The 212892-nt window shown below is 46.5% G+C and overlaps 6 protein-coding genes, 1 long non-coding RNA gene and 2 pseudogenes across 8 annotated transcripts; 4 read left to right on the top strand and 5 right to left on the bottom strand.

Annotated features, from left to right (window-relative positions):
• Nucleotides 1–520: 520 nt before the first annotated feature.
• On the bottom strand, nt 521–12939 carry BAG1 (BAG cochaperone 1). Its single transcript, XM_088838063.1, has 8 exons — nt 12843–12939; nt 12140–12458; nt 10124–10252; nt 7604–7686; nt 6022–6135; nt 3421–3528; nt 2045–2107; nt 521–1518 (listed from the first exon to the last, which is right to left on the bottom strand). Exons 2-8 carry the CDS (start codon nt 12174–12176, stop codon nt 1429–1431), a joined length of 624 nt encoding a protein of 207 aa, XP_088694189.1. The 5' UTR covers nt 12177–12458; nt 12843–12939; the 3' UTR covers nt 521–1428.
• On the top strand, nt 12926–26394 carry CHMP5 (charged multivesicular body protein 5). Its single transcript, XM_055427283.2, has 8 exons — nt 12926–13097; nt 13936–14040; nt 15449–15495; nt 17878–17971; nt 18159–18230; nt 22557–22665; nt 24449–24561; nt 25694–26394. The coding sequence occupies exons 1-8, from the start codon at nt 13029–13031 to the stop codon at nt 25742–25744; spliced, it is 660 nt and encodes a 219-aa protein (XP_055283258.1). The 5' UTR covers nt 12926–13028; the 3' UTR covers nt 25745–26394.
• Nucleotides 26395–33117: 6723 nt separating this feature from the next.
• LOC129556935 (sterol carrier protein 2 pseudogene) lies at nt 33118–35805 on the top strand (annotated as a pseudogene).
• Nucleotides 35806–39269: 3464 nt separating this feature from the next.
• NFX1 (nuclear transcription factor, X-box binding 1) lies at nt 39270–108691 on the top strand. Of its 2 annotated transcripts, none has more exons than XM_055427284.2 (24): nt 39270–39423; nt 42907–43905; nt 56371–56529; nt 57852–57929; nt 61832–61937; nt 64778–64849; nt 66356–66495; nt 69944–70043; nt 70127–70344; nt 75333–75430; nt 78937–78967; nt 83971–84053; nt 85063–85171; nt 89983–90102; nt 92329–92408; nt 94669–94899; nt 95758–95831; nt 96630–96731; nt 97462–97503; nt 102912–103010; nt 103604–103670; nt 105066–105211; nt 105890–105991; nt 107025–108691. In XM_055427284.2, exons 1-24 carry the CDS (start codon nt 39399–39401, stop codon nt 107095–107097), a joined length of 3354 nt encoding a protein of 1117 aa, XP_055283259.1. In that variant the 5' UTR covers nt 39270–39398; the 3' UTR covers nt 107098–108691. The 2 variants fall into 2 exon arrangements, with proteins under 2 accessions (XP_055283259.1, XP_055283260.1); XM_055427285.2 differs by having other exon boundaries at nt 83974–84053.
• Nucleotides 86034–86985, bottom strand: LOC129556938 (heterogeneous nuclear ribonucleoprotein A1 pseudogene; annotated as a pseudogene).
• Nucleotides 108692–112400: 3709 nt separating the features above from the next.
• Nucleotides 112401–117114, top strand: LOC129556940 (uncharacterized). Its single transcript, XR_008686131.2, has 3 exons — nt 112401–113214; nt 114086–114132; nt 114970–117114. It is a non-coding gene; the product is annotated as an uncharacterized LOC129556940 (long non-coding RNA).
• A 737-nt stretch (nt 117115–117851) lies between these two features.
• Nucleotides 117852–138024, bottom strand: AQP7 (aquaporin 7). The gene is given in 9 exon segments (XM_055427288.2): nt 117852–120840; nt 120843–121075; nt 121446–121663; nt 121839–121957; nt 122165–122302; nt 122669–122792; nt 131637–131754; nt 136543–136591; nt 137743–138024. Coding segments are annotated over 8 exon segments (1020 nt in total). The 5' UTR covers nt 136569–136591; nt 137743–138024; the 3' UTR covers nt 117852–120796.
• Nucleotides 138025–177238: 39214 nt separating this feature from the next.
• AQP3 (aquaporin 3 (Gill blood group)) lies at nt 177239–183185 on the bottom strand. Its single transcript, XM_055427291.2, has 6 exons — nt 183025–183185; nt 179737–179863; nt 179235–179372; nt 178777–178895; nt 178337–178554; nt 177239–178249 (listed from the first exon to the last, which is right to left on the bottom strand). Exons 1-6 carry the CDS (start codon nt 183130–183132, stop codon nt 178081–178083), a joined length of 879 nt encoding a protein of 292 aa, XP_055283266.1. The 5' UTR covers nt 183133–183185; the 3' UTR covers nt 177239–178080.
• A 7282-nt stretch (nt 183186–190467) lies between these two features.
• Nucleotides 190468–204410, bottom strand: NOL6 (nucleolar protein 6). The gene is made up of 26 exons (XM_055427292.2): nt 204055–204410; nt 202798–203004; nt 202594–202710; nt 200799–200978; nt 200306–200474; nt 199932–200066; nt 199682–199845; nt 199473–199593; nt 199209–199267; nt 198798–198899; nt 198490–198605; nt 198140–198317; nt 197861–197983; nt 197541–197689; nt 197316–197391; nt 196937–197077; nt 196687–196804; nt 196450–196604; nt 196196–196359; nt 195632–195784; nt 195339–195436; nt 194458–194582; nt 194254–194343; nt 193680–193874; nt 193466–193567; nt 190468–193315 (listed from the first exon to the last, which is right to left on the bottom strand). The coding sequence occupies exons 1-26, from the start codon at nt 204106–204108 to the stop codon at nt 193166–193168; spliced, it is 3441 nt and encodes a 1146-aa protein (XP_055283267.2). The 5' UTR covers nt 204109–204410; the 3' UTR covers nt 190468–193165.
• Nucleotides 204411–212892: the final 8482 nt, after the last annotated feature.

Below are 212892 nucleotides of genomic sequence, written 5' to 3' on the forward strand. Positions count from 1 at the left end.
GATAAGACTGGCCTCAGAGTTGGCCTTTAGGAGTTTTTCTCCTGGGCACTGTATGAAAAAATGGGGTAACATCAGCTGACCCATTTAAGAGGCCATTGAAGTACATGGACCACTCCTGACTTCTAGACTAGAATCTCACAAGGCTTCTGTTTCTCATACTTCATCAAGAAAAAAATGTTTAAACACTCTTCTGGGATTTCCCTAGTGGACCAGTGGTTACAACTCCATGCAGGAGCATGGGTTAGATCCCTGGTCAGGAACTAAGATCCCACATGCTGTATCAGTTCAGTTCAGTTCAGTTCAGTTGCTCACTCGTGTCCGACTCTCCGCGACCCCATGAATCACAGCACGCCAGGCCTCCCTGTCCATCACCAACTCCCAGAGTTCAAACTCATGTCCACAGAGTCGGTGATGCCATCCAGCCATCTCATTCTCTGTCGTCCCCGTCTCCTCCCGCCCCCAACCTGTGTGGCAAGTCCAAATAAAATAAAAAGTTTTAACACTCTTCTGCTTGCTGATGTGTATATAAACTGCTTTATTTTTTAAATAACAAATGAAGGGGGAAAGGACCACAAAACAGACAGAAACAACCTCAAAGAAACTTGAAGAAAATGCAGATCTCAGAAGGGGATGGCTTATAACAATGCCTTTGAAGTAACTCCTGAGAGGTTTATGATTGCCCTCACTACCTACCTGCTGTATTCACTCTGGCCCCCCTCACTGCCCCTCGTAAGCCAGGGTTCTGACCTGGTTTCAAGCAGAGACTTAATCAACTCTGGGTTCTAACCTTCTAGAGATTTGCTTGGGAGCAAGGCAGTCCATATATCAACCACAGGCCCCACTCCAGGAATGAACCAGAGATCTCATGACCTATGGCTGATCAGGGTCACTGGAAGCTGAGGACAGGGTCATGAACCCACAACCAGCCAGCTGTTTCAGAATCAGGTCACATGAGAGACACTCGGGCTACCTGTTCTGACCCATTCCTGACTTTCCTCACCAGACACGGGCTCCTGGTGATTCTGGTTTACACAGACAGATTTATGGGGTCATTAAGCACAAAAAGGCCTCATGGATCTGAAGACCAAAATGGCCGATAAACTCAGAACTACCTCAGGATACATAAGAGCTCTCACCAGCCCAAAGAAAGCACCCAAAGGTCCAAATAGCTGGCAAGACTTGGTCAGGGGGGCACTCTCCAGACAAGGTGGGCTGCTGGACAGCACAGATCCACAGAGACGAGAAGCTGACAGGAGGCTAAAGATTGTATGGACGATATTTGTTCATTGAGAGTGGGTTGTAAGAGAAGGAAAAGGCAATGGGCCAATTGCCCCCAGTAGCCCTGGGGAAGGCAGGTAACTTCTGTTCCAGAGATGGCAGAGCTAGTGGGGCTGTTCCTCAGTGCAGCACGGCCTTCTCTGCCTCACCTCAGTCAGCGAGGGCCAAGTTTGTGGACTGCAGTCGCTCTGTCTCCTGGCAGATGTTCTGCTCCACTGTGTCACACTCAGCTAGGAAGGCCTAAAAGATAAATGCAGAGTAGTGAGGGCCACTGGAGGCCAGCCAACCCATGCCAACCTCAGCCACAAGAGGTTCTTTGCCAAACCACTCTGGGGAACCCCTGGGTGACTGACTCAGGCTAAACGGGTGTGTAGGGATGGCGACAGCCCAGGCCCCAGACTCAGGAGAGGGAAGTGACAGTGCCCTCGGTTGACAATCTCCAAAGGGCGCTGAGGAGAGGAAGCCCTGCCACTGAAACGGCATGATTTCAGGGGACCCTGTCCACAGGAATGGGGGCCCTGTCCACAGGAATGGCACCTCCCAGAACTGTGTAACTGTCAGCCCTGTCTGCTCCCCAGCAAACTTCTTTTCGGATCAGTTTAATCCAAATTCAATCACAGGGACCTGAAAGGAGCTTGTGTGTTCTGGGTTCATACCGAGAGGTAACAACCGGAGAGAGCCCCCACCGCACCTGTGCTCTACCCTACTCTGAAGAGACACAGGCACTGGTGCGTGACACATTGTGGTGCCCGACCACACAACTCACCTGGATCCTTTTCACCAAACCCTTCCTTTTCATTCTACTGTCTCTGAAATTTTCTGGCAGAATCTATGGAAGAATAAGTTGACATATAAATAATCCGAGTAAGTGAAAATGACATAGGAACTCGTCAGAAACACCCACAGCACACCAAGCTGGCCACAGGTCACCAATGTGGATGATGGGCCTTTTCAGGAATGACTTCCCTGGATCTCTGTCGTACACATCCCTTTCCGTGGCTCTCACTCCATAAACACGCCTTAGTTCTCAAGGACCATAGACCATAGCAAGGACTTTGTCCTTTCATTGTTTTCTGTGCATGGATACTGTGTCCTGGCTGGGCCACGGGCTCACTGTGGCATGAAAAGCATAGTGCTTTTCTGCTCTTCTTTACCACCCCCTATACCACCTCCCCTCAAGAACCCCAAGCAGAAGAGTTCACCCTAAGAATGAGGTATCAGGCGAGAGATATTCTCTCTAAAAGGGAACATGGCATCAGTGATTCCTAACAGCCTCCCAAAAGCTGGGTCTGACTGTATTCTGTACAGGTAATGGGCCCAGTGGAATGTCAGACACAAAAGTGTCAGGAAAGTGACACCCTGTATTTCTCTGACCGTGAGACCATGGATCACTTTGGTCCCTGCTTTGTGAGGATTAGATGCTACTGTATGTGTGCTCAGTCATGCCCGACTGTGTGTGTGCAACCCCATGGATTGTAGTCTACCAGGTTCCTCAGTCCATGGGATTTTCCAGTTTAGAATACTGGCGTGGCTTGCCATTTCCTATTCCAGGGTATCTTCCCAACCCAGGAATAGAAAACTTGTCTCCTGCATTGGCAGGCAGATTCTTTACCACTGTGCCACCTGGGAAGCCCCGTTAAATGCTGCTGCTGCTGCTAAGTCGCTTCAGTGTGTCCAACTCTGTGCGACCCCATAGATGGCAGCCCACCAGGCTCCCCCGTCCCTGGGATTCTCCAGGCAAGAACACTGGAGTGGGTTGCCATTTCCTTCTCCAATGCATGAAAGTGAAAAGTGCAAGTGAAGTCGCTCAGTCGTATCCGACTCTCAGCGACCCCATGGACTGCAGCCTACCAGGCTCCTCCGTCCATGGGATTCTCCAGGCAAGAGTACTGCAGTGGGATGCCATCCCTTAGATGCTACTAATACACATAAATAAAAATGACGAAAGCCCCACGTCAGTGAGATAGGGGAAATCAGGAATTGTCTTATCTTCGTGCATATTCACCAAAGACCTAGCAGTGTCTCATACACTGCTCAGTAGGTGCCCAGTACCCTCAGGCAATGAGTGTGATCCTGAGAAAGTGAAACTGACTGAAAAGCCATCAAAGGAAACTAGTCCTTCTCAGCTGAGTATTTACTTACTAGTGTGTCAATCTCCTCCAAGATCTTCATAAACTGCTCAATCGTGGCTTTTACTCTCCGATCGAGTTTGCAGAGAGCTTCAGCTTGCAAATCCTTGGCCAGAAAACCCTGTGGAGGAATGATGCATTATTCCAAGTGTTTCTTTGAGGCTGACAGAAAACTCCAAGCCAGGCACTGATGAAGCAGCCACACCCTGAGTCCATGTTCCCCAACAGGCTGGGCCAAATCGCAGGCCCACAACTCCACCTCTTGGAAAAACAGAAAAGCCAGCCCTGGGCCTCCTCAAGCACTGTAATAGGCTGCAGGCCCCTCTATCTCACGTGGCCTACTGGGGCCACAAATGCCTCCAGAGGCCTGGCTCTGCTGAAGCCCCCAGTCACCAGTGAATACCTGCACATAAGAGGCAGATGTTAAAGAGTACAGGGTTTAGGCCTGGCTTCAATTCTGACTGTTGTGTACTGGCTGGTGAGCTTGAGCAAGTTCCTTAACCTATCTGTGCCTTGTTGTCCTCATTTTTTAAATGGAGATCAAGGCATTTCCTTGGCAGTCCAGTAGTTAAGATTCTATGCTTCTGTGCAGGGGGCATGGGTTCCATCCCTCATTGGGGAATAAGATCCCACATGTTGAGCAGGCTGGTCAAATTAAATAAATAAAATAATACAATGGAAGACTTCCCTGGCGGTCCAATGGTTAAGAATCTACCTTGGAGAGGAAAAATAAAAAAATCCACCTTGGGCTTCCCTACTGGCTCAGTGGTAAAGAATCCACCTGCCAATGCAGGAGACACAGGTTTGATCCCTGATCCCAGAAGATCCCACATGCCAGGGAGCAACGAAGCCCACATGCCACAACTATTGAGACTATGCTCTAGAGCTCGGGAGCCACAGCTACTGAAGCCTGCAATTAGAAGCCCAAGTACTGCAACTAGAGAGCCGCCTCCACTTGCCTAACTAGAGAAAAGCCCACACAGCAATGAAGACCCAGCACAGACAAAAATAAATAAATAAATAAAATAAAAAAAAGAATCCGCCTTGCAGTGCAGGGGATGAGGATTCAATTCCTGGTCAGGAACTAAGATCCCACATGCCACTGGGCAACGAGGCCCATATGCTGTAACTACTGAGCCTTTGCACTCCAATTAAAGAGTCCATGTGCCCCAATGATAGATCCCACATGATACAATGAGGATCCTGTGTGAGGTAACTAAGAACCAAATAAACAAGCAGCCAAATAAACAAAGGCAAAAAGAAAAAAACAAAAAAAATAAAATGAAGACCATTACACACATCCCAGAGGGTTACCATGAGGATAAAGGGAAACATAAGACCTTTAATACAAGTCCTGACACAGACATACTGCTAACAAATGGCAGCACTTACTTAATTGTTTTTATTAAATTACGTTTATTCACGTTATTTGGCCTAATGATCAGTTAGCTGGTGACAACAGGTGGACAGCAGGGATCTCTGAGGATGTTTTTATCAAAGTCAAAAGCTACAGATGCAGCCTTCACAACAAGTAATAAAATAAGCTACCGATTCCAACTGAAAGAATTTACCAAAAAAATGAGAAATGGTCAAAAAAGATTTAAGCCCAAGGGCATTCAAAGAAGCATTATGTATAATGTTAAATAACAGTAGGTGATAAATAATAAAGAATTGGTTAGGTAAACCATGATCCACTCACGTGATGCAATATATGCAAGTTTTGAAAAGGATGATCTTTTTTTTTTCCAGTCAAGATATTTTTTCTTTATTGAAGTATAGTTGATTTACAATACTGTGTTAGTTTCAGGTATACTAAGTATGATCATTTTTAATGACATGGGAAAGTGTTCAATTCCTTAAACCAAAGAAAGAACTCTTTACAAAGTATACCTAACATTATACCAATTTTTTTAAGATAAAAAAACAGATTTCAGGTTTTAGTAATGGTTATCTTTGAGTTGGGGGTCTTAAAGGTAATTATTTTTCATATTGGTGCCCACATGTCTTCTTAAAACTTGTGTAGAATCAGTATCAGTACTTTAGTAATTAAAACACAATCATACATCCATTAATGTTATCAAAAATAAATATGTGGTTTGAGGCCATAACTAATTCTAATTTGGTTTCGGTCCTCCACCTCTAGTACTACAAGGAATTGATGACCCCTCGCCAATATCATGCTCAGCTTGGACATTCTATGAATCAGTGTTCTTTGCCTTGCCAAATACATTATAACTGACTAGACTGAGAGAAGCTATTTACTCTATTTAAGACAACACATGATCCTAGCATGGCAGGTGTTCTCATAGGAACATAAATGGATGCTGGCTGGGGTTTGTAAATAACAATGCTGTGCTTACAAAGCACTTAAAATGTGTCAGCCTTAAACTATGTAATTGAATCCTCACAACAGCCCAAGAGGGAGTTACCATCATCACTCCCTTTTTTACAGAAGAACTTGAGACAAAGGCAAACTTGCCCAGTTACAGAATGGGAAGAGTCAGGGTCTGAACCCAGTGGGGGCTGAAAACAAAGTTTGCCCTCATAACCACACATTTGTGTCTCTAGGGAATTCTTAGAGAAGGCAGAAAGTCAAGTCTACCAGGAGAGTTACCTGCTGGATTCCAGCAAGGTCTTTATTCAGTTCTTCTAGTTGGTCAGCTATCTTCTCCACAGATTGCTCCAAATCTTTCAGCTTCTTTAGCTCAGCTTCTTCCTCCGGACTGTTCTAAAATGTTAAGAATAAAATGAAGTCAATAATCACCAAAAATAGTAGCTTCTGTCAGGAAAAAAAAAATCTGACCACAAGTGGTCAAACCACTCCCCTAGGAAAACATCATCTTAAACTTGCCGCTTCTTGGAAAGCAAGCTGGAGGGTTATACACTAAGATTTTCTATCTACAAAGACACTAGACGAGATACAGAGAAGGTACCAGGTATATGTTCTGGTGAGACAGCGCAACGGCTTGGGTTGAGAGAATAAAGCTGATCCATGAGCCAGATCTGACCTTAGCCTGGGGCTGACCACCAACTGACTCCAGACTGAAGCCCGGAGTGTTAACTAATTACAGAGAATGCCGAGTATGTGAGGAGTCCAGAAAGGTGAGACAGGCGGAATTCTATCCTTTCCTTATATGGAATTCCTGAGCTCTCTCATTCAGTATGACCATGATGACGATGCATACTTTCAGTGAGCATCCCCTCTATGCCAGGCATCATCCCAGCACTCTACCTGTATTATTATTTAAGCCTTACCACAATCCAATGATGAAACTGAGGTTAACTGTAAAGTAACCTAAGGTCACATAACCCAGAAGGGGTAAAGCTGAGACCTGAATGGGATTTGGCTTCTCACACCCCAGGACAACTCCAGCTGAGGGTCCTAAAGTTTCTTCAAAATCAACCCTTGGGTTGTGCTCATTTTTCCATCACCGTTTTTCCTGACCCTTGAGCAAGAAAGCTAGACTATTTCCCCTTTTCTCAACTTCATTGGTAGCTAGCAGCTTCCTGCTTTTACACTGTCTCCCATTGTTCTTGGTGGCCAAATCCTGAGTGCCAGTCAGTCCTCCACCTTGCTAACCTCTGCCCTCTTTCCACTCTGAAATCAGCCAAACCCAGCTTGAAGTAAGGGAACTTCATTTGACCAATAACTCCACTCCGTCACAATGCATGGCTGGCCCCAGGGTCTACTGTCCTCAACCCTTTTGGTCACCAACTGACTCTTTTTCTCCCTCACTTCTAGGGTGAACCTTTCTTTCCAGCCAAAGAGGGTTTAACCTCACGGGAGATTTTAGTAAAAAGAATGGGTAAAGGAAGAGAGGCTCCTGAAATTTGCAGAGTACTTATTTTTAAAATTTACAGGTCTGACAGTCTCTTGCAAACTCCCATCCAAGTGAGTAGCGACTGCTTCAGACATCATTTTATCCAGACTGAAATTCCACCACCAGCACAAAACCCACAAAATTGAAGGCAGTACAACCACTTCTAATTCCCAGGGTGAAAACCTGGGAAACTGAAGGATATGAGAACAATAAAACTGGTAACTCCACTAAACAAATAGCAACTATATTTGTGTGGCAAGCACTACTTCACCAGTGCCAAACCTGAGCCCCCAATTTGGCCTTCTAAACAGACACTCATGTAAAAGAACTTAGTCATTTGGTTCTGAGGTATTTCTGGTAGAAAAAGCAATCTACCTTTTTCCCAATTAACATAACCCGGCAACCATTTTGTATTCCAAGTGCTGACAATGGCATCTCCATTTCCTTCAGAGATTTTCCTGAAAAAAGAAGACAGTTATGTCAAATGTAACTTGTACAACAGTGATTTCAGCAAGGGTACAGGAAATAGTGTGTTCTCTATTGAGAAGAGGATGAGTTGGTATAATATTTTTAGAAGGTTTCTTAACCCAATAACTTCACTTCAGATATTGATCCTAACAAATAACTGAACATGTGCCTGAAAATAACTGTTACACAATTATTATTAAACAGTGAGAAACTGGAAAGTCAAAAATTCAGGAATGGGGACTGATTACTATACATCACAACAACAGAAGACTTTGTAGGCACTAAAGCTCATTTTTCAGGAAACTTCAATGTCACAATATGTGCTGATGACCAAGTGTTATAAGAAGATCACTAAAAATGATCCTAGTTTTGCTGACTACAGAAACAAATAAAAGCCACAAATGAGAACCCATACTTCACGATGCCAGGACAAACAAACAAAGGCTGCACAGAAATATACTGAATGAGGGGTTTTATCCAGGAGAACATTTTCTTTTTTGTGTTTTCCTCTATTTCAGTCAGTTCAGTTCAGTTCAGTCGCTCAGTTGTGTCCGACTCTTTGCAACCCCATGAATCGCAGCATGCCAGGCCTCCCTGTCCATCACCAACTCCCGGAGTTCACTCAAACTCATGTGCATCGAGTCGGTGATGCCATCCAGCCATCTCATCCTCTGTCGTCCCCTTCTCCTCCTGCCCCCAATCCCTCCCAGCATCAGGGTTTTTTCCAATGAGTCAACTCTTCGCATGAGGTGGCCAAAATATTGGAGTTTCAGCTTTAGCATCAGTCCTTCCAATGAACACCCAGGACTGATCTCCTTTAGAATGGACTGGTTGGATCTCCTTGCAGTCCAAGGGACTCTCAAGAGTCTTCTCCAACACCACAGTTCAAAAGCATCAATTCTTCAGCGCTCAGCTTTCTTCACGGTCCAACTTTCACGTCCATACATGACCACTGGAAAAACCATTGCCTTGACTAGACAGACCTTTGTTGACAAAGTAATGTCTCTGCTTTTCAATATGCTGTCTAGGTTGGTCATAACTTTCCTTCCAAGGAGTAAGCGTCTTTTAATTTCATGGCTGCAATCAGCATCCGCAGTGATTTTGTTATTGCCTTTATAATTGTAAAATGAAATGTTTTTACAAAGACAAGACAAGGAATTACAATATGAAGTATAAGAGTAAATTCTTCCCACCACTAAATTCTTTATGATTGGCACCAAATGGGATGAATTTAGTTTCATCAGATATAAAATAATGGGTTCCCACAGGAATGAGAAGACCAGAGAATGGGGATGGAGTAGGTGTGTCCTGGCAGAAATCACCACATTCCACTGGGCCTGCTACATCCAGGTCCTTTAAACTAGTCTGTTCAGTACCTTCTCTGTGTCAGCACTAGGCCAAGCACTGAAAACACAGAAGTATCTCTGCCCTCATGGAGTCTGTTTGGTGACTATGGAAACAATTATTTAATAGTAGTTTTAATACAAGCTATGCAGAAGTGGAGGAAGTGCTATAAGAACATACCCTGGGAAGAGGATCTAACTTAGCCAGGAGAGACTGCCGATGTGCCTCATAAAAAATGGTAAGTTTTCTGCCTCCCTCATGTGACTTCAACTCTAATACCTGTGCATGTGTTTGCAAGTGTCCACTACATAGTAGGTACTCAACAAATATTTGTTGAAGGAATGACAGAATTAACAAGCAAATAAGAACTGTCCTAGATTGAAAACCTAACCTTACTGTTCAGTTCAGTCGCTCAGTCATGTCCGACTCTTTGCGACCCCATGAATCGCAGCACGCCAGGCCTCCCTGTCCATTACCAACTCCTGGAGTTCACTCAAACTCATGTGCATCTAGGTGGTGATGCCATCCAGCCATCTCATTCTCTGTCGTCCCCTTCTCCTCCTGCCCCCAACCCCTCCCAGCACCAGAGTCTTTTCCAGTGAGTCAACTCTTTGCATGAGGTGACCAAAGTATTGGAGTTTCAGCTTTAGCATCAGTCCTTGCAATGAACACCCAGGACTGATCTCCTTTAGAATGGACTGGTTGGATCTCCTTGCAGTCCAAGGGACTCTCAAGAGTCTTCTCCAATACCACAGTTCAAAAGCATCAATTCTTCAGCGCTCAGCTTTCTTCACAGTCCAACCCTCACATCCATACATGACCACGGGAAAAACCATAGCCTTGACTAGACGGACCTTTGTTGGCAAAGTAATGTCTCTGCTTTTTAATATACTGTTCAGTTCAGTTGCTTAGTTATGACCGACTCTTTGCAACCCCATGAATCACAGCACACCAGGCCTCCCTGTCCATCACCAACTCCCGGCGTTCACTCAAACTCATGTCCATCGAGTCGGTGATGCCATCCAGCCTTAGGTAAGGTTAAATAGTTTTAAATAGGCTCAGAGCTGGAAGAGAAAGGCTTACCCTTAAATATGAGTTTCTGAAAAGGCAGCGGAACCCCTGTAGCCTCTTCAACAACCTGGGCCAGGTCTTGGACAATTGGTTCACTATTGCCTTCTTGTGGGGTAATCTGAAGATCATGCTTCTCATTGCCTGGGGAGAGAGAAAAGTGTTGAAGAAAACACAAACCAATAAATAGAGGCTGACACTTCATTTTCCCAGCCTTTAAGACCTGCTCAAGGATTTTTGTTTCCTTGGGAATTGTTACAGGAACTAATAATATCAGTGACATCAGCTAACATTTTAAGCATTTAACATGTGTAAGGGGCTGACTAGGCTTATTTTGGAAAAGGAAATGACAACCCACTCCAGTATTCTTTCCTAGAGAATCCTGCGGACGGAGGAGCCTAGTGGCTGCTATCCTTAGGGTCGCACAGAGTCGGACAGGACTGAAGTGACTTGGCGTGCATGCATGCAGTGGAGAAGGGAATGGCAACCCACTCCGGTATTCTTGCCTGGAGAATCTCAGGGACAGAGGAGCCTGGTAGGCTGCTGTCTATGGGGTCGCACAGTCAGACATGACTGAAAGGATTTAGCAGCAGCAGCAGCAGGCTTATTTTATGTATAATCTTAATTAATCCTCGGAAAAACCCCATGAAGTACCCATGAAGACGGTACTACCTATTATTCCCCATTTCACAGATAAGCAAAATGTGAGATCAGTCCAGTTAAGACTTACCTAGTGAGACCCATCTCTACAATCAGAACTTAACCTCAGATCTATATGATTTAAAATTCTGCGCTTTTCTTACAAGCCATCTGCCTCCTCTGGCCTGACTGTTCCCTCCTCTGTGTTGTACTGGGCGAGGAACTGTTTCTATCTCTTTTGCTATAATGGTCAAGGAACTGCTTTTCTTCCAGGTCTCTCCCACTGGGCATACCTGGACACATACGGTTGGTGCCCAGAAAATAAATGAGGGACTTCCCTGGTGGTGCTGTGGATAAGAATCTGCCTGCCAAGGCAGGGGACACAGGTTCAATTCCTGGTCCTGGATGATTCCACATGCCATGGAGCAACCAAGCCTGTGTGTCACAACTACTGAGCCAGTGTGCCGCAACTACTGATGCCCGCATGCCTAGAGCCACCCCAATGAGAAGCCTGCACATCTCAAGGAAGAGTAGACCCTGGACACTACAACTAGAAAAAGCCTGAGCAAAGCAACGAAGACCCAGTGTGGCCAATAAATAAACAAATGAGTGAAAAAACTCAAACAGCAGAAATTTCTTTTTGGAGCAGATGTGCCAATTCTTTTCTGGATATGTGGACAGCAAGGGCGTAGCCTGTGTCCAGTGCATCACGCCAAGCCTTAAGCCTACTTAACAGCCACATGAAGTCAGCGGGACAGGTGTTACCAAATCTATTTCGCATAGAAGAAACCAGCTGCTTATAAAGGAGACATCCCAAGGTCACCCAAACCTGCAGAATCCTGATCTCCAGATTCTTGAGGCCCTGTGGTCTCCCCTAGTTGGTCCTGAGGAAGCCTTACGACTCAGCTCCCTGGAGAACCGTCTTTGTCTAGTTCTGTGTTAACTCCAACAGTAGACAGACCCCAAGGGTGTCCAGAGTGTACGCTTGAACCCACGCCTCACTCAAAGAGCACACATGAGTTTTGACTCCTGCACACAAGTAGGTGTCCAGAAACACAGCAGTCACAGGCAACACAAATACAAGCCAGGCACAAAGGCCCACAACAACTGTGCAGGCACACCCTAAGACATACAACCAGGACCACGACGTGAAGGAGACATCAAGGATCTAACAAACGCCCTGAGACAAAATACACCTGCCACGTGGAAAGGTGTGCTGACAGGAGACCAGAAAAAAAAAAAAAAAGCCGGCCCCACGAACACAAACAATATCCCACGCTTCTAGACTCCAAATACAAGGACCCACACTTCGGCAGGGCACGCGCCCAAACCCAGAGACCCCGCTGGACTTTCGTGGCCCAGCACGGAGCCCACCCGGCAGCCCGCGCTCACTGTGGGTGACGGTCACGCTGAGCCCGGCTGCCGCCATTTCCTCGCTCCGGGCCACCTCTTCGCTCAGGGCCAGCTCTTCACTCGGGACCACCTCTTCGCTCCGGGCCACCTCTTCGCTCCGGGTCACCTTTTCGCTCCGGGCCACCTCTTCGCGCCGGGTCACCTCTTCGCTCCGGGCCACCTCTTCGCTCCGGGTCACCTCTTCGCTCCGGGCCGAGCGAGGCCGTGCTTTCTTTTTCACCCGCGGCCTGCGAGCGCAGGCGGCGGCGCCTCTGGTGGATCCGGCATGCCCTCTGGTCACGCTCCGGACGGCTGATTTCTGGGAGGGAGGCGCACCGCGCTCGGCTGGGGGCACCGACTGGCGCGGCTCCCGGCCCGGCCGAGGCGCGCGCCGCCGGGGCCCCAGCCGCTCCCGGTCGCCTCGCGGTCTTCGCGCGCCCCCGCGCTCCGCCAGACCCGCGCTTGTCGCCCGCCCAGCGATAGTAGCTGAGCCTGGGGTCCTCCACCCCAGTTCGGCTGCTTCCCCGCCCCTCCCGGGCCTACCGGCCCCGCCCCTCGGAGCAGCCCCGCTACCGCCGCGCTCTATTCCTCTGAAGCCGCCCCCCCACCCCACCCACTCAGCCGAGGCCCCGCCTGGTTTCTCTGGGGCCACGCCCACGCCCGCCACCGGGGCCACGCCCCCTGCTGACTCTCGGTCCCTCACCTCCAACTTCCCGGAGCTTCCCTTCCCCGGAAGATTAGGCTGAAAATCCGGAAAAAGGATCGGGAGACGCCAATGGGCACATTGCGCTTGCGCACGGGGGGCCGGAAGTCAAGTCGGAGAGGGAGGTGACTCTGCTTCCGTTTCTGGTTTTGCTCCAGTGTTTAGGTTTTTTAGCGGCCGCCCAAGATGAACCGATTCTTCGGGAAAGCGAAACCCAAGGCTCCGCCGCCCAGCTTGACTGACTGCATTGGCACGGTGGGCACTTAGACTTGCTAACTAGGCTCAGGAACCCTGACACCCCTTAACCCGTCCACCCGCGATTTCGTCTACTCCTGGCTCCCGGGCCCATTACACCTTAGCTCTCTCCACCCCACTTTCGTTCCCGTTCCCCAAGTCATTGCTGACGCCACAAACCAGGGACCCCTAACCCATCATTGTTTAACCCTACTTGCGCCCCACCCCCTCTGGTGCTCAGTGCCTCGTCCACTCGCTGTTAACTTACCTGGTGACCCCGACCAGCCATAGGCCCAGACACCCTTCCCACCTCATCCAGCCCTACTCCTCCCTCCTCTTCCGTCCCTCATTCTTCTCCGACGTCAGGAATCTCGACTTGATATCCTAGCTCAGTATATCTGTAACCCAATCCTGGATCTGTTACACAAAATTCAGAACTCTAGCCCTTGTCATTAGGCCAGCACCTTCTATCCAAGTGAATAGCGTTAGCTCTACAGCCCTAGCCGAGGACCATTGGGCAGTAACTCATTTCACACACCTTCTGATTGAGCCCTCTGCTGGCCTAGTCTCCAGTTCTTGGGAAATTTCGACTCAGTCGAGTGATTCTCAAATTCTTTTTCTGCTGAAACACATGAGGATGCGCCTGGAATATTAGAATCTGGGCGGGTGGAATACAGTTTAAACCCCGCCCCCAGGATTTCTGAGAATCCCGCCTCCCCACAATTAGGAATTGCTGTTTTCAACCTTCACCATATGCTCTTGTTTTTCCTTTCTTCCTCTATATTCATTCCTCTCCTACCACTTTTCATGTCAATGTATTGCAATAACTACCACTGCCTTTGATGTTTTTCCGCTCAAGGTGGACAGCAGAGCAGAATCCATTGACAAGAAGATTTCTCGGCTGGATGCTGAACTAGTGAAGTATAAGGATCAGATCAAGAAGATGAGGGAGGGACCTGCAAAGGTAAGGTAGACAGCTCCTGCAGAAGTTGTGACACCTTGATTTGAGTACCTGTGGAAGTAGGGCCTAGTGGTAAGGGCTGGTGAGAAATATAGAAGAGATGCTCACAGCCTGGTAAGGGGAAAACATATGTGATGGTGTGTCCTTCAGGGAGGAGAGTTTGCAGCCGGATATGAGAGGAAAACTGGGGCTTGACCTGGTGGAGAGATGTTGATCACACATCCAGAAACAAGTATGTGGGAATTAGCATGTTCTACTGAGAAGGTAATCTGGACAGGTTGGGCCTGCTCAGACTAATGAGTTGCTTGGCTGGTCAGGTTAGGTAAATATAATAGACTGGTTAGGGAATAGCATGTTGGGGGAAAGTACTAGTGTTCTATTAATACCATCACTACCTACTAGCTGTGACCTTTATAAAGTCACTTAATTTCTTACTTCCCTGTCTGTTAGGAAGAAACGTAGAGTGGTGTATGTAAGTGCATGGACTGTGAATTTGAGCTGCTTTTTTTCCCCCACCCCATCTCTGTAACTTATTAGGCATTTAAGTGAGAGCAAGTTACTTAGCATCACTGAACCTCAGTTTTCCAGTCTGTAAAATGAGGATAATATCTACTTTATAGCGTGAGATTAAACAAGGTAATCCATGCGACCTATGTCAAGGTAATTCATAGCACTATGTCTAGTACATAGAAACAGTCAGTAAATGTTAGGTATTATTATCATCTGTGATGTAATAATACCTGCTTTTCCGTCTTCATTGGAGGAGACAAAGTGATTTATGAAACAGTTTAGAAAGTGAAGTGACCAGAGGATTTTCCCTGCCATCATAGTTGGATGGCATGGAGTGAAGAGTGATCAGAGGCAGGACAGTCCACCTAGACTTGAGGAGATGAAAGCCTAAACCGTGGTGGTAGTCATGAGAATGACATGAGAGGAATCAATCTGAAAGTGAGTTCTGAAAATCTAACATGATGACAGTGCATGAGGAGACAACAGAGAGAGGAGAGGTAAGGTTGGTATAACAGTTTTCAGCCTAGAGAGGTGAGAGACTGGTGGGGCCGTTGTTAGTCATTTCCAAGGTGATAGCAGGTTGAAGAGTTTGGGCATGGTGAGTCTGAGTGGATAGCAGACTGTCCAAATTTGGAATCTCTCTAAGGCACCTGAATATACAAAATTGGCCCTCTTGGAGTAGAAATAATATACCCTAGGAAAGGAAATGTACTGATATGTGGGATGAAAAGACAGGCGGGCTGGAGCTTAGAACCTGCTTGGGAGGTAAACAGTCCAGGAGCCACCATATCTACTGCTTTGAAGATGAGAGGAAGTAGGTATGTGAGTTTGAGGTGGGAGGTTTCTTTTACCATTTGTACATTTTCTACTTCCTTTCATTAAAATCTATTTTTCTCCCTAGAATATGGTCAAGCAGAAAGCCTTGCGGGTTTTAAAGCAAAAGCGGATGTAAGTTATATAAGTATAATCTCCTTTCCTCTAACAGGTTTAACCAAAAGGGAAATGGTCTTCCATTCATTTAGATTTTCATACCGTTTTATAAGGGCTTCCCAAGTGGCATGGTAGTAAAGAACCCACCTACCAGAGAGGTAGACGTAAGAGATGGGGGTTCGATCCTTGAGTCGGGAAGAACCCCTGGAGGAGGGCACAGCAACTCACTGCAGAATCCTTGTCTGGAGAATCCCAGGTACAGAGGAGCCTAGCAGGCTACAGTCCATAAGGTCGCAAAGAGTTGGACACAGCTGAAGCGACTTAGCACGCATGTACCACTTTATAAGCATTCTTCAGTTAATTGCAAATTTCATTTACACATACAGTTAATTAGAATTTCTCCCCCTGCATGTTCAGCAACATCTGTTGCATGTTCAGCAACATCTGTTGCACCACTGTCCATTTAAATAGAACTTTTTGCTGTGATGGGAGATGTTTTCTGTCTGTTCGTCAGTACAATAGCTGTTAGCCACATGTGCCTATTGAGCACTTGAAACATGGCTAGTATGACTAAGGAACTCAAGGTCCAATTTTATTTAATTTTAACAATTTAAGTAGCCATGTATGTCTAGTGGCTTTTGTATAGACTTCCCAGATCTGTAGAGTTTGATTCTCCCATTTATTTAATTAGAATGTGCCTTTTAAAATTTCATGTTTGCCTGTAAAATTGGGAAACTTGAATATTTGTTCCTTCCCTTCAGAAGATTTAGCAGTCTTTAATTTGTTATAAGTGACTATGTTCCAGTGTTTGAGCAGAAACCCAACATTATCTTTGGTTCTTAACCTTGTGGGCTCTCCAGCAGATGAGACCCTCTGCAGGAGTGCAGAGATCAGGTGGAATCAGCTGATAAAGAGGAGAAAGATTATTAGTATCTCTGTTCTTGTTTACAAAATGACTTCTTATAAAACATCAGATACCATCTTACTCCTTTCAGATTAGACAGAGTTATAAAAAGAAAATTATGATGCCTAGAGCAATGAGAGTGTGTAGTAAAACTTACTTTCTAAATTGGTAGCATTGCATTTTTTTATTTAAAAAATTTTACCAAAAAAAACTATTTATTTTTGGCTGCACCAAAAATAAATAATAAACACCAAAATAATAAAACAAACACCAAAAAGGTCTTTGTTACTTTGTGTGGGTTTTCTCGAGTTGTGGAGTGTGGGGGCTGCTTTTCCGTGCAGTGCGTGGGCTTCTCATTGCAGTGGCTTCTCTTGTCGTGACGCACAGGCTCTAGGCATGAAGACTCAGTAGTTTCAGCTCACAGGTTCTAGAGTAATGGCTCTGTACTTGTAGTGCATGGGCTTAGTTGCTCCACAATGTGTGGGATCTTCCCGGACCAGAGTTTAAACCCATGTCCCCTGCATTGGCAGATGGAATCTTATCCACTGGGCCACCAGGGAAGTCCAGCATTGCAATTTTTAAGTAGTTACTTTTTTTAATAAAAGAATACATGTTCATTGTGGAAACTTGGCAAGCACATAAACATGAGTAGAAGAAGAGAAAATTCACCAAGATTCCTATTGCCAGAAATAACCACCTAATTTCTTACAATTTCTTTCTCTGTGCATACATGGTATATGTGCATATAATCTTTTAGAAGAAAACAAATGGCATATATTATATCAGTTATCCTTTTAATGTTGTATCACAAGTATTTTTTTCCCTCTAAATATTTTTTGGAAACAAATTTTTTTAATGGTGTGATAATATTTCACCACCATTTGCCTGCATCATTAACCACTTTTCTTCTGGTTGAATGGTTAGATGGTTTTCAAATACTGTATAAAGACTATAGTGATGTAAGTCTTTGAGACAGTATTATCAGTTGCTATAAAACTTCATTTAAAAAAAAATAGTTGGAGTGCCAGGCAATATATTAGGTTGGATAGATTACCTCTTTATGGATACAAGATTAATAAAATACAGTACCAGTCCTCGAGCAGTTCAGTCTACTGGAAAACATTTCACTGTATATATGAAGAACCTTAAATATAGTCTTGCTCTTTCCCCCTAAGAATTCCACTTCTGAGAATTTAGCATTGGAAATAATCTAAAACATAAAAATATATATTAAGACTTCTTAGCAATGTAGAAAACAGCCGTAATAATGTTAAGTGGAAAATAGTGTTATAGTTACAGTACATTCCAAGGAAGAAGATGGGAGGAACGTCAAATGATGTTTGTGTAAGATGGATTAAATTGTTTTTCTCATTTTTTTATATTTGTTAAGGTTTGTTGTTGTCTTTAAGAAGATTCTCTTATCTAGCATTAAAGATACTTTCTTCCTGAAGAGTTCTGTCTGCCTCACATTACCGTTTTCATTTGACTCTGAAAAGGTACGAGCAACAGCGGGACAATCTTGCCCAACAGTCATTTAATATGGAGCAAGCCAACTACACCATCCAGTCATTGAAGGACACCAAGACCACGGTACTCCCAAAGCACTTTTTCCCATGGTTTCATTTTATTTTTGTACTCCCACGGTACTCCCAAAGCACTTTTTCCCATGGTTTCATTTTATTTTTGTACTCCTGTGCTTTTTTTCCTATAGTTCCTAAAAGACAGTTTAACCATCAGGGCTTCTTAAGAAATGGTATGTTCTCTTTCCTTTTCTTAGGTTGATGCTATGAAATTGGGAGTAAAGGAAATGAAGAAAGCATACAAGCAAGTGAAAATTGACCAGATTGAGGTGAGATGTGTGCTGGTTTCTGTAAGAATGTACACTGGTTTCTCAAAGCATCCAAATGAACATGTATGTGATGGGAAGAGCCCAGGAGAGGGATGGAATCTTGGGCCTCCCGTTTACTAATGGAGTAACTTTGGGAAAGAGCGTCAAAGGTCCTCACTGTTAACCTAAGGATCCTAATAACCACATGCAGTTATTATGCTGCTGCTGCTGCTGCTAAGTCACTTCAGTCATGTCTAACTCTGCGCGACCCCATAGTTGGCAGCCCACCAGGCTCCTCCGTCCCTGGGATTCTCCAGGCAAGAATACTGGAGTGGGTTGCCATTCCCTTCACCAATGTATGCATGCATGCTAAGTCGCTTCAGTAGTGTCCAACTCTATGCGACCCTATGGACAGCAGCCCACCAGGCTCCTCTGTCCACAGGATTCTCTAGTTATTATGAGGGTGAAATAAATGAGCTGGTGTATCTAAATGCACAATGCCTGGCACATAATAAACACCCAGTGAATAAATGCCCAGTTTCCTTTTACTACTAACTCATTTAATGATTTTTAGTCTTGTTGCCCCAATTATAAAGTAGTGATGTTGCTGCTCATCTCCCAGGATTGTCCCCAAGTAACACTTGGGACAATATATATATTGACAATATATATAAAGGGCTTAGCGTGGTTCCTGGTATAGAATTGGTTCCCTTTTCTAGTAATTCTCTCTAGATTCCCTGCACACCTCCACACCCAGTTTTATTGAGATACACTTGATATATAATATAGTGTAAGTTGAAGGTGTACAGTGGGGTGATTTGAAATACATAGTGAAATGGTTACCACTGTAAGATCACCTCACATAATTACTATTACTGAGAATATTTAAGGTTTACTTTCTTAGCAACTTATAAGTATTGTTAAATATAGCCACCATAATGTACTTTAGATCCCCAGAACTTAGTCATCTTCTTTTTTTAAGGTTATATTTCATTTATAGTTATTATAAAATATTGACTGTGTTCCCTGTGTTGTGCAATATATCCTTATAGCTTATTTATTTTATACATAGTAGTTTGTGCCTCTTGATCACCTCCCCCATCTCTTTAGGTTTTTAATAATAATGTCCCTAAAATTAGCATTTCTTTTTTGAGATCATGTTTTAGTTGGGGTGGTGAGCCCTAGGAGCTCGACATCTCTTAACTCTGTCAGTTGAGCAGCCCAGATGGCAGACAGGATTAGCAGAGGGAGTGGTGATGGTCAGAGGAGAAGGCTTCTCTGCACATATGATAGTGGTCTTTCCCCCTAAACACTAAGTAGAATGTCTCTTTCTAAGAGGACAGGGACTCAGTTTTGTTCACTATTCCCAAGTGCCCCAAACAGTGCCTGGCCTTTGGTTTATTTAATGGTTAACAAATGAAGGAGAGGCTATTCAGTGCCATAAAGCGGTTCTGCCCCATTTAATCAGGGTTTGTTAGTTGAGTTCTTAGTGTGTCTCCAGCATCTTACTGCTTCTGCACGGTGTTCCCTGATAGTTCCAGTCTTCAATAAGTGAAGGTGTTCTTCCCATCTTGCTGTTTTCCAGCACCCCTCCTTATACTGCTGGGACCCTCTCTAATCCTCCACCAGTTTCTGCTTCCAAGAATTTAGGCTTAGTGATAGAGACTCACTGAGAAAAATGTTCTGAGTATGCTTGCCTTATTTGTATCATATTATTTGATAATCGAACACAATGAACTGAATTTTATTTTCTACTTCCAGGGTTCCTTGTGTTTTAATTAGTGCTGTTTAATGAACAAAATAGAAATTTTGGTATTTCTGGTTTTGTGTCTGTTTCTTCGTTTTTCACTTGTGGTTGTCTGACTGTCTCCCCACCTGATTTTCCTTCTCCTGTTCCCTAATACAGTGGTCCCCAACCTTTTTGGCACCAGGGACCGGTTTTGTGGAAGACAGTTTTTCCACGGACTGGGGGGTGGGCAGTGGTTTCAGGATGGTACAAGCACATTACATTTATTGTGTACTTTATTTCTATTATTATTACATTGTGATCTATGATGAAATAATTATACAGCTCACCATAATGCAGAATCCATAGGAGCCCTGAGCTTGTTTCCCTGCAACTAGACGGTCCCATCTGGGAGTTTTGATATGTGTCTGCAAGTAATTGATTTATTATGGTCTCTGTGCAGTCAAACTTCTCTGCTAATGATACTCTGTATTTGAAGCCACTCGCCAGCCCTAGCATCACCACCTTAGCTCTACCTCAGATCATCAAGCATTCGATTCTCATAAGGAGCGTGCAACCTAGATCCCTTGCATGCACGGTTCACAGTAGGGTTCATGCTCCTATGAGAATCTAATGCTGCTGCCACTGATCTGACAGGAGGTGGAGCTCAGGCAATAAAGTGAGTGATGGGGAACAACTAAAAATACAGATGAAACGTCGCTTACTCACAGCTCACCTACTGTGAGGCCCAGTTCCTAACAGGCCATGGACCAGTACTAGTCTATGGCCTGGGGGTTGGGGACCCCTGCCCTAATAGACTTGCCTGCATAATAGGTGGAGAGCCCCTTTCTTTCTTAACTTTTTTGATGTGTATGGCTGTGTGTCTTTGACTGGGCTGGATAGTTTGAATACCATTTGTTTTCCTAAAATATTTTACTTGAAAAGCATTTTTATTGTTTTCTAGTGCTCATTTTAAAATTTTGCCACTACATGTGTGTTCTCCTATTTCTTTTTTATTTCCCAATTTCTGTGGTTCAGTCTAGTTCTTGTATTTGTTTTGTATTGCTTTTGTTTGTTTTTGCAGAATTGAACCTGCTGATTCTTTGTGATGATTTTTTTCTTGTGCCTATCCTGGAGTCTATTGCTAGGAATCCTACTCTTTCTAATAGGATTATAACATCCTATTAGATATAAAAAAATTTCAGATCACTCTGAAATTTTGGGTGACTTATCTTGATATGTAAAAGTCTAAAATAAGTTGAACTTGATTAGTAATGTTATTTTCACCCTCTTAATTATTGTTTCAGCCAGTGGTTCTCTGTGTAGCAGACTGTTAAAGTATATGCAATGTGGTAGTTTGGTACTTGGAAACAGAAAGCATTTTCTTTTTAAAAAAGTATTTTTCTCCATTTTATTTTCTGTCCCTTATGTGGAAAAACAAACCTCTAATTTGGGGGTGGGAGATGGGGACAACAGAGAATGAGATGGCTGGATGGCATCACCGACTCGATGGACATGAGTTTGAGTGAACTCCGGGAGTTGGTGATGGACAGGGAGGCCTGGCGTGCTCTGATTCATGGGGTCGCAAAGAGTCAGACACGACTGAGCGACTGAACTGAACTGAAGGAGTTTTTAAATGTTTTTCTTTGCTCTAGAAATTCTGAAGAATAAGCAGTGTTGATTTAGAACCTCTACATTATCAGCAGAAGTCCATTCCCCTCTGTGTGGAATTTTCAGCATATGAAAAACAGATTGTTCTGCACGTCCTTAACATAAGAGACAATATTAGTATTAAGTGTTTAGTGTTCGACACATATTACGATGTTATTACAATAAATCATTACCTATGAAGAATGATTATTAATAACCTCATTTTATATATGAGCAAATTAAGCCTAAGAGACATTACTTTTCATTGAATACGAAATAAAGCTTTTGAATATTGAATAAAACTTTAGCTTGGTTATGTTTAACCACAGTCTGCTCTTCTTACCATTATACTAACTGCCCTTTATTATGCTATACCACTTCTCAAATGGGTTTTACATTCTTTGTGGCCCTTTAGTAGTTTCCTAGTTAAGTACAGATAGATTATTCCCAGATGATTTATGCCCTCAGTCAATTTTTTTCACCAGCCTTGTCTCAGATATCAAGCCTATCCTGAATCCACTTCTGTTTCGCCATGTAGAGTGGGCCCAGTACAACTTTTTGTACCATCCAGTTGTTTCTGCTGCTGCTTCCTTACCCTCCACAGTGTAGTCAGTTTTTGGCTGACTCGAGAAGTGTAATTTGCTTGTCTCAGTTACCTTCTTTTCTCTTAACTTGAATATTTTTAATAGTGTAAATGTTGCTTGATTTCCTGTTTCAAGCAAACTTTCTGTAAAGAGAGAGATGGGCATCTCTTCTTACAATAGCAGTTTGATTTTCCACGAAGCATCTTAAATGCAAGATTAGTAATTCTGTTCTTTATTTTTCAAGTTTACATTTTACCACTCAAAATAGGGGAAGATTATGTGGTCCATGGCTTGTTTTTAAGATTCAGGGGAGAGAAAAGAAACAGGAGGTGGTTAGAGAAAAATGGTAAGAATTGAATAAAAATCCTGTCATATATATTTTTGTAGGATCTGCAAGACCAGCTAGAGGATATGATGGAAGATGCAAATGAAATCCAAGAAGCGCTGAGTCGTAGTTACGGCACCCCAGAATTAGATGAAGATGACCTCGAAGCAGGTAAGTTATAGGAAAAGCAGTGTATATGTAGCCTCGTGTTTGAAAGGAACCACTGTCAGGGATCTTTTCTTTCAAGCATTAGAGAAAATTTCTATGAGGGTTCCCTGAAAGTTCATCTATGGTACAGGCTCTGGGCACAGAGCTCGGGCAGCAGCCACATCAGACTGGCATACCTCGCCAACTCTGAGGTGGACAAGCTCTGAAGGAACATCTGGGCAAAGACCTCTGCTGACCTGGTGCTTGGCAACCAAACACCGTCATTCCCTGCCATTTTTCTTTTGATTTTTTTTCTCTTCATTTTCCTGCTTGAGTCCTCTTCCTCAGAACAGTAAACGCGAACAAGAAACAGTGGTTGGCAGACACTGATACTTAGTGTGCATCAGTTACCATATGCCAGGCCCTGTGTTAGATGCTGGGGATTCAGCATTGAAGAAAACAAACACCATCCCTGCGCTCCTGAACCTTCTCCTCTAGCAAGGGTAAGAAACCACATGAGTTATAAGAGCGCAGACTGATGGGAAGAAGTCGTATGGGGTACCACAGGAACACAGAGGACTCCAGCCTAGTTGGGAGTCAGGGATAGGCATAGGACCCGAAGAATCAGCAGAGGTTAGCAAGATGAAATGGGTTCAGAAGCGGCCTCACAGAGAGTTGTTTAGAAACTGTTGCTGTAGTCCATTTAAGACATAATGGTGCCTAAAGACAAAGGCAGTGGCAGCAAAGACAGAAGTGGACATACTGAAGAAATTCTAGAAGGTTGAATGGACAGGACCTAATGATTGATTGGATGTGGAGAGAGAGGGAGAGGTCAAAGATGTTTGTCAGTTTCTAGCATGAGTAACTGGGTTTTCCGTTGGATGATTGTCCTGTCGCATTACTACTACTTTATCTCCATGTTCTTGTTTTGACTATAACCTCCCCTGCCCCTTCTCTCCCCGCTACCCTGTTTATTTGTGTTTTCTTATTTCTCATCTTGAGTTTCCTCTGATGAGTTTCTATGTGCTATTGCTATTCCCCCTGGTCACTTCCAACTTCGCCATAGACTTTAACTTTTAAAGCCTAATCTCACCTCATGGTCACTCCCTATACAACAATCTCATGCCTTCTCTCACTGGCTGTTTTCAAGTTCATCAGTAAATGGAAAAGAATTTTTTACATTTGTTATTGTCAGGATTTTCTAATTTGAATTGGCCTACTAATAATTATACAGTCTTCTCATGAATACTAGGACCTTATAAACCTGTGGGAAATAGTTGTTTTGTTTGTTTTAATTTTTGTTTTTCATGGACTTTTACTACCCCAGTTCCCTTGCAAATGCCTTATAATAGCCATCTTTTATTTTGAAAATAGAATTTAATAATCCCTTCTCTGTTTTTAAATTTTCATCTTATTGCAAATAATTTGGCTGACTTTCTTAACATTAACTGCCAATTTTCTTTTTTTCTTTTTCTTAATTTATTTTTTTTAATTAAAGAAATTTTTTTTGGCTTCACTGGGTTTTCATTGCAGCACACAGGCTCTTCATTGCTGAGTGCGGGCGAACAGGAGCTACTCTAGTTGTGGCACATGGGCTTCTCATTGCCAGCCATGTGGGCTAAGTAGTTGTAGAGCATTGCCTTAGTTGCCCTAAGGTGGGTGGAATCTTAGTTCTGAGACCAGGGATCAAACCTGTGTCCTCTGCATTGGCAGACAAATTCTTAACCACTGGGCCACCAGGGAAGTCATCCCTAGCTTCCAATTATTTTGCTTACATTTTTTTGAAATGTTGACTGTTTCAACTTAGAGTTGGATGCACTGGGCGATGAGCTTCTGGCTGATGAAGACAGTTCTTATTTGGATGAAGCAGCAGCTGCGCCCGCAATTCCAGAAGGTGTTCCCACTGACACGAAGAACAAGGTGAAAGCTTTTTCTGTTCATATTTTCTATGCAAAATGGTAAAGACTTTATGCTTGATCATCAGCCTGGGAATCTAAAAGGTATTAAGTAAGAACAAGGAAAGACTCTGTCATTATTTTGGGAACCCTTTAAAGCCCAGTTTTCCTACGTTGGACTGTTGGACTGTGGACTTCCCCTACTTTATCCCCCATTCCTCCTTGAGCCTGGTGTTGTCTTAATCTTTTTCTACTGCCCATGCCATCCACACCACTCTGAGCCAGGTACATAGGTTGTTTTTTCTCAGCATTCCTGAAATAGTTTTTATTAACACTACCATAGCTCATCTTTTTAAATCCCTGGTAACAGGTTCCTGAAGCATGTATGTTATTTGCATGTTTAGAAAATCACAGATTCCTGATTTAAATGTGCTATTGAGCTATGGTTTCTGAATTGATAGTCACTGCCTGTGGGTGCATGCTTAGTCGCTCAGTTATGTTTGACTCTTTGCGACCCCATGGACTATGGCCCACCAGGCTCCTCTGTCCATGGGATTCTCCGGGCAAGAATACTGGAGTGGGTTGCCATTCCCTTCTCCAGAGGATCTTCCTGACCCAGGGGTCAAACCTGGGTCCTCCTGCATTGCAGGCCGATTCTGTCTGAGCTACCAGGGACGCCCAGTCACTGCCTAGAAGTCTGTAGTAAAGTATGATATGGCAGTGACTCCTGTCCTAGGGCACTACTCCTTCGAGGATTGGTGAGGCTACAAAAGGTATTGGTTCACTTTAGGGACCAGAGTGAAAGTGGGAATCTGGAGGCAAGTGCTCACTCCGCAGCCTTTACTCTGGACACTCCTTAACTCCTGGATACTCGCAGCCCCCTCTCCCCTTTCAAGGTTTACTCTTAAGTTTCTCCCTCTCACTTTTCCCTTACTCTGCAGAGTCATCCCTTTTGATCCCTTCCATTTCTTTTCTTGGTTTATCACTTGCCACTGTACCTCTCTTTAAAAAAAGCTTGTTCTCGTCTTCTCAGTGAGATTTTTGTTTTCATTGATTAACCACTTGGAAATGAATTTTGACCACTAAATGTTTGAAATCATTTTTTTTTTTAAGTCAGTTGGAAAATGGTGACACTGAACAATTCTTTCTTTTCACAGGATGGAGTCCTGGTGGATGAATTTGGATTGCCACAGATCCCTGCTTCATAGACTTGCATCATTCAAGTACATCGTATAAAATAAAGGCGTATTCTGGGACTGGGGAATATTTATCTTTCCAAGTTTGCCATAACAGATTTAGGTTTCTTTCCTTTCCTTGGAGGAAAAGTTAATTATTTTGCTTTTATTTTTTTTTCCAATAAGAGACTCATTGCTTGGAGAAGGCTTTCTTTATACTAAATTTTTATTCCTTTTCTCTTATGAAAGACTAACTTACTTAAAATTATCATTGGATATGTCCGTCTTAATTCCTTAATAATAATTTTGAAATAAAACCAAGGAAATGGAAATCTTTTAAGTTCTGTGACAGCATATCTCCATAATCTCAAACTGACCTGATAAATTGATGGCAAAGATGAGATTGGTGGGACTGTCCATATTATGATTCAAAACCATTTTCTCTTGTGGTGTTATAGGTTGGTTAAAGTGATGGCCTTTTTGGGTGAGTTTTGTTGTGTCTTGTGAGTAAATCATTACTGTGTCCAGTATTGGAATGGAATTATCACTACTGTATCATGGGTGGATATTTTGATTCTGTGGTTCCTTCAGTATTACAGCTGACTTGTAATCAGTAATGAATATTTCTTGATATTTAATGTATAGGGCATTTATTTATACTCAATAAATATTTTTCAAAAGGATATTATTTTAATAATACTACCTCAGCTTGAAACCTCCACTACAGAAACCAAATTTAATATAATTTTAATGTCAGTGGCTATGGTTTTTCCAGTGGTCATGTATGAATATGAGAGTTGGACTGGGAAGAAGGCTGAGTGCTGAAGAATTGATGCTTTTGAACTGTGGTGTTGGAGAAGACTCTTGAGAGCCCCTTGGACTGCGAGGAAATCCAACCAGTCCGTTCTAAAGGAGATCAATCCTGGGTGTTTATTGGAAGGACTGGTGCTAAATCTGAAACTGCAATACTTTGGCCACCTCATGCGACGAGTTGACTCACGGAAAAGACTCTGATGCTGGGAGGGATTGGGGGCAGGAGGAGAAGGGGATAACAGAGAATGAGATGGCTGGATGGCATCACTGACTCGATGGACATGAGTTTGAGTGAACTCCGGGAGTTGGGTGATGGACAGGGAGGCCTGGCGTGCTGCAATTCATAGGGTCACAAAGAGTCGGACACGACTGAGTGACTGAACTGAACTGAACTGAACTGAATGTCAATTCAGGTTAAAAACTACAGAAATCAAATTTAACTGGCAGCATTGTGGTGCTGTGGTTGATCCCCAGCCTTTTTGACACCAGGGATTGGTTTGGTTTCCCATGGGGGCTGGGGTGGGGTTGTTTCAGGATGATTCAAGCGCATTACGTTTATTGTGCATGTGTGCTCAGTCGTGTCTGACTCTTTGTGACCCCATGAACTGCAGCCCAACAGGCTCCTCTGTCTATGGAATTTTCCAGGCAAAGAATGCTGGAATGGGTTGCCATTTCCTACTCCAGGGGATCTTCCACACCCAGGATTTGAACCCGTCTCTAGCATCTTCTGCATTGGCAGGTGGATTCTTTACCACTGCATCACCATTTATTGTGCCCTTTCTTTTTATTATTAGTACAGAAACTCCACTTCAGATCATCAAGCATTGGATTCCCAAAGGTTGAGGACCTCTGGTGTAGAGGAAAGAGCAAGGAGCAATCCAGGCTTGGGCCCTGGGTCTGCATCTAATAACTACTAAGTAGCCTACTCACACCTCTCAACTTCTATTTCCTTCCTAGTAAAATCATGCTTACTTCATGAGGCTTTTGTGAGGAATAATTGAGGTAATTGTCTTGAGTACTTTGTTAACTGCCAAAGGTATTATTAACAGTTAGTGTGAGGAATTATTAATAATAAGTTAATAATTATTAACATTAAAAAACAGGGGTTGGGAGTTCCCTGGTAGTCCAGTGTTTAGCACTCGGAGCTTTCACTACCATAGCCCTTGATATAATCCCTGGTCAGGGAACTAAAATCCTGTGCAGCCAAAAAAAAAAAAACCCAGGGGCTTTATTCCTTTTTTGGGAGGTGCCTGGAGTGCTGCAGCAAGTCCAAATTCCCACCAGATTTCAGGGTCTTAAATGACCCATCCTCCCTTCTGCCAGCCTCACTGGGGGCCTCACAATGTCACTTGCACCACCCTTTCATGTGTCAGCAAATCAATAAACATTTCTTGAACACCAGCTCCACAGAGTATACCAACCCAAGGGTTGCCAAGAACAGCCACAGCTCCTTTCTCAGGACTTCACTGTCTAGTTATAGGTGAGAATGGAACATGGATGTAACCCTTTCCCACCCCCACCAACCTCACACTAGCAGAAGCCTTCCAGTGGCACAAACATTACAGTATTCATCATTACCTTCTTGAAACCTTCCTTGGCTTCCTGACAAGTTCTCACTCAGCCCTCTAAATATTTCTTCCATTGTCGTTCCTGTCTTGGACTTCTTAGTCTTCATAGTTTCCTTGAGATACCTCATGCCCATGATTTCAACTATTACCTATCAACTAATGACTCAAAATAACTCACTAACTTAGACCCTTTTCCTTATTCTTATTTTCAATTCTGGGTATTCCTAATTAAATGTCCTACCACTACCTAGAACCTAATATCCAAGTTAAGCTCATTACCTTGAGCTTCATGCTCAGTCAGCATTCCTGCTATATTTCATATCTTGCCACTGTTAAATCTCTGACCCATATATTGCCAGTTTTAATGAGTGATATTTAGTCCTTCAGCTAGACTTCTTTAGTACACTGGATACCAGTGAACAGTCATTCTGTCAAAATCACTCTTCCCTTGGCTTTTGTGATGGTACTCTCTGGTTCTCCTGTTCTGACTATTCCACTATTCCTTCCAAGACTGCTGTCTGAAATCCTCATCTCTCCAGTCCTGTAACGTTAGTGTTCCTCAGGAGTCTAGCCTTTATCCACCATACTTCTTTGCTCACTTATATTTAATAATCTCAACTATTCTCATGGCTTTAACTGTGGACTTGGAAGGCTATACAAATCTATACTTGTATCCCTGGTCTTGCCCTAGAGTTTCAGAATCCTATTTATATCCAGCTATCGCCTGACAGTTATTTGGGCAATGGCAAGCCACTCCAGTACTCTTGCCTGGAAAATCCCATGGACGGAGGAGCCTGGTAGGCTGCAGTCCATGTGGTCACTAAGAGTCAGGCACGACTGAGTGACTTCACTTTTCACTTTCACACATTGGGGAAGGAAATGGCAACCCACTCCAGTGTTCTTGCCTGGAGAATCCCATGGATGGGTGAGCCTAGTGGGCTGCCATCTATGGGGTCGCACAGAGTCGGACATGACTGAAGCGACTTAGCAGCAGCAGCAGCAGCAGCAGAAGCCCACAGACACTTTACATTCAAATGGCCAAGACACCCGTTGTCTCTCCCCCCCAACCTGACTCTCCTGTTTTGTGTGCCTCAGCTAATGGAACCATTATTCTCCATCATTCAAAACAGAAAGCTCTTGAGTTGTCCTTGATGCCTACATTTTGCCTCTACATATTCAATTATAATTATTAAACCCGGCTTTTAAGCCCTTAATGTTTCTCAAATCCAACCCCTCCTTTCCTCTCGCAGCTGTCTTTGGCTTGGACACCCCTCACATAGTCTTTCCAAATAAATGACCTGCTTTCTCCTCTTGCATAATTTCACTTCCTTGAGTCCATTCATCACATACAGCTGTACTGATCTTTCTAAAATACAAATCTGACCATATCATTCTCTTACGTAAAGTCATGGTTCCTGACACCTCCAACAAGATGTAAAAAGCTGCCTGTGAGTTGGCCCCCGTCTGTAATGGTTTATTGCATAGTCTCTTCAGAACAGGGTTCTCTTTCATATAGAGCAGCAGTCCCCAACCTTTTTGGCACCAGAAACCAGTTTCATGGAAGACAATTTTTTTTTCCCATGGACGGCATGGGGTGGGGGGGATGATTCAAGTCCATTACATTTATTTTTCACTTTATTCCTATTATTATTACATCAGCTCCACCTCAGATCATCAGATGTTATAGCCCAAAGGTTGGGGACCCCTGATTTAGAGAACTGCCTCCCCGATTACAAATGAGTGATTATTGTGAAAATACCCATTAGAGTAGCCCTACTTTTATTTCTCTCCCATGGGAGTGGGCTTGTAACCAGGCCGTGCCTATTGAAGTTCATCTCCCAAATTTTATAAATGGAAACTAGGGGAAATGCTTCCCTTTAAATATATCTATATCTGTCTACCTACCTACCTATCTATCTATCTATCTGATAAGTTTGAGATGTTGAGTCTAGGGAGTAACCAAGAGGCAGAATGAAAGAATCCTCATGCCACTGAGCCCTGACTTCTGATCCTTGAGATTCTCAGATGGCTCCAAGTCTCTGCAGCTCTTCCTTTAGTTCTGTGAGCTGAGAATTCTGCCAACAAACCCCCTTTTTTTTAAACTGATTGGACATGGGTTCCTGTCACTTGCTAGTAAGAGTCCTGAAAATTTTCTCTGTAGCATCTGCTTATTATGCTCTTAATCACTGTTTCTAGTTCCCCTGCATCTGCCATGTAGTCATGGTTCCCTGCCTCTGCTCATATAGTTTCCCCTCCCTGGAGCTGTACGTGAGCAATGGGCTCATGTGCCCTTGGCACAGAAAGCCAAACTGACAGCAGGTATTGGCAGCAAAATCAGGATTTATTGCAGGGCCAAGCAAGGGAGTGGGAGACAAGCCTCAGATCCACTCCAGCTTGATCTTGAGTTCCTTTTTAAAGGAGAAGAACAAAGAAGCTGGGGTTAGTCATCATTTTGTGACATTTTTTTGGCTGTGCTGCACAGCATGTGGGATCTAGGAAGCATGATCTTAAGCACTGGACCACCAGGGAAGTCCCTTGTGACAGGTCTTAACTGTATCTGGTGGTCCATGACCTGGGCGGGTGGGGGTGGTGGGGTCTATTAGCTCATTTTGCCCTGGAAAAACCACCTGAATTTGTATGTTAATGATGTTATTGACAACATCAATTTTAGTCATCTGACTCTGGTTGAATAGTGTTATCACGGGATTGAGGTCAAAGGGAACAATGCAGAAACAAGGTTTTGGATAGAGAGGTTAATCATAAACTCAGTAGGGGAACTGGACTCGGTTTCAGAGGTTCCTTAACACCTTTGTCATTCTGCTAATTCTTGCAGTTCTGGAAAAGACCAAAAGCGAGGCCCTGGTCTTTGTCAATCCCAGTGAATTTATCTAAGTGGCGAGGATAAATGCTGTGGTAGAGCGCCCTCTGGTGGTCACTGCTATAGTTCCCACCAATTAGCATCGCTGTCAGTATCTTACCTGTTAACGATTACAAGCAGAATTGAGGGCTAATGGTCTCCTTACATTGTAATCTAGCAGCTCTGGGAGTTTAACAATGGTGGAGGAGATTGGAAGATCCAATAGAGAGAAGTTTGGCACTTCTACCTTAATTATCCATATCCCTTCGTTTTCTTTTTATACATTCTCGTATCACCTAAGGCAGGCTTCCATGGTGGCTCAGTGGTAAAGGATCCGCATGGCAAGCAGGAGACTCGGGTTCAGTCCCTGGGTTGGGAAGATCCCCTGGAGAAGGAAATAGCAACCCGCTCCAGTATTCTTGCCTGGAGAATTCCATGGACACAGGAGCCTGGCAGGCTATAGTCTGTAGGGTTGCAAAGAATCAGACATGACTTAGCGAGTAAACAGCAGCAGCAGCATATCACCTTTGGCAGCGGTCCCTAAACTTTCTGGCACCAGGGACTGGTTTTATGGGAGACAGTTTTTCCGGGGAGGGGGGTGGGGGGAGGTGGAATAGTTTTGGTTTTAACCTGCTGCTTACTGCCTGTTGTGTGGCCTGGTTCCTGGCAGGCCATGGACCAGTGGCGACTGGGGACCCTGACCTAGGGAACTTGTCTGTATGTTTGTTTTATTGCCGCCGGAGTCCTATCTCCATAGATTCTCATGTAATACATCTAGATACAGTGTGGGCACCTGGAGTTTTAAAATCTCCCCAGGTGTTCTTGTGTGTAGTTCGTGAACCACTGCCCAAGGGTGCCTGATTAGGCCGAACCTGTTTTCAGCAGTCTGATGCCATAAATTTCTGCAGCAAAGAGATAGGCAGTAAATGATTGCCCTAAGGCAGAGTTTTCATCCAGAGGATGAGTTGGGAAGTATTACGTTCTCCTCTGTTCTTTGGAAGAGTTTTTGAAGGACTGGTGTCAATTTTTTGAACATTTGGTAGAATTTACCTGTGAAGCCATCCAGGATAGCTTTTGTGGGACATTTTAAAAATTAACTCAGGTCTCTACTTGTTATAGGTCTCTTTAGATTTATTTGAGTCTGTTTTGATAATTTGTGTATTTCTAGGAATTTTTTCTGTTTCATCTAGGTGATCTGATTAGCTGGCATGTGTGTGTGTGTCACTCAATCATGTTTCTGTCAGTGGGGTTTCCCAGGCAAGAATACTGGAGTAGGTAGCCATTCCCTTCTCCCGGGGTTCTTCCCCACCCAGGGATCAAACCTGGGTCTCCTGCATTGCAGGTGGATTCTTGACCATCTGAGCCACAAAGGAAGCCTATTAGCTAGCATACACTTGTTCATAGTATTACCTATGCTTCTTTTTACTTTCATAACTGGGTAATAATGTACCTTCTTTCATTCCTAATTTTAGTAATTTGAATTTTCTCTTCGTTTTTCTTGGTCAGTCTAGCTAAAAGTTGATCAATTTTTAAGTTTTTGGTTAATGAGTCAACTTTGTTGATTTTTGCTATTTTTTCTATTTACTTCATTAATTCCTGCTCTTTTATTATTTCTTTCCTTGTACTTGTTTTGGTTTAGTTTGCTCTTCTTTTTCTAGATCCTTAAGGTAGAAGATTAGGCTTCTGATTTGAGATCTAATTTATTAACAAATTTTTTCAGAGCAGTGTAAGTTCCCAACAGAATTGAGCAGGGAGTATGGACAGTTCCAATATGTGCCCTGTCCCCACACATGCACAACGTCCCCACTATAGACATCCTGCACCAGAGTGGTACATTTGTTACCACTCATGAACCTACATTGACTCCTCTTCACCTTCAGTCCATGGTTTACATTAGAGTTTACTTTTGGTGTTGTATCCTCTATTGGTTTTGACAATGTATCCACTATTATAGTATCATGCAGAATTATTTCTCTTCCCTAAACAGATGTTCAAGCAGGTTTTAGAAAAGGCAGAGGCACCAGAGATCAAATTGCCAACATCCTCTGGATCATCAAAAAAGCAAGAGAGTTCCAGAAAAACTTCTATTTCTGCTTCATTGACTATGCCAAAGCCTTTGACTGTGTGGATCACAATAAACTGTGGAACATTCTGAAAGAGATGGGAATACCAGACCACCTGACCTGCCTCTTGAGAAACCTGTATGCAGGTCAGGAAGCTACAGTTAGAACTGGACATGGAACAACAGACTGGTTCCAAATAGGAAAAGGAGTATGTCAAGGTTGTATATTGTCACCCTGCTTATTTAACTTATATGCAGAGTACATCATGAGGAACTCTGGGCTGGAAGAAGCACAAGCTGGAATCAAGATTGCTGGGAGAAATATCAATAACCTCAGATATGCAGATGACACCACCCTTATGGGAGAAATTGAAGAGGAACTCAAAAGCCTCTTGATGAAAGTGAAAGAGGAGAGTGAAAAGGTTGGCTTGAAGCTCAACATTCAGAAAACAAAGATCATGGCATCTGGTCCCATCACTTCATGGGAAATAGATAGGGAAACAGTGGAAACAGTGTCAGACTTTATTTTTTTGGGCTCCAGAATCACTGCGGATGCTGATTGCAGCCATGAAATTTAAAGACGCTTGCTCCTTGGAAGGAAAGTTATGACCAACCTAGATAGTATATTAAAGAGCAGAGACATTACTTTGCCAACAAGGGTCCATCTAGTCAAGGCTATGGTTTTTCCTGTGGTCATGTATGGATGTGAGAGTTGGACTGTGAAGAAAGCTGATCACCGAAGAATTGATGCGTTTGAACTGTGGTGCTGGAGAAGACTCTTGAGAGTCCCTTGGACTGCAAGGAGATCCAACAAGTCCATTCTGAAGGAGATCGATCCTGGGTGTTCATTGGAAGGACTGATGCTAAAGCTGAAACTCCAATACTTTGGCCACCTCATGCGAAGAGTTGACTCACTGGAAAAGACTCTGATGCTGGGAAGGATTGGGGGCGGGAAGAGAAGGGGACGACAGAGAATGAGATGGCTGGATGGCATCACCAACTCGATGGACATGAGTTTGAGTGAACTCCGCAAGTTGGTGATGGACAGGGAGGCCTGGCGTGCTGTGATTCATGGGGTCTCAGAGAGTCGGACACAACTGAGACTGAACTGAACTGACTGAAACATTTTCTGTACTCTGTCTCTTCATCCTTTCCTGCCCTCTAATCCCTGGAAACCACTGCTTTTTTTTTTTTCCACTGTCTCCATAGTTTTGGGAGAAGGCAATGGCAAGCCACTCCAGTACTCTTGCCTAGAAAATCCCATGGATGGAGGAGCCTGGTAGGCTGCAGTCCGTGGGGTCGCTATGGGTCGGACACGACTGAGCGACTTCACTTTAACTTTTCACTTTCACACATTGGAGAAGGAAATTACAACCCACTCCAGTGTTCTTGCCTGGAGAATCCCAGGGATGGGGGAGCCTGGTGGGCTGCTGTCTATGGGGTCACACAGAGTCGGACACGACTGAAGTGACTTAGCTTAGCAGCCATAGTTTTGGCTTTTCCAGAATGTCATATATAATAGTGTAAAACATACAGTATGTGCTTTTTCACGTTGCCTTCTTTCACTTATTATTTGCATTTAAATTTCCTCTATGGACACTGTACAAGATGGGCTTTCCTGAGGCTGCCAGAACTCATCAAATTGAGGCTGCTCCAACCAGCTCTGCAGTTGATGGATTTAAGGCAAACCTTGTCTTTAAGGAGATTGAGAAGAGGCTTGAAGACGAAGGAGAGCAGTTTGTGAAGAAAATTGGTGGTACTTTTGCCTTTAAGGTGAAGGATGGCCCTGGGGTAAAGAAGCCACCTGGGTGGTGGACGTAAAGAATGGCAAAGGATCAGTGGTCCCTAACTCAGATAAGAAGGCTGACTGCACCGATTACAATGGCTGACTCGGACTTACTGGCTTTGATGACTGGGAAAATGAATCCTCAGACGGCCTTCTTTCAAGGAAAATTGAAAATTAACGGCAACATGGGTCTGGCTATGAAGTTACAGAATCTCCAGCTTCAGCCTGGCAAAGCTAAGCTGTGAACTCCCTTTGCCTCCTTTGAAAATCAAGATGAGATATATAGATATATATCCATATATTTCATTGTCAGAACTTAGATTGAAACTATACATTGGGAAATAGCATGAGATTTGTTTTTAAATGGGTATGATCAATTCTGTTTTTTCTAAGTGCTGGGTGAATAGAATCTGATGGTTTACTACTGCTTTGCTGAGTTGCAAACAACTGTGCATTACAAAGTTAATATGGTAATTATGGTTTGGGGTAAAATTGAGTTTCAGAATAAAGTTAGAAATAGCAAAATACAAAAAATATGTAAACAGAAGCTCCCATTTTGCTAATAATGTATATTTGAAGATTATTCTGCTGAAATTTCAAGTTTTCCTTGGGAGAATGAGGGAAAAAACAGAATATCATTATTAGCTGACCAGTAATTAATGTTGTGCATTTAATGACCTTAATATATTTCCCAGTAATAATTTTTAAAATTCTGTACTGGGATTTTTGTTTTTACAAAAATAAACTTTAAAATTTTGAATTTCATGCCATCAAAGTGGCATTTTCTTCCCAAATCAAAGAAATGTGATCAAAGCTTGGGAGTAAAAATCTATCACTGAACCCAGACCTATTTTTTAAAATAAAAATATTTTTAAATGAGGTTTGTTCTTGAAAAAAATCAGTGTGTAAGAGTCACAAAATGCTCTTTTGAAAGTAATTCAATGGAGTTTGCTTTGAGATGCACAGTTTTCAAATTATAATCTTGTATTGATTTAAATTTGTAACATTCTTAATTATAATTTTCCCTTTTCATATGTTAGTTTAACCACATTTATCTTCCTAGTTTTTGTAATGCTAATGTTATTTCTAATAACTCAGTAAAATGTGGGATAAAATAATGTTTTTGGAAGAATATTTAATATCAAAATTAAAATAGTTCTTCCTCAAAAATAAATAAATTTCCTCTATGTGTTTTTCATGGTGTGATTTTTCATTTCTATTTAGTGCGGAATAATTTCCCATTGTTTGGATTTATTTTTTAATGTAAGTATTTATAGCTATAAATTTCCAACTGAGTACTGCTTTCGTTGCTTGTCATAACTTTGTATGTTTTGTGAAGCAGTATAGGAAAGGCAAGATAAATGCATACTTACTTCCATTTGTTTACGAGTTTGGGGAATAATGAGTGGGTTCTCTAGTATGCCAGTTATGAATTATTGACCTTCAGTTCCAAATTTATCCTTTTTTCCTGCTCTGTGAAATGGATTTGGGCACTTTAAATATTTATCCTTTATCAGCTGGTAGGTATTAAGCTTTGTCAGTAGGGGGCAATAGAGAGATACTGCAGGAGGAAAGGTTTTCCCTTCCTGTTCTAGTGTTTGGGTTGGACAGGCTAAGGTGCTGTGGGCAGCTTCCCCAGCGTCTGGTTCCTGTGCTTCAGTACCTGGTTTCTTCATTGTATAGTGGCCAAAAGCCAGCAACTTCTCCTGGCACCATCCTCAAGTGGTTTCTAGGAGAGTGCCTCTTGTGAGACACCTCCCCATGAAAGGCTTTCCCCAGCACCATATAAGGTAGATTTCTGACCACTTCCATGCAGCACCACAGCAGCTTCCCTATCTAGGTATCACAGGCACATCCCTTCTAACAAAGTCTGCACCTCAGCTCTGGGATGATATTCACTGGACAAAGTCTTAAAAAAATAAATAAAACCTTCCCTGTTCAAATTACTGTATGATTCCTTTCTTCTACTTGACTCAGACTAATACAACTGGTAATTTCTGTAGGGGACAGTAAGGTTTTTTGTTTGATGAACTGTCAAAATTAAGGATTTATGTTCAATGAAGGAATAAATTAATGGATATAAGAGAAGACAATTGAAATGTCTAAAACTGACAAGACATACAAGTCTTGTATATCTACAAAATACAGAAAACCATTAGCAAGAAAAATCGAGCCACCCCAACAGAGAAATGGCAAAGGATGTGACTAAGCAATCTAAAAAGAGAAACTCAAAAAGTCACTAAGAAATGTTTGGACTCAGTAATCAGATAAACTCAAATTAACAAAACAATGAGATAGCACATCATGCCTTTTGGTTTAGAAAACATTTGGAAGCTGGATAAAGGTTGTCTCCAGTATATCTTAGATCTGCTCTCTCCTCTCAATCACATTTGCTGTCACTCTAGTTCAAAGCCACCATCATCTTCCATATTAGCATAATAGAAAAATGAAAATTTTCTCCCCACTTCTATTTTTGCACCCCTACAATTCACTCTTCCTCTGGGAGCATGAGAAATCTTTAAGGGTAATTCGGATACTGAAACTGAGTGCCCCTAAAACCCAAGTTCCCTTACCCAGTTTATGATTAATCTCTCTATCCAAAACTTTATTCAGTTTCTTGTGCCCCCTCTAACCTCAATCCTGTGCTAACTGAACACTAATCAACCAGAATCAGAGGACTAAAATTGCTGTTGTCAATAACATTAATGTACTAAAATTGCTATTATATATCATTAACATACAAACTCAGGACAAGCTGAGCTCCCCAAGCTATGGACCACTAGGCCAGACACTTGTAAACCAGAAATGTCTTGACTCTGTAAACTATGATTAAGAAATGTCAAAAGATGATGATTAATTCCAGCCTCTTTTATCTTTCCCTTTAAAAAACAAAAACTAACTCAAAGACCAAGTTAGAGTGGATCTAAGGCTTGTCTCTCACACTCTTGCTTGGCGCCCTGCAGTAAGCACTGTACTTCACCAAAGCCTGGTGTCAGTGGACCGACTTTGCTTTGCATTGCATGAGCAGACCTGTGTTCAGTTTGTTAACAGTACCACTTCTTTGCTTAGAACCTTTTAACTTCCTTTTGCTCTTGGAATAAAATCCATTATCACATGATCTAATTACCTACTTCCAGTTTCATATTGTGCCACTCTCCTTGCTCATTGCTCTCCAGCAAATATTTCAATAACTTTAACACTTCGAGCCCTTTCCTTCCTCCATAGCTTTTGCACCTGCTTCCTTCTGCTATTCCCTCTGAATCTTCACATAGTTGATCATTCTCATCTATCCTTCTACTCAAAGAAGGCTGGCCACCTTTTCTGCAGTGGATCCTAGTAAGTCACTGTTAGCCTGCTTATTTCTTTGACAACCAAAATCACCAGTTTGTAAATAAACTTAGTTTTAAAATAATTTTTATGATTATTTTTGGCCACAGGGGCATCTTCCTTTCTTCACCTTCCATTGCTACACCTGGGCATTCTGTCTCGGGGAGGGCGGGGCTGCTCTCTTAATTTATTTGCTTGGGCTTCTCATTGCAGTGGCTTCTCTAGTTGCGGAGCACAGGGTACTAGGGCACACCAGCTTCAGTGGTTGCAGCACTCTGGTTCAGTAGTTGTGGTGCATCACCTTAGTAGCCCAGAAGCATGTGGGATCTTCCTAGACCAGGGATCAAACCCATGTCCCCTGTGTTGGCAGGTGGATACTTAACCACTGACCCGTCAGGGAAGTCCCACATTACTTAGTTCTAACCTTCCCTACTGGTCAATGCACTTCATTGAGGGCAGGGACCTTGTTTGTCTTTTTCACATTAACCTCCAGCAGTTAAAGCAATGCCTAAAAGTATGCATTAGACTGTGAATGAATGACTTTGTGTTCTTGGGGAAGTCTGGAGCAGTGAATTACTTTACAGATGCAGATGCTTCACACTTAAAATACTGTGTTCTCGTTAGTAGAGCAACAGCAAAACACACAAATGAAAAAATTTCAAAACATTTTGTACCTTAAAAATGATCCGTGCCCCCAAACGAACCCCCTCTCATATTAAGTCCCTCTGTATCTACTTTAGTATTGTCATCTGCCCTTTCAAATCCTTTATCATTTCTAATAAATGGGTTTTTCTTTCTAAACTGATTTGTAAAAGCCTTTTATCGTTTGTTTTGCAGACATCTTCCCCCCTTTCTGCCTTTTGACTACTTCGTCTTTGTTTTAATCCTGTCTGATCCACTCTAGTAAGGAGGTGCGGTCTGACTTGACTCCAGAAAATCAGGCGAGGCTGGTTGGGTGGGAGAGTTAAAGGACACGGTAGCAGGAGAGAACAGTAACTCTCAAAAGGAAAACAACTATTGATTGTGCAAGACCGGGCACGCTCACCCTCCCGTGATCTACCTACAGCTACTAGTAACCTGCTTCAGCCCGGCGCCGGGCGCGTCTGTTTGACGTCACCGACGCTCCGCGCAGTTGACTGAGGCCGCGCAAACTCCGTGGCCGTCTCCCGGGCGCGCAGAAGCGAATATTCTCGCGGCGCCGGAAGTCCAGGGCACATGACCGGGTGACAGCGCTCGCTGGGCTGCAGGGCTCGCTTTAGGTGTTGCGGCACGGGATGGCGGAGGCGCCTCCTGTCTCAGGTACTGTACTGGCCCTTGCAGGACTGGGCCCCTCTCGGGGAGCGGAAATTGAGTCAGTGATGAGTCCTAGGGCACCGGCCATTCGTATCGCGAGAGTGGCACGTACAGGGGCTGGGGATAGTGGCTCGGAAGGGCCAAGCCACGCGCGTCGTGCGTACCGAGGTCTTCACCATCCTTGGCTGGTGGTGAAGCCCGGCAGCTGGGTTTGCAAGGAGAGTCGGTTTGTCCCGCTGAGTCGATGCGTGTGTCCCGCCGTCTCCAGGGCTCATCCCGGCCTTCCTGGGGCAGTGGTATCCGACAGGCGGGCGTCGGCCTGTGACGGTGGCTAGCTCTCGACGCGCGGCGGGATTGCTCGCTGCGCTTGAGATGTAGTCGTGCGTCCTGGGGCAGCAGCGCGGGCGCGAGCCGAACTCTCGTGGTTTCCAGTCTCATGAGCTCGCAATGTGAAGTCTCGTTTTCCTCATCTGTGATTTGGGAGTAAATAAGTCTGTGAAGGTTCCCGCCGCTCCTGTACGTGTTACACAATTGTTAGCTTACTTCCTCTCCCAGAGTTGTCTCTATGTGTAGAGACAACCTCATCTGGCTGTTAATGTAACACGAATTCCAGTTACTTCAGGGTTCCTTGGATCTTTGTTTTCCCAACTCTTTGGACAGAGACGGAAAAGAACATTTTACATAGTGATCTCAGCGCACACAAATATAAAAAGGAACCAAAAATTTCAGGAAGCAGTGGTTTTCCTTATTATCTCCAATACACTGTATGCTACATATTTCGTTTGAAAAAATTCTTGTCACAACTCACTACATAATTTGATTTCATGATCCACTCTTTCTGAAAAACAGGGCAGCAATTTGCAGCATGAGGTTCGTGAACAGTCATTAATTTGAGTCTTAGTTCTGCTACCTACCAGGTGTTGGGGCACCAAGAAGCCTATATATGTATTTGTGTACTTGGTGGCAGGTAAAGTGTATTTGTTATCGTGGATCTTGGTCAAAAACGTTGGCTAACACACTGCATTGGTGTACCCTAGTCCATTTTTTGTTTGTTTACCCTAGTCCTGATTTAGGTATTAATTCATCTTGGAGGGTAGGGACCACATTTAGCTGGTGTTTTGTTTTTTTCCCACTCACTCTTTTCCCAGATCCCCTAAATTGGATCGCTTGGTCTTCCTATTATTAGGCTCACATCTGGCCCATTTCTACACCATTCAGTGTTTGAAGCAGAAATGAGTGGGGCTATTTGTGAATCTTATTTTTGGCCTCTGGTGTTGCTTTCCAGGTTACAACCTCTGTCCCATCTATTGAGGCAAAGTCCAATAGTCCAAAGACCTCCCCATTTTGTCTCCTGTGCCTTAGTTTGCTTTTACCTTAGTTCCTATTCCATGTTCTTATTTCAGCATTATCTCTAGCCCACACCTCCATCCTCACTCCAGTGTAATTCTCTTACCTGCTGTTTTCCTGAAACACCAAGGGGTATCTTTCTACCCATGGATAGACTCTCCAGTGCCAACTTTGTCTCTGGACTTTATAATTTGCAGTTGGATTTTCCCTTACTCTGCTCCACCCACCTGTAGGTCACCCACCACGGTGTTATCTTGGATCTTTAGTACCACTTGCACTATAGCCAAGCCTCAGGGATGAGATATCCTATTTAGTAACTTCAGCTGCTCAAAATAGTGAAAAAATAAAGATGTCTCAGATTTTTGTGTCCAGTTTCCTGTGCCCTTTTCCCCTTCCTCATATCCTTGAATGATGTGAGGGCTTTGTCCACTGCCTCACATTTGGTGGAACACATACTTTATGTGAATAGATGCTGCTCTGTCTCAAGTTGAATCAACTCTTTGCAGGTTAACATGAAAACACCCTCTTCACATCCTTTAACCTGGCTATTCTGGACCACTTTACTGACCTATTTTCTGCCCGTCTTACAACCTTGCTTCTTCAAGAAGGACAAAACTACACAATACTACTTAGTTTAATTTACCCATTTCCCCCTTAAGTTCTCTCTTATGTATCTGGAACAACTTCTCTGCCACCTTCTGAATTTGTCTAACCTCTTGCTATTTTGTAAGGCTTTCCAACCCCATCCTAAGAATCCTGCCTGTGTGAAAGCTTTTAGGACAAATCCTGGATTGAGTGACAGGTTACCTTTATGATCTCACTCAGTTCTTAAGTATATGTTTCTGTGGTACCTACCTGCTACCCAACTTCTGTCAATGGAGTGTAATTTAAGAGCGTGGTCTCTAGGGTCACATGGCCTAAATCCTGAATCTGCTCTGGAATACCCCTGTGGCTTTGGGGAAGTTACTGTTTACCGAGTCTCAGTTTTCTCATCAGGAATGTAAGGATTAAATGAATTAACGTATACAGAGTGTTTAGAATAGTGCCTGGCATGTGTTAAGTACCTGATAAATGTTAGGGCTTATTATTAAACCTGAAACTCGCAGGCTGTGCACTGCAGCCTTTTGCGGTCAGGTCTGTTTCAGATAGTCTGTAATCTTAACGGCAGTAATAAAGCACTGTTTTAACCACTTTATACTTGTTACTAACCTTGCTTTAATCTTCATAGCAACTCTTTGATGTAGGGATTCTTACTATTCTATTACTGGGATTAAATAACTTACAAAAAAACACAAATGATGGACAAGGACTTAAATCCGTCTCCCAGGCCCTGCTGATTCAGAGAATATTCTATATACTATGCATAGTCTGACTTTGCTACTAACTGGTTTTGTATCCTTAGGCGAATTGTTTCATCTTTGGTTGACTACAAAGAAGCATGTGGCTGATGGAAGTGGGGGATGGATGAGTAGGTTGAAGGGGCATAGGCTTCATCTTTGAGACTCTGGGATTCTGACCTTATTAACAGAGGTTATGTGTGGAAAACCTAAAATATATTCCATGGGGGATGATGTGGGATGTATTCTTCCTGCTAAGTACGTTTATGTGAAGTCTTCACTTAAATTCCACAATGACCCTTTGAAATAGTATTATCACCTTTTGTCATGTATGTGGAAACTCAGGCTAAAAGCAATCAAATGATTTTCCTGAGCTAATACTGTAAACTGAAGGGTCAGGCTTTAAACTGATTTGGCTGACTCCAAAGCCTGTTAACTTAATATTACACAATGCTACCTTAGAGTTTTGAAAGACCCCATGGAACCTGCCGATTGATGTCTCATCCCTCAACTGTTCACTGTTGTTACATTTCTCGATAGAAATAAGCACATTTATAACTAATGCCTGATAGCCCAGGTGAACAGTTTTACTTAGCAGTTCAGCAGTGGCTGCTGGTAAGGCTGCCAATCAGTCTTCCACAAGCAACTTGAACCCACCACCTTCACAGAAAACATAGGCCTTGTGCAAAGACTATTTCATACAAAGTCCTTAGGAAAATAACTCTTAGGTCTGGCTTGCAGTCTTTGGGGCTTCATGAGTGACCAATTAATTTCTTTACTTATGTGTCTATTTCTTATATCCTAGGTGCTTTTAAGTTCAGTACGGATGCTGCTGAGTTCATTCCTCAGGAGAGAAAAAATTCTGGTCTGTACTGTGGGAGTCAAAGGAGACTAGATTCTAATAGAATTGGTAGAAGAAATTACAGTTCACCACCTCCCTGTCACCTTTCCAGGCAGATCTCTTATGATGACATCTCTGCTGTTCATCAGCACAGTTTTCATCCTTCAGGAAGCAAACCTAAGAGTCAGCAGACTTCTTTCCAGTCCTCTGTTACTAACAAATCTCTCAAGAACCATGGCCTTCAGAATCAACCTTGGCAGAAATTGAGGAGTGAAAAGCAGCATATCAGAGTCAAGAGAGCACAGGGCCTCACTGACCAGACCTCAGATGCACCTGGCCTAGAAAGCTTGGCCAAGTCAGAGAGTGGGACAAACCTCAGAGAGCACAGTCCTTCCGAGAGTGAGAAGGAAATTGTCGGTGCAGATCCAAGGGGAGCAAAACCCAAGAAAGCAACCCAATTTATATACAGCTATGGGAGAGGACCAAAAGTCAAGGGGAAACTCAAAAGTGAGTGGGGTCACAGAATGACTCCCAAACCTGAGGAGGCAGGACCTGAAAACACCAAACCAGCTGGGGTCATCCACCCTGACTCTTCAGATACTTCCTCTAGAAAACTAGTAGCGGATGGGGCCAGACGCGGCGAGCAGAGAAGACACCCACAGAAAAGGTCTCCCTGGGAAGTGGAGGGAGCCAGGCCACGACCAGGCAGGAATCCACCAAAACAGGAGGGCCAACGACATACAAACGCAGGGTCCAGAAACAACATGGCCTCCATTCCAAAGGATGATCTTCATGAAAGGCCAGCAAAATCCGCCTGTGACGGTGGGAACTTGGCAGTCGTCAGCCGGTCTTCTAGAAGGGCTGACCCAGAGAAATGTGCTGTAAGGAGGCAGGATCCTCAGGTAGCATCTTTTCCCCGAGGCAAACAGAACCACATGCTAAAGAATGTGGAAACACACACAGGTAAGCCTTCCAAACGGTTTGAAGTGTTTTCTTTCCTTCTTTTTTTTTTTTTTTTAATTTTAATTTCTGAATTGGTAATACACTCACACAATTTAGAAACCAGAAAATATAAAAAGATACACAGTAGAAAGTCTTTCTGTTCTTGTTCATCATCTCCTTGGGTCCTGCCACCACCTGCTCCTCTTCCCAGGAGATATCCACTTACTTAGTTTTTATATTTCATAAAAGTGAAAGTGCTAGTTACTCAGTTGTGTCCAACTCTTTGTGACCCCATGGATTGTAGCCCACCAGGCTCCTCTGTCCATGGGATTGCCCAGGCAAGAATACTGGAGTGGATTACCATTTCTTTCTCCATTATATATCATAGGCAAATACAAACAAGGAATGTCTTTCTTAACAAATAAGGAAATTAGTAAGGGTTTTAAAAAGCACGGATACAGGTGATATAGATGTTTGGCTAAAGATTTTTTTGAATTGTCAAAAAGCACAAGTAGGGATGATAACATCTCTACTCCTTCTAGTTCCAGCCTGTGCATCATCTCTTGTCTGCCCAGTTACAGCAGTTCCTGACTAATCTTGCCATCTCCAGTCTCTCTCTTTTAGTTCACTTCTTACATTAGCATCAGAAAGTGGCATTTCTGAGACTTCCCTGTTGGTCCAGTGGTTAAGACTTCGAGTTTCCACTGCAGGGGGCATGGGTTTGCTCCCTGGTTGGGGAACTAAGATCTTGGATGCCATGCTACACAGTACCCCCCAAAAGTGATATTTCTAAAACACTTATGGACCGGTGTCACTCCCCTGCTAGATTCTGTTCACTTTTTCTCATCACCTACAGATTCTGCCTTACACAACAGCCTCATCTGCTGCTGCTTCAGCCCCCACCACATTTTACTCCCTGGACTCTGCTACTGTCGTCATTCCACGCAGTTACATGTGTGGTCCTTTCTGTCTACACTGGCTGCTAACTACTCAACTCACTGGTGAATTCATACTCATTATCCCTTTATTTGTTTATGGCTGTACTGGATCTTCGTTGCTGCTCAGGCTTTTCTCTAGTTGTGGAGAGCTGGGGCTACTCTCTAGTTGCACTGCTCGGGCTTCTCATTGCGGTAACTTCTCTTGTTGCAGAGCATAGGCTCTAAGGTATGCTGCTGCTGCTGCTGCGAAGTCACTTCAGTTGTCTCCGACTCTGTGTGACCCCATAGACGGCAGCCCACCAGGCTCCCCCGTCCCTGGGATTCTCCAGGCAAGAACACTGGAGTGGGCTGCCATTTCCTTCTCCAATGTGTGAAAGTGAAAAGTGAAAGTGAAGTAGCTCAGTCATGTCTGACTTGTAGCGACCCCATGGACTGCAGCCTACCGGCTCCTCCGTCCATGGGATTTTCTGTGCAGGCTTCAGTAATTGCAGCTTCTGAGCTCTAGAGCACAGGCTCGACAGTTGTGGCACCTGGGCTCAATTGCTCCAAGGTATGTGATATCTTCCCAGACCAGGGATTGAACCCATGTCTCCTGCATTGACAGGCGGATTCTTTACCACTGAGCCATCAGGGAAGCCCCAGACTCATTTTTCAAAGGCTGTAGTTTAGTCACATGTCCAGAAAACCTCTACTCACCTCCATAGATAGCATTAATCTTTGCTTGCCCTGTGACATGTCTTCGCCATCCATATACATGCTTCTGTTGTGGCACTTAGCTTTACCACTGGAAACCACCATTTGTTTATGTGTCAGTGCCCTCCACTAGTTTACATGTTCCTTTCCTTTCATTTTTATATCTCTATTGCCTAACACAGGTCTTAGAACACAGTAGTTACTCAGCTCTGACTGTTAGAGAGTTCTTCTTTACATTAAACTGAAAACTTCTTTCTGGTAAATCCTTCCTATCCCCTTGTTCAGGTTCTGTCCTCTGGAGCTACACAGCAACTAGTCTGTCTCCTCTCAACTTCCCTCCCACTCATGGCAAATCAGCTCTTTGCAGTATTGAAGACACTTCTCATTTGCCCTGAGTATATATTTTATCCAGGATAAGTAGGTTCATTCCTCCAGCTCTTCCTCATGGACCATCCTGGTCTCCCTCCAGTTTAATTTAACATACAGCCTAACACACGAAGCCGCCACCTGCCCAGGCCTGCCTTACACAAGCCTAGTGATCTAGTTCTTGTCTGCTTCACCAGGCTCTCCTTCTTGGGACTTTGATTTGAGTGTGCATCACGGCAGTATTACACCAAATTTGTTTTTGAATTCTCAAGGCTGGTTAATAGTTTCCTATTGCTTCATAACGAATTGCCACAAATGTAATGGCCTAAGGTAACACAACTTTACCGTGTCACAGTTTCCATGGGTCAGAAGTCTGGATACTGTTTAGCTGAGTTTCTACTCAGGGTCTTAGAGGACTGCGATTTGGCTAGGGATGCAGCGTTATCTGAGAGATGGGGTCTTCTTTGATGCTCGCTGGTTGTTGACAGCATTTAGTTCTTTTTTTAGTATATTTTTATTTATTTATTTGACTGCACCATGTCTTAGTTGCAGCACATGGGATCCAGTTCCCTGAACGGGGATCGAACCCCAGACCTCTGCACTGGGAGTGTGGTATCTCAGCCACTGGACCATGAGGGAAGTCCTGATAGGATTTAGTTCTTTATGGGTGCAGGATTGAGGTCCCCATTTCTTTTTCTTTTGGCAGCACCACATGGCATGCAGGATCTTAGTACCCTGACCAGGGACCAAATCTGTGCCCCCTTCAGTGGAAGTACAGAGTATTAGTGCTGGACTGCCAGGGAAGTCCCAAGGTCCCCATTTTCTTGCTGGCTATTGGCTGGGGGTCACTCTCAGCTCTGAGGGCCGACTTGCAGTTCCTTACCACGAGCTTCTTTTCACAACATGGTAGTTTATTTCTTCAAGACCTGCAGGAAACTATCTGCTCCAGATTCTTTACATGATTTCTGTCTCTGATCACTAGACTCTTTAAAAAGCACTGAGTTGATTAGATGAATTCCTCCCATATTTTAGGCTAGATTATCCAGGGCATGCACACCAGGGCTGGGAGTCTTGGAGGCCATCTCAGTTCTGCCTAACGAATCTCTCGTGGCGTCACATACCGGCATTTCTTGAGACCTCATTATTCATTTTTATTGAGTAAATGCTTTGTGCCCAGCACTGTTCTAGGTCCTAGGAATACAGCACTAATGGCATTTACATTCCTGGCAGGGAAGACAGGCAGAAGCACTTAAATATTTAGTTAGTCAGGCGATGATAAGAGCTAAAATATAAGGCAGATTAAGAGGACAGAGTAACAGGGGCGCCAGTTTACATAGGTTGGTCTCTTTGATGAGGAGGCATTTGAACAGAGACCGGAAGGAAGTGCAGAAGTGTGCCACGTGGCTTTCTGGAGAAGAACATTTCAAGCAGAGAGAGAAGCAAGTGTAGATTGGGGTGGGAGGGACAGCACTGTGAGCAGTGAAGAGGTAGGTAGGAGAGGAGGTCAGAGAAACTGCAGAGGCAGGGTTGTGTGAGGCTCTTAGATTTGGTTCTAAGTCAGAAGATGAGAAGCAGCTAGGAGGCTGGGAGGCTTTGCGGGGAAGAGATGATCTAAAATGATCACCCAGCCTGCTGTGTAGGGAGTAGGCTCTAAGGATGCAAAGGGATGAGTTAGGAGGCTTTTGCAGCAATTCAGGTACTTGATGGAGACATGGATTAAGGTAGTAGTGGTAGAAGAGGTAAGAATTGGTTAGATTTTGGGTGTGTTTGAAAGATGAAGTGGACAGGATTTACAGATATGTTGGATGGAGAAAAGCGAGAGGAGTCCAGGATGTTGTGCCTGAGCAGTGCAGAAGGTGAGATACCACTCACTGTGGTGGTAACGCTTGGGGAGAGAAAGCAGTGTTTGTTTTTCAGAGTTTTTAGTTTGGAATAATTATAGACCTACAGAAAGATTGCTTGCTCCTTGGAAGGAAAGTTATGACCAACCTTGATAGTATATTAAAGAGCAGAGACATTACTTTGCCAACCAAGGTCCGTCTAGTCAAGGCAATGGTTTTTCCTGTGGTCATGTATGGATGTGAGAGTTGGACTGTGAAGAAAGCTGATCGCCGAAGAATCGATGCTTTTGAACTGTGGTGTTGGAGAAGACTCTTGAGAGTCCCTTATACTGCAAGGAGATCCAACCAGTCCATTCTAAAGGAGATCAATCCTGGATGTTCATTGGAGGGACTGATGCTAAAGCTGAAACTGCAATACTTTGGTCACCTCATGCGACGAGTTGATTCACTGGAAAAGACTCTGATGCTGGGAAAGGTTGGGGGCGGGAGGAGAAGGGGATGACGGAGAATGAGATGGCTGGATGGCATCACCGACTCTGTGGACATGAGTTTGAGTGTACTCCGGGAGTTGGTGATGGACAGGGAGGCCTGGCGTGCTGTGATTCATGGGGTCGTGGAGAGTCGGACACGACTGAGCGACTGAACTGAACAGAAAGATTGCAAAGGTAGTACAGAGAATTCCCATATATTCTTCACCTAGCTTCCTCTAATGTTAACATCTTTGTCAAAGCTAAGAAATTAACACTAGTACCATGGTGTTAACTAAACTTCAGACTTTGTGAGTTGCTTTTTTTTTTTTCTCATTGCAAGGCTTGCAGAAGCTTAGTTCCCCAACCAGGGATTGAACCCAAGCCTTGGGCAGTGAAGGCACATAGTCCTAACCACTGGACTGCCAGGGAATTCCCTCAGACTTTATTTGGATTTCACCAGTTTTTCCTTTAATATCCTTTTTCTGCTCCAGGATCCAATCCAGGATACCACATTGCATTTAATCAGCATGTGTCCTTAGCCTCCTCCAATCTATGACAATTTCTTGTTGGAAAAGGTGTTTTTGCGTATCTTTTGCTTTGCCTCCTCCTTGTTCAGGAAAGATAAAGAATTTGGTTAAATTTGTTAGAATTAAATTGTTTACTAGACAATAGATCTGTTAGGTAGAGAGTCAGTTATAAAATTCAGGGGAGAGATATAGACTGGAGACTTAATTTTGGGTATTGTCAGTGTACAGAAGGTGTTTAATGGACTAGAGGAGGTCACCTAAGGTGTGAGTGCAGTTAGAAAAAGAGTGAGGATGGAGCCTACCTCATCCTGGCTATAAAATGAGCATCCAGTAAAGGAAGTGGAAAAAGACTAAACTGAACTAGGAGGTGAAACGTTCTAAACACCAAATAAAGAAATTCAAAGAGGAGGGATCGGTTGTGCCACATGCTGTTGATCCGCACAGAAGGATAACTGCATACTGACCATTGTATTTGACAATCTGAAGGTTGTTGGTCTTGCTAAGAACGGTTTTAGTGGAGTCGTAGAGATGAAAGCTCGGAGAAGGCAATGGCAAGCCACTCCAGTACTCTTGCCTAGAAAATCCCATGGACGGAGGAGCCTGGTAGGCTGAAGTCTGTGGGGTCGCTAAGGGTCGGACACAACTGAGCGACTTCACTTTCACTTTTCACTTTCACACATTGGAGAAGGAAATGGCAACCCACTCCAGTGTTCTTGCCTAGAAAATCCCATGGACGGGGGAGCCTGGTGGGCTTCCGTCTATGGGGTCACACAGAGTCGGACACGACTGAAGTGACTTAGCAGCAGCTGCAGCAGAGATGAAAGCTTGACTGGAATGGAAAGAGAGGCTCACCCCAGATATGCCTCCATGGCTCTTTAGAGTTGCCTTTGTTCACTCTCACTCTGTACTGAGAGAACCCAGCACTGCCTGGTCTTCCCAGCTGCCTGGATCCCTCATTCTGCAGTAACAAAATCCCCTATGTCCTTAAATTGTTTCAGCGGTGCCCCTCTCTTAAATGACCTGTGGCCTCCTCTCGGGTCGCCCCTTTCCTTACAACTTTGGAGCCTGCCCTTTTCACTTATCCCACTCACCTTAGTTTCTGGAAGATGGGAAGAGCACACTCCTTCCCCAGGGTCATTTCTACACTATTTTTGTTCTACCTTTGACTCATTTGAAGCTAATGCTACAGAACCTTTTCTCTCCATCACCTTCCATGTCTCATCTTTGTCTTCTGTTAGCCTCCAAACCTCCCAACCCTCATTTATTAATGCAGCCAGCCTCTATCTTTTCTCTGCCCCAGTGGTTTTCAAGGTATAGTCCAGATCAGCAGCCGTCAGCAACACCTGGGAACTTGTTAGAGATGCACATTTTTAGGCCTCACCTCAGACTTAGTAAACAGAAATTGTGGGTGTGGGGCCCAATAATCTCTTCTTTTAAGAAGCCTCCAGGTAATTCTCATGCACTTTCAAGCTTGAGAACTAGTGATTTACCACAAATCCTGCTGTTGTTCTGGATGACTTCAATGGTCATATGGGTTTTTTGATCTTGTCAGCTGCAGTGACCTTCACATCCATTCCTCCTCCACATCCACTGCCAGGGAAATGACCCTGGGGACGCCCTGTCTCTGCAATCCCGAAGTCCTCTGTACTGCCTTCTGACCACAACTTCCTGTCCTTTTGGCTCTCCCAGTCTCTTCCACCCACTACCAGTTCTGTCAGTCTCCTCTCCTTCTTCATGCCCCTCTTCAGGCCAGACCTTACTGAAGTCATTTGAAGTGTTAACCCTTCTGCCAAGACATTTTGAGGAATCCCAACCCTGGATGGTTGCTGCATCCAGCTTTTCTACCCTGTCTGGTTGACAGAATGCCGTTCCAGGAAGTTGTGTAACAGTACAGACTTGGTGTTCACTCACCCTCTGAGGGAAGCCTTCCTGATCACCCTGTTTTAAACTGTTAATACTTCCACCACCCGCCTCTCACTAACCTCTTTTCCTGGCTTATTTTTCTCCATAGCACTTGTCACTATTTGATGATACTGCTTATTTTCAATATTTATTTGTTTATTGGCTACCTTCCACCACAAGATGGTAAACTTCATAAGGGGAGAAGATTCTTGTCTGTTTTGTTCATTGTATATCCTTCGTGTCTAAAGAGTGTCTAGTATTGGGTTGGCCAAAAAGTTCATTTGGGTTTTTCATAAGATGTTACAGAAAAACCCAAACAAACTTTTTGGCGATGCCAATACATCGTTGGTTCCCAGTGAATATTTTTAAATAGTGGTCTCCAGCTTGGGCTTCCCCTGGTGACTTGGTGGTAAAGAATTCATCTGCAGTGCAGCAGCCACAGGAGATGTGGGTTCTATCCCTGGGTCAGGAAGATCCCCTGTAGGAGGGCACGGCAACCACTCCAGTATTCTTGCCTCGAGAACCCCATGCACAGAGGAGCCGTGCGGGCTGCAGTCCACTTGGTTGTAAAGAGTCAGACGCCAGTGAAGCGAAGGAGCACGCGTGTACGCGCGCTCACTCCATCCAGCTCAGTTGGCTTTCATTGCCCACTGCCCCTTACGTGACCTTGGGCAGCTGTCCTTCCCGTTTTCATTTAAGACTCCTGCAAACCCTTCCCACGCTTATTCACACCTTCCTGACGTGCACTGGTCTCCCGACCTCGGCGGACCTCCTTGCCTCTTACTTCTGAGGAGGGGGGGCCATCACTCAAGAAAGGGCACGCTTTTCTCAGCTTGTTGCAATTCAGAGACATCTGTGCCTCTTCCTTTTCTTTCATTCTGAGGTCTCCTTACTTCCTCTCATCAACCTTTTTGCATCTGCTCCTCCAAGTTCTCTGCCTGAAGCTCTTCCTGAGTCTGGGGAGATTCCCAGGGTGTCTTCCCGACCTGGGGATTGAACCCACGTCTCCTTCATTAGCAGGCAGATTATTTATCACTGAGCCACCTGGGAAGCCCACCTCTGTGCTCTACTGACTTAAAAACCTTTACCTGCAATCCCTAAACTCTGCCACAAACCTTAGACTGACAGAAATAAACGTGATGTCTGACATATGCTTCAGACTTAGCAAGACCATCTTAAACACATTGGTCATGCTTACATTATATCAGCTTTTTAAAAACAGCTGCCTTAAATAAGGTGGCTTACTAAAGTTGATAGGTAAGTAATTTACCTTTCTTTCCACCATCCAGATATAATCAGCTTTCACCTTTTAACCTGTTTCCTTAAAGAATTTTTCAGTGCTCAGTTTTACATAGTTGAAATCATATAATAAACATAATTTTTATCCTTCTTTGCTTATAATGTAGTATTTCCCACTCATTAAGAAATCTTGGTAAACTTTAAATTAATATATCAGTTCAGTTCAGTCGCTCAATTGTGTCCGACTCTTTGCGACCCCATGAATCAGAGCATGCCAGATCTCCCTGTCCATCACCACTATGCCATAAATAGATTTGCATTAATATTTAAATAGTCTCCCCTCCTTTTTCTGATATGTTTTAAATTAAATTCCAGATTTCAGATTATTTCACCTTCATGTATTTTAGGTTGCATCTATTTTAATAATATGCCCATTTTCTTACATAATCACAATGCCATTATTGTGCTTAACAAAGTTAGTGATAATTCCTTGAAATCATCTAATACCCAGTCTACAACTGAATTTCCTGTTTGCCTCAAAAAATGTCTTTTTACAATTGGATTTTTCAAGTTAGGATTGTTTTAGGTATTTTGTTTTTAATAATTTATTGGTGTATCTGAAAAGTTTGTAGTCACTTCTACAGACAGGTCTCTGTTCTTCTGATTATTTCACTGGGTTGTCACCCTCTTTACTGACATGCTGTCAAAGTATAAGTATAGAGTAGACACAGTCATGACTGAGGAATAGTGGAGAAGCCCTAGTGGAGAGGGTTTAGGAGTGAAGAAGAGCCAGTGGTCAGGAGAGGGCTGCACCCAGCCGGGACAAGAGTCTCACACCTGAAATGTGATCGTTCACTGGCACTGAGCTATTCTTGGTTAGTGCCTTGTTTTACATGTTATACACTTTGATAAAACTGAAATGTTGGTGAAAGAATTATACTGTCTCCCTTTCTAGTGTCTTTCTAGAACCTTTTACTGTCATTTATTACTTTCTTTTATTCATACAGCAAGTATTATTGAGTGCCTTCTATGTATAGAGTTAGGAAATAAGGTAGAATAAGTAAAATATATGATATTAGACTTTAGTGATATGAAGGAAGATGAGAGAGAGAGATGGAATGCTTAGGGGAGAGGGTTCCAGTTTTTAAAGTGTAGCCATAGTCTTCCCTGTGGAAAAGACCATATTTTGAGTAAACACCTGAAGGGGGTGAGGAGCTGAGTTGTGCAAATGTCGGGGGAAAGTGTACTCTAGGCAGAGGGAAGAGCAAAGTGTAAAAATCTTCCTGCAGGAATCTGCCTGCCAGTTTTGGGCTAGGAAGGAGGCTGGTGTTGTCTCAGAGCAGTGGCCTAGGGAAGAGGAGTCACAGGTGAGGACTGGAAGATGGTGAAGGCCATTGTAAAGATTTTGGCTTCCAGAGGCACGTGATGGAGGAACCTTTGACAAGTTCGGAACAGAAGAGTCTATCTTCTAATTTTCATTTGATGGGCTCCCTCTGGTGGCTATGGTGAGAATAGCCTGAAGTGGGCAAGGGCAGAAGTAGGAAGACTGGTTGGGAAGCCATTGTGATAATGCTGGTGAGTGGATAGCGGCTTAGACCAGAGTGTTAGCAGCAGAGTTTGGGTTCTGGATCTGTTTTGAAGGTAGAACCAGCAGGATTTGTGAACATACTGAACATGGGATGAAAGAGACAGCCTTGGGAAAGGCTGGAATTTGTAGGATATTCAAAGTTGACAACTGTCACCACGTAACTACATGTATGAGCATCCTAGTGGTCAGAGTTCACTGTGACTGGACTCGGAAGCATCACAGTAGTGATTTCTTAACAAGCAATAAATTTAATGAATAAGAGAAACAGTAAAATAAAAAGACAATCTTCAGGGTAGAAATTGTCGTGTTCTCAGGTATGTTCCATACCTCACTTAACCTTTCTGTGTGCTTTAATTCTAACTCAGTGCTGTTCTGGAATGGTCAGGAGGCATTTTCTATAACTCACCCTAAGTGTTAAGTCTCACTGACCATTCCTCTGCCCCAATCAGCTTCGTATATAAATGTCTCAAACTTAAATCTCACTCTCTTATGGGCTTCCTGTTACCTCCAGAATCTTCCATATGTAGTATGGTAACTCGTAGGAAATATAATTAACTTTGTTATTCAGAAATGTTAACCTATGCACGGTAGGGTATCCCTACTTTTAAGAAAGAATCTGATTGCTTGGTTTTTATAATAGAATTCAATTTTATAATGTGTCCATCTGTGTCTTGAGCAGATCAATTTCCCTTTCATCAGTCACTCACAGTATCTTCATTCCAAGCTTTCTCTAGAGGAAAAGAGCTATCTCAGAAACTTTACTAAAGCCTAAAACTTTCCAAGGAGCGAGGTTATGGAACAGACTAGATGGTACTCATTTATTCTTTCACTCATTCGTTCAGAAATATCACTGAGCATCTGATATGGGCCAGGCAATGGAAATACTACAGTCATCACGGCCCTAGTCCTGCCTCCCGGAGCTGACAGTATTGTGTCCTGTATTTCTTGACACTGAACTGGACAAACAGAGAAATCTTAGGAAGCTTATATTATGGAATGATTAAAATGTGAACTTTCTGAGTTCACATTAATTGTGATGATTTGAATTTTGATTTTTAAATTTCTAGTTGTATGGTCTTAGGTGAATGGTTTAACCACTTTGAGCCTTGCTTTCTTCATCTATAAAATGGTACCTCTATTATATCTTTGTTTAGAGAATTAAATATGTATAAAGTGCTTTAGCACAACAATCAGCATGATGTATTTAAGGTTAGTTGTTTGGAGAAGGCAATGGCAAGCCACTCCAGTACTCTTGCCTAGAAAATCCCATGGATGAAGCAGCCTGGTAGGCTGCAGTCCGTGGGGTCGCTAAGGGTCGGACACGACTGAGTGACTTCACTTTCACTTATAGCAGTCCCAGGAATTAACAGGTCAGAATGTTCACACAAGTTAACCTTTTTCTAACGAGTGTGCAGGTAACAGAAGCTGATCCTAGTTAGTTCTTCTAACTTAAACTAATTTTCACTATTGACAAGTGAGGCAAGGGTTGCACGGGACCAAAGGCTGAAGCTTGGCCATCTAGCATTCCTAGCAAAATGATTTCCTACAAGCATTCCTCTTCTGCATTCCATCCTGCACCTGCCCAAACATGACAGTAGGTTGTCCTGTGTTAGCTGCTGTGGTGGTGCCCTACACCGAGGCCAGCTCAAGGAGTCTTGGACCCTTTCTCTCTCGGGCCCCTGCCCAGCACCTTCCTACAGAGATGACTTAAAAAGAGTGGAAAAAAAAAAGGAAAACCACACCATCCCCAGAAATCTGGCTCCCCTTTCTCCTTCCATTCTAGGTGCCCACTGTCCATCTTCACTGCTTCCATGGCTCTGTCATACTCACTTTTGGCTTCTGTCTGGGCACCTGAACAAAGGACTAAAATCTCCACTGCAGGCTGTTTTTAGGTCTTGTGTAAAAATCTTGCACAGCCTTGCTAATGCAAATTTCAGTTTTTCCTCTAGGACAAACACTTTACCAAAATATGCAACTTTTTTTTGGTGGGAAGAGAGATTGTCCTGTGATTTCTACCCGTTTCCTGAGGCCTGTGGAAATAAACCTTTATGTACTTAAAGTTATACAGAAAATAGAATAAAATTAATACCAAACTCAAAAAAAAAAGGTTAGTTGTTTTACTCTTTTAACTTACTTGGACCTGCTAACAGATAAAGTAGTATTGTGAAATAAATGTTCAAAATAAGGTCCTAAATAAAGAATTCACAAACACATGTGCTCTCAGGTCTGGCTATACTTGGGATTTAGAAAGATTTCACTGAAATAGTGTTTGATGCAAAAGTCTGGAAGTGGGTGAAGATATTGAGGAGTAAATCTGGGAGGATTCTTATGACATCATACCCTGGTCTCTCTCATAGATGCTGAGCTTCTGGAACCAGAGACTGTGTCTCCTTCAGTCTAGTAACCCTACCATGGGGCTTGTGATAGGCACCAAGCCTGTCTTTGTTGAGTGAACAACCAAAGACGTCCAGGGTATCTGTTAGAAACGTCTCACGACCATGGGTTGTTGAAACCTGTCTAGGCTTAGTTTTCTTGCACCCAACCACTGCAGCTTCATGAGCCCCTCCCTAATGTAAATTCATGGATATGGTAAATTCAGAGGGCAAGGCATGGTGCCATGAGTCTCTCCTATGAACACTCTAGCTGTGTGTTAGGAGGGGATACTAGTGGGATCCTGGGCAGTTTCTTGGGAATGTTTCCTCAGATGTGTGAATCCCTTCCTGAGTCCCAGACCTGCTTCCTGAGTCCTCCATCTCAGCATACCCCTGCCCCTTCCCAGCCTGACACTCTGAACAACCACCTTGCTCAGAGCCAGACATCCCTTAAAATCTCTATGTTTGCATTCTTCTCTCAGATGCCTTGCTGATCCTTGGTTGACTAAGGAATGTTTTTCTGTGTTTATCTGCTTTGTTTTTTAAACAGGTTCTCTGATTGAACAGCTCACCACAGAAAAATACGAGTGCATGGTGTGCTGTGAATTGGTCCGTGTCACAGCCCCAGTGTGGAGTTGTCAGAGCTGTTACCATGTGTTTCATTTGAACTGCATAAAGAAATGGGCCAGGTCTCCAGCATCTCAAGCAGGTCAGTCATTTCTCTCTTCTGAGTAGTTTTTCTCATCCATTTGGTATGTTCAGGTTTAATTCTCCTTGAGTGTTTTATCTGCAGGGAGAGTATGTTGTCCTGATCACATATTTTGGATGACCATTATTAAGCTATAAATCTTAAACCAGCTAAACATAACACATTAAAATATACTTAAGGTACAACAAAATCAGTGACTTTTACTGAAAATGATTGCTTTTATCCAAGTAATAATTATAGAGAACAACTTTTTAAAAATTGATGTATAGTTTATATACAGTGTTACATAAGTTTCAGGTGTACAGCGTAGCTACTCGCAATTTTTAAAGGTTATATTCCGTTTATAGTTACTATGAAATATTGGCTATATTTCTTGTGTTGTACTGTAGATCCTTGTAGCTTATTCATTAGAAAAGATTTCTTGTATAGTTTGCTTTAGAAAATTCATAGAAAGCAATATTTAATTTACCCTTAGGATTTTGAATTTGCTATAGCTTTAACAGATCTTCTCCACAGTATTTTGTGGGCTTTTCCCAAAGTTATAGTAGTATTTAGGGATAATGCAAATATTATTAATTATATTTGCTTTCTGAACTTTGGCTCTCCTAATTTAAAACATTTGGGTTTTCCTGCATGTATTCAAGTGTTTTGGGGCTTCCCTGGTAGCTCAGCTGGTAAAGAATCACCTGCAGTGCAGGAGATCCCAGTTTGATTCCTGGGTCAGGAAGATCCCCTGGAGAAGGGATAGGCTACCCACTCCAGTATTCTTGGGCAGGATAATGCGAATATTATTAATAATATATGCTTTCTGAACTTTGGCGCTTCTAATTGAAAACATTTGTGTTTTCCTGCATGTACTCAAGTATTTTATCCTACCTTTTTTTTCAAACTAAGGTTCAGATGATTACTTTGATATTAAAAGTAATAGAACGTTCTCCCGCAAAATAAAAAGTTAATTTTATGAAATGTTAACTAAGACTATGGTGATAATCATACTGTAATATATAAATGTCTCAAATCAACATGCTGTGCACCTTAAACTTACACAATGTTATGTACTGATTTGATCTCAATTTTAAAAAGTAGGACGAAATGCATACCTACATTATTCACAGTATCTGAAGTCCTTATAAATATAAGCCTAAATCCAATATTTAAGCAAAGCGTTCAGTATTGTGAATTTGTTTCTTTAAAGTCTTTTCCTTAACACGGAAACTACTACCACTGCTTCAGTGTTATGGCTTCCTATAGATTAAAATGTTTTAAATTACATGTGCTTTTGTAAGGAAATTATTTTGATTTCCTCTCATTTTTCTTGACAGATGGCCAGAGTGGTTGGAGGTGCCCTGCATGTCAGAATGTTTCTGCACATGTTCCTAATACCTATACTTGTTTCTGTGGTGAGTTTTTTTTTTTTTTACATACACTGGTGTGTTTTGCTTTCACTTTGTGCATTGTGCCTTATTTCCCAGCACAAGAGAGGTGATGTGCTGGGCGTGCTTTAGAAGTTACTAACGAGACTTGAGAGCTACAGCATCTGTAAGACATCACATGCGTGTGGTCTGTACACAGCTAGAATCACAGGCCTTTGTATTTTTGGCAGACTGTTCTGGAGATAGGCCTTCTCATCATGCCCACCAGGTCTCCTTGGTTTTCTCTTTAGATCAGAGCTGATCAGATGGCAGAAATGGGTACAGGCTGCTTCTCACCTCTAACTATAACTCACTTTGAAATTCCAGATTTGAATAACATGAGTGAAGAGTAGTGTGAAGTGTACTTTATTTAATCCAAGAAATCAGTCATTGGCCTTTATAATAAAGAGAGATTTTCTGTAAACCAGCATTACAAACTGTGTATCCTTGTGCTCTTCCTCTTTATGGAATACTTCTTCCTGTTTTGGAATAGCTTGGTTCTTCCATGTGTTAGGAAAAACTTTCTGTGATCCAGATGCTTGTATCTGTTGCTAACATATTTCCTACATGTCTTTTCTCTCTCTCTCTTTCCTGCCTGTCTTTTAATGGCTAGACTTTACCACCTAATGGATAGGGAAGCCTGGTGTGCTGCAGTTCCTGGGGTCACAAAGAGTCAGACACAACTGAGCAACTGAACTGAACTTACCATCTGGCTGTTGATTTCTCAGATTTTATTTCTCAACCGTTTTTCTCCCTCCTTAAACTACTGCGTTTTTACTTCTGTCCTCATTACCTCACTGAAATTGTATTCAGAAGTCATCGATGACTCCCTTCCTGACCAAATTCAGGGCTGATTTTATAAATTCTTAAATTTTTTGGCCACTCAGCAGTCCTTATTACTTTTGACCATTCACGTCTTGAAAAGCTCTATTTCTTTTCTGCTTGCTCTCCTTTTTCTAACTAATTTGCTCACATTTCTCCTTTCTTGTTAGTTAACTGCCAGCTTCCACCAAGAGTTGGTCACTGACCATCAACAGTTTTTAACTTCTAGACTCAACCTCTTTGTGAACTCAACTATCTTCTTTTCTTTAAATCCTCATCCACTGTTTCATTCAAGATCTTATCCCAACCGTCCTCTTCCGAAGAAAACTTCCCTTTCTTATCTCCACTCCCACTTTGGCCACTCTTACCCAAACTCTGCTGGTCTCATATGTTTTATTGGGAAAATCTGAGGCTTAGTAGATACTGAATTAGTATTAGTTGAAGGAATGAATATTCTTGAATGTACTACCGGAAAGGCAGCAAGAGATCAATTGTAAATTGGGCAATTAAGACCAGTACCAAGGCTTAATTATTTTAAAGGATTTTTAAACTTGAAGCACCGTAATGAAATTTTTAATCTTGTTAAAGCCTTCACTGACAAACTGTATATGAGAACCTAAGAAGGTAAAAGAATGTGGGGGTGAAGGTCAAGATGATCTGAGTGAGGTAGAATGATGTGGGAATGCAAATAATGGCCTTGTTGTACCTGAGGACTTTGCCCTACTCTGCTCTTCAGGGAGACCATTGGTTTATTGTACCTTATTGAGAACTTATTAACATACCAAACACCATGAAGAAACAGAGGAATGAGACTATTAATTGACTTCTCAAAGGTTAGAGGCTAAGATTTAAGATACAGTTAACTTGCTGTTCTACTTGAAATACAGAGCCTGTGACTTCTGGCTGGATTATAAAGGGAGCCTTCATGAAGGAGGTGAAATTGAAATGGACTTGGAAACTAGGTTTAAAACCAACAAGGCTTAGAGTCTGTTGGGAGGAGTCATCCAGTTATGGAGCCCAGGGTCTTTGAAGGTGGAGGAATAGGAGATGACTGGAAAGGTAGGGGTGACTTCTTCATGCCAGGCCTAGACGTTGGGACTTCATTTGTCAGGCTGTGGGAAGCCACTGAGGGCATCAAAGTGATTCTTTATGAAGATCAGTCTGGCGGCAATAAGTAAATTATTTTGGGACCTAAACAGTTTGGGCACTTATAATAACTCAGGTGAAGAATAGTGAAAGTCTGGAATGGGTTTTAGAGTGGGTCAGAAAGGAAAGAGTGTAAAATTTCAAAGATAAACAGGAATTAACAACAGCAGGAAAGGAAGGAACCCAAACGTGGCTCCAGAGTTTCACACTTTTGGAAATGGTGATACCAAGAACGGAAACGGGCAGGTCAAGAGAACCAGGTTTGGTGGAGACAAGTGAATTCAATTTAGAAATGTTGAGTTGGAGGAGTAAAACAATCAGTGGAAGATGTTTTACAGGAAGATAGGAATATTTGAAAAAAGATCAGGATTTAGGGATGATAGTCGCAGTTGAGAGCAATAGATGAGATGCTAGTAGGTGAAAGGGTAATGAGGGAAAAGAAGTCGATAATGCAGAACGCTGGCAGGTGAAGGGGAAAGAACCACCTTTTAGAGTCAGGGAAGGAGGTGGGGCCATTGAAAGATGGTAGGAGAAAACCTGGGCACCACGTTGAAGCAAGAAAGCAGAGTCAGGGAGGATTTTCTGATAGTGTGGAGATGAGGTTCTGGCCAGCAGAGAGAAAGAGCAGGAGTTGAGGTGGAGGAAGACAAGGTGTGAGGTACACTATGTAGGAAAATTGACAAGATTTGGTGATTAAATAGAATATAGAAGAGAAAGGAGGATGACTCTAGTTTTTGAGTTTGTGAGATACTTGACAGTGATGGTGTCACTAACAGAAACAGGGAACCCTGAAGAGGTTGGGGCCTAAGAAGAAAGATGCTAACTTAGTAGATACACAGGCAATTTGAAGTGACTGAAACCTCAAGCACAGATGTTCAGCAGACAGCTGGACATGTAGGAGTGAAGCTGAGGTTTCAGGGCAATGTAGAAAAAGAGTTAGGACTCACTGGCCTTTAGGTGTATTGAACATCACAGAAATGAACAAGATTTCTGAAAGAGACAGGCAAGAGAGAAAAGCAGAGGCCAAGGATCAGGAATTGGCTTCATTTAGGGTGTAAATTGCCTAGAAAATCCCATGGATGGAGGAGCCTGGTAGGCTGCAGTCCGTAGGGTCACTAAGGGTCGGACACGACTGAGCGACTTCACTTTCACTTTTCACTTTCCACTTTCACACATTGGAGAAGGAAATGGCAACCCACTCCAGTGTTCTTGCCTGGAGAATCCCAGGGACGGGGGAGCCTGGTGGGCTTCCGTCTATGGGGTCACACAGAGTCGGACACGACTGAAGTGACGCAGCAGCAGCAGCAGGGTGTAAATTGCCCAAGTGAGAATGAATTCCCCGAGGTCTAGGGGGAGTCTCATGCCTCTCAGTTTCACTCTTCCTGCCCATGCACGGAGTTCATGAAAGAGGCTTACTAAAGATTTTTGGAGTGACTTGATTATAAAACTCTAACCCTTTATGCCTATATTCTTACAACTTTAGAATAGGCAGATTCCTGCTGTGCAGGGGATCCTCCATTCTTTCCATCACTACTACCTCCCTGCCATTGCTGTCTTCACTTATTTCCTCTTTCTGTTTCTTAAAGTAGATACTCCCCTGTCAATTCAAAGACCCATTTATAGAAGGACTTATTTTAAAGGATTATTTTTAAAATCTTAGATTAAATTAGTGAAAGTGACATTTTCATAAGTAAAAATGACTAGTTTGTCTTTTCCAGGTAATCCCAACTTTATCGTATTCAATAAAACTTTTGACAAGTAGCATTACATTCAACTTTTTATTTGATGATAATGTATTTATTGAACTAATGAAAATCTCACTTACGTTTCATACTGTCTGGTTATATTGTATTATTTCACTGACGTCTATGGAATAACAGTTGAAATTAATACCATTAACTCTCTGATCCGATATGTTTTAGGCAAGGTAAAGAATCCTGAATGGAGCAGAAATGAAATTCCACATAGTTGTGGTGAGGTCTGTAGAAAGAAACAGCCTGGCCAGGACTGCCCACATTCCTGTAACCTGTAAGTAGGAACTCTAGACTCCTGGGGATTCCTGGTGAACATGCTTTGCTTGTGGCTCTCAGTACGCATATTTGGTTAGTGTGTAACAGGCCTGGGAAAAGGACAGCATGGTATCATTTACTGAGCACTTGCTGTGTGCCAGGTACTCTACAAAAGTTGACTCTCTGAATCCTAACCACAGCCCAGTGATGTATAGATATTTATCATCTCCATTTTACAGATGAGGAAAGAAAGGAACCATAATAAACAGTTGATCAGTTACAAATAAATTTCTACAGACTGACTTCAGAAATAGGTTTAATTCCTGTGTTCATCACTTAACAGTTATGTGATGTTGGACAAATTACTTCTCTGAGCCTCAGTTTCTGAACCTGCAAGGTAACAATGATATGATCAAAACTAGTTACAGAGTTCTATGAATATTAAATTAAGACACTTAAGAGACTTGACCCAGAGCCTGGCACATGGTAAGTGGTCAAAAAATGGTAATACTTGCTTTTATTACCCAAATCTAAGAGTAATACAGACACCAGAGTGTTATAGTTGCTTCTGCTGTTACCTAGTTTCTATTGCAGGAACAGGAGTTGGATCAGAGATCTTGTGATCACCATGTGGGGATGGTGCTGGGGACTATCAGTGGGAGAGCTGTTCATACTGGGCTAAACAGCATGGTCTGCCATCTGCTGGGCAGTCAGCCCCTCCTCTTCCTTTGACTGCTTTCATAGATCAGAATCCAGAGACTCATCTATTCCTTCCCTCAATTGGCATTTTGAGTAAATTCAGTAATAAGAAATTAACTCTTGCATGAATTATCTTTCCGAAGCCTTCAATAGAAATGGGCCCCTGTCGTGACTATCAGAGGACACCAACTGTGATGCAGACCAGATGGTCAGTCATTGAAGGAGCATTTTAAAACACAAGTGCCCAGTCTCTGCCTCAGAGCAGTTAAATCAGAATCTCTTGGGGTTGGGTCTAAGCTTTTTAGTGTTTGTTTGTTTTTTAAAAATTTTGTTTATTTTTAATTGAAGGATAATTGCTTTACAATATTGTGTTGGTTTCTGCCATACATCAACATGAATCAGTCATAGGTATACGTATGTCCCCTCCCTCTTGAACCTCCCTCCCTCCTCCCAACCTATCTGACCCCTCTAGGTTGTCACAGAGCACTGGTGTGAGCTCTCTGAGTGATACAGCAGATTCCCACTGGCTATCTGTTTTACTTGTGGTAGTGTGTATATTTCCATGTTCCCCTCTCCGTTTGTCCCACCCTGTCCTTCCCTCTCTGTCCACAAGTCTGTTCTCTGTCTGCATCTCCACTGCTGCCCTCTAAATAGGTTCATCAGTACCATCTTTCTTGATTCCATATGTGTGTTAATATACAGTATTTGTTTCTCTCTTTCTAACTTACTTCACCCTGTGTAATAGGCTCTAGGGTTATCCATCTCACTGGAACTAACTCAAATGCATTCTAAGCATTGTAGTTATAAAAGCTTTCCAAGTGATTCTAATACATAGCAGTGTTGTGAACCATTACTCTTTAAGTCCAGGGATTAAGTCCAGGCCTCAGGGATGTTTGAAATAACCTGGAATCATCCACACCTGACCAACAGTTTGTCTCTCAGTCTAAAGTTATTTAAATATCCAGCCATGAAAATAATTTCATCTGAAAGTGTTGAGGCATATCTTATGGAATGTAGCTATTGAATGATGATACTCATCCTTAAAGAAGCATGCTTAATCTTAGTCTTCTGTGGTTCAGTCTGTCAAAATTGGTCACCTTAGGAGATTGAGCACATATTTCTAGATTGTTTTCAGTATTTAAAACTGATTTAATAATTATTATTACTTATTTAGGAGTTACATAAAAAAATCCACTCAGGCACACCTGATTTTTATAGCAAATTCTGGTACCTACTTGATGAATTCAAGTCGTCTCTGATTGGCTTTTAACTCCCAAAGGATTGTGATTTGCCATCACATGGATGCTACTTCCCCACCCCAACCCCCGCCAGGTTCCCAAAATGTCTTAAATAGTGATATTTCTGTGTAATATTACCAGAGGTGTCTGCTTTGAAGACAGTAGTATTTGTTTAAATATTTCCATTTCGTTATTTTTTTCCTTTGGTCTCTTTTTATCATAGCTCCTATAAAAAACGTTCTGTTCAGAGGCCTGATTCTGACCTATAGCATATCATTGAGCACAGTCCTTTCCACGAGTCTCTTTCCCCTTTGTTACTCACCAGCATGCCTCCCCTCACCCCTGCCTTCTTTTTACTGTTCGCGTTGTTAGCCTATCACTTGTTATCACTTCACTAGCTGATGAGAACATGTCTGTATTTCTCATGGACCTAGCAGATTTGAGGTCTGTTACACTGAACAGGGAAGCCTGGCATGCTGCAGTCCATGGGGCTGCAAAGAGTTGGACACAACTGAGTGATTAAACTGAACTGAACTGAACATTGATCAAGTTCTGATCTTCTAAAGGACTCTTGACCATCCTGAGTGGCAACTTCTTTATCCCTACACACTGCACTAAGTGGGCCAAGACCGTATTTAGAAATGCTTTCTTTGACTGGTCAGACTCAAATAAGACCAGTATATTTTGACTTGGGCTTTTCTTTTCTGGTTAAATATTCTAAAATGGAACTGCTATCAATCCTTTCTATATAAAAACATTGTTGGTATCTTTGTTTAAATAGTTAATCAACTTTGGATAAACACTAAAACATTTCATAGTAGGTTTATTTGCTGCCATATTCACAGTTGGGCTCAGTTGGTACAACTTTGTTCAGGTTTGGATACAGAAGTATGATTTATTCATCAGAACTTTTCTGTTTTAGTCTGTGTCATCCAGGACCTTGCCCACCCTGCCCTGCCTTTATGACTAAAACATGTGAATGTGGACGGACCAGGTAAAGTTACACTTGTACTCCAGAAGAAGACTTCAGTTTCCACATTGATGGTTTATGTATGAATTTCTAAAATGAAAGATTAGTAGGTAGGTGCAAATAGTATTTATTTACTATCATTAACAAATGGTAGGTATAAATAGTACTTTTCTGTAAATAGTAAATCCTGTGCTGCATTAATCCTATTTTACAATCTTTTAAGTGATTAAAAAATTATAAAAAGTGAGATTATCATTTTAGGTGAAATACTATGGGACTTTTTTCTTAACATCTCCAGTGGTTGAAAGAACCAGGAGTTGAACCCCAGCTTGCTAAGGTTCAGGAGGCAAGGATTATTTATCTGTACCTACTGTAGTATCTGGTGTCTAGGAGGTATTCAGTGAATATTGTTGGAAGAAAGAATAAGTGGCCCCCAGAGCCGCCCTCTTTTCATTACAGTGCAAGTTATGCTTTATCAGTTTAGGGACCACTGATAGCTGCCTGTTTGTGGAGTGCCTCTGAGATCCAGTGAAGACCATACAGTGATTCCTGAACCATAAGACGAGATGGAATAGTGCAGATTTTTCAATGATAAACATTGTTTAAGTGTTTACTGAACTCATAAGAGTAGCAGTGTAGCCTGAGAGTCACATGCAAGGCCTTCTGGTCAGAAAGCCCAGGTCAGATTTGGGCTCTGCCACTAACTGGTTGTTGACCTGGGCAAGTTGCTTTCTCCTGCTGAGCCTCATTTTTCTTATCATATGGTAGAAATAATAATGTCTTCCTCAAGGGGTTGATATTAGCTGTGATGCTGAGCACTGGAAACTGATCATCTATGTATGTAACAGTGACTTTTTAAACCAAAATACATAGCTGAAGTGAGAGTAGTGGAATAGAATAGAACTTTTTGTGGGAGAGTAGATTCCAAGCTCTAAACCATTACGCTGAAAAGAAATCTGAAGACAATTGTGTAAGAGCAGTGGCCTCATATCCTTCTCTGGCTAATAAGTAAGCAAAATCAGGATGTTTATTAGAACAAAGCCAGAATTATTTCCCTTCCTGAATCAAAGTCACATAGAGTATGTTCTTAAGGACAATATTATAGCTGCCGAAAATCACAGAGTGCAGGGTCCCAGGAGAATGCCATTGTACTTTCATTCCAGGAATATTCATTAGAACTATATCTTCCAACTTCCCCACCCAGATCTGTAAGATGCTGTGGGAGCTCCAAGCTCTTTCCCCTCCTGCATGCTGCTTCAACTCAGAGGAGAAATCACAGTGTAACAAATACTTAGGCCCTCAATTCCTCTCTGGCCAGAAAATAGGGGACAGAGAAGCAAAGGAGGAAAAATAAGAGTGGAGAAAGGAAGAGTAATTGAGGAAGTGATTGGCAGAGGGAAACGTAGAAGTAGGGGAGATGGGGCCCAGAGAGGTTTAGTAGGTTTTGGGGAAGGGTTAGTTTAGCTGTTGAATAGGACCTCAATGTCCAACATTAGGCTAATGCCGTCTTTATGTTTTCTCTTTTTACAGGCACACAGTTCGCTGTGGTCAGGCTGTCTCAGTTCACTGTTCTAACCCTTGTGACAATGTTTTGAATTGCGGTCAGCATCACTGTGCTGAGCTGTGCCATGGGGGTCCATGCCAACCTTGTCGAGTCATATTGAACCAGGGTAAGTGGTGAGCACACCAGCCAGCCATACTTGGAGACTTTTTTGGAACCTTATTTACAGTTGTATTGATGACATGGATTTGTCTCAAGCCTGTAGTCACAAAGCCTCTATTAGGTCTGTTATCTTGGGTAGAAAGAACTGGAGATATATGAATGATTGGATGGTTTTCATTATTTTGGTCACGTAATACCAGTATAGGTCATTGTCCTATAGAATTTGGACAGTAGATTTTTTTTAATGCTGTTTAAAGGTAACTGCTTGGGAAATCTTTTTGCAGTGACTACTTGAAAAGGGCGCAGAAAAGGCCAAAGCAAACTTGAAAGAGAACAAATTTGAAAGACCTGATTTTAAGGCTTATAAATTAATAGTAATAATGACATTGTGGTTATTGGTATAAAGGTAGACTGGTAGATTCTGACAATAGAGTCCAGAAATAGACCTCAGTATATTATAGTCAGTTGATTTCAGCCAAGATAATAAGTGAATTCAGTGGGAAAAGGAGTCTTTTTACAGTTGGTCCTAGAACAACTGGATGTATATGTGGGAAAAAAGTGACCCTCAACCCCTGTCTCACTCTTTACACAAACATTAATTCTATATGGATCTTGGACTTAAATGTAAAACCCAGGAACAGTTTCCAGAAGAAACTATAAAAGACTATTTTCATGACTTTGGGATCAGGCAAAGATTTCATAGAATAACAAAAAATGTTAAATTGAAGTTTATCACATTAAGAAATTTCTGTTCAACAAAAGACAACATTAAGAAAATGAATAGATAAATCACAGATTGTATGCAGAATATTTAAAGTACTCCTTCCAAAGAAAAACAGAAAGATAGTCTCCTGCAAATCAACTTGAAGAGGTACTTCACAAAAGAAAATAATTATAAATGGTCAATAAACACATAGAAGATGCTTGACACCTTTAAACACTAGGAACGTGTAAATTAAAGGCACAGTAAGAGTAGAATAGTATAACCACTTTAAAAAACAGTCTGAGGAATCTCCCTGGTTGCCTAGTGGTTAGGACTCTGTGCTTTCACTGCCATGGCCCAGGTTTAGTCCCTGGTCGGGGAACCTAGGTCTACACAAGCTGTGTGGTGCAGCCAAAGGGAAAAATAAACTAGTATAGCAGTTCCTATAAAGGTTAAACATTGAGTTACCATGTGACTGCAATTCTATTCTTAGGCATATACCCAAGGGAAATGAAACTTCTAAATGGATGTTCATAGCAGCATTATTCATAATAGTCAAAATGTGGCAATAATGCAAATACCTATCAACTGATAAATGGAATAACGTGATATATTCATAAAAAGGTGTATTATTCAGCCATAAAAAGGAATGAAATATTGATAGATGCTATGAAGTAGATGAAACCTCCAAAATATTACACTAAGTGAAGTGAGTCTCAAAAGACCACTTACTGTATGCTTTCTCTGTTTTTATGACTGTCTCTAATCTGCAGAGATCCTGGGCTCCAATGCATTGGTCCTATAGTTTTAGTTTATTAAATTTTACTTTGATGTGATGCTGTTGGTCTGTGTTGGCACTTAAAATAAGAAATAGCCCTATGAAATGTTTTGTGGTGTGTGCTATAAGGATTTTACATAGGGAATTGTGCTGTATATTATTTAGTATTTTGTTTATGGGTTCTCTGGGAAGAAAGTCCTGTTTGTTCTTAGTTCCAAGAATAGTTGTTTTTCCTCTAATATCTTAGGAAGCTGGTATAACTGACCTAATGTCCATCTTTATAGTGTATACTTTTTAGCTATGATTCATTCTGTATCCTTACCGTTATTTTCCTTTTTATTTTCACATCTTTTATGTTCTCTTCATTTATCTCATATATCCTTATATACTGCATTAAACCCACTTTGAGATACGGCAGGAGTAAATATATACTGGCATTTTGGTCTTAGCAGTATAGATTGTCTTTGATCTGGACCATTTTTAGCTCTTGATTCATATTGGGCTAAATCACACTTTTTTGTCAAATTTGTTTGGCTCCCAGTCTCTTCCTTTCTGTTTTTTTGTATGTAGCTGATTTTTTTCAAACCCAGTTGAAGACTTTTTGTTTGTTCGTATTATATATCTAGCAAAGTATTTAGGCCATCAATGTAGTGGCTGTATCAACTTATAGTCCCACCAGCTATGTAGATGGGTTCCATTTTCTCCACACCCTCTCCAGCATTTATTTGTAGACTTTTTGTCTCACGGTGTTTTTTAGTTTCTGTTTTGTTGAGGTTTGTTTTGTTCCCTAGTATTGTCATCAGTCCTAGAGAATGTTCATGTGTGCTTGAAAAGAATTGTCAGTTTTCTGACCCTTGATTCTTTGGTTCATAGCTATCTTATACCTCTGGAAAAAAAGAAGTCTATTCTATTTGAGCAGACACTTAGCAAAAAAAAAGCCTGCTTGCACAGCCTCCCTGTTGCGAGGGTTTTGTTTACCAGTTTGTTGATTCTGCCAATCTTGATTACATATCCTGCACCTATAATTCATCTAATAAGTAAAGCTTTATTTAATGAGTTTTAGAACAGGGAATGAAACTGCCCATATATTTATTGGGAGAGTAAATGTGTATTTTAAAAATGAAGCATCTTGGTTAATATCTTTATTGACAAAAAGTTTTCATTGTAAACTGAAAATGTAAAGTGGCCCTTATCAGAAAAATTATCTAAATTGATGAAAATTAGTCCCTAGTCCTTATCAGACTTTGTTGCATATTAGTCAGAAACCAACTCTTTTCTTGTTTGCTTTGAAAATAACTCCTTAAATGCAGCACATAAGTCAACCCATTATTTCTTCAACCCACAGAAAAATTTATAGATATTAGACTGAGTTCTCTATATAGTCAATACAAGTCTCAAGTTCTTGGAAACACTTTTTACTCAGTATCAGTACTCAGACATGATTACTTCAAATTTAACAATAGTAGAATACCGATTAATAAGGATTTTATATTGTATCTAAAAATTTCTTTTTAGCAGCAATTTTCCTAAGCATTTTATGTGAACCCCAAGATATGAAGTATTAAATCTATGCTGCTTGGTTGAAATGAGGATGGAATCCAGTCATCAGTGCCTCCACAGTTACCCCGTTTAGCCTCCGTCTTCTGTGACATCTCCACAGGATCCCAGGGAGGCACTCTTTCCAACCATGACCTTATGGGCCAGAGACTAGTCTGTTTCACTTTAATGCTCATATTGAGGTGTGCTACAGGGGTACCATTAGATGTGTTAAAATTAACAAAACCTTCCAAATTTTTTTCCTATGTTAGAGCTCTTAGATGGGGCTTAGAGCTGCTGTATAAGCCACATTTATTTCTGCGCCGGGTCTGATCAACAGTAGTGAATAGGATTTTGTGTCTTCTTATAGATTGCTTAGAGTATTTTAAGCACTTGTGCAGATTACTAATCTTTCATTTTTGAAATTGTGTCCTCAAGTATGCTACTGTGGCAGCACCTCCCGAGATGTGTTATGTGGAACAGACACAGGAAAGTCTGATGGATTTGGGGACTTTGGCTGTTTAAAGATATGTGGCAAGTAAGGTTTTATGTTTTTCTCCGTTAGAATAAAGCTGTATTTAATGCAACAATTATGTAATAGTGTGTTGTTTTTCTTAACAGGGACTTGAAATGTGGGAACCATACGTGTTCTCAAGTATGTCACCCTCAGCCCTGCCAGCTGTGCCCACGGCTCCCCCAGCTGGTGCGCTATTGCCCTTGTGGGCAAACTCCTCTCAGCCAGTTGCTGGAACTTGGAAGTAGTGGTCGGAAGACATGCATGGATCCTGTGCCTTCATGTGGAAAAGTGTGCGGCAAGCCTTTGCCTTGTGGTTCCCTAGGTAACTAGTGGGCGGAAAGTTGTCTTTAAAAATGTAAACATAAATATTTGGCACCAGTGACTACTTAAACAAAATAGTATTTAATTCCAGTTACAGTATCAGACGTTTTTCTAAATATTATGATCAGATTTGTGTGGTTACTTTTTCTTTCCTTCTCAAAATATATTTGTGAAAGCTCATATTTACCCAAATGATCTTTCTATTAGTAATTCAGGTATTACCAACTCAGATATTGCCAACTCTAACCACTTAGTTGTGGTTAGATACTGTTTTGTGGAGAGGTGGGGAAGGTTGGGGTGTTTATGATTTCTCTTAGCAGCCTATACTAGTATGAATGCCAGGTATCCTTTTAGTAATTTAGGGTTTGGCAAGTGTTTAGAAGCATTTTTGTATAATAGAAACATTTTAACTGGGTGAGGCATTTTAAGAACTGAAATTTTAAGTGCACTTAAACTTTATTCATTTGAACCACTTAAGAAGCATCTTTCTCTTCAGATGGGTTTCCCGTCTGAGAATAACACCTCCTGAAAATCATTTTGAAGGGACATTTTTCTAAAATTTACATTATCTTCCTTCTTTGAATAGAGGTTACTGAAGATAATTTCTTTCCCCTTATTTGACTGAGAGTCATCATTTCCCTGAACCTCAGTTATTGTTTTCTGCTGAATACACTGATTCCCTCTGGGCTTGCTGAGGTTTCTCAGGTATTTCCCCATAACAAGGTGCAGTTTGACTGTTTTACTTATTTGTTAAACCTTTTGGTGGTTTATTTTCTTGTGAATGCTGTCAGTATGCCTATCTGCCTACCTTTAGTGACTTTCCTTTTCTTCTGACTTGTGGGCTTCTGAGTACTTGGATATAGGAACCAGAAAAGGTTTGTTGAGATTAGCTATAAAGGAATAGTCTGAGCTTCTGACTGATACTTTCTGAGGCAGTTATTGGGATATGTGCATGTACAGTTTTACGGTGAGCTGGCAGCTTCTCTCCTGAGTTTTCAAAAGCTGCTTATTTAGAAAAAGGAAACTGAGCAATTGGGTCTGTATAAAAGAGGTGTTCCTGTAACTATCTGTGGTAAAGATAGACTCTTTTAAGTTTGGTTTCCATTTTTCCAAGAAGAAAGATTTCACATTTCTTCCAAGTACCGGTAGGAGCACCCTACCTAATTCCTTTTCTCAATCTGACTTTAAAATTATGTAGAGAGAAGAAATGCCCTTTTCTCTTATGTTAATACATTTCAACCTCATCAGGAAAATAGGTTGTCTATTGCTTCTCTGTGTCTACCAGGAATATGTATCTTCAGATAAGCCCTGTGAAACAGAGATCAAATGACTTGCAAATCCAGAGAGACGGTAAAGATCTTCCCTTTTCAGAAAGCACATGGGTCAGTTTCGTAAGAACTTCATATATGACTCGACATACTGCCCTGACGCTCAGATAGCTTGTTGGCATGGAAAGAAAGAGGAAATGTGAAATGGATACTGCAGAGGGCCTTGAGCAAGAGAAGGACAGTAACTGTCTGTATGAACAGACCTGGGGGTGGGACAAGACCAGCTCAGGAATTTCAAGAGGAACTGCTATACTTCAGCAGAGTTTTAATCATGGAAAGCTTTTAAGGAGCTAAGGTGATTTGGATTGAGAAGCTCAAAGAAAAGCCCATAACTAGCAGTACCAGTGGATCTCATGTATATTCAGACCTGGCTTATCTACAGAAATCTTGTTTAGGTTCATTAGTATCTCACCCAGTAGGAAATTTCCATCCTAGTCACATAGCTTTAGTACAAAAGACTACGTGGTGTTCTGCTTTCGGGATGGTAGCCTGAGAAGCAAAACAAGCAAAGCTGGGGAAAACTATATTTAAAAAAAAGCAACCATTTAAAGTCTCTGGAGACTGTCCTACACACATAACTCCAATGAAGAAATTTTTATTGAAGAAAACCTACTAAAACTGAGTTAAGAACAGCAAGAGTCTGTGTTGTTTGAGTCACAACCTACTCTCCTTCCCTGCCCCTTCCCAGATCAGCTCAACTGAAGGATGGATGTGCCCAAGAAATCGGGCTTCATCTGCCCTCATTTCCCAGTCAAGGGTTACTTGCTAAGAGGAGCAGACCATCAGCATTTCTTATCCCCCCAACTCCAAATTGAAAAGGCTAAACTTCTGGTAAACACAACTGCCAGGTTTGGGGTTCCCTTCGTCCATACTGGTCACACATAGATTGGAGGCCCTGTTCCAGTCACAACAGGCGGGAGTACTGGGTCCTCAGTCACCCTCACCCCAGTTCACTTGTCGGGCAGAGGTTTCACGATATGAGACACGAGCCAAGAAAACTAGAGGCTATTGTCCCACCCAGCACCCAGTGACTGAGTGACCTTTTCCAGGGGTTAGAGACAGTCCATAAGGAAGGAGAGCTCCAGAATATTTCCTAAAGGAATGAGTTTAATTTGAGAGAGAGTGTGGAGATGTCAGACCCAAGGGCCCTTTAGAAAACAATAGTTCCTCTTAATTAAGAGCAACAAGCTACACTATAGGCTACCTGGTTCACCAGAGAGAACCAGGGAAGGAGATACCAAGAGGAACCATCCTGGGATCAGAACAAGCTTCATAGGCTTGCCTCAGAGAGAGTCCTGCTGACACCGTTGTCTTCCCAGAGTGACAGTGCACATGCCTGGGGTTGTGCCATCAAAAGAATGACACCAGTGTCTTTGTACTGTGATAGAAATAGACTTCACTAAAATAGCCTAGTGAACAAGCAGACAGGCTGTGAAAAGAGGAAGCAGTATCCAGAGTTACTGCAAACAACAGATTGCCAAAAATGTTCAGTTTCCAACAAAAAAATTACAAAGTATGCAAACAAAAAAAACCACAGGTAACAGAAACTTTCAGTTTTCTGTGAGAGTGATCAGTGTCAGATTTAACAAAGCTGTCAAGGTAGCCATTATGAATACATTCAAAGAACTAAAGGAAACCATGCTTGAAGAGTTAAAGAAAGGTACAAAGGCAGTGTTTCATCAAATAGAGTATCAGTAAAGAGATAGAAATTATAAAAATAGAACCCGAAGGAAAATCTGGAGTTGAAAAGTCCAGTAATTAAAATTAAAAATTCATCAAAGGTACTCAACAGTAGATTTGAGCAGGCAGAAGGGTCAATAAATGTGAAGATAGATCTGTGTTATAGAGATAATATAATCCCAAAAACATAGAGAAAATGAAGTGAATAAAAATGAATAGTGCCTCAGAGAAACATGGGACACCTTTAAGCACATCAGGAGAATAGTGGAGCACTCGGAGAGGAGAAAGGAGCAGACAAATATTCAAATGCTGGTGGGAAACTTTGCAGATTTAAAGGACATTAATTTGCACATCCAAGAAACTCAGAAACTCCATAGGATAAATTCCAGGGCACATAGTGAAAGTGATTAAGGCCAAAGACAAGGATAAAATTTGAAAGCAGCAAGAGAAAAAGGACACATTACATACTAGGGAACCACTATAAGATTCACAGGTGACTGTTCATCAGAAACAGTGGAGAACACTATCACAAAAGGGAGACAGTGAGATGACCTATTCAAAGTGCTGAAAGAAAAAAATTACCAACCAAGAATCTTATATGCAGCAAGTCTTTCAAAAATGAAAAAATCAAGAGCTCTCTGCTAGCAGATCTACTTTACAGTAAATACTAAAGAGAGGTCTTCAGGCTGATACATGTAAATCCACAAGAAAAAACAAAGAGCAAAGGTAATTACATAATCATAAAAGAAAGTATAAGTACATATTTCTTCTTTCTCAACTGATTTAAAAAGCGATAGTATAGAATAGTAATATATATAATGTGTCATTAGGCCTATGATATATAAAAATATATCTGACAATAACAGCACAAAGGGAGTAGGTGGAATTAAGGTTGTATTGCAGTTAAAGTAGTGATATCAGATGGTAACTCAGATCTTTAGGAACAAATGAAGAAAACCAGAACAGTAAATAAGATAAATATAACAAGTTGTGTTATATACTTGCTCTCCTTTTTTCAGCTTCTTTAATAGGCATAACATTATATAAAGCAATAATTTTAACATTGTACTGTTAAATTTGTAGCACATTTAGATGTTATATGTATAACAGTGATAGCACAAAAGAGAAGAGGAAATAGAGCTGTTTGGGTATAAGACTTCTGTATCTCACAGGAATTAGGTTTGTATGCATCTGAAGTCCACTCAGATGTGTACCACTGATAAGCTCTAGAGCAACCATTAATAAGATAACTCTAAATATAGTGGAAAATGCCACTATTGAGGGAAAATGTTACAGTGGAGAGTATTCACTTAATGTAAAAGAAAACAATGAAGGAAAATTAGACAAAAAGCAGAGATTATCAAAATGAATTTTAAAAAGATGCAGCTATAATACCATCTTCAGGAAACAGACTTTAGAGTCAGAGATACAGTTAGAGCAGCCATGGAGAGAGACTATGGATGATCCCTGGGGAGTCCAAGAAACAGGACTTGTTCCAAAACCTAGCTTATCAGAACAAGTGGCAGACCACCTATCACCAGACATTCATAGAACTTAGTCAGTGAGATTATGGATCATGGTTTCTGGTTATTTATGATCTGTAGGTGATTTTGACTCCCTAGAGTCAAGAGTATTTCAGTAAGTCACCCATGGCTACAATTTTAAGGAGATCCAAGTCTAATTTGGAGACTTGAGGTCTCAATAAAGAATCAGAAGATCTTTTCTTTGATGTACACAGAACACCTTGTGCCCCAAAGCATATTCCTGTGACTAATGCTGGGGCCTTTCCTTGCTGGAAAAGCCCCAGCTGGCCAGATGAGGGGAAGATAAGGCAAGAGACATTAATAGCATCCTTCTTCCCTCAGCTCTGGTGACGGAGTTACAGGGCACAGAGGTGGAGAACCATGTGGCTAGTGAATTTGGGAATTTGAAAATGAGTAGTTGCAATTTTCATCCCCAGCTCTTTTCATTTCTATTAAAGATTTCATTCATACCTGTGAAAAGCTCTGTCATGAAGGAGACTGTGGACCATGCTCTCGCACATCAGTTATTTCCTGCAGATGCTCTTTCAGAACAAAGGTAAATCCTACACGATGCTAGAGTTGTTGCCACCAGTGCTTTTTATTAATCAATTGGTGATGATGGGAGGGAAGGAATAAAAATAACCTCCGGCTTATTCCTGTTATACTGTGCATGATTCATTCAATCCAACCAATATATACCGACACCTACTGTGGATCAGTTGTAGAATAGGTATGAAGGGATCTAGCATGCAAGACTCAGAGGCCACTGATAGGCTTGGGGCCCATATACAAGTAGCTTGACTAAATACAAGTGTGACAGTGCTAGATGCCAGAAGAGAAGAACAGTAGCACCACTGAAAGCAGTTAGCTCACTAAGTTAGAGGGAACACAGTCCACAAGATCTCCCTCACTTCAGACACATTGCAGGAGTTTAGACAATTGCCGAATTAGTCCACATGACCACCATCACCTCTGATACCGGCTGCAATTCAGTGGTCCCCAAGGCTACCCTCAAGGTTTATTTGCTGGAAGAACTCACAGAACTCATTGAAAACTGGTATATATGCTTGATTACGGTTTACTACAGGGAAAGATTACAGATTAACATCAATCAAAGGAAGAAGTATGTAGGGCTGAATGCAAGACAGCACCAAATATGAAGCTTCCAGTTGTCCTCTCCCCGGGCAGTTGGAACAGTGTTACTTTGTCACCACCAGCATGTGACTGTATGTGTGGAGTATTGCCAACCAAGGAAGCTCACCCACCCAAGCATGGGTGTTCAGTTTTTATTGGGGCTCCATCATGTAGCTATGGTTGACTGTCCATGTAGCTGGTTTCAGCCTCCAGTACCTCCAGACGTCTGCTAACACTGTGTGACCCAAAGCCTACACCTGAAACCACATCATTGGTCTTACGGTATGGCCAGCCTCCACCCTAATCATATCAGGCTTTGTGGTGACCCAAGGCCCCAGGCAAACAGTGAGACTCCTATCAATATGATAGGAATATCAATATGGTATTCCATGGTTATCTCCCAGAAGCCAGTAGCAAAAGCCAAACCTCTCTTCAGGTAGTATTAATTCTTCAGCATACAACTGTTTTGTCAGTTTCTGCTTTCTGCCTGGGGCAACCTTGATTGGACCATGTGTTATAAAATACAAAGTCATCTTACCGTTTTGGAATTGATGCGCATTTCTGTTTTCTGTAACCAGAAGAGGCAGGAAACTTCCCTGTGGAAGTCTTTGGGTAATTTTATTCATGGAACATACTGAGTGTTGATCTGCCCGACTCTCTGACATACTTCTGGTCATTTCAGTGCATAATTAGCACCTGTCCCAGCAGAGCACAGGCTGGAGTAGAGACAGAATTCTGAGTCATTGATACTATTTGTTAAATTCAGCCCACGGTCTGAATAGCAGCTGACTTGCAAATTGATTCTGAGGATATTGTCCATAAATTAGGAGCTAGCTTAATAGGTAAGCTTCAGAATTGAAGGAAAGAATGTCAGAGTAATTAGTGCAGTTTACATGAGAATAAAGTTATGTGAAGATGTGTGGGGTTTTCTTCTGAACAAAATCATATAATACATAGGATAGTAAAGATATGTTGAATGTCAGGTACAGGACCACTTTATGCTTTGTAGATACCAGCTTGAAGGCTGTGAGATACTTTGATTTAGGAATCATAAATTTAGTAATGCCTTGAGGTGCTCTTTGTGACCAAGAATTGCAAACAGGATGGGGATACATGACCTAGACATGCCTCCTGTCAGTTTGCTTTTCTCCCAGCAATCCCTTTCTCTGTCTGTGTGCTTTTTAGCTTCTCATTCACTGTGACCTCACTCTCTCGAATAGTGGACCCCATGGCAGTGAGTGTATTTTTGAAAGTTATATGTAAATTAAATTTTTGCAAATAAAAGCCTTATTCTAAAATTGCTGGAGGAGCTCATCTGTTAAACAATTTGACAAAGTGAACGATCCCTTTGAAACACTAATAATCACCTCATTGTTCAGTCAGATTTTTCCTGAAATGTCTTATAACGGAATGGGCTTTTCCATGGAAGTGAATTTTCTAGGTAAATAAAAACTTAATTTTTTAAAGCTTCAAAGGTTGTTCTCTTTTAACCCCTTTGGTAGGAGTCTTTGAGAAATGTATGCTGTATCTTTATCTTACTACCTCTTAATAAAGAATGCTGTATTTAAGTTTTTATTGAAATTCATACACATTATAGAGAATGATGGGAGCTCTGCTTTTCCCTGCAGGTGTAGATACCACTCCAGCATATCATTTCTTTTTTTTCTCTCAGCTCTAAAGAGCCTCATGTCTTGGGGCAGCTGGCGCCTGTCATGGAGAGTCCCTTCCTGTTCCCTGGAATGAATGAGCTCTGGCAGCTGCTGGGATCTCAGGGTGGGGGCTACCTCTGGCCAGGGTCATCGCGCACCAGCACAGACTCCTAGGCTGGCTTCACCAAAATTGTAACGAAACGCAAATTCATGTACCTGAGGCACAGTGAGACCAAACAAATGAAACTTTACAGTTTGGAGCAGAGGGAGGTTTATCGTAGGGTCAAACAAGAAGGGTGGCCTGTGCTCAAAAACCCCAGACTCGTAGCATGTCATTTCTTACGTTTTTCAGTGTTCATGTTAACTAGAGCACTCAAGCAGTTTCCTGAGTCACCTTTGCTTTATATCTCTAGAGAGCGTATGAGGAGTTTCTTCCTATCTTAGAACCCAGCCAACTCCCTAATTTATTGAAAACGTTTTCTAGCCAAGAAGCTTCAGTTTCTTAGACAGCTTCATGTCTGTTATCAACTCTAGCAGCTGCTCCTTTTTTGGGGGGTCATTTTCACAAAGAAGAAATGTTTTTATCATGTTACTTATTTCTGAGTATATAGCAGCCTGTCCATAACATCAAAGCCAAATTTGGACAGAGATGCTGGGCAGCCAGCCAGACACCCTCTCTCCCAAGTGACTGACTTGCTCTTCACACAGCAGCCTCGCCATGCATGTTATTCAGGAACATGCATCAGCAAAATTACATGTGATAGACTTTTGAGGCTGTTCACACATAATTGAAACCAGGGTAATAAAATTTTGAATGGCCAAGGAGTTCTGCATTCCACTTTGTTACAGTTCAGCAGCATTGCTGTGGTACTCCTGAATGTGTAGAGCTGTTTGCCCCTGCATCATATGGTACTGATGGTTACATATTTTCAGTTCTTATGTCTGATTTTTCTGTCTATACCCTTGCCAGTTATTTCTCTTTGCTCTGCATACCCCTAGCAGTTCTTGTTTCCATTCAGATTTTATAATATGTAATCTACTGTGAATTTGGAGGTCAGACCACAAAGAATGTTACAATTATATTTTCATGAAAAGTCGTTAGACCTGGGGACCTACTGTGAGTAAAGAATACAGGGACTGGGCTGACCCAGCTCCAGATAGTGACTGCCAGAGAGGTCCTGGGTATTTGGGATATGCGTGTTACATACAGCATTGTACTGCAGTTGTGTTGTTTCATTTATTCCTAAAGTAGTTACTATTCCTTTTTCTTTTTCTATAGGAGCTTCCATGTACCAGTCTCAAAAGTGAAGGTATGACTGGGAAGGGGTGTGAGGGAGCTTCTTGGGGTGAAGGTAATTTTTGCATCTTGACAGGGAGATGGGTTATGTGTTTGTTAGAATTCAGTGAAGGTACTTTGTACATGTATGTAACTTTTTGTTGTTGTTGTTGTTTAGTCACTAAATCTCGTGGTACTCTTTGCAACCCCATGGACTGTAGCCCACCAGTCTTCTCTGTCCATGGGATTTCCCAGGCAAGAATACTGGGTTGAGTTGCCATTTCCTTCTCTAAGAGATCTTCCCAACCCAGGGATCGAACCTGCATCTCCTGCTTGGCAGGCACATATCCTTACCACTGAGCCACCAGGGAAGCCCGTGTAACTTTTATCTCAAAAAACAAACAAACATGAATTCTAGTTAAATGCTATGAAATATAAGGGAAATATAGTCATGTATGTAGCTTGCTTTGAAAAACATCCAAAATTAAGATAAACTGATAGTTGAATAGAAGAATAAATGTGAAAAACTACGTGTAACTACTGGCAGAATCTAGGTAATAGGCATATATATAGGTGTCCACTATAAATTTGTTTCAACTTTCTTATATGTTTAAAAGTTTTCATAATAAAATATTGGTATAGGAAGAGAAGGTAATAGCACCATGAAGCAAGCCTTGTAAAAACTGACTCTGATGCTTGATCTTGTGGTTTGATAGGCCTTTTGGATACTTAGAACAGGGTGATTCAGCCAGCAGCCTTCTCAGCCTTCAGACCTAGAATATTTCTTCTTTTGTCCTGATATTTCACTTTATTGTGGTTCTACCCTTATTTTACTAACCATTATGTAATTTTTGTTTAAACCACCTTAGAACTGTTTTGGAAAAGTGATAGAAGATAAACTTACACAAAATAAAAGCTCTTTTTCTGGTCAAGAAGAAAGCTGTACTGGTTAGGGTGCTCCTGGCTATAGGTATCATAAAACCCAAGGAAAAATGACTTTAGCTTTAAGGAGGTTTTACTATTTCTCATAATAGGAAGTGTGGAGGCAGAACAAGTCCAAGGTTGATTAATTCCAAACCGAGTGATCTAGGACTCCAGTTCAGTTTCCTATGATTTTCTTGGTTTTCCCCTCATAGGTATAAGTGAGCTACAGCAATTTCACACATTGTGTCCTCTCCCAATGCATCTAAAGGAAAGAAAGAGAGATTCTTAACCTTCTCTTCCTTCTTGAGAGCAAAGAAGACAGCTCCGAAAGACCCTCAGTGTACTTTGTATCACATGTTTCTGCCTAAACCCTTCTGTCACAAAGGGAATGGAATTACCATGATAGGCTAGACTATTCAGTATAATAATGGAGGAGCACATAGGTGCCTAGTTTCTGAACAAAATTAAGTATCTGTTAGCCTGGGGAAGGTGGACAAGGGCTGACTCTCTGCCTCAAATATCTGAATACTTGAAGTAACCAAAAGTAACTTCCTCAAAACCACAGTCAAAATTTTGGTGATTAAAAGGCATAATTTGAAAACTTACTATATTAGTATACTTTTTAGTAATTTTTAATAAGATGTTAAATATATAAAGTAAAAATACACCCTCATCCCCATTTTCCCCTCCTAGTTCTACTCCCCTGATAAAACTACCCCAATAACTTGTCAGGGATGGGTCCAGATCTTTTCTATATTCATACCAATGTATGCATGTGTTGGTATGGTTTTATTTTTCCCCTAAACTTAAGTTCTTACTAAACATACTGTCTGGAACTTGGTCTTTCCCCCTCCACAATATATCAAAGATATTCTTCCATTTCAGTATGTTTTGCTCTCCCTCTTGAGGGCATTCTGTATGTAGATACGCCAGTTAAACACTTGAGCGCCTTCAACACCTTTATTAAGATAAAATTCACAAAGCATGCAATGAAACATTTTAAAGTGTATTATACTATTCAGTGGCATTTAGTGCCTTCACAGTGTTGAAAAACCATCACCTCTATCAATTCTAAAGTGTGTTCAGCATCCCAAAAGGAAACCCTTTGTTTATTTTCACTCCCCCTTACCCCAACCCCAGCCCCAGGCAACTGCTAATCTGCTTCCTGTCTCTGGATTTAAATCTGAATTTTTGATATAATATGTAACCTTTACATATTGTCTCCAGCTTCTTTCACTTAGCATGTTTTTTAGGTTCATCTGCCTTGTAGCACATATCAATGCTTCATTCCTCTTTATGACTGAATATTATTCTGTTGTATGTATATACCATAGTTTGTTTATCCATTCATCTGTTAATGGATGTTTAATTTTGTTTCCTTCTTTTGACTATTGCAACTAGTACTACTATGAACATTTGTACATAAACTTTTATTTGAGTTTTTATTGTTGTTCAGTCACTAAGTCATGTCCTGACTCTTTGTGACCTCATGGACTGCAGTACACCAGGCTCCTCTGTCCTCTACCCTCTCTCCCAGAGTTTGCTCACATTCATATCCATTGAGTTGGTGATGCTATCTAACCATCTCTTTCTCTGCTGCCCCCTTTATTTGAGTACCTGTTGTAAATTCTTTTGGGTATGTACCTAGGAGTGGAATTGCTGGATTATATGTTCATTAGAGGTAGAATTTTTAAAAGAACTGCCATCACACTATTTCACATTCCTACCAGTAATGTTTGAGGGTTTGTTTCTCCACATCCTCTCCAACACTTGGTATTTTCTGTTTTTTTTTTTACTATTATTACTGTTGCTGTCATCCTAAGTGGGTATGAAATGATAAATCATTGTGGTTCTGATTTGCATTCCCTAATAACTTCATGGGAAATAGATGGGGAAACAGTGGAAACAGTGTCAGACTTTATTTTTTTGGGCTCCAGAATCACTGCAGATGCTGATTGCAGCCATGAAATTTAAAGACGCTTACTCCTTGAAAGGAAAGTTATGACCAACCTAGATAGTATATCAAAAAACAGAGACATTACTTTGCCAACAAAGGTCCGTCTAGTCAAGGCTATGGTTTTTCCAGTGGTCATGTATGGATGTGAGAGTTGGACTGTGAAGAAAGCTGATTGCCGAAGAATTGATGCTTTTGAACTGTGGTGCTGGAGGAGAGTCTTGAGAGTCCCTTGGACTGCAAAGAGATCCAACCAGTCCATTCTAAAGGAGATCGATCCTGGGTGTTCATTGAAAAGACTGATGCTAAAGCTGAAACTCCAATACTTTGGCCACCTCATGCGAAGAGTTGACTCACTGGAAAAGACTCTGATGCTGGGAAAGGTTGGGGGCGGGGAGGAGAAGGGGACGACAGAGAATGAGATGGCTGGATGACATCACCGACTCGATGGACATGAGTTTGAGTGAACTCTGGGAGTTGGTGATGGACAGGGAGGCCTGGCGTGCTGTGATTCATGGGTTCCCAAAGAGTCGGTCACGACTGAGCGACTGAACTAAACTGAATAACTAATGATGTTGGACATCATTTCATGTATTTGGCCATTGGTATATCTTCTTTGGAAAAGTCTGTTCCTTTCCTCCCTTTGTTTTATTGAGTTGTCTTTTTGTTACTCAGTTGAAAGAGTTCTTCATACATTTTGGGCCTAGACCCTTATGAGATAACTGATTTGCAAATATTTTTTCCCATTATGTTGTTGTCTTTCCTTGCTGGTGTCCTTTGATGCACAATAGCTTTTAATTTTGGTCAAGTTTATTTTTCTTTTGTTGCTTGTGCTTTTGGTGTCCTAGCTACTTTCAGAAGTGTATCTGTAGGGAAGACGCCTTAAAATGGAATTACCACTTAAATTGGTTTTTGGCTGCGTCCACCGGCCTGTGGAATCTGACCAGGAATTGAACCTGTGCCCCCTGCAGTGGAAGCCAGAGTCTTAACCACTGGACCAGTCCCACCACTTCGATTTTTGATAGATACATATGTAGTCCAAAAGTTTATTCTCCCATCCACTGAGTGTTCCTTTTCTCTATACCTTCACCCAGTCTTCCTATTTCCTTTTTTTTCCCAATTTTATTAAGATATAATTGATGTATATCACTGTATAAATTTTAAGTACACAGTACAATAATTTGACTTACATACATCATGAAATGATTATTATAATAAGTTTAATGAATATTCATCTCATATAGTTGCAAAATGAAAGAAATAGAAAACATTTTTTGTCTATGATGAGAACTCTTAGGATTTACTCTTTAACAACTTTCGTATATAATATACAGCAGTGTTAATTCTGTTTATCACGTTGTACGTCACATCCCTAATACTTATGTATCTTGTAACTGGCAGTTTGTGCCTTTTGACTCCCTTCATCCAATTCCGCCTCCCTCACCTCCTGCCTCTGATAACCACAAATAGGATCTCTTTTATGAGTTTGTTTTTGAAATATAATTTACCTGCAACACTGTATTAGTGCCCATTACACACAACGTAGTGTTTTTTCTATACATTTCAAAATGATTGCCACAGTAAGTCTAGTTTCGGTATGTCCCCATACAAAGATATTACTTAGTTATTGACTATATTCCCTACACTGTACATTTAATACCCATGAATCATTGGTTTTGTAACTGGAAGTTTCTCTTAATCTCACTCACCTATTTTCTTTCTTCCCCCTACCCCTCCCTCGCAACCATCTGTTTTCTCTCTGTATCTGTACTTTTTCTGTTTTGTTATGTTTGTTCATTAGTTTCCACATATAAGTGAAATCATACAGTATTTGTCTTATTTCACTTAGTATTATTATGTTCTAGAATCATCCATGTTGTCAAAAATGGCAAGATTTTTTTAATGACTGAGTAATATTCCACTGCATATATTCCACATCTTCTTTATACATTCATCTATCAATGGACACTTGAATAGTCTTCCTGTTTTCTATTTTTTTGACTGACAAGTGAAAAATGATCTTATTTAAATATGCACTTTCACCATAACTAATTTGTTTACATTGTTACATTTATATTTCTTCAGCTTGTAGTCACACAGATGCTTGTTGAATGAATGTTCATAATCTTTGACTTTTTTTTCTTCTTAATTGTTCATAGCAGATGCTACATTTATGTGCGACAAGAGGTGTAACAAGAAACGGTTATGTGGACGGCATAAATGTAATGAGATATGCTGTGTGGTAAGTGGATTGATCATTAAGTACAGTCAGATTGCATTCATCTAGGGACTGGGCTTCTGGAAGCCTCAGCCATCTAAGAATGCAGCCCAGATTTGGAAATCACTGGGAGAGGCCCCTGAGCAGCAGTCAGAATGCTGCCAGAGAGATAGGCCGGGCCTTTCTAGTCCTCAGCCAGGTCAGAAAGTCGGCCTATGGCACCATGGAGGAAGGGAAAGAAGAAAGAGGGCCTTAGGCCCCAGAGCCCAAGACCACTGGATGAGTGTGTAGTCATCTGCAGGAGACTGTGTACTGTCACTGCACACAGACTCGCCTGGTCTTAGCAACTCAGGATTCAAGTTTTATATATTCCTTGGGTCAGATCAGTGGGCAAAATGAGAGTGACAGTTTTTAAAGGAACAAGTTTCAGTTGTCTGAAATATTCACGCCTGTGAAACTAAATAGAGGAAGCATTACCTGGCAGTCGATGCTGTGTTATTGTGTGTTTGTGAACAAGGTAACATAGTATACTAATAGTAAAGTACATATATACACATATGTATATATATGTAATACATAATTGTTATTTTTGTCATTTATATTGACAGTGTGAAGAGTGATAAAGACCTGTTTATAAGTCAGTGTTTGAAAGTATTCTTATTGAATACTTTAGACATATATAAAAGCTGAGAAGTATGTGTCATATATGCCCAACACCTGTCTTCAGAAGTAATCAGCTCATGACTAATCTTGTTTCATCCACATCCCCACCTACTACCCCTCCCCTGGTTATTTTGAAGCTAATTGCAGACCTCATACAATCTGTAATTGTGGAGAGCTTCTTTGTTAATCTTGTTTATAGAAAATATAAAATTGAGATAATTTTGTAAGCAAATATAAATAAATCTCTTAGGAATTCCCTGGTAGTCTAGTGGTTAGGACTCCACTGCAGGGGTCACAGGCTCTATCCCTGGTCGAGGAACTAAGATTCCAGCATGCAAGAAAATATGTATGTATAAACCTCTCTTCCTAGGATAAGGAGCACAAGTGTCCTTTGATTTGTGGGAGGAAACTCCGCTGTGGCCTTCATAGGTGTGAAGAGCCTTGTCATCGTGGAAACTGCCAGACATGCTGGCAAGCTAGTGAGTATCTTCACTGTATACTTTATCATAAGAGTTTTCTAGAAAGTCAGGCATGATAGATCCTGGGCAGTCGACTTTCTTAGATTCCCGAATTAATAAGCCTTAGTATTTCAGGTATATTGAGACCTTGATTTTTTTTTTTAAAGAGAGTATTAAATCTTTTATTGATTACACATGATAATGGATGATACACAAGCTACATTCCCATCTAGAACTATCTGGTGCCATAATTCAGTTTAGACATATTACATTGGATGTGCCAACAATCATATTAGTAACAGAAAAACTCCATTACTAACTCCAGGTCACAAAACAGCAACTGTCAGTTCACCTACACCAAGGTTTCTGAAGATAATGGCTTCTCCACTCAAGTCAGTTGTAAATAAGTTTCTAATGGAACCTGGCATCACCCTAAGGAATTCTAACTTCACGCTGTTTGGGTAGTTTACCAAAATGGCTTCAGAATAGACTAACTTTACACACAGCATATTTTTTAAAAAGACATTTATTCAACATCACGATCAGACTGTTACATTTAGCAATCAACAGCATGGGTGCAAAAACAAAAAAAATCTGCATTAAAATCCTTTGTTGGGGAAAACAAAATCATTGTTGGGATGCTTTATGGTTTCCACAGAACAGAAACTAAAATAACCTGTTATACAATTAGTCACAAATACAGTCCTTGGGGGTTTATGCCCGTATACATGAGTAGTATCTAAAACATGTTTTCTTTGTTGCAGCTAGGCCCTGCCACCACTGTGCTTGGCTGAGCTCACAAATCTGTTGTAACTTGTAGCTTTCCTGTCACTTCTCTGGCTCTGGCTCTCCTCCCCTGCTAAGGTTTGTTTCCTGGCAGTAATTAAAACCTCCTGCCACTGTTATAGCTCCTGCTGCTGTTGAAACCATTATAGCCACCTTGGTTTCGTGGTTTAGCTAAGTATTGGCTGCCACCACCATAGGGGCCAGAACTTCTGCCTCCAAAGTTTCCTTCTTTCATTGGTCCAAACTCTGAAGATTGATTCTTGTAATTGCCAAAATCACTGTAGCCTCTGCCGCCTCCAGAATTGCTTCCATTATTATCAAATCTATTATAGCCATCCCCACTGTCACCATATCCACCACCAACATGGCTGCCACCAAAGCCACCTCCACCACTTAAGTTTCCTCCATGACCAGAGTTGTTCCCACCAAAACTGCCTCCAAAACCACCACCAAAGGCTCCAGAACCACATCAGCCTTTGACTGGATGAAACACTAGCCATCTCTTGCTTAGATAGGGCTTTCCTTACTTCACAGATATGACCATTCACAGTGCAGTATTTCTGAATGACTGTCTTGTCTACAGAGTCATGGTTATCAAAGGTTATAAAAGCAAAGCCTCTCTTTTTGCCACTGCCTTAGTCAATCATGATTTCAATCACTTCAGTTTTCCCATACTGTTCAAAATAGTCTCTCAGGTGATGTTCTTCAGTATCTTCTTTAATGCCACCAACAAAAGTCTTTTTCAGAGTTGAGCAGGCACCAGGTCTTTGAGAATCTTCTCTCGAGACGGCCTTCTTGGGTTGTTGCACAGCTCATCCATCCACCTTGTGCGGCCTTGCACTCATGGCTGCCTCCACCCCCTCCACAGGCATATGTGACAAACCAAAACCTCTGGAGCGCTTGGTATTTGGATCCCTCATTACCACACAGTCTGTGAACGTTCCCTGTTGCTCAGAATGGCTCCTCAGTCATTGGTTGTTTCAAAGCTCAAACCTCCAATGAAGCTTCCACAGCTGTTCAGGCTCTTTGGGAGACTCTGTCTGAGACATGATGGCAGTTGAAGGGGCAGACTTCAACAGTGCTTACTCGTGGAATCTATGGGCAGAAAAACTACTGAGACTTCAAAAAAAGTAATTGCTCTGTTGTCCCTTAATCTTGGGTTGTAGGCAGTGATTCTAAGATGGGTCTGTTTGTGTTATATTAAAAACTCACATTCCTTAATATACTACCAATCTCATCAGAAAAGTCTTGGGAAAAGTATTAGGAAGTTGTCAAGCTCCTAGTGGTAAGTGCATATTTTCCAAAATTCTGTTTTCACTTGAAAGCTTGAATGTTATCATTGGCAACAAAGTTGGTTTTATTGAAATGACAGGCTCACTGTTAATTTTTGATTAAGTATCTGCCAAAATAACCAAGCAGAGAAGGCAATGGCAAGCCACTCCAGTACTCTTGCCTAGAAAATCCCATGGATGGAAGAGCCTGGTAGGCTGCAGTCCGTGGGGTCGCTTAGGGTCGGACACGACTGAGCGACTTCACTTTCACTTTTCACTTTCAGACATTAGAGAAGGAAATGGCAACCCACTCCAGTGTTCTTGCCTGGAGAATCCCAGGGATGGGGGAGCTTGGTGGGCTTCCGTCTATGGGGTCACACAGAGTTGGACACGACTGAAGTGACTTAGCAGCAGAAAATAACCAACTCTAAATAATCATAGTTTGTTGGTTACTTTTTCAGAAAATGGTGTGTTATGAAAAAAAGTTAATTAAGCTCAGAACTCAAAAAAGTGCAGTTCTTTAAGACGACCAGTGGTCAGACAGCTGTCTGTCTGTGGGCTCCACATCCATAGACTTAACCAGCCATGGGTTGAAAACATTCAAGGGGAAAAAATTCTAGAATGTTCCGAAAACAAAACTTGAATTTGTTTTCTGCTGGCAGCTGTTTACATAGCATTTATATTGTATTGGATATTATAAGTAACCTAGAGATGATTTAAAATATACAGGGGAGCCATTATGCAACTTAAAAACTTAAATGTTACTGTGAATTTCATCTACCTATTTTACACTTGACTATCCCGTGCTTTCTCCTGGAGAAAACTGGTGGAGTATTTAAGTAGCTTTATAGTACTAGTTTCTACAGTACTATAGAAAACTATATATGTCATTATTCTGACATATGTGTGTAAGCCAAAAGCAGTATATGATCCAATTGTGCTTATGTTGAAATCCATAAAAATAGTTCTGTTTTATCTAGTCTTATAGGACATTTCTATTCAACATTATATTTTAAGATGCATCCGTATTTTTGTAAATAGCTGGGCTTCATACATCTTCACTGCTTTGTAATATTTGATTCAGTAAATATAACATCATTTATTGATCTGTTCCTTTGTCAAAGGACATTTGTGTAGTTTCCAGCATTTTTTTTTACAGTTAGTGTTGCAGTTATGAACCTTTTGCATGTGTCTTCTTGTATACTTATGTAATAATTTTTCTAAAATTTGTTCGTAAGGGTAGAATTATTGCTTTTCAGGACATGTAGGCATCTAACTTTACAAGATAATGTCAACAGCTTTTCTGAAATAAATCCAAAATTACAGCCCCCCCAAAAAAGTATACAGGAGGATGTGCATAGGTCATGTGCAAATACTATACCATATTATATAAGGGACTTGAGCATTCTTAGAGTTTGGTATCCATGGGAGTCCTGAAATCAGCCCCCGTCCCCACCCAGGATACTGAGAGACGACTGTATTTTTGTGTGCAACAAAAGTGCTTTAAGCAGATATCCTACTTTGTTCCACAGAATATTAGAAAGACATGTATTTAAGGGTTAAGATTTTTTTACTTCTTCATCAAGGACTTAAGTGAACCTTGCATTTTTTGTCTACTTGTTTGGCAGTGAAAAATAAAGTGGTTATAGTTTGGTGCTACTGCCTTGATTTGCACAAATGCCTTTGGCAGTGTTTCCAACAGTTGCCTTTGTATCATCAGTGCAAATGTCAGCACAGTGAAAAAAGCAAATAGTATCTAAGTATTATTATGAAAATAACTGACCTCCTGGGCTCCCTGAAAGGATCTCAGGGAGTCGGGGTCAACAGAACACACTTTGAGAACTGCTCCATTAAAAGATTAGCCTGGATCACAGTTCCCCAACATACCTTCTCTGGAAAATACTAGATCTACCATATTTCAAAAAGGAGTTGAGCCAGTGCTTTGTTATAAATCCCACACATGGAGTTCCATAAAGATAAATTATGTAGCCTCTTACTCTTTACCTAGCTGTTTCACATATATTAGCCCTTCCCCACAATATGCCTTCCAAGTAGGTAGGTCAAAGGTTGGTATCCCCTTTTGACCAAAAGGAAGAAATCTCCGAGGTGTTAAGTTACCTGCCTACAGTCCTTGTGCAACTAAGAAGTAGGTTTGGGTCTAGAAGCCTCAATTTCCCACTTTCTACCACATGATATTGCCTCTGTTTGTTGGAGGTATTGACTGGAGAAAAGCACTGAATGGAGGAGTCCTGGAGGGTCTGGGCTTCTGACTCTTGGTCCCTAGTTGAGAACCATGGCCAAAGACCCGGCCTCACCTTGGACCAGAGTTGACTAACTTCCCTATGGATCTGAGGGTTAGGAGAGCTCGTGACACAGTCAGCTGCTTGTTGGCAGTCGCCCATGAGTTTGCTGAACTTAACTATCTGTGGCTTTCATATTATCTATCCATTTTCCTAACCAAAAAGTTAGGGGAAAAAAAGGATCTACTATCTCTAGTGGAAGTCTTCTGTTCTGTAGGTCATTTGTTTATAAAATACATGTAAAACTGTCTCGGATTACTCATGGACTTAAAAGTTTGTTGCAAGTAAAAATTGAATGCTTCACTACCAGACAACTTTAATAAAATAAAAACCTTTTTTTCTTTTTTAAGAAAAGGCGTCCCCTAAAAATTAGCCTCTAAAAATAAAAGCCCCCCCCCCAAAAAAAGTGTGTGTGTAGTTATCTATGTGCAAATCTCAAACTCATGAAGGTTTGTTTTACCTGCTGCTTCACCAGGTTTTGATGAATTAACCTGCCACTGTGGTGCATCAGTGATCTACCCTCCAGTTCCCTGTGGCACCAGGCCCCCTGAGTGTACCCAGACCTGTGCCAGAGTCCATGAATGTGACCATCCAGGTGGGTCCTATTTGCTTGCCTCCACACCTCACAGCCTGCTAACATTGTATCATTTAGGATGTTGCATGATGGTCTTCAGGGCTTCCCTGGTGGCTCAGCAGTAAAGAATCTTATCTGCAATCCAGGACCCACGGGTTCGATTCCTGGGTGGGGAAGATTCCCTGGAGGAGAGCATGGCAAGCCAGTCCAGTATTCTTGCATGGAGAATCTCATAGACAGAGAAGAGCCTGGCGGGCTACAGTCCATGGGGTTATAAAGAGTCAGACACGACTGAGCAACTTAGCACAGCACATGATAGTTTTTACTGCTTTCAGGTTACACTGTCATGGCTTCTGCTTGTTCCCTGTGCTCGGGGCTGCTTCTGTGAAGATGGGTCTGTGATCTGGGCCACAGCTGGGAATTACAGTGCTTTTCATTGCTTTACCCTGAGGGTGTCAAACACACCCAGAATGTCGGGAGAAGCCCCAGCTGGTCTTGTCTTCCTTTTTGTGGCCTCCACTTTTGGTGCATATTTCAAAGTTAAGCATCTTTTTATAAAATTAAAAGTAACTTCAGTTTTGTTGTAGATGCAACATATATAAAAAGAAAGAAAAGTAAAATCAGAAGATTGAAATTAAATCTTATGTAACCTTTTAGGAATTATGCCTTACTGTGAATTTTTCGGACTTCCCTGGTGGCGCAGACGGTAAAGAATCTGCAATGTGGGAGACCTGGGTTCAGTCTCTGTGTCGGGAAGATCCCCTGGAGAAAGGGCATGGCAACCCACTCTAGTATTCTTGCCTGGTGATTTTTCAGGGCTTTTTTCCATGGGTAAAAATATATATTTGCGTTTTTTCCCTAAAATAAAAGTGGGATTTTATTGAACTTATTTTAAGCAATAGATTTTTCTCTCTCTTATTACTGTAATTTTAATCCATCTCCTTATCAATAAATATCTTTCTAGATGATAGCGGGGTGTCCTGTTACATGGATAGGCCATAACTGATTCAGTCAGTCTCATATTGCTGGACATTCATTTCCAGTTTTCCTGTGATAGACTGCTGTAGACACCAGACCAGTAGCTACTTGACATCACTCACTTTCCGTCCAGTCTAGTCACTGGCTTTCCCCTCGGACTGTATCTGGCCCATCATTTCCTTTTTTGTCATGTCCCAGAGGCAAACCTGACATAACTTAAGTCATCAGATTTGATCCTTACAGTAAATCTGGCCATATGTATGATTGAGACTGACAAAACAACCAGTTCTTAATTTTTTTAAGAGTGGAGAAGAATTAAGTAAATTCCTTGTGAAGTGAGAAGTCCCTTCTTCCCTGGAGACCTTAAGATGACCCTCCCAGCTTAGTTTGTGAGTGGTGTCCATGCCACTGTGAAGTTAATATTCAAGCAAACACTCAGCACACTCACTCGCACTCACTTCTTTATAGTCACTTGCAGATGTTAAGATGAAGTCCAGATCCTGCTGATGAATGTCCATAGTGAGAACTTAGCCATTTGTGATTTGTTTTGTTTTAGCCTGCTTTCTTTCAGCATTCACTTTTCTTGAGCATTTGTTGTATATCCAACATGGTATCAGACATAGAGGGAGGTTCAGAGGAAGAAAACAATAACCCAGGACCTGGAGGGGGCTCTGTTTTTTCTGGGAGGAAGAAGATGGTAGTTGAGTACATTTGCCACAACCAGCCATTGCATGAAGATGGGGCAGATAGCATGGCAGCAAGCCATCTGCCTCAGAACCAAGAGGTCAGGGAGAGCAAGAGAGCTCAGGGCAGGGAGGGGTCAGCCACGGAAGGCTTCGTCGTAGGGGATGAGTTTGAATGAACTGCCTCTTCCAGGCAGTAAAGAAATTGAAAGGAGTCAGAGGAAGCATGTTAGACGAGATAAGTAACCAAGATGCCTGAACAGAGGGGAGCTGTGTACTGTAGGACCACAAACATGACTCAGTAATGTGCACTGACCCTGTGGCCATACCACAGGAGACGGGGTGGACCAGCTGCCCCCGTCTCTGCTTCTGTGTCTCTCCCCCCTCAGCTGGGTTTCTTTTTCTCATGCTCATCTTTCAGCCCTTTAATATAAAGCCAACTACTTTTACTTTGCAGTGACCATTTTAAAAAGTGCTTCCAGCTCCTAAATTTAAAAGTTCCATGTCAAATGCTATTATAATATGATAATAGTTTGTGTGGCATTATTTGAACATAATTCCTGCTTTTTCCTTTCTCTTTCTCCAGTGTATCATTCTTGTCATAGTGAGGACAAGTGCCCTCCTTGTACTTTCCTCACTCAGAAGTGGTGCATGGGCAAACATGAGGTAAGTTTTCTCTCAGGTTGTTCATTGTTCCAACCAGAGATTTATGGTTGGATTTCATTAAGAGGATTAGCCTCATTGTTTCTCAAAGTAAATACTCTCCAAAGCAGCAGAGATTTGCTATTGCCACTTTTTTTCTTTTTTTATCATTGAGGTATAGTTTGCATAAAATAAAATTTACCCTTTTTAGCATACAAGTCTATGAGTTTTGACAAAGGCAGTCATACAGTCATGTCACCACCACCACAGTCAAGATGTGGAACAGGTCATTCACTCCCAAATACTCCTTCATGTCCCTTCAGAATTACTCTCCACTTTCCTCCAGCCCCAGTAACCAATTATCTGTTGTCTGTCCTAACAAAGTCTGTTGCCTTTTCATGAGGTCACATAAATGGAACCATGCAGTCAGTAGCATTCTTAGACTATTCTGCTCTCATTTTTAATCTGGTTACAGTGAAATGAGACTCAGCCAGTAGGCCCTGAGAACATGAGCTGTGTTCAGAGACAGCATCCAGGTTAGCTAGCATGGGGAGGGATTGCCAGTCTGGGGAAAAGTATTACAGTGAAAACATCCCAAGAGTGCAGGTGGGCTCCCTGCCAGTTACCACCAGTCCTTCGCTCTGCTCCCTTCACAGATTTCCATCCTGCTGATGGGCCAAACACCTTCCTTCCCACTAACCTGCCCCTCCCCACTGCCACTACCATGAAGGATTTTCATCCTTATTCTTAGCGTCTAAGCTGTATTTGGCACTTCTGTCTGTAGACCCTTTGAAACAATTTTTAAATTTCTTTAATTTTAAAAAGGCATATTCATTGTAGACTGTTAATATAGTTTTGCTACCCAAAAAGAAATACTCAGACATTCTGGTGTATAGACTTCAGGCATGTGTATTACTTATTCTTTACTCTATGAAGATTATGCTGTTTTGTAACCTGCTTTTTTTTACTTCATAACATGTTGGCCAACGTTTCTTAAAACTCTTGACAACTATGACAACATGCTTTCAGTATTCTTATCTTGATGGACATATTTTTCTCCACTTATTTCCTGTCAGAGGTTCTCAAGTCATAATCCCTAGTATTTATTCTTCCTCTGAAAAATCTTACTTCCTCTGAGAGTAACCATTCTAAGAGATCCATGTGTTATCTTTGTGTTGTTGGACTTCAGTCAGCAAATATTTACTGCATGTGTGCTCCGTACTAAGTAATTGGCTGTGTTCAAGTGATTGAGAAATGAACCACAGGGGCTGGCCCTGCCCTGGTGGAGCCTTCACTGTGGGGCAGAAAGCAGATGAATGAGCAGTTGATTATAGGTACAGCCGTGTGGGAAGTACAGAGTACTGAAGGGACCCCTACCCAGGGAAGGAAGTAACATAAGTAACCTCCTGAGAAGATAGGCAGGTAATGTGGGCAGGAGCAGCACAGGGCACAGCGTGTGCACAGATTATCCCAGTGGTAAAGTAAGGGAGTGTTTAGTGACTGGGAATACCTTCCACCAAAATACCAAATCCAAAGCAGGTATGTGCTAGACTCTGGGGCCCTCTTCAAGATTACAGGTTATGCCTCTTCAGAGTCAAAGTATACTCCTCTCTTTGAGCGTTCTTAAAAGACTTTGAGCAGATACATGAGAGTAATCTTTGGTCCCACAGGAGTAAAATCCCAGCATCTTTTTCCTATAGTGAGGAATCCTGGGTGAAGGCAATTTCTCAAGAAAAAGTGACTTGGCGGTTCTGTGGCCTGTTGCCTCTTAATTTTTTTAATGACAGAGCTATCTAAAACTATGGAGACCAGGGGTTGGGAGATGTGAGGAGAGCTGAGTATTGAATTGCATAAAACTGCCCTGCCAGCAGTCCGGAAACCATGAGCCAAGGGTGCCCGCACCCCCGGGATTTCTGTCAACTCAGTGCCCTAGCTTTTTGCAGAGGTAGAAGATCCCCTGACCCTCCCAGTTAGTCATAGCATTTTCAGATACTCCCTAGTTATCTGGTTTCACATGCCTGTTACTCACCTTGGGAAGTTTATGTTGCAAGTCACACTCGGCTGCTAAAACAAATCCTTTCAAACCATAACAAGCATTATTAAATAAAGCTTAGGTTTGTTTTCTTTGCAAACTAACCTTTCAGACTTTGAAAATCAGCCTGATTTAAAGAAAACATTTTGTTTTTAAATATACTGATCATGAAAGTTCAGAAATGTTTAAGTAGGAAGTTAAAACCCACCCCAGATCGTGAATAGAGATGAAACCTGGCTACTTCTCTTCTAGTTACGAAGCAACATTCCCTGTCACCTGGTTGATATCTCTTGTGGATTACCCTGCGGTGCCACACTACCGTGTGGGATGCACAAGTGTCAGAGGCTCTGTCACAAAGGAGAATGTCTGGGGGACGAGGTCTGCAAGCAACCCTGCACCACCTCCAGAGCCGACTGTGGCCACCCATGTATGGCACCCTGCCACCTCAGCTTGCCCTGCCCAGTGACCGCCTGCAAGGCCAAGGTGCGTAGTCCTGGCTCCAGGTGGGGTATTGGCTGTGGTCCTGGCGCTGCTTATTAATCTAGAACTGCCTGCAGTGGCACCTTGGCACACATCCTAATCCGGGGTCGTTGGTTACAAGGAACTGCAAGTTAACAAAGAGAAAGGTGGACTTCTGTCTGCCAAGCTTGAGAGGGCCTTTTAGTTCCGAAAGTACCCACTGCCACCTGACCATTCTCTGTCTCCCTTCGATCAGATTCTCAAGAGAGACTCTGATTGCCCACTCCATTCATTCAGCAAGTGTCTGTTTTGTATAAGATGTTATGCTATATAGATGCTGGAGCTCTACCAGTGAACAGGAGACACATGGTTCTATTAACCAGATGGACAGATACTAACTAGTTACTCAGATAATGACCCGGGACTCTGGTAAGGGTTGTGGAGTAGTTACACCCTTGCAGGGGTTCCACAGGAACATGTGAGTGGGGACATAACTGTTCTGAGGGATGAAGCAAGGTCTCCCCTGAGGAGGTGAAAATGGAGGGATGAGGTGGAGTCGATTAGACTTCAGCTGGTCCTGGGTTGAGTGTCTGCCTCTGGTTTGGTGGTAGAAACTTCATTCTAGGCCTGCCGTTTCAGGCAGGATTAAGGACAGGAATAATTCCCAGTAAGGGGCACTGTAAACCTGGCACTTACCTCCTAGAATGTCAGCCACCACGTTGTCAGTTTGCGTGTGTGGTTAGCTCCTCCATCTTGGAGAGGAGCCTTTCCCTGTCTCTGTTCTCTGCCAAGGTTTGATTCGAGAGAGACTTTAAAAATGAAACCTGCCCACTCACATGTTTTCCGTGGGCTGAAAGCTGCTCCACGTTCATCTTATTTCAGATAGAGCTGCAGTGTGAATGTGGACGAAGAAAAGAAATCATGGTTTGCTCAGAAGCATCCAGTACTTATCAAAGGTTAGTGCTACTTAAATGTTAACAGTTGGTAGGTCTAGGTAAAGGATATACAGGAGTTTATTATAGGATATTTGCAACTTTTAAGGACAGTTTTTAAAATAAATTTTGAGTCTAGTTTTTCAGGTTCAAAGAAAAAGTACGGCTTTATGTACCTTATTACCTCCCTAACCTTAATTTGTAAACCATTGTATTTCTCCTCCTCCTTCCTTTCTCTCTGTCTCTGGTCTTATTTCATCATGAGGTCAGAAGGGAAGGTGTCCTGAGGTTGCATGAATTGCTCTCACGTCCCACCATTTGTGGTGGCACAGCCAGGCCCTGTGCTCCTACTGGAGTGTGGGGGTTTCTGGCTGTTCTGTGGTTTGTCTTTGCAGCCTCCTGAAATCTTGGGACCTGTGTGGTCACATGGGGATCTGAGTACAGGGGTGGAGATTTTAGGATGGATGGACGAATAGATGCAGAGATAACATCTTGGAGATGCAGAGATACATAGATGTGTCATAGAGGTGGGACTTCAGGAGTATGCAACATACTCTGTGAATACTGTGAATATCCACTGAGTGCGGGGCATTGGCCCAGATGTTCAAGGGAGTGCTAAGGAATTGATTACCTTGTTTCCTGTGGAGCTGTTTAGACTAATTGAGATACCATGTAAATGTGTGGATAGTTACAATAAATAGGCTTCCAAGGCTACACAGATTGTCAGGAGATAGATTTTTTTTTGAAAGATGTATTTTGTGTGCCTGGTGTGAGGAGATTCTTGTGAAGCTGCACTGCCTTTCTTCCTTTTTTGTACTTCAGAATAGCTGCTATTTCCATGGCCTCCAAAATAACAGACATGCAGCTTGGAGATTCAGTGGAGATCAGCAAGTTGATTACTAAGAAGGAAATTCACCAAGCCAGGTAATTTAAAAAATGTGTAGCTGTGCCTTCTTTCTTGCATTAGACTTAATTTCCAGAGAGCAGGAACCATTCACTTGTATCAGTCCCCAACAGTAAAGCCTTGCACACACAGTATTCAGCAGACCTCTGACAATAAGACGCCACACCCACTCCAGTGCAGTGAATCCTACTCGGGACACAGCTAAGACCAGAGGAAGCTTTTCTGGGCCTCACTCCAGATAGTAGCCAGAGAAAGCAGAGACCTGGGCATGTACATTTTAACCTGCAAGAGAACAGAGAGGTGGCTGTGTCAAGAGAGGGAGATGGGGCTGTCAGAGGGCTGCTGGGAGCATGTGGGGGGCTGAGCAGCCTCAGGACACTGAAGTCTTTCGAAGGCCTGCCCACCTGTCCTTGAGAGGGACCTCATCCAGCCATTGTTTGGTCAGAGTATGCTCAGTCTCTAGGGTGACCATCCAAGAACTTATTGCTGAGTGGTGATGGTGGTTTAGTCACTAAGTTGTGTCCAACTTTTGTGACTCCATGGACTGTAGCCTGCCAGGCTTCTCTGTCCTTGGGATTCACCAGGCAAGAATACTGGAGTGGGTTGCCATTTCCTTCTCCAGGAGATCTTTCTGACCCAGGAATCGTACCCCGGTCTCCTGCATTGCAGGCAGATTCTTTACCAACTGAGCTATTCAGAGTAGGAGCTGTGAAACCTGAACTCTTACCTAATTTTTCTTTGTTTCTCAAGGCTGGAGTGTGATGAGGAATGTTCAGCCTTGGAAAGGAAAAAGTAAGTAGTTTGAACTACGATTTATCTAATTGTCTTTGAGCTCCGTGAAGTTAGTGGGAGGGAGCAACCCTTCAAGCATTCATTCAGCACCTGCTCTGAGTCTTTTGCTGCTATTGGAGAGCAGGAGAAATTCAATCATCAAGAATTGAAGTGCCTAAGGATAAACCAGTTAGGTGATCTCAGCATGTTTCTGAAACATGAACTGAAGTGGTTTCGGGCAAGTATAAACATTACATGCCCCACAGCATACTAATTCAGGGACTGGCAGACTTCCTGATTCCAATGGAGATAAGAGGCTTAAAATTCTTTTAATGAACTTTTATTTTGAAGTATAACATACATATAGATCAAAACTATACAGATCAGTGAGTCATCACAAAGTGAATACATTGGTGTATCAGCAATGAGGTCAAGATATTGAAAGTTTCCAGAACCTGTTCTTAAGCTCCACTGAGATATAACCTGTATCCTGACTTCTGACAGTTTAGATTATTTTGTCTGTTTTTGAACTTTAAATAGTGAAATCCTGTGGGTGGTATTTTTGTCTGGTTTCTTACATTATATTTGTGATGCTCCTTTTGTTCCATGTAGCAGTATTTTGTTTGTTTTCATTCCTGAACAATATTTATTTTATTTTAGTAATGTATCATCACTTATCTATTCTATAGTTAGATTATATGCGTTGTTATTGCTATTGGGCTGTTACAAATAATGCTCTGTAAAGAACATCCTTGTACTAGCTTTGCTGTATATATGTACTCATTCCTGTTGGATAATAAACTTAGGAGTAGAATTGCTAATTAATAAAGTATGCGTATTTTCAGCTTCTGTTGATTCTGCCAGTGTTTAAAATGGTTGTACCAAGCTATACTCCATGAACAGGGTCATATTTCCCACTGAGCTCTGTTTCTGTTAACACTCGGTATTGTCAGTCTTTTAAACTTTAATCCATTTTTGTAGATGTATAACTGGATATCAGTGAGCTTTTAATTTATGTTTCTCTGATGACTTGGTGAGGTTGAACACCTTTTCATATGTTTATTGGCCATTTGGATATCCTCTTTTGTGAAGTACCAGTTCAAGTCTTTGCTTATTTTTTAATTGTATCATCTGTCTTTTTCATATTGATTAATAGTAATTCTTTTATATTTTGGATATGAGTCTTTTGTTTTATTTGAGAAGGAAATGGCAACCCTCTCCAGTATTCTTGCTTGGGAAATCCCATGGACAGAGGAGCCCATGGAGCTGCAACTACTGAAAGCATGTGCCTAGAGCCTGTGTTCTGTAACAAGAGAAGCCACTTGGGCTACAGTCCATGGGGTCGCAAGAGTTGGTCATGACTTAGCAACTAAACCACCACCTTTTTATATATATATATATTTTTTTTTAATAAATTTATTCTCCTTTAAAAAAATTTTATTATTTTTGGTTGTGCTGGGTCTTCACTGTTGCTTGTGAGCTTTGAGCTGTGGCTAGTGGAGGCTACTCTTCATTGAGTAAGAATACGTTTATTGCAGTGCATGTATTTCTCATTGCAGTGGCTTCTCTTGTTACAGAACACAGGCTCTAGGCACATGCTTTCAGTAGTTGCAGCTCATAGGCTCTAGAGCACAGGCTTGGTAATTGTAGCTCAAGGGCTTAGTTGCTCTGAGGCATGTGGAATCTTCCCAGACCAAGGATTGAACCCACGTCCCCTGCATTGGCAGGCAAATTCCTCTCTGCTGTACCACCAGGAAAGCCCTGTTTTGTATGTTCTTGTTTCTCACACTCTGCATTCACTTTTCACACTCCAGATGGTGTCTTAATAAATAGAAATTTCTAATTTTAATGTTGTTCAGTTTATCAGTCTTTTCCTTAGTTAATAGTACATTTTATAGCTTCTTTAAGAAGTATTTGTCTATCCTGAGGTCATAATAGTATTCTGTGTTATTGTCTAGGAGCCTTATTTTACCTTTCACATTTAGAACTATAGTTGACGTGGGCCTTTTTTTTTTTTTTTAAAGCATAGTATAAGGAGGGTTCATGATTCCATTTTTTCTTTTTGAAACAAATGTTCACTTGACCAATATCATTTATCAAGAAATCCTTTTCTCAATTCGCTGCAGTGCCACCTTTGTCTTAAAGCCAGTAGTCGTGTTGCGTGTGGGTTATTTCTGAGTTCACTCTGTTCCATTGTGTTAGTATCACATTATCTGAATTACTGTACCTTTGTAACAAGTCTTAAAAAGTGGTAGCATATCTCTTCAAATATGGTCCTTCTCCAAGATTGTCTTGGCTATTCTTGGCCATTTGCATTTCCATTTAAATTTTAGAAATAGGTTATCAATATCTGCAAAAAAAAAAAAACTGGGATTTTGATTGAGCTGGTAATTTATAGATCAGTGTGGGGAGATTTGATACTTTGTAATATTGAGGCCTCTAGTCCATGAGTAAAGTATATCTTTATATTTAGTCATGTTTTCTTTCAGTGATATTTTTATAGTTTTCTGTATGTAGATTTTGTACCTCTTTAAGTAGATTTGTTCCTTGCTGTTGGATGTTTTTTGATGCTATTATAAATGGTATTTTTTTCTTGTTATCTCTTTAAAATTTTAATTCTCTAATTGTTTGCTCCTGGCATGTAGGAATACAATTGATACTTGTTGACCAGTATTCACAACCTTGCTAAATTACTTATTTCTAATAGTTTATCTGTAGCTTCTTTTGGATTTTGCATGTACACAATCATGTCCTCTTCTAATTTATTTCTAATTCTTAACTTTTTTCTTTTTCTTGCCATATTGTACTGGCTAGGCCTCCAGTACAGTATTGAATAGAAGGTAGTGATAATAGATATTTCACCACTATCTATGATGTTTGTTGTAAGTTATTTGAGTATATTCTTTATTAGATTAAGGGGCATTTATTCAGTGCCTGACAAACTTTCTAGTTCCAACAGAGATTAAAGGTACAGTTCTGTGAAAATGTTTATATTTGGAGAATTTAGGTGAAGAGTATATAGGAGTTTATTGTAATTTTTTTTTTTTTTTTTTTTTGTCTGCACTGGGTCTTCGTTGCTGTCTGTGGGCTTTCTCTAGTTGCGGCAAGCAGTGGCCTCTCTTGTTGCAGATCATGGACTCTAGAGTGTGCAGGCTTCAGGCTTCAGTAGTTGTGGTCCACAAACTTAGTTGCCCCGCATATGGCATCTTCCCAGACGAGATTCGAAGCTGCTCTGGACCACTAAGTCCCATTGTAATATTCTTGTAACTTACCATTCTGAAATTTTTTCGAGATAGAGTTAAGCAGAAACAGATAAATGCAGACAAGTGAAGTCTTATTTTACCTAGAAGTGCAACTTTGAACAATTGTTAACAGTTCCTTTTTAGGTGACTAAATGTGTAGACGGTAATATGATTAATAGCACTGCCCAAATTTCCTTTGATTTGACCTTTATGGTAACTTTGTAATAACTGCTGTTCAAAACTCTTGTCCTTGGAGAACTGTCACATTGTTCTCTGCTGCAGTCCAGAGGTTTCAGAAATGCTGTAGTGAATGCATGGAAGGCCTCCAGAACACGGAAGTGCACCCTTGTGTAGTTGAGACAGTATTACACAGCAGTTAGAGCCAACCATAACTCTAGAGTTAGGTTGCCCAGAATTGAATCTTAGCTTCACTCACGTAGCTGTGTGACCGTGGATGAAACACATTCTCTCTCTAAGCTTTAATTTTCCCAAGTATCTGTGAATAGTGAGTGATAACAATAGTATCTACCTTCCTGAGTTGTTTTGAGGATTAATACATTAAAACTAACGATGATATACATAAAACTCTTGGCACAAGCCTAATACATAGTAGATGCTCAGTAAATGAAAGTTATTGATTAGAACTAGCTATTTCTGAAAGCCTTTTGAATTTCTCCTCAATCTTTGAACAATGACATAATGACCCTCACTATATAAGGATTCTTTCTTACTCACAGACCTAAAAAAAAAAAAGACGTGAATTTGAAAAGGAAAGTGCCATCTAAAGTTGCAAATACATGCTCCATTGCAGAAATGGAAAACTGGCAGACCAAATTCATCCCACAGTTATGTTTTATTTGTGTGTACGTTTGAATTAGTGGCCAATTAAATCAAAACATCAAAAGATCTCCCCCTCTAGGAATTTTCTTGAAAATTTGAAAACTAAACCACTGGTAAAAAATTAGAAAACCTAGCAACAATAAACCAAATTCTTATGGGCATTAAGCTTGTAAGAGATCCCTGTCTCCTTGTAAAGGAAAACTGTATAAATGCTAAACTGAATTTAAACTATCTTTTAAAAAGAAAAGACATAACCAGGTGCTGGTGAGATGCCATGAGACTCATACAACTGCCAGTCAAAGCACAAATAGCATTGTGGAACCCTTAGACCATGGTGATCTGGGTCTCAGGTCCGTACTATTTAATGAGTTATGCCACACCTGGAAACATTTTCCAGAGAAATAATCTTAAAAGGTTTTTGCTCAGAGATATTGTGTTACTTATAATATTGAAAAACTGGGAGACTGTTACAGGAACCTAAATGGGGAACACCTATGTAAATTGTGGGACATATAAAATTAGAATATCATGCAGCTGTTAATACAGCGAGTGTGAAAATCAAACAGTAGTATGAGAAATGCTAAAAAAAGATTCAGAGTTTCATGTACTACTTAAAATTAGAGGAAAAGTATGAAAGGAAGCGCATTAAAATTAACGCAGCACTTATGTTGTTAATGGAATTCTTTATTTTGTAGACTTTCTGTAGAGAGTATTATCTTTCTACTTTATTCATCTGATGTTCAGGTGAAACCTCAGAGGAAATCTATCCCACTGACCATCCCCAGTGCACGCCCTCCCTCAGCCTTCTCTTCACCAGACAGTCTAATTCTCCAGTGTCAGCCTACAGCTTGCTCAGAACCATCTAAATCTATCTTACTTATTTTTTTCTGTGAAGACAATTCAATATCTTGTCCCAAGTTGTTCTTATTCTCCTGAATAATCAGGTTTACTGAAATGAGATGATTAATGTATAAAAAACGTAGAACCTGGTGGGCACTTTGTTGCTGCTGCTGCCAAGTCGCTTCACTCGTGTCCGACTCTGCGACCCCATAGACGGCAGCCCACCAGGCTCCCCTGTCCCTGGGATTCTCCAGGCAAGAACACTGGAGTGGGTTGCCATTTCCTTCTCCAATGCATGAAAGTGAAAAGTGCAAGTGAAGTCGCTCAGTCGTGTCCGACTCTTCGCGACCCCATGGACTGCAGCCTTCCAGGCTCCTCCATCCATGGGATTTTCCAGGCAAGAGTACTGGAGTGGGGTGCCATTGCCTTTTCCAGGGCACTCTGTTACTATGAGATAATTTTCCTCCCCCTCTTTTCCTTTCACTTACATACTTCACTCTCTTTCAGGAGGTTGGCAGAGGCATTTCATATCAGTGATGATTCTGATCCTTTCAATGTACGTTCTTCAGGGTCAAAATTCAGTGACAGTTTGAAAGAAGATGCTAGGTATGTGACTTGATACCTACTTTCTTAAGTGTGGCTTACCAGATGTTTGCTCTTTTAAGATATGCAGTCCTCTGTGGTTGAGCCAGTTCATATATTTATATATCTGTTATAAGAAATTATATGGTATTTAATAAGTCATTCTCTTGGTTTCTTAAAACTGTCCCATTGAAGAGTTGAACTTGGGAAGTGTGTGTGTGTGTATTTGGCCCCTGTGATAGGACCTGGGGCCCTCCAAGGGTTGGACTAGCTTGCAGTGAAGGGCTTCTGGCCACGTTCCACCTCTGCCCATCCAGCTCTCTGTCACATGGGTGGTCCTCACTTGGGTGGTAACGGTCTTATTTTCCTCTTGTCTCCTGGCCCTCTGATGACTGTTTTTCTTTCTGTCTTCTCTCTTCTCATAATTGTTTTCTTATTACTTTCTCTTCCTTTGTTCCATCACATTCAGCCTTCTGTTATCTGTCAGTTCCTGCCTGGGCTGTGCAGTTTTCCTGCCCATTGTCCATTGCCTGCACTGTATAGGCAGAGGGTGGATGGAAGGGATTCTCAAAAGAGCAGAAACAAATGAAATTAACTGTGGTTATTTCTCATTTCAGGAAGGACTTAAAGTTTGTCAGCGACATTGAGAAGGAAATGGAAGCCCTCGTGGAGGCCGTGAATAAGGTTGAAATCAAAATATCCAACTCTACATGTCTCTAAGGCCAACTTGATTAAATAAAAAAAAAGATCAAGTCCCAGAAACTGTCAGTGTAACATAGTTGTAGGAAAAAGTCACAGCTGCCTTGAGGATCCCTACCTTTCTCCAGAGCCTAGCCATTATAACATTCATGGAAGCTCTAACCTGGTTCAGGAAAGGTATCTGCAATAATATTAAATGTAAATACTAGCCTTGTGCCTGAGAATGGGAGGAGACACTGGATGAAGGGGATTCAATAGGGATACTTAGGAAGACGTGCTAACTCCTCAGATCTCTGATGAACTTCCCTGGTGGCTCAGTGGTAAAGAGCCCGCCTGCCAGTGCAAGAGATGCAGGTTCTCCCTGGGTCGGGCAGAACCCCTGGAGGAGGAAATGGCAACCCGTTCCAGTATTCTTGCCTGGGAAATCCTGTGGACTGAGGAGTCTGGCAGGCTACAGTCCACGGGGTTACAAAAGAGTCAGACATCACTGAGTGACTACGCACGCACAGAGATCTCTGAAGGACTGCTGTATGATTGGACTCACTGGTTCTTATTACCCCAAGGCAGGAAAGAATATGCTGGGCAAAGATATAAAGTTGAATGAGTAGAGTTGAACAGTAATGGTATCAGTTCCTTCAAGAGAGGGAAGCCTGTCCTGGAGGCAGCCAGAGACGTCAAGGAGGTGGCTTTAAGCAAAAAAGCCTCTCGTAGTCAGTAGCAGCCAGCCCGGCGGCTGCTCCCTCTTCATTCAGAGGGCATGTGAGTGAGGGAGAGATGGCTCCTTTGGCTCCATATCTAGTGAAAACAGGTTTCCTTCCCGCCATCTACTCACCCTCTGCCCTGCCTCCGTCTCTTCCTGTGTCCCAGCAGGATACTAGCACAAGGGAGAAAGTGGAATCATTGTTCCCCTCCTAATTAGGAAACCTAAGCAGATGCAGTTCTCTGCTAGCGTGTCTCTGTAAACTCATGATTTTTAGTGTGGAGTGTACAAGAGAGATTTTCTTGTTTTGTAACTCTTCAGTTTATGTTGTCATTTCTTGAGAACATCACTCACTCCCCAGTTAGAGGCCCTGTGGGAGCAACCATTGCACTGTCCATGTCAGGCTAGGTTCACTTGCCCACTGGCCCCCTGGCCCCAGCCAGCTGCTGCCATGTGGCTCTCAGAGGAGGTGCAGGAAGTACATCCCCCGCCTTTCCCACCCCTGCCGCCCCGCCACCACCTTGCCCAGCAGGCAGTGAGTTGCTGTGCACCGTGGCCTCCCAAACTCAGTCACCTCTTTATTGACCCAGGCTGTTCCAAGACAGTGGGAAGGACCTCTGTAGGCATAGCCTGTTTTCAAAATGATGTTTACCAGTCAGTCTTCTTTTCCCTCCATACAGGGGAAAAATAGTAAGAAGAGCCACTGCTTCCCTCCCATGAACAGAGACCACCGCCGGATCATCCATGACCTGGCCCAGGTGTACGGCCTGGAGAGCGTGAGCTATGACAGCGAGCCAAAGCGCAACGTCGTGGTCACTGCGGTCAGGTGGGTGGATCTCGCCATCACAGGGGAAACTGCTCGGTGGAGCACACTGGACCTGAGAAGCTCAGCTGGTCAGTGACAAGTGCAGGAGGGCTGCACTTGTCATTGCTGCCTCCTTGGGCCTGACCTTGGGCTGTTGTTTTTCTTACTTCCTTCTTTGGAAGATTAGGTGAAAAGTCTGCCTCTGGGCCAGCCATTCTGACTGATCTAAGGCTCTGAACCAGAGAGTAAAGCCCATGCCTCAGACCTCAGAGTGGACATACCTAAAGCATATTTCACATCAGATCCATCCCTTGTTCCCTTGTGTCCTCTTTGCATTGTGGAAACAGAAAGAGTGCTGGCCTGGGACTCAGGGCATCCTCTGTGAAGAGTGTTTGCCATTAGAGGAGACTGGAGCAGGAGTGTGGGCGAGGAAGGGACTGCAGGACCTAGGATCACTGTCCGAATCTGGGGGAGCTGGAAGAACCTCCCAACAAAGAAGACTCAAGTGAGATGAGAGGAAGCAGGTAGTGGGCCCAGCAGAGGTAGATGAAAGGGATGAGGATTAATCAAAGGTAACAGGTCATATCAGAGAGTGCCCTACAGCATCACATTAAGAGTCATGGACTGGATTTCCAGCTGTCTGCCTGTCTCCACAAACAGTTCTCACTTTTCAATGCTTTGTGTTCTGACTTTTCACAGAGGGAAGTCCATTTGTCCTCCTACCACACTGACAGGTGTACTCGAAAAGGAGAATCAGTCACGGCCTCCACCACCGATTGCTCATCACAGACAGACAGACAAGTAAGGATTCTTTAGCTACTTCCCAAAGGGCCCTGTCTGTTCAGAGATGCCAGTGAGAAGTGAACTGCCCTGGGCTGCACTAGTCACTGGCGCCTCCTTGAGCCTGGCCTTAGGGTGTTGCATTCAGATATATGATGTCTGACTGGGATGCCGGACACATTTGTTCATGCCAGAGGGGTCCCAGGTTTGCTGTTTGTAATGCCTACTTGCCCTCCAGGGAGCAGTCACTAGCCATAATTTCCATGGTATAGATGGTGACACTGGGAAATGGATTCAATCTGCCACACCAGGTGATGTGGGAACATCAGACAGTTCACAACAGTTACTCTGGAGATAGAAGTGGGATTCTAGAGGGGCACTGGCAGTGAATGGGGAAACTTTCCTGTTTTGCTCTGCTTACATATGGTTTGAATCATTTTTCCATATGCTCGTGATTAAAGAGAAAAGAAAACCGCATGAGTAAGCAGCAGGTCTGGCAGGTGTTTTCTCAGCCAGGAGCAGAGAGGGGTCATCATCCTGCCTTCCCTTCCCAGGAGGGGACCAGCTGCCCTGCGGGACAAGGCCACCTAGCTGGAAGCTGTTGGGAACCCATTGGGGTCTCTCCTCCTGCTCTGGCCTTCCATACAGAAGCGCTGCAGAGCCTCCTACACCTCTGGTCAGGAAGTGTACAAGGTCACCAGCAGGGTCCTAGCCATCTCTGTTCCCTTGGAACTGGACGGGACAGCTCAGTGTTGCCCACTGGGCACAGCGTCAGCCAGGAGCTCCTGGGGCTAAGTAGCTCTCAGCCCCACTCCTGCCCTGGGGAAAGACTTTATTATGGAAAAATTTTAGAATAGAAAGAATAGTGTTAATATATTAATATAAACTCCTGTGTGCCCTTCACCAAGTTCCAACAGTTACTTGCTCATGGGGACCGCACTGTCTTAGCAGAGTCTCACACATGGTAAAGAAGCTGACCCTTCACTTTCTAAAACCTGCCTGAATCATTTCCCCCAGGCAAGAAAAGATTGCTCATTCTGTGTTTGCTTTTCAGGAATCCTGGGAGCAGCAATTTACAGAAGATAGCGAAGGAGCCAGTAATTGACTACTTTGATGTCCAAGACTGAGGAGATCATGACATACTTAGGAAAAAAAAAATGATTGGGTGTGATGGAGATTTTTTTCCCCGCAGATAAATCATGCTTGTTCCCGACTGCCTGGTGGACTCACAGCTCACCTACTGTCTTGACCTTGATACATGCAAACCACAATTGTGTCAGAAATCCCCTTGTCCTCTCTGCCGTGTGTAAAGTGTCTCAATATTGCCAGATCTCTGACTGGACGATTACTAGTGATTCAGTTGAATTTGCACAGGCTTCTCACACCATCGCCATGATTGCTCTGAGGGTTGGGGGAAACATCAGACTTGATTTTAGTCAAACTGGAATTTTAGCCTGAAAATGTCACTTAGTCATGGTCGCAGATGTCCATCCAGTACCCATCCTCTTCCTGACAATGCCTTGCATTCTTAATCCAAAGTGATCACTATCTTTGGAAAGACAAAGGCTAACTTCTCAGTCCAAAATCCCGAACAACAGCTTAGTACACCACATCTGAAGTCAGGCGTGCGGTTAAACCCAGCTGTCTAGCTGAGTCTTTGCCAAAAGCTCTCCCTGGTCTACCTAGCTAAACTTACCTGAGTGGTCTTCAGTAGCATCAGTTCAGACCTAGGAGAGGGCTCGGGGGACCTGTCTTCCGGAATCTACAGGGGCCCTCTTAGCATTGAGCCTGTGCGGTGTCAGGTTCCCTCTCCACCATGATGGTGGAGGACATAGCACGAGCTCCTTCTCCCACTGGTTCACACCACGGCCTTTGTGCAGGCATAACCCCTCCTCTCTGGTTGAGAGGAGTCTCCTGGGTGCCTACCTTTCCCATGTCACTTTCTCCCAGGCCTGCAGCAACCGTATTGGCTTAGCCCATCTCTGAGCTCTGGACTTCTGTTTGTATATTCAAAAAACTATGTGAATGGTCCAGGGCTTATGCCAAAAGGCCCCCAGAGGCATTCTTCAGGCCCCTATAAGGCAGGTGCAGTGACAGTCATGTTAGTTCAGCCCTCTTAGCGTTGGTACCTCTTCAACATGGAGGCCAGACTTCCTGCAACTTCCTTCTGCTCCAGAAAAAGCCACAAACCCCAGAGTAACAGAAGGAGAAATAAGAAGTGATGTCACAAAACTGGCACTTAGTTTTACCAGGAAAAGCAGGGCTGCCCTTTGGTCCTAACCCAGGCACTCTGCCTTGAAAGACATCAGGTCCAGCAGGAGGGCTGGGAGGGTGGGGACAGGTGACTGGAGGGAGGAGACAGAGCCCTCTCTGAGCCCGTTTAGCAGAGGGTCAGTGGCCCCACACCCAATAGGGGCCTCATAAGCATCTGTTTCATCTTTCGAGCAGTGGGTTGAGTGGGTGAGCTGTACTGTGAGAGCATCTACACACCAGCAGGAGGTGGAGACCTGATCTCAGCTTCCAGCTCTGCCACGGGACGCCCTGCTGCTGCCTGATGGAGTGGAGCTACCGCCTTCCTCACCAGAGTCCTGAGGATTAGATGAGATAATGTACATGGAGGTGCTTGAACTGTTACACATGCTGAAACTTTATAGTATTCGAAAACTGTGTAGGCCTCTTTCTCCATCATTCCGGCCAAGTAAAGGATTAGAATGCTAACCAGCCACTTATGGTGAACACGTGTGTCTCTGCCCACGCTGGGCTGTGCTTGGCTGTGGGGAACAGACATGGCCTGCTCTTAAGAGTCGGTCACGACTGAGCGACTGAACTGAACTGAACTGAACTGAAATGCAGAGGGGGGCACATACCAGAACAAATAGAGTGAGAGTGTTTGGTCTGGCACAGATAGGTCATCAGTCGGTTTATTAAAAGTTGAGAAGCCGTACAAGGAGTTTTTTGTGGCATGCTAGGAGGGAGTCAGCCCTCATGCCTGGGGGAGCAACCCCTGGATGGGGAAGGAAAACAGAAGAAAGTATTTGAGCTGAGTCTTGAGATGGCAGACTGCCATTTGGAGGAGAGAGGCATTTCAAGTGAAGGTAAAGAGCCTGAGACAAGCCCAGGGCAATGGTTTGTGGGAGTTTTGAGGAAGCATTGGTTGTCCAGAGTGGGCAGACAACTGGAGGGACAGGTGATGAAGCTGGAGAGGTAGGCAGGAGTCAGCAGAGGTCTTTTGTAGAGGCCCAGATACTGTAGGCTTTGTGAGTTTCTGGTGTGGCTACCCTAAGTCTGCCCCTGTAGTGTGGACTAGCCCCAGACAATAAATATGGGCATGAGTGTGACGCTGGTCTTGACACTTTATAGACACTAAAATCAGAACTTTATAGAATTCTAACATGTCAGAAAATATTTTTATATTTTTCCAACCATTCAGAAGTGAAAGAACTATAACTCGTGGGTTGTATTCAGTATAGAAGTAGGCAGCAGGCTGGCTTTGGCCAGGACCTTGGTTTGCCCACCCTGTTCTGGAGCAGCCACTCAGAGGGTGTCAAAGGGTTTAGAGGGCTAACAGGCAAGAAAGCAGCCCAAAGCTGCCAGACTGACACAGGTGAGAGGAGGAGGTGGTGGGAGCTGGTGCTGCAGAGGGGAGAGATCAGGAGACTTAGGAGGGAGGATAGGCTGCTGGGGGTCAGCAGGGAGCCAGACCCCCTCAGCAAGGAGGGGCTGGTTCTCATGGGTTTGGTGGACTCTCCACTAAGCAGTGACCTTAGACCAAATCTTGCAAATCTAAGTAAATTACACTGTGTGGGGGGCTAAAGGGAAGAACACCTCTACCCCTTACATGGAGTGGGGGGCCTGTGGGCATCAGGGCCCCACTTTTGTTTCCTGAGAATCCAGTGGTATCTTCCTGCCCCTCCAGCTGCAGTCTCCAATGGGAGTTTACTCTTGGGACCAGAGCTTTCCAGAGGCCAAAATCTTAACTCTGGAATTCCCTCTGGCTTGTCTGGCAGGGCTGGTTCCACTCAGCAGTGGTACCAATCTGGTGTGCTGTGAGAGGCTGTGTGTAGAATGGAGATGAAAGCAGTCCTGATTGCGGGGTCTGGGATTGCTCCTGGCCGGGCCAGTGGGGGACAGGCCAGGGGAAGAAGGAATGTCAGTCCTAGGGGTGGGGGAGGCTCAAACAGTGGCCCTGAGGTTTAGGTTTGGAGGCTCCTTCCCAAGTGGTACCAGCATTCCTTCATGCCTGAAACCTGGAGACCTTGTTTTCTGAGGAAAACCTGCCAGTTTGCCCTCTCTTCCAGAACTGGTGGGGCAAGGAGGGACAGGCCAGAACTTTTACAGACCTGCCCTCCTTCCTCAGTCCCCTCACACGCCCTGCCACACCCATTGGGAAAGTTCCACAGGTGTCCCATAGTGTCTCCCGTGGCCTTTAGCACTCACATATCCCAGGGGGTTCTCCAAGCCAGCCCCACCCCAGTCTGAAAAGACCCAGCCAGAAGGGACAGGGCTCCAAGGGCTGTGTGCCAGACCAAGACAGGAATCCAGGCCTGGGGTTCCCCAATCTAGGCCAGCAGAGGAGACAAGTCCTCAGAAACAGAGGAGCTGTCTTCCCGAAACAGAGTTCCCCTGGAGTCCTGCCCTCAGCCCAGCTTCACGCGCACAGCCTCCCGGGACACCCCCTGCAGGGAACTCGGCTGGACCGCCGGACCCGATTGTCTCCCTCCACTCTGTTCCTGGGCAGTTTGCTTCTGGTGTCCAGGCCCTGACTTTCCCACCTGTCAGCTGAGTAGTAGTAGTTCCTGTCTATGTACTGCCCTGGGCCTTTGGGAGGGGAGTGGGTTGGCAGAGTCTGAGAGGTAGGGAGGGTCTCCAAGTGTCATGTGGCAGCTCAACACGGTCAAGCCTCTTGAGCCTGTCCTGGGACTGTCTCAGGCATAGGGAGTGAAGGGACAGCCATCGTGAGGCTGCTCTGGCAAGGGCTGGGGTTTTCAGTCACCTGCACCTTACACCACTACCACCTCCTGCCACATGGGTGAGGGAATCAGGAGTCTTTACCTACCCACACTTTCCCAAGAATCTCTTCTGATAGTGAAGAACTTCTAGTAGTAGTAGTAGTTTAGTCGCTAAGTCGTGTCCGACTCTTGTGACCCCATGGACTGTAGCCTGCCAGGCTCCCATGTCCTTGGGATTCTCCAGAAAAGAATACTGGAGTGGATTGCCATTTCCTTCTCCAGGGGATCTTTCCGACCCAGGAATTGAACCAGGGTCTCCTGCACTGCAGGCAGATTCTTTACCAATTGTGCTATGAGGGAAGCCCGAAGAACTTCTAATAGCGGAAGCTTCTAAGTGAAAGCTGCTAATAGCTATTGAGCACTTCTAATAGCTTTCAAGCACTTTTGATACACCAGGCACTGTGCTCGTATCTTTTACTCCTCAAAGCCCCATAAAGTGTGTATCGTTGTTTTCTCAGTTTTACCTATGAGGAAACTGAAGGTTGGAGAAGTTAGGTCGCTTGCCCAAGATCACTCGGTGAATTGGAGATCTGAAATTCCTACTAGCTCTAACTCCAAAACCTGTGTCTCCTGGCTCCACGAACAGAGCAGCGGCTGTTCACACAGCTCATTCTGAAGTCCCTGAGGCTGCACAGCCCAGCAGGTAAGGACAAGTGGGGGGGAAGCTTAGACCATGTCCCAGTGTAGAGACTATCCTGGGATGAGGCCTTTTCGTGCAATGGCCATGAGGGGGCAGTGTATATCCCCAAACCGCGGCCAGGGGATTACTTATACTTTGCCTCAGGAAAACAGTAAAACTTTTTAGATGAGTTTATAACCAGTATCTTTTAATCACTGTTTATATATATATATATATATATATATATATATATATACTGTTTCTCTCTGCTTATTGCTATACATAGTATAAGCACAGGAGGAAAAACATACCTAATGTTTCAAACACCTGAAGTAAGACCCTCCCACACAGAGAACACCCAAGGCAAATCTCAGTGGTAGAAATATGCCATGTACCTTGAAGGGAACAGCAAAGCCACCAGGCAGTAGCGGGATGAGTAAAGGAGAGAGTAGCAGAGGCCTTTAAGTCACTGGAAACTTAGGGCCGAGGAGTGAATGATAAGATCTGGTTCATTTCTGGGAAATGTCATTCCAGCTGCTGTATTGGGACTAGAATGTATGAATGTTCATAGTCGCTCAGTCGTGTCCAACTCTTTGCAACCCCCATGGACTGTAGCCTGCCAGGCTCCTCAGTCCATAGAATTTTCCACACAAGAGTACTGGAGTGGGTTGCCATTTCCTACTCCAGGAGAATCTTCCTGACCCAGGGATTGAACCCATGTCTCTTGCATTTCCTGCATTGGCATTTGGATTCTTTACCACTGGGCCAACTGGGACTTGGAGAAGGCAGTGGCAACCCACTCCAGTACTCTTGCCTAGAAAATCCCATGGACGGAGGGCCTGGTAGGCTGCAGTCCATGGGGTTGCAAAGAGTCAGACACGACTGAGCGACTTCACTCTCACTTTTCACTTTCCTGCATTGAAGAAGGAAATGGCAACCCACTCCAGTGTTCTTGCCTGGAGAATCCCAGGGACGGGGGAGCCTGGTGGGCTGCCGTCTATGGGGTCGCACAGAGTCAGACACGACTGAAGTGACTTAGCAGCAGCAGCAGCACCTGGGACTAGACTGTAGGACTGAGTCAGAACCAGAGAAGAGGCTGGGAAAACAGAAGGCCACTGCTGTAATCCAAGAGCAAGTGACAGTGGCTCAAACCGAGGACTCTGAGAGGTGGTTGGATTCTAGACACAATTTGCAGAGCACACCTAAAGGATCTGTGGACAGATGGGATATGGGGTATGAGAGGAGGAGCCGAGATGACTTCAAAGTTTGGGGCCTGAGAAATGGGAAGATTTAATGTGCCTTTTACTAGGATACAAAAGTCTGGGAGGAGCAGGCTTGTGAGAGGAAAATCTGACCAGGAGGCGGTTGTCCATGAGACTGAAATCTGGAGACAGGATTGAGCTGGAGATCTAATTTGGGGAGCTGTTGACATCCAGTGGTATTTAAAAGCTGGTGAGGTCATTTTAGGAGGGAAAGTGAAAGAGTCCACGGATTTTGCCCTGGGCACTCTGTCATCTGGAGGGCAGGGAGCTGAGGACCGGTCGAGAAGCAGAGACTGCCAGAGCCAGAGCTGGGCCCAAGCTGTGTGACTCAGTGCTACAGGGCAGTCCTGTAAGGTGAGCGTCTCTGGGGGATTTTTTCCACGTTGCCCAGGAGGATATGGGCTTCCCTCATTTGCCCTTACTTGTTTGAACTGCTTGAGGGAAGGGACTGACCCCAAAGCACAAGTCAGCTAAGGCCCCATAGAGTTCAGGTTCCTGGAGTCAGGGGAGATCACAGACCTTGGCCGCCTTCACCCCTTCAGCCATCTCTGAAACACTGTTTTCGGAGGGGCTCCACCATCTCTTCCCTGGGCCACCTCATCCACCTGCAAGCTCATAACTGCCTCCCTAGGCTTAAAAGCTCCTTCACTAGCCCAGGCCTGGGCCTTTCCCTAGATATCCCACAAGTATCTCTAATTCAGCACACCCAACCTCCAGACTGCCCCTTGGTGTCTCCACCAGCCAGTCTCCCCTGCCCTGGCGCTGGGCCTCCGTTAGGAGTTCATCTTCTCGTTAATGTCCCCTGACCTGGACCAGAGGAACCAGGGCATACGTGGAGGAATGTGGGGGGCAGCAATGGCAAGAACACATCCTTCCAACAGGAACCCCCGTCTGAGGAATCCTCTATCAGCCAGCAAGGGTTTTGTCGGGTCCCTGGAGGACTCAAGGCTCAGCCTTGGACATATGACCTCAGCTGTGTGCCTGGGTGTGCCTGCCTCTGAACTGTATATCTCAGCCTCAGCTCCACCACTCACTCAGGCATCCCCCACCCCCGGGCCAGAGCATCCCCTTACACACCCACTGCCACCTTGGCTTCTGAACACAGACACAAGGGGAGCCCATGAACTCTGGTAAACTCTGCCCAACCTTGCTCCATCAATGCCTATGGCAAACCTGAAACCTAAAACACCTCACTCCTCTGGGCCATATGACCCCTATTTTGCAGATAAGGAAACTGAGACCCAGAGAGTTTCAATAACCTGCTAGAGCTTGGTAAGGGCACTTGAATGTTTGGGCTTTTTGCTTATATAGAGTGTACTTGTTTGTTTGTTTTTCAGTGTTTCACTGTTATTTTAACTGTGTTTTAAAAATAATTATATTTTTGGCTGTTCTGGGTCTTCACTGCTGCTTGGGCTTTTCTCTGGTTGCGGTGAGTGGAGACTGCTCTCTAGCTGTGGTGGCATGCTTCTCATTGTGGCTCCCGGGCTCCAGAGCACAGGAACTCAATAGTTGGGGCTCACAGGCTTAGGTCCTCTGCAGCATGTGGGATCTTCCCAGATCAGGCATCTAACCCATGTTTCTTGCATTGGCAGGCAGATTCTTTACCACTGAGCCACCAGGGAAGCCCTTAACTGTATGTTCTATTCACACATCTACAGAATATATTTCACAGTTCAAAGACCAGACAAAACCCAGTGGAGATCATATCAACAAAGGACTGGAATCCCTACTCTGTACCCCTTGCTGAGCCAGCCTCCCCAGGCCCCAGATTCCTTGGGTGTCAGATGGGTGTGATGACATGAGGACCACGAGGCAGTCTGGAGCGGTGACAGCATGCTCCCTCCCCACGTGCCAGGCTGAGCTCATTCCATCATCCCAGCAGCCTGGGAGGTTACGTCCTGTCCTACCCAAGCTCATACAGCCAGTGAGCGGCAGAGCGTCTGTTTGGACCAGGAGGGCTGGCCTCATTGTCTGTGTTCTTAGATGCCATAGTTATGAGTCCTGCACACGGGAGGGTGGGTACAGATCTCTAGACCTGCTCTGGGTTCAGTACAAGGGTGAGTACAGAGCCAGGGCAGGCTGTGTAGCCACAGCCTTCTCTCTCTGCAGTTGCCAGCACCAAGGTCCAGCCCAAGAGGGCTCCTCCCACCTCTCCCAAGTCTGCGGAACCTCATCTGAGAAGAAGACAGTGAGACCAGGCAGACCGAGGTGCCACCTGAGTGCGAGTGGGAGAGCGGCAGGCCGGGCAAGGAGTAAGAAGAGCCTCTTCCCAAAGCCAGGACCATCAAGCTGAGGACCAGACCTTCATTGGCAAAGCCCTGGAGAAGCTTGTCCTGGAGCTGACAGCGTTGGAGGGGTTCCTTCTTGTCCCATCCCTGCCCCCATCTCAAACAGAGCCTCAGCCAGCCTGAGGCAGGGGGCAGTAATGGGGTTGTGATATGAAGTTTTGAAGTGCTGCAAGAAGTCAGAGCAGGTAGGCTCCCCAGATGCCAACAGGTCGCAGCCTCACTAAACAGATAGAGAAGCTGAGGCCCGGAGCAGGGAAGGGTCCTGTGTGGGTCACACAGCCAGTCCATGCCAGCCTGAGACTAGAAGAATGGGAGAGGAGCTAGGGTTCCTATAGCTCACATCCCAGCCTGACTCCCAGAGCTGAACAGATGTCCCTCAGGAGTCCAGCCAGGGAGTGCTTACAGGAGGGGCTGTGTGTGAGCAAAGCCAAGAGCCGGGATAAGGCACCATGACACCTGCCCCATCACATCTTCCTGCTTCCCTCCTTCCCTCCCTTCCATATTTCCCTCCTGCCGTGTCACCTGCCTCTCTCCTCCAGAGTCCTCCCTCACCTCTGGCCCAAGCCTTGGCCTCACCTCTCTCCAGGCATGGGCTCAATTCACCCTCCCCACTCACTTCTCTGACCTTGTCTTCTGCTGCTCCCCAACTCTTGCCATTCCAGCAAAGGTCCTTCCGTGCTCGAACCTTCAGACCATTGCACTGGCTATTCCCTCAGCCTGGCGTGCTCTTCCCCAGCATGTCCGCATGGCTCACTCCTTCACCATCTTCAAGTCTTGACCCATTACCTCCAGTCTTCACACCCACACACACTTCCTATCCTCCTTTTCTGCTTTTCCTGCTTAGCATGTATCACAAACACACGTTTTGCACAGAATATCGGCTCCAGGAGAACAAAGACTTTTTAAATGCTTATATCCTTAGCTCTAGGATGGTGTCTGATTCTCTGCCAAGAGAACAAAGGGTCTGTGCCATGTGCCCAGAAGAGCTCTGACCTGACCAGGTCACCTGAGCCTGACACTGGGCTCAGCATCAGCAGGAGGTTCCAGGCAGTGGGCTGAGTATAGGTCTGAGGCATAGCTTCAGACAGCTGGAGGGGTTCTGGGTGGACCCCCTGGCTGGCCTGCCTCCAAAGCCACCTCCCGGGCACATGAGGATGCCAGAAGGCTGTAGTGGTCAGTGGGGACAGAGGAGGGTCTGTATATGCCCTTCTCATCTATGACTGAGGCCTTAGGGTCACACTGCTCTGGAAGGAACACCAGGGAAGAAAGTGGCCACCCACTTTGTGTTCCCCGACTCGCCGAGGCTGAGAGGGGAAGAATTGGGTCCAGGGTCACAGAGGGAGGCAGCTGACTGGCACTTCCAGCTGCGGGCCCCTCCCTGGATGCTCCCAGGCCTGGCTCGGTTCCTCCCACGTGGGATGTCAGACTCATTCATGTCTCTCCTCCACCCTGTGCCCCCAGCCCGCTAATCTCAGTGAGCCCCATACCTGGCACTCTTCCCATCACCTGTACTCATGCTATTGCTATTTCTTCTTCATCTTTTAAAATAAATGATACCTTTGAATGAATTCGTATCACAGTTGTATAAGCACGATCACATAAGGAACCCCCAAATTTACCCCAACCCCAGAACTGGAAAATCATTGCTAGGTTACCCTAATCCCATGCTCCTCCCCATCTTAGCACTGTCTCTGTCTCCATGAAGGAAGTATTCCTTTTTTTTAGTGAAAAGTTGGTCCCTTCTCTCAAGGAGTTTACTTTTTTTTAATTTTTGGCTGTGCTGGATCTTCGTGGCTGCGTGTAGGCATTCTACAGTTGCGGTGAGCAGGACTACTCTCTAGTTGCAGTGTGCGGGCTTCTCTTTGCGATGGGTTCTCTTGTTGCGGAGCTTGGGCTTTAGGGCGCTCAGGCTTCAGTAGCTGCGCCTGCCTACGGGCTTAGTTGCCCCACAGCATTTGGAATCTTCTTGAACCAGGGATTGAACCCATGTTCTCTGCATTGGCAGGTGGATTCTCAACCATCGGCCCACCAGGAAAGTCCCTTTCTTTTTTAAAAAAGTAGTTTCATCACATGCGTGCATGCTCAGTCACTCAGTTGTGTCTGACTCTTTGAGACCCCATGGACTCACCAGGGGCCCACCAGGCTCCTCTGTTCATGGGATTCTCCAGGCAAGAACACTGGAGTGGGTTGCCATTCCCTTCTCCAGTGGATCTTCCCAACCCAGGGATCAAACCTGGGAGTTTTTTCACGTATGTACACCCAGAGAATATATTGCTGTTTGTTTTTAATGGTAGAATGGGACAGGGGAGCCTGGTGGGCTTCCATCTATGGGGTCACACAGAGTCGGACACGACTGAAGTGACTTAGCAGCAGTAGCAGTACGACATCACTCTTTGTGCCTGCACACTTTCTCCGTGTCATTACAGGTTGCTCTTGTGCCTTACTTTTCACTGATGTATTGTATTCTGCCCTATGTGACTGGACTGCAATGTAAGTGTGTCCCCTGTTGATGGACATCTGGGGTGTTTCCAGTGTCCCCTGACCTTGTGCCCCTCGTCAGCCAAACCTCGTGAAAGGCCCATTCCACCTCACCAGGACCCTGCTTGCTGGCCCTTCCTTTCCCCTTCCTCTGCCCCAGCTCTGTCCACACAACCGCAGTTTCCCCAGTCTCTACTTCAACTCTTCTGAGCTCCAGACCACACGAAAGGCATAATCATTTATTGAGCACTGACTCTGTGCCAAGCACCATCCTCAGCATTGTACATGTTTTGTCTCATCTAATATTCACATCAACACAAATGGTAGGTATTTTGATAGTATTAGACCAACGTTACAAATGAGAAAGCCGAGGCCCAGCCAGGCAGAGTAACTTGCCCAGGACTACACACCTATTGCCCAAGTCCCATAGGCAACTCAAAGTCGATGCGTCTCCAGTATAAATTATCATCTTCTTCTTCAAACCAGTGCCTTTCCCATTCTTCATGTTCAGTGGGGACATCTCCAACACCACGGGCCCAAGCCAGAAACTGGAAGGCAGCCCTGGGCCCTGGCCAGTCCTCACCCACTCCTCCCTCCAGTCTGAGCCTAATTGAAGCTTTTACCTCCTTGGTGTCAGGTGAATCCTTTCTCTTCTCTCCACCCTCCAGGGCTGACCTGTGACCGCCCCTCCTGGAGCAGCCTTGCCCCACACTTCCTTACAGGCCCCAGTCAGTCAGTCAGTTCAGTTGTTCAGTCGTGTCCGACTCTTTGCGACCCCGTGAATCACAGCACGCCAGGCCTCCCTGTCCATCACCAAATCCCGGAGTTCACTCAAACTCACCTCCATCGAGTCGGTGATGATGCCATCCAGCCATCTCATTCTCTGTCGTCCCCTTCTCCTCCCGCCCCCAATCCCTCCCAGCATCAGTCTTTTCCAGTGAGTGAACTCGTCGCATGAGGTGGCCAAAGTATTGGAGTTTCAGTTTTATCATCAGTCCTTCCAATGAACACCCAGGATTGATCTCCTTCAGAATGGACTGGTTGGATCTCCTTGCAGTCCAAGGGACTCTCAAGAGTCTTCTCCAGCACCACAGTTTAAAAGCATCAATTCTTCGGCGATCAGCTTTCTTCACAGTCCAACTCTCACATCCATACATGACCACGGGAAAAACCATAGCCTTGACTAGATGGACCTTGGTTGGCAAAGTGATGTCTCTGCTTTTTAATATACTATCTAGGTTGGTCATAACTTTCCTTCCAAGGAGTAAGCGTCTTTTAATTTCATGGCTGCAATCAGCATCCGCAGTGATTTTGGAGCCCAAAAAAATAAAGTCTGACACTGTTTCCACTGTTTCCCCATCTATTTCCCATGAAGTGATGGGACCAGATGCCATGATCTTTGTTTTCTGAATGTTGAACTTCAAGCCAACCTTTTCACTCTCCTCTTTCACTTGCATCAAGAGGCTTTTTAGCTCCTCTTCACTTTCTGCCATAAGGGTGGTGTCATCTGCATATCTGAGGTTATTGATATTTCTCCCAGCAATCTTGATTCCAGCTTGTGCTTCTTCCAGCCCAGCGTTCCTCATGATGTACTCTGCATATAAGTTAAATAAGCAGGGTAACAATATACAGCCTTGACGTACTCCTTTTCCTATTTGGAACCAGTCTGTTGTTCCATGTCCAGTTCTAACTGTTGCTTCCTGACCTGCATACAGGTTTCTCAAGAGGCAGGTCAGGTGGTCTGGTATTCCCATCTCTTTCAGAATTTTCCACAGTTTATTGTGATCCACACAGTCAAAGGCTTTGGCATAGTCAATGAAGCAGAAATAGATGTTTACAGGCCCCAGTCTCCCCCTTTTCCAGCATCCTGCAAACTGCAGCTCAGGTGGGCTTTCTAAACCTCATCTCACCAGGTCCCCACCTCCAGAAGGAAAACCAGCGTCATCTACCCACCCACCGACCCCCGCCCTGTCTCCTCAAATCATGAAGTTCGGCATTCAGCCCCAGAAAGGACCACCCCTCTCCTTTGCTCTGTCTCGTCCTCTAGGAAGCCATCTGTGTCCTCAGCTCAAGACTGAGCTGTGAGCCCACTCTGAGCCCCGCACGTAGCCCCTTCTTCACCCCTCAGCTCTTTCCTTGTGATCACCTGTCCCCTAGTAGGGGCTGTGCTCTGTGAAGACAGAGACCCAAACTTACCCACAGAGCCTGTACACAGGAGGTGCTTAATGGCTGTTGAAAGGCTAAAAGCAGAAGCAGGGACAGAAGCCATGGGTGATGCTGCCTTCTGAGTCCCAGAAGCAGGATGTTCCTCCCGGCCTGGAACCGGTGGACCCTGGCCACCCTACCTCTGTACCTGTTCCCCAGAACCTCATGAGACCATTTCCTGCCCCCTTCCTTTTGACAGGATTATCCTCTCTGCTTCTTCCTTTCCAGCTCTGGAATTCCCCACGGTGGGAAAGCTCTGCCCCCACGAAGAAGGCAGAGCCTGCATCTTACCTCCTCTCGGTCTACTTCAGGCATTTTCAAGGGTGGGGTGATTATCCTCCCATGGGTGAAAAATTGGATCCTTGAAAGGGAGAGATTTTTTTAAATCTTACTTTTTTTGTATAAAGCAAAGTACAGTACACAAACAGATATACAGTATATCTGTGGTATTAAAATATGCAATTAAGGGGAAAAAATGCCTAAAAAGCTCCTGAGGAGGGGAGAATAAGGGAAAAAAAATGTTGAGAAACTCTGATCCACACACTGGGGCCTTGCCTTGCCTGGTCCAAGGAATGGCCAAGGCAGCTTCTTCTCCCAGGGCAGCTCAAGTTTCCTCCAGGCTGACCCCCCACCTGCCAGCTGGAATCCCTCCCCCATACCATCCCTCCCTGCCCTGTGCCTGGCAGCCCACCCTTCCATGTCCAGGGTCCTCTATTCTGATCCTGTCTTTACTGAGGCCACTGATTGGCCCTTCCACTTGCTCCCCTGGGGGCCACCCAGCTCCCAGGGCCGGCAGGAGTTGGAGGCCCCTCAGCTCTGTGCTCAGCCTTGGGCTACAGCATAACCCGGGAGCTCCTGGGAGAACCCAGGAGGTAAGCCCCACCACAGGAGGCCCCCAAGAAGCGGGGTTGCCACTGTGGGACAAGGCTTTCTTTATTGGGGTGGATGTAGGGTCACAAATAGTCTTAGAGGGGTTCTAGACAGGTGGAGTCACTTAATGGTGGTACAAGACTGAGGGTCTATCTTCGGGGAACACAGAGACAGGGGTGAGGGAAGAGGTCCCGTGCTGGTGAGACATGGTCTTGGGCAACACAGGTATTTTGCGGTCTTCAAGCGTCAAGGAATTCTCCAGGACCTGGGGCTCCTGTCGTTTGTTGGAGCCAACGAAGAACAAGTAGATGATAGCACCACAGTAGGCACCCAGGGGTGGTGCCACCACTGGCACCCACCACCAGTCCTTGGTGCTGCAGGCAAAAGGCAGAGGCCTGGTTAGGGGGCCAGCACCCAGCATGGCACCTGCGTCTACCTCAGGGCAAGATGGGGGGAGGGATGGCAGGGGAACCCCCCTCCTAGCCCGGGAGTTGGCCCTGAACCTGGGACACTGATCAGCTTCAGCCTGACTCAGGGACAGCAGCGGGTCTGGTGCAGGGCTGACATTCAGTCCAGGAGCAGGGTCTGGAGGAAGGTCAGGACCCACTCTGGCCTTCCAGGCTGCTATGGGGGGCAGCAAGGCAGCGGAGGGGGCGGATCTGCAGGACGCTCTTGGGCTGTTCCACCCTCCACATGCAGGGAACCCACAGGAAACTCCCAGGACTGGGCTGGACCATGCAGTACCTGAAGACCTGTGAGCCCCAGCCAGCGAGGAAGGTGAAGAAGCGGGGAGGCAGGTCCCGGGATGGGTTGATGGCGTATCCCGAGTTCATGCCCAGGGATATCCCGATGATGACAACAAGGATGCCGGTCACAATGGCCTGCGTCCCCGGCAGTGCTGGGTTGTTATCCTTGTCTGCGATGGCTGAGAGACACAGCTGAAGCACCCCAGTCACCACCACCTGGGGAGAGACACCGTGGCAGCACCCGGGGCCCCCGCACCCACCCGTGGCAGAGCCAGGACTCTGTATCATCCCGCACAGGGTCCTTGTCCACTCCGCCACAGGGGGCTGCCTGCTGGCCCCTTCTTGAGTGGAGGAGGGCCTGAGGAGGGCCACCCGTGCCTGGACCACTGACCTCATCCAGGAAGCCCCTCCACAATGTCATGTGGTCAGGAAGGTAGGTGGCAAAAATGTTAGCAGTGGCTGTGGGGCCGGTCACCATCAGCTTTCCCCCCGAGAAGTCGATAATAGCGGCTGTGGGAATACAGACTGAGTGTGAACCTGCCCCCTGACCGAACCCCACCGCTGTCCCAGAGAGGAGGCAGTAGGACGGAGGGCAGGGAGCGCCTCCGAGACTCTTCTATCCCAGCGTTTTCACAGGCGAGGACGCGCTCGGGTCTGCCCACATTTCAGGGGAGGAGGCCGAGGCCAGAGGTGGGCCGCCCGGGGCAGGACACTCACTGTAGAAGAGGCCGTAGATGGTGGCCGCCGCCACGAAGGAGCCCAGGAACTGACCCAGAACGTACACAGGAAACTTCTTCCAGGACATGCGGCCTAGTGCGCAGCTGGTGAAGGTCACGGCCGCATTCATGTGGGCCCCTGCGGGAAGGGTCAAGGGGTGTCGGCAAAGAAACAAGCAACAATCAGTGATGTGAGAGCATGGACAACAGCGAGGATAGCAGCGAGCATCTGTGAAGGGGGCTCACTCAGCCCTGAGAGGCAGAAACCACCATCTCCGTCTCCCCATGAAGCAAAGCAATGGGTGGAGAGGTCAGTCGCTTGCCTGAGAGACCCCAGCTTGTAAAAATGGTGGGTCAGGGGGCTCGTGAAGCGTCTGGGCAGAGGAAAGTGGCTTGTGAGGGCAAGGCACCAGCTGACTTGGCGAAGGGGCTGGCTGGAAGGGGGCCGGAGGAGCCCATGGGGGACACCTGGCTGGGCTTGTCGGTTGGGGCCCGGCCTACTCACCAGAGATGTTCCCCGCCATGTGCACTCCCATGGTGACTCCGAAGCCAAAACCCAAATTGACAGCGAGGTAGCTCCCCAGTTTACCTCCTAGAACCATGTGGGCCACGGCACCGAGACCAAACACCTGTGGGAGAGGGCCTCTGAGGGGACTGGCCACCCAGACAGCCCAGCCTCAGAGGAGGACTTGGAGCTCAGCTGGGGCTCCATGCCTCCACACGCTAGGTCTCCCTGGCATTGCCCTTGGGTACCCCTTTCTGCTGTACCCTCCTCCTCCAGAGACATGCCTCCTCGTGACCTTGTCCCATTGCCCCTGCCAAGGCCTGTCACAACTGACCAGTGGGAGCTGGGTGCGTGCTAGAGGAGGAGTTGGGTGAGGAGGGAGAGTCAGGCTCCCATGGACCTAGCCAGGTGCTTAGACTCCAAGTCCACCTGAAGGGCTTCCAGGAGGACAGGGCTGATGTGGATTGGACCCCTTGGAGCTTCTCATTCATCAGCATAGTCCAAAGGAAATTTCTTCAGGGACTCTGAAAACTTCCTTCTGGACTCTGTCAGGACCCACCACCAACCCTCACCACCTCCACACACATCAGCCCTGGAAGCCCACCCTCAGGCGTCACTTCTGAACTTCTCACCCATCCCTAACCACCAGATCTTGTTAGATGACTCTCCCCACTGAGCCCCTTCACAGGGAGGTTAGAGACCTAAAAGGAGGCCCTTACTCAACCTCCCCCTAGCCACTAACACCCACCTTCCACTGCGTCTGTACAGCCTTCCCCTCCAGCTCTGGCTCCTGTGCCCTCCTCTGTCTCCTTCTGCAGAGGCCTTCCTCCCTCTTGCCAGTATCTTCTACCCTCCCCTTGTCCGACTCCCACAGACTTGGGTCTCTTCCTTCCTTAAAGTAGAGCTTCCACCTCATCCCGGCCTCCCTGTCCAGCTCTGGACTCCTGGATGCCTCCTCCCATGTCAGTCAGGCTCTAGGAAGGACCCACTCCGTTTCAGTTTAGTTGCTAAGTCATGTCCAACTCTTTGCAACCCCATAGACTACAGCCACCAGGCTTCCCCGGCCTTCACCATCTCCTGGAGTTGACTCATACTCATGTCCATTGAGTTGGTGATGCCATCCAACAATCTCAGGTCCTTTGCCCCTTCCTTTGTCCTCCCTCCCACTCTGGCTTCTGCTTCCCCCATCACAGACACCAGTTCCCTTGTCCGAGGGCTCCAGCCTCTGGATTTCCCAGTGGTCCCTTCAGGCATCGTCTAACTTGACTGTGCTGACTTTCACTCTGCTCACCACTCTGCTTCCAGAAAGGACCTCCTCATTGGCTTCCATGACGTGTCTCTCTCTCTTACCTCTGTAGCCTTTCCCTCTCCACAGTTCCTTCCCACATTCTTCTTCATTCATCTGCCTTATAAATACAGATGATCCCTGTGTTCTATCCCTGGCCTTTTTCATAACCCACCTCAGTCACTCCTGGGTTTTCTTACCATTAGTCTGATGGACTAATTCCCAAAACCTGCACTTAGGAGCCAGATCTCTTTTTCCAAATACCTCCAAGAAGTTTCCAGGGTGTTCCATAGGCATCTCCAGCTCTAAAGCTCACCATCTCTCAGAAAATGTGATCTTCATTCCATGTTCCCCCATCCCAGTTGGCCAAGCCAGAAACTTGTATGTTCTCCACCGCACACAGTCAACGCGGGTTATAGTCTCCCCAGATCTTACCCAGTCACCTTTCAACCAGAGTGACCTAACACAAAAATCTGACCATGTCTGTCTGCCTTTGGACCAAACATTCCTGGCTCCCTTGCATTTCCAGGATAAAGTCCAAACTCAGTAAGTCACCATTTAAGATCCTTGATTTCATGCCTTCTGCCTCTCAAGTTTCATATCGGGTCTACTATTCTCTATGTTGAACACTAGTGTTACCAATAATAGCATTATATGTGTTCTCAGTCACTCAGTGATGTCCAATTCTTTGCGACCCCATGGACCATAGCCTGCCAGGCTCTTCTGTCCATGGAATTTTTCAGGCAAAAATACTGGAGCAAGTTGCCATTTCCTACTCCAGGGGATCTTCCCTATCCAGGGATTGAATCTGCATCTCTTGCGCCTCTTGCATTGGCAGGCAGATTCTTTACCACTGTGCCACCTGGGAAGTCAAATAATATTACTACTATTAAAAATAATAACCATTTGGGCTTCCTTGGCTGTCCAGTGGTTAAGATTCCACACTTCCATTGCAGGGGGGCGTGGGTTCCATCCTTGGTCAGAGAACTAAGGTCCCACATTTCACGTGGTGGGCCAAAAATAAACAAAGAAAAAAAGAATAATAACCATTTATTGAGCACATACTATGTGCCAGGCACTGGCAAGCAAGTTCTACCTCTCACCTCCTTTAACCCGTAAACCTGTTTGGTTTGGTTGGTTTGGTTTAGTCGCTAAGTCGTGTCCGACTCTTGTGATCCCATGGACTGTAGCCCCCCAGGCTCCTCTGTCCATGGGATTTTCCAGGCAAGAGTACTGGAGTGGTTTATGCATTAGGTATTATTATTCTCCCCATCTGACAGATGGGCAACCAGAGGTTTAGAGAAGTTGAGTGGCTTGTCTCAAGTACACATCTTGGGGCTTCCCTGGTAGTCTAATGGTTAGGAATCCAGCTGCCAATGCAGGGGACAGGGGTTTGGTCCCTGGGTTGGGAATAACCCACATGCTGCAGAGCAACTAAGCCCGTGTGCTACAACTACTGAGCCCACACGCAGCAAATACTAAAGCCCATGTGTCCTACAGTCTGCTCCACAACGAGAACACCTCGCTTGCCTCAACTAGAGAAAGCAATGAGGACTCAGAGCGCCAAAAATAATAAATCTTTTAGAAACAAAATAAAACCCAAAAAAAACAAAGTACACATCTTGCACATGGTAAGCCAGTTTTCCAATCATAAGCAGTTGCCTATGTCAGTCTCAGAGAAAACACCTGGACTGCTCCCTTCATGCCTTGCTTTCTTATGCCTCGGTGTTTTGCATATGCCACTCCCTCCCTCTGGAATACCTGATCCTAGACCCTGAAAAATTGATACTCTACATTAAGGCCACATTCAGATGGTACCTCCTCTGAATACTCTATGTTTTAGATGTGTTGTCTTTGAGAGACCTCTAGATGTCCAGACTGCTGGAAATCAAAGTCTAGATCTGTCATCCAATATTATGGCCATGAGCCACACATGGCTATTACGTACTTGAACTGTGATCTGTAAGTGTAAGGTACACAGAAGATTTCAAAGGCTTCAGTTCAGTTCAGTTCAGTCGCTCAGTCGTGTCCAACTCTTTGAGACCCCATGAATCACAGCACACCAGGCCTCCCTGTCCATCACCAACACCCGGAGTTCACTCAAACTCACGTCCATCGAGTCGGTGATGCCATCCAGCCATCTCATTCTCTGTCGTCCCCTTCTCCTCCTGCCCCCAATCCCTCCCAGCATCAGAGTCTTTTCCAGTGAGTCAGCTCTTCACATGAGGTGGCCAAAGTATTGGAGCTTCAGCTTTAGCATCAGTCCTTCCAATGAACACAGAGGATTGATCTCCTTTAGAACTGACTGGTTGGATCTCCTAACCTCAGATATGCAGATGACACCACTCTTATGGCAGAAGGTGAAGAGGAACTCAAAAGCCTCTTGATGAAAGTGAAAGAGGAGAGTGAAAAGGTTGGCCTGAAGCTTAACATTCAGAAAACAAAGATCATGGCATCTGGTCATCTGCATATCTGAGGTTATTGATATTTCTCCTGGCAATCCTGATTCCAGTTTGTGCTTCTTCCAGCCCAGCGTTCCTCATGATGTACTCTGCATATAAGTTAAATAAGCAGGGTGACAATATACAACCTTGACGTACTCCTTTTCCTATTTGGAACCAGTCTGCTGTTCCATGTCCAGTTCTAACTTGCTTCCTGACCTGCATACAGGTTTCTCAAGAGGCAGGTCAGGTGGTCTGACCTCTCCCAGGGGTCTTCATATCCTCCCTGATGGCTTCAACTCACGTCCACAATTCTTCAGGTATTTCTTTTTTCAAAAACTCCAGAACTCTTCAGGGGAAATAAAAAATTTTTCTACTAGCCACATTAAAAAGGTAAAAAGTGACAGGTGAGATTAGTTTTAATAGTTACTGTATTTAACCCACAAGTCCATATGGAATTTCTGTAGAAAAACTTTTTACATTACATATGTGGCTCATGTTGTATTTCCCTTGAAGAGTTCTGGAGTTTGAAAAAAGAAATACCTGAAGAATTGTGGACGTGAGTTGAAGCCATCAGGGAGGTTATGAAGACCCCTGGGAGAGGATGAACCTAGGGCTGAACGTCAGCCCTCAGGGAGGGGCGTTAGAAACCCCAGCCAGTGCTGCCGTTGAAATGGAAGAACAAGACTTCCCTGGTGGCACAGTGGATAGGAATCCGCCTGCCAATGCAGGGGACAGGGGTTTGATCCCTGGTCCAGGAAGATTCCACATGCCTTGGGGCAACTAAGCCCATGCCCCACAGCTACTGAACCCATTTGCTACAATTACTGAAGTCCAAGCGCCTAGAACCCATGTTCTGCAACGAAAGAAGTCTCTGCAATGAGAAACCTGTTCACAACTAGAGAAGCCCACATACAGCAACAAAGACCTAGCACAATCAAAAATTAATAAATTAAAAAAAAAATAAAGAAATGGAAGAACAAAGAGAGAATGTGCACTGTACCCCAGAGAGAAGCAGAGTTTCCCATGGAGAGTGTGGCCCACATAGTCACGCGCTGCCTCTGGGTCAAGCGTGAGAAAGCCTGGAAAGCATCCCATTGGATGTGACAACCCAGGGTTCTTGAGTGGGTGGGGAACACTGTCTCATCAGGGCGTGGGGTCAGAAGTCAGGTCCCGAGAGCGGGAGGGGAGGAGGGTGAGGAACGGTTGACAAAACGGGTGGAGACATCTCTTTGAGAACTTGCCTGAGAAGGGAGGGGGACCAAGTGTGATGAATGAAGGGGCTCGCAGAGAGAAGGGAGGAGCGTTCCGTGTTCTGCTGTTTTAGGAAGGGAGTCTTGAGTGTGCTAAGGTCGAGAGAGGGAGGGGCTGGAGATACAGAAGAGAGGAAAGAAGAAGCAAAGCGCCTGAGGAGCCTGGGCGGTGGGGGATGAAAAGGAGTGGAGGCTCCTGCCTGGGGGAGGGGGCATTTGTGGAGCCACAGGGAGGGGAGGTCTGATGGGCGAGGAGCCAGACACACGTGGAAAGGAGGTGGCACACCTGACAGTTCTCTGTCAGGCTGGAGACCAAGCAATTTGCTGATGAAAAATGGCCGGTGAGTACATTAGATTTGGGACGGTCTGAGAACCAGTGCACTAGCCTGGATAGGGGAGGGGAGAGGCCGCTGAGCAGGGCCTGCTGGGTCCCGCAGGAGCCCCAGGACAGGTGCGGGGAGCCCAGACACAGCCCGGCTTAGGGCCAAGGGTGGGGTGAGGAGGAGAGGATAGGGGTGGAGGGGGCTTGGGGGTGGGGAGCGAGGCCAGGTCAGGCTGACAGGTTTGGGGTAAAGAGATGCAGGGACTGGCGCAGGCATGGAGGGTTTGAAGAGCAAGGTCTCCATTTCCAAGCAGGAGCTCAAAACCATTTACTAAAAACAATGAATGAGTGAATAAACCCCATATGCTCCCCTGTGTGTCAAGGTTGCCAACTGGCAGCCCCTGGACCTCATCTGTTCAGCACACGTTTTGTTTGATTAACTTGGTTTTGATGCACAGAAGTTTCAGCTTCTCTTGCAAAATCAGAATCTCTGTCAACAGCAGCCTGCATTCCAGGTGATGTGGCGACAGTCAGCCAGAGTGGTGGCAGACACGTCCTCACACAGGTCAGCACTCCACCGTTAGCCACAGTCCCAACCTCCCTCGGTGATTCTCTCAGGCCCTGACAACATGAGTTTTGCAACCCCTGCCCTATTGCTCACAACCCCAGCTGGGTTTCCAGGGCACTGATAGCCCAGCTCCTCCCCTCCCTGGTCAGTGAACAGCCTGTCCAGGTGCCTCCAATAGCCACAGGCCCAGCCTGGAGGACAACACCCCCAGAGGCTACAGAGTGGAACAGAGTAGAACAGTCTGCTTCCTTCATGTTGCTGCAATAAATGGGGCCTAAGGTCACTCTAGCTTTTCTGGCGAAACCTTCACGCTGATGACTCATTGAGCTTCCTATCACCTGAGAAAGCCCCCACTTCTTGGCACAGGCCTGATGCCTAAAAATAACAACAACACAATGTCCCCTGTGAGCTTAAGTCTCACAAAGTTCTTTTACACATTACTTCCCTTCAATCCTCACGACAACCGAGTGGCAAATGTTTCTGCTCCCAGGGAAAACCAAGGCCTGGAGAGGGGTCTTGAACTTTCCAAAGCCTGAACCTGAGGGCCTTCCCTCGGCTGGGAGAGAGTTAGAAATCCAGTGAAGGTAAGGGACAGAGCATGGAGATCAAGGGTCAAGACCAGGATATTAGGGTAGACTGGATTTAATCTTAACTTAAAATGTGACTTTGGACAAGTGACTTTGTATCTCAAAGCCTCGGTTTCCCCATCTGTGAAATGGGGATAATAATAGCATCTCCCTTCTAGGGCTGTTATGAGGATTTGGGAAGAAGCTGCACAGGAGGGCTTAGCATTATAGTGCCTGATATGCAGTAGGTGCTCAATAACAACCTCAATAAAGGGAGGAGAACCTCCAACATGGGCAGTGGGTGGGCAGGAATGCATGTGGGTGGTGCCTGCTTTCCCTAGGAGCTCTCCCAGGAGGCACCCTCCCACCTCCACAGTGCCAAGGTCTAACAACCCTCATGGAGCTGGAATGTCTTGTCAGCAATTAATTACTTTGCCCTGGATTAAGGCAAAAGAGGGTCCAGATGCTGTCTTCATGGCTCAGGAGGGCAGGTAATGGAGGAGAGGGAGACGGCGAGAGGCAGGGAGGGGAGGGCAGCTGAGAGAGTTTGTCAGCTTGAGAATGAACGAACACATATGAGCCACATGCATGCTGGGTGTCCAGCTCCAAACCTTCTTCACACAAGTCAGCCAGCTCAATATTAGCGTCGCACTCACCAGTGAGAAAGCTCAAGTTCTGAACAGTTAAGATATTTATGTAAGATCATACAGCTAGAAGACAGCAGAGCCAGCATTCAGACCCAGCTCCAAAGCTCATGGAGGCCCAGTTTCACACTGTTAATAATGTCTGGGGCCAGACTGGACAGCAAGCCAGTCAATCCTAAAGGAAATCAACCCTGAATATTCACGGGAAGGACTGATGCTCCAGTATTTTGGCCACCTGATGCGAAGAGCTAACTCACTGGAAGCGACCCTGATGCTGGGAATGAGTGTGTGGAAGGCAGGAGGAGAAGGGGACGACAGAGGATGAGATGGTTGGATGGCATCACCGACGCAATGGACATGAGTTTGAGCAAACTCTAGGAGATGGTGAAGGCCAGGGAAGCCTGGTGTGCTGCAGTCCATGGGTCGCAAAGAGCCGGACATAACTGAGCGACCAAACAACAATAATGTCTGAGAAGACAGGCTCTGAGCACAGAGAGACCTGCCCAAGGCCAGCTGATGACTCAGTGGCAGAATGATCAGGATGAGAACCCAGGTGTCCAGAGTCCCCTGGGCAATGTGGGTCCCACTGTCTCTCCTACACTGTGACTCAGTGCACAGACACTCACACGCACACACACACTCATCCTCTCCCCTCCCCCCACCGCCACCTCTGTTGTGCCTCCGAAGCCACTGTTCCCCTCCCCAGAGGCTAACCCTTCTTGTCATGGACCCGGGGCTTCATGCTTAAGGCAGAGGGTGGATGGGTGAGTAACTGGGCTGAGGCAGGACAGGGAGTCCCCAAGAAACCCCGCATCCCACTTGCATCTGGATTCTGCCCAGTGATCCCCTTAAAGAGCCCTCCCCAGGTCCCCCAGGGCCTCCTAGGTTGCCATACCCTACAGGAAGCTGTCGGCTCTCACTACTCCGGGCTGTCCACAGCCCCCCACCCTGCTGACTGCTCCCCCTTCTTCTGTAACCTGGTCTCCTCCCACCCCTCTGGTCACCCAGTCCCTTCTGTGCGCTCTCTTCATTCTTCAGGCTCTGTTCTCAACTCAGTTCTTTTTTCTTTCTATACATTCTCATTGTACACATTTTATAACCGTTCTCCATGTTCTGATGAAGTCAGCCCAGACCACATTGCAGAGTTCCAGGCCTCTATACCCAGCCACCCCACCCCTGAGAGTCCCCCACCCCCAGCAGCTCACCTGATCACAGGAAAGCCGACCTCACGCTGAAATGGCCCCTCAGCAGTTACCCCACATCTGTTGCTCGCGGTCTCCTTTGCTCCGTCTTCTCTAACTCCCCCAGATGTGTGCTTTCTTCTCCATCCCTGGACCACACTGACCCTGGACTGATCCCTGGACCTCCACACTCTCTTTCTGTCCTAGGCCATCCCAACAGCTTCTTCTTGGGCTCCCCTCCCTCCAGCATTGCCCACTCTGCTTAGGCTCCACACAGAGCCCAGAATTTCTTCCTAAAACCCACATCTGGCCATATCACTCCCCTCCTGGAAAACCTTCAGTGTCTCCCCATCACCCTCAGGATTAATTCTCAAAGCCTCCACATCCTTTCCAATCTCTTTACTCTTTGCTTCCCTTCTCCTCACTCCTAGTCATGCCCACAATGCACCCACCCACCTGTAACTCAGGATTTCATTTCACCCCACATATTGTGAGCCCTTTCTCTCCCAAAAAGACTTGGTGAGAAAGACAAGTCCTTGTTTTCCTGTGCTTCTCCCTCAGAGGCTGGGGAAGGGACAGTGTGATCCAGGGCCCAGAGGTGGGGAGTGGGTCATGGGTTGCCCTTATGGAGCCCCACCTTTCTGAGGCCCCACTTTCCTGAGACCCCTTCTTCAGAGTCTGCTCACCCTGTACCCCCTGCCCACTCACCATCATGACAAACGTGCTGATGAACTCCGCCAGGAACTCTCGAACAATCTCGTTACGCCATATGACTTGCATCTTTGTTGCTGTAGGTATCGAGACCACCTTGGACATGCGGGTGGACCTGAAGCAACAGCCGGAGGAGCCCATGGGCAGAAATGAGATCAGGTGCACTTATTGTCATGGCTGAGTTAATGGGTAACCCAGTGGCCTCTCCACACATGTCTGCTCTTGCCCAGGGCAACTGGTACCTCGGGGGTCAGAGGCACATGAGAGCCCAGGGACGTGGAGAGGGACTGGGGTTGGTCATCCAGGTCACACCCCTTCTTCCTCCTGCCGGAGACTAGACCATTGGGAAGGTGCACCCATGAGGTCAGGGTGCAGAGGGGGCAGCTGGGGAGCCTGTAAGTACAGTCTGTGATGCCAAAGGGCCTTGGGGGAGAAGCAGGTGGGAGAGAGCAGGCGGGAGAGTAGAGTTCAGCTGTCTGTCTGCCTGCCTGCCTGCCTATCTGTCTGCCTGTTTGCTGAGGCCAGAGCTCTGGGGACACAGGTAAGGCATCAGGCAAGATCTGGCAACTGCGAGGCTCTGCAAACAGCACAGGGTGTGGCAGAGTTGGCTCCTGGGCTCTGTGAACAGCACTGAGGCCTGAAGCACACCCCAGGTTCTGTCTCTGCAGCAAGGTCAGCGTGAACAGACGCTTGTGAGTGAATGAGTGAGTGGATTAATGAGCCAATGAAAGGGGAGGAGGGAGGGAAAGATGGACTGTGTCTTACTCCCCAGTGTATCCTCAGTGTCCAGTATAGTGCCGGGCACGTGGTAGATGTGCAGAGTACACGCGAATGAATGAAAACTGAGACTTCGTCTGTTCAGTTCAGTTCAGTTGCTCAGTCATGTCTGACTCTTTGCGACCCCATGAACCGCAGCAGGCCTGTTACTCTCCCCTAGATCCCCAGCACTCCCACAGTGCCTGACACACGGTAGAACGTTGATAAACGTTTGTTTGGTAAATGGATAATTGGATGGACAAATGAAAGAGTGAGTTAGAGGCTCTATCTTCTGTTGGGGCTGGGGGGACAAGACTTGAGTTTGGGGCAGGAGACAGCCTGGAGGCTCTGGAGGAGGAGGAAGAGATACCTGCTTGCAGCCTTAGTGCTTATTCAGTCTGGTGGCCCTCCCCTCTCCCATGCTGCCTGTCCCTCGACTTCCTCACCCTGCTGGAGACTGCCACAGCGCCCCCACCCCGCCACAGCTTCCTGACTTTCCCCAGCCTCACAGAAGCTAAGAGTGAGCCCTGAGAGTGAGAAATGTAAGCCGGGCATGGATAAAGCACAATCCACTTTTCTGGCTGAGAACCCAAGTTCATTTCTCACCCACCTTACTTCAGGGAAACAAACCCAGGACTGAGCATATGGAGGGGGATGTAGTGCTGCCTGGACAGTCAGTCCACTAGCGCCCACCCAACTGCCGCTGCCATGCGGCATCCCATAGGTGTTCCCATGCCCCTGTGTCTGGCCTCCTTGGTGCTGAGGAAGAGCCTGAGGCAGTCCTGGGGGCTTCCCTGGTGGCTCGGTGGTAAAGAATCCACCTGCCATTGCAGAAGACACAGGTTCGATCCTTGGTCCGGGAAGATCCCACATGCCGCTGAGCAACTAAGCCCATGTGTCACAGCTACTGAACCTGTGCTCTAGAGCCCAGGAGCCGCAACTACTGAAGGCTTTGTATCATAGAGCCCGTGCTCTGCAGCAAGAGAAGCCACCACCATGAGAAGCCCATAGACCGCAACTAGAGAGTAGCCCCCTGCTTGCTGCAACTAGAGAAGAGCCTGTGCAGCCACGAAGACCCAGCACAACCGAAAGTGAATAAGTAAACAAATATTATTTTTAAAAAATAGAAGAACACTCCCAGAAGGTAACACAGAGGCAGAGGAGAGGCAGACAGAGCAGGAAGTCAATGACACCAAGGGAGCCCTGGGGCCCTGGCCTCTTCCTCCTCACCACACTGCAAGCAGGATTCAGTAAGTGACAACCACCAACAAACCAATGAACCAAACATGTATTGAATGCCTGGAGTGCCAACTGTGTTCAGTGCACATGTGCTCAGCTGCTCACTCTTGTCCAACTCTGCAACTCCATGGACTATTACCCGTCAGGCTCTTCTATCCATGGGATTTTCCAGGCAGGAACACGGGATTGGGCTGCCATTTCCTTCTCCAATATGTTTGGGGACTGTAGTAAAGAACATTGGCATGATCCCTGCTCTTAGAAAGATGAACAATTTACTAAGCAATTACTTACAGTGTAAGGAGTGTTGCAACGCAAGGAGGACAGATGAGCCTGGTGGGCTACAATCCATGCGGCCACAAAGAGCTGGACACGACTTAGGAGCTGAACAACAATGAGGAGTGCTGCCACAAGTGAATGCTGGACACTATGGGGTTGCAGGGAGGAAGCAAATGACCCAGCAGAGGGAGTAGGAGAGGGAGATTTAGGTCGAGAATAGATGGCTGGTCAGATGAAGGAGCATCTGGGAGGTGGGGGAAAGTCCTGGGCATTGGAATGGTTTGGACAAAGGCTCGCAGTGACGACAATGTATGAAGTGTAGAGGAATTCTGCAAGGACGGGCTGCAGAGAGAGGAGGCGAAGCGGTATGAGAGGGGCAGAAATGGCAGATGGCCTCGTAGCCCATGCTAGGGAGTCTGACTCCAGAGGGTCTTGGGGTGGAGGAGTTAGACAGGAGCTCTGCCTCCTGCTTGGAGGCAGAAATGAGGGACCAGGAGTGGAGGACGTGTGAACAATCACACGTTCAGCCCAGACAGGCTGAATGATAATGGCAGCCAGAGCCAAGAAGGTTCATGGAGGTGGCCAGAGGAAGGCAATCCTACGAACAGATTTGTGTCTCATTAGAGAGGAGGATGGAGAGGGGAGAGTCCAGGACACCCCGGCTCTGGATGGAGCAGCACAATGGTGTGTGAGGCTCATGAGAGAAGCGGCAGGCCTAGGCAGAGGATGAGGAGTCACCTCTGGGTGTGCAGAGTTTGAGGAGCCCACTAGACAGCTAAGTGGAGGTGACCAGGAAGGAGCCTGCTGGTAACGTGGTCTGCTTTAGAGATACCCATTTGGAGGTCACCTAATCAGAGATGGTCATTTCATCCAAGGGCAAAAATGAGAGAGCTCACAGAAGAGGAGTCAAAGAAAACTGAGTCTACAAACCAAGAAACCAACCATCAACCAGGTAACTATCTAAATGCATGCATGCTCAGTTGCTTCAGTCATGTCCAACTCTTGGGATCCTATGGACTGTAGCCCACCAGACTCCTCTGTCCATGGGGATTCTCCAAGCAAGAATACTGGAGTGGGTTGCCATGCCCTCCAGAGGATCTTTCCGACCCAGGGATTGAACCCGCATCTCTTATGTCTCCTGCATTGGCAGGCGGGTTCTTTATCCCTCTGGAAGCCCCAGTTACCTAGTTCCTTGCTAATTAAGGAACTAAATATCTGACCACTTAGCAACCAACCCTTTGACTAATCAACCTAGCAACTTAACCAACTAACTGGTTCTCCTATTAGCCAACTCATTTAATTATCTAAGCAACCAACCAGCTGCAAACTACTCAACTAGCCTCAAGCCAGCCATTCAAGCTGCTAACCCGTATTCATCCATTTAACAAACATTTGTTGAGCATCTACTTAGAAGTCAGGCAGGAGGGGTACAAGTGAACCCTGCCCTCGGATGGGTTCTTCCATAAGGAGATGGGTGACTCCCTCAGAGCAAGCAGCCCCTGGGGGTGGGAGGAGGGCAGGTCAGCAGAGACTTCGGGAGAATGGGCAGGTGGTGGCTGTGAGGGAGTAGGGAGGTGGAAGTGAGCACCTCTTATACTTTTTAGGAGATCGGTGGTTAGATGTGAGGCATGGGGGTCAGACATGTAAGGACAAGGCCGTGACTTCTGGCTGGAGAGTTGGGGGAGACGGGGATCCTTGACTGAGCTGAGACCACAAGGGGCAGGGGGGTTGGTGGGAAGAAGTCTGTCCTCAACTGGGGCTAAGCTGTCTGGGCCACCAGAGGGTCTTTGCAAACAGGGTCCAAAGCCCTGGGAGAGTCTTGAGTGGGCACGGTGACGTCGACAGCGCAGAGGCTACCCATGTGTTCTGTCTATCCTGGAGCACACAAGCAGACTGACACCCATGCTCATGTGGAGCTGGCAGGCAGCAAGGAAAGGAAGCAAGTAGTACGTACATTTGTGTGGTATTGATATGTCCTACCTACTGTCCTACCTACCTACTGGGAGCTAGAGCAGGGAAAAGGGAGAGGGAAGGACTTGGAACAGGGCAGTCAGGTCCCCTCATTGAAAGAGGCATTTGAGCCAAGACAGGAAGGAGGTGAGATCAAGCCACGTGGGAAACTGCGGGGAGAATGTTTCAGGCGGAGGGGAAGGTCACTGAAGGACTCTGAGCATGTTTGAAGGGAAGGAAAGGAGGGGAGCGTGGGTGGGTAGGATGGGGAAAGGTCAGAGAGGAAACAAGCACTGAATAGGCAGGGCCTTAGCCATTGCAAGGACTTTGGGTTTCATTTCACCTCAAAGAGACCTGAGCCTGAGCAGGTGGGAAGTACTGAGTTCAGTTCAATTGAGCACAACCTGTGTAGGGGCAGCTGGAACCCCCTGCCCAGCCCCTTGACCCTCATCTGGGTCTTTCTGAGCCTCCCCTCACCCCAGGGCCCAGCCCATGCTTGGCTATGGGTGCAGGTGGGAGAGGCTCTTCTTCCAGGCCCCATGGCTGGAGCGGGGTGGGAAGGAGGGAGTCTTGGTGCATCAGCTGCCATGAGGGAGGAGCTAGGATGGGTCAGAGAGGGCCCTGGGGGTGTGTTGGGTGCCGGACAGGAGTGCTGAGGTAGGGGAACATGTGGGATGCTTACCGCCTCTTCCTGTCTGACTGAGCCATATTGTCTTTGAGATTTTGGGATGCTGTGAAGCCAGAGAGAGGTCACTGGAGCTGGGGGCCACAGAACTTGGCCCCTCATTCCCATCAGACCTCAGTCCCCCAGTGGAGAAGCCACAGGGACAGCTCCTGCCAGGGCCAACACCTCAACCCAGCCAAGCTGGCAGGAAGGGAGAAGGAGGGGTGTGTGTGCTTCAGCCAATAGGGAGAGGCCCTGGAGCCCCACCCCCACCCCTGCTGGCCTCAGGACCCCTGGCCCCCAGGCCAGGGCCCTGCCGAGGTCCTCCTGACCTTCCCAAGCCTGCAACCTAGCTCTGGACAATGGAGATGCCCACAGGCTCCCGGCAGCATTTCCACCCTCACACAGGCGGGTATTACTGCCTTCAGTCTAACGTCAAACCCTCCTGTTGCTGACTTAAACTCTGACTTTCTAGGGCCTCATCTGCCTCCTCCTTGCACACACACACTCACACGGGCACACACACACACATACACGCCCACACATACACCCCACATAGGATGAGGTCCTGAAAATTCAATTAGTCCATATCCCCACCTCAGGACAAAGTCTACCCTCTAACCTTTCCTGAAGACACCCACCCCTTTTATTCCATTTTCCTTGAAAATGATACCACGAAGGTGAACCTGGACCTCCCCATCTTGCATGCTCCCTATTCTCCAGCCCCCTTTCTTCCAACTGCCATGCAAGCTCCCTCACCTTATCCTGACTGCAGAAACCCTCAGCCCAGGCCCAGGAGGGGCTCCAGAGGGAGAAGCCACCCCAGCAAAGCCAGGAATCCACCCCCTACTCTGATCCACATTCCTCCCGTTTTGGTCCCTTGTCGCCAGTCTCTATTTGCTCCCCACCGCCATCCCACCCCAGGCCCTCCTGGCAGCCTAGCCCCATGCATCCTCCCAATCTCTGCTCCACCACTGGTCCTCCCAACAGTCAATTTACAGGTAAAGAAGCCCAGAAAGAAAGTGTGATGTGCCTGTATGAGGCAGCAACTCAGGGCTAAACCAGAACAGATATCTAGGCCTTCAACTCCCAGTTGGGTCCCTTCTCCAGCCACTCCCATGGTCGTCCCATGCTCATATGGTCCCCAGGAATGGCATCCCCGAAGCCTGAGTCCCAGGGGAGGACCCCTGTCCTGGCCCTACCTGGAGCTGGACTCACTCTGCTGAAGGACCTTATGCTCCCAGTTGCCTGCCTTGGGGCCTCTCAGTCACAGCAGCCCCTGGACAGCTTCCTCCATGACCGTCTCAGGCTCTGGCTTCAGTCCCGACTAGGGCTCTGTGGTCCGTGTGTCTCCGGCCAGAGCCCGCCTCTCAGCCCTCCTCAGGGCGACCTGAGTGCTGCTCTACTCTGCTCCTCCAGGGAAGAGGTCAGTGGAGCAGGGGTTTGGCCCTTGTCACTCGAGCCAAGTGCAGACACACTGCCCAAAATAGCACCCTTTCTCCTGCCAACAGTGCCGTGGAGACGGGGTTCTGAGGCAGCCCTTGTGAGGTCAGAGGCGGAGCTCCTGGTGGGCGCTCTGGGTCTCTCGGTCTCAGAGGAAGGGCCTGTGCACCAAGCCAAGTGTCCAGCACAGAGCCAGAGGAAGTCCGCCCCCACCCCCAGGTCCCAGAGCTGGGGAAGACTCTGGAGGCCCCTGAATCCCCATCTGTGGGGAGAACTGCACAGAATGGGGATTCGAGGTGGAAGATTCTGAAGATCAACAGCTAGGTGGAAGGGCTGGGAAGAAGACTCTGAGTAAGTCCTAAGGAAGCCTCCATCCCGAAGGAGGAAGGGGAGACTCGGGCTCTGGACTCTGAGGGGAAGAGACAAAAGCCATGTTTGCAGGAAAACCTCAGTCCAAGAGGGGAGGTAGAAGCCAGCCTGGTTCTCTGGAGGCTCTTAGTCTGGTAGGGAGGAGAAAAAGCCTGGGCCTCATCCTCTGGGAGCTCCCATTTTATTTTAGTGGGGAAAGGGGAAAGCTGGGCCCAGCCCTCAGGAAAACACTTCCCATGGGAACAGTGAGTAAGGCCTCTGGGAAGGAGCCAGGCTGGACCAGTGCCTATGGGTGGGTGGCCAAGGTGGGTCAGGAGCCAGCCAGGGGACCAGCCACAGTCTATGAGAGGACTTCTGGAGCCAGGGCCTGCTGCTAAGTCGCTTCAGTCATGTCCAACTCTGTGTGACCCCATAATGGCAGCCAATCAGGCTCCCCCATCCCTGGGATTCTCAGGCAAGAACACTGGAGTGGGTTGCCATTTCCTTCTCCAATGCATGAAAGTGAAAAGTGCAAGTGAAGTCTGTCAGTCATGTCCAACTCTTCGAGACCCCATGGACTGCAGCCTACCAGGCTCCTCCATCCATGGGATTTTCCAGGCAAGAGTACTGGAGCAGTGGCATGGGTGAGCCTCCAAAGACAGGCAGTCTGGGGTCTGGCAGATGACTTGGTGCTGAGAAACAAGGGAGGGGTTGCTGGTCTGCAGACTGTAAGGAGACCTGCCAGGTGGAGTCGTGGAGGGTGGGCAGTGGGTCCAGAAGGTTCTGAGGCTGGCAGCCCCTTATTATGGAGAGGGGGTTGTAGGGTTTGGTTACAAAGCCAACTCTGGTAATAGAACAGTCCTCTAGAGGGTGCCAATAGAACGGGTCTGGTCTGGAACTTGCCTTGCCAGCCGAGCCACAACTCCCCCCAACCCCGCCCCTCCCCACCACCCCCACCCCGCTTCCGCCACTTTGGTTCAGTGGGTTAAGAATCTGCCTGCAATGCAGGAAATACAGAAAACACAGGTTCAATGTGTTTTCTAGGTAGGCAAGATCCCCTGGAGGAGGGCATGGCTACTCAAGTATTCTTGCTTAGAGAATCCAATGGACAGAAGAGCCTGACAGTCTACAGTCCGTGGGGTCAGAGTCAAACATGACTAAGTCAACTTAGCATGCACTTGCCCACACACCACCCCTCCTAGACTAGCAGGTCACTCACTCTGTAAGGAGAGGCAGAGGTAGGCTGCCCAGTCAGAGACCATCATTAAGGAATGAACTCTACCACAGCAGCCCTATAGCTGAGGCTCTGCCCCTCACCCCCTCTGCAGACTTGAATCCTTCCTTCAAGGAGGTAGAGATGCATCCCTGGTAGTTTATTTCATTTTGTGGTTGCACTGGGTCTTCGTTTCTGAGAGCAGGCTTTCTCTAGTTGCAGCGAGCAGGGACTAGTCTTCGTTGCTGTGCGCGGGCTTCTCATTGTGGTGGCTTCTCTTACTGAGAAGCACAGGCTCTAGGCGCATGAGCTTCAGTCACTGTGGCGCACCGGCTTAGTTGCTCCACAAAGCATGTGGGATCTTCCCTGACCAGGGATCGAACCCTTGTCCCCTGTATGGGCAGGCATATTCCTATCCACTGTACTACCAGGGAAGTCTGACACCTGCCTTTACTCCTGTGTGTGCTGTTGAGGCCAGGGTGAGGTAAGAGTCAAAAGTGGAGCTCTGGAGTCTTGGATGAGATCAGAACATGGGCAGAGGTGGGGTGGGCTGGGGTAGGGCTGGTGAGGGAGGGAGACCGGGATCCATGCTGGAGTCATGCTGGAGTCAGGGATCAAGCCCTGGGCTCATTTACTGGGCTGTGCGCTGAGACAGATAAATGGCAGGTAATTTAGGATACACCATGGAGGGAATACAGGAACCACTAAGCCAGCCTGGAGGTGAGCAAGAATCTTCCAGAAGACAAAACATGGACACTGAGTCCTCTAAGGTGAGTGACGGAGGATGGGGCAGTAGTGGTTCTATTAAGTCATCTGAAGCCCAGTGGGACTGTGAGAAAACCTGACACATTCAGGGAATTGTCAGTGGTTTACAGAGGGCTGGAGAAGTGAGCAGGGGCAGACCATGAGGGGTTTTGTCTGCCAGGGCATGCAGTCAGACTTTATCCCAAGGGCCTGAGGCCTTCAGTGGGTTCTTCTTCTTGTGTGCTTAGTCATGTCCAACTCTTTGAAATCCTCTGGACTGTAGCCCACCAGGTTCCTCCATCCATGGAATCTTTCAGGTAAGAATACTGGAATGGGTCGCCATTTCCTTCTCCAGGGGATCTTCCCAACCCAGGTATCAAACCAGGGTTTCCTGTGTCTCCAGCATTGCAGGTGGATTCTTACCTGCTGAGCCATCTGGGAAGCCCCTCCAAGGCTTCTAAGCAAAGAGAAGCGTGAAGTAGTCAGTCTGGGGTCCCTGAGGCCTCGGAGCCTCCAGCAGGCAAGGGCGTGATTGGACCTGGGCTCAGGCTGGACAGAGAGAACCGATGTCAGCCCCTGGGCATCTACTTTGGAGTCCATGGATTGTCGGGAAGCATGAGGGTTGGGGCAAGGGGCAGGGCAGGATGCTGGGGACAGGAGGGTAACTGAGAAGGAGCAAATGGTAGGAGGAGGGAGGAGATAGAAACCCAGACACCAGCCTACCAAGAGGACACACAAAACTCGAGGAGGCTATAGCCCCAGAGAAAGGTGCTGAGGAGAGGCCAGCCTCAGTGAACTGGTGGGATGGAGGATGGCCACAGCTGAAGAGATGGAGGCTGAGGTGGCAGAAAGGTCAACTGTGGAGAGAACAGAGGCAGTAAGGGGGGCTCTGAGTCTGGGCAAACTCTTTTTGCAAACTCTGATGTATCTTTGGGCATCTAATCCCTCTTTCAGAAATTGTTCTGTTATTCTAATTTTGCCTGCAGTACAATACTTTTGCAGAATTATGAATCAGTGAATTATATATCACTATTAGCTGGGAAAGATTGAGGGCAAGAGGAGAAGGGGGTGACAGAGGATGAGATGGTTGGATGGTATCACTGACTCAATGGACATGAGTTTGAGCAAACTCCAGGAGATAGTGAAGGACAGGGAGACCTGGTGTGCTGCACTTTACGGGGTCACAAATTGTCGGACATGACTTAGTGACTGAACAACAATTAATGTTAAGGTTGGAAATAACCCAGTGCTCATCAACCTCCCATTTCTCACTCATTACAGTAAAAAGCTTTCAGTGTGGACTAGTAAGTGGGGACATTAATGTTCAACCTAACTGAAAATTTTAAATATTTATGAACACATAGCCAAGCAAGTCAAGCAAATATAATTGTCCATCACTTGAGTGGAAATTTTTAAAAAATAGAAAGCAAATAAAAAATCTCAGCTTCTTTTAAGTCTTTTTATTACCCAAAATACAAAGAAGTCAAAAGAACATTTTTCCCTCCATGACAACTACTACAAAAATTTTGGTAGGGTTCTTTCTAATCCTTTTTTTTTTTAATGTACACACATATACACACCCACCTGAATTTGTCGACAATAAGTAGAATGAAACTTGTATAAAATTTTGTAAAGTACTTTCTTCACTCATATATTAAGAATTATCTTTTCCATGCCAGTAACTCCATATCCATGTCATATATGTGGCTGGACAGCAGAGAATTGTCTCCGATTTTAAATGTATCCAACTCTTCTCTATTATGAATAGCATGGGGCAGACACAACTGACTGAAACCTAGTTAGGAATAAAAATACAAGTAGAAAATTTTGAAAATCAAAATGAAGGAAGAAAAATGCCTGAAGATACTGAAACTAATTTGGACTTCCAAGTGCCCCCAAAGTATTGATGTGTAAAAAAATGAATCAACTATTTCCACTAACATGTCATTTGATTAATGTATCATGTAAACTGCTTTCAATCAAATTGTTTTCCAGACTTTTTTTTTTAATGCTGCCACACAGCATGTGGGAACTTAGTTCTCCAACCAGGGATCAAACCTCTGCCCGCTTACACTGGAAGCATGGAATCCAAACTCTCTTGAGCCATAGAATCCTTTGTATAAACTCAGGTGTGCCATGGTAGCAATCAGTAAGAAATGAGCAGCTCTGGTTGAGAGAGTAGAGAGGGGAGTTGGAGAACAGTATAGGTACCTCGATGAACCCTGGTCTCTGAAATCTCAGACTGCTCAAAAAAGAAAAGACCCTCCTCCCCAAAAAAGACCCTTAAGCCACACCCAGGTGAGTGTCCCTTTTCAAACTCATTTTTCAAGTCGGGAAACTGAGATTCAGAGAAAGGAAGCAACTTACCTACGATCACCCAGGCCTAGAACATCTGGATCTTCCCAAGAGACCAGGGACCCAAGCTAGGAGAACTGGGGTTCTAGCAGGTGCCTAGAACTTAGCAGGTGGCTGGGCTGGGGAGGGCTGGGGACACATGCAGAAGCCAGGATGGTCTTTAACCCAGATACTCTGTAATGACCAGATCCTCCCAGCAGCCCAGGCTGTCATCCTTCCTTCCCAGAGTCATAGGTGGGCCTCCAGAAAAGAGTGGACAGAGACTGAAGCAGAAAGAGACTGGAGGCACTGACGTTAGCCCAAGGGCAAACATCCTGTGAGTCATGGAACCAGAATTCAAACCCAGGTCTGCTCCACTCTAAAAGCTTCATCAGGCTACCTAACTTGGCATCAGCAATCAGGCATGGAGCTCAGACCTGTCACTTTGGATCTATCAGGTCCTCGAGGATGGTGCCTCATTGACAGAAAGAAGTTGGGAGATGACACTGAAGAAATCTGCTTGTGTGAGAATCATTTACATATATGTACGTGTGTATATGTGCTTGTATATTGTGTGTATGTGTACATATTTGTGTATATGAATGTACATGCGAATGAGCTGATGTGTGTGTTCATGTCTGTGTCTGGTCTTGAATGTAAAAATCTCTCTGTGGACTGGACACTGTCTCTCTTTCACACACACATACACACGCACAGAATCACTGCACACACGAGCATGCGCCCATTCCTCTGGGTTAATATTTTCCTGCCTGCGTCAGCATGGTGCCTGTCGGCAGGCAGCTCACTGAAGATACGTGCTTTATCTGATTTGGAACAGGGGCTCAGGGTGGGCAAAGAGCCCATCTCAGCAATCCCAGGGCAAGCTACTCTCTTTCCACTCTCCTGCTCAACCTGAAAATGGAGGCACGCCCAGAGGCCCTGGCAACCCCATGTGATGTGACTATCCATCTCCCCACTCACTCCAGGGGCTCCCCAAATGGCTCAGGCTCCCCACCTCCCTCCAGATGGGTAAGGTCAGTTGCTCCCAGAGTTATCTCCTCACTCCCAACATCTCTGCCCAAATCCTGAGGCCCCCAATACATAGACCTTCCACTGAGGAGAAACGGAATAGAGGCCCTGAGGAAATGCTCACAAGGTGCCCCTCTTCAGCAGGAAAGAAGCTTTGAAATGACCATGCTAGCCTGAGGGAAGGTGGGGTCTGATTTACAGTCTTCCAGGAACACAGTGATTGCCCACGGGGCCAGTGCAGAGGTCTCCATGGGCAGGGACTTGGGTCCAGGCAGCCATAGGCATTGAGCCCAGGAAGGCTTGATGGAACACAAGGGTTCCCCTGGTGGGATGGGGCCTTCTTAGTTCCTGGGCCACTTCCAGAATCAAAGGAGGGTCCTCCCACACCCATGCAGGTCCCCTGAGGGGCAGGCTGAGCCAGACTGGACTGAGCAGGCAGACACAGTCTCTTCTGTTGTTGGCACAGTCCAGGGTTCAGGGTGAGTCAAGTCCAGATGTCCTGGCTCCTGGCCCAGCCTGAGGATGCCCTAACGCATCTCTGCATGGGAGAGACAAGGATGGGGAGACAAGGATGGAAGACCACCCCCGGCAGTGTTATTCCCCTCGCTGCCGAATTGTCAGCGCTGACTGCAGGAGGGGTTGTTTGATAAGACGGTGGCTGACTTTGCCATCGGATGGAACTGCAGGAAGGAAATGCGGACATGTGGGTGAGTAAATTTAGCAGAGTCAGCAGAGGTTGGGGAGAGACCCTCCCGAGACAAACTACAGCTTGCTCAGCTCTGGTGATTGTCTAGGTGCCTCTGTTGCCCGGTCCCACACCAAGGAGGGAACCCAGAGAGCTGGTCTCGCCTTCTGTGCCCCTTCCCATCTCATCTGGCTGGGGGCAGGAGCTCCGCCCTCACCTTCCCGCCCCACTGTAACAGGACCAGGGGCCCTCCTTATGCCCACAACTCTGAGCTCTCCTCTTGGTATCCCTCAGTCCCCAAACTGGACATCATTGGACAGGTTTCCATGGCAGGAGAGGCAAGGATGGAGGGCAGGAAGGCTCCACTGACTACAGAGAGTGGAGCTGGTAGAGGGCATTTGTGCCTGCTGAGGCTGACCCAGAGGGCCATCTTGAGGACAACACACTGTATTTCATTTCCAAACAAGGCTTCCCACCAGTTACTCGGATGTCAGAGAAGCTGAGATGGAGGCACTGTACTGGACAGAGATGAGTTTCCAGCTGTCAGACCAGCTCAGATACCCAACCCCAACATCTGGAGACAGGCTCCATACCCCTTTAAAGCATTTTAAATGAAAATTTCAAACATTACCAAAGTAATATATGAACCTCCATATAACCATCACCCCATAAAATCATCAACCTTTTGGCACTCTGGTGTCACAGATGTTTTTTTTTTTTCTTTTTTATGAAGTATTTTAAAACACATTCCAGCTGGTATGTCATTTCATTCCTGCATTCTTCAGTATTCATCTCTAAAACCTATAAACATTTTCTTACATAATCACAATTCCATGCCTAACAAAATGAACAATCCCATGGAACTATCAAGTACCCACATTGCTTCCAAATGTCTTAATTTGTTGGTTTGTTTGAGTCAGGCTCCAAACAAGATCATGTGGCGCTGGGGTAAATGTCATCCTAAACATGAGCAGTTCCCCTTTGTTCCTGTTGCTGTCCCTGTTGAGTTAATGTGGTTCAATAGGAAGTCACAGTTGTGGGTTTGTGTTTGCTTCCTTGTGGTGTCATTTAGCTCTTCCTCCTTTCTCTGTATTTTTTTTTTAGAATATATAGGAAGTTAGCGCCAATTGTGTGATTTTATTTAGGATCAATTTAGGGGGGATTGACTCGTGGGGTCCGGAGGTCGCGGAGAGTCGGACACGACTGAGCGACTGAACTGACTGACTGACTGACTCCTTTGTGGACAGTGCCATGTGCTACCTACTGTACCTCATCCAGAGGCGTGTAATGTCTAGTTGCCCCTAGTTTACTGATGCTGACCAATCAGTGGATTTAGAGGGTGGCAGCCTGGTCCCACAACTGTTAAGTTCCCCATTCGCCTTCTGGTTCCATCTTTTAATTTCTGCTTGAGTCAATATCAAAATCCTTTTACACTAAAGCATTTAAAAGGAGAAGCTCTGAGCAGCAATTTCTTAATCCACAAGAAAATAAGAGTCTTAATTAATGTTGGTGGCTCAGTTACTGAGGTAATCAGAGCAAAGAGGGGAGTCAGAGGGATGCTTCATGAGACGATGAAAGAGTGAGGCGGTGGCAGAACAACTCAGTGAGAAGCCCAGGGACTTCCTGGCCAAGAGTCTGAGCATGGGGCTGGTGTGGGGTTTGGCTGTTCATTTGTGGCTCCCCCTATCCACCTGGTGAGTTGTGGCTCATAACTCAGACTTTATAGCCAGCAGTCCTGAGCTTGTATCCAGTTGCTGCTGCTGCTGCTAAGTCACTTCAGTCATGTCCGACTCTGTGCGACCCTATAGACGGCAGCCCACCAGGCTCCCCCGTCCCTGGGATTCTCCAGTCAAGAACACTGGAGTGGGTTGCCATTTCCTTCTCCAGTGTGTGAAAGTGAAAAGTGAAAGTGAAGTCGCTCAGTCGTGTCCGACCCTTAGCGACCCCACGGACTGCAGCCTACCAGGCTCCTCTATCCATGGGATTTTCTAGGCAAGAGTACTGGAGTGGCTTGCCATTGACTTCTCCATGTATCCAGTTAGGCTTCTTAATTGGTACCAGGTGCCTCTGAGCAAATATTTAACTGGGTGTCTTCCTCTGTATGATGGAGTTACCAGTCCTTACCTAGCAGGGTATCTGGGAGAGTAGACTGAGTTGGTGGTGAGTCCCTGCTGGGGAGTAAACACTCTGTGGTGGAGAGGATGTCTCTTTGAGGAAAGGGACCCTGCACCCCACCCCTTCTGCCCTTATTGACTCTTGTCTGACTCCAGGGCCAAAGCCTGCAGCTATGGGCATGGGGATGGGATGGAGAAGGATACTATGCTCATTCTGCAGGCAGACAGCAAGACCAAAGCCCACAGACTTCCACCCAGATCTCAAGTTGCTCCATCCAGCTCTTCCCATTAAACCTCGGCCTCTCAACTCTCAACCAGGACTTGACTTCCTGGTTGCCACCCCCCACCTCTCAACCCAGGGGAGGGATCGGGACTTGCCCCAGGCACTCGGCAATCGCTGGCTGGATCTACAGACAGCCATCTCTCTGAGAAGAGGGGGATCCAGGTGTGAAAGGGTCTTGGGCAGGCAGCCTTCTGGGGATGCTCCGGCCTGCATAGCGTGCCATGCAGAACAGGTGCACAATAAATGCACATTGAGGGAACAGAGCTACCCCTGCCCCGAGTGGAAGAGAAATTAGGCTGTCAGGGAAGGTGACTATGCCTATGGGTGGGGTGGGATGAGAGGAAGTCTTGGGCATCCCCAGGAATTCATGGCTCCAAGACCCTGAGCCCTGGGGCAAACAGCCAGGCAAGGCAAACAGTCAGGAGCTTCTCACTCTGGCTCCAGTGCCAGCCTATTTCACTCCTGCTCCACCCACAGCCCTGGCCCCCAGTTAGCCTCTCAGTTGCTTTCCACAGCAGCTGAGGCAGCCTAGCCTAGGCTTCAGCGGGGTTGGGTGGAGCGGGAAGGGGGTGTCTAACTCTGTCCACCTCCCAATGACACCCTTTTAACGGGATTCATGAGACATGGCACTAGCGGCCCTTGCTGGTGGCCTAAGCTAACCCCTTGGGCCTGAGTCCACTGGGGGCGCCACCCTGGAGCCCCCTCCTCCCACACTCAATGAGAGACTGACTGGCTGGGCCAGCCTTAGCCCCAGGGTCTTGCTCTTAAGACAGACACATGGCTCACTCCAGCTCAGCCCACACACCTTTATTGTGGCTTCCAAGTTTTCTTTTCCACCTCACCTGTGATGCTTCCTTTCTTGTTTTGTTGACTTTATGCTGTTTGCTCTGGCCAAGCCCCAGAATGAAAAGCTTCAACTCGGGATGTTTGAGCCTGAAAGACAGCAAGCTGGGAGTGGGTGGGTGGCGGGGGGGGCAGGGCTGTGAGCCTGTTCCCAGCCTCAGGCTGGGGGAATCTGCTGTTCACCCCCCCCCACCCCTTACCCCAGCAGGCAAGCAGGGTTGGGAGGGGCAAGGATGAGTAGACAGACATTCCCAGCCTCACCACATGCAGGTCTTGGCCTGTAACGCTAATTTGTTTTGAAGTTCAGCCCCAGAACTCTAAACATCTCACTTCTCTAAGAGGTTTGAACACCCCTTTTAAAGGCAGAAGGCAATTTCTCTGGAAATTGCTCCCTGCCTTCCACCTCTGGTCAATCAATTGAGCATTCCCCTTGTGAAGTCCCCAGAAAAAAGCCTTCCTGACCTCCCAAACATCTCCCTGAGAATCTGTCACTCAACAGTCTATGAGGTGGCACCATAGGGATTATGGCCCCACCACCTTTTACAAGGGACGACTTGAGCCCCAGAGAGGGTAAAGGGACCTCTCCAGTCACTAAGAGCACTTGGGGTAGAACTCAGGCTTCCTGGCTCCCAGCCCAGGCTCCTTGCCTCACTTCAAGCATCTCTCAGATCGTGAAACCCAATGGTAAGGTGGCACTAGGCTCTGGGTGCCAGGACAGGGTCAGCACACCCAGACGTGGATACCCACGCACACTGCATGCCAGTGCACACAGATCCACACACACCTGGGGCACGGGCAACCTGGGATCGCTGTGCTTTCTCCACACCCCAGCAGACATCCCATCATTGGGATCCTTATGTCTCCCTCCCACATCAGGGGTAAGATGGATGCTCACACTCCCTGCCTCTTGCCTGCCTGTCGTCCATGGAGGGGGACAGTGTGTGCCCTCTTGGGGTTAGGATGGGGGAACCACCCTGGCCTGCAATTGGGAGCTTAATGGATAAGCTCGGGGAAGCCACCAGCATCATCACAGACTTAGAGTGCCTGGTGCCGTCATCAAGCCCAGCCAGGCCATCCTCATGGGTGATGAGCCATCGCCAGGGAGCTTCCTCGCCTGCCACCACGCAGGCCACCTCCTCCAATGGCTCACCAGCCTCCAAAACTAGCCCCCACCTGCACCCATGCTCATGTACTCCTGGAAGAGCTGTGTGTTCACCAACACCATCCCCAAATCTTCAAGGCACCTCCTCTACCCCTCTGGCCCAGATCTTTGGACAGCCCACATGGCCTGTGTGCACCATCGGCCAGGAGCACGCACCTCAGACTCAAGCATGGAACACAGTGTGTACCCCCACGTGGATAAATACACAGTTCCATTTCACATAACCCCCCACCCACCTCTCCCAGGGTCATATTAAGGTGAGGGTGAGTCACCTGTCACCCTGTGGGACCTGCTGAGCCAGCATGATAGGGAGCCCCTAGCTGACAGTTGTGGCTTCAAGGAAGCAACACCCCATGTGGGGCCCGCCCTGCCACCAACCTACAGTACTCCCCCAACACTCCACCGCCACCTCTTTTACCTCCTGCCCACACCCTGAGCCAGAACTCCTGCCAGGAAGGCACCTCTAGGCCTTTGAAATGTGTGTATCTGCAGCTGAATTAGCTGTGTATCAAGGGCTCCATCAAATTCCTGCTGTTAAATACAGATGCCCAAGGAGAAAAACCACAATGGCAGCAGGACCCATCCTCTCTGCCCTCTCCATCCAAACCCCGAGCCACCTCCACGGAAGCCCTTCCTGCTGATGATAATTCACACCTCTTGCTCCTCTGAGCTCGAGTACACCGGAGCCAAGAGCCCTACTCTGTGCCCATTCAGGCTTTATCCCACATGTGTGTGCCTGTCCAGGAGTCTGTCCCTGAGATTGGGAGCTCCCTGAGGACAAAGAGAGGAGCAGGAGGTCAGAGCAGCCCCAGTCAGTGTACTGTCCATGGGATGAAGGGAGCTGGTAAGGTCCACCGACCCTGGCTCCTCACACCCCATTATCAGCAAGTCACGTCTTGCTGGGTCTGAAGAATTTGCTCAAGTTCCTCCTATCTGCCAAGCATATCTGTAAATATTGATCAACTCTGTACACACGTTAAGAAACATCACTCCAAGTCTCACTGTCTTTCTTGTCTGAACATATGTCGTGACTAAGAATGCGGGCTCTGAAATCAGACTCCTGGTTCAAATCTCAACTCTGCCGCTTACTAGTTATTTAATCTCTCTGGGTCTCACAGTTTCCTCATCTGTGAAAGGGAGGTAATAACACAAATGAAGTGCTCGAGAGAGGGCCTGGTCTATAGTAAGTGCTGAGACTTTGCTGCTACTATTCTCCCTCCACAAATCCAGTGCCTTGAAAGCTGTCCCTAACATTCCAGTCTTCACACAACTGGTCAACATGATCTAAACACAAATCCAATGGGATCTCTCTCACACTCAAAATCTTTTTGTGGCTCCTTAAATGCCTCAGGATGGTGTCTGGCTCCCGAGCCCTGCTCACAAGGCCCCACAGGTCTATCCCAGGGCTCCAGCCTCACCATCTCCCCTCTCATTCTGCCCTGAGCACCTGGTCTCCACTGGACCTTTTCTGCCTGAACCTTCTGTCCCACCGTGTGCTGGTAAATGCTTAACACCTGGCTTTCTAGAAATAATGTGTATGTCTATATATGTTTACAAATCTATTACAAATTTTATTGGTACAAAGTTGCAAAATAGTGCATGACTTACAAACACTATTAAAGTATACAGTGTTCTTTATTGAAAATTCTACAGCATCAATTGCTCAATAGAATGCTCTCTTTGATTTTTGCCAACCCTCTATCTGTAGCCAACCTGTGGTTGTAATTCATTCAGGATCTGACAAAATCAGATCATGAACAAAGGCTTGATTACAATTCAATTCCGCAAAAAATCATTCGTATCATTGACTAAGGAGCACAGTTTTATCATAAGTGTTGGTTGATAATTTTCATTAATATTAAAGAGCAGGACAAAAGTAAAAGAATAAAGATGTATTGAAGCATCAGTCATTCACCAATGACATGTGATTTTTTTGCTGAATTGGATGGTGGTTTTCAAATACTGGAAGAATATATCCCTGGGATTCTGTGCTATTCACAACATGATGGTTATAGACATGACAAACTTTCATGTTTCATCTGCATTAATGTTTTTTCTATCACTGTCTTACGTCTAGACAAGGGGTCAATAAACATTTTTGTTAAGGGTCAAATAGTGAATATTTTAGGTTTTTGGGGTCATACAGTTCCTGTTCTACTATTCGGCTCTGTCATGACAGTGTGAAAGCAGCCACGTATGCAAACAAATGCACGAGGCTGTGTTCCAACACAACTTCGTTTGTGACCACTGCAATTTGAATTTTCTCATGTCTCAAAATATTCTTAACCATCAAACAATATAAAAACCATTATTAGCTCACAGAATGGATCTGACCTGCCAGCTGTAGTGTGTTAACCTCTGGTCCATGTAATCAACAAAACCACAAAGTAAGCCCTGCTGTATAGTGTCATTCAGTTTCAACGATGCAGGGAATCACCTGTTGGTTCAGTGGTTAAGGCGTCTTGTTCTCATTGTTCAGGGACCCAGGTTCAATCCCTGATTAGGGAACTAAGATCCCACAGGCTACATGGTGTGGCCTAAAAATAAAATATTTTTTCAATGATACAAATACAGCCACCATGGCTGTTATCAAACTACTAAAGTAGAGATGAGCAACAGTACACCATTGTGTAGCTCCTCCACTTTAAATATTCGACAGATATAAATAACCTCGAGAGCATAAAATGTGGACTTCCCCGGTGGTGCAGTGGTTAAGAATCCACCTGCCAAAGCAGGAACAGAGATTCAATCCCTGGTCCTGGAAAATCCCACATGCCACAGGGCAACTAAACTGAGCCTGTGCTCTAGAGCCCATGGACCACAACTACTGAAGTCCATGCACCCTGGAGCCCATGTTCTGCAACATGAGAAGCCACTGCAATGAAAAGCCTGAGCACTGCAACTGGAGAGTGGATCCGGCTCCCCGCAACTTGAGAGAAGCACTTGCATGGCAGTGGAGACCCAGCGCAGGTTTAAAAAAATAAAGATGTAATAATGATTAGGAAGTAATGATTTTGATTTGTTATTACCTTTGTTTTAAAAATAATCTCTGTGATTACACATTTATACAATTTAATTTTTAATAATGGCTGCGTTTAACAAGGAGGTTTGCCAAATTCCTGACCATGTAACAATTGGCTCTTGTGAGCCTGTTGAAGTGGCTCCAGAACCTTCGCCTCCACCTCTGCTGTCTCCCACACCACAGCCTCCCTGGCAAATGCCCACTGACCCTTCCAGACTCAGGGTCCCTGATACATTGGCCGTAACTGCCCCGGGCTCGTTATGGTGCTTTCTCTAAGTTCCCGCAGCCGGCTGGGCTCTTTCCCACAGCCAGTAAAGGCTAAACGACCTCACTTACTTTCCTGCTCTTTTACCCCGAGGGGGAAATGAGGACAAGGACCAACACTCTCATTCGCCTCCAAATTCCAAGGGCTTAGAAAATACCTGGCAAATAACAGGTGCTGGATAAATACTCATGGAATGGAAAGGGGCAGAGGAGCCTTGGGGAAGAACCCTGGAGCAAAGAAACAGGATTAGGAAAGAGAATTGATGAGAGAGGCTTAATCCCTGGGGGGTGTCTGGGAAGGCAGGATTAGAATGCTGCCTAGTTGTTGTGAGGGCTTTTGGGTTGGGATATCTCATCAGGCTGAAGCTGAAACTCCAATACTTTGGCCACCTCATGCGAAGAGTTGATTCATTGGAAAAGACCCTGATGCTGGAAGGGATTGGGGGCAGCAGAAGGGGACGACAGAGGATGAGATGGCTGGATGACATCACCGACTCAATGGACATGAGTCTGGGTAAACTCCGGGAATTGGTGATGGACAGGGAGGCCTGGCCTGCTGCGAATCATGGGGCTGCAAAAAGTCGGACACGACTAAGCAACTGAACTGAAATGAACTGAACTGATCTCATCAGGCTACTTGTATTCTAAAGCATTCCTCTGCCCCAGTGGGTCCAGGCTCCCCATTCTCCATCTCCCTCAGCCCAAATTTCAACTGAGTTTTCTCTCAGTTCCCCAAAACTTGAGAAGGAATTTATAAGAGAGACTCCTTGATCTTTGGTGACCAAGTCAGTGGTTGCTTTGTCTTTGGTAGGCAAGTACCAAGGAGATTGTCCCCATTTCACAGAGGAACAACTAAGGTCCAGGCCTGGTAGGCACCTGAACCAAGCCTGAGATGTCCCAGGGCTTCCTCTTCAACTGTGAGTCCCCCAAGCCCTGGCTCTGCAGCTGCAAGCTACCTTGTCTCCCAGGTCATCCTGTCTAGCTCCCCTGCCTTCTAACAAGACAGTGCTCTCCCAGGGCTGGGCGGGAGGAATTTTCCCCACCCTCCTGGGAAGCAGCCCAAGTAGAGACATCTCATCCTCCCTGATCCACCATCACCTGCCCCTCCTATAGTCGCACCTAAATCCCTTTTGCTTTCATGACACCACCTATCCTTCCCAGAAAGGGACCTTGGCTCCCACCCTACAAGTGACCTCACCAAGGGGCTGTTCTCCATCCCCAGCCCCTCCCCAACTCTAGGGCAGAGCCAGGACCTAGCCCAGCCCAGCTAGTGTCTCTGTAGGTCCTGAAGGCTGTCACCAAGCAGGGTCAGCCGACCTGCTGGAGCCACCTCTCCCATCTTCGACCTTTGCCTGGGACCCACCCTGCCCACCCCTTCTCTGTGACACCTGCACACACACCCCATCCTGGGGCCCAGGCTCCACTGTCCACCTGCCCAGACTTGTCTTCTGTCCTGTTGGCCAATACACCCAACCCAGCCAGTCCCCTGTGGTAGAATACGTCACTCAGGTCAGTGAGAGGAACAGGTCACCAAATGCCCCAGTTTTATGAGTGAGCAAAGTGAACCCCCCCCCCCCAGAGGGGCTTGAGAGTGGGGACTTTGAGAGCCAGCATAAGGCCTCAGGGTAGGCTGGCTAGTGGCAGGGACAAGAAAAGATTCAGGGCTGGATCCTATGCATAGAAAGGGCCTCCCTGCCATGGACAGCCACTAGCCAGGAGACTCAGAGGGCTCCCCTGAAGAAGCTGGGGGTGACAGAGGAGTCACAGGCCAGAGTCAACCCTGGCAGAGGACCACCTTGCCCTGTAGAGTTTTGAAAAGTTGGACACCTTTGACATCACTCCCAGTTCATTGTGGAGGGGAGGAAAATAAACCAGTTTACCCAGTAATCAGGCTTCTTACCAGTGGCATTCTACTTGGGGGTGGGGTGGGAACAGTCCTCCCTGGCGACAAACAATAGGGGGTGCATGGCCCACTGAGAACTGAAAAGCAACCAAACTGACTAAAAGTCAGTATGCTTCTTATTATCAGCAGAAGCAATAATTCTAAACAATGTCAGTAATAAAATAATGCTGATGCTGAAGTTGAAGTTCCAATACTTTGGCCACCTGATGCAGAGCCAACTCATTGGAAAAGACCCTGATGCTTGTAAAGATTGAAGGCAGGAGGAGAAGGCAGTGACAGAGGATGAAGTGGTTGGATGGCAACACAGACTCAATGGACATGAGTTTGAGCAAACTCCAGGAGATAGTGAAGGACAGGGAAGCCTGTGCTGCAGTCCACGGGGTCATAAAGAGTTGAACATGACTTAGCAACTAAACAACAGAAGGGATAGATCGCTCCCAATCCCCGCTTCCCCCTCCTCCCAGTATACCACTGTTTCTAACTACACATTCACTCCCAAATTCTTGCCTATCAAATTCACATTATTTCTTAAATCATAAGACAATTTCATCCCCTTTGGAGAATTTATGGATACTTCAAGGGCATCTTTTATTTCTGACTGTCAACTTCTAAACATCTTAAAAAGCATTAATCAGTTCCTGGGGCTTTCCCAGTGGTCCAGTGGTTAAGAATTGGTCTTGCAATGCAGGGGACACAGGTTCCATCCCTGGTCAGAGAACTAAGATTCCACATGCCACAGAGAGACTAAGCCCAAGGGCCACAACCATTAAAACCCGAGTGCTCTGGAGCCAGCAAGCCACTGCTACCAAGCACTAGCAAGTCCTTGGGCCGCTACGAAAGACCCCACATGAGTAATGAAGACCCTACGTACTGCAACTAAGATCTGATGTGAAGTGAAAGTCACTCACATGTGACTTAGTCGTGTCCAACTCTTTGCAACCCCATGGACTGTATCCTCCAGGCCAAATACTGGAGTGGGTAACCGTTCCCTTCTCCAGGAGATCTTCCCAACCCAGGGATAAAACCCAGGTCTCCTGCATTGCAGCCAGATTCTGCACCAGCTGAGCCACAAGGGAAGCCTGATGCAGCCAAGTAATTAATAAATTAAAAAAAAAAAATCAGTTCCTTCAAGGGTACTTGATTCATTCATTATTCATTACTCATTCATTCAACAGCCATGGAAGGCCTACCAGTTGTTGGGTATTGGACCTGCCATGGAAAACAAGTCATGGCCCAGAGCCAGAGAGCTTGGAGGGAAGCTGATGGGCAAACAAGAAGTGACAATGCAGATATCAGAGGTAATAAGTACGAAGGCCCATCGGGGTTGAGAGAAGGGGCACCTAACCAAGCTGGGGGGAGGATGGGATCAGGAAAGCCTTCCTGGAGGAAGGGACATTCACTTTAACAACTGAGACGTGAGAAGGAGTTAGTTAGCCAGGCAAAGGAGTGTGGACCAGAAAAAGCATTATTTCCCCTGGAGAAGAGCCAACTCATGCAAAGGACCAGAGGGAGTGTGGGGAAATGTTAAGAGCAAAACTCTGTGCAATTGGAGTCGCATGGGAGTATGATGGTGGTAGAGAGGTGAGCCTGAGCCAGACTGTGAACTGCTTTCTACCTGTTCCTGAGAGTGACAGGGAGCCACTGAAGGGCCATAAACAGGAGAGCAGCATGCTTAGGGTAGTGTATTAGAAAGTTGAGCATGACTAGAGCTCAGAAGGCATGAATTTAAGGTGGGAAGCCGAGAAACTGGTTAGGAGGCAGCTGCAGTAGTGAACTGAGCCACCGAGCAACCACACAGTAGTGAAGGCGGGAGATGGTGGTGGTTGGAACAGAGCAAGTAGCATGAGGGACAGAAAAAGTGATTCGGCTCGTAAAAGACTGACTCTGAGGGTGTAGGGGCCTGAAGTGTGGAAAGACTTTTATGTTTCTGGTGGAGGGGGGTGGTGTGCCCCTCTGAGATGGGAACAAAAGAGGCAGCATAGGTTCAGTGTATCATCAAGTCTTATTTTCATGTTTCGGACAAGAGTTTCTGAAATTCACATTGCTTTTTTGCTTTTTTTTTTTTTTGGCTGTACTAGGTCTTTGCTATGCTCAGTCTTTCTCAAATTGTGGCAAGTTGGGGCTAATCTCTAGTCGCGTTGTGCGGACTTCTCATTGCAATGGCTTCTCGTTGTGAAGCACAGAATCTAGGGCATGAGGACTCAGTAGTTGAGACGTGTGGGCTTAGTTGCATCACATGTCTTCTTAAAAAGTGCCATCACACATGTGAAGGTTTTTTGGTTTTGTTGATCAAGGCAACCCCCACCCCAAACATTCTTTTTGTGTAAGGAGGGGTCACTCTGAAGAATTAAAGTGAAAATTAGTGATGTAGCAGGGAAGAACAACTCTGACTCCATATTACCTGTTTATTTTACCTTTTATTTTATTTACATTTTATTACATTTATTACATTTGTATTCTGAATAACCTACAAGTTAATCACTAGGGCTTCCCTGGTGGCTCAGGGGTGAAGAATCCACCTGCCAATGCAAGAGACGCGGGTTTGATTCCTGGGTCAGGAAGATTCTCTGGTGAAGGATATGGCAACCCACTCCAGTATTCTTGCCTGAAAAAATCCCACAGACAGAGGAGCCTGGTGGGTCCTTGGGGTCACAAAGAGTCAGACACGACTTAGTGACTAAGCAACAACGATCACTAAAAGGATGGCACCTATAGCTTAAAGTATATATAATGGCCCATCTCTGAGAACATTGCCTTCCTGCCTGAGTTTAAACTAAAATATCTTTGTTTAGCTCACAGGAAGCATCCCATCCTGACCAAGCCCACCTGTGAATAGCTGCAGGAAAGAAGAAATTAACACATCACCTCTGGAGTCTGGCTGGAACCAGGAAATACTTGTAATAACTCATCACCTTTTTAAAATTTTACCTCTTCACCGTCTCCTTTTTGCCCCATGAAAGAAACTAGCGCCCAATCCCAGGAAAGATGGTTCTTTGGGACACTAGTCCACCATCTTCTCTGTCTGCTGGCTTTCCAAATTAAGTTGCTACTTGTCTCTCAATTGATTGGCCTGTCGTGTGGCCAATAGTACAGCCTTGGAATCGGTAACAAATTTTGGCAAAGTCGAACATGAAACTTGCTGCTCTCAGCCAGCCAGCCCCAGTAGGGGAATTTTCAAGTAAGGCTCAACAACTACTGGGATCACTTGCCCTGAGGATTTTCCCTTCAGAATTCTCTGAAGCAGCTGTAACCGCCCCAGTGCTTGACAGTTGGAACAAGGAAGGGCTCCAGACAGTAGGGTAAATTACTCTGCTGTTTACAGCTGGAAATTTTATTCCTCTCCGTTTGGGGCTTTTTCCTCAGAAATTAGCCAGCCTATTTGTATTTGAGTGGAGTACTCTGTCGGAGAGAGGACATAATTGCTGGACATATACCATATTTGTGGACCAGTTCCTATTTTTCTTTTTGGGTCTTCCCAGGTGGTGCTAGTAGTAAAGAACACACCTGCCAATGCAGGAGACATAAAAGACACGGGTTCAATCCCTGAGTCGGGAAGATCCCCTGATGGAAGGCATGGCAAGCCACTCCAGTATTCTTGCCTGGAGAATTTGCTGAACAGAGGAGCCCAGCAGGCTATAATCCATAGGGTTGCACAGAATCAGACATGACTGAAGCAACTTAGCATGCACACCTTCTTTTGTTTCTTTAGATGCTAGCATTTGTGTGCACGATTTGTGTTTTGTCTTGCATTTCTATCTTTACAAGATGGGGAATGTTTCATCTATCCCTAAAGAATGTCCTCTGGGGTGCATTGTGGATAAGTGGTCTGATTTCAGCTATGAACCCATGACTAAGAGGAAGATGAATAGTGCGTGGTCATAGTCCCTATTAGGAGCTCCGCATTTATGTAGGATTATCTTGGGACCCTGCGTACCGTGTACTGTCACCCTTGCTGTGTTAATTATGTTCTTTGCAGTCTCCTGTGTCACTGATCTGGATCCAACAGCTCTCTGAGGAGTCACATTGCACGGGGTTGGGTTGATAGGTAAAACCACAAGTGCAAACTTGAGAGTTTATTTAGGGTTTTATTTTGTCCTTTGGGTTTTTTATTTCATTCTGTTTTGGTACCGTTTCTCCATTTATAGCCAAATCAGTTTAGTGATGTTGAAAACTTTCACGATATCAAATGGAGGAAAGGAACGGAAAAGAACAACAGCAAAAACAACCGTCTGTGCTGTTGTCCACAAGTGGGACATTCCGAGGGAGAAAAGAAAGGTTATGCTTGGTTCCAAAAATCACCAAAATGCCCAGCCCAGAATTCAGCCTGGTTGGTTGATACCAAGGCAAAAAAGGCTTTCTTTTAATGATTCAGTTCAGTCGCTCAGTCGTGTCTGACTCTTTGCGACCCCATGAATAACAGCACGCCAGGCCTCCCTGTCTATCACCAACTCCCAGAGTTTACCCAAACTCATGTCCATTGAGTCAGTGATGCCATCCAGCCAGCTCATCCTCTGTCGTCCCCTTCTCCTCCTGCCTCCAATCCCTCCCAGCATCAGGGTCTTTTCCAATGAGTCAACTCTTTGCATGAGGTGGCCAAAGTATTGGAGTTTCAGCTTCAGCATCAGTCCTTCCAATGAGAGGATCAATCGTTTTACAATAAAACACGGAGAAATGGTGGCCTTTGAATGGCTCTATACAATCCTGCAATTAGAACTATTCTGTGATTAAGAGAATTCCCTGGCTAGGGGCCCAGGTTTAAACCCTGGTCAGGGAACTAAGATCCCACAAACTATGCAAAATGATACCTCCCCCCAAACAAAACTATTCCATGATTAAAATTAAAAAAGGAATGAGATGAGAGTGAGGATTTGTTACTATCCTAGCCACTCCAGCCACTATGCCCAGATATCCACCCCTTCTACTGTCTCTGGTTCCTATACTCAATTCCCAGCACTGGGGCTTGGTATATGACCAAGCTCGCATTGTTTCTTTGTGGTTTGCTTACCTCTTTGACCACCTGATGTAAAGGTATCAATTCAGTTCAGTTCAGTCGCTCAGTCATGTCTGACTCTTTGCGACCCCATGAATCACAGCATGCCAGGCCTCCCTGTCCATCACCAACTCCCAGAGTTCACTCAAACCCACCTCCATCGAGTCGATGATGCCATCCAGCCATCTCATTCTCTGTCGTCCCCTTCTCCTCCTGCCCCCAATCCCTCCCAGCATCAGAGTCTTTTCCAGTGAGTCAACTCGTCGCATGAGGTGGCCAAAGTATTGGAGTTTCAGCTTTAGCATCAGTCCTTCCAATGAACACCCAGGACCAATTTCCTTTAGAATTGACTGGTTGGATCTCCTTGCAGTCCAAGGGACTCTCAAAAGTCTTCTCCAACACAACATTTCAAAAGCATCAATTCTTCAGCAATCAGCTTTCTTCACAGTCCAACTCTCACATCCATACATGACCACTGGAAAAACCATAGCCTTGACTAGATGGACCTTGGTTGGCATAGACAGAAGCAAAATGGACTGTTTTAATCTCCTCAAATAGCTCTCTTTGGGATTCCCTGACTGTCCAGTGGTTCAGAATCTGTGCTTTCACTGCCAAGGGCTTGTGTTCAATCCCTGATTGGGAAACAAAGAACCCGCAAGATGTGAGGTGTGGGAAAAAAAGAAGAAAAGTTTGTTTTGCCAGCATCATTTATTGACATCATTTTCCCTTTCCTGTTGATTTGTGTTATTTCCTTTATCAAATTTTAACTACCTCTAGCCCCAGGTAACTACTAATCTGTTTTCTTTCTCTGTAGTTTTGCCTTTTCCAAAATGTCTTATAAATGGAGTTAAACAATGTGTAGCCTTTCTCACTTGGCATAGTAATGAGATTTATCCATGTCATTGTGCCTGTCAGTAATTTATTGCTGAGTTAAATTTCATGGTATATTTATCCGTTCCCTAGTTGATTTGAATTGTTTCCTAGGTTTGGGAATAAAACCACAAGTTACAAATTTTGTGTGCACGGAAGTTTTCATTTCACTTGGGTAACAGTGAAGAGCAGGGTTGCTGGATCATGTGTTTCGTCTATGTTTACACTAAAAGAGCATTGCTGAAATATGTCAGGAGACTAATTTAACTTGGATATGCCCTTGCCAGTTGCCCTGTTATGGATTAGAGTGGCTCCAAGAAGCAAACTTAAATTAATCCCTCTTGAAATATTGTATGGCAGGCCATTCTGGAATGCATACCCAGGCAAGGGAGTCTATGAATGTCTTTTAAAGGACTTAGCAGTCGCCCACTATGTTAAGACATTAGGGACTATACTAACTTCTGTCCGTGACTTTGCTTCCTATAGGTTTGCCTACCCAACTAAGGCGGTCCTACAACCCTTCCAACCCAGGAATAGTCTCCTCAAAACCTGAAGAAAACAAGGACCTGAATATCCTGGGGAAGGGCATGCTAACCCACTCCAGTATTCTTGCCTGGAGCATCCCTTGGACAGAGGAACTTAGTGGGCTACAGTCCATGAGGTCACAAAGAGTTGGACACGACTGAGGTGACCTAGCGCAAACATCAGCTTGCTGCTAAGTGGACAGAATGATATGAGACCCTGATGAACATACACTCCTCTATTAAATTAGCTGGGATAAGACCAGGGATTCACCACAACCAAGTAAAACTCACTCCTCTAGAAACTGGATGGAGCAAAGAAAAATAGATTTGATCTTGTGATCATAAATTGCTGTTTTGAGGCAAGCCTCTTACCAAATAAGTAATGATGACGTTTGCTCTTCTCTTTAGTTTCACTATACTGGTGACAACCACTTTTTGAAAAGGACCAAAGAAGAAAATAGCCCCCCCGCTTTCTATAAAATTTTGGCAGTGTATAAAGCTAGCATAGGGCAGAACATCCTGGAGTTTATGTGTGTATTCAAGTGCTTATCTAAGTGTTGGGAACCACAAAATGAGAAGCCATGTATGCCCAACTAGAGACTCAGGAATACTTCCAGTCCCAAGCTGATCAATTCTGTTCCACAATCATCCCATCAGGGCCCCTGTTCAGCAGGAAATAGCCAGAGCAGTTGCTGCCCCTTTCCCACAAGAATGAGGAGTGGACATTGACAGTGGGGAATTGTAATAGGGAAGAACAAATCTGACTCCATATCGACTGACTCGATTACACTGAGAGATGATGCAAAAGCAGCTCATTAACTCACACGTTATTAATCATTCTTTCATTCAGATCTGGCACTGAGAGACAAGAAGAAGAGCCTGGCCTCATAGAATTTACAATCTAGTGAATCAAAAAGTAATGTAAGGAAAAAATAAAGAAAAGTTAAGGAAAAAGAAAAGTAATCTAGGGACTTCCCTGGTGGTCCAGTGGCTAAGACTCTGTATTCCCAATACAAGGGGCCTGAGTTCAATCCCTGGTCGGGGAACTAGATTCCGCATGCCACAACCAAAGAGCCCGCATGCTACAATGAAGACGGAAGATCCTACACACTGCAACTAAGACCTGGTACATCCAAATAAATAAATATTAAAAATAATAAAATTCTAATATTGTAAAATACTCACATGTTCACATAAAACGTTATTTTTGCCTTTCTGTTGTTGTTTTCTTTTACAAACATAGAGCTTTTATTATGAAAGTAATAATTTCTGTCATAAAAATAAATTCTCACTATTCAGAAACAACAAAATACCTCTTGATTCTTTAATTGTTCTAAGTACTCTGTTGACATAATTGAAAACAATTCTGTACACATCTATTTGTATAAAGCCTTTTTCACCTAATGCCATGATTATAGAATAATTATCAACTGTTCAGAACCAGGATTTTAATAACAAAGAAGAAAACCATACTTTATTTAATCTATTCTCTATCATTCGGTATTCAGTTTTCAGCTTTTTAAATTTTATATTTCACTTTTTTCATTGGTACATATATATTTGTATTTCAATGTTTCAATAGTAAAAATACATTGCAGTGAAGATTTTTGGGCAAAGGCTTTGTTTACATCTTCAATTATTTTCCCGAGGATAAATTCCCAAAAATGAACTAAGAGGGACAAATAATATGAAAAATATCCAAGTTTACTTTAACTTTTTGTATATTTACCTCTCAAAACCATTGTTTCTTAAAAAAAAAAAAAAAAAACATCGTTTTTTTTTTGTTTGTTTGTTTTTATTTGCCAGGCCACACAGCCTGCAGGATCTTAGTTCCCCGTGGTAGTTTAATTGCTAAGTCATGTCCAACTCTTTCAACCCCATGGACTATTAGCCAGTCAAGCTCCTCTGTCCATGGGATTTTCTAGGCAAGAGTACTGGAGTGGGTTGCCATTTCCTTCTCCAGGGATCTTCCCGACCCAGGGATCAAATCCAGGTCTCCTGCACTGCAGGCCGATTCTTTACTGACTGACCTACCAGTGAAGCCCTTGCATTCTAACCACTGGACCACCAGGGAATTCCCTCAAAAACCATTAGTTTCTGATGTGAGGAGAGGATCTAATTTTTGCTTTCCAGAGATCAGAAGTGATCTTCTTGTGGTACCCACCTCCCATCAATCCCTTGCTTCTTCCACCTCCTTTGGAGAGCAGAAAGATGAAATCAAGACGTGACATTACAAGCTGCGGTTTTCTTTGCCCTAATTACAACAGTGTTATCCCTTGCTCTGGGAGTAACTGACTTTCTCTGTGTCTTCACTTTCTGATGAGTAACAGGAAATGTGCTTCTCTGCTTGAACTTTGTCAGAAGCTCTTGTGCCAAATCAGCTAAAAAACTCTTGAAGTGCTCAAAAGTAAACAAAATTAAAAGGGACACCGAACATACAACAGGGAATGAACAAGTTAATGGATATATACATCCTTAGCACAGTGCCTGTAGCTAAGCACTCAATAAATGGTATTTATTCACTCAACAGACATTCATTGTGTCCCTACCAGAAGCCAGTCATTGTACTGGACTTTGGGGACCTGGCAATGACCAAGACAAACACAGCTACCACCCTCCCAGGGTGTCCTGTCTGGTGGGCAAGACTATCTTAAACACAAAAGATTATACGAAGTAGTCGGTCACAAATATTACATATCAAAGTATTGGGGCACTATAGAGTGTATCATGGGGGTTAGGTAATAGTCTGAGGGACAGAACATCAAGGAATTTTAAAAGGGGAAATAGTCTAGTAAGTTTTTTTTTTTTTGGATACGCCATGTGGCTTGTGAGATCTTAGCTCCCCAACCAGGGATTCAGCTCAGGCCCATGGCAGTGAAAGCGCCAAGTCCTCACCACTGGACTGCCAGGGAATTCCCAATAGTCAATTTAATACATGGAAATTTTAGGCCTAGGCTGAGTGGAAGGAACTGCCAGGTGGCACAGGTGCAGACAGAGAAGACTCATGGCTTCCTGGCACAGCCTCGACCTAGTACTCTGGGAATAAGCTCCTGGCCCCAGGGTCCAGACAACATGGTGAAATGAAGCTCCCATGGCAAGAGCAGGGAGCAAAGGTAAGGAGCTTGGCAATTCCAGATACAAAAGCCCAAGGGAGACCAGAGGCCGGAAAGGCAGGGGCAAAGGCTCAGAGGTGGGTGTATGATGAGAAGGTCTACACCAGAGGGGAAAGCCCATTTTGAGACTTAGATGAGGGGTGGGAGACCGGAGGATGGTGATGTTCGTGATGGGGGCAGACAGAAATGGATAATGCCGGTGAACTAAAAGGGGATGGGGAAAGGAGGTGACAGTCCCGAAGACTCAGAGGTGACAGGAACTGCGTCAAGTGACAGCATGGTTAAGAAAGTGCCGTAGTAGTTGGGATGCAGGGATGTGAGGAGGGCGGCAAGTAAATGACAGGGTGGGAGACGCCAGATAACCATAAAGGTGACCCAGGCATAACAGGAAGTGTGGGTGGTGATGATGTCTGTGCTGGTGGCAAACTACAGATACCCACCCTGCCCGCTTCTCTGGACCTGTTTCAACATCAGAACTCTTTCCTAGGCTGCAGGTCCCATGACTCAGTACCAACCCATCAGTCAGGCTCAGATAAGATCTCTGGGCGCAGCCACAGCTCCTAGGGCTGGCTGGGCACCCTTCTTGGCTATGCCCAGACCCATCAAGTAACCTCTGTGTCATCGCTGCCTCCTCCTTCCTGGGTACACATCCAGCCCCATCTGAGACCCACCAAGAACCCCCAGCCTCCCTCTCCTTGGAGAATGCAACTTTTGCCACAACTGTCGTAGCCAAGGATTTGTCGCTTCCACCGGTTTCTTTCACAGCTGACTCTTCTAATAGTTTGTCATAACCACACCCTGGAAGGAGAGAGAAAAGAACATGGCCTGCAAGGGGAGGTCTGGATAATACCTTTCATTCATCCCGCAAATATTTATGGAGCCCCTTGCAACAAATGAGGGGCTAGCTTTTACAACAAAACCTGTGTTCCCTGTCTCCGTGACGATGAGTCTCAAGGACAGACATGTAAATGGCAGTCACAATGGAGAGAGAGCTCTGGTCCCTTTTAATGGAGGAGCATGTGTGCTAAGTCACTTCAGTCGTGTCTGACTCTTTGCGACCCCAATGACTGTAGCCCAACAGGCTCCTCTGTCCATGGGATTCTCCAGGCAAGAATGCTGGAGTGGATTGCCCTGCCCTCCTCCAGGGGCTCTTCCCAACCCAGGGATCGAACCCGCATCTCTTATGTCTCTTGCATTGGCAGACTTGTTCTTTTACCACTAACTAGCGCCACCTGGGAACACCCACCAGTAGTCTGGGAGGAGGGCAGACTCCTTTTTAAAACCTGAGGAGAGTGAGTTCCATTAAAGCAAGGTGCAGAATCTATGCTAGTGATTTTTTTGCTCAGCTGAATACCAAAAATGTTTAGAGTATAGTGAGCAATCTAGGGGGAGAAGGTGAGGAGGGAAGGTAAGAAGGGAAAGAAACCCATGATGTGGCCAGAGGCTAGGCTGCCAAGTAGGATAAAGGGCCAGTGAGAAACCACCACTGGGGAGGAGCCAATGTGGTTTCCAAGAACAAGAATGTCTGATACCCAGCTTGAATGTGTTTGTGCAAAATAAACTCCCTCCATCTCCCCAAGCCTTCAGCAGTGTTTTACTAACATAAAGACCTGCTACAGAAAGGGGATTTCTTTCTCTTTCTTTCTCCCCTTCCTTCCTCCCTCCCTTTCTGTCTCCTTCTCTCCCTCACTTCCTTTTTGCCTTCCTTCCATCATCTAAGACTGTTAAGAACCCCAGAAAAGAATCACAGAATCCTAGAGCTAGAGAGGAAGTTAAGGACCAAATAATCTCACGCAAACACCCTCTGTGGTCTTGAGGGGTAACTGAGGCAGGGTGGTGGTGGAACTTGCTTTGGGTCTCTGAGCAGCCTGATCCTCTTGACACCCAGGCCTCTCATCATGCTTCCCTTACTCTCCTGATCTGTTTGCTGTGCATCTGAACTCCATCCAAGGCAGGGTCTGGCACCCACCTGGCTCCTCCTTGTCCCCTAACTTGGTGATGGATAGGCTTACAGAGACCACTAAGCAAGAGCCTTAGGAAGGTTCAGTTTCCCAGATACGCCATGACCAGGCTTCTACCTGACCCAGCCCCACCCACTTTCCAATCTCATCTGGCACTCTAAGCTCTAGCCACAACTGAATTCCTTCCAACTTTTCCAGGGAACTTGACCTCCTGCCTCCAGGGTTTTGCACAAGCTGTTACCTCTACCCAGAATACCCCATCTGGCTGATTCCTTCTCTCCTTCAGGTTTCAATATAGAGGAATTGGGCTGGCTTTAAGGACAGGTGACCTGGGCCTTAGAAGGGCCCTGTATTTGATTTAATACTGCTTCTACCTTGAAATTCTAAATAATTCTTTAATAAGAATTTTCCTTTTAGGATAGGCCCCACAAATTACGTATCCAGTCCTGTAGAAGGGTTTTGTTCTGGTATATGTGCATGCTAAGTCACTTCAATCATGTCCAACTCTGCAACCCTATGCACTGTAGCCCACCAGGCTCCTCTGTCCATGGGATTCTCCTGGCAACAATAGTGGAGTGGGTTGCCTTGCCCTTCTCCAGGGAATCTTCCTGAACCAGGGATTGAACTTGCGTCTCCTGCATTGGCAGGTGAGTTCTTTACCAGTAGCGCCACCTGGGAAGATCTTTGTTCTGGTAAAATGTCCCAATTCCCAATTTCATCTGTTCAATTATATGTGTAGTCTCCTCCATTAATTATTAAGTTACATGAAGATAGGAACTATTTAGTAGGCCCTGGTTTCCCTTTTCCTAAGAGTCTTCGTTTCCATTTGGGAATCCATTTTGTTCAGATGGAACCAACATCTCTCTTGAGGCCAGAGATGGAATATGTGACTTAAACTGATCTAATCAGCTGAGCCATGCTTGTGACTCAGAGCTGGGTATGACACCAAGCAGGTCCAATCAGAGTGTGCCTCTGGCTATTTGCTAGAACTGCCATGAAAAAGATGCTGCCTCTAGCCTGTTCCTGCCAGGTACTTTGGAACCATAGGAGAACCCAGGCTTAGGATGAGGCTGACACCATGGAAAGAGGAGAGGAAAATCAGAGTGAATTTGAGTGCTGGATCAAGCCTCACCTGAAGTTTCTCTCTGATTTTTCAGAGCCAGTGAATCACCACAGTTGCCCAAACCAGATCAAGTTAGATTTCCTCTTTTGTGCATCCAGAGACTTCCTATCTGATCTTGCATATATATCTTGTTCATTATAGTAATCCTGGTACCTACCACAACCTGGCATGTGAAAAATCCTCAATAGATATTTGATGAAGTAATATGCAAACAAATAAATGAATTAAATGTAAGCCCTCTAGCAGAAAAACCAGAGGTACTACGTTACACATGAGACCTTTCTAGGAGCTTTTCTGCAGTTTCTGTATATCTCCTTGACCTATACCTTAAAGGACCTCAGCAGGTCCCCCTGTTTCCTGGTTAGAGCCCAAATCCCCGGGACAGGCCAGAATTTACTCACTTCCTGTTCATTCCCAGGCAGCTTGTTGTTGGCCTCTCCACAGTCAGGTATCCCTGGGCTTAGAATTTATCCCCTGAGGCTGGGACCTAGGTCTGTACTGGCACTATCTGACCCAGTAGCTTCCTGCAAGTCACCTGTGTTTATTTATTCATTCATTTTCTTACTTAAACAATAAATATTTATTTCTCACAGTTCTGAAAGCTGGGAAATACAAAACTTTTAAAAATATTTACTTATTTGCATCGGGTCTCCGTTGTGACACATGCGGGCTTCCTAGTGTCAGGCAGGATCTTCCCTTGAGGCGCACAGACTCCCTAGTTGTGGCCCACAGGCTCTGGAGCTCATAGACTCAGTAGTTGCAGCACGTGTGCTTAGTTCCTCCGAGGCATGTGGGATCTTAACTCCCCGATCAGGGATCGAACCACATCCCTACATTGCAAGGCAGATTCTTAACCGCTGGAGAACCAGGGAAGTCCCCAGGAAAATACAAATGCTTTTAAAAAATTATTTTCCATGATGGTTTATCATAGGGTATTGAATATAGTTCCCTGTGTGATACAGTAGGACTTCTTTGTTTATTATCCTATATATATATATAATCGTTTGCATCTGCCAACCCCAAACTCCCACTCCATCCCTTCCTCTCCCCGTCCCCCTGGAAAACCACAAGTCCATTCTCTATGTCTGCAGCCACCTGCATTGAAGACTCAGCCTCTGGCTCTGCAGGACGGCAGTGAGAATGTGGAGCCACTGTGTTCAGACGGTGAGATGGCCCTGACTCTCTGGTTGCCCAAGATTCCAAACGTCTGTGACACAGACAGGCAGCTCTACCAGCTGGAAATGGGGAGTTTTAGTCCGTCCTGCTGTTCTCTCTTGCAGCAAGTATTTGTCAGGAGTTACTGGGTGCCCCGCCCAGCCACTGAGACTCTCATTCACATGCTCTAAAGCTCCTGCTTCCTAACCCCTTGCCCTGAAAGTCTGGGTTGTGACCTCAACACCTAAAGGCTCCCCCAAGCGCACACCCTGACCTCTGTGATGTCCACCTCTTTATCCCTTATCTCTACACTCAACACCACCCACATCAGACTCATTGCACAGTGTGTAGCTTCTGGCAACCTGCAAGCAGGAGTGTACTCAAGCTGGGTAAATGTGTATTCAAGTGTGAGTGAGTGTGTTGATGTGTGCTTAAGCGTGCATGGCTGACAGTGTGTGTGTGTGTGTGAGGTCATGGGGTGAAGGTGTGTGTCAGAGCTTGCATGTGGGTGTGCTGGGTGCACAGGAGTGTATCTAGGCGTGTTTGAGCACCCGAGTGTGGATGGGTCACTATCAGAGTACGAGAGTGCGTGTATGAGTATTGGTGGACTGAATGTGCAGTGAGTGTGCCTCAGTGTTAGTCAGTGAGCGAGTGAGCATGTAAACGTGCTTGTGTGAATATGCACACACACACACCCCACCCCGCTGGAATTCCCTGCCAGTCCACTGCCTTTGTGGCACACTGAGCTTTCACTACTGAGAGCGCAGGTTCAATCCTTGGTCAGGGAACTAAGAAAAATGAACATGTCCCTCCAGTCTGTCACCAACTATGACAGACACACCCTCATGTTTATGTGGTCACACTCGCTCCTCTTAGGGTCGAAGGTAGCTCAAGCTATCACCCTTTAGTCCAATCAAGGGGAGACTTTGTCCACAGGCTGGGGTCAATTCCCCTTCTCCATCCTTGGTGTGGAACTGGGGATCCCCCTGCTAAAGGCTACCTTTCCGGGGAAAGAGCTTCCTCCGATGGGGACCACAGCCTGCCTCCCTGCTTAAACCAGTCCCCACCCCATTTCTCTGCCTTCATCTGCTTCTGTCCAGGCCCTGGCAGTGACCCTGAGCAGAGAGGAAAAGGATGAGGGTGGTAGGCAGGATATTCCTGGTACCTCCTTGGCTATTGGAGGACATCTCCATGGAGATGAGTGGTGGACCATGTCCAGATGATTATCAGGATTCCCAGAGTCCTCCCTCCCCTCGCCCTGTCAGGCCTGCTTGACTCTGAGCACAGTGAGGAAGACTGCCAAAATAGCCCGTCACTAACCTCAGGGGCATCCAGAAAAAAGGCTGGGGCTTCCCTGGTGCCTCAGATGGTAAAGAATCAGCCTGCAATGCGGAAGACCTGGGTTCGATCCCTGGATTGGGAAGATCCCCTGGAGAAGGGAATGGCAACCCACTCCAGTATTCTTGCCTGAAAAAAATCCCATGGACAGAGGAGCCCAGTAGGCTACAATCCATGGGGTCGCAAAGAGTAAGATATGACTGAGCAACTAAGCACAGCACAGCACAAAGTTTAGTGGACCAAAAAGGCTTCCCAGAGCAAGGATCAGAAAAGCTGGTCGAGATAATTGCATCTGGTTTAAGCCTTCATCCCCAGAGACCTCTGGAGATAGAGATGAGTGACACACACCCCTTCTCTACACCACATTGTGTCTGACCTGAAGGTGGGACCAAGGGTCCAGGCAGGTGTCAGGTTTGCCAGTTTTCAGTCCCTTCATAAACTCACCTCACTGGCAAGCTCGAACTGATCCCTAAGACATCAGTGACCCTCAGGCCTCCTCTCCTTTGGCCATATGCAGAGTTGGCAGGGGGCGCACAGACCCTTTCCTACCTCCCAAAGCTGCTGGAACTCCCAGTGTGTTGGTGAGAGCTGGAGAAGACCCCCCAGTGTCGTGGTAATTGTCCTGGGACCTAAAGCAGGAAGGCAGTGAGCCCTGAGGAAGGGCTTCCTGGTTAGCAAAGAGACCAGATTTGGAAACACACAGACTAGGCTTTTTGCTTCTGTTTTCAACCTCCCTGGAATTAACTTTCTCCTTCTAAACCCCTAATGCATCACCACAACCATTCTCAACCTCTACTGGATCCCCAGAGTCCCACAAAATGTGGGGTGTCTACTTCGCCTTTTCTCAAGAGCCTGAGCTTTCTGGAGAAGAGCCAGGATGGCAAAGAGTCTCTGGTTTCATCTCCCCTGGCCCCGGTCTTCCTAGGGAAAGTTGGCTCCACTTGAATTGGAGGGACTGAGGCTAAACAACCAGGCTAACCAAGGCCCCACGGAAGCACCAAGCAGCCTGGAGCTGGAAGAGGCAGTCTTGGACAGTCAGGCATCTCTCTCCAAGTCTGGCTTCACACTTTCCCTCCCCACAGTGCACTGGAGCTCGCAAGGAAGGAGGCATGACAGTTGTTATTACTGTTCAATCACCAAATCGTGTCCGACTCTTTGGGACCCCATGGACTGCAGCACGCTAGGCTTCCCTGTCCCTCACCATCTCCTGGTGTTTGCCCAAGTTCATGTCCTTTGAGTTGGTGAAGCCATCCAGTCATCTCATCCTCTGTTGTCCCCTTCTCCTCCTGTCCTTAATCTTTCCCAGCAACAGGGTCTTTTCCAGTGAGTCAGCTCTTTGCATCAGGTAGCCAAACTACTGGAACTTGAGCTTCAGCATCAGTCCTTCCCATGAATATTCAGGGTTTATTTCCCTTAAGATTGATTGGTTTGATCTCTTTGCAGTCCAAGGGACTCTCAAGAGTCTTCTCCAGCACCACAGTTCGAAAGCATCGATTCTTTAGCACTCTGCCTTCCTTATTGTCCAGCTCTCACATCCATACATGACTACTGGAAAAACCATAGCTTTGACTCTACGGACTTTTGTTGGCAAAGTAATATCTTCGCTTTGTAATACACTGTCTAGGTTTGTCATCGTTTTCCTGCCAAGAAGCATGACAGTAATAGTATTATTACTATTCTATATTCTACAGCACTTACTGCTACCCTGGCTCTGTTCCATACATGTGTTAACTCACTCAAGCCTCACCTTGTGCAACTTAATAAGGTATGTCTATTACTATCCCCATTTTACAGATGAAGAAACTAAAGAGTAGAGATGTGGAATCTGTCAGGAAACCAGCAGAAATGGTATATCCAGGAGGGCTTCACTGAAGAGAACTTGTGAAGGGACTATTTACAGAGGCAGAGCAGGGGCAGGGGCAGCCACTCCCCCCTCAGTCAGAGGAGACAAGAGGCGAGAGCAGGGTTATTGGATGCAGTGAAAGCTTTCCTCCCCTGGAAAAGCCAGGAATACCTTTCTCCCTCACCCTCACCACACACTGCCTTCTGATTTCCTAGTCATGCCCCTCACTGACCAAACCCATCTGAACACCAGAGGGCAAGAGGGCCCAGGGGAGGCCACCCACACACATTAGTCTCCCAGAGGCACAGAGCAGGAGGAGATGGGATCTGGAGGAAATGGAGACCACATGCCCAAGGGCCCAGGTCTGGGAAGGGCTGGTCTGTGGAACTCAGGTGATCTGGACTGGAAGTCCTGCTCCCTGAGATGCTGCAAAGTGCTGCCTGGGAAAGTGGTTGAGGGGAGCCAGGTTGAGGGCAGTAAGCCGAGTTCTGTTCTGTTCTGTTCCGTCGCTCAGTCGTGTCCAACTCTTTGCGACCCCGTGGACTGTAGCCTACCAGGCTTCTCCGTCCATGGGATTCTCCAGGCAAGAATACTGGAGTGGGTTACCATTTCCTTCTCCAGGGGATCTTCCCGACCCAGGGATTGAACCCTGTTCTCCCGCATTGGAGGCAGACACTTTTAACCTCTGAGCCACTAGGGAAGTCCAGGCTTTGCTGCACTGCTCTGTGACCCTGAAAAAGACTCCAGGCCTCAGTTTCCCCTTTATGCAAGGTGGGTGCCACTCTAGGACAGCCACAGTGCCTAGACCAGGTGGAGTCTCTGTCCCTGCTGCCATCCTCCTTCTTACTTCAAATAAGCCTGGCACCAAAGGCCGTGGCCCCAGGCAAGGAGACACTGAGTGCCTGAGGAGGCTGCCCCAGCTGCTGGGCCACAGCACCCACTCCTCTGCCTGCTTAGGACTCACGTTCTATTCAGTATTCCAAGGTGAGCCGTCTGAGAGCCCCAGTATCTTTTCTTATTAAAAAAAAAAAATTTTTTTTAGTTTAGTCTTTATTTTTAATTGAAGCACAATATATGTTGAATGGAGAAGGAAATGATGGCCCACTCCAGTATTCTCGCCTGGGAAATCCCATGGGCCGAGGAACATGGCGGGCTACAGTCCATGGGGTCGCAAAGAGTCAAGCATGACTGAGGAGCGACTAAAACTAACACTTTCGTGCTCAGGATGGATTTTCTAGCTCCAAGTCACCCTTTGAAGAACTGCCTCATTTTGTACTGCTTTTTTTTACGAAAAAATGAAGACTATTGTTTAAGAAAAAAATAGTATGTTACAGATAAATAGAAAAAAAAAGTTCACAATTTTTTTACTATGTTATTTTTTTTAATTGATGGATAATTGCTTTCAGAATTTTATGGTTTTCTGTCATACATCAACAAGAATCAGCCATAGCTGCACCCATGTCCCCTCCCTTCCATCTCTCTCCCCATCCCACCCTTCTAGATTGTCACAGAGCCCCTGTTTGAGTTCCCTGAGTGAAAATAATTCACAATTTTAGAAAAAGCTTTATTGACTTATTTTTGGCTGTGCTGGGTCTTTGTTGCTTTGCAGGCTTTCTCTAGCTGTGGTGAGCAGGCTTCTCATTTCAGTGGTTTCTCTTATTGTGAAGCATGGGCTCTGGACACGTACATGGGCTCAGTAGTTGTGGCTCACAGGCTTAGTTGCTCCTTGGCTTACAGGATTTTCCCAGAGCAGGGACTGAATGGTCTCCCTGGCATTGGCAGACAGATTCTCAACCACTGGACCACCAAGGAAGACTCAATTCCCAATTTTTAAAGGTTATACTCCATTTATAGTTATTATAAAATATTGTATATATTCTCTGTGTTTTGTGTATGTGTGGGAGGGGATGCTTTTTTTTGTTTGCTTTTGGCCACACTGTGTGTCATGTGGGATCTTAGTTCCCCAACTAAGAATTGAACCTGTGCCCCCTGTAATGGAAGCACAGAATCTTAACCACTGGACTGCCAGTGGAGTCCGTGTTTTATTGTACAACATATCCTTATAGCTTATTTTATACATAATAGTTTGTACCTCTTAATCCCCTGTCTCTACGTTACCCTTCCCCCATTCTCTCTCCCCTCTGGTAAACACATTTGTTCTCTATATTTGTGAGTCTGTTTCTTTTTTGTTATATTCACTAGTTTGTTACAGTTTTTAGATTTCACTTATAAGTGATACCATACAGTATTTTCCTCTGTCTGACATTTCACTTAGCACAATACCCTCCAAATTCATTAAAGAGAGGTCTGCCTGTTTTCCTCCAGGAATTTTATGGTCTCTGGTCCCTAGTGGCTCAGAGGTTAAAGCGTCTGCCTCCAATGCAGGAGACCCGGGTTCGATCCCTGGGTCGGGAAGATCCCCTGGAGAAGGAAACGGTAACCCACTCCAGTATTCTTGCCAGGAGAATCCCATGGACGGAGAAGCCTGGTAGGCTACAGTCCACGGGGTCGCAAAGAGTTGGACACGACTGAGCGACGGAACAGAACGGAACGGTCTTACATTTAGGTCTTTAATCCATTTGTAGTTTGTTTTTGTATATAGTGTTGGATAGTGTTCTAATTTCATTGGTTCACTTGTAGCTCTCCAGCTTTCCCAGCACCACTTATGGAAGAGACTATCTTTTCTCCATTGTATATTCTTGTCTCCCTTGTCATAGATTAACTGACAAAAAGTTTATGAGTTTATTTCTGGGCTCTCTATTTTACTCCATTGATGTATGTGTCTGTTTTTGTACCAGTACCATACTCTTTTGATTACTGTAGCTTTGTAGTTTAGTCTGAAGTCAGGAGAGGCATGATTCCTCCAGATTTGCTCTTCTTTCTTGAGATTATTTTAGCTATTCAGGGTCTTTTGTGTTCCCATGCAAATTTTAAGATTGTTTATTCTGTGAAAAATATCATTGGCATTTTATAGGGATTTCATTGATCTATAGATTACCTTAGGTAGTATGGCCATTGTAACAATATTAATTCTTCCAGTCCAAGAACACAGTATATCTTTCTATTTTTTTGTGTCATCTTTGATTTCTTTGATCAATGTCTTGCAGTTTTCCAAGTACAGGTCTTTTCCCTCCTTAGGTAGATTTATCCCTAGATATCTTCTTTTTGATGTGATGATAAATGAGATTGTTTTCTTAATTTCTCTTTCTGATAGTTCATTGTTAATGTATAGAAAAGGAACAGATTTCTGTATGTAAATTTTGTACCCCACAACTTTACAGAATTCATCGATAAGCTCCCCAGTTCCTCCTTCTCTCCTTCCTTTGCACTGCCAGCATTCCCAGGCCCACAACTCAGGGTCACCACCTCAGGACAGGCTCCCTCCTCCTCTGTGAAGCCAGTACCTTCACAGATCCTCCCTTGGGGGATCAAGGGTGTCTCTGGCCTCTGGGGTGTTTCTACAGAGTGGAGTAGTACCTCCTCTCCCCTTCCCACTCCACCCAACTCTACCTCACCCATGCTTCCCCAGGCCTTGGGGGGGGCCCCACCCAGATCTTTAGACAAACAAAATCAAGGGGAAAGAGTTAGCAAGAAGGAGGGAGCTCATTACCAGGAATTAAGGAGGAGGAATGCCCTGGGAACTAGGCTGGCAGGAGAGACACTCAGACTCTCTTAAGTACTTGAGTACATGAGATGTTCACTTAGAAGTATACGTGGAATGACCCAGACAAAAGCATCAGACAGGGCCAGAAACACAGAAAGAGACAGAGCCATGGCCAGCCAGGGCACAGACCCAGCGCCATAACCAGCCAGACTGAGAGAAGGACAGGCACTCCCGGCAGCACTGAGAGGCGCACACAGGCGTGTGAGCACACAGGGACAGGCACAAGAAAACGGAAACCAAGCTCAGGTTTCAGGGAGGCTGATTTCAACGCAAACAGGTCAGAGCCCTAAGGAACCACGAGCTCCTCCAGAGTGTACTGTGGGGAGGACTAGCTCAGGAGATGAGTTCTGGGGTCTTGATTCTCTAAGTCCACCCTGGAAAATGGATTGAGATACTTTCCTGAAGGAAATAAAGAGATTTCATTTTAGAACCAGACAGAACTCCTGGTGAGAGACATAACTTAGAAGGGAGTGGGGGAGGCGGCCCACCTCGCTCCTGCCCCCAAGGGTCAAGCTGCCATTGGCTCCTGTCACTGGTCGGCCAGGCCTTCCCCTTTCTCCCTCGATGTGAACTTCCATCCAGCTTGTTCCCTGGGCTGCATGATCCTCTGTCCTCCATGCCCATGGTGACTTCCCTCTTGTGTCTCCCTTCGATTCCTCCGAAAGCCTCCTCAAATTAGGGCACAGCAAGCCATAACCCTACTCTTCTTCACCACCCACCCCCCACCACTCAAGAACTTCAGAATCATGGATGGAATCTGAGGCGGAAGAGGATATTAAATTCAATGACCTTTAAAAAACAGCCTTCGGTATCTCTCCACCACCAACCCCCCTCCCTCGGTTCAGCAGAAAAAAATTACCAGGTGACATTTATTGACTAATATCTTCCATACTTCCTCCTCTCAATGTCTCCCAATTCACAGATGAAGAAACTCAGATTCAGGGCAAGAAGATGACCACCCCAGTACCACACAGCTAGAGACAGGTCAGGCTGAGCCTGGAAGCCAGGTCTGACTACTTGTTCACCACTGGGCCAGAAGGCCTCCCACCACCCCCTGGGCTGACTGGTCAGGGTCAACTACAGATTTTGAGAGAAAGTGAAGACGAAGGACAGGGGGCAGGCAGGGGAGGGTAGCAGGGTGAGGGGTACCTGTGTGGCTGGAATAAATATCTGTAGCCCTCTTTCTCCTCCTGTGGTTTGCCCTTCCTCCCCCAGGGCTTGAGAAGGGACACTCCCTCTGGCTCAGATCCCTGCAACATTCCAGACACGCCTCTTGGGAGTTGGGGACAATGAGTGGGTGGGGACTTCAGGTGGAACTGCCTTCTCCCACCCCTACCAGCCCAGGGTCCAGGCTGTGTGGCCCTGCATTTGCCACTCACTCTCTCTGAGCCATGTGAAGGAGCTGGCAAGCAAGAGTTGGCTTATTTAAAATCCACAGTTCTCCTCCAGACCAAGGGATCCTCTGGCTCACAGTGCAGTTAACTTGGCAGGAGAGCTCGGGTTGGGGCTGCCTTCCCTTGTTATTCCCAGTGAAATCTGAGGACTTCCCTGTAGCTCAAGGGCTTCCCTTGTGGCTCAGCTGGTAAAGAATCTGCGGGCAATGCAGGAGACCAGGGTTCATCCTCTGGGTCAGGAAGATCCTCTGGAGAAGGGAATGGCAACCCACTCCAGTACTCTTGCCTGGAGAATCCCATGGACAGAGGAGCCTGGCCGGTTACAGCCCAGAGGGTCTCAAAGAGTTGGACAAGACTGAAGCGACTTAGCATGCAGGCACACAGTAAGGGAGGGAGAGGAGGTGAGAAGGGGCACATGATCTCCCAACAGAACCTCCTGGGCCCAAATGTGGCGAGTCGCAAAGTCAGGGTGTCAGAGTCAGTCCAACCCCGGCCTTACAGGACATGGGGGTGCCTCAAACTGAAGAACTAAAGCCAGCAGGAGGAATGAATGCAGCTGTGGTCTCTAGGTTCATACAGCTGACTGTAGAAACGGAGGAGTGGGTAAGGGCAGGGATGATTTCCTGGAGGAGATGTTGGAGTAGATCAGGAGGGTTTTAGTGACTGGTCAGTGAGGTAGGAAGACACAGGGGTGCACAGAAATAGTCTTGAGTGGATGGAGCATTGTGAGGGGAGGGTGGGAACCAGGGCCAGGTCCTGGGGGTGACTGAATGCAGGATGGAGGGATTTGAATTGTCTCCAGGTGGCAGGGAGAGCCATGGAATGAGGCCCACTTCCAGCAGGGCTTTCAGAAAGATCCTTCTGGCTGCTGTATGGACTGACCGATCCAGACTGGAGTCAGGGAAACTGCTGCCAAAGGGGCTGTGGCCAAGGTCTGGTTGTAGGTGATGAAACCCAAACAACCGTGAGGTGTCGAAGGCAACAGTAGGTTCCCAGTATGATTGGCCTCTTCCAGCAACATGGAGCTCACTACTTCCTGGAGAGCAGTCCTCTCCTTTAGGAAGAAGTTCCTCCCCGTGGCCAGGCTTCAGTCTGCCTTCCCGGGGTAGTGGGTGGGCGCAGGACTTGGGAAGGAGATGTGATTCACCAGCTGGGGGTTCCTGGGAGGATGGAAGCTTGGAGGAAGGTGTGGGACCACCGAGTTCAGGCTGAGATGAAGGACTTTCTGACCCGTGTGACTGACCTCTGCCCCCAAAATAGGTTCGAGTACAACCCTCTGGGTTTCCTGTTATCTGTGGCCAGACTCACTGAAGCTCTTCGGCGCCAGAAAAACAGCAGAGCAGGCAGAGAGCTATTTACACAATTGGCATACATTTTATTGTTTTTTTATAAAAGGCAAAAATACATGTGTTGAGTGGAGGATTAAAGGAGGGCAGACCCTGGAGTCTCCCAATCCCCATCCCTAAAACTGTAACACCTACTACATATATGTATTAATACACATATATTAATATATATTTTTAAGAGCAAACATGAAATTATGACCTGGACTTCACCCCCTCTCCCCTCATGCCTCCATTGTGACATGAACACATCACTCTGCTGCTCCTTATTTATGAATAGACAGAGCTCCGCAACTGGGCTACGGCCCCCTCCTCGAGCCCTACTTATATTCCCACCCTACTTAAGCCTGTAACAGCCCCCTGCACAGAAGAAAGGGCAGACACGCACATACGGTGAAATGCCTGTACCTGGACCCTCCTCTACATGGAGCCCCTGAAATGTGCTTCTCTCATTCACAGATGGACACCGCACCTTCCCCTCTCTTCCTCTGGACCCCCACCCCAACTCCACCCACAGAATATTTTCCACTCGGTCTTTTGCCCTGAATATCTGGAAAACCACACACACGTACCTGCACACACACTCACACACCTGCTGCCTATTGTCTCCCTCTGGGAGATGAAGGGCTAGATTGGCTGGGCTCCCTGTTCCACGACAGCTTACAGGCTGAAGGTCCTGCTGGGTCCTATTTCCTCCAGGATGGAAAAGCCTGAAGGGGGCTGTCCAGTGGGAGGTGGTGGACAAGAAGCTTCCTAGCCCAGGAGGGGAGTCATGAAGAGGGCTTCTGGGGAGCAGCCCCTGCACAGTCAATGGACACTCATGAGAGGGCGTGGGGGGTGCCCCCGCCCATTCACATCTGCTCCTTGTGCTTCACGTGGGACAACTTCACGTTCTCCTCATCAGTGGAGGGTGGGGGCGGCTCCAGGTGGCAGCCGATCATGAGCTGGTACACGAAGACACCCGCGATGGAACCCAGGAGCGGAGAGACAATGGGCACCCACCACCAGTGGCGGCCCGTCCTGGGGGCAGACAGATGTGGTCAGGGGTGGGTGGGGCAGGCCGAAGCAGGGAATGGGCTGGGGCACGCAGGTGGGGACTGCACTCACGTGAAGACTTCTGAGCCCCAGCCGGCGATGGCAGTGAAAAGGCGGGGGCCGAAGTCCCGGGCGGGGTTGACGGCATAGCCAGAGTTGAAGCCCATGGAGGTACCAATGACCAAGACCACCAGGCCCACAGTGAAGGCCTCCAGGCCTCGGGGGACGGGGTTGTTGTAGGGGTCCACAATGGCCAGCACACACACGATGAGGGAGGCCGTGCCAATGAACTGGGGAGTGGGGAGAACAGCGTGAGGAGAGCCCCCACCTTCCACCCTCTGGCTTCCCTCTAAGAGTCTTGGCATCTCCAGTGTTCTGTTCCTCAGGGCAGTGGTGCTAAGATCTTTGCTGGTTAAACTAGCAGAGTCCTAGGAGTCTGCTCTAGACAGGGAGTCCTGTCCCCCAGCCAGCCCATGAGCAACCCAAGCCCCTCACCCATCCCCAGCCCATACCTGATCGAAGAAGCCATTGACCATGTCCAAGTGTCCAGAGGGGTAGGTGGCAAAGATGCCAGCTGTGCCATTGGGGCCCGAAACAATAAGCTGGTTGTTGGCGAAGGCCCAGATTGCATCTGGTGACAGTTTAGATACCGCACGCGTGAGAGAGAGGCCTGAGCCCTGTCTTCCCTGTCAAGCTGATCCCACCCGCCCAGGGGTCTCAGGTGAGCGTAATCACTGCTTCATCACTCTGGAGACGGGGTGGGAAGATGGAGGGTGGAGGGCTTGACTCCACGGTTGCCCAGCTCATTTCTTTCCTTTCACGGCCCCAACCTGGGGCCTGTGCATGAATGAGTCATAAGCCCGGGGCCTGGGCAGGTCCCTGGTATTTGTCATGGAAAGGCCTGGTGCCAGCAGGTCAGTCCTAAGCAGAGGGAGGGGGTCGTGGAGGAGAGCAGGGTGGGAACGCTCACCGTAATACAACCCGAAGATAATTCCAGCACCCAGGAAGGCTCCCAGAGTCTGAGCCAAGGTGTACACTGGCAGCTTGATCCAGGGCTCGCGCGCCAGGAAGCACATAGCAAAGGTCACAGCAGGGTTCAGGTGGGCCCCTGGGCAGAGGGAGATGTGGGGCCTATTAGCCGCCGCCTGCCACAGCGGGGAGGCCTGGATCTCCCCCACCCACACTCCCCATCGTTGACTCTGGTGACCAGGGATGCAGAGAAGGGTTCATTGCACAGAATGGCAGGGTGGACTATGCAATAGACCCACTCTGCTAGCTCTGATTCCAAGGTGAGAGTCGAAGTTTCTCACATATCAAGTGCCTTCGTCACTCTTCTCTTTCAAGGGCCCAAAGCTAGGGCATGGCTATGCCCTGCCCTGTGAAGAACACTCCTGCTCCCACCCCCTTCCCCAGTGGGACACCATGTAGGGTTGCTGGAGGGCTGATGGCTGAGGGTGGGGACAAGGCCTTACCAGAGACCTGGCCAGCAATAAGGATGCCTAGGGTGACGGCGAAGCCAAAGGCCAGGTTGATGGTGAGGAAACCACCGTGGGTGCCCCGGCTGAGCACGACCTGGGCCACAGAGCCACAGCCAAACATCTGTGTCAGGAAACAGAACAAAGCAGGGAGAGTGAGGACCAGTGACCCTCACTCCAGAGGAAAGGGATGAAGCCAGCCACCTCCCCCTGCCTTCATGCAGAGACAGAAGCCCTTTCCTGGAATCAAACCCCTCCCCTCCCGCTGCAGTCATAAGCAGACAGGCACTCCCAACCCCAGGGTCCCGATTCCACTCTAACAGGGTCCTGTGGAAGGGACTGGAAGCAGAGTTTGCAACTGTGAGCCCAGAAGGTAGCGGAACTATCTCCATTGATTTGGCTCAATTTTCAATAAGAGCCAGGGGAAGGGGACACTCTCACCTGAGCAGTTCCTCCCCCAGCCTTTCAGGCCTGGTCCCTAGGGGTGGGAAGGTTCTCACTCATCACCCACCTGCAGCTGCCTTTCTCTCTACCCCAAAGATGAGCTGACAGGGAGAAGGCACAGAGAAAGGGCAGAGGCCAGAAGTTAGGCTGAATCCACTTCTCCTTAATCTGGGGTGTCAGAGCCCCTGGCCTCCCTCTCAGAACCCTCAGCTTCCCTGACATGTCCCTGACCCAGAGCCTCCTCTCTCCCCTCACCTTGACCTCCCTACCCTCAGGGGCCCAGGTTCCCGACTCAGATCTGGAGGTCCTAAAGACAGAGGTCTCTGTCTCCTCTCACTAGCCAGTCTGGGACCCTCAGGCCAGTGGAAGTGGGGAGATTGGTTCTAAGCTTTCTGCCAGAAATGGGGGGATTCAAGAGGCTAAAGTCCCTGATGTCCTGCAAGTACAGAGTGTGCTGTATGTCAGTTTCCCTTGTTCAGATGTAAAAATGTGCTAAGGCACTCAGTCGTGTCCAACTCTTTGCAACCCCATGGACCATAGCCCGCCAGGTTCCTTTGTCCATGGGATTCTTCAGGTAAGAATACTGGAGGGGGTTGTCATGCCCTCCTCCAGGGCATCTTCCCAATTCAGGGATCGAATCCATGTCTACAGGCACTCCTGCATTGGCAGGCAGATTCTTTACTGCTAAGCCACAGGGAAGCCCCCAGAATGCTCCTGCACTAGCTGTAAAGACCTATTACTCTAAGTCCTCAGGGTGCCCCCAGAGCAGCTCCAGCCCTGCCCCAGGTCTCCTTTCCCATCTCTCCATAACTAAATTCTGAGGCCTGTTCAGCAGAAATTTTACAAGACCTGTGCCCTTGTTCATTCTGATGGCTCAGTGTCCTGCTGCACTGGGTGGTTATGAATTTTGGTAATCACTCTTCAGGAGGACCAAGAGATAGGAAACCTGAGGCAGCAATGCAGGGCAAAGGTGTGCAGGCAGGTGAGAGCAAAGGTCAGAGATTGTAAGTATCTGTGTGTGTACTGAAACAGGCATGTGAGGGTCTGGGGCACCCTGCCCAGCTTGGCAGGCCTTGGCCTCAGCTCCTTGCCTACCCGAGGCACAAACCTGGCTCCATCCCAAGAGGCCTTGGAGGGAGAAGCTGTCAGAGCCAGTTCCACCACCTTGAGACTAATCTTCCTCTTCCTCCTGCCTCCTTCTCCCTCTCCTCACCTTACTAGGTGCCCCAGAGAAAGGGGCTTCCCCAGCCTTAAAGCCAGCCCTGATTCTGACACTGCAGGCCCAAGGTCCCCAACCCCCAGAGGGGTGAAGGCAAGCCCTCACCCACACTCAGGGGTCTTCCCGGCCTGGCCTCTCCTCTTCGGGCACTGATACCCAATGCCTCTCAACCACCTGAGCCTGAAAGCCTTCACAAACATAACACCCTCCTTCCGTGGTCAGGGATAAGCCAAGTGATCCTGAGGCTCAGCGGGAGGCCCGACTGCTTCTTTGGGGGAAGGCAAACTGAGACTTAGGGAGGAGTTAGAGAGGCCCCTCTGTGAAGGGAAGACAATGTCCCCTGTCCTGGCTGCTCTCCAACAGGGGACTGGACTGTCAGTCAGATGGGGACGGGGGACATAAGGCTCTGGGCAGGGTGATGATAAGCACCTGTCCCATACCCTTCCTGGGAGAGAAGAGATATGGATGACTGGAAGGACCACTAGTCTGAGGAGGGGGTGTGGATAAACAGCCCTTCCTGGCTTCCTCCCTTCCTGTTTCTGGAAGCCAGAGGTTGAGTCCCAGCTTTCCTCTCTCTATAGAACCCGCTCCACCACCACCACCCATGGTAGGGAGCCACCCAGCTCTCCTTCCCCCTAGTTAACCTCACCAGTCCACAGGGGGCTACCTAGGATTGGAACCGGGGCACAAACAGAGTACCCCATCCTCTGCAATGAAGCAACTGATCCCAGAAGTAACCAAAAGGGAAACAGGTGTAACCACAAGCATGGCTGAAAATCTGAGACTATCTGGGACAGGAAACGGAGCCTATAACTGATCTGTCTGCCAGGTCCAAGAAGTACAAACAGTCAGAAACAATCCAGACTGAAACTGGCATGACCAGGGAGTCACTGGGACTGGGGAGTAACCCGCAGAGTAACTCAGATCCTGGAGACCCATGCACACCAGTGTGCTTGTGCACGGAAGCTGACCGCATCTGTCTGGGTAACTGTCCGGGAGTTGCCCAGCACTCAAGGACAAACTTTAGTGACTTCACGTCCCTTGTGCCTGGGGCAAAGCTGCCTTCCACAGCCTCCTATCATCAGGATCCTCCTTCCTTCCTTGCTTGCTGTGTGCTTCATGGCCTCTGCCCTCTGCCCCCACCTGAAGCAAACTGTCTTCACATCAGGGGAACTTTTAGACTTTCTGAGGGTTAATTATTCATTAGGGGCCAGGCACCCAGGACCCAAATAACTCAATAGGGGCCCATTTACCAGCCCCCCACTACCCTCCCCTGCCAGGGCTGGGACTCCAGGAAGCTGTGGCACCCAGACAGGGCTGTAGGTCCCAGACTGCAGGGGTGACCAATGCCCCCAGCCTGTGGGCTGGCCCACTGGTGACAGGGTGAAGCTCAGAGCTGTCATTGGGGTGTAACAGCTGTCATTCTGGCAAGAGTCAGAGCTGTCACAGAGGGGGTTAGAGCTATAAGCAAAGAGGACCCTGCAGGGGGTCAAGGTGGGTGGCCAGGTGGGGTTGTCAGAGCTGAGAGAGGGGTCGAGGCTGTCTTAAACACAGCCCCTCAGTGAACAGAGGGACTGGGGAGGTGGGGCTGGAAAGAGGCTTCTGCGGGTCCCTCCACTCACCACGAGGATGAGGGTCCCCAGGCACTCAGCCAGCGCCTGGCGGAGCAGCCGGTAGCGGATGTGCAGCATTTCCCCGCAGCGGTTCACCAGCTCCTTCTGTCGACCCATGGCGGGGGCAGGCGACGGCGCTTCGGGCGGGGAGGCGAAAGGACGGCCGCGGCAGCAGAGTGGCCGCCAGCGCCGGGTGGCGCCCTTTTGTAGAGCCGGAGGCACGTGCCCCGCCCGCTCGCCCGCCCGCAACCCCGCCCGCCCTGTCCGCGCCGGCCTCAAGGTGGGCGGCCGCCCCCACGGCTCGCCTGGGGAGGCTGAGGGGCCTCTGGTTTGGTGAGGGGGAGGCTGGTGAGGAAGGTAGAGGTACGGGGTGGGGTGAGGAGCCCTTAGGGCTAGGATTGTCCCCGGGAGAACTGCGGGATGATGGAGGGAGAGAGCCGATGCGGGGATGAAGGCACGTACAGGACCAGGGCCACTGGGGAGAAAGGAGCTGAGGAAGAGACCTCCTTGGCCCACTCACAGCGAGCCTCCCTGCCATCCCCACCACGGTGGGAGTGAGAGCAGACTCCCACCGAGTTAGGAAAGGAACTGGCCCCAGCTCATGGGCCTCCCTGGTGGCTCAGACCGTAAAGAATTCTCCTGCAATGCGGGAGACCTGGGTTCCATTCATGGGTTGGGAAAATTCCCTGGAGGAGGGCATGGCAATCCACTCCAGTATTCTTGCCTGGAGAATCCCATAGACAGAGGAGCCTTGTGGGCTACAGTCCAGGGGGTTGCAAAGAGTCCAACAGGACTGAGCAACTAAGCACTAAACCGTGGCTGGACCTCTCCTGTCTTCAGTTAGGGGCCTGGAGGGAGGAGACTGGGGGGAGGGGGCAAGGGAGATGAGACCCAGGTGGACACAGTCCAGACCTAGGTGGACTCACAGAACACATGGGCTGAGTTCCAGACAGAGCTCAGGGGCCTTGCTTCTTGTCTGGTTAGTACATGTCACATGTTGCATGTCTTGACAACTCTGTTCTCAGCTGTGTCCACACATGACATCTCTCATGTGCTTGATCACACTTTTGGGGCATCAGGGCTATGCCCGTGTCAGTGGAACATGGCTGGGTTAACAGAACTTGTCACACATGTACCTGCGTGTGTATTGCACACGGCTCCAGGGGCTGAGCTGCAGTTGTCCTGACATGCCGCCAGCCATATGCTTGTTTTTAACCCTCTCTTCTCCCACCCTGGCTGATCGCTAGGCAGGGGCAAGTCTGTTCCTTTAAGAGATGAAGCTGTCTGAGCTGTGCGGGTGTCAGACCCATCAGAGGTGGGGGGTCATGGGGCAATCTTGCTCCCTGTGCTGCATCTAATAACTGGTGAGTTTAGGTCTGGTCGCCTGGACCTGACTCCCACAGGACTGGCAGCAAATATGCCCTCACCCTGGTCTGGGGAGACCTCATTTCCCAAAGGGACTTAATTCAGGTGGGCTGAGGACCCTGGAGACTTGTCCTTTGAGCAGCGGCTGTCAGAAATGAGGGCTCCAGAGGTGACTCATGCCCAGAGATGGGGTTTAGCAACACACATAGAGTCACACGTGCCGTGCAGGCGTGCGCACTCACTATACCCTGGGGCTGGCAACCATATTCACCTATAGACCCTGAGGTTTCTTCATGCACTCCTGGGATGGCAATCCCAGGAGAGCCTGGCCATAGGCTCACACAGATGTGTAACCCCCACACGGGAGGTCTCCCAGGGCCCGTAGCCCAGAAAGAAGCACCCCGCCCCCTGAACCTCAAGGGCTGGGAGGCCCCATGGTGAATCAGGGAGCCATCACCCAGTGCCTGCCCGCGGCCCCACTGCCCATCCATGACTCAAGACAAAACCCCAGAGTCCTGGTGCCAGAACCCAGAAGTGGGAAGAGGGGAAAACACACCCCACCGGGCCATGGTCTCTTCTCCCCACTCCCTGGTATGTTTCTCATCCCCTCACTGCCCCAGGCGGAGCTGTACAGGGCAGAACTGGCAAAGGGGCTCCTCAACACTGAGAGAAAGTAGGGAACCCCAGCTCACAGCACTCTATCCTCACCCCTGCCTGATCCCAGGCCTGTCAGCAGCCAAGCCCAGCCCAGAAACCAAAGCAGGGGAGGAAAACGGGACAGCTCCACTCTCAGTGTGCAGAGCACCGACCATCCCCATATATACATGTGTTTGCAGGTAGAACACTGCCCTGCCCTCATACACACACATGTGTTTGCAGATAAAGTACCCTTCCCCCATACACACATGTGTTTGCTGTCAGTTCACATAGGTGTTCACGGTGCTCCACCCTGAGGGAGCAGGTTGCACATATAACTGTAGATTTGTGTATCTTGTAAGCAGTATCTGTTTACACATGTGCACCCGTGTGTACTCACACATGTGTGTTTGTGCTCACTGTAACTCTGGGCCTGCAGCTCATCGTAGAGCACATTTGTGACCCCTTCTCCCCTAGTGGGTGCAGCCCCATGCCGAGGCACATGGCTGGGCAGGTGGAACAGGACCTGGATCCCAGTGCCCCCTGGTCTCAAATCAGAGTCTCTGGTGGTCTAGTGGTTAAGAATCTGACTGCCAGTGCAGGGGACAAGGGTTCGATTCCTGGCCCAGGAAGATGCCACATGCCCTGGAGCAACTGAGCCCATACACCACAACTACTGAGCCTGTGCTTTATAGACTGTGCTTGGCAACAAGAGAAGCCACTGCAGTGAGACACCTGTGCACGGCAACGAAGAGTAGCCCCTGCTTACCGCAACTAGAGAAAGCCCATTGGCAGCAACAATGACCCAGAATAGCCATAAATAAATAAATAAATAAATCTTTAAAAAGCCCAGCCTTCAGAATCATGACCCCATATACTCCCACCAAACTTGTTGCTGTCTAGAACTAGCTTTTACACACGGGTCCACACACGTGTACGCAGCATGCACATGGGGATGGGGTAGAGTTGGAGCTGAGAAGGTATGGGCAGGGCTTCATGGTTCTTAGTGGAAGATGTCTTCTTCCTGAGAGGACCCTGCCTGGAGGAGGGAGAAGGATGCAATGCCTTCCAAGAGCCCCCAGTTCCTTTCAGCCCTCCTTGGGTCATCTGGGGATAAGATGGGTCAGGGCCTGAGAATGCTAGTCCAGAAGGCCCGGACTGGCTGACCTTGAGTTTGAGGGGCAGAAGCAGACCTCATTGCACAACTGGATGCAGGCAATGGGGGTAGTGGGGGGCTCATTCTCACTGTAGTCTATCAATGGCGCCCCCTAGAGCCAAAGAGTCCCTGGAGCTTGGCTCTTGGAGCTCTTCAGGAAGAGCCTGAGCTTGGTGAGGCAGGCCCTGACCGACCCTGAGTCATGCAGCTTACCTAGGCCCTCTGGGCTCCCTCCTGCTCTTCTGGAAGGAAAGCCAGGCTGAGTATGGGCTGCAAGCCAGCCCACCTGCCAGGGAGCTCCAGGACAAGGCACATGAAGAGGCCCCACCTACCCCCAAGGCATCTTGAGCAAGGTCTGTGTCTCACCTGGGCGGGAGGGCTGAGCCCAGGAAGGGGCCTCCGATCCACCCTGTGGGAGGCTGTGACTCCTTGAGGTCAGAGCTGGGGGAGTGGGTTCCCAGGCAAGGGAAGGGCTGAAGACTCAAGTCCCAGCCTGTTGGACCAGAGGGGCTGGCTAGGGCCCTGTAAGGGGGAGGGCCGGCACGCCCTTCATTTCCTGCCCCCCAAACTCTTTTTGCCTGTAAGGGAGTAGCTTGAACCTACAGAGGAGACGTGGGCCTTGCTGTCAGCAAGCAGAGAAGAGTGTAAACATAGAAAATAAATCACGCTACCTTCCCCCACAGCCTCTCTAAACCCCCTAACCTCTTTCCCTCCATTGGAGTGCAGTGAGGGAGGGGCAGACCAAAACAGCCATACAGACATTTTTCAAGAATAGAAAGTACTTCCTCCAGTTTGCGAAAAACCCTCAGAGGTGGGTGTATAATCGCCCCTTCCACAAATGACAAAACTGACATTTGGAGAGAAGTCACCTGGTGACTCAGATGGTAAAGAATCCACCTGCAGTGGGAGACCCAGGTTCAATCCCTGGGGTGGGAAGATCCCCTGGAGAAGGGACTGGAAACCAACTCCAGTGTTCTTGCCTGGAGAATCCCATGGACAGATGAATCAGCAGGCTATAGTCCACTGGGGTCACAAAGAGTCAGACACTACTGAAGCGACTTAGCACATGTGCAAACACCTGCTAAGACCTCACTCAGCCTTTAAGTGTTGAGCTGGATACATCCCATGGGGATGTGTAGGAGACAGGAAGAGGGCAGGGAGGCCAGGGAGCCACAGGTCTCTCCATGCTTCAGCCTGCGCTCCTCTTTTAGGCCACTGCTGGATGCTCTTCCTGCTTCTGAGTCTTGAGAGTTGGGGGCTGGCTCTGGACAGTAATGGGGAGTGGACAGCAGAGATGAATCACCCGATTATGAGCGTCCCCAGACTGGGGGGTGGGCAGGCATTTCCTCCTCCTGTGCCAGCAGTCACCTCCTATCTCCAGACAGATGAGATGGTGGAGAATCCATGAACGTAAACTTCCCTCCCCCTCCCCCTGGGGTACCTCTGGTCAGGTGTCCAGCTGGAACTTGAGAAAATCTATCTCAAGATAGACTCTGACCCATAGTTTCCCTTCTGTTGTCCGTGGGCTGCCCTTAGCACCCTTTGAGGACAGCAGACGGTCACAGAGAGGGGGTGGAAGAATGGGATAGGGGCTAGAGCCTGTTCTGAGGAAGGGCCCAGAGTCCCAGGGGCAGGGCTGATGGGGCAAGCCCTCTTGCTGACCCAGAAGCTCAGCCCCAAGCCTCACTTGACCATTGACCAGTCAGGCGGCCAAGCCAGCTCCCATCCCCCACCCCTCGGTTTCAGTTTCCTCATCAGTCACCTGCAGGTTTCAGGTGGAGTCCCCTCACACACACACACACACACTCAGGGCCTCTGTAAGAATCAGACAAGATTACGGATGTTTCAGGCCTTGAAAACTGTAATACAGTCAGTGTAGAAGGAAAGGTTCAATTCCAGAAGCTCCCTCCTTAACCAGAGTCAGGTTTCCTCCTGTGTGCATATTGTGTCCATCCATGCGTGTTCTGGGCTCTGTGTGTGTGTGTACCCGTGGAGGTCTGTGTGTACATGTGGGCGACCCTGGGAGTCGGCATGTACATCTCTGTGTGTCCCCGTCTGGGCTTGGCTGTGGCCCTAGGTTCGGTGTTTAGAAAAGTCAGGGATAGGAGGTGGGGATCTGCAGAGGAGTCTGGAGATGCAGTGACCTGGTGCAACATGATGAGAGTGGGATTGGGGATTTAGAAGGAAGAGTGGGCGGGGTAGTAGGCAAGAAGCTGAAGGCAGGCAGAAATGGGGACACGGGAACGTGAACCTGGGTGGGGCCCAGGACAGCTGCTCTCGGAGAGGTCTGTGGTGTGAAAGGGGTGGGGGCAGGGGACAGGTGGTGGAAGGCTCTGCATCCGGTGTTCCAGAAAGGTGATGAGTGTGTGAGCCCCAGTATTCTTTCCCCTCATCCCAGCCCAGTCTGAGTGCTAATTACAGGGCAGCCACCAGTGCCGGTCTTATGGGCGGAGTCACAGGAGAAGGAGCCCGAGGAGAGGACAAGCTGTGGCAGGAGATTCTGCAGTCAGACTTCAGGAAGGACTTCCTGAGGGTCTCCAGACCTTGGGGCAGTGGGAGCTGGGCTCCAAGGAGACCCCATTTGTTGGGAGACAGGGGTGGGGGTGTGGTAGAGGGAGACTGGAGAAAGGCCAGGATGCCGTATTTGGTCATCAGGTGGAACAGGGGCTGCATCTCAGTGCCCCTCAACGATCCCTCAGTCGGTGTCCAACCTTGGCCTTGTCAGTCGCTAGGAGACCCCAGCTCTGTCCTGTGCAAGTCTCTAGCCTGGGAGAACAGAGGAGACTCCCGGCCAGGGGAACAGAGATGTAGGCTTGAACTGAGGTAGACCAGAGTGTACATGCTCCCACCTGCTACACCTATCCTTGACCCTGCTTCCCTGGGTCTAATAACAGCTCCATTCTGCTGTGCCTTGGGCAGAATGGAAGGGGCAAGGCTGGCAGGCAGCCCAGGACAGGGGAGGGGGCTTGGCTTTTCACTCCTCTCCACCTTACTGGAGACATCCAGAGCTCTGGCCTTTCTACTCTTTTATTCCTCATCACCCGACTCTTGGGCCCTGGGAAAGCCCAGCTCAGAAGCAAGGCTTGGCGCCAGGATACATAGATTCTCTGTAGCTCCCTGTGTGACAATGGTCAAGTTCCTACACCTCTCTGGTGTAGGAAAAATGATCGTCTCCATCCCTCTTCCAGAAACTGAAGTGGGAGAGGGAAGTGAATCTCCCTCTGGGTTTGGAACACCCCGGTCCTCCTTAGCTCCCTGGGGCAGCCCAAGATGCCGCCTTCTGTCTGCAGCAGAGGGATGGGCAGGCTGGCCTTCCCTGAGCAAGATGGGGGTGACTCACGTGCCCCAGGCTTCCCCTCCCCTTTATCGCTCACCTAGATTTTGTGACTCATGAAGCAAGGACCGGAAGCTGAGGAAACCCCTCAACATGAAGTATACATATTTATTGGGGTGGAAGTGGAGGGGCTCAGACCAGCCCAATCTGACTTACTAGGTCAGGGACTGAGCAGCCTTAGGATTTCGCTGAAATGTAACCTGCTGCAAGGACCCCTAGGCTTTGGGATCTGTCTCTCAAAGTTAGGAGCTGGGCATAGGAAAACAGGGTCTTCAGCTAAAAGGGTTTTGGTTTAAAGGAGGTTGTCAGATAGCACCACCTGAAGGGATGACCCTTTGAGAATTCACTAAATGTGATGACAGAGAGAGGCTTAGGAGGTCTGACAGAACCAGGGAAACTGAAGCCCCCGAAAGGGGAAGGCTTTATTTAAAGCCACTTAACATTTACAGGGGGGCTTCCCCAGTGTCTCAGCAGTAAAGAATCTGTCTGCAGTGCAGAAGCCACAGGAGACTTGGGTTTGATCCCTGGGTCGCGAAGATCCTCTGGAGGAGGGCATGACAACCCACTCCAGTATTCTTGCCTGGAGAATCCCATGGACAGAGGAGCCTGGTGGACTACAGTCCATAGGGTCACACAGATTCGGAGATGACTGAAGCAATTTAGCGCGCACACACACACACACATTTGCAGGAAAGGATCCAGAGTTCCTGCCCCCTGGGAGTTTTTCCTCCTCTTTTAAAAACAGCAGATTTTGCCTTTAACAGCACCTTGGAGCTGGAGACAAAAACCTGCTCACACAAACTCGTGTATAGTGATGCACACAAGCCCCACCCCACCACCCCAACCAACAAATAGACAGCATCACACCATATGTGACACACAGCCTCCCACCCCATCCATGTCTACCTGCAAGCCCAGAGGCCCACAGGGGTAGATGTACCCATGGGCTGCACCATAACGCACATTCCCCCAACTCCACCCCATGCACCCTCGCTATCAGAGTTCCTCCTAGACACTTCTCCTTCTCTTTCCCTGACATTCCAGTTTCAGCTTCTTGTGTCCCCCCTCCCCCAAGGTCACATTAGTACACACCAGCCTCCTTACCTACTTCCGGGAGAGAAAGTCCCGAGGAAACAGGCTGGAGCAGGCCTTGAAATTGGAGCCCAGGGCTAGAGCTCCCTCATCCCCTACACCAAGCTGGAGCAGGGAGTGCAGAAAGCATGGTGTACACACCTCCTTGGCTTTCTGAGTGACCTACCCTCTTCTCTTGTCGCACCGGGCACTTGACAAAACCATCATCGTGGCTTTTTTCTGCTTTAGTTCCCTAACTGGGAATCGAACCTGTGTCCCCTGCAGAGGAAGGGTGGAATCCTAACCACTGGACCACCGGGGAAGTCCCTATTGTGCCCAATTTAAGGATGGGGAGGCTGAGCCCAGCAAGGGTGACTTGCCTAGGACCACATGGCAAGGTAGCAGGGCCAAGCTCATTCCCCTGATGGGGGACTGGTGTTGCACTTCCTGGAGCCATGGGCTTACCTGGGAGCAGATTCCACCCCCTCCCCGCACTGGGTTTGTGAAAGAAGCTATAGGCCTGAAGCTTCCCCTGGAGTGATGCAGGATGGTTTGAAACAGCCGGCACCCCCTGCCCCTCCCCAAAGCCCATGGAGAGACTATGGAGAAAGCGTAAGGGACCAAAGGAAAGGGAAGCTGAGAAGCCAGGGACAACCACAGACTGCAGAGCGCTGTGAGGGCTGGGGCTGCATCTCTGGCATCTCCCTGAAAATCCAGCCTGGTGCACTGAGGTCTGGAGTTCATGAATGGCACAGGGAGGGAGACAGACACAGACCTCAGTTCACACAGCCCATCAGTGTATTCCCTATGCTAGTTTTTCAACCCCAGGCCAAGTTGTCCCACGACAGTGACAGGCAGGGATCGACACAGAGTCACAAAGACTGACAGAATTGGGACAAAATTGGAAATCAGAGTTCCCGTGTGTGGTCAAGCATCTTGAGGACAAAGCCAGCTAGCCAAGCATCAAAGTCCCTCTACAAACAGGCCCTCGCCTGTTGCTGAACCTGTTCCCTCACTCAGAATATGAGGATAATGAGGAAAAGCAGCACTTCATAGGGCTGGTATGATTGTACAATCAATTTCCTTATGTAAGATATGGAAAATAACAAAGCACACCCAGCCCTTATTAGGTAGACACTCAATAAACATCAACTTTTTTTCTTGGCCGCACTGTGCAACTCATGAGATTTTAGTTCCCTGCCTGACCAGGGATTGAACCTGGGCCCTTGGATGTGAGACCTATGGAGTCCTAAGCACTGGACCAATCAAGGAAGTCCCACATCAACTTTTCATTACTTCTCAGGCCTTTCATCATCAAAACCTTACCCATTCCAGGAAAAGATTACAAATCAGGATTCTCTTTTCCTTGGAGTCTTCTGGAGGCCTGCCCTGCCCTCCATCTGCCTGAGCCAGGGGCCCCTTCTGCCCACACCTGCATCCTGCTTGGGCAGAGCACTTGTACTAGCTGTCATGAAATCTGTTCAAATATGTTTTCTGCCCCCAAAGAGCGGACCTGCAGGAGACAAGGTCGAAACCATGTGGAAAAGGCAGAAAAGCCAAAGCCATGGGGAACTTAATTTAATTTTAGATCAGAATTTAAGACAAGAGAAGAGTTTATGTACGTGACTGTGAAAAGAAGTGAATGGACAGTAATTGCTCTGATGTTTCAGAGGAAGAGCACCTTAGGCTGAGGGCGAGGGATGGGTTTAAGGAGGAGTCACTGAGCTGAATCTGGAAAAACAGCCAAGATTAGGGAGAGGCTGCTGTGAGGGAGGTGTGGACCAGGCTGAAAGGGAGCAGCACCCCCTCTTTCAGGGCACCAGAGTTCCTGGAGAGCAGGTCTTGGTCCCGCTCACCTCCGCACCCCCAAGCTGGGAGCATAGAGCCTCCAACACCAGAGGCCAGGGCAGCATTCAGGGCTTTTTGCATCTCTCCTGGATGGGGGACTACCAGTCCCTGTTACCATTTCGCCTACCCGGCCCCTTCCTGTTTTCTGTGCTTTTCCATGTCCCCACCCTGGGAAGCAGCGGAACCGACACCAGAGGGCACTGTGCCCCTGCAGTGCAGTCTCTTCATCCCATGAAGCCCCGTCTTCACTGCTCAGTGCTGCCGCTCTATGACCCTCAGGCAGTGCCACACCTTCTCTGGACCCATTTAAAAGCCCTGACGCTGCAGCAAAGAGCATACTGAGGTCAAGGCCCACATCCTGGCAGAGAGATGGGGACAGAGCCTTAGCCCTGGGCACACAGTCTCTCCTCTGGGCTTCTTGGAGCAACCTGGGAAGGAAAAAAAGGCCCAGGCCAGGCTTGACAAGTAGCTGGATTTCCTAGTTTCATTCAGTGTCCCCTCTGAGCTGACTCCCAGTTCTCGTCTGGTCAGGTCCAGGGGACTGCACGGGACACCATGGCCCGTGTCCCAGTGCTCGGGCATCAGACAGGAAATCAGGACGGGGATTTGTTGGGGACAAGTCAGTGTGCTCGGACCAGCAAGCCCTCCTTGGAGGGTCTATCTATCCACAGAGAGGGTGGTCACGCCACTGACATCTTGCTCCAGAGGTCTGTCCATCTAGCTCGCTCCTAGGCTGGAGGTCATACGGTCCACCTCTCACTTCGGGCCTCCACAGCCTGGACCAGGCCTTCACCCAGGATGGCAAAGTCCTCCAGGATGGCTTCGACATTGGGCACCATCACTGGCTCCCCACCTTGAGACACCACCATGCGTCCCTTTGTGTTGGAGGCCTGGGGGAGCCAGAGACATATGGATTGAAGTGTCATGAGAGGCATACGCAGAGACAGCAAGACACATACGCTTCACACCTGACACAGGGTCACCTGTGGAGCCACACACAGGCACACTCAGGAAGAGACAACTGTCACCAGCCAGCTCACCTTGAAGGGCTTGGGCTGGAAGCTGGCAGGCTTCCAGAGGACACCGATCACCTCTCCGCCATGCTGGTCATAGAAGAAAAGAGCCAGGTGTCCGAAGGCCTCCTAGGAAAGGGAGGACAGGAAAAAGACTACAGGTGGGAACCTGAGAGCAAGCCACGGCCCCAGTTCACCTGGAAGCCTCCTCCCCTGGGCCAGCCAGCCCTCAAGGACCTACCCTGAGCTGTGCCAGGTAGAGCTGAGGCGGATCATAGCCCAGTACGGGCATAAGAGAGGAGGGCCCTGGCTCACTGAGCAGGCCCCGGCAGAAGGAGGCAGCCGGCGAGTCCACGGCCTGGCGGTGCCGGGGGATGTGGCGGGGGGCCAGGCGGATCAGCACATCGTACATGTCCAGCGGTGGCCGGAACACGGTCTGAAGAAGGGCAGGGAGGGCTCAGCAGTGCCCACTGGGGAGCTGGAAACTGGACCACAAAAACCCCTCCACAGGCCCACTCTGCCTCCTTCCTTCCCTTCTGTCTGACCCCCCATTAGGGGCCCAAACGCTCATTTCAAGGCGGGAACAGCAGGACCCAGCTGGTGGCAGCTTGCGTTCCGCAGGAGGATCATGGGCTACAAGAGCGAAGCTGGGGCCACACAGTTCTCCTGCATCCTCCACAGCCAGGCACCGTGGGCAGCTAAGGTGCCTTCTCTGAATTCAGTCTCACCTAACAAGGGCCCGAGAACTCTGGGCTTCCATGGCTCAAAGGCAGAGCCCCATAAGCCCCCAGAGTCAGTCTGGGTCAGGGGCTTACCCTGATGTCTCCAGGCCCCCGGGGATCCATAATTTGCTTCTCTAGGACAGGCAAGGCCTCGGCTGCCAGGACCACAAGCTGGTGGAGGATCTGGGGAGGCACAGGCAGGTCAGATCTGATCACGGGTCTCTCTTAGCTCAGGCTGGGCCTGCTTTTTCCTTGAGGGAGAAAACTACACATCTGGGAGCAGGAATGCAATGAAACCTGGGGCGAGGGTCCATCCTGTGTCCACACGGAGCTTTTGCGATCTTGGGGGGTAACGATGACCATGACGGGGAGCTTTGCCCGGGTTGCCAGGAAGACACTGCGGATCTCCACCTGCTCTTCCACTGTGAATTAGAGGGGGTCCTGGGTCAGCTGACCCCTCTCCCCAGACACCCCCTACTGCTCCAAGTCCTCCCACTGTGCCCACCACAGGGAGTTTCCAACATCCCCCACATGGCGTAAGTGACGAAAGGGACACTGCATCTGCCCCAATCGGGCAGAGTGGTAAACACCTACCCTGGGCCCAGAAGCAGAATTTTCCATTGCCTGGCATCCTGGTCTGGTTTCCGGGCCTGCACAAGCTGAGGCCTGCCCCTGGCCCCCTCCTCCCCTGGGCTCCCACACACCTGGGGAATTAGAAAGCTGACACCCTCCTCTCTGCTGGGACCAGGAGCTCCTCACGTTACAAACAGAAGTCATCACTCACACTCTGAGGTCTGGGCACCTACTCCCACCTGCACAGTTCCCTGCTCCCCCACCTTAAGACTTCCGACCTGGTTTGCAGAGTCCCTCTTCCTCTCTCCTCTTCCCTCCACAGTCCCCTAGACAGCCTGCTCACTGCCCCCAGTGCGTTCTGTTTCTGATCATCATGTGGGCAAACCACATCTCTACAGTCTCAGAGCTCCCTGAAGGCTGGATTTGGTCCTCTTTCTCCTTAACATTTCCCTACCCCTAGGCAGCCAGAATCAGGAGTAGACATCCCGGGTCGGGTAAGCAGAGAGAAAACCTAATAGACTGACAGGGAAAACCCTTGCCTGCCCGCCTCTGCAACCCACAAAGGGTAGTTCTTCCGGTAGACTGACTCTCATCGTACCACTTACCAGTGAGCTCATTGTTGAGGTTGACAATTAGGGGGTTGTTCTTCCAATCGAAGGTTGATATCAGGAAAAGGAACCGAAGGAAGCCCACCTGGGGGGAGCTGAGAGGAAGGAGTGAGCAAAGTGTTAGGGGCCCAACCACATGTGCCCAGCCCCCCACAGTCTGGGGAGCCTAGAGCCCTCAGTCTGGATTGCAGGGGATGGTTCGGCCACCTTTCCCATGTGGACTGAAGCAGGAAGGATGACAGCTGACCCCAGGGGAACTTCCTGGCTAGGGGAAAGGTGGAGGGCATCACCTGGGAGGGGTGAAGGGCTCAGGGTGCAGGAAAAGGGCAGCAGCCACCAGGTCCAGGCTCTCATCAGTGAGCTCCCCACCCAGGAGCTGGGCACGCACCCACCGTTTGGCCAGCCGAGCCACACCTGAAAAGGCTGGGTGCTGCTGCTGGAGCCTGTGAAAAGAAGAAGGTAGAGGCGGTGAAGCGCAGGCACTTGGGCCCAAGGACAGACTTTCAGCATGACTGCAACCATTCACTCAACTTTCACCCAACACTGGCCTCTGTGCTAATGTGCTATATGATCATACATGTATGATCTCACGTCTTCTTAACTAATATCCCAAGAGGTTGTTCCTAGAATGATTACCATTTTACAGATGAGAAAAATCAGGTGTGTGTGGGGGGATTTGGGCTCAAGGGACAAAGCCAGTTAAGTGGCAGGGCCAGAATCCTAGCGCTTCCAGCACTTGCCTGACTCCAGCCCAGCACTCATATCCCTAACTTGCCTAACTCTCCAGACAGATGGCCAGGCGAGCAGGATGGGACTGGGAGAGGGTCTATGAGAGCCTGTGCAGGTGGCCCTACCCATGCAAGGCGCTGGTGAGCAGGGGCAACTGCCTTGTGTCCCGCTCGAGGTGGAGGGAGGCGGGGGTGTCCCTCAGCGAGATCATCCCCTCAGGGCTCCGCATCTCTTTCAGGATCTGCGGCTCCCGCTGGTAGGCCACACGGATCCGGAACGCAAACCCATCCTGTTGAAAGAGGGAAGGGGATGGGAGATGGGGCACCCTGACACCCCTGTCCCTTTCTCCCCCTGTATCCCTGCCCAGTGTCCGCCTAACCTTGAGGACGTCGGTGTGTGTGGCTGTGGCACGGCATGGCAGCCCATGCTGCTGAGTCAGCAGCTCTGCCAGGCGCAGCTGGAAGGCGGCACGGACCCTGCGAATGGCCTCGGCATCCTGTGGCCACTGCCCACTGCCCTCCAGGTGACACACCACTGTGGAGAAGGGAGAGAGGCCTCGGTCTACAGCCTGGGGTAGAGAGCGGTCCCTTTCAGCCCCTTGCAAGAGCTCCCTCACCAGTCATGGGCTCCACGTAGGCTGGGCAGGGCTTGTCAGGCCGGGGCAACAGTGAGGCCCGCTCTCGCAGCTGCCCATAGAAGGAGTGGGCTGGACGGACTGGGGTTGGAGGAAACACCTGTGGGAGAAGGGAGGCTGAGGAATAGGATGGGGAGGGGGTTGCCCAGAGTCAGGGAGCTGCAAGGGAGAGTACTGGGTGAGTGAGGCAGAGGGGGGTGTCACCCAGTGGAAAGGGATCCCTGCTCCTGACCTCAGTATAGCGCAGCACAGGGTGAGCTCCCTGCACGGCAGACACGGTCAGCGGCAGACCATCCAGGCCCCACAGTAGGCGGCTAAGGTCATCGTAGCAACGCACTGCAGCTGCCAGGGCCTCCTCACCGGTGCTGGAGGTCTGAGGGAAGAAAAGACAATCAGGAGGGCAGGACCTTACGGAGAGCCCGACCAACTGGGATACAGCCCTGGCTCAGGCTGCTGCTGCAGAGCCAGAGGGCCCCCTGCTGGACACTCAGGGAAGTGCAGCCTGGCTAAGGTGGTGGCAGCCCCATTCCCACCCTTCCCAAATCCAGCCATACAGGCTACTTGCCCACCCGTCCCTAGCCTTGACCCCAGCCCTGAACCAGGGGCCTCACCTCTTTCAGGCCTTGGATCAGTGCGTCCAGGAGGCCCCCCGTATACTGGACACAGGTATCTGGAATGTCAGCGTGACTGGAAAAGGGGCACGGAGAGTGTGGGCACTGGGGGCCAGGGAGAGAGCTGCTGGATGTAAGCAGCTCACCCCAAAAGCTTGGGCCAGAGCCTCCTAAAAGGCTCCACAGCCCATGCCCACCTCCTGGCATTCAGATGCTAACACTCACAGTGCCAAGAGATGAGTGACCACTTGGTGGGGAATGAGACGCTTCTGGGCCATAGAGGCAGCCTCCCAGACCACAGCTTCCCGGATGGCTCCATCCTGGAAACGCCGAAGTTCAGAGCGAGAGCCCCAGAACCGGCGGAAGTCAGCAGCCTAGGCAGAAGACGATGGTGGGAGAGATCAACAAGGAAGGGGTTCTGTCAGAAATCTCCTGACAGGCCTCGAGCCAGGTGGCAAGAGGATAGTCCACCCCACTCCTGCCAGTGCACACGCTGAGCTTCCCAAGACAGGGCAAAATCACCCCTGAGACCCACAGCTCCTCACCTCAGGTTGGTCAGCCTCAGGACCCAGCTCAAGAACACTGGTCAGCCCCTCAGGCCGGAGGAGCAATCCCAGGGTCAGGACGCCTGGATCTCTGTGCTTCGGTGGCTCCTGGCTGATGTCCCACTGCAGGGTGAAGACAGGCCGAGCTCAGTCCAAGTGCCCCCCAGCTGGGTCAGGAATCCCCCTTTCTAGTTAGAGGGATGGTGTGTCTTGTGTATCCCCTGGCCCTAGGGTCCTCCTCTCTCAGCCCCACAAACTCCCCAACCCACCCCACCTAACCTCTGAGACTGGGGGCCGAGAGTGCGCCAGCAGCTGCAGCCGGGACCCCAGGCCCTGCTCCAGGAGGGTGGTGAGTGGGCCCAAAGCCGCTGAGACATAGTCCCCACCGAGATCCTGTAGCTCTGGCCACAGCTTCAGCCGGTGACATGCTGCCTGCAGGCGACTCAGTGGACGGAGGCTGGGGGGTGTGGGGGCAGGGAGTGACAAAGAGGGGACATCAAGTACTGCTGGCCCCAGGTATCACCCCCGCCATCACTAGGGAGATCGATCAGAGCACCAGTCTGAAGATCTCGGCCCCCTCACTAGCCCTGAGGCAACAGGACTCACTGACGCATCACCCTGAAACTCACTGCAGGATGTGGTCAAAAGCCCGGACCATGGGTTTGGGAGTCATCAAGAGCAGCTGGAACCCATCGTCAGCTTTGCTGTCCAGCAGTGCCATAGACAACCGAGCCTCGTGCTGCACCTGGGGTCGTGGAGCAAGCAAGGAACCCGCCATATGAGACCACCAGCACTGCTCTCTCCCCTTACTGAACCCAGAGCCCAGACGCAGAGACATGCTCTAGAGAGGAGTTGCTGGTGTCCTGGTGTCGGCAGAAGGGACAGGGTCTGGGCTGGGACACTGGGGGAACTCAGGACAGCGGGAGACAACTGGTACCTGGTGGTAAGTGGAGGCAGTGATATCAGCACAGAGGTTGAGATGGCCCGAGGAGTCCAGGAAGACAACAGGAAAGGCCTGGTGGAAGTCAGCCAGGGCTGGCTGGGAGGAGAGAGAAGCCAGTCAGGGCTGGGCCTTAACTTCAGGGCTCCAGGCCTAGACTTGTGTGTGTGTACTAAGTCACTTCAGTCATGCCCAACTCTTTGTGATCCCGTGGACTAGCCCACCAGGCTCCTCTGTCCATGGGGATTCCCCAGGCAAGAATACTGGAGTGGGTTGCCATGGCCTCCTCCAGGGGATCTTCTCGACCCAGGGATTGAACCCTTGTCTCTTATGTTTCCTACATTGGCAGGTGGGTTCTTTACCACTAGCGCCACCTGGAAAGACCAGACTCAGTACCGCCCTACTCACCAGGGAGGGATCTGAGCTGAAGCATAAACTGATCCCATTGACGGTCAGATCTGTACTGGCTGAAATGAACCAGAGAAGGTGGTTGTGTCAGAAGGTATCCCCCTTTCAAAGGACCCAGTCCCCATGACACCCACCCTCCAGACAGGTGACTGCAACTGTCTGCCTCTGAGGTTTGCTTTACTCCTCTGTCTGAGGACAATAAACCAAATGATCCCTGATGGGGATGATCAGGACCCTTGGCCTTTCCGAGTCCAGCTGCCTCACCCAGAAACTGCAGGGTGCTTCTCAGCACCTGGTAGCCGCTCATGGTGCTGTGGATCTTGCGTGTGGACACGAGGAAGGCCACCACCATGGAGACAAGGAACCCGCTGAATCCTCCCAGGCCCTGAGGGAGAAACAGATGGACAGGCCAAAGCTCAGAGCCAGCCCGCCACTCAGCGAGGCCCAGGGAAGCTGGGCCACTTCCAGCTCACCTTGTCCAGCTCCCGCTGCCGCAGCCAGACCTTCAGAAGTGCCACCCCATCCTTCAGTCCTGAGGCTGAGCCCAGCACAGCTGACAGCAGCTGCACGTGGGATTCAAGGGCTGTGTCCTGCAGGAGCCATGTGTTGTAGTGGGGGGTGGGGGGCTCTGGGCTACCTGTGGGAGGAAAGGGGAGCCATGAGAGGAGAGGGCCCCACAATACCCTTTCCTCCAACCCAGCCTTGACATCACTGTCTACCCACCATCCCCCGAAGGACTCTGCCCTCGGTACCAGGCAGAGCGCACATTGTTCTTGGATGGCAGTAGGCGGCACGGGCGGAAGAAGTCAGATGGAGGGCAGGGATGCAGGCAAACAGTGACCAAACGCTCATCCTTCCCTGGGGGGAGACAGGTGACGCTGAGACCCTGCAGCCACCCTGGAGTCAGAGAAGCCCCTGCACTATCCCCCCACATAAGGGCCCCATGCCTGCCCACCTCAGAATTTGAGGTCCCAATACCTTTCCCCTGAGACTTGAGGCCCAAGTCTTCTCTCACCATGGACTTAAGGCCCCTGTGCCTCCCCTACCAGATCTGTCCATCACCCCATACTGTGCCTTCCACCCAGTGTGCCTCCCACCGTGAGGCCGCAGCAGCAGCGAGGGTTTCAGGTGGCAGCCATTGGTGTAGGAAAAGCGAACACTGCCGAAAAGTGGGTCCTTGGCCAGGTGGTGAGCCAAGTGGGCCAGGTAGAGGGCACGCTTGCGGAAGTAGCGCTGGTTCAGCCCATCCTTGTCCTGTAGGATCTCCTGGAGGGGATCAGGAGAAGAGAGACAGTCAAGTCGCTTAATTGTTTGTTGATGGAGGACTTGGGGGCCAAGATGAAGTCAAGGTAAGAGCAAAGCTTGGCAACCCCATCTGCTGGCGAGGACGCCAAAGTCAAGGCCAGCAACACCATATCTTGGATGAGGAAGGCAAAGTGCTGCTCCTTCAGGACAACTGGAGTGGTCTGTTCTTTGGATTCAATATTCAGCTTTCAATCCTCTGGCAAGTGGAGGTGGGAAAAAGAAAGGGATCCAGGATTTGCAGGTGGTGAAATGGCAGACCTCTCCATCCCAAACTCTGGATCTTACCCTGGGTATGGTCAGTGCCACATCCACATTGATGTCCGGCCGGATACAGGTGCCCAGAAGGTAACTTCCCACAACAGTGACCTGGGCTGGGGGCAGGAAATGGAAACGGCCCTTCACAGTATAGGGTACTTGGTGGAGAGGGACTTGAACCCCATCTGGGAGCCATGCCTGATTGGTCAGCTGTGGGGACAGAGACAGTGACACATATTCAATTACCTTCCTAACATGTCCCCTTAATGTCCAGTATACATCTCAAATTCAACATGTCAAAATGTCTGAAACCAAACTCCTGATGTTCCTATAAATGTGTCACCCCCATTAAGGCAACTCCATACTAGCTGCTCAAGCTAAAAATGTTTAAATCACCTTGACTCATCTCTGTTAAGAACTCCCATTTTGGGACTCCCTTGATGGTCCAGTGGCTAAGATTCTGCACTCCCAATGCAGGGGGTGTGGGTTCAATTCCTGGTCAGGGAACTAGATCTCACATGCTGCAACTAAGAGTGAGCATGCCACAACTAAGACCCAGAGTAGTCAAATAAATAAAGGTTAAGAGGAAAAAACACCCATTTCACTTTCAAAAGGTATCCAGACACTGATCACTTCTCTACTCAATCCTAGTCTGAGCCATTTTTCAGTGGATCACTGCACAACAGGTTCCTAACTAGTCTCCCTGATTTCATCTTTGTTCCCCTCCATTCTACTTTTAATAGTCTGGGTGAACTTCTTAAAACTGAAGTTAGATCACAGAATCACTTTACAAAACAACAACAACAAAACAAAACAAAAACGCTGTAGTTATCCCTATCTGACCCAAAATGTTAGTCCCTCAGTTTTATCTGACTCTTTGCAACCCCGTGGACTGTAGCCCTGCCAGGCCCCTTTGTCCATGGAATCCTCCAGGCAAGAATACTGGAGTGGGTTGCCATTCCCTTCTCTAGGCAATCTTCCTGACCCAGGGATCAAACTCAGGTCTCCTGCATTGCAGGCAGATTTCTTTACTGTTTGAACCACCAAGGAAGCCGCAAAGCAACAGCTCAAAGTCCTTGTTCTGGTACACAAGGCCCTGCATGATATACCCACTTCCTCCATTACCTTTCTAAACTCACCTCCTTCTATCTTCCCTTCACTCATTCCAAAGAAGTACCAGACCTATTCTTGCCTTTGAGCCTCTGTATTGGCTGTTTCCCCTTCCTGGAATGTTCTTCTTCCCTTAAATATCTACATGGCTGACTCACTTTCTTTACACAAATGTCACTTTAGTAAGGCCTACCGCAACCACACAATTTAAAGTTGCCAACCTCTCTCATTTTCTGATATTCCCGTGATTCCCTTATTGTGTCCTTCTCCATTTTCCATAGTGCTTACCACCACTTTCGAACACTGCCATACAGTTTACTTGTCACGTTCATTATAATAGTGTCCATATTCCAACACTAGAACACAGGCTGCTTTGTTCACTGATGTATCCTAAGAACCCCTGGAGGAGGGCACGGCAACCCACTCCAATATTCTTGCCTGGAGAATCCCCATGGACAGAGGAGCCTGGTAGGCTACAGTCAATGGGGTCGCAAAGAATCGGACACAACTGAGCGACTAAGCACAACACATCCTAAGAACACAACTACTGCAAGGCACATAAGTGTTTGCTGAATGAACAAATAAGTGACTGCACTCCCAGCTGAGCCTCCTGGCAGTGAGAATGAGCTCCCTAGCACCCCATTCCCTTCAAAGAATAGCAAGGTCCCTGAGGACCTTTTCTGGGCTTTCCAGTTCCCTCCACTACTTGACTTACCTCTGTCTCAGGGGTTGAGGGCACCCTCATGATCCGCTGGTTGACCTCCCGTAGAAAAGCGTCAATCCGCTCTTTCTTTTTCTCTGACAGCCTCACTTCCTTTAGTAACTCCTCTACCTGTAAGATGGTGCAGGAGAGAGTAGTACTTCAGCCTCAGGGTCTCAGCCCATCCCTTTAACCCAAGCCCCAACAACCCAACAGTACCTGTAAACGAAGCAAGCTGGAATGGAACAGACTCTCAGTCTCCCGCAGGCGACTGAGCTCCTCATTGGTAGGTTCCTTGTACAGTTCTGCCCGGCTGAGCTTCACGGGCTGCAGGAGGCCCTCCCCTGGAGACCCAGCTATCTTACGTTTCTTTAAGGATTCCTTCTTCCCCTCTTTGCCTGTGCCTTCCAGAGCTGACTCCATCACCTGTGGCCAATGAGAGGGAGAAGCCAGGGTGACATCACAGACATCCAGCATCCACTGCCTGACATGCCACCAGGACCAGATGCAGGTAAAGGCTTCACCTGCTCCTGGTCTCTCTTGAACAGGAATCAGATTGTGTAAAACTCAGAATAATTTTTAGTTAAAAGAACTTACTGACCTCTAGACTGAAAACTCCTTGAGTTGAGGGTTCCTATCTCAACAGCACAAGCATGTAGCTCTGCTTGGAGTCAGTAGGGGTAGTAGCTGAATGGGCCCTGGAAGCAAAGCCTGAGCTCCTTGTACCTCCAAGTAACAAGACCTTCTCTTCTGCTAAGTTAGTTCTGGAATCTCGCAAATGGCAGCTCCACTCTTGTTCTATCCAAATCCCGCCAGGTTACACACACGCACCCCCTGCCCCAGCAAGCCCTGACTCTAGGCTATATCAGTATACATTAAGTGCTCATTGATGGAGCCTACTGGCTCTGAAGGATATACTCAATAAATCATTCAATCCTTATAATAATCCTAACAGAAAACAAACACCTGAACGAAGCTCCGTCGAGCTTGTGGTTCCAGTTGGTATGATTAAACTGTGAGCAGGCTTCAAATCCTGGTCTGCGTGATCCCAAACCTTCTACCCTGCAGCCCTGGGCTCCGCCCCCCTCCATGGTTCCACAGCCGGAAGAGGCTTACTGTAGCGCACCAGGACTGCCACCACGTGGGGAGCACAAAACTAGACACAGGAGGGGAGAAAATCCTGCCCAAGATCCAGAAGGACTTAGGGAAGAGACCCAAGGGGCGGAAGGGAATGGGGCGGGTCTCTTCAGCAGCAGCAGAGTTAACGAACAGAGACGGTCCGTAGGCTTTACAACTTTGCAGGTAAAGGCAAGTTCTATCTCTCTTAGCAAGCCCTGTCTCGGTATCCTAAGCTAGAAGCATCGGGGGAAATAAGGCTCTTCCAAGGGGCCACTCTCGTGCCCCTCGCTAGCAAGCTGTTAGGTTCTGCTGTCTCCGGCACGCTGCGCATCCCTTCCTCCCAGGCCGCTCGCCCACCTCCGGCTCCCCAGCAGTTCCGCGATGCTCCGCTCTCGCAGGTGCGGGACCCATCCCTCACGTATCGCTCTCGCACTTTGGGTTTAAAGTGCACTTGCTCTGTAGAGATTCTACCCACGTTGGCAGAAATGCCCAAACCGCGGCAGAAATGCGGGTACCGGCGTTCAGAAGCCTCATGGCAAAAAACCCCGCCCAGTTCCAGAGTCATTGGGTGAATGCCCGACGAATCGCTCGCCATTGGTTTCTGTCACTCTCCAGGACCGCCCATCATGGGGGAGGGGCCAAACAGAGTTCTCCGATTTACGGCCTCTTTGCGACGCCAGACCGGAAGCTTCTGGTAACTTGGCGGTTGCTTCCGTTTCCTCACTTCCTCCTCTTGGAACACTAGGGAAAGGGAGGGGCTAGATTGGGCCTTCTGGGGAGGGTTTGTTTAGGAAAGTGAGTCCTCTTCTCGCTTTATCAATTAACCAATCTCGTCAATTCTACTTCCAAAATATGTCTTGAGTTTATTTATTTTGTGAGTGTGTGTGTTAAGTCACTTCAGTCTTGTCCCATTCTTTGCGACCTTACTGACTGTGGCCTGCGAGACTCCTGTGTCACTGGGATTCTCTGGTCAAGAACACTGGAGTGGGTTGCCATGCCCACCTCCAGGGGATCTTCCTGACTCAGGGATCAAACCCGCCTCTCTTAGGTCTCCTGCCCGTTAGCAGCCTGGTTCTTAACCACTAGCACCACCTGGGAAGCCCCAGGACTATCTCTTCAGTTCAGTCGCTCAGTCCTGTCCAACTCTGCGACCCCATGGATTGGATCACGCCAGGCTTCCCTGTCCTTTGCTGCTGCTGCTGCTAAGTCACTTCAGTCGTGTCCGACTCTGTGTGACCCCATAGACGGAAGCCCATCAGGCTCCCCCGTCCCTGGGATTCTCCAGGCAAGAACACTGGAGTGGGTTGCCATTTCCTTCCCCAATGTGTGAAAGTGAAAGTGAAGTCGCTCAGTCGTGTCTGACCCTTAGCGACCCCACGGACTGCAGCCTACCAGGCTCCTCCATCCATGGGATTTTCTAGGCAAGAGTACTGGAGTGGCTTGCCATTGCCTTCTCCATCCCTGTCCTTTATATGGTCATAATTAAATTATTTCTCCACTGATATTCTGTAGCATATTGGGCACCTACCGACCTGGGGAGTTCCTCTTTCAGTATCCTATCATTTTACCTTTTCATACTGTTCATGGGGTTCTCAAGGCAAGAATACTGAAGTGGTTTGCCATTCCCTTCTCCAGTGGACCACATTCTGTCAGACCTCTCCACCATGACCCATCCGTCTTGGGTGGCCCCACATGGCATGGCTTAGTTTCACTGAGTGAGACAAGGCTGTGGTCCGTGTGATCAGATTGGCTAGTTTTCTGTGATTATGGTTTCAGTGTGTCTGCCCTCTGATGCCCCCTCACAACACCTACCGTCTCACTTGGGTTTCTCTTACCTTGGACGTGGGGTATCTCTTCATGGCTGCTCCAGCAAAGTGCAGCCGCTGCTCCTTACCTTGGACGAGGTTGCCCCTCCTGACCTTGAACGTGGAGTAGCTTCTCTCAGCCTTCCTGTGCCCATGCAGCCGTCACTCCTTGGACGTGAAAGAATGAAGGGATGGAGCCAAAGCAAAAACAATACCCACTTGTGGATGTGACTGGTGATAGAAGCAAGGTCCAATGCTGTAAAGAGCAATATTGCATAGGAACCTGGAATGTTAGGTCCATGAATCAAGGCAAATTGGAAGTGGTCAAACAGGAGATGGTAAGAGTGATCGTTGACATTCTAGGAATCAGCTAACTAAAATGGACTGGAATGGGTGAATTTAACTCAGATGACCATTATATCTACTACTGTGGGCAGGAATTCCTTAAAAGAAATTGAGTAGCCATTATGGTCAACAAAAGAGTCCAAAATGCAGTACTTGGATGCAATCTCAAAAATGACAAAATGATCTCTGTTCATTTCCAAGGCAAACCATTCAATGTCACAGTGATCCAAGCCTATGCCCCAACCAGTAACGCTGAAGAAGCTGAAGTTGAACGGTTCTATGAAGACCTACAAGACCTTTTAGAACTAACACCCAAAAAAGATGTCCTTTTCATTATAGGGGACTGGAGTGCAAAAGTAGGAAGTGAAGAAACACCTGGAGCAACAGGCAAATTTGGCCTTGGAATATGGACTGAAGCAGGGCAAAGGCTAATAGAGTTTTGCCAAGAGAACGCACTGGTTATAGCAAACACCCTCTTCCAACAACACAAGAGAAGACTCTACACATGGACATCACCAAATGGTCAATACCAAAGTCAGATTGATCATTTGCAGCCAAAGATGGAGAAGCTCTATACAGTCAGCAAAAACAAGACTGGGAGTTGACTGTGGCTCAGATCATGAACTACTTGTTGCCAAATTTAGACTTAAATTGAAGAAAGTAGGGGAAACCACTAGACCATTCAGGTATGACCTAAATCAAATCCCCTACGATTATACAGTAGAAGTAAGAAATAGATTTAAGGGACTAGATCTGATAGAGTACCTGATGAACTATGGACAGAGGTTCATGACAATGTACAGGAGACAGGGATCAATACCATCCCCATGGAAAAGAAATGTGAAAAAGCAAAATGGCTGTCTGAGGAGGCCTTACAAATAACTGAAAGTAAGAGAAGCAAAAAGCAAAGGAGGAAAGGAAAGACATACCCATTTGAATGCAGAGTTCCAAAGAATAGCAAGGAGAGATAAGAAAGCCTTCCTCAGCGATCAGTGCAAAGAAATAGAGAAAAACAACAGAATAGGAAACACTAGAGATCGCTTCAAGAAAATTAGAGATACCAAGGGAACATTTCATGCAAAGATGGGCTCGATAAAGGACAGAAATCCTATGGACCTAACAGAAGCAGAAGATATTAAGAAGAGGTGGCAAGAATACACAGAAGAACTGTACAAAAAAGATCTTCATGATCTAGATAACCATGATAGTGTGATCACTCACGTAGAGCCAGACATCCTGGAATGTGAAGTCAAGTGGACCTTAGAAAGCATCACTACGAACAAAGCTAGTGGAGGTGATGGGATTCCAGTTGAGCTATTTCAAATCCTAAAAGATGATGCTGTGAAAGTGCTGCACTCAATATGCCAGCAAATTTGGAAAACTCAGCAGTTTTCATTCCAATCCCAAAGAAAGGCAATGCCACAGAATGCTCAAACTACCACACAGTTGCACTCACCTCACCCACTAGTAAAGTCATGCTCAAAATTCTCCAAGCCAGGCTTCAGCAATACATGAACCGTGAACTTCCAGATGTTCAAGCAGGTTTTAGAAAAGGCAGAGGAACCAGAGATCCAATTGCCAACATCTGCTGGATCATCGAAAAAGCAAGAGAGTTCCAGAAAAACATCTATTTCTGCTTCATTGACTATGCCAAAGCCTTTGACTGTGTGGATCACAATAAACTGTGGAAAATTCTGAAAGAGCTAGGGATACCAGACCACCTGACTTGCCTCTTGAGAAACCTGTATACAGGTCAGGAAGCAACAGTTAGAACTGGACATGGAACAACAGACTGGTTCCAAACAGGAAAAGGAGTACGTCAAGGCTGTATATTGTCACCCTGCTTATTTAACTTATATGCAGAGTACATCATGAGAAACACTGGGCTGGAAGAAGCACAAGCTGGAATCAAGATCGCTGGGAGAAATATCAATAACCTCAGATATGCAGATGACACCACCCTTATGGCAGAAAGTGAAGAGCAACTCAAAAGCCTCTTGATGAAAGTGAAAGAGGAGAGTGAAAAAGTTGGCTTAAAGCTCAACATTCAGAAAACAAAGATCATGGCATCTGGTCCCAACACTTCATGGGAAATAGATGGGGAAACAGTGGACACAGTGTCAGACTTTACTTTTTGGGCTCCAAAATCACTGCAGATGGTGATTGCAGCCATGAAATTAAAAGACACTTACTCCTTGGAAGCAAAGTTATGACCAACCTAGATAGCATATTAAAAAGCAGAGATGTTACTTTGCCAACAAAGGTCTGTCCAGTCAAGGCTGTGATTTTTTCCAGTGGTTATGTATGGATATGAGAGTTGGACTGTGAAGAAAGCTGAGTGCCAAAGAATTAATGCTTTTGAACTGTGGTGCTGGAGAAGACTCTCGCGAGTCCCTTGAGGACTTGATGCTGAGGCTGAAACTCCCAATACTTTGGCCACCTCATGCGAAGAGTTGACTCATTGGAAAAGACCCTGATGCTGGGAGGGATTGGGGGCAGGAGGAGAAGGGGACGACAGAGGATGAGATGGCTGGATGGCATCACCGACTCAATGCACATGAGTTTGGGTGAATTCCAGGAGTTGGTGATGGACAGGGAGGCCTGGCGTGCTGCGATTCATGGAGTTGCAAAGAGTCAGACATGACTGAGCTACTGAACTGAACTGAATTCAATTATAAAATTCAAGAAATGTAACTTTCATTCAATACTATCATATTAAGTCCATATTCAAATTTTGCCAATTATCTCAATACTACGCTTTACATAGTAGAGTTTTATTTCCTGATTCCAAATCAGGCATCTATTTAGGCATCATCTTTCTTTTCCCTCTCAGTCTGAATTAATCTGGAACATATGCTCTCCCTTTGTGTGTGTGTGTGTGTGTGTGTTGGTTTTTGGTTTTGCCACTCTGTGCAGCATGTGGGATCTTAGTTCTCTGATCAGGGATGGTTCCCTTGCCCTGTGAATTGGAAGTGCAGAATCTTCATTGCTGGACTGCCAGGGAAGTCCATTTTTCCCCCTAACAACAGTTTTGAAGAATATAGCATAGTTTCATTCGATAGATTTTTCTTTAACTCTTTTTTATTTAAGTATGCAGTGGTAAAGACTCTGCCTGCCAAGGCAAAAGACATAAGAGATCTGGGTTCAATCCCTGTGTCAGGAAGATACCCTGGAGTAGGAAATGGAAACCCCCATCAGTATTCTTGCCTGGAAAATTCCATGGACAGAGGCGCCTGGCGGGCTACGATCCATGTGGTCACAGAGTCAGACACCACTGAGCACCTATGCACAACACACATATGGGAAAATTCACATATCTCAAGGATACACCTTGGATAGTCACAAACTAAACATACATATGTACTCAACTCATGGGAAAAAAAAGCAGGGACTTCCCTTGTGGTCCAGTGGTTAAGAATCTGCCTGCCAATTCAGGGGACACAGGTTCAATTCCTGGTCCAGGAAGATCCCACACACCACGGAGCCACTAAGCATGTGCACCCTAACTACTGAGCTCGAACTCTAGAACTCGCGAGCCGCAACTACTGAAGCCCACGTGTCCTAGAGCCAGTACTCCACAACCAGAGAAGCCACCAAAATGAGAAGCCCACGCACCACAATGAAGAATAGACCCTGCTCACTGCAGAAGAGAAAGCCCAGGAGCAGTAACGAAGACCCAGTGAGGCCAAAAATAAACACAAAAATAAATTTTAATTTAAAAGAAAAGAACATTTTCTGCACCTTTCCAATCTCCTCTCATGCTGCTTTTAGTCACCGTCCCAGAAAAATAACCACTGTCCTGACTTCTAATAGCATAGGTTAGCTTATGAAATGCTTTTAAAGGAATTTTCACAAAAGTGGTCTTGTCCTTCTTCAACATATTTTCACATGCTTGCCAGAATGAGTATTCTGCAACTGAAACCCTATCATGTCATGCTCCTTTTAAAAACTCATCAGTGGCTGGCTACCAATTGCACTTAGTATGAAATACAGACTTCTACAAGGCCATGATCAATATATTCCCTCACTTGCTAGCCCATCTTTTTTCTCAATACTCTACCCCTTCATCACTGAGCTCCAGCAATATCCACCTTCTTTCAATTCCTTGGTTGTATCAAGTTCTTTCTTATCTCAGAGACTTGAGCCAAGCTGTTTTCTCTACCTGGAATGCTTCTCTGAAAATTTTTCCCTTTAATCCCCCAGCTTTCAGTGTAAATAACATGTCTTATTTAGGCCTTTGCTGATCACCCAACCTGAAATATGTTTTCCCTTATCTCTTCACCCCATTGATTCCTTTTTTTAGCACTTTTTAAAATGCTTTTTTGTTGTTTATCAATTGTCTATCTCTCCATCCTTGACTGTGAGTCTGTGAAGACAAGCATCAGGTGTACATGTCCAACACCCAGTGCACTGTACATCCTCAGTAAGTGTTTACTGACTGAATGATGTGATCACTGTCAACCTTTCAACCTTGTCTGTCATCATTGTCTCCTTCAAATATTAAGGCCCAGCCATACTGAACTACTTGGGAGATTCCCTACTCTATCTTGCTTTCTTGTCCTGGGCTTTTGAGCTTACCACCTTCTTTGCTACCAATGTTTTGATTTTTTTTTCACAGCCTTATTGAGATAAAATTGACATAACTGTTTAAGCTGTACAACATGATGACTTGTTGCACACATATTGCAAAATGTGTTACCTCAGTGAGATTAGTTAACACATTTAACATATCCTTCACCTCACCTAATTACCATTTGTTGTTTTGATGAGAACATTTCAGATCTACTCTTATAGCTATTTTCAAGTATTCAGTTCAGTTCAGTTGCTCAGTCATGTCCAACTCTTTGCAACCCCATGGACTGCAGCACGCCAGGCCTCCCTGTCCATCACTAATTCCCAAAGTTTACTCAAACTTATGTCCATTGAGTCAGTGATGCCATCCTCCGTCGTCCCCTTCTCCTCCCACCCTCAATCTTTCCCAGCATCAGGGTCTTTTTAAATGAGTCAGTTCTTTGCATCAGGTGCCCAAAGTATTGGAGTTTCAGCTTCAGCATCAGTCCTTCCAATGAATATTCAGGACTGATTTCCTTTAGGATGGACTGGTTGGATCTCCTTGCTGTCCAAGGGACTCTCAAGAGTCTTCTCCAACACCACAGTTCAAAAGCATCAATGCTTCAGTGCTGAGCTTTCTGTATAGTCCAACTCTCATATCCATACATGACTACTAGAAAAACCACAGCTTTGACTAGATGGACCTTTGTTGGCAAAGTAACATCTTTGGTTTTTAATATGCTATCTACAATATTTTAAGCTATAGTCATCATGCTGTACACTAGATCCCTAGAACTTATTTCTCTATATCTGGAAGTTGGTACCCTTTAACCAATATCTCATTTCCCCTATCCCCCAGGGCCTGGCAAACACCAATCTACTTTCTGTTTCTGAGTCTGACTTTTCTGGATTCTGCATGTCAGTGAGATACTATAGTGTTTGTTTCTTTTTGACCAGGCCACGCAGCTTATAGGATCTCAGTTCCCTGATCAGAGATTGAGCCCAGGCCATGGCAGTGAAAGTGTGGATCCTAACTGCTAAGCCATCAGGGACTCCCAGACACTACAGTATTTGTCTTCCTCTGATTTATTTCACTTAGCATAATTCCCTCAGTGTTCATCCATGTTGTCCCAAATGGCAAAATTTCCTTCTTTATAGTTGAAGAGTATTTTGATTGTTAAGTAAGGTTTACTGGAGGAGATGGGACTGGTGCTGAGTCCAGAAGTATGATTTGAGTGTGAACTGATCAAGGGAGGATATGCCATCTTGGAAGTCTGAGGAAGACCAAAAGCGCCAGAGATTAGCCAACTTTTCATTCCACAACATCAAGGCCTGTGCTATGTCAAGGATAAAGATAAATAAGACATAATGATCACAAGCCAGAAATCTGGAATAATGCTCTTGCCTTTACATTTCACAGGCTGATGATACCTGTATTCATTTGAACATAACCTCAGAGAGGTTTCTTCTGACCCTGTCTCCATTTAAAATTGCATCCACCCTGGTGGTTTCAGTCTTGGCTGCCCACTTTAATCACCTTCATTAGTACTCACCAAAATTTGCAATAATCTTATTTGTCTACTAATTACTTGCTTTTGTCTGTTTCTGTCTCAACCACTAGAATATAAACTCCTTGAGGGCAGAACCCAGTCATTTCTGTCTACTGTATCCTTGGCATTAAGCACAGGGCCTGCCATATAGCAGGCACTCAATAAATATTTGTTGAATGAGTGAATGACTTTTTAAAAATAAAAATACAAATTTTATTATTTGCTCAATGTGGGAAATATCTAAATCACAGAATTGAGGAAAATCAAATTTGTTTTATGTCAAAGATCAACCAAAGTCATGTTTATAAAATGAGCAATTTTAAATTAAAAGCCAATGTATAATGTTTGTCTTTCAGAGAAGCCCTGGATATATAATAATTTTTAGCTACTTTTTCTTTTATTAACAATGTTTGGGCAAAATAATTTTATCTTTTTTAATGCTATTTTTAAAGAAATGACAGAGGTAAGAAAATATCCTGTACTCTTGAAAATATTGTTAGCATGGTCTTGTTTAGTTGCTAAGTCATATCTGATTCTTTTGCAACCCCATGGCCTATATCCCACCAGGCTCCTCTGTCCATGGGATTTCCCAAGCAAGAATACTGGAGTGGATTGCCATTTCCTCCTCCATGAATGTCTCTTTCTTAGGAGCACCTTAGAGGCTGAGAGAAAGATGTAAACAAAGAGTTGCAATAGAGCATATATGTACAGATTGCTGTGGGCACATTAGACTAGGAATAGCATGGTGGTTACAAGCAGTCACACCAAAGTGGGATGGCCAAAGTTCAACTTCAGGTTCTCCCTGTCACTCACTGTTAAAACTGTTCACCTCACATTAGGACTTGAACCCATGTACCAGGGCTCAAAGATGGCCAGACCCCACAGTCTTTCTACTGATATCTCACACCTGATTTCAGGACTTAATGAAGCTCATTGCAGAAAGA

Source organism: Moschus berezovskii, chromosome 7 (assembly GCF_049115385.1).
Source record: "Moschus berezovskii isolate FMDL1 chromosome 7, NW_MosBer_1.0, whole genome shotgun sequence".
Taxonomy (NCBI): Eukaryota; Metazoa; Chordata; class Mammalia; order Artiodactyla; family Moschidae; genus Moschus; species Moschus berezovskii.

What these genes read in the sequence shown, in the direction of transcription:
- AQP3 (XM_055427291.2), bottom strand. Translation starts at nt 183,132, where the DNA reads ATGGGTCGACAGAAGGAGCTGGTGAACCGCTGCGGGGAAATGCTGCAC. An exon ending in TGGGGACCCTCATCCTCGTG is followed by an intron (nt 179,864 to 183,024) that starts GTGAGTGGAGGG and finishes TTCCTGACACAG; the next exon opens with ATGTTTGGCTGTGGCTCTGT. An exon ending in TATCTTCGGGTTGTATTACG is followed by an intron (nt 178,896 to 179,234) that starts GTGAGCGTTCCC and finishes AACTGTCACCAG; the next exon opens with ATGCAATCTGGGCCTTCGCC.
- BAG1 (XM_088838063.1), bottom strand. Translation starts at nt 12,176, where the DNA reads ATGGCGGCAGCCGGGCTCAGCGTGACCGTCACCCACA. An exon ending in TTATGTTAATTGGGAAAAAG is followed by an intron (nt 6,136 to 7,603) that starts GTAGATTGCTTT and finishes TTAACATTTTAG; the next exon opens with AACAGTCCGGAGGAAGAAGC. An exon ending in TGGAGGAGATTGACACACTA is followed by an intron (nt 2,108 to 3,420) that starts GTAAGTAAATAC and finishes ATTCTTCCATAG; the next exon opens with ATTCTGCCAGAAAATTTCAG.
- NOL6 (XM_055427292.2), bottom strand. Translation starts at nt 204,108, where the DNA reads ATGGGTCCCGCACCTGCGAGAGCGGAGCATCGCGGAACTGCTGGGGAG. An exon ending in GCTGCTGCTGCGGCCTCACG is followed by an intron (nt 200,067 to 200,305) that starts GTGGGAGGCACA and finishes GTCTCCCCCCAG; the next exon opens with GGAAGGATGAGCGTTTGGTC. An exon ending in TCAGCTCAGATCCCTCCCTG is followed by an intron (nt 198,900 to 199,208) that starts GTGAGTAGGGCG and finishes CTCTCCTCCCAG; the next exon opens with CCAGCCCTGGCTGACTTCCA.
- CHMP5 (XM_055427283.2), top strand. Translation starts at nt 13,029, where the DNA reads ATGAACCGATTCTTCGGGAAAGCGAAACCCAAGGCTCCGCCGCCCAGC. An exon ending in TGAAAATTGACCAGATTGAG is followed by an intron (nt 18,231 to 22,556) that starts GTGAGATGTGTG and finishes ATATTTTTGTAG; the next exon opens with GATCTGCAAGACCAGCTAGA. An exon ending in TGAAGATGACCTCGAAGCAG is followed by an intron (nt 22,666 to 24,448) that starts GTAAGTTATAGG and finishes GTTTCAACTTAG; the next exon opens with AGTTGGATGCACTGGGCGAT.
- NFX1 (XM_055427284.2), top strand. Translation starts at nt 39,399, where the DNA reads ATGGCGGAGGCGCCTCCTGTCTCAG. An exon ending in TGTGAATGTGGACGGACCAG is followed by an intron (nt 64,850 to 66,355) that starts GTAAAGTTACAC and finishes CTCTTTTTACAG; the next exon opens with GCACACAGTTCGCTGTGGTC. An exon ending in CCAGACATGCTGGCAAGCTA is followed by an intron (nt 85,172 to 89,982) that starts GTGAGTATCTTC and finishes CTGCTTCACCAG; the next exon opens with GTTTTGATGAATTAACCTGC.